Raw genomic sequence first — 229,851 nt, 5'->3', positions numbered from 1 at the left:
CGTGACGTTTGTGGTTTTCGGCACCTTTACTCTTTCATGTGTGCCCTTGACTCTGGCTACTCAGTCACCTGCCTCTCGGGGAGTCCAGGCGAGGGGAGGCGGTCCTCTGGCTTTCCTTCCCCCAGAGCTGACTAACGGTCCCTCAGCTGCCGAATGATGGTAAATAGTGTCGTGCGAGAGCGCGCGGGTGTCTCGTCTGTCACCGTCTGCACAGTCTAACACAGTCACACCCAACAGTCTGACACACAGCTCCTGCCACTCCTGCTCAGCCACACTCACCGTGACCCCTGTCGCCCCCACCTTGGGAGTGGGATTTCAAACAGGTTTCCCCCCTTCAGTTTACCAAGTTGCCTAGCAACCCGCCAGTCAATGGCACGAAGCCCCACCCCCCACTGGCTTGACTTCACACGAAGCTTCGCAGCCCCATTGGTTCCCGCCTAGTCCCACCTCTCAACCCTGGTTTCAGGAATATTACGCCAGTCCCCGCTGCTGGACTCTGGAGCCCACTGGTAACCCTCCCAGCCTCATCTCCATCATCTGCCTCCCCAAAGAGACACAAAGATTCTAGTATCATATAAAATCTTTTTATGTAAACTCGCCCCCACCTCCCTCTGTCCTTCCCTGTCCCATCTCCTCCTGGTGGGCATCTGAGATGCTGGTGTCTGGGCCTCCCCCGCACCACCAGAGCTGAAGCTGACATTCAAGGTGCACATGGCGCATGGAGAGCAGAGGAAGGTCCACTTCCTCCTCCCTCTCATCCCCACTCTCCGTGGGTTCCGGAAACACACGCTGCCCGGAGGCGGTGGCCAGCAAAGGCAGGCTAGGATGCAGGCTATAGGGAGAGATGGGTGGTGCCGGTCAGTTCCCTGAGCCAGGATGCCCACTCCCTCAGGTTTACCTCCCTCCCAAACCGAGCCCCCAAATGTGCAAAATTGACTCGTGACCTCACGCCATTGGTGCAGTCCTTCTGGGGCTGGAAACTCAGCACTGGCTCCGGCTTGCTCTCAAGCCCCGCCCCGCCGGTGTCCCACACAGAGACAGCCCCGCTGGTGCTGCCGCTCACAAGGAACTGCCCGGTCCTGGAGGAAAGAGGAGAGAGGCCTGCCGACATGGAGTCATCACCCGGGGCAGGAACCCTTCATCGTCAAGGGCTGGGATCCCGCAGTTGGGCTCTGGCATCCCAGGGGCATCAAGGCCCCAGCAGAGAGGACTGCTAGTCACTCACGGGTCCAGATCAAAGTAGATACGCTGATTGGTGGTCACCTCTCGGCTCAGGGACCACAGTGGGTGCCCAAGCTGCCGAAGATCCCAGCACAGAAGCTCAGCATCCTGAGAACAAAAAAAATAGGAGCCTAGAATCCACCCTCCACTCCCCTGCCTCCAAGACACGCCTGCTTCCCTCCAGGGTTATAAGCACTCCTTTAGCTGGGTTGATTTTTCCCCCCATGCCTATCTCCTAACACAGCAGACTACATCCCCACTCCTGCCTTCTACCCACTTGTTTTGGAACCTCAGAATATGATGCCTACCTTGCGGGCTCCGGAGAAGAAGCAATTGCCATCGGGGTGAAAGCAGAGGTGCGTGATGCCCCCTTGGTGTCCTCCCAGCAAGGCAAGAGGGGACCCATCTTCCCAGGTGTACAGGCCCAGGGAGCGGCCATAGGAGCCACAGGCGTAGAGGGGCTGGGTTGGGCTGAAGGCTATGCAGGAAATGATGCCACTCTGGCCCTGCCTTTTTGCTAGAAGGGGAAGGAACAACGTGGGGGAGAGGGCAAGAGTACCCAGCATTAACCAGGCTAATCAGAGGTGTACCTCTGTCTCCTGTCCCAGAGCCCAGGTGCTGGACTCAGTGTCCCCCACACCCCATTCGTTTTCAGCAGGATGAAAACTTCTGATGCTCCCTAAATCCTTCTATCCCCTTCCAAGGACTGAAAGATGCAAGCCCCACTCTCTTCCCTCTCAAACCTCAATATTTTTTTTAAAAAAATTCCAAAAAAAATCCCATCTTATTTGTTTCCCCAGCCCAACACCTAATAAGCATTCAATTACTGCTTTTATTTTTTCCTTTGGTTGCACCACAAGACATCCAAGATCTTAGTTCCCTAACTGGGATCAAACCTGTGCCCCCTGCAGTGGAAGCGCAGTCTTAACCACTGGACTGCCAGGGAAGTCCCCTCAATTTTTCCTTGGAAGGGTCAGAAAGCTGAGACTTATAGGCAAACGGAATCAGCTTCTCCAGTTTCTTGGAAAAACCAAGACTTTGGGAACCAAGAGGTAAAGAACCAACAGGGGAGGGGCTCAGGAGTGAACCAGCTCTTGACTTGAGTTTGACCTTGGGAAAGTTTTATCCCCTCCCTGAGTCTGCTTTCTCCTCTGCCTACTGGGTACAACCTCCCAGGGCTGTGAGGATAACAAGCCCCAACCCCCCACCTCCGCACATGACCACAGGGCCCCTCTGCTCTTGGCTGGGCCCCTTCCTCTCCTCCCTTGGAGGCGCAGACTGCTTACCAAATGTGGTTCGGACCTCGCAGTCTCTGCCAGGCCGGGATGTGGAGAAGACACGCACAGTCCGGTTAAAGCCACAGAAGAGCTGGGAGCCATCCGGGGAGAAGCAGAGCGAGTGGGCTGCCGTCAGCTCATCCTAGGGGAAGGGAAGGGCTGGAAACAGGCCTGGCGCACAGCCTCTTCCTTCTTCAGGAAGGAGAGCTGGGCCAGGGCAAGCCCTGCGGCTGGGTGGAGAGTCCCTACCAGGTGATTGTAGGAGCGAAAGGAAGCCCGGAGCTCTCCGGTGAAGGCGTCCCAGATGTGAATTGGGTTCTCCCGGCTGCTGCTGGCCACGCTGAGAGAGACACGGACACTGAGGCCCCGGTGCTGTCAAAGGAAGGGAGGAAGCCAACTGACCAGCCCTCTCAGCTCACATCTGAAGGTCAAAGCAAGCTTCCCTCCTCCTGAGACCCCCACAGCCCTTGGCTGTCTCTCAGTAGAGGGTTCCCTTAAAACGGGGTGGGGAGGGAAAGCAGGCAAAAGACATCACTTACTAGGAGGTGTCCGGCTGAGCTGAAGACATCAGGGAATACCAGCAGTAGTCATAGATGGTGTCGCCTTCCACCATTCGAAGGACGGGGGCCTAGACAGAGATGCGGAGATGCCTGGGTCACTGATAGGACAAGGAGGCCCACTCGGACCTGGAGCAGCTTTACGGCAGAGGGAGACACTCTGTGGGCACTTAACCAGGCAGGGGAAGGCAGATCAGGCAAATACAAGAACAAGACCTTGAGCTTCAAGGCTCAGCTCAGACTTTCACATCAGAATTGGGCCACTAAACGCCATACAGATTTATCCTTTTGCTTTGTCAACACTTAAGAGAGGAAGAAACAAATAACACCCCAACCCAGAGACAAAGAACCAGCCAATGATGCAAATACCCACCAAGCCACCTACCAGGTGCCACTGGATCCTTTATAAAAGTTGTCGACCAGTTCAAACAAGCAAAGAAGTATTAAAACAAAGCCAAACCAAACCCTGTGAGGCCTCCACTTAGCTTAAGAAACAAAATATTTTACCAAACAGTTAAAAACCTCTTCCCAATGAAATCCTCCTTCAGAGGGAAACACTATCCTGAATTTATCATTCTTGTATATTTCTTTAGGAATATATTCATAGAGGAAAGACAATATATAGCATGGTCTCACTTGCCTTTAAACTTAATATGAATGGTACCAAGCTGTATGCATCCCATCGCGATTATGAGATTTATGGTGACAAACTTAGCTTGAATTCACGCATTTTTCCTGCTTCACAGCACTCCATTCACGCATCGTTCTCTATTGACAGTCACTGATGTTTTTCCAGTTTCTGGCAAGTGCGCTTTAACAATCTGGTACACATGTGGGAGGGATTCTCTGCAGTTTCTGCTACTGAGGGAAACCACTGGGCTCCATGGTATGCGCTCTGCCAACTCTACGAGATCGTGTCACATTTTTTCCCAAAGTGCTCATCCCAATTTATTCTCCCCACAGCAGCGTGTAGGAGCACCCATTGCTCTGCCTCCTCTTGCTGTTGCCAGACTTCCATGCTTTTCTCAATTTGAAGGCTGTGAAATGGTATTTCATTACAATATAAACTGGCATCTCTCATTACCAATGAAGTGAAGACATTTTTCTTTTTAAGGGCACCTTCTCATAGTTTTTGCTCAGTTTTCTCCTTGGTTGTTGTCTTTGACTTACTGACTTGAAGGAAATCTTCACATCATCAGGATATGAGTCCTTTGTCACTTACTTGCTGGCCCTTGGGGTGATGTCACCCAGCTGTGACTGCAGGTCCACATCTCCACTCTTAACCCTTGCATCTGACTGCATGGAGTAAAGTTCCATTAGGGCATCGCACAGGCTCCTCAAACTCAGTTTAGCTGGGATAGACCCAGCCTCTGCTGCCTCTGAATCTGCTGCTCCTCCTGGGCTCTCCACCCGGTTCTCAAGCCTAAACTCTGACCACCCTGACTACTACTCTCTTCACGTCCTTTCCTCTCCTGGTCCAACCCAAGGCCAGAGCTTGCCGATTCCACCTCCTAGGTTCGCTTGAACATGTCTCCTTACCTTTGATTCCACGTGTAGCCACTACCTTCTTGCCAGCGTTTCTACACATGCCCTGGCCTCCCTCCTCCCTATACTCTAACCTGCCACTCAAATTTCCACTCTTCAGCCACACTGAGGCCCTGGACTCTTGTCATCATTCTCCTGCTCAAAGCATTGCAATGCTTCTTCATAACCCTCAGTATAAAACCCAATCTTCTAGGAAGCCTTCCCTTACCAAGCATCTACCCCACACCCACCTCTCCAGGCTCATCCCTCACCCCTGCCTTCTTTCCTGTAACATCTCCATACCCCACCATCCTGACTCCCAGCTCTGAGAAGGTGCCAACTCACTGCATTCCTGGGCTGCAGGCTTTCACACACACTAGACTCCAAGTCTGGAACAGCCTTCCCTCATTTCCCCCAACAACTCTTCCTGGTCAAATCCTAGCCATCCTTTGGGTCTCTCAGACACTTCTCCCCATGGGAAGCCTCCTCCTGAACCACGTTCCAAATGCCCTCTGTGTCTCCACTCTGCAAAAGACAGGAATCATGTCTGTCTGTCTTACCACTGTTTCCCCAACACCTACTGAGGAATCAGTACAATCAGCAGTCAAATGTTTTAATGGGAAAATGGAAATAGAAGACTGTCCCAATAACATAAGGCCCAAAATAATAGCACCTTGAATTAAAACAGAGTGAACTGGATAAATTAGAAAGATCAGGTGGACTTGATGGGATTTGGTAATTAATTGGATGTGGGGGTTAGGAGAGGGCGATTAAAGGATGAGATCCTGGTTTGGATACCTAAGGTCACCAAGATGGTGGAAGGACTTGGCATGCACAGGAGAGCTGAGGTGCCAAGGTACTCAGCGAGTTAGGGAGAATCAGACAGCCTAAGCCACAAAGGACAAGTTTTTACAAAGCAGAAAAGCAATTGTGTGGATATAGCATTTGAGAATGAGGACACCCCTCCCCAACCTGAGATATGTAGGACACAGAAGTTGCACAGTCTCCCCTAGAGAAGGTACAGGAAAGGGAAGACCTCAGGCAAGAGCCACAGGGTAGGCAGAGTACTCAGGGAAGAGGCGGGGACATAGAAACAGGAGTTCCAGAAAGCTCTGTGAAAAGGTAGAAAAAGGAAGGGAGGAGTTGGGAAACTATGTTGAGAAGAAGCAGTACACAGATGCACAAAAATACCCCCAAACCGTCCCCCACTTTCCCCACCTACATAAATGCTATCCATTTCCATACCAAACTTTCAGACATTAAAAATGAAAATACATGCCTCAAGGCCAAAACACCAAAACGTGAAACAGAAACAATAATGCCACAAATTAAATATAGACTTAAAAGAGAAAATAGCTAATGAGTGAGGCTGTGATAGAATTGGTATACTCATATTGCCAACACCAGTAATAATAATAAAAAGAATAAACAGCATAAAAAGCTTTTGAAAACAAACTGATTATTGGTATTACAAGACATAAAAAAAATACTGATACTCTCCGACCTAGGGTATTTCTTATAAAACTTCTCTGTTTCTCTGAAGAATCTCCATCAAAACACATGGAGATGTTCACTGAAAAATAATTTATGATATAAAAAACCCTGAAAAGAATCCAAAAGTCCAAAACAGAGGAAGAGTTAAGAAAACTATCATAAGCATTCAATGTAATATCATAAACCATTAAGCATGATAACCACAAAGACTGGAGGACCACAGAAAACATTTATGATATGACTGTTAAAAGTAACAGTGTACAAAACCATCTACCATAGTATTACAACCACATAGAAAGCTTCGGTATTTGGACAGAGCTTAGGAAGAATGACAATGACAGAAAACCAAAGACAAACCCAGACAGTGTATTAAAAATCAGAGACATTACTTTGCCTACAAAGATTCGTGTAGTCAAAGCTATGGTTTTTCCAGTAGTTATGTATGGATGCAGGAGCTGGACAATAAAAAAGGCTGAGCACCGGAGAACTAAGGCCTTAGAACTGTGGTGTTGAAGAAGACTCTTGAGAGTTCCTTGAACAGTAAGGAGATCAAACAAGTCAATCCTAAAGAAAATCAACCCTAAATATTTATCGGAAGAACTGATGCTGAAGCTGAAGCTCTTAATATGGTGGCCACCTGATACGAAGAGCTGACTCACTGGAAAAGACCCTGACGCTGGGAAAGACTGAGGGCAGGAGGAAAAGGGGATGACAGAGGATGAGATGGTTGGATGGCATCACCAACTCAATGGACATGAGTTTGAGCAAATTCCAGGAGATGGTGAAGGACAGGGAAGCCTGGCGTGCTGCAGTCCATGGGATTGCAAAGAGTTGGACATGACTGAGCAACTGAACAATAACAACCAGAAAGAATATATAAAAACATAAAGGGCTAAATTTTGTAGAGTGGTAGAAAACAATGACGTTTCCCCCTTTGTACCATTCTCATTTCTCTAAAACAAGTGTGTGTAAAAAAATAAATAAATAAAATAAAACAAGTGTGTGCAATAAATGTTCGAGCTCTCACATTTCCAGCCTCTTCTAACTATCCCTGCTCCTGAACTCTTTCAGGCTGGCTGCACCATGCCCACCTGGTCCTGGTTTCTGGACACCACTGGTTTCTGTTGCAGAAACCACGGCAAGGTGTGCCTTACAGCTTGCACAAAGAACTACCATGTCTGCAGTCTCCGAGCTCACAGAGATGCAGGACAGGCAGGCATTCAGGACCATCCCTGGAACAGGAGACCCTTCTTTCACAAGACCTGCACTCCCACTAACCTACACGCCTGGCATGCAGACTGTGCTCAATAAATATTTGTTGAATGAATCAGCAATGAAAGAATGAATAAAAATGCCCAACATCCTGGCCTCTGCCATTCCTTGACTTCCTCAGCACCCACGGCCACCACCTCCACTCTGGACCAGCTGCCCACACACACAACTGAGTCATCACCACAATCTCTGGCCATCATCTCCACCCCATCCAGGGGCACCCCACAGGTCTAGTAGTTAGGACTCCATGCTTTCACTGCCAAGGGAGGGCCTGGGTTGGGGAAAAAAAAAAAAAAGAACATCCAACCCATTTGGCTCCCTGAATTTCTGTTCAGCTTCATCAGAAGCCCATTTACAACCCATTTCCTTACCCACCTTACATGCTGGTCAACCATGACAGGGGTACTCTGGCAGACACTCTCGAAACACCCCTGGTCTTTCTCTCCTGGCAAACCCCAGACAGACCTCCTATTCCTCCTAGACCATGCTTGCACTCAACTAACACCAAGGACTACTAGTGTGTGCTGAACACTGACTGCATGCCAGGCACTATTTTAAGCGCTTTACCCTAATTCTTTTAATTCTCACCACAACTCTATGCTGCTGCTGCTGCTGCTAAGTCGCTTCAGTCGTGTCCGACTCTGTGCGACCCCAGAGACGGAAGCCCACCAGGCTCCCCCGTCCTTGGGATTCTCCAGGCAAGAACACTGGAGTGAGTTGCCATTTCCTTCTCCAATGAATGAAAGTGAAAAGCGAAAGGGAAGTCGCTCAGTCATGTCCAACTCTTAGCGACCCCATGGACTACAGCCTACCAGGCTCCTCCATCCATGGGATTTTCCAGGCAAGAGTACTGGAGTGCGGTGCCATTGCCTTCTCCAACAACTCTATGAAGTGGGTGCTATTATTACCATCTTCATTTTACAAACAGAGAAACTATAGTCAACTTACTGAGGAAAGATGCACAACCATGCTAACTGGTCTCACTTTCAATGAAGGATAACAAATTTCTAGCGGGGACTGAGCAAAGAGTAGTGCTGGGCTCCCCTTGTGGCTCAGCTGATAACATATCCACCTGCAATGCGGGAGACCTGGGTTCAATCCCTGGGTTCAGAAGACCCCTGGAGAAGAGAAAGGCTACCCACTCCAGTCTTCTGGCCTGGAGAATTCCACGGACTGTATAGTCTGCTGCTGCTAAGTCACTTCAGTTGTGTCCGACTCTGTGTGACCCCATAGACGGCAGCCCACCAGGCTCCGCCGTCCCTGGGATTCTCCAGGCAAGAACACTGGAGTAGGTTGTCATTTCCTTCTCCAATGCATGCAAGTGAAAAGTGAAAATGAAGTCACTCAGTTGTGTCAGGCACTTTGGGACCCCATGGACTGCAGCCCACCAGGCTCCTCCGCCCATGGGATTTTCCAGGCAAGAGTACTGGAGTGGGGTGCCATTGCCTTCTCCGACTGTATAGTCTATGGGGTTGCAAAGACTGAATGGACACGACTGAGCGGGGAAGAAAAAAAAAGAGCACTGCTACTCTACATCGAGCATTCCTTGGTGGTTTTGATTTTCTACTCCCTGGGGATTGATCATTTCACACCTTCTGCTGTCTCCCCACAGCCCCCTTCCTTCAGCTGATAGCCTCCTGTTATGCTTCCCTGAGAAGCCAAGAGACTGAGACACCCAAATCTTCCCATGACCAAACAACTTCCTCTGAACACACCCTTTGCCTTTCTTCCCATGGCGAGCAAGGATTCTGCGCCTGTCAAAGTCTAGTCCTTCAGTGTGCTCTGGATCCTGTCTTCTCCCAGTCACACACGGACTCTGTCACACAGCCCTCTCTTACAGCAGCAATTCCTCCCTCTCTACTGGCTATTCCTGACCTCACAGAAGCATCTTGTTAACCTTTCTTTAACCCCACATTCCCTCCGGTCACCATTCCATTTCTCAGCTCCCTTTCACAGGGAAACACTTTCAAAGAATTTTCTCTTCCATCCCCCTACAATCGGCTTCTGCCTCCAACATTTCTCTGAAAGTGCTTTTCTTAAAGTCATTAATGTTTTCTTGGGTCATTCTCTAAATCTGCTCTCACTCTCAACATGGTTAGACATGATCAGAATCATTAGACGTGATTTTGGCCTCCACTTTTGTAACTTCTCCTGTACCCATCTCCATGTGCCTGAGCGCTCCATCTGCTTGAGCCTTCTTCTCCATTTCCACTCTCTCTTGAGATTGACTCCATTCTCAATTCCAAGATACCATCGACATGCTCTCCCACTTTCAAAGTATATCCCCAGCACCCTTCTCCAAGTCTCTCCTTAGGTTTACATTTCACATTTAAAGTACCTAAAAATCCTTACTTCTGTCCCAACATTTCTTCATATCCTCTGAGTAAACTGTATCCCCATCCACCCAACTGACTTCCAAGTCCTAAGAAATATACTTCAAAACCACCCACCTCTATCTCTCCTGATACCACACTAGCACAAGCCAACATCATTTTTTACCTAGACTGTGGGATACACATCTAGATGAATCTCCACTCTTGCCCACTCACAATCCACTCTCTAGATTTCAGCCATCATTTCACTCCTCTCTTTTAATCTCTCCCACGGCTTCCTCAAAACACTTCAAATGCCCTACCCACAAGATGTGGCTGCCAGCCACCTTGCCATCTTCACCACGCTTTCCCCCTCACTGGCCTTGGTCCAGGCGCACTGGCTTGCTTTCTGTTGCTTGAACACATAAGGCTCTTTCCCAGCTCTAGGTCTTTGTATAATAGCATTTTTGCCTCTTGGAAAACTTCACATGACTGATCTCGTCATCTTTCAGATATCAGCTCAAATGCCTCTTCTTCAGAGAGCCCCTCCCCTGACCTTGTTTTTAATCTAAAGCAGCATCCTCGGGACTTCCCTGGTGGTCCAGTGGCTAAAACTCTGAGCTTCCAATGCAGGGGGCCCGGGTTCAATCCCTGGTCAGGAAACTAGATCTGACATGCCACACTTAAAAGATCCTGCATGCTACAACTAAGACCTGGCACAGCCAAATAAATAAATAAAGTTTAAATAAATAGGTAGATAAAATGACACTATTCAAAAATACAAACAGGTAAAAATAAAGCAGCATTCTCTAGTTAGTCTTTGTTCTGTTTATTTCCTTCATAGCATTTATTTATTTCCTTCACAGACTTATTATCATATGTAAAGAACTTCATTATTTATTTACACGTTTGTTGTCTGTCTCCCACACAAAAAAAGCAAACCAGCTCTCTGTCTCATTCATCACTTTATCCCAATACCCAACACAGTAAGTGAATGCTGCTGCTGCTAAGTCATTTCAGTCATGTCCGACTCTGTGCAACCCCATGGACGGCAGCCCACCAGGCTCCGCCATCCCTGGGATTCTCCAGGCAAGAACACTGGAGTGGGTTGCCATTTCCTTCTCCAATGCATGAAAGTGGAAAGTGAAAGTGAAGTCGCTCAGTCATGCCCGACTCTTAGCGACCCCATGGACTGCAGCCTGCCAGGATCCTCCATCCATGGGATTTTCCAGGCAAGAGTACTGGGGTGGGTTGCCATTGCCTTCTCTAACACATCTCTGTAAGTCAATTAAAAACCACAGTGAGAAAAAAAAAAAAAAAACCCACAGTGAGAAAGCCACTACTCTTCTACAGGAAACACATATTCCTAACTAAAGAAGGACAAATATCTCTTTAAGTGACTTCGGAATTCAGGGTAGAAATATTACTTGTGGAAACTCATGGCGAAGTGTTCTGCCTGAGAACAGGAAACATGTGGACTGTTCTTTCTCCATCTACAGGAAGGCCTTAAAAGTGCAATGTCTGATGAAGTGGCAGTTAGCTCTTAGCCCCTGCCCTTACCATTTCCGCATATTCCAGTTGCTCCCCCTCATTGTACAGCTCTGGGGGCAGGTTATAAATCCGCAGAATATTATCAGCACTATTGGTCAAGATGCAGGAACCATCAGGGGCCCTAGGAGGATGAAAGAGTTAGAAGGCTGGACAGACCTAGATTTTCCAAGTGCAGGGCTAGGGCTGAGCTGACCTCTGGGATAGATAAACAGCCCTAGGACCTTGAGGAGAGAAGACACACAATCCTAAATGCAACTGAAGCTCAGGCCAGGAATTCTTACTCCTTCTCCCACCATGGTAGATCCTTCTCCCAGATAAATGGGCTGTTTTAAGGTGGAAATCCTGGGCGTGGTTTTCTCCCTGCCCTATAATCCTTACTTACCACTTACAGCCTTTCAAGAAGTTTTCAGGTTGGGTGATGAACTCTGACCAGGAACCACTGAGAAACCGAGGTACCTGGGAGAAGTTGTAGTTCCAAATGCTGTAAGGAAGATGGGGGGGGTGGACAACAAACTTGGGTCGCCAAAGCGAAGTGGAAATGGGCCTGGAAAAATGGGGCTGAGGACTGGCCTATGAGATTACTTCACACTCCCAATCTCCTCAGATTCCTGAGCCAACCGCTAGCCCCACTTACGTGTATCCCTCATCCTCTGGAGTGAGTTCTTCAGACACACCTTCCACGTCTTCTCCGGGCCCCAACTCTGGCCTGTTTGTTTCTTCTGCAGGAAGGCTCACATTTTCAGATAGTTCTTTCTCTTCGACTCGACTGCTCAACTCACTAGGAGAACCAAACCCTGATTCCAGGGGAGTGGGGAGAGAAGCTGGGACCCCTTCCTCCAGCTCCTGGGACAGAGCTAAGCCAACCATGGGATCTGAGGACACCTGGGGCGGATCATCCCCATCGCGTGGCGTTGGCATCAGTTCAGGGTCCGTATTTTTATCCATCGGGGAAGCCTGACGAGACAGACGGGCTGGAGCTGGGGCCTGGTCTGAAGGAAGGCAGTCTGGAGCTAATGGTGGAGCCTCCGGTGTCTTCATACTGCAGAGGAAGCGCGACAGACATTGGCCGCGGCCAGGCAGCCCTCTTCCCGGTGGCTACCAGGGGCCGGGCCCGCGGAGCAGCCGAGACCGCTTCAAAGTTCGCACGGATTGGGATGCAGAACTGGAAAAATGCTCCAGTGTGTTCCTCCTCCCAGGAGGGGGCACAAGGCCCAGCGAATAAACAGCGTTCCTAAGCCTAGTCGGTAGCTAAGTGCCACCAGTTCTCGCGGGATTTGGGTCCACGTTTCCATTGGACCTCAGCATCCCTGATCAGACTTCGCGCGCAACCCAGGTAGGGGCGGGGTAGGAACGTAACAGGTCACGGGTAATCGTTCCCATCAAGCCCTGGGGCCCTGGAAAGTTTGAAGTGGCTGCTGGGAGCTGTAGTCCGAAAGCTTCCGCCTCGACGGGAAGTGCTTGAGCTCCCCCTGCGGTCTTCCGCGACAGTTCTTAAAGCACCTACTCCCCTCCCCAACCGGCAGAGGGCGCCAGCGCTCTGTTCGATGTTACAGGTTTTGCGCCTCTTTTGCATCTCATTACCTAAATTTTTCAGACCTCTGTCTCTTTTCATTCATTCAATAAATACTTATTATTGAACTCTTACTTGCTACCCAGTACTGTAGTAGGTACTGGGAAACAACAATCAATAAGATTGTAGACAAGGTCTCTGCCCTTCTAAGTCTTAGGTTGCTATGTATTGAAGGCAAGGAACAAATCACTTCAGAAAATGATAGGGGTGTGAAGATAATTAAGATGGTGTAATATAGCGCATATGGAGGTATACGTTAAATAGGGACATTATGGAAAGCCTTCCTAAAAGTTGACAGTTTAGTTGATGAGTAAAAACTATCCAGCTATCTAGAAGAGGAGTGTTCCAGGCAGAGAATGCAAGTGCAAAGGCTTTCTTCCTTTCACCATACATGAAACAATGGCAGAAATCTTCCAAAATGGTTTCTACCAATTCGGCCGTTACGGTTTTCGCTTGTCGAGCTTCCCCAATCCAAACGGGTCACTAGCTACACTACCAATATGGCGAGAATCCTGACTTTCCCCGCACTCTCCTCTCCTACTCTCCTTTCCCTTCGCCTCCGCCCTCAGGGGAATTGCTTGCCCTTACTTGTCATGGCGACTGTCCAGCTTTGTGCCAGGAGCCTCGCGAGGGTTGCTGGGATTGGGATTTTCCCCTCCCACGTGCTCCGGACTGGCGCTAAAAGTTTTGAGCTTTTCAAAAGTCCAGAGCCACCATCCTGGCCGCAGGTAGCCGCTGGTCTCCGGGGTCATCTAGCGTCCGACCTCGGAGCGTGCATCCCAGGACGGTGACACCCTCCCCTGAGCTTCGGGTAAGCTCTTGACTGAGACTGATGAGTCCTCTATGAGTCACGGGCTCTTGGCTCCTTGTATTTTCAGTTCGGGGGGATAAAGGGCTGGGGGGCGGTAACTGGGGGGTTAACGATTAGCGGCAGGGAGGGCGGGGGTCTTGGCTAGCGGCAACAACAGGAATGCAATGTTAGCAGGCCCGAGTGTAGATGATTGGTATGTTAAGACCAGCCGAACTCGAAGCTAAACACTTGGGCGGGGGAATGGGGCTTTGGGGAACCTTGAGCCGGCCTAAGGGGCTCTTCCCCACCACCACTAACTCCATCCCAGGGTGTGTGAAATAAGATGCACAAAGCATCAGGGTCTGGGACTTTCGGATCTCGAAACTTCGGGGATTCATGGCTCAGAATTTTAGAACGTGCAGCATCCCAATGGAACCTCGGGCTCCTTTCCGAAGTGGTTCGGGGTGATCCGGAAAGTCCAAGCTGCTAAGGTCCCATAACTTCCGGACCTTTGTCCTTCCTGGAGTAATCTTTCCCACTGGCTCTCAGCTCCGCTGGATGGAGAAAATCTGGTTAAAGGCTGTCAGTCGTGGAAGGGGGTGGGGGGGGCATGCTAAACGAGAGTTTTGCCCGCGAAGCCCTGCAGAACTAGCCGGGCCTCAGAGGCCCTGTTATTGTTTGGCTGTACATTTACATTTCTACCACTGCGGGAGCATTTCCGGTTTCTTTTTTTCGGAGCAGCCCACTATTCACACGTGAGGGAAGTAGAAAGAGAAAAGGTCTTTTATACTGGTCCTCATTACTTGTGAAAGGAGGCTGCTAACCCCTCTACTTTTTTCCCCCTCCTAGCCTGGTTAGCTACCGCTTTTGGAAAGGAAGAGGTATTCTTTTTGATGCAAACCTCAATCACTCCCCCTCTTTGAATGGTGTGCTCCATCCCAATCGACCGCTACCCAGGCGGACGCTACCATTGCGTGGACGGTTTGGGTTTTTTTTTTTTTTTTTTTTTAGCGTCAGAGGGCAGACCCTGGGTATTTCGAGAATGGATACATTTGAGAATTAAACGATAGAAGAAAAACGAAGGGTCGTTTTTTGCGGCGGAGAAACAACTTCTTTATCTGGCTTTGGGCTGAACCATTCCCTTCTCGGACGCAGAGTGAACGTCGTGAAGCGGAAGGGGCGGGGCTTGGAGAGGGGCGGGGCCGAGGTCTTCGAAGCTGCAGTTCTGTCTCGGCTGGTTTTGCCCGCGGGAGGCGGCGGACCGGCCTAGGAGTTCTACCCGTACCAATTTTCCGGCATCTTCATTATTTAGGGCGGGGTCACTTACCACGCACCTGCTACGAACATGACACTGCGCGGTACTTACGTGCTTTTTTCTATGTTAGAAGTAGCATTTACAGCCACCGCCTTTGATTTGTGTCACCGTGGATTTTTTTTCCCTGTTGGAGAACTTCTTATAAATGGAATCATACAGTTTGTGCTCCTTTGTGTCAGGCTTCTTTCCGTCTGTGAAATTCACCCATTTTATTGCATGTATCAGCGTTACCAATACTTTGTTTCTTTATATTTTAGTATATTCCACTGAATAAATAAACCATTGTTTATGCATTCTCCTTTTGATGGCCTTTGAGTGGCTTCTCATTTAAGATTATTTTGAATAAAGCTGCTATTAACATTCTTAAAATTATTTTTGTAGTCATGTTTTTATGTTTTTGGATACTTAGGAGTGAAATTGCTTGGTCATAGAGTGAGGTGTTTATTTATATTTTTTAATTATATTAAAAAGTTCTAGTTATTCAAAGTGGTTGTACTGTTTTACACTCCCACCAGCAAGATAGAACCTGTCTCAGGATTTGGTTTGTCAGGCTTTCTAATGTGGCATATCAATGTGGTTTTTAGTTTGCAATTCTCTGTTAAGTATGTTCCAACAGTTTGCATGTGCTTACTGGCCATTTCTGTGTCAGATATAAAGAGACTGTTCGAGTGTTTTCCCCATTTTAAAAATTGGTTCATTTGCTTTTTGTGTCCTTGAGGTGTTGGAGTCATTTGTATATTCTGGATAGGAATAATGTGTATCCTTTGTCAGGTACATGTGTTTTCTCCTGACCTCTTGCTTGTCTAACAACTCTTACAAGGAACAGAAGATTCATTTTTCTTTTCAGTGGTTTCTTTGACCTGTTTAGGAGATCTTACCCCAAGGTCGTGAAGATATTTTCTTATAGTTTCTCATATATTTTCTTTGAGAATCTTTCTAGTTTTAGATTTAACACTTAAGTCTGTGAGCCATAATTTATTAGTCAAGAACTAATTTTTTTCATGCTGTGAGTTCAAGGTTCTGTGTTATTTTTTCTTATGGCTAGCCAGTTGTTCTAGGTCCACTTGTTGAAATAGCCTTCCTTCCCCCACTGAACTGCTTTAATTGGAGTGCTTGGTCTATTTACATTTAATGCAATTATTGTTAGCATTTGGGTCTGAGTGCTATTTCCTATCTGTCTCCTTTGTTCTTCAATTCAAAAAGTTGAGAAAGAAACAATACCAATCTCACATAAACTCTTTCAGAATGGAGAGGCAGTAACATTGCCCAACTCATTTTATAAGGCCAGCCTAATGCTGTTAATATATACATAACAGTTGGAAAAGAAGAAATAAAATGGCTTTATTCACAGATGGTATGACTGTATACCAAAAGTCCTAATAGAAAATTCATTTTCACACTATGAGAACTAACAAGTGAAAGCTAAAACTAAAGGCAAGTTACAACTTTCAAAGGCAATATGCATACATTGTATTTTTATATAATAGCAACCTTGAATCTAAACTCGTAAACCTGATGTGTTAAGTCATGTCTGAGCCTTTGCAACCCCATGGACTGTAGCCCACCAGGCTCCTCTGTCCATGGGTTTTTCAAAGCAAGGATACTGCAGTGGGTCGCCATTTCCTTTTCCAAAGGATCTTCCTGACCCAGTGATCGAAACTGTGTCTCTTGCATTGGTAGGCGGATTCTTTACCACTGAGCCACCTGGGAAGCCATGGTGAAAAACGTGTCATATTCAGGGATAAATTTAACAAAAAATGGACAAGAGCTCTATATAGAAAACTACAAAATACTGCTGAGAGAATTTAAGGAAATTTTAGCATATTCATGAATTGGAACACTCAATGGTGTTAGGTGTCGGTACTCTTCAGAAAGATTTAACTCAATGATTTAAAAATGTAGAAACTGACAAGCTGATTCTGAAACAAAACATTGGTACAAGTTGGAGGCCTTAAAATACCTGATTTCAAGATTGCTGTAAAGTTACAGTAGGACTTGGTTGTACAACAGAAACTAACACAGCATTGTAAAGCAATTATACTCCGATATATGTATGGTCAGTTGTGTCCCAACTCTTTGTGACTCTATGGACTGGAGCCTGCCAGGCTCCTCTGTCCACAACATTTTCCAGGCAAGACTCAAGTGGGTTGCCATTTCCTCCTCGAAGGGATCTTCCCAACCCATGGACTGAACCCACATTATCAATAGAGTCTGGGAAAAGACACATAAATGTAGTCAAATGATTTTCTGTGAAGGTACTAGAGTGAATCAGTGGGGAGAGGAAAGTCTCAACAAATGGTGCTGAAACAACTGGAGCAGAAAAATGGATTTTGGCCCACACCTCTCACTATACACAACAGTAAATTTGACATGGTTAATAAACCCACACATAAAACTTTCAGAAGAGAACACAGTATCTTTGTCTTGGTATGGGTAGGTTACACAGCTTTATCAAAGTTTGTCAGATTTTGTGATCAAAATAGTATGATACCATTTCAACCTATGTAAGTTTCACCTCAAAAACATTTGTGGGGTTGTGGGGAGTTACTAGAGGTACGGGTGAGACAATAAAGGCAAAATGCTTGATTATTCTTCAAGCTAAGTGATGGGTACTTGGGAGGACATTATTCTGTTTACTTTTTTTAATCTGATTAAAATATCCATTATTTTTTTTCCGTCAATATTTTTATTTTGGAAAAGTACATAGTACAAGAGTAACAACACATTCCCACCAAATAATTTTTAACAACATTTTGTCTTATTTTTGTCTCCATGTTATTTTAATTATACAAGCAATGTATAGATACCACCTTTAAAATTTTTTTCTTTGTTAATAAAGCTAAAACCAGGAATTCCCTGACTATTTCACTTCCAGGGCCCAGGTTCAATCCCAGGTTGGGGAACTAAGATCCCACAAGCTTCAAGGCACAGCCAAAGGGGGAGGAAAAACTAAAACCCCTTTGACTCTACTACCCCCAATACCCTAAGCATACATACCCTCTCCCTGAGAATATCATCACTATTAAAGATTTTGTGAATTTGTAGTCTTCTTGCCTTTCATGCTTTTATATATATATTTATAAGCAATAAATAATCATTTTATGTGTTTGATTTCCATAGACTAAATTACTGTGTTTTGTTTTTTCTTGCAAATCGTATTTTCACCCAGTATGTTTCTGAACTGTAACAGGTTACATATACACATAAAATTCATTTCCGTAAACCACTGTAATGAATACACTGCATTTCATTTACCTATTCCTTATTGATGGATACCAAGGTTGTTTCTTGTCACCGGCCGCTAGGAACAACAATGTCATGAACATTTTTGTGCAAGACTCCTATTGCCCCCTTGCAATCATTTTTCTAGGACGTCCACCGAGAAACGGTTTTGCTAAGTAGCAAGAGGTATGGTTTTCAGTTTTACCAGATGCTCCCTTATTTCTTCCAAGAATCAATTTTTTTCAATTACACAGCTTCCAGCCAACAGAAAGTTTTTTGTTTTTTTTTTTTTCAAACATCAGGCCCTGGGAGAAGCCAGAGCATAATTATTTAGAGCTTGGGTGTGGCTTCAGACAGCGTGTGTTCAAATCCCTGGCCCTGACTCTGGAGAGCTTTCTGAGCCTGGGTAATTCCTTTAACCTTGTTCTCTCCTCTGATGATAGTACCTACCTTACTTGCTTTTTGAGAGGATTACTGAGATAAGCCACTGAAAGCAGCGGAGGTCTATATAAACAGCAGCCATTGTTAGGATAGTGATAGGCCTGCCTCGCCTTTAAGTCCCAGCTGAGTTTACTGCCTTCCCAGGGGGCTGTTTTGGAAAGGCTCCGCCTCCCCAGCCATCCAGAGGGTCTGGTTCAGCCTCTGACAATTTAGAACTATGACCCCCTGATGTTCACACCCACGGGAAGTATCTGGTCTGAAGAGGTTTCCTAGAGAAAGAAAATGAGAATTCAGTTGCTACCAAGGACTGAGAGAGGGAGACCTCCTAGGTCCACAGGGCTATCCCTCTCCCTGTGGGACTGAGACCTTGGCCCACCCTCCCAGAACAGCCCCTCCCAACCTGTTTACGGAACACAGTTGCCTGAAGGGGGTGAACTAGCAAAGATCCCAGCAGGACCATAAAAGTCCCACCCGCTCCCAGTCACAAAGCTCTCTCCAGCAATAATATAGAACAAGTAAAATTGGGATAACCATATAAAGAGAAGCATTTATTGAGCTCTTGCTATGTGCTTTTCTCAACTCTTTATATTTCCCGTAATCAGTGGGATACTATTTTATAGCAAAGGACATGGAAGCACAGCGAGGATCAGCAACCTTCCAAAGTTAAACAGTTATTAGACGGTGGCTCGGGACACAGGCCTAGCCTGTCTGCCTGCAGAGCCCATGCTCTGCCATATTTGCCCTGGAAGATTTAAGATGAGTGCGGTCATGCAGCAAACTTAACTGACAATACAGCATCAAACCCTGGGCTTTTGACTTCTGCGCCCCATCTCTACATAAACAGCTTCCCTTCCATAATAGTCTCAAAAGTTATTTTGATCATCTATCTAAGGGAAACCCTGGTCCTTTCCCCCAAGGCAAACATTTGGCATCCCACTGCTGTCCCCTCTTGCCTTCCTCCAGGCGCATTCAGAGTCCATTCCCCATCAGCTTTGGGAGCTATGATAAGTGGCACTTTGCCAGCCTTACGAAAGATAGCTCTGCAGGGTAGTCTGTAATGAAGTAAGCATCTTAATCCTAGACCTTCAAACAGGCATTGTTCATAAAAGCTCGTTCACTCACCTATATGAATTGTGGGCAGATCACTTAGCCTCTCTAAGACGTTCTCACCTGTCAAGAGGCAGGTGTGGTTATCCGGACAAGTAAGATAACCCAACTCCAGAAGATAGTAAAGGACAGGGAACCTGGTGTGCAGCAGTACATGAAGTCTCAGAGTCGGACACAACTTAGCTACTGAACAAGATATCACACGTGAAAAGATTTTTCACACTCTACATAAGTATGCAGACCCTATATCAACAGAAAGGTGCAGGTGAACCTTTGTGTGTGTGCGTGTGTGCTTAGTCGCTCAGTCACATCCGACTCATTGTGACCCCATGGACTATAGCTCGTCAGGCTCCTCTGTCCATTGGGATTCTCCAGGCAAGAATACTGGAGTGGGTTGCCATGCCCTCCTCCAGGGGATCTTCCCAACCCAGGGATTGAACCCAGGTCTCCCACATTGTAGGCAGATGCTTTACCATCTGAGCCACCAGAGAAGCCCATAAGAGCTGCTTGCTTGGAGGGGGTTGTCATTACCATGGACACAGAAGAAAAGTGTAGTGAACATGGACTTTGATCCGTGGGCATGGTTCTGAGCAAAGCTGATGACAAATTTGGCATCAAGAAAGATGGCATGTTGAAACTATTTGAAAGCTAGCCTGGGAAATGAGTTGGTGGTGACAGGGCCCTGGCCCAGGCCACAGCCACCCCCTTGTCCCCTTTGCTCCCTTGACTGCTCATAACCAGCTTACAGGCTGGGTACGAGGATTTACTTATTCACCCCAGTTATTGAGCCTGACCAGGTGCAAGCCATTATGCTAGTAACTGGTGAGCAAGACAACATCCCTACCCTGAAAACATTTATATTCCAATAGAGGAAACAGGCAAAATGAGCAGGGAAAGGTAACATAGTATAATTACCACAAGAATTAAAAGAAGGTGACCTGAATTGAAATAAGGTGACAGGGTTTGGCTGGCTAGCTGTGATGGAGAAGTCCAGGGAAACATCCCTGCTAAGGTGCGACGTTCATGATGAGGTCAGTGAGGAGGTTACCCTGTAGGGATGCAGGGCCCAGGGTCCCGAGTTCAGTGAACTGGGAGTGTCTGATAAGCATCAGAAAAGGAAAGTGAAGTCCGACTCTTTGCGACCCCATGGACCATAACCTACAGGCTCTTCTGTCCATGGGATTTTCCAGGCAAGAGTACTGGAGTGGGTTGCCATTTCCTTCTCCAGGGGATCTTCCTGACCCAGCAATTGAACCTGGGTCTCCCGCATTGCAGGCAGATGCTCTACCATCTGAGCCACCAGGGAAGCCAGAAAAGGGAGAGGGTGCTAAGAGGTGAGGTCAGAGAGGTGGGCATGGGTTGGGCCCTGAGGGATTTGTAAGCCAGGGTGAGGAACCATCCCAGGGGAGCAGGTAGAGGGATGGGGGCAGAGGAAATGAACCAAGAGTTACTTCATCCTTACTACTGCAAAAGAGGGCAGAAATACATATACACTGAGGAAGGCCTGTGGATTCAGTGGTGGGAAGGTTGGAAGTCCCTCTCTGGTTGCCTTTATCCCTCAAGGAAGTGTGTGATAAGACTGCTGAGGTGTGGGGCAGGTGCCTCCCCTACCCCCCAGCAGATCCTCAGCTTCCAGGTGTGCTGTGGGCAGAGGGGGTCCCTCCTGCCTCCGGACTGGGTAACCCAGGGTTGGGTGTGTCTCAGGGTGGATCCTCACTTTTCTCCCTCCAGCGGCCACACAACCTTCCAGGGAGCTACAATGGAAGAATCACAGGCAGAACTCAATGTGGAGCCCCCTCTGAGTCAGGAGACATTTTCCGACTTGTGGAACCTGTGAGTGGAGGTCTGGAGGGAGGGCAGGCTCACTGCTCAGCCTCCAATAACCTTGCCCCATCATGGTCCCCAGCCCCTTGGTAGAGACCTGGGAGAAACAAAAGCCAGTCCTGACTTTCTGCTCCTTTCTTTCAGACTTCCTGAAAATAACCTTCTGGTAAGGCCTGGGGCACGGGCGGGGCCTGGGGCTGCGGGTCCAGAGGGTGGGAACTGGGCCTTCTGACGCGCACTTCTCCCATCTGTAGTCCTCCGAGCTCTCCGCACCCGTGGATGACCTGCTCCCGTACACAGATGTTGCCACCTGGCTGGATGAATGTCCGAATGAAGCGCCCCAAATGCCAGAGCCTTCTGCCCCAGCTGCCCCGCCACCAGCCACCCCAGCACCAGCCACCTCCTGGCCCCTGTCGTCCTTTGTCCCCTCCCAGAAGACCTACCCTGGCAATTACGGTTTCCGTCTAGGGTTCCTGCAATCCGGAACAGCCAAGTCCGTGACCTGCACGGTCAGTGGCCCTGGGGAGCCGACTTCCCTATCAGTACCTGGCCATACAGCCTAGGGGTTTTCTGTTCAGAAGTTTGGGGTTCCACTTCAGCCTTTGCCTTTTTGTCAGTCTTTTTAGATCTTACCTAGTTAGTTTGTGACCTTTGACTCCATCCCAATGTTGCATTTTCCCCTTGACCCTTGGGTTTTCATCCTTCCCGTCACATTCTCAGTATCTGTCGTGAAGCCATTTCTTCCTTTTTTCTTCACTTATTCATTCTGTAGCTATTGGAAGTACACTTCTGGGATGTGGACCCCCCACCCCCAACCCTGCCATCTCTAGCTACCCTGCCCTCACAGGACACCGCTTCCAGTCGGTACTTGGTGCTTGTACATTCGACCCTTGGGTACTTGTCCCCTGACCCCTCCGTTCATTCTTCCTCCTTCTCCTCCAGTATTCCCCTTCCCTTAACAAGCTGTTCTGCCAGCTGGCCAAGACCTGCCCAGTGCAGCTGTGGGTCGACTCGCCACCCCCGCCCGGCACCCGCGTCCGCGCCATGGCCATCTACAAGAAGTTGGAGCACATGACGGAGGTTGTGAGGCGTTGTCCCCACCATGAGCGCTCCTCTGACTATAGCGATGGTGAGCGGCGGGGACTGTGGATGGGACCGGCCTGGAACCCGGAGCCCCCAAGCCCCTAATTCCTCCCTGATTGCTCTCAGGTCTGGCCCCTCCTCAGCACCTTATCCGGGTGGAAGGGAATTTACGCGCGGAGTATTTGGACGACCGGAACACCTTTAGACACAGTGTGGTGGTGCCCTATGAGTCCCCCGAGGTCCGGTTTGGCAACTGGGTTCTCCGGGGGGAGGGGGTTTGTCTGTGACCACCCTAGGTGGGAGGGAGGGGGCTATCTCCTTCTTACTTGACCTCCCACAGCCTGTGAGGTGCGCAGAGCAGATGGGTTGTCGCCATTCCACAATTGAGGAAACAGGCTCACAGAGGCTGACAGCCTCCCCGGGGCTGGGTAGCCTCACGGCCGGCCTGTGCTCTCTCCCAGATCGACTCTGAGTGCACCACCATCCACTACAATTTCATGTGTAACAGCTCCTGCATGGGGGGCATGAACCGGCGGCCCATCCTCACCATCATCACACTGGAAGACTCTTGGTAGGGACCACACACCACCCTCCACTCTAGCTTGCTCCCTAATCTCCGCCTGCCTGTCCCCGGGACCCCGCCCCTCACCACATTCTCCCACACTACCAGCCAGCGTTCCCTCTCTCTGCATTCCCTTTATGGACTTCTCTGCTCCTCCCTCCCTCCTTTCTCCAGCTTTGGGACCTCTCTTGCTGGGGTCTTCTCAATCTGGAGCTGGCGCTCAGGCTCCCCTTGGGATGGGGGTGGTTGGGAGTAGGTGGGGCCTGGTTCACAGGAGAACACAGAGACAGGGTCCCCCTTTCTGATTGCCTCCTGCTTCCCTCTTCCTACCCTGGTAGTGGTAACCTGCTGGGACGGAACAGCTTTGAGGTGCGTGTTTGTGCCTGTCCTGGGAGAGACCGCCGCACTGAGGAAGAAAATCTTCGCAAGAAGGGGCAGTCTTGCCCCGAGCCACCCCCTAGGAGCACTAAGCGAGGTGAGCAGGAGGTAGAAGAGGCAGCAAGGGTGCAGTTCTGCCCCCAGTTCACTCTTTTCTCACCTTTCCTTGCTTCTTTCCCAGCACTGCCTACCAACACCAGCTCCTCTCCACAGCCAAAGAAGAAACCACTGGATGGAGAGTACTTCACTCTTCAGGTACCAAGTCTGGGGGAGAGAGAGGTGCAGTCTCTCACCCCAACTCCATGGGGTTGGATAAGGGAAGAAAAAAATATAAATGTAGCAGATGTGAGGTTAAGCCCATTTTTTCTAGTCATCCTTTCGTCTGTCCATGGCCATGATTCACTGGTGGTGGTGATGGTGGCTGTGGGGTTTAGTCACCCAGTCGTGTCCGACTTTTTCAACCCCGTGGACTGTAGCCTGCGAGGCTCCTTGTCCATGGGATTTCCCAGGCAAGAATACTGGAATGGGTTGCCATTCCCTGCTCCAGGGGATCTTCCCCACCCAGGGATTGAACCCATGTCTCCTGTATTGGCAGGTGGAATCTTTAACACTGAGCTACTGGGGAAGCCCCTTGGTTCTTGTAGTGACTTTGCCTAATATTTCTTTGTTCCCTTCCGTCCTTGCCACAGATCCGTGGGTTTAAACGCTATGAGATGTTCCGAGAGCTGAATGATGCCTTGGAGCTGAAGGATGCTCTGGATGGAAGGGAACCAGGGGAAAGCAGGGCTCACTCTAGGTGAGTGATCCAGGTCTTCCCCAGTGCCCAGGCACACACACACACGCACACACACATATCTGCTGCTTTCCTGTGTTAGAAAGCCATGGTATTCCATTCTGGTCCTGCCTTCAAGGTAAAAGGCAGCTGATACCCTGCCGCTGGGTCCCAACCCTGCCCAGACATTCTTTAGACTTCCTCCACTTTCCTGCCTCCGGGAGTCCGAGGCATGGATGTTTCTTTGCCTATTCTAGCAAACCCTAGACTCTCAGAGCTAGGGTCTCAAATAGAGACCTGATAACTGTGGGATATCAGGCCTTGGAGTCAGATGCTCAGCCATCCAAAGTACTAAAGAGTCATGTTGGCCTTGTTACTTCCCTTCCCGGGCTCAGTTTCCTCATGTGTCAACTGGGGTAAGGGAAGATTAAGAGACTTACACCCACAAGTACCCCAAGGTGCTCAGTCAGCATGCCTGCCCTTGGCTGTGACCATTTTAACGTAAGTTCTCCTTGCTCCCGCCTCAGGCCCTTCGAAGCTCAGGTCCAGGAAGGGGGGCCCAGAGCTTCTCACTCAGATGATGTCATCTCCTCCCCTCCCTTTTCTCCTCTCAGCCACCTGAAGTCTAAGAAGAGGCCTTCTCCCTCCTGCCATAAAAAACCAATGCTCAAGAGAGAGGGACCTGACTCAGACTGATGTCTTCTGCTTCCTGTCACCTGTTGACATCCCCACCCATATCCCCTGCTCCTTCCCTGGCATTTTTTAAGACTCAGGTGCTTAGACCTCTGCTTGGTGCAGGTGCGCCTTAGAAACCCCCTGGGAGTCTTCATCTGCTCAGCCTGTGGCTGTGCTAAAGAGGCAGACCTGCGCTCGTGGTTTCTGGGGATTTGGGGGGTGCTGGCGCTTTCCAGCTTAGCTTTCAAGGTTTTTACTGTGAGCCGTGTTCGGGAGAGGTCAGAATGTGTTCCTGCATGTGAGGAACATCTTATAACCAGCCATACACTGGGTTGGAAAACTCAGTCCTCTGCCATACTAGCCAGGGAAGCTATCTTAAGTTGTTCGATTTTCTCCTGACTTCATTGTTCACATCTATAAAAAACTGATAATCATACCTACCTCACGGGGGGTTTGTTGTGAGGGTTAATGAAATAATGTATGTCTGGCCCCAAAACCATTATTTGATTACATAATGTCTGGGACTTAGTGCCTTTTGTGGGTGCTGGTTCTTTGTCCCCCTGGGTGGATGATTTGACAGTTTCTGACTGAATGGCTGGTTAAAGGGAAGAAGTCTCCAAGTCCCTTCTCTCCTGGCCCTGCCAGATCATAACCCCTTGGTGAACCTCAGTGCCAAAGGGGAAAGCTCACCTTATCCTGGATCCCAGTGGCTTCCACCCCTGCTGTATCTGCCAGTACCTGTCTTATTTCCCCCAAATGCTTCCGCAGATTTCTTCTGTACTTTGCAAGGCACACCATGTCACCCACACCCCTCCTCTTCCCTTTTTATATCCCATTTTTTATATCAATTTCTTATTTTACAATAAAACTTTGCTACCACCTGTGTGTCTTGAGAGATTGGGGTCAGTGCAGGGGTGAATTAAGGGAGTGAGTTTGGGAAGCAGCCACCTGAGTCTTCAGGGAGCACATTTTTTTTTGGCGGGAGGGTGGCGGCAGGCGGCGCCAGTGCCTGGTTTCCTGGAGGAGAACAAAGCCTGGAGACTGGGTCAGTCTGCAGGCTGCATGACAATAAGGGAAGGGGTGCCTCCATTCATAACTTGGGAACCAACTGTCCCCCTCCCCTCCTGCCAGGGCTGGCACAAGGTCTCTGCTCCTGCTTCTAGGATTGGGCTGCTGCCCCCTCTCAGCCTCACCAAGGATTATGGGATTTAAATGTCTGATTTAGTAAGCCTGAGCCTCCAGGGTGGCCATCTGCTCCCCAGGAAAGGGGCAGGATACCTGGGTTCTGAAGGGGAAGGACAGTGGGTGCTATGGTGAGGAGAGAGAAGGCCTGCCAGCCAGGGTCCCCAGGAAGTGGGGGCGGCTAAGGTGAGGGCTGGGACATGGGACTGGGGCCTACCCGGCGTCCCCACACCCGGGCCTCGTGCCAGCCAGCTGAATGAATGGAAGCTTTAAACTCTGCCAGGAAAACCTTTCAAAGGGCTTCTTGGGGTAGGGAGGAGAGTCGAGCCTGGGGAGCCCTGCACCCCCCTCCACCCGTTCTGTTCCTTAGGGCTGCCAGCTCCCAGGGAGCGGGGCTGGGGGCAGGCTCTCCCCATCATCCCACACCCGCCACTGCTGCCTGAGCCAACATTAGAAGGATGGCCAGACTGGGGCCACAGCTCATCTGCCTCCTCCCTGCGGGCAGAGAGAGCAGAGTAAGGTCCAGAGGGGCTTCTGGGACCACTGTTCCCTCAACCTGGCTTAAAGTCCCTGAGGGAATCCCCAGGCTTACCCTGAGGATCCCAGACAGCTATGAAGCCACCAGCTCCCTGGCCTCGAAATCACACTTTTTCTTCCTTTCTGGAGAATGCCAAACACTACCCAGGATACCCAGAACCACTTCTTGTAGAGATCTTTAACTTTGCCATCTCTCCTCACAAGCCAGGCCCTTGGTAAACCAGAGCACTTGAAACTCGAAATTTCCTTGCCTCACTCCTATAGACAGGTCACCTTGAGCCTCTTTCTGACCAGTGTCCTGCACCCCCCTACACTCCACATTTCTCTAGAGTGTGTCCTTAGCTCTTTTTGTTTCTGCTCTACTCCTTCACAAAGCAGAGCCTTCCTTGCTCTGCCAATCCCTTTGTGTCCTGATAGGTTCAGTTCAGTTCAGTCACTCAGTTGTGTCCGACTCTTTGCAACCCTGATAGGTTACTGGTCTGAGAATTAACCCTGGGTTTTCAGGCCAGTTCTACTAAGCTATGTGACTTCCAATGAGTCCCTGACCTCTCTGGTCCTACTTGCTCACTTCCTTCCCTCTGGCTATATTCCCTCCTGACAATCTAGCCAGCAGATATTCATTGACTGATGCCTTACTGTGTGCCCAGGATTGTTCTATGTTGTGGGGACCAGTGGCAGACTTGGCCCTGCCCCCACACTCAAAGAGCCCAAGTCCTGTTCCGCTAAGTTTTAGAATAATTTTAAAAACTTACCTCCTTGATTTCAGGAACACAGGGGCCCCAAATCTATAACACTCAGTAGAAGTTGTACAATGAGGAAAATGTAAAGCCATAAATGTTTTCTTTATTTAGAAAAAGAAAAAGGAAGCTAGCATGCAGCCTAAAAATTAAAGATATAACTTATTGAAAGAGAAAGCCAAGTTGGTTGAAAGAATAAATTCAAAAGCAGGACTCAAGCGGGGGCGGGGGGGAAAGATACACTTTAAACAAAGAGAAAAACTCAAGAGTTTGCGAAAAAAAGGAACAGTAAGAGCAAATTAATCCAATGTTTAAATAAACTATTCCAGACCATAGGAAAAGTGGAATCTCCAATTCATGTAAATTTTTTGTGATTTCATTAATATTAAAACTTAATCAAGATACTAAAAAATTAAAAGCAAACTAATTTATAGAGATGCAAAACATCTTAATAGTATCAAAAAATATATATTGATGAATCAAAAGAATATTAACATTATAACCAAGTAGGGTTTATTCCAGGAGCATAAAATTGGTTTAATAGAGAGTCTGTCAACATAATTCATTGTATTAATAAATTAAGGAATAAAAATATGATCATATCAACAGATGCTGAAAGGAATTTGATTAAATTTCAGCAGCCATTCCTTTAAAAAAGAAAAGAGTAATGGAGGAACTTTCTGGTGGTCCAGTGGTTAAAACTCTGTGCTTCCACTGCAGGGGGTTTGGGTTTGATCCCTGGTCAGGGAACTAAGACCCCACATCACTTGGCCAAAAAAAAATAGTAATGGAATACTGGTATTATCCTAATGGTTAAACCCTAAGGTCATTTCAATTTAAATTAGAACTATACAAAAAGACTTCCCTGGCAGTGTTAAGACTTACTTTCACTGCAAGAATGCCCACTAACATCAGTTTTAGAGCACTCAACAGGATTTTTAGAGATGAAGAAAACAAAACATTGTTTAAAAAATAAATATTTTTGCTTTTTGGATCATATGCTTATGTACCTAAAAACTAACCTCTTAGTTAATAATAGATGATGGAATTAAGCTAATTTAATAAGGTAGATGGATAGTAGATGGCAATAAAATAATTAGGGATAAGTTTCACAAGAATCACACAAAAAAATGAAAGAATGGCACAGACTCAATTTGGAGAAAATTATAAAACCTTATCTAAGGACATAAACCAAGCTCCAAACAAAAGGAAATGATAACCTGTTCTTACATGGGAAAACTTACTATCTGATAAAAAAGATGAGTTCTCCTGAAATAAAGATACAATGCAATTACAATCAGAATCTCAACAAGTCTTGATGGCTTTTGTTTTTGAGAATTGGATATATTTGTCATAAATTTATAGAGAAGAATAAGTGCCCCCAAATAACCAAAAAGGAATGGGCAGAGGGCTTGCTTGCCTTGCTAGGTATCAGAAAACAGACTATAAAATCAACTGGCATCAGATCAATATGGCTTGGTATAAGGAGTGATAGACAAGCCAGCAATGAATCCAGAAGAAGAACTCAGTATGTAGTAAAATGTATTACACAGCCAAAGTTGGCATTTCAGTTCAATGTGTTTAGTTGCTCAGTTGTGTCTGACTCTGCAAACCCATGGACTGTAGCCCACCAGGCTCCTCTGTCCATGGGGATTCTCCCGGCAAGAATACTGGATTGGGTTGCCATGCCCTCCTCCAACCCACTCCAGGGGATCTTCCCAACCCAGGAATCAAACCCAGGTCTCTTTCATTGCAGGCAGATTCTTTACCATCTGAGCTACCAGGGAAGCCCAAGAATACTGGAGTGGGTAGCCCATCCCTTCTCCAGATCTTCCTGACCTGGAGGATCAATGGGAGGAAGTAAATTAAGAATTTTTTTTTAATGAAGCTGATACCCTAATAAAATAATACGAGACTCTTCATTTGTACCACACAAAAAGAAATCAAAATAGACCAAGTGTGGGAATTTCTTGGCAGTCCAGAGGTTAGGACTCCAAGCTTCCACTGCAGGAAGCCAGGGTTTAATCTCTGGTCATAGAAGATCCCTCAAGCTGAGAAGTGAAGCCAAAAATAAATAAGTAAATAAATTAAATTTTTAGTTGTATTGTTTTTTAAAAAATAGGCAAAGGAATTAAGGCATATGTAAAAATTAAAATGAAATAAAATCCTGCCCAAAATATTTTTACAAAATATGAATATAGCCTTCTGGAAATTCCCTGGCAGTCCAGTGGTGAAGACTCCATGCTTTCACTGCTGAGGGGTAGGTTCTATCCCTGCTCCCTAGTCTGGGAACTAAGATCCCACAAGTCACGCAGTGTGGCCAAAAAAAAAAAAAGAAACCACTTTTTAACAGTAAAGAAGCCACCACAAACTCAAGAGACAAACAATTGATTGGGGGAAATCTACAATGCAGAAAACAGTTTATATCTACAACTGTCAAGAAGCTTTAAGAAATTAACAAGAACAACCCAATAGAAAAAAATATTATGCAACCATTTAAAAAAATGAATTAGAGCTCTACCAGGCCAGGTGAAATTGAATGAACAAGTGTAATGCACAAAATTGTCTATAATATCTAATATAATATGTATGGGCTTCTGTGGTGGCTCAGATGGTAAAGCATCTGCCTGCAATGCAGGTAGACCCGGGTTCGATCCCTGGGTCAGGAAGATCCCCTGGAAAAGGGGATGGCTACCCACTCCAGTACCCACTCCAGAGGAGTCTGGCGGGCTATAGTCCATGGGATCACAAAGAGTTTAACACAATTGAGTGACTAACACGCACACACACATTTTATGTATAATGTGCATTATATGACTAAAACCCAGCAATCCATGTGTGTGTACATTGCACTCAAGATAAAACTATATATATGTGTATACACAAGTAATAAAGCTATTTTTTCAAGGCAAACATCCAGGCCAACTCATTGCAAACAAAAACAAACCCCAAGAAAATAAAAATTAGCTATAAACCCATCCCAAAATACCACAATAAAATATTGTTGTACAGACTCATCCATCCTTTTTCTATGCTTGTGTGCTTTTTTTATACACAAAATTGGGATCCTATGGTTCATTCTATTTTGAGATCTGTTTCTTCCAGTCAATTGTCCTCATCTGTCTCTGGGCATTTGCTGATGCTAGCCTCTCCCCCAAAGCCACCCCATCCTTTAAGCCTCTAAGAAACCTTCCTTATGAACCCCCCCACCGACCCCCCAGAGAGTGGTTGACCACTCTGAATTTTGTCCTCACCAGCTTTCTCTCCTTCCTGGAAATACGTTTAGGTCTACCTGGTTTGAGAGTTTCTCGAGTGCTCCTCCCCTCTCCTGTTATACTGGGGAGCTCCTTGGGGGCAGGAACTCTGCCTCTTTCATAAGTGTATCTTCACGTTGCCTAGAATGCACATAGTAGGCACTTTATAAGTATAGCTGTAGAAAAAGACATAGGCTTCTTGCCTGTCTTGTATTGAGTGATTGATCTCAAGACAGTATGGGTGATGGAGCAATCTAGGAGGTAGATTCTTGGACACTGGACACAAGAGATCAAAGCAGGGAAGTGGTCCTCCCAAGGGCTGGGTATCCCTCAGATCACCCAAATCCACCCCTCACCCCCTTCCCAGGTCTCCTCCAAAAGCTCAGAAAGGAACAACCTGCACGCAGGGCTCCATGTATGATATATATATATTTTTATATATATATATATAATTGCTCTCATTTTATTGTACTTTATCCTCTTTTTACAGTAGATCAGACACAGGCATTAAATAACTGCAGAGAGAGACCACTTGGGTGAGGGGAGTGCAGGAAAACAATGGGATCCAAAGGGAAGAGCCTCAGATCCAGTCAGAGAAAAACAGGGAAGGGTCCACCCATGGGTGGGGTGTGGAAGCTGCAGCATCAAAAAAGAACAGGGAAATTACAGGTGGGGAAGTGAAGGGCGTGGGAGAAGAAAGAGTTAAAATGCCTCTATAACTCAAGAACACAGAAGGTCCCTCATTTAACATTCTATGGGCACTATGGGGTTGTTTAAGAAGGCAAAGGGGTCTGAAGGAGATGGAGCCAAGAAATTCAGAGTCTTAAAAGGAGGAGGTATCTGCAATTTTCAGGCTGGCATGCGGAAGAAAGGGGAGGAGTTAGTTTGTGATTAGTTGATAACTTGCTAAGAGAAGCCACAGAGAGGATGGGGGTGGGGGAGCAGATCTGGGCGGAGGGGAAGGAGATGGAATAGTCCCATAACCAGCTGACGTTTCCAAGGTGGCCACTGGGGACCCAGCCAAAGTGGCTGCCCCTCCCCCAGGGCGCCTGGGAAGTAGAACTTGCAGGATATTCTGGGAAAGGGAACAGAGGGGAGGGAGCCATCGGCAAAAACAAAGTGCATATTCAGCCTAGGTCAACCCCGCCCCTCTGAGGCGTGATAGGAGACCAGGAAGAGAATTTTCAAGAATCAACAGGGATTTTTCTTTCAGACCTTCATTCCCAGCTCACGTATTCAACGTGGAGTGAGAAACCAGCTGTGCCAGGAAAGAAGGAAAAGGCCACAGAGCCATCATGTCTTCAGTTACAAGTGGTCCCGCTTTCAGTGGAGGGAATGGGGATAGAGAAGTGGGGAAAGACTGACCAAGGAGTCACACAAGTCAAAAGCCACTGAGACAGCGACTGTGGTAGACAAGGCAGAAGGTGTGGGAGACAGGGGAGGGGACAGCGGCTGAGCTGGCATGGGAGGATAGAGGGTCACACTGGTGACCACTCTGTAGCCTACAGAGATATTAAATCATTAAGCGGTGCACCTGGAACTAACAGCAGTGTTGTAAGTTAATTATACTTCAGTTATTTTAAAAAACAGAATGGAGTGCCACATTCTGTCTGGAGATAAGCATGAAGAGATTGCCGTCTGTGTGTGGGTGGGTGAAAAGAAAAGAAAGTGAAAGTCACTCAGTCGTGTCCGACTCTTTGTGACCCCCATGGACTATACAGTCCAAGGAATTCTCCAGGCCAGAATACTGGAGTGGGTAGCTTTTCTTTTCTCCAGGGGATCTTCCCAACCTAGGAATCAAACCTGGGTCTCCTGCATTGCAGACGGATTCTTTATCAACTGAGCTATGAGGGAAGACCAAGGTGGGCGGGTGGGCATTTTCTATAGTTCTGGAGGGCTGGAACAGGAGGGCAGGATGGGTGGGGAACTGTGAGGACACCTCACTCACAGCTACACCAGGACTAGAAAGACTCCGAACTCTATGACCATCTTGGGGGTTCCATCTCCCTGTCTCTGACAGAGCTCAGGCAGGAAGAAGATGGTGGAAAGTGTGTGCAACCAGAGAATCACGACAGATGTCAGGCCGGGTTCAGAAGGAAAGGAAAAGGGCGCGAGGCTCAGACAAGCCATAGCTCTGTTATAAAAAATACCTTTGGGGTGGGTGAGGGAGGGATCAGGCGGGGTCAGGGGTATTCCAGAAGCATCCGTAGGAAAGAGTTGGGGGCGGGAGGAAGGGGGCCTCAGGTTTTGTTGATGCGGAGTTTGAAGGCCACACGCCCCGCGAACTTGTCGCGCTCATCGTCAGTGGCAATGTTGGCAGCATTGATGCGGCACTCCACGTTCACCTCCACGTTGGGGGTCACATTCAGGAACTTGACGGCCACCAGGGGCTGTGTGTAGTTCACCTGGGCCAGAGGAGGAGAGCGAGGCTCCAGGCCTGAGGCAGCTGGGCCTCCAACCCCGCACCCTGCTCCCCTGGAGGAGCCAGCACCCGGCCTCCCGCAGGACTTACGTGAAACTTCTTGCCATAGTAGGGAAAGTACATGAGGTCGATATTGCCGTTTGCAGGGAACATAACGAAGTTGCCGAGATTCTCGGCATCTTCATCTCGCTGTGGGGGACGCAGGAGAGTGGAGGAGAGCATGTTAGGGATGGCGGGAACTCAGCTGACTTCCCTTTGTTCCTCCTTCATCCCGATTGTGCTCTCTCAAATCTGTATCCCTTGAGCTGTGGAGTCTGGTATATTTGCGCTTGCACAGGAGGGGGTATCCTGTCTCCACCATCAGACTGGGAAGTCCTCCAGGGTGCTAAGGAGCCCGAAGCCTTCTACTGCCCTCCCACCCCAAATTCTTACCCCATCCTCAGGAATCGGTTTCTGGAGCGGAGCCAAGAGAGAACAGATCAATGAGTAAGAGCTCAGTAGGAAGCAAGGAGGGGGATGAAGCAAGAGGAGCAGGAAGCTTCTAGAGGGACAGAGGTGGGGGAAGCAGGGCTCCAAGGACAACTTAGTGGTGGCAGGTGGTGCTCACAGACCAGCAGCTACCAGATACCTAAAAAGAACTGAGGGCAGAAGAGACATGAGACTGAGCGCAGAAGACATGGTCAGGGAATAGAGAAGATGGGAGGATCATGGAGAGAAGCCAGAGGCAGGGGCTCGGGTGGAGTCAGGGAGAGGGTGTCTATCCATATAAAAGAGCAGACTTCTGCATCCTAGACAGAAGCATGAGGGGTGGCAGTGCCTTGGAGTTTGAGCCATATTGAAGCCCATGCTTACCCCCTTGTCCCTAGAGTTATGGGGCCTCTGGGAGTAAAGAAGATAGGGAGAGATGAGTGAATGACATGGAAACCATAAAGACAAACAGATGGGGCAAACAGATGGACAAGGCCCGACAAACTCACCTTCCCCACGCAGGTAACATTCATGCTCTGGTTTGCTCCTGCATAGAAGTTGATGACCTGGAGTGAGGAGAGACAGTGGTGAGGGTTAGGAAAAGAAGTTGTCAAAAACAGAAATATCCAGCCCCCCAGCCATGATCTCAGCCTCCAGCAGTCACATCTCTCTTGTTCTCTCAGCCACTCAAACATCTAAAAGTCTCCCGAAGCCCAAGAGCCCCAGTAAAAGAAAGCAACTGCCAGCAGATGGTAGCTCCCTCCTCCATTCTCCCTGGGGACTAAGGATATGAGTACCCGGTTCATCTTGATGAAGACACAGGGCTGTCCAGTGCTGTAACCATAGTGGGTGGGGTCCCCAATGCCAGAGCAGTCACCCAGCTGGGTCCGGTTGAACTGGCAAGCACGTTTTGGGTAGTTTAGAACTCCGTTATCTGGTTGTTCGTAATAGCGACCAGGGCGGCAGACATCATTCTTCTGGGCTTGGATGGAGTCATTGTAAGCTAAGGAGGTGGGCGAGAGAGAGTCACCGACCTCATGTTCTGCTCCCAGGGTACCCAACCCCCTGCCCGAAGTCCTGCATAGCCATCGAGCCCGTACTCACGCTCCAAGAACTTATTGAGTTTCTGAACATGCTGGTCCCAGCTTTCAGTGTCACTGACATTGACAATGACATCGAGGTTCTCAGTCTTAGGGCGAATCATCAAGCCTAGTCAGCAGAGGCAAGAATGAGGGGGTATATGTAGGACAAAGGACCATACAAAGAGGGAAGAAGATGGACATGGGGAACACCAGGGTGAGGGATGACGGGAAGATCTGAGATCGCCTTCCAGGGAGGGAGATCTCCTGTGACCCTCTGCCACCTCTCTAGATCACATAGCTCTCAGCTGTGGGGAATGTGAAGGCGGCCTTTAAGAAGAACTGCCCAGCACGTGGTGACTGGCTCATCAGAACCAAACCTCTAAGAGCTGACAGTTCTCAACCTGCGAGTTCCTTTGGGAGGCTTAGGGGCATCAGAGTAGTGAGCCTGGCTGGTGGGGGAGTCTCATCACTCACCTGGTGTAGCCAATCGGTCCTGGTACTTGGGGGTGTGGTCGGAGACCGTCTGCAGCATCACCCACATGGTGAGGGTGAACATGGCGGTGAGGAAGCCATAGAAGACGAGGTAGAAGAGGAGGATAAAGGCTAAAGAGGAGAAAATAGGGTCAACAGGTTCCAGGTCTCCATCCACGACCTGTCCATGTGCCCCTCCCCCACTCAGAGGTTCTGCTCAGGAAAGGATCCCAGAGCCCCAGGGAGCCTTCCCCTGGGAGCAAAAGGAGACAAGCTGGAAAAAGGCAGTGTGTCTGGCTTCCAGCCATGGCTCCCAGCCCCTTCTGGTCCTACAGCACAGTGAAGCCCAATTTTGTGGAGGACACAAGAAACCTAAACTCTTGTTGCTTGGACAACCCCTTGAATAGGCCACAGTCATTTTGCCACAAATTATATTCTCAACTTGTCAACCTTCATGGCCCTGAAAAGGCATACCATCTGTTACTGCTATATGGGTACTCATGTTTGAAGTTGTCCAGCACGATGACTTTTCAAGCTGGCACTGGCCCCAATTCACCACCAAACTCTCAAACCATCTCTCAGGGTGTGGACCCTCACACTCAAACAGCAAAATCTTCTCTCTCTCTGAGCCCTACAAGAGCTGAACCTTGAGTGGGTCTCCGGCCAAAGCTACAAAGTCTCTCAGAGACAGCTGTCCAGGGCCTTCAACAGTCACCCCACCCCCAGCTCACACTCAGCACTCAGGGCAAAGGCAGGTGTAAAGGAAGACTTTCCACAGCCTTCCAGGCAGAGAGCCTGGTGGACTCTTGGTGGATGTGACAAGTCACTGTCACTCCTCAGCCTAGTGTGAGTACCTGCTGTTTCCATTCCCCCAGATCTCGAGTCCTTCCATCTCAGAAGACACTTCCCCAAGCCTCCCCAGATTTTCCCAAGGACTCAAGGACCCTTCCAGTCCCACGGACTGGACTTCCCATTTCCTGCATAAGGACTGCATCAGACCCACTTCAAGGGCCCCTTGGTGGGGTGGGCTAATGGGAACAGCATTCAGTCAGCGTGGATGAACTGTAAATTGTGCCACACAATGTCTCCTGTGCTTCAACTTCCCAGCTTGAAAATCCCTTTTGGAAGAAATCACCCTTCACTGGCATCTATGCCCAGCACCGGACCCTCAACCAGACACAAGTCCCTCCACATCTCCTGAATATGTGGTCCCACACACCACCTCCAAGGTATGGGTGGGGAAGGTGCCTGGCCATCCAAGGCCTGAGACACAGGGCCCAGATGATGTACACATCTCACCACCAGTGACCACTCCCTCCGCTTGTGACATCTGAGCCCAACACCCAGCCCCGAACACCTCCCAGTGGCACCCTGGCCCCACAGCCCCCCACCCACGAAGCAGTCACAGAAGGCTCCAAAACACGAGGCAGTGGGATCCAGACAACTTCCGCTGTGAAGAACCCTCTCCAACACACACCCCACCTCTCCAAGACCCGCCCCCTCATGAATGTTCCCAGGGTCCAAGGGGTGGGCACGAGCTAAAAATAGACGGGCCTGGCCAGCTAGTGAGAATCAGAGGGAGGGAAGGGGCGCTCTTCTGGAGAAGGGGGGCGACCGTGTGGAGATGACCGGCCCCCGACAGGGAGCGCAAGCGCCGCGGCGAGCACACGCGCGCAGAGCCCGCGACCCCCCGCGCGAGGGGGCTCTGCGGGGGGCGGGAAGGCGGCAGTGACCTACTTTCTCCGCCTCCGCAGCGGCCAGCCAGGGAGATTAGACCGGCGACTCGGCCCCCTCCCAGCCCGGAGCCCGGCAGGGGGGCCGGACGCCGGGAACCCGGGAACAGAGCTGGGGCTGCGCCGGCGGGACCTCGTCCTCCCCGGGCGTCGCCAGGCGGATCCCCCCGCCTCCCGCCCCTCGCACGGCCGGCCCCGCATACCCCAGCTGGTCCCTGTGCGGCCCATGAACTGGTGCGTCCTCGGGTTCCACACGAACTCCTTCCACTCCTCAACCACCTGCCCGCAGCTCTTCTTCTCTTTCTGAATGACCATCTTGACGGCGGGGGGCAAGTCCCGCGCGGGGCGGGGGACTATGGAGAAGCCGGGGTGCGGCGCGCTGAAGCCCCCCTCACGCACCGGAACGCGCGGGGAGCAAAGGCAGCGGGGCCAAGGGAGACCCCCCCCCCTCAGATATGCAGCCGCTGTCAATTCCGGGGCGCAAGGCCACACGCTGCGGGGTGCTGGCGGCGCGGCGTAAGATGAACAGATCCTAGGCACCCCCACTGCAATGAAAAGGGGGGTTGTCCGAGCAGGGGAGGATAAAAAGGCGAAGGAGTGCGAACGCAGCTTCACCCCCTAGACCTCTCAGAAGCAAAACGAAAAGGGATGCAAAAATAGACGGCTGCAAAACCCGAGCGGAGCACGGAAAAATCGGGGTGCCAAGAGGCAGGGAGAGGTGGGGGAGGGGGCCGCCCCGAAATCCGAGATGCAAAGAGGCTGTGGAGAGGAGTCGGGTGACTGTTCAAGGCTCTTCTGACGAGTGGAGACCGCCACACCAAAGGTGGCTCGGCCACGGAGGTGGGGTGGGGACGCGCAGTTGTGGGGACAGGCAGGGATAGGGGTCCCCCGGGCGGAGGCTCCGCTCTTCAGCAGTGCGGGGCTAGCGACAGCGCGCGGTCTTTATACTCCGTGGCTCCGAGGGTGCCCGCCCCCTTCCCCGCCCCCAGAAGCCCCACCTCCTCTCTCTGGCCTGGGCGACCTCATGCATATGCAAATTTGGAGAGGGCTTGGGCCCGCCCCCTGATGCCTCCTCAGGACCAAGACTCTCCCCTACTCCCACCGCAGGTACTGGACGGGATCTGGGTGGGTGGAGAGTATAGAAAGGGTGTCGGGGCAAAATGGAAAGATAACCCCAGAGAGACACAGCAGACAGAGAGAAAAGCAGATATATGCTGAGATAGGGGCCCCAGGCAGAGTTAGAAAGAAACTAAGATCCTGGAGACAGGGCAGAATGTGAGACCAACAGAGAAGGAGCCAGAGATCAAGAAAAATAGATCGAAGAGACTAGCCAGGATACTACACTAGCAGGGCTGGAGGTTAGAACATGCCACCAGGAGACCCATAGAGGCCACCACAGGACGGAAATTCCCCTCAAGGGAGATGCTGCCAATGTCCCCAACACCTTCTCCGGTCCCACAGCCTCTTCTCCCAACACCTGGTTCTCACCAAGGCTGGGGGCTTCCCTGCCTTCCCACACCCCTCTGAAGCCCTTCCAACACCACTTTCCCAGCCCCCAGCCCTGCCTTGAGACCCCAGCCCTGGAGCCGCATATGCTTTGGTGTTTTGTCTCCTCCCACCACCCACCCCCTGCCCCACCGCTTTCTGCACTCCCCTCTTCATTTGCCCATTTGTCAACAAACATTTATTGAGTACCTGCTAGAGACCTTGTGCAACCCAGCCCTAGAGAGGTAAAGCTGAGGTTCTCAACGGGGCTTCCACAGTCTGATAGGGAGGTGCAAGGGCCTCTAAAGACCTCCTGTTAAGATTCATTGTCTTTTCATGTCTCTTAAAATCTTGTCACTTTTGCTTGGAGAGATTTTTCTTCTTTTTTCAACTCTTACCTTACACTCTTGGCTCTATTCCCCAACAATTCCTGTTCTAGCATCCTCCCCTTCAAACTTTCCCCCTGCAGGTCAGGGCAGGCTTCATGGACTCAGGATCTGTTCGAACAAGGTGAAGCCGTGTAACTTGCACTGTCTTAATTAGAATGACTCACCTGGTGTCTGGGCTTAGTGAGGATCAAGATCTTTGTGTCTCAGTGCAGAAAGAATTTAGTGAGAAATAAAGTGATAGATAAACGGATTTATTAAAAAAGAAATACACTCCACAGAGTGTGGGCCATCTCAGAGGTGAGAGCCCCAAAATATGGGGTGGCTACGTTTTATGGCATTGCCTTTCTTTGGGATTGGAATGAAAACTGACCTTTTCCAGTCCTGTGGCCACTGCTGAGTTTCCAAATTTGCTGGCATATTGTGTGCAGCACTTTCACAGCATCATCTTTTAGGATTTGAAATAGCTCAGGTGGAATTCCATCACCTCCACTAGCTTTGTTCATGGTGATGCTTCCCAAGGCCTACTTGACTTCGCATTCCAGGATGTCTGGCTCTACGTGAGTGATCAAACCATCATGGTTATCTGGGTCATGAAGATCCTTCTTGTATAGTTGTTCTGTGTATTCTTGCCACCTCTTCTTAATATCTTCTGCTTCTGTTAGGTCCCTACCATTTCTGTCCTTTATTGTCCTCATCTTTGCATGAAATGTTCCCTTGGTATCTCTAATTTTCTTGAAGAGATATCTAGTCTTTCCCATTTATTGTTTTCCTCCATTTCTTTACATTGATCACTGAGGAAGGCCAGAGGAACCAGAGATCAAATTGCCAACATCTGTTGGATCATTGAAAAAGCAAGAGAGTTCCAGAAAAGAACATCTGCTTCTGCTTTATTGACTATGCAAAAGCCTTTGACTGTGTGGATCACAACAAACTAGAAAATTCTTAACCAGATGGGAATATCAGACCATCTGACTTGCCTCCTGAGAAATCTGTATGCAGGTCAAGAAGCAACAGTTAGAACTGGACGTGAAACAACAGACTGGTTCCAAATTGGGAAAGAAGTACATCAAGGCTGTATATTGTCACTCTGCTCATTTAACTTATATGTAGAGTACATCATGCAAAATGCCAGGCTGGATAAAGCACAAGCTGGAATCAAGATTGCTGGGAGAAATATCAGTAACCTCAGATATGCATATGACATGCATATGGCAGAAAGCGAAGAACTAAAGAGCCTTTTGATGACAGTGAAAGAGGAGAGTGAAAAAGCTGGTTTAAAACTCAGCATTCAGAAAACTAAGATCATAGCATCCGGTCCCATCAGTTCAGTTCAGTCGCTCAGTTGTGTCCAACTCTTTGTGACCCCATGGACCGACTGCAACACGCCAGGCTTCCCTGTCCATCACCAACTCCCGGAGTTTACTCAGACATGTCCATCGAGTCAGTGATGCCATCCAACCATCTCATGCTCTGTCATCCCCTTCTTCTCCTGCCCTCAATCTTTCCCAGCATCAGGGTCTTTTCAAGTGAGTCAGCTGTTCATATCAGGTGGCCAAAGTATTGGAGTTTCAGCTTCAGCATCAGTCCTTCCAATAAACACTCAGGACTGAACTCCTTTAGGATGGACTGGTTGGATTTCCTTGCAGTCCGAGGGACTCTCAAGAGTCTTCTCCAACATCACAGTTCAAAAGCATCTATTCTTCAGTGCTCAGCTTTCTTTATAGTCCAACTCTCACATCCATACATGACTACTGGAAAAACCATAGCCTTGACTAGACAGACCTTTTTGGCAAAGTAATGTCTCTGCTTTTTAATATGCTATCTAGGTTGGTCATCGGAGAAGGCAATGGCACCCCACTCCAGTACTCTTGCCTGGAAAATCCCATGGACGGAGGAGCCTGGTAGGCTGCAGTCCATGGGGTCGTAAAGAGTCAGACACGACTGAGCGACTTCACTTTCACTTTCATGCATTGGAGAAGGAAATGGCAACCCACTCCAGTGTTCTTGCCTGGAGAATCCCAGGGACGGGGGAGCCTGGTGGGCTGCTGTCTATGGGGTCACACAGAGTCGGACATGACTGAAGTGACTTAGCAGCAGCAGCATATTGGTCATAACTTTCCTTCCAAGGAGTAAGCATCTTTTAATTTCATGGCTGCAGTCACCATCTGCAGTGATTTTAGAGCCCCCCAAAATAGTTTGCCACTGTTTCCACTGTTTCCCCATCTATTTGCCATGAAGTGATGAGACCAGATGCCATGATCTTAATTTTCTGAATGTTGAGCTTTAAGCCAACTTTTTCACTCTCCTCTTTCACTTTCATCAAGAGGCTCTTTGGTTCTTCACTTTCTGCCATAAGGGTGGTGTCATCTGCATATCTGAGGTTATTGATTATTTCTCCTGGCAATCTTGATTCCAGCTTGTGCTTCATCCAGCCCAGCATTTCTCATGATGTACTCTGTATATAAGTTAAATAAGCAGGGTGACAATATACTGCCTTCACTTACTCCTTTCCTGATTTGGAACCAGTCTATTGTTCTATGTCCAGTTCTAACTGTAGCTTCCTGACCTGCATACAGGTCTCAAGAGGCAGGTCAGGTGGTCTGGTATTCCTATCTCTTGAAGAATTTTCCACAGTTTATTGTGATCCACACAGTCAAAGGCTTTGGCATAGACGATAAAGCAGAAATAGATGTTTTTCTGGAACTCTCTTACTTTTTTGATGATCCAGTGGATGATCACAATTTGATCTCTGGTTCCTCTGCCTTTTCTAAAACCAGCTTGAACATCTGGAAGTTCATGGTTCACGTATTGCTGAAGCCTGGCTTGGAGAATTTTGAGCATTACTTTACTAGCCTGTGAGATGAGTGCAATTGTGCGGTAGTTTGAGCATTCTTTGGCATTGCCTTTCTTTGGGATTGGAATGAAAACTGACCTTTTCCAGTCCTGAGGCCACTGCTGAGTTTTCCAAATTTGCTGGCATATGAGTGCAGCACTTTCACATCATCAACTTTCAGGATTTGAAATAGCTCAACTGGAATTCCATTACCTCCACTAGCTTTGTTCGTAGTGATGCTTTCTAAGGCCCACTTGACTTCACATTCCAGGATGTCTGGCTCTAGGTGAGTGATCACACCATCGTGATTATCTTGGTCGTGAAGATCTTTTTTGTATAGTTCTTCTGTGTATTCTTGCCACCTCTTCTTAATATCTTCTGCTTCTGTTAGGTCCATATCATTTCTGTCCTTTATTGTGGCCACCTTTGCATGAAATATTCCCTTGGTATCTCTAATTTTCTTGAAGAGATCTCTACTTCATGGCAAATATATGGGGAAACAGTGGAAACAGTGAGAGACTTTATTTTCTTGGGCTCCAAAATCACTGCAGATGGTGACTGCAGCCATGAAATTAAAAGATGCTTGCTCCTTGAAAGAAAAGTTATGACCAATCTAGACAGCATATTAAAAAGCAGAGACATTACTTTGCCAAAAAAGGTCTGTCTAGTCAAGGCTATGGTTTTTCCAGTAGTCATGTATGGATGTGAGAGCTGGACTATAAAGAAAGCTGAGCACTGAAGAATTGATGCTTTTGAACTGTGATGTTGGAGAAGACTCTTGAGAGTCCCTTGGACTGCAAGGAGATCCAACCAATCCATCCTAAAGGAAATCAGTCCTGAGTGTTTATTGGAAGGACTGATGCTGAAGCTGAAACTCCAATACTTTGGCCACCTGATATGAAGAACTGATCATTTGAAAAGACCCTGAGGCTGGGAAAGTTAGAAGGCAGGAGGAGAAGGGGATAACAGAGCATGAGATGGTTGGATGGCATCACTGACTCGATGGACATGTCTGAGTAAACTCCGGGAGTTGGTGATGGACAGGGAAGCCTGGCATGCTGCAGTCCATGGGGTCACAAAGCGTTGGACATGACTGAGCAACTGAACTGAACTGACTGATGTTTTGTGGGCTGGGCAATTTCATAGGCTAATGAGTGGGAGGATTATTCTGTTTCAGGGGAAGGGGTAGGGATTTCCAGGAACTGGGCCACTGCCCACTTTTTAATCTTTGATTGTCATCCTCAGAAAGGTCATGGCACTGGTGGGTGTGTCACTTACCTTGCAGATGTGTTACAGTGAGCATATGCTGAGGCTCTTTGCTGGTAGTTCAACAGTAAAGAATCCTACTGCAATGCAGGAGACCCAGGTTCGATCTATGGGTTGGGACAATCCCTTGAGGAAGGAAATGGCAACCCACTCCAGTATTCTTGCCTAGTGAATTCCATGGGCATTAGAGCCTGGAGGACTACATCCATGGGATCACAAAGAGCTGGAGTCGACTGAGAGACTAAGACTTTCATTCTGAGGCTCAAAGTCTAGCGGAAGTCAGCCATCTTGGACTTACTTTGTTCTAATTAGTTATGTCCTGTCCTTGGGCTATGTCGTTCTTTTAAAGTGTATGTCCTGCCCCCTTCCCTCCTGTTTCAAAGGCCCAGGCTCAGAATTGCCTTGTGCTTGGTCTTGTGCTCTGTGGCCACCATCTTGGATTTCTTAATAATTTTACCTTTGAACTTGTGCTTTGTCCAGTGGGACAATAGACCATATGTGTGAGTAGAGGAGCTAAGCCTGACATGCCATTTGGGATGCTCCATGAGATGGTAAAGCATCTGCCTACAATACAGGAGACCCAGGTTCAATCCCTGGGTTGGGAAGATCCTCTGGAGAAGGAAATGGCAACCCACTCCGGTACTCTTGCCTGGAAAATCCCATGGACGGAGGAGCGTTGTAGGCTACAGTCCATGCGGTCGCAAAGAGTTGGACACAACTGAGCAACTTTACTTCCACTTTACTTTCTATGAGCACAGGGGGCTTCCCTTGTGGCTCAACTGGTAAAGCATTTGCCTGCAATGTAGGAGACCTGGGTTCAATCCCTGGTTTAGGAAGATCCCCTGGAGAAGGGAAAGACAACCCTATTCTCCAGTATTCTGGCCTGGAGAATTCCGTGTATAGTCCATGGGGTTACAAAGAGTCGGCACAGAACTCTGATGGATCCACCATGCATGGGAGTTCAGCAAGACTCAAAAAAAGTGAGTACAAGATAAGCATGTCATGTCTACACCTGAATAAGTGTAGGGGCTGACAGCTGAGAGGCTACTGTTCCGTTTGAAACAGAACTTGCTCTGAATCCAGAAAGAAGGCAATGGTCTTCTAGGAGACATGGATGATGGGAGGCATCCTACCATATCCATTCCCAGTCACATTAATTCACTGCTTTAGCCAACCACTTCTGCTGCCAATGATGACAGAGAGGGAAAATTGGGGCAACTCACAATTCTGTTTTCCTTTCAGTCATCAGTAAGCTGAAGGTTAAAAAGTGCTATTTTCTTTATTTAAAATAACATTAAATAAATTAAAAACACCATGAAAAGTCATGAGAAGAATCGTGGAAGAAAGGAAAGCATTTTATATTTTAGTACCTTATGAAAAGTGAAAGTGTTAGTGGCTCAGTCATGTCTGACTCTTTGCAACCCCATGGACTATAGACTGCCAAGCTCCTCTGTCTATGGAGTTCTCCAGTTTACTAAATGGAACACCAGTTTTTTCCAGCCTTTTTTCGAAAGTATTTATTTATTTGCCTGTGCCGGGTCTCAGTTGTGGCACTTGGGATTCTTATCAGGAGGTCCTTGAAGGCGACATGTAGGACCTATACTTGTGGCATGTGGGATCTGATTCCCTGACAAGGGATGGAAGCCAGGCCCCCTGCACAGTGAGTGTAGTGTCTTAGCCACTGGACCACCAGGGAAGTCCTTTCCCCTTTTGGAATAAGGGATTCCACATTTTCATTTTGCACTGGGTCCTACAAATTAGGCAGCTGGTCTTACTTCAATCCCTTCTGCAGCAGACTCTGGATTAATTTTCTCAAAAGACAGTTTTAATTAGGCCACCCCTCAGCTCAAAGGGCTTCAAATGGATTCCTGTAACCTTGCAGGATGCAGTTCTGATTCCCAGTCTAACTTTCAGGGTGCATCACAATCTAGACCCAGTCTGTGTCCCCAACTTTCTTTGCCTCTAGGCTCCAACTAGCCCTCTGCTGAAGCTGAGCTGGCCATTCCTGGGACAGGCTGTGCTTACTCCTGACGTTATACCTTTGTCCATTTTCTTTCCGAGTCCTGGAAGACTGCCCACTCTTCACAGTCCAGCCCCAACTCCCATTCATTCATTCAGTGCGTATCTAATGAGCATTTGTTTAGAGCCAGGCGTTGTTCTTGTCCCTATGCTCCTGGGGCTCCCGTTCTAATAAACAGTAAAAACAAACAAATTAAGTGTTGGAGGGACGAGGGAAAAACTGAGAGATTGGGATTGACATGCACACACTACTATATATAGAATAGATAGCTAATAAGGACCTACTGTAAAACACAGGGAACTCTACTCAGTATTCTGTAATGACCTATATGGGAAAAGAAACTAAAAAAGAGTGTAACTGATTCACTTTGTTGTACAGCAGAAACTAATGCAACATGGTAAATCAACTATACACCAGTAAAAATTCATTAAAAAAAAAATCAGCAGTGGGGCAATACCTAAAAGATGTCCACCCTTTTAGAGCAGGAATAAAATAAGTATTTTCAATAAAAATTTTAAACAGGGCTTCCCTGGTGGTTCAGGGGTAAAGAATCCGCCTGCCACTGCAGGAGACATGGGTTTGATCCCTGGTCTTGGAAGATCCCACATGCCAAGGAGCTACTAAGCCCATGTACCACAACTATCAAGCCCGTGCTCTAGAGCCCGAGAGCCACAGTGACTGAGCCTATGTGCCGCAACTACTGAAGCTCGAATGCCCTAGAGCCTGTGCTCCACAAGAAGAGAAGCCACCATAATGAGAAGCCTGCATATCGCGACGAAGAGTAACTCCTGCTCACCACAACTAGAGAGAAGCGCGCACAGCAGCGAAGACCCAGCACAGCCAAGAATAAATAAATACATTAATTAAATTAAATTTTAAAATTAAATAATGTTAATATTATGCAGAAAAAAAAGTAAGACGTGTAAAAGTAAAAGTGTGATGTGCCAGAGAGTGCCTGAGTGTTCAGGGAAGGTCTTACTGAAAAGGTAACTTTTAATGATCCAAAGTAACGCAAAGAAGCTATGAGGAACCGTAGGGGAAGAACATTCTAGGAGGAGTAAGGGGTGAGTGCAAAGGCTGGGCTCCCATGAGGGAAAAAGGCAAGACTGGGACAGCAAGAGATCTGAGAGAGAGGCAGAGGCCAAATCGTAATGGTCCTTGTAAGCCAAAGGGAGCAGTTTGAATTTTAATCCAACCATCACAGTAACAATTCTAGGATTTTAAGCAGGGAATCGACACAGTTAAATGTAATGAAAATCACCATGGCCACTGTGTGAGAAGCAAGGAGACCAGGGAGCAAGGCTTTGTAGCAGTCCAGGTGGGAAATATGGACAGCCTGGCCCAAGCCAGCAGCTTTACAGGTGGAGACAGAAGTTCAGGATCTGTCGTGAGCAATGGAGGTGACAGAGAGAGCAATCATGGCTAGTTGCCTAGGTTTTTGTCTTCAACTGTACTGAAAACTCTTCTATTTTATCTTTGCAACCAGGCTGTAAGTTCTTTCAAAACAGGCCTTTGCTTTAGACCTTGTTTTTGTTCTATTTCAGTATCTGAGTTGCAGAATGCAGGATCTTTAGTTGCCGCATCTGGGATCCTGAGTTGGGGCCTGTGAACTCTTAGTTGCAGCATGTGGGATCCAGTTCCCTGAGCAGGGACCAAACCCAGGCCCTCCGCATTGGGAGCATGAATTCTTTGCTGCTGGATCACCAAGAAAGTCCCTGTCTTACACTTTGTATATATCCCCCATATCCAAGCAACCCACAGAGCTACCCAAGATAAAGCCTGGTTGCTGCCCCGCCCTTCATGCGTGCTTAGTCACATCCGACTCTTTTCAACCCCATGGATTGTAGCCCACCAGGCTCCTCTGTCCATGGGATTCTCCAGGCAAGAATACCAGAGTGGGTTGCCATTTCCTCCTCCAAGGTATTTTCCCGACTTAGCAATTGAACCCGAGTTTGCTGCATTGCAACAAGATGCTTTACCACTGAGCTACCAGGGAAGCCCCTTGGTTGCTGAACTGGGCTTAAACATGGAATAGCTCTTTCTATGTGAAGCCCTAGTGAAGCAACTTGCCTTTTCCTTCATCAGACAGTTCTGAAAGTGTTATTCACTCAGTCATGTCTGACTCTTTGCGACCCCATAGCCCGCCAGGCTCCTCTGTCCATGGAATTCTCCAGGCAAGAATACTGGAGTAGGTTGCCATTCCCTTCTTGAGGGGATCTTCCTAACCGAAGGATCAAACCTGGGTCTCCAGCATTGCAGGCAGATTCGTTTTCTTCTGATCAACAGGGAAGTCCCATTCATCAGATAAGGAGCAGAGTAATGGGCCAACCTCAATCTAGAGAGATGGATCTTACCCTCAACACACACAGCTTGGCAAACACAGGCCCAGGGGTGGCTTCAAGACTGTTGGTTCAGTCTCTGCCCTGCCTGAACCCCAAGGTCACTTGAAAAAGAAAGAACGAGTGTCTTCTATACGTTTAGATAATGTTGCTCCCTTCCACACCTGCTCTTCAAGGTGAGGGTCAACATGAGGAGGGTTGGGAGTCAGGGGGGAAGAACCCTCGACTCCATGCAGCACTAGTGCTCACAGGGCAACAAGCTGAGGAAGGGTGTGGGGGCAAAGAGCCATTACAACCTCCAACCTCTCCCTGGAACTCAGGCCTTCCTCCAGCACCTCCAGAAAGGAGGAAGGGATTAAGAGCTCCCATCTCCCCTCACCCATACCCAGAGCCTGTCCTGAGGTCTGTGCCCAGTGATTTCCTTCCTCTCAACCAAATCCCAGGGACTCAGCTGTTTGGGTTTCCAACAAGATGGGTCTTTGTAGAGACAAGAACAAGGAAAGGGGGAGGGGAGCAGGGAGTTATTTAGTGGGTACAGAGTTTCGGTTTTACAAGAAGAGTTCTGGAGCTGATGGTTCCACACACCATGAAGTCTCTTGTCACTAAACAGGACACTTAGAAATGGTTAAGATGGGGGCTTCCCTGGTGGCCCAGTGGTTAAGAGTCTGCCTGCTAATACAGGGGACATGGGTTTGATCCCTACTCCAGGAAGATCCTACATGCTCTGGGGCAGCTAAGCCCCTGCATGGAAACTACTGAAGCCCACACAAATAGAGCCCGAACTCTGAAACAAGAGAAGCCAGCACAATGAGAAGCCTGTGCATTGGAACTAAGGAGTAGCTCCTGCTTGCTAGAAGTAGAGAAAGCCCTTGCATTTCTCTAAGAAATGAAGACTCAGCATGACCCAAAATAAATAAATAATAAATCTTTAAAAAAAAAAAAAAAGGTTAGGATGGGAGACTTCCATGGTGGTTCAATGGTTAAGACAGGTTTGATCTCTGATCAGGGAACTGACGTTCTACAAGCTATGTGGTGAGGCAAAACAAAACATTTAAGATGGCAAATTTTGTTATGTGTATTTTATCACAATCAAACAAACAGGAAAGAGACACAGAAGTTCCTCTGCTAACCATATCAAGCGCCAACTCCCCAGGAAGACATACAAGGCCTCTCCCGCCATGGCACAAGGAGCCTCCCCAGTCTGCCCTCATTTCATCTCAGCCTGCCCCCAGTTCAGTCACATCACACACCCTTCCTTATATTCCGTACCCAGAAGGCTGAGACTTACATTTCAACAATTACACACAAAGGTAATGACATCAACAAAAGCAACGTCTCTGGTACGTGGAACACTTTCTATATGCCACACATCCAACCTATGTGATTCCATCAAACCCTCCCAGCAACCCTGAGTAGGGTAACCTGCCCATTTTGCAGACGGGGAAACTGAAAGTAAAGAGGACTAGTCATTTGTTCAAGTTCCTCGCACTTCCTAGGAGATCCCTATGAAAGCATTTTACGTATCTGTTTCTCTCCCCAGACCACTACTCTCCAGGCCAGGACCAACTCTTATTGATTTTTGGAGTCGCTGTAGACTGCCTAACTCAGTGTTTGGCATACTGTCGTGTGTGTGTTTGTGTGTAGTCGCTAAGTCGTGTCCAACTCTCTTGTGACACCACGGACTGTAGTCAGGCTCCTCTGTCCATGGGATTTCCCAGGCAAGAATACTGGAGTAGGTATTTCCTTCTCCAGGTAATCTTCCAAACCCAGGAATTGAACCCAAGTCTCTTGCATTGTAGGCAGATTCTTTACTGCTGAGCCACCAGGGAAGCCCCTTGGCATACTGTCAGGGGCCAATAAATGTTAGTTGAAAGAAAGAGAGAGAGAAGGAAAGAGAGAAGGGGAAAGAGGTAACACACATGGTGGAGTGAGTGGATGGCATAGGTCTGGAGGCTACACCATATGCTGCCAAGCTCCAGAAAGGTTTTTAGGGGTGTGAGAGAGGCAGGGACACTGGACTGGCACTGTAGGTGCCCTTGGTGGGAGCCTGGCAGAGTCTGTGTCAAAGCAGAATCAGTCTTTTTTTTTTTTTTTCAGAATCAGTCTTAATGAAAGAGTGTAGACAGCTCTGGATGGTAATCAGGAATCTTGGAATCTAGGGCAGGCTGAAGAAAGAGAGGTTGGGGGCAGTGTCCTGGACAGGATGGGATGGAGGGAGGAGAGAAAAGCCAACCCTCAGGAGATTCCTCAGGGACCTGGGGCCAAGAAGTTGCCACTCAGAACAACCCCTTTGGTGGGGACCCAGGCGTGTTCAGGCCCTTTTGCCTCTCGCCCCCACTGGCTTGCTCATACCTGAGGCACCCCACAGGACTGGTTTCATCATTCAGGTCTATGCTGAAGTGACACTGCCTCAGAAAGACCTTCCCTCTCCCCTACCACCTCTGATTGACTACAGGATTTTACTCTCTTTATTGAGATAATCACTACCTGAAATGACCGTGCTTATTTGTTTCGGTTTATGGGTTGTCTGACCATCCCCTCTCTCTCTTTTTTTGGGGGTCTTATTTGCAGCATGCAGGATCTTCAGTCTTCATCAAGGCATGCGGGATCTTCCTCGCAGTGCACAGGACCTTCAGCTGTGGTATGTGGGCTCTAGTTCTCTGACTAGGGATTGAACCCATGCCCTCTGCTTTGGGAGCACAGAGTTTTAACTGGACCACCAGGGAGGTCCTCATGACTGCCCTTTTCATCAAGGCATTCTCAGGGTCTAGAACAGTGCCTGGTACACAATAGGTGCTCTATAAATATCAGTTGAATGGACTTATCCCAGTGGCCCAGGCTGACCCTGAACATTGCCCAGGGACCAGAGTTGAATCTGGACTCCCTGGCCATGCTGAGTACATTCCTGTAAAACACTATGACTGGATGGAGACAGTGTAGACCTTGCAAACTTCAGACTGTAAGGGTTCAAGGAGGGACCTAGGATGTGTCTTACAACCCAGAGACTCTCTGGATGCTTTCTTACACTGGGGTCACTCAGGTCCTGGCTAATCCTTGTAGAAGAGGAACAGCAGGTCCAATGAGTGACTCACCCTGTTGCCTGGGTTACTGGTAGGCAGATCCTCGTAACCTAGGAAGCTGGGACACTGAGATCCCCATGGGATCTGGAGATGGGGGATGGGAATGAAGTTTCCAGGGGAGCTGGGGACTGAGGCAGGAGAGTACCCCAAGGAGGAGATGAGGTACCAGGAATCTCCAGGGGTCTGGGGGCTGAGGGCTAGGTCTCCATATATTCTTTGAAGGCAGAGATACTCCTGAATCTGTCTCTTCTTTCCAGGTGGGACCAGCACAAGCCAGTTCTTGTTTAATGGAGTAAAGACAAATTCTTCTGGGAACAAAGCTAGTGGGCCAAGACGAGGAGAGATAGAGGCATCTTTCTCCCTCTGCTCGCACCCCCCCCCCCCCAACCCCTTTTTCTTTCTCCCTGCTGCCTCTACCCCTTGTCCCAGAAGGCCACCATCTCTCTGTGACCCACTCACACCCCCTGCTGCTCCTGTCTGGGACAGCAGCGGCCTGACTAAAGGACAAGAAAAATCCCATGTCTTCCCTTCCCTCCTGATTTCTGGGAACCAGCCTCAGAGCAACAAAGCTCAAGTTCCAAGGCAGATGCTGCTGGAGAGGGAGGTGGGTTCCTGGATCCCAGAAGGTGACTGGTATTTGGGTGTGTGTCTGTGGTGCTGTTACTGGGGTCTCAGCCTAGGAAGTCATCATTTCCTTAGGAAGCCCTCCTTGATCCCTAGTGTAGGTCAAGGCCACTGGCCCTTGAGCTTTCTCAGTTCTCTGACTGCTCCTTTACGGTACTTATCATAGTTTCCAATTATCTACTCACTTGTTAGTCTTTGATGGATGCCTGCCTCCCCCAGGGGACCACAGCACCGAGAGGACAGGAAGCAGGGTTAGTTTGGCTCCTTAGTATGACTCAGTGCTCAGCACAGTGCCTGGCACATTGCAGACACACTGTAAGCATTTGCTGAATAAATGAAGGAGTAACATTCAAAGGAGGTTCTTAGGTGGGGATTTAATGGGTCGTGTCACTGCCATTGCCTGGGTTCTGGGGACAGCTGTGAGTCCAGATGTTCAGGCTTCTGCTCTGGGCCCGGTCCATGTCCAGACTCCGGCCTTGTGCCCAAAGGCCATCCAAGCAAAAGGAGGCAGAAGTGGCCTCTCCTAGAGAGAGGGAGCATGGAGGGGACATTGAGGGTGGGGGGACCTGGATCCAGAAGCTCCTCCCCACTTTTTCAGTTCTCCAACTTAAATATTTGAAAGCACTTCCTCCCACTACCCACTTATTCTCTCTCTTCTCCTCTTCCCTCCCAGAGGTTTCCTTCCCCTAAAAATGTGCCCCTTCCCGCTTCTCCCCCTGCCCTTAGCCGTTTCCCATGGTGTGCTGAGATCTTCACCATTGCTCATTCTTACCTGGCAAAGCCCCTAGGAAGAGACGCCCGTGCGGCTGGACCCAGAGATCAAGAAGGGAGCCAGGGCCCGTGGGAGGCAGAGCAAGGATCTCCTTCTTTGCCCCCTGGCTCAAAACCACCCCGGACACAGTCAAGTTCAGCTGAAGACGGAGCCCCAAGATGAGGGGCAGATCCAGCCCTGGCCCCGACCCAGAAGACAACACCACTTTCTGCAGAGTGTGTGGGAAGGGACATAAGTGCGGGAGGGAAGAACGAATTGCACCCACTCCTCGTAGCCCCATCCCTGGCTGCCTGGATTCTTCCTCTCAGCCACACTATCTATGTCTATCCAGTCTATCCATCTCTGGCCATTCCCACCACCTCAGTCCTGCCTCAGCTCTCTTGTCTTGGCCTTCTATAAAACCATACCCACCCCCAAGAAAATATATAATCTAAGTAAAGGTCATTTGCTTGCTGTGGGCAGCTTTAATATGTGTCTCTGCACACACCCCCCCACCTTCCGAAGCCTTCATACTATTGACATTTCGGAATTCCCTGTTCTCCCATTGCTCCTAGGCGCCACTGAGTACAGGCAGCATCCCCCGCCTTACTTGATCTTGGAGGTGGATGCTGAGCCAAGAAGGGTTTTCTGGCGTCCCAAGAGCAAGGAGGCGGCCTGAACCTGCTGCCAGCTGGAGTGCCAGGTCCAAGGAGAAAGCCCAGGGCTCTGCATGAGGCCGAGGAATTTCTTGGGGGAGAAATGATCCTATTGAGGTCTTAAGGCTAGGGATTCATGGAGAGAAGGGGCTAGTGGTGGAGGGAGATGGACACAGAGCTGGTCATGGAGGGAAAAATAGCCTTTACCTTGGAGACCAAATTCTGCACCAGTCCCTGGAGGGAAGAATATTCCAGGTTGAGACTCTACAGCACAGCTTCTGACACTAGTGGGGACAGATGCCGAGGTCTGGGCCTGTTGGTCCAGCCAGTCATCCTGGCGCAGGCAGGCATCCAGGGCAGGGACCAGCTGGAGCCCATGGCGGGAGGGAAGATGCAGAGGATGTTGGAATCAGGATATCTGAGCCCCAGTCTCAGCCTCCCCACCCTGTTTATTCCCCTCTAAGACCCAAGCATTTGCCCTCCCCCATGCATCTCTCACCCTATCCCCTCTCCTTGAAATGTGTAGATGCAGATCCCTATGGCCACCCAGCCAGCAATGCTTTATGAGCTTTGGTCACGGTTCCTGACCCTGGGATGCAGTTACCGGCAACCGGAGGTCAGAGGCAGGGAACAACAGTCCTCCCAGTGCAATCCTCATGATGAGCTGGGAATTGTTGGCCTGTTGTCCAAAGACCTGTCTCAGACACAGCACCTCCACCCCATCCACCCTGAGTAGCAAGGAATCCCCATGGATCTTCACTTCCATCTGCGAGAAGAAAAAGAGAAGAGGAATCAGAGGTCCCTGGAGCCTGATTTATTATTTACTGCTTTATTCAGAGGTGATCTAGAATATGCCATACTGAAGATGGCAGAGTGGAAGGACTCGAGCTCACTTCCTATCACAATTATCCCAAATCGCAACTAACTGCTGAACAACCATCAACCAAAACCAAACCAAACCAAACCTGGAACCTAAGAGAGGCAGTCTAGTCTGGCAGAAAGAATATGTACTTGAAGGGTGAGCTGGTACTCCCAGCTCACTCTGGACCTGTCACCTGTCACTGACTAAGCCTCAGAACTCCCTTCTGAAAAAAATGCGGACAAGAACAGCCACTTCACAGGGCTCCTGTGTGGATTCAATGTGGTGACAATGGCAGAGGGATGCCTAATGACTTGGTTCCGTTCCCTCCCTCAGACCAGCTCAAGATATACCTCCCTCAGGACCAAATCTAGCTTACCTGGTGCCACTTCCCATCGTCCAGCCGGGGTCCAGCACTCACTGTAAGCTGAGCCCAGTGATTATGAAGCTGGATTTCAGGCCTGCCATCCCGAAGCCCCAGCATAAACCAGTCATTCTTTGGGTTGGTATCACCATAAAAAATGACTCCCTCTGGATCCCAAGTCCGAAACTCAAAAGAGGAGGAGATTCTGGAAGGACATGAAAGGAAGGACTGTGTAGGGGGCGTGCGCTTTGAGCATAGACTTGAGGTTGAGGGAGGAGGAGTTCAGGTAGAGGACAGAGAGACAAGGAAAAGAGAAGGACTGATGCACTGTTTACAATAGCCAGGACTTGGAAGCAACCTAAAGGTCCATCAACAGAGGAATGAATAAAGAAGACATGGTATATACATACATGGACATACATACATAAATATATATATATATATATATATACATGGTATACACACACACACAATGGAATATTATTCAGCCATAAAAAGAATGAAACAATGCAACCTGGACGGACCTAGAGATTATCATACTAAATGAAGTAAATCAGACAGAAAGATAAATACCATATGCTATCACTTACATGTGGAATTTAAAAACTGATACAAATGAACTTATTTGCAAAACCAAGTCACAGTCATAGAAAACAAATTCACAGCTACCAAAGAGCAAAAGGTGGGGGGATAAATTGGGAGTGTGGGATTAACAGATACAAGCTATTATATATAAAATAGAGTCGACAAGTCATACTGCATAACACAGGAAACTATATTCAGTATCTTATAATAAGCCATAATACAAAAGAACCTGAAAAAGAATCTATATATAACATGTTTTATAAATATATATAATTGAATCACTTTGCTGTACCCTAGAAACGCAACACTGTAAATCAACTATACTTCAATTAAATAAAGCAAAAAAAGAGGAGCTGATGGAGAGAGGGTGATGTTAGGAGACTAGGTCAAAGAATTAGGTCAATCTCATACTTTGTGATCTTGGTGAGGTTAAAGGTCATAATGGTAACAGGTTCTTGTCCAGGACCACTGCTGAGGTGCAGAGCAGGAGAGTCTTCAGTTGTCTGTTGAAGAGAAAAGTAAGCCGAAATAAGGACATGCCAGAGACAGATGGAGGGAGAGGCATTGCTACCAGGCCAGAGGAGGAAAGCAAAGAAGAGGGCAAAGCCCCAGCGTAGCTCACTGAAACACACGCAGGGCATAGCACCCTGTCCCACTCCTGCACCTGGCTGGGGAGAGGAGGTCTCAGGGCCGGTCCTCCGTGGCTTGGAAGTGGTAGCAACAGCAGCAGCAGTAGCCCGTGCCAAATGGCCAGTGGACCTCTGTTCACCATAATCAGCTGCGGTCCTCTTTTAGCCTCCAATGACTCTGGGGCAAATGCGTGGGGGAAGGCAGCCTTCCACATTGTTGTTGGAGGGTTAAAGGTTGCCCTGGGGGAAGAAGGGGGGCAGGAGACGGGGCCACTGACCCTCTGGCCCCTCTGAGGACAAATGGAGTGAGGAACAGAGTTTCTCTACTACCCTCCCCCATTGCTGGGCAAGTTTATGAGCTGGGAGAGGACACCTCACTTGCACTCTCCTTCCTGGGTCCTCCAAGCCTACCTGCAGAGGCTGCCTTGATGACAAACATGAGATCTAGAAACAATCCTGCCGGGCTACCCAAGTAGCATCTTCTATAAGGTCTAGAGCTGAGACATGGAATCCCAAACACCAGCTGGCTGGCTGTGGGTGAGTCACCCCACCAGTGTGCTGAAGTGTCCTGTCTGCAAAATGTGAAAAATAATACCTACTTTCTGGGTTCAATGTGAAGGAGGGTGAATGGAGATAGTGCAGATTCAAAGCCTGGTATCTGCTCTGAGCTCCTCCCTCGGTGTTTTCCCAGGCCTCTGAGGCTTGCCTTCTAGGGAGGGGTTATCTCCGAGTGTGATTCAGTGGATACTAGGAGTTCTGCCTCCCACCCCGTTATCTTCTTATCCGTTTATCACAACGCCTAAACATTTACCAATAGAAATTCATCCCTTTCTCCCTCACCCATTTAAAAATATAAATGCCCCCAGAAGAAGTCACACTTTGAGCCAGTAGGAAAGAGCTGGAGGTCTTGGGGCTCACCCCGAGTCTGGAGTCTGGGTGGGCTGAAATGGGTGAATTTGAGCGAAGGGAAGAGCAGATAATCACTGCACTCTTCAGTTAAAGAAAGAGGTAACGTTGGAGCCGTGGGGTTTCTCCACTGCAGGCTGGAACACCCAGATAACTCGGACGAGAAAGCCTCTGCAGTACAGCCTTGACCCCTGCCCACGGGCGCGGTCACGAGACTCGGCCATGGTGGGGCAGAGTCGGGGGAGGGGGGACGGGGGCCGGGGGTGGGGACATACCCGTTCTGCAAGCTGATTGGCTGGCAGGTGCGCGCTGGCGGGGGCCGAAATTAGGGGCGCCCAGACAGTGAGGACCACTTCGTCCTACCTCTCTCTCCGCCGTAGCCAGAATCGGGCTTCAGCTTCCCAGCCCCCGGAGCCCCCACCGCCTAGCTCCCCGCCGTTCCCGGGGCTTTCGGGGATCGGAATTTGTAGGCCCCTTAAAGGGTCCGAATTGCTCGTCTCCCCTTCCTACAGAACGGAAGTGGGGATCCTGGACTTCGGTCCCTGACGTTGGGGAACAGGCGGTCCCTGACGTTGGGGAACAGGATGGCTTTCGTGATGATCCGAGAAGCCAAGGAGGGAGATTGTGGAAATATCCTGAGGCTGATTCGGGTGAGGGCTGCTGGCTGGAAACCAGGGTCCAAAGAGGGGCGTCAGAGTGGCTGGGGTGGGGGGCGTGGAGGAAGAGGAAGTGGGAGCAGAGGGAGGAGCGCGCCCTGAGGTCTTGCTTGAGGGAGCAGCGAGGCCCTCCTGCCTTCATCTAGCCTCTGTCCCCGCGCTGTAGGAACTCGCTGAGTACGAGAAACTCTCAGACCAAGTGAAGATCAGTGAAGAAGGTAGGGACCCAACTCCTGAGTCCTGACGGAAGCTGGGGAGGAAATGAAGGATGGGCTCCCCAGGCAATAACTACAGGCTGGGCACACACCCAATCCTTCTTTCTCTATCTCTTTATCCCAAACCCGATCTCTGCAGCCCTGAGAGCAGATGGCTTTGGAGAGACTCCTTTCTATCACTGTTTGGTGGCAGAGATTCTTTCTGCACCAGGAGAGCCACAGGGTAAGAATACCCCGACTTTAGAGGTGCCCTCTCCAATCAGCCTCAAAGGTCTCTCCCCCAGGTGCCCAGAGGCCTGATCCTTCTTTTTTTTCTCTCGCAGGGCCCTGTGTGGTGGGCTATGGGCTGTATTACTTCAGCTACAGCACATGGAAGGGACGAAATATTTATCTAGAAGACATCTATGTGAAGCCAGAATATCGAGGTACTGGGAAGAGGGCAGGATGGGAGAAAAGCAACCCATGAAGGGACCATGTCTCTTAATCCTAGCTTATGACCTTTGCTGCTCCTCTTCAACTCAGACAATCCTTGTTTTTTCTCCCCACATCAGGTCAAGGGATTGGTTCCAAAATAATCAAAAAAGTGGCTGAGGTGAGGAGAGGGATGGCACTAGGAGCTGGGCCCTGGCAAAGCCGAGCTGTATGGGAGGCACCTGGGTTGAATGGAGGGTGAGAAAGTCTTTTCCTTTTTCACCCCAGGAAAGTGAGCAGTGTCTTCTCTCACAGGTGGCTTTGGATAAGGGCTGCTCCCAGTTACGCCTGGCAGTCCTGGACTGGAACAAGAGGGCTATGGACTTGTACAAGGCCCTCGGAGCCCAAGATCTGACGGAAGCTGAGGGCTGGCACTGCTTTCGATTTGAAGGAGAGGCGATGAGGGAGTTGGCAGGAAAGTGATGGCACCCCTGGGGGATCGCTGTTTCAGCTTCTCCATCCCCACAAACTGAACACTCCTTAGAGACTGTCTCCACTGACCAAAGCCTCCCTGAAGGAAGGGAAGGAGGGTCAGAGGTGAATATTCCCAGATAGAAAGAGCAGAAGTGAGGAAGAGGCAGGCCTTCCCACCTCCTTGTTAAGCGTGAAAAATAAATGAGAATTCCTCCTGTATGTTGATGTGGTGTTGGGTAGAAGAATTGAGGATTCCGTAAGCTTCAGCTCCCCTCCCTCAGCATTCTGGTCAATGGATGTTGCTCCTGGGGGTAAAAGTGGGCCTAAGATGATTTCTGGTCTTCTCTGATGGCTCAGTGGTAAAGAACTCGCCTGCCAATCCAGGAGAGCATGTTCAGTCCCTGGGTGGGGAAGATCCCCTGGAGGAGGAAGTGGCCACCCACTCCAGCATTCTTGCCTGGGAAATCTCATGGACAGAGGAGCCTAGCAGTCTACAGTCCATGGGTTCACAAAAGAGTCGGACACAACTCAATGACTTAACAAAAAGATGACTTTTACCCTCAATAGACCGGAGTCTGTGGTATATAGAAAAAGAAGGGAAGGGATCAGCTTGCGCATCAGGCTTGTTGGTCAGGTTTGGGATCTGGACAAAGGCCTGCCACATCTGGCCTGGGCTTACGGAATTTAAGACTGAACCAGGCCTACCAACTCAATAGATGGAGCAGGCTGCCACCTGGTGGCCGCATTTCAGGGACACTAGGAAGGACCACTGGAGAAGGCAATGGCACTCCACTCCAGCACTCTTGCCTGGAAAATCCCATGGATGGGGGAGCCTGGTGGGCTGCAGTCCATGAGGTTGCTGGGAGTCGGACACGACTGAGCCACTTCACTTTCACTTTTCACTTTCATGCATTGGAGAAGGAAATGGCAGCCCACTCCAGTGTTCTTGCCTGGAGAATCCCAGGGACGGGGGAGCCTGGTGGGCTGCTGTCTATGGGGTAGACACGACTGAAGCGACTTAGCAGCAGCAGCAGGAAGGACCACTCGCCCCAACTTTAAAAAAAATCCATGCAGCTAGGGAGTGCTTTTTCTTTTTCAAAAGTCACAAAGTCTTTATTTTCAGTTTAGTAGAACTAAAATAAACCTTTAGGACCCATGGAGACAAGAAGGCAAACAGACTCATTTCCCACTTTCATACTATTTTATTACAAGTCATGCAGGTTTGTTGTAGAGAAGTTTGAAGGGGCATATAAAAATAGAGAAGCAAAAGGCAAAGGAGAAAAAGAAAGATATACCTATTTGAATGCAGAGTTCCAAAGAATAGCAAGAAGAGATAAGAAAGGCTTCCTCAGTGATCAATGCAAAGCAGTAGAGGAAAACAATAGAATGGGAAAGACTAGAGATCTCTTCAAGAAAATTAGAAATACCAAGGGAACTTTTCATGCAAAGATGGGTACAATAAAGGACAGAAATGGTATGGACCCAACAGAAACAGAAGATATTAAGAATAGGTGGCAAGAATACACAAAAGAACTATACAAAAAAAGTATAGTTTTGTATACTTACTTTTTTGTAAGTAAGTAAGTATAATCATGATGGTGTGATTACTTAGAGCCAGACATCCTGGAATGTGAAGTCAAGTGGGCCTTGGGAAGCATCACTATGAACAAAGCTAGTGGAGGTGGTGGAATTCCAGTTGAGCTATTTCAAATCCTAAAAGACGATGCTGTGAAAGTGCTGCACTCAATATGCCAGCAAATTTGGAAAACTCAGCAGTGGCCATCCCCAAGAAAGTCAATGCCAAAGAATGTTCAAACTACTGCACAATTGTACTCATCTCACATGCTAGCAAAGGAATGCTCAAAATTCTCCAAGCCAGGCTTCAACAGTACATGAACCGTGAACTTCCAGATGTTCAAGCTGGTTTTAGAAAAGGCAGAGGAACCAGAGATCAAATTGCCAACATCCACTGGATCATCGAAAAAGGAAGACAATTCCAGAAAAACATCTATTTCTGCTTTATCGACTATGCCAAAACCTTTAACTGTGTGGATCACAATAAACTGTGGAAAATTCTTCAAGAGATGGGAATAACAGACCACCTGACCTGCTACTTGAGAAATCTGTATGCAAGTCAAGAAGCAACAGTTAGAACTGGACATGGAATAACAGACTGGTTTCAAATGTGGGAAAGGAGCACGTCAAGGCTGCATATTGTCACCCTGCTTATTTAACTTATATGCAGAATACATCATGAGAAATGCTGGGCTGGATGAAGCACAAGCTGGAATCAAGATTGCCAGGAGAAATATCAATAACCTCAGATATGCAGATGACACCACCCTTATGGCAGAAAGTGAAGAAGAACTAAAGAGCCTCTTGATGAAAGTGAAAGAGGAGAGTGAAAAAGTTGGCTTAAAACTCAACATTCAGAAAACTAAGGTCATGGCATCTGGTCCCATCACTTCATGGAAAATAGATGGGGAAACAGTGGAAACAGTGAGAGACTTTTTTTTTTTTTAATCATTTATTTATTTTAATGTGGCTGCACTGGGTCTTAGTTGCTGCATGTGGGATCTAGCTCCTTGTCCAGGGATCGAACCCAGGCCCCCTGCATTGGGAGCGCAGAGTCTTAGCCACTGGACCACCAGGCAAGTCCCGAGACTTTATTTTTTAGGGCTCCAAAATCACTGCAGATGGTGACTGCAGCCTTGAAATTAAAAGACGCTTGCCCCTTGGAAGAAAAGTTATGACCAACCTAGACAGCATATTAAAAAGCAGAGACATTACTTTGCCAACAAAGGTCTGTCTAGTCAAAGCTATGGTTTTTCCAGTAGTCATGTATGGATGTGAGAGTTGGACCATAAAGAATGCTGAGCATCTAAGAATTGATGCTTTTGAACTGTGGTGTTGGAGAAGACTCTTGAGAGTCCCTTGGACTGCAAGGAGATCCAACCAGTCCATCCTGAAGGAAATCAGTCCTGAATATTCATTGGAAGGACTGATGCTGAAGCTGAAACTCCAATACTTTGGCCACCTGATGTGAAGAACTAACTCATTGGAAAAGACCCTGATGCTGGGAAAGATTGAAGGCAGGAAGAGAAGTGGATAACAGAGGATGAGATGGTTGGATGGTATCACCAACTTAATGGACATGAGTTTGAGTAAACTCTGGGAGTTGGTAATGGACAGGGAGGCCTGGCTTGCTGGAGTCCATGGGGTCACAAAGAGTTGGACACGACTGAGTGACTGAACTGAACTGATAAAAATAGAATCCATAGCCTTACTTACATCATTACTCTTAACCTTTTGGTATCAATTCCTTAGACTTTTTTCAATGTATATGTATACATATAAACATACATATAATTAGTTAAGTGTGTGTGGTTTTACTGGATCATACTCTTTTGCAAACATTTTTCATTTAACAATAAACCAGAAACATCTTCCCATGCTATTAAATACATCGTCGCTTTCAATGGTGACTTATTATTCCTTTTGTGGAATAACCATTGGTTAAATGGTCATGATTTAGACACTGGACAAGGATAAGCAGGTGACATAAATGTGTAAATTGTAAGAAACAGGTTGTATGGTGTCTAGAGAGTTGAAGTGCTGTGCTGCACTAAGTCACTTCAGTTGTGTCCAATTCTTTGCAACTCTATGGACTATAGCCCACCAGGCTCCTCTGTTCATGGCATTCTCCAAGCAAGAATACTGGAGTGGGTTGCCACTTCCTTCTCCAGGGAATCTTCCCAACCAAGGGATCAAACTCAAGTCTCCTGCATTGGCAGGTAGATTCTTTACCACTGAGCCTCCAGGGAAGCTCTATATGTAACACACAGTAGTGTTAATTATATTTATCATGCCATATATTACATACCTCCTATTGAGTTTTTAATTTTTGCTTTTATGTTTCTAATTTCTAAGAGCTCTCTTTTGTTCTCTGCATTTTAAGAATGTTCTGTTTTTGTTTCATGGATAAATGTCCTTTTCTTGTCTGAGAATATTCATAGGTTTTTAAAATAGTGTTTTCCTTCTTGCATAGTCTTTATTTCCTCTATGCTTTTTTTTTCTTTCTCTGTTTGTTTAGTCTTTGTCTTTCGTTTAAAGACTTTCCTCAAATGTCCGGTAATCCTCAGCTGTCTGCTCATATTTAAGATCTATACACTGAGGTACTGATCAGCAACTGTGATTGTGTCTGTATAGGAGGTAGAGAGGCATGTGGACTTCGAACTTTTACTATAGGGTGATTCATGAGGCCATTTCCTTGAGGAACCCCTAATGTCAGAACCCTTAGGTCTTTTTCCTTGTCTGATCAGATTTCCCAGAAGAGATGCTTCCAAACTCCTGCCTGGAGGGTATAAATCTGATTGTACACAGAGCTGGGTGAAGAGGGAGTCTGGGGCAAGTCTCAACATTCAACCTGTAAACTTTCATTTAATCCCCATTTTTCGTATCTCTCTAGCTATCTATCAATCTATCCATCTTTCTATCTTCCTCCCAAACTCTCTTAGAAGTTCTAAGGCAAGACTTCCCTGGCGGTCCATGGTTAAGACTCCATGCTTCCACTGCAGGGGCAGCGGGTTCAATCCCTGGCTAGGAACTAAGATCCCACATACTACATGGTATAGCAAAAAAAAAAAAAAAAATCCTAAGGCAGGTTGTGGCATTCTGTTGACAGGTCTTGCACATCTTGTATAGTCCAGCTAAAATAATATCACCTAAAGGCAAGTCTGCTGAAAATCCAGTCACAGTTCCCACTGCTCTCAGCACAAAGTCCAAACCTCTTGCCAGTCCCTCCAGGCTCTGGCCCAAACCTCCATCATCTGAAACATTATTCCAGCCTTGTGTCCTCTTGAAGTCAGTTCTGTCCATATTAGTCTCCTTCCAGTCCCTCAGATGCATTGTACTCTCCCCTGTAGGCCTTCTGCACATGCCATCCCCCTTCTGAAATGCTGTCCCCTGTTTTCCAACTCTCATCCTTGGCCATTCTGGACAATGATAGGAGCAGATGAAAAAGAATACAAGTCAAATCTGAGAGGACTGATGCTGCCAGATGCTTGGAAGTTATGATGGTGCCATTTCCAAAACAAAATTCTGACACTCCTGTGGCTTCAGGATCCAAAACCAAACTTTTTAGTCTGATAGCCAGCCCTCCTGATAATTTAATTTCTCTGATTCTCCCACTCTACTCCTTATCAGAACCCACTCCAGTGTTCTTGCCTGGAGAATCCCAGGGATGGGGAACACTGGTGGGCTGCCGTCTATGGGGTCGCACAGAGTCGGACATGACTGAAGCAACTTAGCAGCAGCAGCAGCAGCACTCCTTATCAGAATCACCACACTGTGTGCTAGGTCACTCAGCCACGTCCGACTCTTGGTGACCTAGGAACCGTAGCCGATCAGGCTCCTCTGTCCATGGGGATTCTCCTGGCAAGAATACTGGAATGGGTTGCCATTTCCTCCTCCAGGGGATCTTCCCAACCCAGGGATCGAACCTGTATCTCTAAAGTCTCCTGCATTAGCAGGCAGGCTCTTTACCACTAGTACCACGTGGGAAGCCCCATCAGAATCAATGCTGATAGTCTAATCACTTTAGCATTTCTGCCACCTTAGTTACTGATGTTCTTTCTGTCTCAGGTACTCTTGAACGCACCTCTTCTTTTGCCAGCCCTTCATTTACTTTTTTATTTTGTAATTTTTGGCTGCACTGCGTGGCACATAGCATCTTAATTCTTGGACCAGGGATTTAACTGGTGCCTCCTTAAGACTTCCCTGGTCGTCCAGTGGTTAAGATATCGTGCTTACAATGCAGAAATGCAGGGGACACAAGTTTGATCCTTGGTCTGGGAACTAAGATCCCACATGCTATGCGGTGTAGCCCAAAAAATAAGTAACTGGTGTCCCCTGCAGTGGAAGTGCAGAGTCCTAACCATTGGACCATCAGGGAATTCCCTGCCAGTCCTTTAAATACTGTTGTAGTTGAGAGTTCTATCATGGATCCAATTCATTTCTAAGTCACTTTTCTCTAGACATCTAATTTTCTCTTATAGCTTTCACTATGTCTAATGTGCTGATGGAATTCCCTCATAGCTCAGTCGATAAAGAATCTGCCTGCAATGCAGGAGACCCAGGTTCAATTCCTGGGTGGGAAAGATCCCCTGAAGAAGGAAATGGCAACCCACTCCAGTATTCTTGCCTGGAGAATCCCATGGACAGAGGAGCCTGGTGGGCTACAGTCCGTGGGATCGCAAGAGTCGGACACAACGACTAAACCACCAATATGATGATAATTCTCACATTTACCTCTCTAGCCCAGACCTGTCTTGGGCTATATCCATTGACCTACAGGACACTGGTTCCTTTGGTTATTACTTGCTATGCCAGGAACTGTGCTAAGTACTGGGTATACAATACTGGGGACAAACAGACTCGTGGAACCCAATCTCTGATCTCACAGGGTTTACTTATAGTGTGACGGCAGAAGACAAACATTGGAGAAATGATGAGAAGTGCAACTATGATGAGTACCGTAAAAGAGTATACGATGCTTTAGCAGCATGAGGTCGAAGACCTAACCTAGTGTGAGCATAATGGAAGGCTAAAGAAATTATTTTTAATTGTCATACTGAGTGAAGTAAGTCAGACAGAGGAGAAATATTGTATGACATCCCTTATATGTGGAATCTAAAAAGAAATGATACAAATGAAGTTACAAAAGAGAGACTCAGAGAACGAACTTACGGTTGCAGGGGGGAAGGATGTGGGGAAGGGATAGTTAGGGAGTTGGGGATGGACATGTATGACATGTGCTTTATGATCAGTTGTGTCTGACTATCTGTGACCCCATGGACTGTAGCCCACCAGGCTCCTCTGTCCATGGGATTTGCCAGGCAAGAATACTGGAGTGGGCTGCCATTCCCATCTCCAGGGGATCTTCCCGATCCAGGATTGAACCGGTGTCTTCTGGGGCTCCTGCATTGCAGGCAGACCCTTTACTGCTGAGCCACTGCATTTACACTACTGCTTAAAATCGTTCAGTGACTCTGTAGTATTGATAAAGTGAAGGCCATTCTCCTTAACCTGATTTATAAGTGCTTCACAGTTTAGCTTCCCTACTTCAAGCCAAATGCTATTTGAACTAGTTGTGGTTCCCCAAAGGACATGTTTTGTTTTTTTTTTTTCCTGCTCCTCTGCACTGTTTATTCCTTGTTCTCTTAAAAATATTTTTACTGCATTTTTCCTCTAGCAAACGCCTACTTATCCCTCAAATCTCAATTTGCATCACCTCCCCTGCAGTGGTCTTTCCCTATCATGCTGAAGGGCAACTGACCATTGTTTGTGTCTTTGGGATTCCCTCTATCTTAGTCCTCATCTTTAACACATCTTCAGATGAACTCTAATCTCTTTATTTACTTAAATGTGATTGTCTGCGCTGTTTCCAATATATTATAAAATTCTTGTTTTGGGTAATTGGAACACTGCTTCTGCTGCTGCTGCTGCTAAGTCGCTTCAGTCGTATCCGACTCCATACGACCCCATAGACGGCCTCCCACCAGGCTCCCTCGTCCCTGGGATTCTCCAGGCAAGAACAGTGGAGTGGGTTGCCATTTCCTTCTCCAATGCATGAAAGTGAAAAGTGAAAGTGAAGTCGCCCAGTCGTGTCCGACTCCCAGCTACCCCATGGACTGCAGCCCACCAGGCTCCTCCATCCATGGGATTTTCCAGGCAAGAGTACTGGATTGGGGTGCCATCACCTTCTCCGCAGCTTATGAGTAGGTCTCACTATTTTAGTGAGCCGATGCCCTGGGCGACAAACTTCACAGGTGTTTCTCCAGTTTTGGGGATGGGATTGTTATAGAGCGCCGCTGCTGCTGCTGCTAAGTCGCTTCAGTCATGTCTGACTCTGTGCGACCCCATAGACGGCAGCCCACCAGGCTCCCCCGTCCCTGGGATTCTCCAGGCAACAACACTGGAGTGGGTTGCCATTTCCTTCTCCAATGCATAAAAGTGAAAAGTGAAAGGGAAGTCGCTCAGTCGTGTCCGACTCTTAGCGACCCCATGGACTGCAGCCTACCAGGCTCCTCCATCCATGGGATTTGCCAGGCAAGAGTACTGGAGTGGGGTGCCATTGCCTTCTCCAATTGGAACACAGTGAGGGCCAAATAAATATTTGCTAAATGATTAGCTGCACACACAGGATCCTAATTTCTTGGCTATTTTATTCACTTCTACTTAAATTTCTTACTTAGTTTATGAATCCCTAAGTTTCCTCTCAACTATCCTTTCTCAGTAACAATTTTTCCCATTTTGAAATCTCTCAGCATTTAGATATCAATCTTGTGCCAAATTGCATTTGCCTTTCGGTAGTGTCTTGAAATCTTTCTTTAACCTTTCATCATATGCAGGATCAGAATCTTCTCAAGGCAAGAAGGTGACTCTTAATTTAAATCTTAACGCGCAGAAACAGAAACACTGAAGAGTCCATATCGGCATGTGGACTGTAAGGCCCAGCGCACGCGCACTAGGCCCATTTTTGCTTTTCGACTCCTCCTTTTTTTTTCCCCCGGAGCGTGCGCACCAAAAAAGACAAAGGTGGAGAAAGTGACCAAGCAATCATTCAGGCGCATGCCCGTCCCTAACTTCTCCAAGCCTGGTGGAGCGCACAGCGGTGAAGTGGGTGTGGTCTGACCAAGGAGCATCAGAAGCCCAATCCGATTGAGTGAGCTCGGCCCCTCCCTCCCCATGATTGGTTAGCTCTCTGTGTTGTGGGGCGGGGAAAGGAAGAGACGGGGCGGTGGAATGGTTGGGTGGCGAAGAAAGGGAATCAGTTTGGTTCTGCGCAAGCGTAAATCAGCGACCAGGAGGGGGCGTGAGAGAGGGAAGAGGAGTGTGGAAGCCCTGATGCGCTGGCCAGCGAGAGCTGGGTCGCCAGCCTTGACGCGTGCGCCGTGGCCCTCGGGGCCCGCGCGCGGCGGGCGGGTGCCCGGTGCGTCTGCGCAGTAGGTGGCGGCGGCGGCAGAGGGAGGAGGAGGCCGTGTAGAGGCAGCGGCAGCAGTGGGTCCCGGGACTGAGGCTGCAGCGGGGGCGGCGGCGGGCGGAAGCTGAGGTGACGAAGGCAGCGGCGGCGGCGGCCGTTTTCCTCACGGTGGCGGAGACCAAGGCGGCGGCGGCGGACGGGGAGCGGCCCGGCCCCGGCCCCCTGCTCGTTGGCTGTGGCAGGGCCGCCGTGGGGCCGGCCCGGCTCCCGCCCCCCGCGGCTCCCCCTCCAGCTCCTCCTCCGGGGAGACGCCGGGGACCTGGCCCGGCCCGTACTCAGAGCGCTGCTGCAGCCGCCGCCGGGGGAGTCGGAGGCGGTGGCGGCGCCATGGGCGGCCTGGCTTCGGGGGGGGATGTGGAGCCGGGACTGCCCGTCGAGGTGCGCGGCTCCAACGGGGCCTTCTACAAGGTGAGGCGGCGCGCCGGCCAGGGACGCGGTCTTCACCCCCCTCCCTCCAGCCAGAACGGGGAAGAGTGGGGTGGGATCGAGGTTCTGAGCTAGCCCTGACCCTTAGAACCTTGGACCCACGATCCCACCCGCGGTCCTCTTTGGGGGAGACCTCTGGAAGTTAACCCCTTCTTATTTTTGGGCCCCTCTGTTACACCTGCTTTTACCCGCATCTCTGGGAATGAACATCAGGGCATTATTGTGCTTGGATCAGCGCCCCCGCAGCCCCCAGGAGAGACCCCATTTACCCCAGCGTCTCGTTGACTTTTCCTCTCCTAATAGAAGGCATACCTTGGATCTTAATCACCTCTTCCCCACAGTCCAAGCACATGGAGAATTCTCTTTATTCTGCCCTATTACCCCCTTGGGAAGGCCGTCCCATATTAGATCCTTTCATCTTCCTCGGAGAGGCCTCTGCCTACTGGCTCTGGAAGACTCACTCCACTTTCATCTTATATTTCTGTTCCCACCCCAAGGAGAAACGGTCAGAAGCTGTTTATGACATTTAGTATCTTTGACCTCAGGAACTCTGGGCTGTATCAGTCTAGTTGCCTCCTAGCCATAAGGTGGCATCTTTTCACAAGTCTCTCTCACCCCACCCCTTTATTTCCAAGACTAGTTGGTCTGCTCTTACACCGGAGGATGGTTTTGTATTTGTCATCTCACTTTGACCTCATACATTTAGATCATTCATATAGTTTCTTCATTTTGAGGAGTGTAAGCTTCATACTCGTACTCTCCATCTAAAACGAGGTATCATGAGGATTCCTTCAGTTTTATTTTTTTCTTAAGGATTTCCACTTCTAGAAGACTTTTGGTCAACTTGCCCAATTCGGAAACCCAATAGTCTATTTATTCTTTTTTTTTTTTTTAAGGAGAAGAGGACTGGCTTTACATTTTTAATATTTATTTATTTGGCTGTGCAGCATTCAGGATCTTAGTTCCTCAACCAGGGATCAAACCCATGCCTCCTGCATTGGGAATGCAGAGTCTTACGCACTGGACTGCCAGGGAAGTCCCCTGAATCTATTTTTTAGGACACTTTTTTCCCCCTTCATTTATATTAAGCTAGAGGGAGACCAGTCTTGCCTCTCAGGAATTTTTCTTTATGCCACTGTTGTTATGTTGTTATTTTGAACCGCTTTGTACTTTATGCCTGGGATTGTCTCAGAGACTTTCGTGCTTCCTGTCTTGTTCTCTCATTTTGCCCTGAGGAGCAGGAACAGTTACCTTCTCATCCATTATTTGTGAGGACAAGAGCCCCCTTTCCTCCACTTCCCCTCAAGCCTTTCCTCCCATAGTGGACCTCTCCGCCTTCGTACCTGGGAAATGACTTTTTCCAACTCCTTCCATGTGAAGTCATATCTTGCTGTAACTGGAAAGGGTCTCACATTAGCCCTTGGAGTAGGTTTCTGCCCCAGCTTTAATTGATAAGTTCAATGTAGTCATTTTTGACCCACTCTAAATGCCTATTCATTCCTGCCTGACTTCCCCTCACCAGATTTCTTTATATTCTTCAGTGTCTATGGGTACCCACATCTGTCTTAATTTCTCAATTTAAGTCTGTGGCTTTTTATCCTAGTATTTCTGCATAATCCCCCAAAACTACCTATTCCCATGACCCAGCTAACAGGGAAGAAGGAAGCTCCCAACTTACCCCTTCTTTCATTCTTTTTCTACATACTTTCCTAACTCATGGGACTTTTTTCTCTAGCATGCCTCCATAGCATTTGTTTTCTTTGGCAAAGTCTCTTAGTTCCTTTCTGATTCTGATAGAGTACATTTGTCTCTTATATCCTTTCCCCTCAAGCTTGGATTACCTTTGTTGAAATACCCTTTCTCATAAGATTTTAACCTCATTTCCCACAGTATCCTGTCCTTCATCAGGGTCCTTCCCAGCCCCAAGAAAGTGCGTCTTAAATTGAGTCTGAGATCAAGATATAATGTTTGCTTTTATTCCAGGAAGCATGGGAAAGATCAGTATCCAGTTCGAATTAACTGTGTGAGACTGCTGGGAAGCGGCATGTTTCCCTTTCCACATATAAGTGTCCAGTAGAAAGTCTGTCTCTGAATCTTTCCCTTTTCTCCTGTGGGCTATATGGCAGTGATAGACTTGATTCAGTGAGTTAAAGATAGGATGCTTTGAATCAGAGAATAGAGTTTGGGGTTCAGCTAAAAGCCAGGTAATATGGAGTTTGTATTTTGGCCACTTTAGCATTTTCTGCTCCTTGTCTCATTTGAATAACAAAAACATCCTTAAATTCAGTAATCTTTCTTCAACTTTCAGTGCCATATGCTTAACGAATCTGACCTTGCTGCTGATTTAATATTCATGACTCAGCAGACTTCAGTGTTGTTCAAGGAGTGTTTACATTGCTTCTAGAACTATAAATCTGGGGTGGTTCCTTTCGTCCCTCTCAGAATTGGGTCCTGTTGTTTTTCTTCTTACAGGCTAGAACTGAAAATATCAGAAGTTATCTTGTAGCTATCCCATCAACTCTTCCTTTTCTGTCAGAACTTAATGTACATCATTCCTTAAGGTGTACTCTCCCAAGTGAAATACCTGTTCATCTTCCAGGGCACGGCCATCCAACTTTCCAGACCTTACCTGGATATCCCAATACCTACTCCTTTGTTAAGGATACAGCATCCACCTATAAGCCAAAGCCCATTTGCCATGACTATTGAATTGAGTCATCCTTTGAATCTAGGTAGCCTTCTAGAGATTCACTCAACTGCTCTTGCCCTCCCTTGCTTATCTTCTCAGTGAGCATGGACTGAGCAGAACGAGGAACTCACTTTCTACCACTGGTATCTATGAAGGAAAAAACTGGGATAATATGAGTGGAATTAAGGAGCAGAGAGTGAATTGGAATATGAATTGAGGAGAAAGCTTGTTTTGGAGAATCTTTGACCAAAAAAAGACCTTAGAAGTATAAGAATGAGTGATGTTTTGCTGAACTGCTGAGTAATGTGAGGGAAAAGTGCATTTTTTGTGAATGATTATATCTAGGAGTGGGGAATCTCTTCACAAAAAAGGCAGGCAAGTGACTCTCTTCTGTCTTTTCCACAGTGTTTTATCTCATCCCAGAAATGTTTTGAAAATAGCTAACTTTTTCTTTATTAACTGTTTCTAAAGCTTAAAGATAGACATTTTGGATAAAGTCAGCTGCAGAGGCTGGATGAAATTTTTAGAGAAATCCAGACAGACCCTTATAAAGGAAGAAAAGAGAGGGAAGAGATATAATAGTTATTGTAGGAGGAGGGGATGAGGACACTTAAAAGAGCTAAGGAAAAAAGAAGTGGCGGGGGGTGGGGGGTGGGAGAGGAGTTAAAGGGAAGAACCCAAAAGAGAAGAGGAACTTGGGCAAACAGTGAAAAGTAAAAGTGCGTCAGTTGTGAGTGGAGAAGAGGAAGAGTGAGCATTGGTGGAGCTGAATGAAGAGTGGGAAAAACGTTTCGGAGGAAGGGAATGGCAGAGAAAGCTAAAGCATGGGTATGTAAGGCTAGGCAGGACCAGGAGTCCTGGGCAGTAGTAAGACTCCATAATGAGATCCTTTCTCAAAAGAAGAGGAAGATGGCTCATATCAAGAGGGAAATTTTAGGTTTAGATTTAAGGAAGGAACAGTGAATTAAGTGTTTATGATTGAACAGTTCTCCCTGAGGTGGGAGTGACACAGGTGTGCATTTTTGGTGTTTTCTCTCCTAAGCCCATGTTTTGTTCCTATCTGCAAACCTTAGGAATAGTTCTTATATATATATGCTTTTTGAAACCCCTAATTTTTTTTAAAGCTTTAATGAGGCATAATTGACATACAATGAAGCATATAAATTGAAAGCATACAATTTAAGTTTTGACATATATATAAAATGAACCATCACCACAATTTCTGTCATTCCCAAAAGTCTTCCACTAACGTGCTTTCTGTCATTATACATTAGTTTGAATTTTCTGATTTTTGACAGACATGCAAAGGCAGTTACTGGAAAAAATACAGTCTTTCAACAAATGGTATTTAAAGAACTGCATATCCATACGTTAAAAATGAACTTTAATCATATCTGGCACCATATTAAAAAATTTAACTCAAAATGGATCATAGACCTAAATGTAAAATAAAAACCATAGAACTTCTAGACAAGGACATAGGAGAAAACTTCTGTGGTCTTGGATTAGGTGAAGATTTCTTAGATATGAAACCAAAAGAGCAAATTGATAAATTGGACTTTATCAAAATTAGCAATCCCTAATTTTGAGTATTTGAAAAATAGAAAAGGTAGGAAAACTGGGAGCATAGGATTGAACTCATAGCTTTGGCTTCCTCGGTGAAGACAGAGAAAATAGGAAGTAGGAAATTCCTTGGTGGTCCAGCGGTTTAGACTTAGCCCTTTCACTGCCTTGGTCCAAAAAACAACAGAGAAAATAGGTAGTCCAGCTATTCAGTCATTCCTGTTGCTGTTCCTTGTCAAGATCTCAAGTTTGGGGTCTTCTACAAATTTTATTACCCTTTCAAATTCTTAGCAGTGTCATAGTCTAGCATTAAAAAATCTTACATCTTTATTTATTTGGCCGTACCACAAGACTTGTAGGATTGTAGTTCCCTACCAGGGATTGAACCCTGGTCCACAGCTGTGAAAGTCCTAACTACTGGACCACCAGGGAATTCCCTCATGTCTTTTAAATCCTAATTTTTCTTTCTGTAGGTTGTTTTTGGATTTTGAACTTCTCCAGTGTTCTGATTATTTTTGTATGGCCTAGGCATCAAAGCAGCAAGTTTGCTCAGGTCTCTTGCTGGGTTAGGAGCTAGACCCTTTCTTGGCAGATCCTGATGTCCTCTAGGTGTTCCAGGACAGCTTCACACTGTCTCATGGGATATTCTTAGCTTTGCTGAATGTTGTTGGTATTTTAATTGAACTCTGGCAAGCTGCTAAGTACAGCAGGAGGCAGACAGATAGGGAGGCCCCTGTGGGAGCCATAGGAGACCACTTCTACTTAATTTCTGTCTCATCTTATTTCTGGATTTTGTAACATCTCTGTCCATGCCAGTATTATTTCTTTTCTTGCTACCTCACCATTTGTATTCTTTCCCCAGTGCAGCTTTCCCTAGCCAGGTTTTTAGATTGCATGTGTTCCCATCTAAAACTAGTTTTACAAAAGAAAAAAAAAGGGGGGCGGATTTCCTTGTGGCTTAGTGGTTAGGATTTGGGCTTTCACTGCCATGGCTTTCGGTTCAGTCCTTGATCGGGGAACTGTTTCACCGGCCGTGTGGTGCGGCCAGAAAAAAACCCTAGTTTTGTTGTTTAGTTGCTGAGTTGGGTCCAACTGTTTGCAACCCCATGGAGTGTATGTAGCCCCCCAGGCTCTGTCCATGGCATTTTCCAAGCAAGAATATTGGAGTGGGTTGCCATTTCCTCCTTGTGGGGATCTTCCCCACCCAGGGATCGAACCCACATCTCCTGCTTGGCAGGCGGATTCTCTACCACTGAGCCACCGGAGAAGCCCAACCTTTAGTATAAGATGCTGCAAAGGTGTCTGTTCCTCTAATGGCTGAGGTGGTGGTTAATTGTCTTTTTTTTTTTTTTGTCTTTTCACTTGGTTCTAAAATCCATTCTAGGGCTTTGTGAAGGATGTCCATGAAGACTCTGTCACCATCTTCTTTGAAAACAAGTAAGACCTTGGGAATAGAGAATCCAGCATACTAGGTCCTAGAAGGAGAGTGGAGAAGGGGCGACTGAGTCCCATGAGGCATGTAATAGGTGGGCGAGAGCCAGGGGTTTGGGTGGGCGACTTGTATGGATCCTAGGAGAGGAAATGGTGCTGGTAGGGGCATTTGACTCAGTATTTAGGTTCTAGCAAGAGATGGAAGACACTGGTATGGAGCAGAGCCTGGAATTTAGCTTCTAATCACCAGGGAAGGTGGAAAATGTCCAGTGGAGGAAGTTACCTTTTTCTGAAGAAACAGGCAACCACAGTAGCCTGAATAGCTATCATGTCACTGTTTCCCTTGCAGCTGGCAGAGTGAGAGACAGATTCCTTTTGGGGATGTCCGGCTACCACCTCCAGCTGACTATAACAAGGAGATCACAGAAGGGGATGAAGTGGAGGTAAGGGCCTGAAGTCCACCTTTTCTAAACATCACTTTTCCCAGGATTCTGCATCTCCCTTACCCTGATACAGGTATCATAGGCTCCTTACTGCTTGTTTCACTCTCCCTCCATCCAGCTAGGCAGTCTGTGGAGGAGTGAAGTGCAACAGTTTTCTGTCCATCACCATTGTGATCAATCAAGCCTTTAGGGAGCTTCCCAGTTTCAGGGGATCCACTTTTCTTCCATTTACGATAACAGCATCTGAACTCCAGTGTCCTCTGATTTTAACTAGCAGCTCCTTCCTCTAATTTCCTTCATCTTGGTCTAGGATGCCTCCCAAGTGTCTTAATGCTCATTCTATTCTTGATGGTTTTAGATGGGCCTCAAGATCTCTTTTATTTTCAACTTCTCTTCAGGTTTATTCTCGAGCCAATGAGCAAGAGCCTTGTGGCTGGTGGCTGGCCCGGGTGCGGATGATGAAGGGAGATGTGAGTGACTGATTGTCAAGGTCTTTGGGGGAACTGCTGAAACATTTTTGTCAGAGAAAGGTGGGAGATAGAAGCTCATGTTATCCACACCTTCTTCTTTCTTTCCTTCTGCCAGTTCTATGTTATTGAATATGCTGCCTGCGATGCCACTTACAATGAGATTGTCACCCTGGAACGGCTTCGGCCAGTTAATCCCAATCCCCTTGCAACCAAAGGCAGCTTCTTCAAGGTTACCATGGCTGTGCCTGAGGATCTGAGAGAGGCGTGAGTGTTTGGGATGTTGGGTGTGGGGGACCCCCTTTATGGTCCTCATCTCTGCACACGTTTCTCCCAGGCCCTGCTCGCAGTGTGTTTTGTGTTCCCTTGGCCCTCTAGAGTCCTCTCTGCTCCCAGTTCTGTTTCCTCATCTCTGTTCTTTAACTGCAGTCCCCCTCTCTCCCCTGAATGTTCAGCTATACTCTATACTCTGCCCACTGAGCACTGTTCTCTTTTCTCTGCAGCTGCTCCAATGAAAACGTCCATAAAGAGTTCAAGAAAGCGTTGGGAGCAAACTGCATCTTTCTCAACATCACAAATAGTGAGCTCTTCATCCTGGTGAGTTTATTTTGCCTGAACTTCACCTAAGCCCTTCTCCCCTTTTAACTCTTTTGCAAGAAGGGAAGAGCTAAAGTGTGCTTATATTTATTTGTCAGAGAGGACTTTATTGCTCCTGACTCCTGTGGACCCAGGTTAGCCCTACCATTCCTTAGTCTTTCTCATGTATGACCTTAATTTTTTTTCAACCTGACCATCATATTGCAGTTTGGGTCAAGGACCCTTCTTGCATATTTGGACTCTCAGGAACAGTATGAATCTCACTTGTGCTTGCCACGTAAAATCAGTTCCCATAGGCACCCAGATAGTAGGCCCTTGTGAGACCAACAATGATTTTCTCTTCCTCAAATTTGTTTCTTAAACTCCTGCCCTTTTCCAGAGATTCAGGTGTCCTGATTCCCAGTTCCTAACTCTCCTCTAAAACATAGGCAGTTTTTAGTGACTTTTTTGTTGGTTTCTTTCCAGTCAACCACGGAAGCCCCTGTGAAGCGAGCATCCCTGCTGGGTGATATGCATTTTCGAAGCCTGCGCACCAAACTGCTGCTCATGTCGCGCAATGAAGAAGCTACCAAGCACCTCGAGGTAAGTTTGGGCTCCACTTTTTACTGCTGAATGGTATTGCTGTCTTCCTCCCACCTCATCCTCCACTCATACTGTTATGTTTATAGAACAGAGGTTAAGGTCTTTCTGGGCCATTAAACCTCGGTCTGCTATTTCATCTCAAATTCCTCCGGATGGCAGAGCTCCATCATGTTTTTAGTGTGAAGGTTTTTTTTTTTTTTTTTAAAGCTACCGGACCCTGTGACCAAGTGAAATTTTACTTGAAAGCACAATGCATAAGACAGATGAATCAGAACAAGTCTGTCTAAAAGTGGAAGAGGGTGTGGGTCTTACCTCCACTGGGTGCCCCCAAATTACCTCTGAGAACCAAACCACTTTGTGAGAGCCATTTGTACACTGGAAAAGATCCCTGGTCTTGGAATCAATCCTGGCTTGCTTCGTCAAATAATTGACCTTTGGCAAATAATTTGATTCCAGTGAGTTTTCTCTTCCTTATCTGTGACAATGAGGTAGTTGAAGGAGAGTGTTTATACAAGGTCTTTTTGAATTCTGACATCTTATGATGGTCAGATTCCCTTAGGAATTATACTGTCCTAAATGAGGTGCACATGTGTATGTGTTATTTGAACATCCATTTCCTTTTATTCAAGTGATCTTTATGGGAGCCTGTGCAAATTCTGGCCCATGGTACTCTGTACTTCTCCAGGGATGCTCCTCAGGGTGCTGCCAGAGCCATTCCCTTTGCCTGCCCTTGTACTCATGCCTCCCTCTGAGGACTGGTTGAGAAACGAAGTGGTAGCATGGTGTGTCATAGCCTCTTTTTATGCTTTTCTTAACCTCTTGCTTTCTCCTCAACTTGTTGGGTTTTATTTTGGGAATTTGTATTGTTTTGGATAAGGTAAATATTCCTTACACTTGGATTTACCATGTGAAAAGTCCTTTCTAAACACCAGTCTTATTTAATCCTCTTGTTAGTCTGGGAATGGTGCAGGTCAAGTGTAATCATTTAGTGGATAATGGAACAGAGGTCAGGTGTAATCATTTAGTGGATAACAACAGAGGCACAGAGAGTATGTTGTGTTTGGGATTATACAACCAGATAGTGTTGGAGCCAAATCCAGAACTTTGATGGCTCCTGGCCCAAACCCTGCCATCATTACCTCCCCTGCCCACCAAGCCATTGGTACTGAGAAGGTAGGAATGGAATGAAGCATTCCTAAATTCTCCACACAGGTCCTGGTGGTCAGTGGACTTCCAGATAGTTCTGGCTTTCTTTCACAGTCTTTTCTTATTGAAGTTATGCAAAGCGTCAGATTCCCAGGACAGATGTCTGAAATTTTACCATGATTCCTATAGGTCAGTGTCTTTTTTTCTTTCAGACAAGTAAGCAGCTAGCGGCAGCTTTCCAAGAGGAGTTCACAGTGCGAGAGGACCTGATGGGACTAGCAATTGGGACTCATGGTGCCAACATCCAGCAGGCCCGAAAAGTACCTGGGGTGACTGCCATTGAATTGGGTGAAGAGACCTGCACTTTCCGAATCTATGGGGAGGTCAGCAAAAGATACCTGTCATCTAAGTCCCTGCGGGGATAGAAAGAAGAGTGTGTGAAATAGAAAGGAAGCCTGTCGTATTCACTTCACTACCCCCCCTTTTTTTTTAATAATGTGCATAACCTTTTTTTTTTTTTTCTTTAACTGGAGTATAGTTGCTTCCTCCCTCCCAGACTTTGGCGGCAGCACATTTTCCCAAAGACAGAGAGTGGCAGGAAGATCACTGTTTGAGATCCAGGTCCTCTGTTTTATTAATAACTCCCCATTCTTCTCTTAGACTCCTGAAGCATGCCGACAGGCCCGGAGCTATCTTGAGTTTTCTGAGGACTCCGTGCAAGTGCCCAGGAACCTGGTTGGTGAGTTAGGGTTGTGTATGTATATAAGAGAACATGTTGGGGGCCAGATGTGAGATGCTCTAAAATGATTCTGGCTTCGCACCTCCCGGTGAACTTCTTTTCACGAGGACAGACCAAACAGTCTGTAGTTGTAGTGACAAAAATGGGAGAACTGATTTCTAGGGATTGTGGTGTTCTGTCCTGTGAAAACACACTAGAAGCCTAGAAGCAGGAGATTCATTAAACAGAATTCTTTTATACAAGCTGGAAAACTTGTCTGTTTTTGCTCTTTTTTCTTTCCTTTAAAAAAAAAAAGCCTAACTCCTCCTTTACCTATTCAGGCAAAGTGATTGGAAAGAATGGGAAAGTGATCCAGGAGATTGTGGATAAATCTGGTGTGGTGAGGGTTCGAGTTGAAGGTGATAATGATAAGAAGAACCCCAGGGAAGAGGTATGGGGCAACTACACCTAGAGATTGGTTTCCAGAGTAGATGTGATTGTTCTCCAAGCCATTCTCTTGAGGGCTGGGATTTCTAGGGGATGGTTCATGGGAACTTTGGTTTTTCCTAGTAGATGGAGAGCCCAGAAAGATCCTTTTTGTGTAGGCTTCTCTAGAAGACAAGGTGGACTTAATACTTGATTTGAGTCTGTTTCTAATCCCTGTGTCCTTTGCTCTCCAGGGCATGGTTCCTTTCATATTTGTTGGCACCCGAGAAAACATCAGCAATGCTCAGGCTCTGCTGGAATATCACCTCTCCTACCTGCAGGTACCCAAGCCAGGAGCCTGGGAGAGGAAAAACCCACGTGTACAGGGGTCTGAGGAGCATGCTGGATGGAGTTAAAAGTGGTGGTTTCCAGTTTGTGTCTCTGAGTAGAACAGAAACTGTTAGGTGGAAAATTGGGGCTGTGGAGTTGGAACCCATCATTTTCCCTGTTTTAAGCCTTGTGTTCCTGAGAGTTCAGGTCCCTACGGACAGTTGGGGCAGAGAAGTGTGAAGAGAGACTACTGATCTTACACTTCTTCCTTGTTTTTCTCCATCTTCTACCCAACCAGGAGGTGGAGCAGCTCCGCTTGGAGAGGCTGCAGATTGATGAGCAGCTTCGGCAGATTGGGCTGGGCTTTCGGCCTCCTGGAAGTGGGCGGGGCAGCGGCAGCAGTGACAAGGCTGGATATACCACTGATGAGAGCTCCTCCTCTTCCCTTCATACCACACGAACCTATGGGGGCAGCTATGGGGGCCGGGGCCGGGGCCGGAGGACAGGCGGTCCTGCCTATGGTGAGACAGCTATGCGAGTAGGGGGTGAGCAGTGGTGGGCTGTGGGAGTCAGAGGCCTGGGTGGAAGCTTGAGGAAAGGGTGATTGAGAAGATGAAGTGATTGGCTAAGGGACTAAGGAGTGAGGGAGAATTTTCCAGCTTGGGGGTGGGGATGGATCCTGGGATAGGGTGAGGGACCCTGTTTGAACGCCACTATGTTCTTCAGGCCCCAACTCAGACCTATCCACAGCTTCTGAGACGGAGTCAGAGAAGAGGGAGGAGCCCCCCCGAGCTGGGCCTGGCGACCGGGATCCCCCGACCCGGGGGGAAGAAAGCCGGAGGCGTCCTATAGGAGGCCGGGGTAGGGGACCCCCACCTGCCCCCCGGCCCACCTCAAGATACAACTCTTCATCGATTAGCTCAGGTAGAAGCAGACAGCTGGGCTCATGAATGTGGGCCAAAAAGAAAGATGGTGGACACCTGACTCCCAACTCCTTCTTCCTCCAACCAGTGCTGAAAGACCCAGACAGTAATCCCTACAGCCTACTGGACACATCCGAACCAGAGCCCCCAGTTGATTCAGAGCCGGGGGAACCCCCCCCAGCAAGCGCCAGACGCCGCCGCTCGCGCCGCCGCCGCACAGATGAGGATAGGACTGTCATGGACGGAGGCCTGGAATCCGACGGGCCCGGCATGACAGAGAATGGCCTGGGTAAGGGGTGTGTGAGGGTGTGAAAGGCTACAGCTGGGAAAGAATTGAGGGGGTGGGCGATTGATGCACAGTTCTCATTTTCCCCTGCTCCACAGAAGATGAGTCAAGACCCCAGCGTCGTAATCGGAGCCGCCGCCGCCGTAACCGTGGTAACCGGACTGATGGCTCTATCAGTGGAGACCGTCAGCCAGGTGAGCTAACACTGGATTCCAGCAGACTACCTCAGAGAACAGGATGCCTCCTATCCTGAGGAAACTAGCGGTAGGGGTTCAGTGAGGGTCTAGGGGCTGGATACCTGGGTTCCTTCTGAAACTTGATCCTCTGTCTTCCCCAGTGACTGTGGCTGACTATATCTCCCGAGCAAAATCTCAGAGCCGCCAGCGGCCACCCCTGGAACGCACTAAACCTTCAGAGGATTCTCTTTCAGGGCAGAAGGTAGGCAAGGAAGACATAGTTTACCCCCACTACCTTTTGTGTTGTTCTGGAGTAGGGGGCACATGAAAACTCGCTAAGAAATCGCTTGTGAAGTTGCAAGGAAGACATGCAGCTGGAGTTTAGGCTGCATGTAAAATAGTGAAAAGTTTGTATAGAAGAGAAAGGGCCATTTGGTTCATATTTTCTGGATCCCAGTAAAAGTGACTACTGGCAACCAACCCCTGGGTCCCACCAGATGCCTGGAGCTCTTAGGTGGTAGGGAATAGCATTACCTGAATTTCTACTGACCTCCTTTCATTCCTCTCCATTTTCTTTCCCACTCTCCCTTCAGGGTGACTCTGTCAGCAAGCTTCCTAAGGGCCCCTCAGAGAATGGGGAGCTCTCCGCCCCCCTGGAGTTGGGTAGTTTGGTGAATGGGGTTTCATAAACCCTCCAGCCCGCATCCCTCCCTTCTCCATCTCGCTTGCTGCCCAACACCAATGGCCCTCACAGGCCCGACTGACCTGCGCTGGAGCTGCTCTTATCTAGGGGGGAGGGGGGTGGCACAGCAGCTTGGGTCCCCCCCAGCCTCCAGGAGCTAGTGGAGGGGTGTGTAACAGGGTCCTACCCCCTCCCTCTTGTCCACCCTTCCCCCAGGGTGAGGGGAGCCTCTCTCCTTCCCCATCAGACTGGATGTGCCTTTATCCTCTAATGCCCCAATCTCTCTCTGAACACCCCCATTCTCCGCCTGTTGGTGCGGGGTGCTCCTTGACCCACCCAGATTTGACAGTTCAGGGGGGCTCCCCTGCTATCCCTCCTCCCATCCTGTACCCCCCATTTCTGGGGCCTCATCACTGTGGAAGACGGGGATAGTAAGGGTATAAGTGGGTGGGAGGCATGGGGAAGGTTTTGGAGTAGAACCAGGGGTGTGTATGAAGGGGGGTGACAAGGTCCCCCAGGGGAGGGGGAGACCAACCTTGTCTGGTGGATGAGAAGGCGTATTTATTTTTCACTGTACAGTATTTAAAAAGAGAATAAAAAAAATCCAAATGGCTCTCCGGTTCCTGTACCTTCCTTGTGCCCAGTTTGGTCCATCTGTTTCTATAGGAGTGACCTGCCCTGGCCCTTGTTTCCTGTGTCACCACAGCTGGCTTCTCTAGCATTCCAGAGATGGTCTACGTCTAGGAATTTCTGACATTCCTGAATTCCCCAGGCCCAGGTACCCTCCTGGTCTAGAGAAAAGCAGCTGGTGCCTTGCTGCTTCTCCCCTCCCCCAGGTTTGCTGGTAGAGGGAGCTAGGCCACTCCTATACCCTGAGTCACAGCAGGCTAGGTAGGGCTGCTCAGAGCTGGAGCTGTTCCTGCTAAGAGCTGAGAGCCAAGGCAGGCTGCTTAATCCGATTACCCGAGGCCTGGGGCTTGGGCTGGGCCTTGGGGAGCGTGGGGAGCAGGGTTCCCTCAAGACAGCCCCCTGGAACCTAGGTGTCAAGCCCTCATTCCTGCTGGTACTCTGCTCTGGATCCAGGCTTCCTCTCCAGCATCCATATCACTGATCTCAGCCTTGGTTCTTCCTGGGCTTCCTTGTGCCCTGCCTCCGAACTCTGAGGTTTAGAGAGAAAACATGTGGAGAAACCTAGGTTTGGGGGCTACAGTAGTGAGGGTTTAAATTTTCTCACCTGGCAAGGGGTTGTATCACCACCCGAGCACCTGCTGGGATGACTCAGGAAACAAAAATGGCCTGCCTGCCTGCCTCCTGACTTTTCTGCCCCCGGGCTGGTCAGGGGCTTGAGGAGTTGTAGGCACCAGAAAAAGGTTTGGGTTAGTGCGTTGGGTGTTCCCACCTTCTTCCCAGCACAACTCTGACCCTGAGGGCTCTTGATCCCCCTCTACTTGATCCCATTGTGCAAAGATATTGATTTTAAATCGCTGTGCTTAAGAAGGGAGGAGTAGATGTTTAGGCTATTGGGGCTGGAAGGCTTGACTTCTAGGTCTTGGGTGGAGAGGGGGTGTGGTCCCCTGGGGGGAGAGTGGGGGGCTGGGAAGAACGGGACACCTGGGTTGGCCTAAGGGAGGGGGATGTTGGCGCCCTTAAGGAGGCGCGGTCGGCTGGGAGGGAGTGGGGAGGAGCCAGTCGTTAAAAGCTGTTACCCAGCCTGGCCCACCCACCAGCCACAGACGCTGAGACCTGGTGAGAGAGGGCCGTGGCACCTGGGCTACGCTGCCTGGCAGCTGCGGGACCCCCGATCGCAGAGGTTTACCGCCTTCACCGAAGCCGGGCCCTTGGCGGGCAGCGGGCAGCGGGCAGGGGGCGCCAGACTGGGTCGCCGGGAACCTCGCAGCCACAAGGAAAGAGCCCAACCTGTACAGGAGCGGGTACCAGGCAGCGGTTTTTGCGCTGGACTCCCCAGAAGTGCCGGATTGGTTGGAAGTACGGGCTCCATTATAAGGACTCTGAATTTGGGACGGTTTATAAAGGACACGAGTTTCTCTGTAACGACTCCGGATTAGAAAGACACTTAGGATACCGGGTTTGGGGATCAACGTTTCACTTCGGAGGAGAGGGCGTGTAGAAACGCTCTCTGAAGGCTTCCCTTCGGCACCCCCATGGCGGTACCGGGTTCCTCACACGACCAGGCCTGGAACCTGGACCCTCCCACTCCGACGGCCCCTACCTCCTCGTCCTCGGGCCCCCAGGAGCGGGAGGGCGCCGGGAGCCCAGTTGTCTCCAGGGGGCTTCCCTTGGAGAAGGTCAAACGGCCCATGAACGCGTTCATGGTGTGGAGCTCCGCCCAGCGCCGCCAGATGGCGCAGCAGAACCCGAAGATGCACAACTCGGAGATCTCCAAGCGCCTGGGCGCGCAGTGGAAGCTGCTGGGTGAGGATGAGAAGCGGCCCTTTGTGGAGGAGGCTAAGCGGCTCCGGGCCCGACACCTGCGCGACTACCCCGACTACAAGTACAGGCCCCGGCGCAAGAGCAAGAGCGCGGGCGCCGGGTCGCCCCACTTCAGCCAGGGAAGCGGCGGCGTGGCTGGCGGCGGGCCAGTCTGGGGGCCTGGATATGCAGCCAACCAGGGGAGCAGAGGCTTTGGGTACCAGCCCCCCAACTACTCGACAGCCTACCTTCCTGGCAGTTATGGGTGAGTACCCGAGGAACAGGATGACAGAAACTTGTGCCCCTGTCCTAGAGTCTGGGTGGGGGCAGATACCAGAGAGCCTGGCTGGCAGGGGTCCTGAGCCCACCCAAGTAGGGGACACTTCATGGAGGAATTTGGAGGGTGCCCGATGAAGGGTGGGAGACTTCAGGGGAGCCAGGGTCTTTCTTCCATCAGAGTCTGTTGGTGGTGACACCGCAAGAGCAGCAACCTGGATGTGACTCTGTTCTAGTTACTTGAGTTTCCCATCCTTCCCCCCGCCCCGGCCCCCGCTCTGGCCCTCGTGTGACCCGGCTTCCTCTCCCAGCCCCGGGGCAAGGACAGGCCAAGCCCAACTCTACCCCTTCCTGGCCTGCCGCCCCAAAAGAGAAAAACAGGCGCGCAGCACGCAAGCTCGCACTTGAGCGTGCCCTGACATGGTTGTGGTGGTGGTGCAGCTCTAAGCCATCATGGGGTTCCCTTCCCTACCATTGGTACTCTGGGGGGTCCAGATAGCCAGGGATGGATGGGTGGCTGATTAATTCCACCCGTCTGTGCAGAATTGGTCAGAACTACCCCCACATACGAGTCAGGGACCCTACTTGGCACCTCCAATCCAGGGAGCAAATGCCTTCTAACCATAGTGTTTCTCTTTGCAGCTCTTCCCACTGTAAACCGGAGGGCCCCTCGCCGTGCTCTCTCCCTCAGAGTAACCCAAGGCTCCAGGGGGAGCTACTCACTGCTTACAGCCCCTACCCACCCCCAGGCTCTCCCCCTCTGTACAACCCACCCCTCTCAGGGACCCCCTTGCCCCTAACCCACCTCTAACCCTCACAGACGTGGACCGCCCAGAAAGGTTTCCAGTCTCCTTTTCTATGTTTCTACCCAGAACACCACCACCCCCACTCCCAGGCTGCAAATTCTTTAGAACTGTGTTGGACCACCGTTCAGAGATGAGCAGTACTCCTCAAACCCCAGAAAGCTAGGGGGAACAACACCCACAGTTTTTTTTTTTTTTGGTAGGCTGAATACAGTTTTGTACAATTAAACCATGTCTCTGAGTCTTTATTGTTCCATCTCTGTTCCCCTTTACTGTAGCAGGAACCAGCAGTCTCCACTCCCTTCCGCCTGGACCTGCCAGAGCAGGAACCTCCTCACCCCACCCTGGGGCCCTGCCTGAGTCATTCTTCTGTCCCCTTCCCCCTACCCCCCCCCCCCCCCCCCAAGCACTGGGGTCCAGGAGCCAGGCTGGGGGAGGAAGGAAACCATAAGCACCTGGTCCCTTGCACTGTCCAGGCTCTGTCCTTCAGGGTCAGAAGGAAAGTGGGGAAATGGGGAAGACAGGTAAGACTTTTGCCCAGAATATATTAACTAGCTAGAAACTTCTGCTAAAAGAAAATTTCAGCCAAATGTTTAAATGTCTCCAGAGCATATACACAGGACAGCACACAATGTTAAAATGTCAGCCTGAAAATTTCTAACCCATCCTAAGGATCTGGGCCAATCAAAGTTGCAATTGCAGAAGACGGGGAATGGTTAAAAGACAGCAGCAAACTGATCCAGACGGGAAGGACCCCAAGGTTGGGTGGATGAATGCAAACATGGAATGTACTCAAGGAGCCCATTCAACTCTACTGCTTTTTCTTCTTGTGGGGAGCCTTGGCATTCCAGTAGAAGAGGACCTGGGCAGCGATGAGGCCGTTGCAGAGAGAAGAGACTACAAAGGTTCCAGCCATGAGGGGATCTCCAGTTTCCTGGGTGAGAGACACAGCTAGGGTCACTTAAGCATAGTGAGAAAGGGTTCCAGAAGAGGCAGCCTGAAGTCCTCCGGCAGGGAGAGGTAAGGTGAAGTTATGGTGCCCTCTAGAGGGGAGGAGGTGCACTCACCTGAATGGAGGTGAAGATTCGGGCCAGGGACCCTCCAAAGAGCAGAAACACTGTGATGGCTGAGAGCTGGCCCGTGTGCCCATTGCGGTAGTTGGTGGCTGCCTGGAGCAGCTAAGGGAAGAGTTGAGACACCCTTTGTTCTGTCATCTGAACTCATTCCATGTTCCCATGTCATTTCTCTCAGTCCCACCCCCTGCAAACTTTGGGTTTCTCCTCTACTCTTTACCCACCCCCCTTCCCAACATCCTCTTCCTTGTTCCCAGCACCCACCCTTCCCACCACCACCGAAGGCATGTTGGAGGCCTGGAGCAGGGTGACTACAGCCTGGGGCGTCAGTGGTGAAAGCAGCACCAGAAGGACCAAGGCGTAACACACTAGGAAAGCAACACCTGGGAGACGGAAATAAGGAGTTCGTGTCAACTTCTGAGTCCCCTGGCTTCCCCAAGCCTGCCTTCCCAGCAAGGTTCCTGAGAGCTGGCAGCCAGCTCATGGGTCTATCCTCAGCACCTTTCACAGTCTGTCCTCTGTAGTGCAGGACCAAGAAGGCAATGGTGATTGTCTGGAGCATCAGGAACAGGGCTTCACCCCAAGAGCTGCAGAGTCAAGAGTTGGAAGGAAGAAAGACGGGCCTGGAAGAGGCAGGGAAAGCCTCCAGAGCCTGTCCATCTTGGGGACACAATTCTCTGATTATTCCCTATCCGCCACAGCCCTACTGGTCCCTTACCTCCTGCCTCCCGGCAGCCCCCATGCAGTTGATTCAGGATTGGAAACTGGGTGTTCTTGGGTTGCTCGCCTCCTCTCATCATCACCATAGATGATGACTAGAGTTCCAGAAAGGTTTAAGTCTTCCTGCCCTTTTACCTCCTCCCTCTAACCCCTACTAGAGTTGTGAGCATTTACCCTTGGAGATAAAGGGCAGGGCCCCTTACCTGAAGGGAAAGTTATTGGTGATGCTGTAGACCATGGTCCCAGTCAATGCCACTAGCTCTAGCATTACCGACTGAAGACTCAATCCTTCGGCACTCTTGGCTCCCAGTATTTTAAACACTTGGGGTAGTTTTACTGGGAAAAGACGATGAGAAGAGCAGGGCTGAGGAGCTGACATCCCTTGGGTGCACAGCAGAACAGCCACAGAGCAGACCTGGAGGCATGTTAACCCCACTTCTAGTTAAGGAACCCATTCAGTTTATGGTATCTCAGCACTCTACCCACCTCCCAGCAGCAGGAATTGAAGATGATAAGAAACATACCCAGAAGTGAGCCAGCCACAATGCCCAGTCCCAGGCCTTTGCTGAGAAGAATCTTGAGGCAGGGAACTAAGAAGAGAAATTAAGCAGAGATGAGACTTCTGGAACCCAGGCCAGGACTTGCAGGCCTAAAGGCTTTAAGTGCTTTAAGATCTTGACATACCCACAAAAGGAAATCTTGGGTGGTCTGAAGGCAGGTGAAAAAGGCCTAGTTCTTCCTACTCCAAATCATATCACGTTCAGACAAGGTGACTGCAAAACAGCTTTTACCTTTTCTTTCCTCTGACCCACTCTTCCGTTCCCTGCCCATCACACCTAAATTCCTTCATCTGACTTCCAAGGCTCTCCACTGCTTCCTTGTGTAGAGCTGAACAAGGCCCAAGAGTCCTCTGATCCTTTATTCCCCGCCTGTGAGCAAGTAGGCAATCCACACGTCTTTTCTCTCCAAGAATAGGTTTCCTTTATATCGCTCATTCTCGAACACTGTCCCTGGCCCCTACTCAGGAACTTTCGCGGCCCGCTTTTATGTTCTAGCTACCAACATCTTCTCTAGCCTGGAAGTCCACCCCCAAAGTGTTTGCCCCAGTGGTAGTCTGACTATCATGGGTCATGAACGCAGCTAAAAAAAGCACTGTCCCGGGAGAACAGAGGGGTACCAAAAAACTGAAGGGGGTGGACTGTGAAGGCTTCCCTAAAGGTCTGATGTCAGAGGCGGGTTTTGGCTGTGCCGTTGCCTAGTAGATAGAAAAAGGAAGCCAGACACATTAAGTCCAAAATTACACCGTGAGCAAACGTGGAGGCTGGGAGCAAAGCCATTAGGATGGCAGGAGCCTTGGGGGTGCCACAGAAGGCCTTGATTCATAAGAGGCTTTGAATCATTTGTAGCATTGCTCCTGAAGGTGTACAGATCTATTAGATGTTAGAACGATCTAATCAGATCTTAAACTGTGTTTTGTAAAATTTGAGTCTTTCCGTCTTTCATCGGTCGCTAAAGCAAAGTACTCCGAACCTGGCGACTTCCCCTCTCGCCCAAATATGGAGACATAATTCTACGGAGCCCGAGACACTTCCGCCCCTTTCAGACACGACTTCCGCCCAGAATGCTGTGGCAATAGTCAGCGCCGTCACTTAGTCCGCACTCATGGCCCCTTTACGGCCGGAGAGCGCTGGCGCAAAACTGTGACCCGATGCCAAATAAAACTTACCATGAAGCAAGTCCCACTGGACGAAAATTTGGTCGTAGCATTTCTCAGGTAAAAGAAGCGGCACCAGCACCCGTTTAAGTGGCCCGTCTACCTCGGCCGCCATATTGCAAAGCTAACTTCCGCCAATCCCTCAAACCGCCATTGACTGACGGTGCGCACGCGCGCTCCGAGCGCTCCGCCTCCCGCCTTCCCGCCACTAAGCAGGACCGCGCCCCGCCTCCCGCCCCAGCTCTTCCTTACGCCATCCCACCTTCGTTAACGTAAAATAGGTCTCGCCTGGAAACCACGTTTTTGGAGCGCTCCCTCCCTGCTGCTCGAATTTTTAAAGCGTGCCAAAGCTGTACGCCTGCGCAGTTTCATTTTTCGAGCCTTTGTTTACGCAGTAAGATTCATCCTTCCTTTCTGCGCTCCTCCTGCTCGGCGCCATCTTGTCTTCTTCCAGCTTACTACATTGTTCGAAGTTGAGAGAGAAGGGGCGTGAGTCTCCAAAATGGCGTTGGGTGTGGGCGGTGTAGCTTTCCGCCTCCTGTACTCTCGATGTCTCCAGAGGACATGGCGCCGATGGGAGCGAGACAGTGTGAGCCAGGCCGCTCACCTTAGGCGCAAGGCCCATGCTTCTCCCTCAGGTTCGCCGAGGCCTTGGCAAATGGGTGCGCTGGGCCAGGACAGTGAAACAGAGGAAGGGGTGGTGGGGAAGGAGAGCCCGGTTTCCGGAGATGGCAGCGTCCCTAGCTCCCATATGGGCCCAGTCCTGGCTGCTTCTGTGAAACGAAGGCCCCGGGGTTCCCTCTCACCTCACTGGCCCGAGGGCGCCACCTCTGGGCCATGGCCCCTTTCTCGGCCTCCTATCACCACGTGCTTAGCCAGGATTTGGGCCAGATGGGGGCGCCCTAGCATCTCGCCTAGGGACATCTCAAGACTACCCAGCAGTAGCGATGCCTTCTGGCACCCAGTGCCCGGACACTAAGTCTTGGTGGAGATGGCACTGGTCATCGCGCTCTTGCTGGGAATACCACACCCTTCGGTGACTCCTGCGCCACAGTCTGCAGGGTCTTACGAGGTGTCGCAAGGCGGTGGTGTGTTTGCTGGGTCTCGGACACGAGCTCCCTCAAAAGGGGTGGGTCTGCCGGTCTCGGCGGCTGCTTTCTGTAGCTTTATAAGGCTCCTACAATTGGAAGGGCCCCATATTGGCCCTGGCGATGCTCACAGGGCCATGAATTGTAAAGGGGAATTTAGCACTTCCTGGTCTGGTCGTTCAGGCTAGGGCGGTCGGGGAGATCCTTTTTAGAATCCACACTGGGGCTGTCCTAGGGGGTGCCACCCACCACCACTAGGGGGCACCACCACCAGGGACTGTGGATTGCCCAGGAGCGTAAAGGATATTTTATGGAAGTCACAGTACATATTGCTCCTGTGGTTGATGAAAATCCTTTGCAGGTGAGATAGGAGCATCCCAGATGCAGCCAGAGTTTAATCTGGGTTGTTCGCTAGCTCGGTCACAGTTGGTAGGGCAGAGCATTTGACAGGCTGCTGGGATGGGTGGCTCCCCTGGATTGGAGGAGAGGTAACTGGAACAGCCAGAGACCCCAGGAAAAGAGGAGCAAGGGAGGCAAGGCCAGTTTGACAACAGCTGTGCCAGACTTTGAAGGAGGAATCCATGAGGGCATTGCACCACAAAGTGACATTTTCATCGCTCCTGGTGAGCTGTTTCTAGGACCCTTAGACTCAACCATGGAAGGTACCAAAAGGTGTGTGACAAGAAACTTAACGGCTTTTAATTCTGGCAGGAAGGACAAGGAAAACCAAGGATAAAGATTTGAGCAAGTTTTATTATTTTCCCATGGGAGATGGGGAATCAGTCATATTTAATAAACATCTTTTCCCTCATCCTTCCCAATTGCATTATCTCTTTGTTCATCAAGATAGAGAAGGATGATACCTTTTATCTCTTTAAGTCAATTGAGTGATGAGAAATGAAAGGACCTCCTGGTGCCCTGGATATTGAGACATGCTCAGAGGGGCTGGTAAGTGGGTGGGCGTCTTCGGATGATGCAGAAGGTAACAAGCACCAGGGTGAGGAGGCCGAGTAAGATCAGGCCGATGATGAGAGGCAGCAAGATGGACTTATCATTGGGACAAGAGAAACCTGGTGGAAAGACAGGTCAAGTGGGTGTCACAGTGGCGGTGGTTGGGATCAAGGTGGGAGGAAGGAATGTAGGGGATGTTGGGAAGTAGAGATTGGTAGGCGCTCACCTAGATGTCTCGGAGCGGGAAACAAAGGGGAGCCTGGGGAGAGCCTTATGGAGGAGGAAGGACAGTTACCCCAGCTGTGACAAGCTTGAGAGGAGGATATTTGGGGGTGCAAGGAGGGAGATTTATAAGCCTGGGTGGGGGCTTTCAGTGCAATGGGAAAATTCGAGGCGGGAAGAAGTAGGTCTTACTTGGTCCAAAGGCCCCTGAGGGGGACAGCTGAGCAGCTTGTAGCTTCAGGGAGAGCAGATCAAGGTGTAAAGCTGGTGAAACAATGATGCTTGCATTTCTGCAACTGAAGCTATGGCCCAGGGGGGTTTGGAGATCTCGGAGGGATGAGTTCTGAACTGAGAATGTCCACTCTAAAAGAATGAGGAAGAGTTAGCTCCATATCCACATCTCCACCCACTAGCCTGGGTCCCTTCAGGAACCCAAATATCTAGTGCAAGTGGTGAGAAAGGGAAGGTTACTCACGCACTGCCTGGGGGAAGGACACGTTGTACTCCACAGCCATATAGTTCAGGTAGACTGCGCTCTGCAGTGGATCCTGGGGAGGCAACCAGGAAGACTCAGGGCAGCAGGGGGGAGTTGCATCCAGGTATAGAGTAAGGGGTATGGCAAGAGGTTGGTAGTGATAGGGTGACAGGGAGGGATGAGGGTTAATACCTGCTTGAATCCGAAGCTGAGCTGTCCGGATGGGAATGAGAGGAGCAAGTGGGAATGGGTACCTTCACAGCCCCCCTGGGCCTTGGTTCTGTTGGGGTTCAGTACAGAGATGCCCCAGGCCTGTAGAAGTTAAAGATGAGAGGTCACAAGACTACACAGCTCTGCCATTCCATGTTCCCATTGTCTTCAATCTGTATTTGTCTCCTCTGCTCTTCCTCCCCCACTTCTGAATCATATCAGGCCTCAGCCCCTTCCCTTTATGTCCTCCACTCTTTTAGCTTTACCTCTCCTCCACCCTGGGTTGGGTACAAAACTCGAATCTGAATCTGGGCTTGGAGCCGGACGCAGGGCTGGGAACCATTACTCCAAGTGTAGTCTCCTATTGCCTCCTTGGAGCCTGGGCTAGGACTTGGAGAGGGTGGTGGTTCTGGGTGGGGGGATCTGGTGGAGGGTCCTGGACTCGTGGCAGTAATGTTGCTTGTTGGATGAACTGTAGTATTCTGATGACTGGTGGTGGTAGCAGGACTATGAGTGGCTGTTGGGGACTCGCTGCTGGTGGTTCCTGTGGTGTTGGTTGTATGCGTGGTGGTGGAGATTCTCCAAGTGGTGGTTCTGTGGCTCTTGGTAGTTCTGTGGCTGGTTGTTCCAGGGCTTGGCGTGCTTTCTGTAGCTGTAGGTGTCACCGTGAAGGATGGCAGCAGAGTGGCGGATTTTTTATGAGGACAGTCATTCCCTGTCCCCTGGGCTTTGAGGAAAAAACTGGTTAGCAACCCGGGGCAGGCTTCTTCCCAGGGGCCCTCCTCCCCGTCCCCTTCCTCCTTACCTGCTAGTAGCCCCAGCAAGGCCCCAGAGAAGAACACAGCCAACCTCATGACAGAACAGCCTTCACCCCAAGTCCACCAGTGTTAGTACCAGCTGCCTGCTCAACCAACCCTGTACCCTCTGCCTTCTGTTTGGAGAAAAGAGGAAATCTCGGACTTCCTGTTAACTCGAGGTGATCCCACCCCCAGCCTGACTCAGGCACCTCAGCCCCGGCCACCGTGATCTCTTAGTCATTAAGTGATTGGCCCTGGTGTCACCAAAGGAGCTAGCTGCATCATGTGGGTAGCGAGATGGGGAGTTTTGGGGAAGTTGATCCTTATGGATTTGTCTTCCTCAGCAAAATATGCTTGGCAGTTGCAACAAGTGATTAGAGAGGCAGCAGCCCCTCTATGGGAGAGCTCACTAGGATGTAAATTCAGAGCACTCCCTTTTGCCTCCATCACTTCCTCTTTGCTGAGACATGTGAGGTGCTTATGATGGTCCTTGCTCAACCCCTATGGAAAGGTCATACCCGCTAGTTAACATGACCATTTTCCAGGCAACAAGAAAGCACAACAGAAAGTAACTATTAGCAGGGATGGGGGCAGTGGGGGCAGTAGAGCTGTACCCAACAGCAGGTGGGAGGGAAGAAATGAGAAGCCAAGGCAGGCAGTTTCCAAGTCATTTTATTCAGAATTTTGTGTTTGTTTCCTGAATCAATAAATACTATACAAAACAATGTAAAAATGGCTACCATTTTCTCTCCCCTGCTCCCCCAACCTGAGGACAACCCCCTGGGCTACCTAGCTCAGGGGTTCACCCTCCAGATTTGGCCCAGCAGATGAGGTGGGGCAAAATTATAGCCCCTACTGAATGAATGTTTTCAGAGGAATTCAGCTGGGGTGGGAGAGCCTCTGGGGTTTGGAGGTTGACTAGGTTAGGGAAATGGATTAGTGTTTTTGGGAGAAGAAGACGGCGCCTACCCCAAAGAAAAGGGTGTCTAAAATGTTCACGGTTCCTTCTTTTGCCTCAAAAAGTGACATTTATTCAAAGAGTCAAAGAAAAAAAAAAAGAAAAAAATGACAAGATGTCCATCCCTTGGCTCCCTTCCCTCCCCCCTCCTGCTGCTCCTCAGCCCCCTCCAAGGTTTCATCCCTGGCTGGTGCTAGGTAGCACAACAGCCCCCCCTCAGATGAGGTCAGCAACATTGAGGGGCATTTCCTCAATGGAGGTGTTGTAGAAGGTTTCGATGTCTCGAAGAGTCCTCTTGTCCTCTTCTGTCACCATGTTAATAGCCACACCCTTACGGCCGAAACGTCCGCCACGACCAATTCTGGAACAAGTGAGGATAAGGAAAATAGAAAAATCAGAAGCTTCTCTGTAGGGAGGACTGGGCAAGAGGGGAACTGGGTTGGTTAACAAGACCAGATTTTCATTTACCTGTGGATATAGTTTTCCCTATTGGTGGGGAGGTCATAGTTGATGACTAAGGAAACTTGCTGTACATCAATACCTCTGGCCTATGTAAAGAAAGAAGGCAGTTTCAGGGTGTGAATGAGAAAGCACAAGTCTATCCAGAAATTAACCATACATGTAGGCAGCCAAAGGCAGGCAAAGGAAATAAACACCCCCTTTTCCTCAGAAGCCTGAGGCGTGCCAGATTTTATTCCAAGTTGCTACTTTCCTGAAGAGGGGCACTAGTAGGCCCCTTGGAAGAGGGAATCAACTTGGATTCTCTCCTCTTCCTTCCAGTCTTGTCCAAATGCCCCTCTACTCACCAGTAGGTCAGTGGTAATCAATACTCTGCTAGAGCCAGAGCGGAACTCCCTCATGATAACGTCTCGTTCTTTTTGGTCCATGTCTCCGTGCTAAAACAGGAAATGAAATGGTGTATGTAAAGGGTAGGTCTGTTGCTTCTGAGAGAACTGGCTGTAAGTAATCCTCTGCCATGTTTTACTGTGCTGGTAAATGATGCAGAGAAACCTCACCATGGCAGAGACGGTGAAGTCTCGGGCATGCATCTTCTCGGTGAGCCAATCCACCTTCCTTCGGGTGTTGATGAAGATGACTGCCTGGGTAATGGTCAGGGTTTCATACAAGTCGCACAGTGTGTCCAGCTTCCACTCCTGGGGGGTGGGGGTGGGGAGATCAGTCAGGGGCTATACCCAACAACTCACCACCAGGTCCGCCTCCTGCACTGGGCCCCACCTCTCGTTCCACATTGATGTAGAACTGACGGATACCCTCCAGCGTCAACTCTTCCTTCTTGACAAGAATTCTAATTGGGTCCCTCATGAACTTCTTGGTCACCTCAAGCACATCAGAAGGCATTGTAGCTGACAGCAAAACCACCTAATGAAAAATAAAATCAGCTTCAGGGTAGGGAATACTCTAGAATTCCATGGTTTCCCTGGCAGTTGATAAATGCTCCTATCATCACCCCCAAGCATACCACAACCTGTATGCAAAGCTATCAGCCATACAAGCAAGACAACCCCAATGTCCTGTCCTCACCTGGGTGTTGCTGTTGAGCTTCTGGAATATGTCATAGATCTGGTCCTTGAATCCACGGCTTAACATTTCATCAGCTTCATCCAGTACAAACATCTTGATGTATTTGGGAGCTACAAGAAAAAGGAAACACCAACGGGTAGTTATTAAAAAATCTGAAATATACCTAACTATCCTGATAAAGAACAGAGCATAGGCAGTCTTCTGCTCTCAGAATACAAAGGTTGATCCTTTGCCTGGGATCCCCTTTCCAGGCCAGACAACAGCCTTGGGAAGTAGAACACTACCTGGGCTGAGATGACAGGGAAGCCAGGCTCAGATGACACGCATGGAGTTCATCACAGAGCAGCTCTTTCAGAGGATATCATTGGGAATGAAATTATAGCCAAACTAAGCACGCATAGGGAAGTGACCCAGAGGACTAGAAAACTGATGCACTCACACAAGTATCTCCGGTTAAGCATGTCGAACACACGGCCTGGGGTACCCACGATGATATGGGGGGCTTCCATCTGCAGCTTCTGCACCTCAGCACGTACATTGGTACCCCCAATGCAGGCATGGCACGAGGCACCCATGTAATCTCCTAAGGCCATTACTACCTTCTGTATCTGAATCAGAATAAGAACAGTGCCTGTATATTAGCTCCAACTGCCAGGCCCCATTTTAAAGTCATTCTTTCCAACTTTTGAGACCTAACACTATTAAGTTAACCGCCCTCAAGCAAGAAACCGGTGAACATACCATGTAAGACTAAGATCTCTGCTGATAAAAGGCAGACTCAGAATTTGAACTCAGGACGGTTCTTCAATGTACACACTGACTCACAAAAATAGCCCTGAAATAATTTCTATATGGTCACCTGTATCCTCTTATACTCCTGCCATAGAACCTATGTTAGATCTTCATTTTCAAATCATATTCTAGACCCTAAGGCCCCAGAGGAGAGCTTTATGGTAACTTCTTGCTTACATTATCTTTGTTCAGAAGTCAGGCACAGAATGACCATGATACCTCCATAGAACATTACAAGAATACATTCCCTTCAACTCAATTAGCAGTCAACTTATGAGACAGGGGTTTCTCATCTTTTTAAGACTAAGGAAAACAGCCCTACATTTTATGTGCCCCAGGCATGAAATAGCTCTGGCCACCAATCCAGGCATCAAGCTAGGATGAACAAAGGACTAGACATCTGCTTTGCCCCTGACTGATATAAGAGCAACACCACCAACCAGGTGCCTCTTTGCCCATTGCCAGGGAGTTTGTTCATAAAATGGCCAAACTTGCCCAGCCAGCTAGGCTCCACCCAGCAGCCTTTTCATCTGACTCAGGAAATGGGTGGAGTAAGGGATGCTTTTAGTGTTTGGTTAGAAAAAAGCTTATAATTAATCTAGTAAGTCTTGAGACCTGGAAGTCATCAACCAACTTCACATCACCTGTTTTCTCCTTACTTCAGTTCTAGAAACAGTAGTAGTTAGGGTACATACTTCTGGTTTCTGCAGATCATTTCTAAATGAGTCCCTCAAGAGAAGGAAAGTAAACTCACCTGCTGGGCCAACTCTCTAGTGGGTGCCAGGACCAAGGCCTGGGTGGCCTTTAGATCTAATTCAATCTGTTGCAGAATTGATATGGCAAAAGTGGCCGTTTTCCCAGTCCCAGATTGGGCTTGAGCAATCACATCATAACCTAAACACAAATTGGGAGAGAAATTTGATATGGTAGAAAGCATTCTTGGGAATCATGGGACATTCAAAAGCCCTGCTGAATGAGATCAATAAGCAACCAACAAAGATGTTATGTGCTCAGCAGTAAGTGCTTCAGACTTTTTGACAACATAGTACCCAAACAGGAACAGAACTGAAAACTAAGCCAAGTTTCAGTCATTTAGTACTGCAACAAAATTAGTCTAGAAATATATCTGTAAAAAGCCAACATGATATGGCCAAAACACTACCTCAGAGATTAAACCAGTAGTCAATCCATGTGTCCAGGGCATGAACCAGGCATGGGCACAGAGCAAAAGCCAAGCTGGGATAAACAAGGAGTTGTTTTGTCCCTCACTGATATGAGACAGGCGCCACCAACCAGGTGCCACTCTACCCAGGTCAGGGACGGTTCACAACTTGTTCTAGGGCAGAGGGATCTTACCCTTGATACAAGGAAGAATGGCTCGCTGCTGAATGGCAGAGGGCTTCTCAAAACCATAGGCATATATGCCACGGAGGAGTGACTCTGAGAGGTTCATGTCATCAAAGCTGTCGACAATCTCATTCCAGTTACTCTGCAGGAAGCAAAAGAATCCAGAGAAATGGGGCTGTGCTCCTGTCTAAGAGCAAACAAGCCCCTGTACCTGCACCAAAACTTCAGAAACCACACTCTCTTCAACCCAAGGAAGCCAGCTGGTTGGTTCTACTCAGCCTGGGAAACCACCCTAGGGGGTCAGCCCACCTGTAAACAGTGAAGCTGGCTGTTAATACAAGGGAGAACAGAATTTGGATGATATGTCTCAAACATTAAGCATTATGTATTACCATAAAGGAATTAGAATCCTACCTATCTGGGGGTTTTAAACTAAGCACAGTTGAATCCTGGGTTCTGGTTTTATTCATTAAACCCCCAGTGCAAAATCGAAATAATGCTACTACCACTGGCTTTCCCAGACTTGAAAAGATAATGGTGGGAGGAATCCAGCCTCACCTCGATGACGCCTTCGGGTTCCATCCCATCGGGGCCATTGTCTCTAGATCTGTTGGTTTAAAAACAGGAGTATGTAGAAATCCTGACAGTCAATCTCTTCCTACCAGCAACCGGCTTTGCATGATGCCATCAGCCTGCACTCCCTATTCCAACCCCCACGAGTTCCCGTAAGACGCAAGTCATTTTACAACTGAGTCAAGCCTTTGCCCCATCCCGGGAGCGGCTCAGGACAAGCCACCCCCGACAAGATGGAGTAACGCTCCGTGAAGACCCCAAGGCTGGAAGAACTGCGCTGCGCTTAAGGGGCGCGGAGGTGGTGCTTGCCTCCTGGGCCACGTGTCCCGGGTCCGGCGCTCCAAACCCAAGCGCGTGCACCTCCCACCGTGGCCCCTGCCTGCCGGAAATCCCGCCCTCCACCTCCCAGACGCCGGGGTAGGACATCCCCTTCCCCCCACGTCACACCGCCCGCACCTCCCCCACTCCCTCCAGCCCATCTCCCCCCCTCGCAGTGCCCGGATGTGGGAGGCCGCGGGCGGTGGCGGCCTCACGCACAATGAGCCCCAGCCGAGCTAGCAAAGGGGTAGATTGCACAACACTTAGCAGCGAAGCGGACTGGGGGAGGGGAACGCCTCGAGCAGCCATGTGCTTGCTCCCTCGACCACCCGGCGACGGCCCCCCCCCCCCCCCCCCCCCCCGCCTACAGGGAACAATCCACATCCCGCCCGCCCCCGTCGCGAAATGGCGTCGCCCTCCCATACCTCAGGCCGCTCACCCCTGAAGTAAAGTGGACCTGCCCATCCGCAGTTTGCCAATTGCCCGACTTGTGCGGCAAAATGGACCCGCCCGCCCGGCGCCGGGTGGGCTCCCGATGCCTCACGCGGCCGCTCCTCGGGATTAGGCTCGGTCCTGGCCGTCAAGAAAACCAGCACACTGAACGGCCGGCTTCTTCTCCCCCCAACCCATAGCTCCACGCGAGTAAGCGACTGGATTTACAGACCTAAGGACCCCCGCCTTCGGCGAGTGGTACCGTCAGAATCCTCCGGAACCCCAAGCGCGCGAGCCCTCCCTCCGGTAGTGAGGCAATCGGACCGGCGGCTTCGGGCCACGCACGCCCGCCTCTACCTTTCCCCACTAAAAAGTCGCGACCTCGCCGCCCGACTCAGTGATGGGGCTTCGCGCACTGCGTCGGTCGAGGGTCCCTCACTAACCATGCGAGCTAGGTCCCAAAAGCCAAGCTGTCCTCGGCCTCTCCCAGGGCCTGGCGGCAACGTCGGTCGTGGACCCGCCCCTCACCACCCCCCCCACGCGACGGATCCTCCCGTCCTGAGTCTCCCCTCAACCCTGGGGGGCCTGGGGCTTGGGGGGGCCTCAGCTCCCCCCACTGGAATCTTCGGAAAGGGTAGCAAGGTAAGTAGCCACAACCTCTTGCAAATATCTTTCTTACCGGGAATCCTGACTCGCAGACATGATCCTTAGAAACTAGGGCGGAGTGCCCGCCTATCGACAACTTATAGAGCGCCCGACCCCGCCCCAGCCATCACATTGGCTTGACCGCCTCGGCCCCGCCTGCCGCCTCTCAGCAACCCGGCGTGACGTCAATTCGTAGGCGCCCTGGCACGCAGCCACCATTGGATAACTTGAGCGCCTATCAAGATGAAGACCCGCCCCGCAGCCTCATTGGCTAAAGGACCCGCCTTTCTTGCCGGTACGGAAGTGACATACTGTAGTCAGGCCTCGAGGCCTGGCAGCCATCTTGGGGCCCTGCACCCCTACACGTGCGGAGGCGATAGTGCCCTGGTCATGTGGCCTAGCGCGCCCTATCAGGCAAAGGGGGCGAGGTTTCAGCCTCCAGGGACTTCCGGGCTCCCGGGACTACCACTTTCGTCGATCTCTACTCCAGGTCTCCCCTGGACCTACGTTTAATTTTGTTCTCTCCTGCACCAACGATAAATCGGACCCCAACCCCGAATGTGCAGAGATAATGGAATCAAGAACCATATCCCAGCGGCTAGGAGGGTTCCTGGGCTGGAAGAAGGGATGGAGTAAACTGATTTATGAGTTTACTATCATCTGGGGTTGCTGTCATAAATCCTGCCGGCCCCGTTAAGTGTGCTGTTTCCCCAACTTTAGCACCTCTCAAGCTCCCTTATTTTTGAGGCTTACCAACCCTCCGTACTTCCAGCCTGGCGCCCCCCACTGGGGGATTCTTTTTGTGGACGGCATGGTGGTGGTGCTGTCTGAGCCACTAATGGAAAGCTCGCCCCAGGAGTCTTAAATCCCATAAGGGGAAGCTAACAGCACTGGCTGGAGTAAAGCCTGAGAGCATATCCACTAGGTTGAGGCCCCTTAAGGAAGACCACCACTATGTTATCTCCAAAGGATCCTTTATTGACAGAGGAGGACCGTGGCATTTATATATATATATATAAAAAATGTTTGACGATTTGGCAGGCAGTAATCCCATTGCCCGCCCACCACCCCTAGATTTTTCTGCCCCCCCACCCCCGCCCCTGCACATGGAAGGGAGATGACTGCCCCACTCAGGCCACAAGGCCATACTCCCTTGCAGACAGCGGGAAATAGGGGATTTTCCATGGCCACCCCTTGAACATCAGAAATCAACAAGTATTCTCTCAAAGGGAAAAAAAAAATACAGAAATCAAACATTTAAATATGAAAAACCAAAGGGAACTGGGTGGAAAGAGGCTAAAGACAAAAGGAACTTGAGTTTCTTGGGAAGGGTCTCCCATGTTCCCCTGCCCATTAACAAATGGGCTTGAGGCCTGGGATACGAGGCTCACACAGTGAGTTTGCAGTGACACAGCTCCTTGTAGATCTGCCGACGAAGTTTGGGCATGTCCTGCTGAGTGAAGCTGAATGGCTGAGACAGGGCCAGGTGCTTGCAATACTGGGGTTAATAAAGCAGGCCATGAGAACCACCTACTGAGCACGGCCCCCCCCCACCACCACCCCCAGTAGGACCTGTGCTACATATTTCTTCTGATACACCTCTCACTGGATCTTTCCAAGAATATTCCCATTTCAAAAACAAACGAAACCAAGGTCCCATAGGCTGGGGTTCAAAAAAAGTCTGACTGTAAAGCCAAGGTTCCTATTTGGTACATAAAATATCAAATGTTAACAGAAAACACTTTGCATTGGGGATCAGAGGCAGTTGTATCAGGGCCAGAGCCCAAGGATCCAGTCCGAACATGGTATGGAGAAGCCAAGAGAGGACCAATGAAATCAGGTTTTCTGCATTCTAACACGTAGGGTTACTCCTGCTATGTAAGTGGTTCTAAGTCAAGTGAGGGAGGCTGAACAGCTTCCCCTTCCCTCCCAACTCTTTAACCCACCTAGTATCTGCTTACCTGCAACACAAAGGCGCCACAGTCACTGTCATTATTCTGCCTGGCCACATTCTGGAGAAGAAGAAGAAGGTAAGCCCTTCTCCTGGAGACCCTATGTGTATAGCTTCAGCTTCTGCCTCCTACCACACCTCCCACCACCTCAACCCTGCTTAAACCTCCTCTAGGAACTTACCATTTTGAAGTAACCTTTCCAGCCCTGGTGGAAATCCAGCCGGTCTTTCTTCACTGCCTCTGCCTGCAGATACTTGGCAATATGCTATGTAGATGGAGGAAAGAAGGAAGTGAGCCTCTGCATTTCCCAACTGAACCCAAGCTGTGCTGGTCACAGGCACCAAGCCCAGGTTGCTCATCAGAGACCCAAAACCCAACCTTCTGCCTGAAATGCCTTGCCACTGGATCTCCTCCCCACATTCTGCCCATCTTTCCCTCCCCTCTCAAACCTTAGGGCAGCGGCGGTTCAGGGTGCGCTGCGAGTCAAAATAGGTGATGGTGCGCCGCCTCACGTCAACAGAGATGAGGGACCAATGCACCTCCAGGTGGATGGGGATTAGCAGGAGCTCTTTATTGAAGATGTCCACCTAAGGAGGCAGGGCTGGAGGTCAGGTAAGATAGCACAGGAGGAGGAGCAGGCAAGAAGCTAAGTGGAAGAACTCAACTCCTAGCCCCTGGACCGTGAGGCAAGGCCCAGCATCTGGATGTTCGGATTCTTGGGCTTAAGGAGGAAAGCAAGACAGAGGAGGTGGTACAGAACAAACACTGGAGGGCCCAGGATAGGCCAGGTACTTTTTACACATTAAAGGTACAAATGCTTAGTAGGTTCAAGATCCTGGAGTCAGACTCTCAAGGTTCAAACTCAGCTCCTCCATGTATGACCCAAGTAAGTAAGTAACCTGGGTTACTAAGTTACTTAGTTAAGTTACTTGGGTTACTAAGCAAGTTACTTAGTAACTCTATACCTCAATTTCTTTTTCTGTAAGACTGAAAATAACAGTATCTATCCTCACCTGTTTGTTACACAGATTGAACTAGTTGATATCCACAATACTCTAAGAACAATGCATGGCACCTAACAGATGCTCAGTCAGTTAACACAACAATCCTGAAACAAAGTTCTCATGAGGAAACTGGCTTGGAAAAGTAAAGCAACTTGCTCAAGGTGAGAGAAATAAGAGATGACAGAGCTGGAATTTAAACACAGGACACAGGCATATAGAAAGCCAAGTTCTTTCCGATGCATGTCACCCCACCTCTACAGGGAAACAGGAATTAAGAAATGCTAGAGGCAATAGCCCTACCTCACTATTGGAATTTCCTGGCCTTTGAATCAGAGGACAGGTAAACTAATCAGAATGGAGAAAAGAACTCTTTCCCACCCCACCAAACCTGCTGCCCTCCGCCTTAATTATATTCCCCAGTAACTTAGGCCAAAAACCTAGACATCATCCTTGATTGCTATCTTTTCCTCATCTCTCATGTCCAATCCATCAGAAAGTCCTATTGGTTCTACCTGCAAGAGCTACCCTAAATAAAACTACTACTATCAATATTTCCACACTGACCACTCTGGTCCAAGTTTCTCATCAGGACTTCTCAGCTACTCTGTTTAGTCTGCCTGCTTCCACTCTTGCCCCCTTTCCATCGCCGAAACAGGAGTTTAAAACGTGAGTCACTTCCTAGATTGCTCGACACTCTTCAATGGCTTCTTAGACCACAAAGAATAAAATCTACCCTGGTTGACCTGCCCTCCACGCCTCACATGATCTACTCTCTGACCAAATTTTCTATGGTTTTTCCTTTGCTCGTTCTGCTCCAACCACACAGGCAGCCACACGGGCCCTCTGATCCTCAAATGTTCTTTCTTGCTCTGTATCCCATGTTCCCGGTGTTCCCTTTGCTTAGTACACCCTTGCCCAGATGTGCACAGGGCTGGCTCACTAAAGTATCAGCTAAGAGAAGCCTTCCCAAACCACCCTATCTGAAGTACCCAGCCCCATGCTACCACATTACTGTTTTGTTTACAGCAAATTATCACTAGCTGTACTTTAACTGGCTTATTGATTCTCACCCCTAAAAGGCAATAAGTTTTCCTTATTTAATACTGTATCCTTAATGCCCAGAACAGTACCTGGCACACAAAAGACATTTAATAAATACTTGAAAGTCTGAATGAACAGAGCTGGGGAAAGGATTCACAGGAAACAGAACTCTTCTTTAGAGGCAAGGTGTTACATAAGATGTGAATTCATAACTCACGTTTTTGGTCCACCTTTTCACCCCATCATAACCTTTGGTACGGAGTTTATCATAGAAGAAGCTGTTGAAGAAATGCACCTGTGCCAACGATACAAAAGAGCCAGGTGGAATCAACAGACCGCAGGCCCTCCCGCCACGTGTCCTCTCCCCCGCCCATTCCATTTCATCACGGCTCTAAGGACTGGTTTCCACAAACTCCAGTCCAACTTACTAAAGGTAAAAAGCACAAACTGTTTTCAACCTCATCTTATAAGTTCCCACCCTGATTTGTGGGGCTAGCCATTGGGGAAAAACACTACAGACTAGGGGAAAGGACTAGAAAAGTTCAGGACCAAGATTACAAATTTGAATTTAACAAATTACCTTCTACTGCCTCTCTCCAGAAAGAAAGACCCTCTTTACGTAAAATGGAAGACATGAGAGACTGAAAAAGCTGCTTAAAACTTCAAAAGTTTTTCCAGGGACTGAAGTATCTAGTTAGGCCTACCTTTTCAGGGACTGTGTCCATGACCAGGTCTCCGTACATGTTCATCACCTGAGGAGAAGACGGGAGGCCACTTGCCATGGAGGGTGTGGCATGGGTACAGGGCTTCCCCAGAGAGGGCCCCCAATACATTGTTCCCCAAACCTACTCTTGGGCCTGTTTCTCCACACCTCCTTACCTGGTCATTGAGCCAGTTCTGTCCATACAAAGTTCCCAGGTCATCCATGGTCAGCACATGCCGCTTATAGGTGACTCGGAAGCCCCTCACCATGGCATTGCCTGGCATCCGCTGGTATGACTGGATCAACTGCAGCACCAGGCCCTTCCTGGGTAGGCCAAGGGTTGAGTCATGCAAGAGATTGGGGACGGGGCGGTGGCTTGGGCACACAGAAGTACCTTCTACTGCCTAGAATAAGAATCTAAAACTTTTTCTTTGGGTCATGGGTCCTTTTGAGGACTTGCTAAAGGCACACTCCCCTGTAAGAAGCATAGGAATACTTAGGTCCACATGGTATTTCAGGGTCCCAGGTAAAGGCCCTCCCGGGTGGCTCACGGGGGCTTGGCACCTTGTCTGCAGATTCCTCCCCTTCAGTTCTAGCTTCCTCCTCCTCCCCGACTACATCCCTATGGGAGAAAAGGCAGCAGCATTCTCTCCCCATCTCTCAGGTCCCAGCCCTCTTCCAAAGGGCATCTCTTTCATGCCTCACCTGGAAGGTGCAGAGAACTCCTGCTGGAAAATGTCCTCTAGTTTCTCCACTACCTCATCAGTGCTGAGGGGTATGAGGCTGCCGTAAGTCTGAAGGAATTCATCCAAGATGCCTGAGTGGAGGGAAGAGAGAAAAGTGAGACTCCAGACTCCGATCTCACAGTCAGCTGAGGGGAAAGATGAGATCCCGGAGGGCTCCTTACTCTGCACACAGGTGACATGCTCCTCCCGCAGAGGGCTGTGCTGGCCAGCTTTCTCCCCAGGCCTCTCAGCCTCTTCTGCAGTGCCCACATCTGAGCCCTGAAAAAGCTCCTGGGCCACGTGGTCCCCGATGCTGCACACGTTGCTGATGAGGATGCTGGCATCAGGGGGTGCCAGACTTCGCTCTCCTTCTGGCCCAAGTGGTCCCCCAAAGCCATTGGGCAGAGTACAAGAGAGGAGACCTGCAAAGCAGGAGAAACAGGATGGAGGCAAGAAACTCGCTCACATCAAAGAACAATGGGAAGAGTAAATGAGGCACGCAAATTATAAGACCACGAGGAGGAGGAACGGAAACAAAATCTACCAGTACAAATACTAAAGAATGAAAACCCTAAAGCATGAAATACTTATGTTCAAGAGGTTATAAGAGACAGAGAGGAAGAGTTATTACAGGCATACCTCAGAGATATTGCAGGTTTGCTTCCAGACCACTACAATAAAGCAAATATTGTAATAAACTGAGTCATACAAATTTGGGGGTTTCCTGGTGCATATAAAACTTACCTTTACTATACTATAATTAAGTGTGCAACATTATATCCAAAAAGTTAATTTAAAAATACTTTATTACACATGAAAAGATGCTCAACATCACCAATCATCAGAGAACTGCACATCAAAACTAAAATGAGGTATCACTTCACACTGGTCAGAATGGCCACCATCAAAAAGTCTACAAACGAGGACTTCCCTGGTAGTACAGTGGATAAGAATCCACCTGCCAATGTGATCCTTGGTCAGAGAAGAGTCCACATGACACAGAGCAACTAAGCCCGTGTGTCTAGACCCTGTGCTCCACAACAGGAGAAGCCACCACAACGAAGAAGAGCCCCCCCCCTCTCGACAACTAGAGAAAGCCCATGCACAGCAACAAAGACCCAGCACAGTCAAAAAAATAAATAAACCCCTCTGTCTTCTTAAAAAGAAAAGTCTAGAAACAACGTTGGAGAGGTGTGGAGAAAAGGGAACCCTCCTACACTGTTGGTGGGAATGTAAGGTGGTAAAATCACTCCGGAGAACAGTATGGAGGTTCCTTAACTAAAAACAGCAACTACCTGGTGACCCAGCAGTCCCAGTCCTGGGCATACATCTGGAGAAAACCCTAATCTGAAGGGTTTGCACCCTGATGTTCACTGCAGTGCTATTTACAACAGCCAAGACATGGAAACAACCTAAACGTTCGTCAACGGATGAATGGATAAAGAAGACGCGGCCCATGTAAACACCAGCATGTTGCTCAGCCATAAAATAAAGAATGAAAAAGCTCCCATTTACAGCAACGTGGATGGACCTAGAGATTATCATACTAAGTGAAGTCAGAGAGAAACAAACCACTATCACGTGTATGTGGAACCTGATTTTTAAAAAAAGATAAACTTATTTACAAATCAGAAACCAACTTGTAGAAATATTGAAAACAAACTTATAGTTACCAAAGGAGAAATGTGGAGGGGAAGGATAAATCAGGAGCTTGGGATGAACATATACACACTACTATATATAATATAGGACTTAGTATATATAGCACAGGGTATTCTACTCAATATTCTGTGATCACCTGCATAAGAATCTAAAAGAGAATGAATACATGTATAACTGAATCACTTTGCTGTACACCTGAAACTAACACAACACTGTAAATCAACTATATTCCAATAAAATAAAAATATTTTTAAAAAACCTCATTGCTAAAAATGCTATCATCTGAGCCTTCAGTGAGCAGTAATCTTTTCAGGAGTGGAGGCAATGAAATATTTCAAGAATTACCAAAATGTGACACAGACATGCTACTGAGCAAATACTGTTGGAAAAATGGCACTGATAAGACTTGCTCTACTCAGTGTTGCCACAGACCTTCAATTTGTAAAAAATGCAATGTCTCTGGAGTACAATAAAGTGAAGCACAATGAAATGAGGTATGCGTGTACTCAAATACAGAAGGAAAGCAAGAAAACATTAGGTTTCAGAGAGATGTAAATTTCAAAGATATTTCTCATAATGCCTCGCATACTAGCATAGTACCTGGTATACAGCAAAGACTCAATAAATAATCAAATAATTAATAAAGACAGAGCCTGATGTTGTTTAGTTGGGGTTCTCCAAAAGAGAAACATTCTGAGTGAGAATGTCACACACAACTGTCCAGGTGACGTACTCCTCTACCCAGAGAGGTCCATCCCACCACTCTAAGAATGAGATGTACATGCATGGGGCACTCACCCTCAGAGGCCAAATGAAGAGAGAGTTCAAGCAGACATGACTGGCTTTTCTAAACCATGATTCCCTCTCTCATCTATGCACAGGGCACCTACTTAGGAATCCTGTTTCCAGGCCTTGACTCTCTTCCCAGTCTTAGTTCCTGCTCCGAGTGGGGCTTAAAACATTGCACAACTGTTCTGCAACGTCTCTCTCTGCCCTCCTACTTTCCTTAGACCCAGCTCTTATCACAGCAAGAGACTCCTGGTCTCCCAGGATCTTAGCCCTCTCCACCCTCTCCTCTGCCCCATTCCCACCTTACCGGAGTCAGGGCCCAGAGGAGACTTTGGAGTCCACCTTAATCCATCTTCCTCCATGGGGGCCCCAGAGGGCACTGGTGGAGACCCTCTCACCCCATCCTCAGCCATGAGAGCACCTAACAGACTCAGCCGGGGTGGAGGTGGTCCCCGGGGGGAGTCAAAACGACAGCAGGGGGATGGCACCTGTGGTGTCACAGCCCCTTCCCGGGGTGAAAGATGGTTCTTGGGGTGTGCGAGGTTCCGCCGCCGGCCCCGGTGGCGCCCCCAAAGCTTCCAGTGGAATGTCAGCGAGGTGCTTTTTGAGTAGAGCAGCATCCGGAAGGCTCTCATAGCTCTGCGACGGCGCTGTGAACAGGTTTTCCGATGAGTAGGGCGGGGAGGGCGAGGCCTCTGGGAAGCTCCCAGCTGACCCCATCTGGGAGGCAGCCTCCAAGCTGCCACTTCCTCCTCCTCATCTTCATCTTCGTCGTCCTCTTCTTCCTCCTCCTCTTCACTAGCTGAGGCATCAAAAGAGGGCCGAGGGACAGGGAGGCGTCTGGTTGGCACTGTGGTCCCTGACCCAGGGTCTGGCCCAAACCCTCCACCTGATTTGAGTCGGGGTTTAGGGGGTGGGGGCCAACGAAGACGCTCCCGCCTGGGACTTGAAAAAGCTGGGGCTATGCCGGGTCCAGGAGGCTCAGGCCCCCAAGACCCAGTCCCTTGTATAGTCTCTTTCATCTTCCAATAGCCTGGAAAACAAAAGTTGGGAGTGTCAGAATCCAAACATCCTACACCCCAGATCCCACCTCTCTTTCTCAGCATGCGTCTTCTGCAATCAGACACAAATAAACTACTGAAAAGAGAGATTTCAAGCAGACATGACTGGCTTTTCTAAACCAGCACTCCCTTTCCTTAGACCCAGCTCTTAACACAGCAAGAGACTCCTGCTCTCCCAGAATCTTAGCCCTCCCCACCCCCTCCTCTGCCCACTCCTAACTTCAGATCTTCCTTATAGTTAACATGGTCCACAAGCTGCCCTTTAGAGTCTGAGGCAAGGAAGAATGGCTAAGCAGCAGGCCTCAGGGCTCCTATTTCTCAGATCCCCACATCAAGCCTAGTATTTTCAGGCTCCACTTCTCTACTTGAATACCACCAGGGGCTTCCCTGGTAGCTCAGACGGTAAAGAATCCGCCTACAATGCAGGAGACCTAAGTTCTATTCCTGAGTCAGGAAATCTCCTGGAGAAGGAAATGGCAACCCACTCCAGTATTCTTTTGCCTGGAGAATTCCATGAACAGAGGAGCCTGGCGGGCTACAGTCCATGGGGTAGCAAAGAGTCGGACACGACTGAGCACTAACACAAGTCTATTGGCACAAGGAATATCCTAATTGAGAGCTAACAAGGGAAATGGCTCAGTACGGGAATACTGACATGGTACAGAGATACGTGAGAACACAACTTCCGCCGGGAATCCGTAAACGAGAGTGAGAAGAGAATTCTCCATCACCGTGGAATGAATGGGGCATGCTCGGGTCGTCTCAGGAGGGAATGGGGATACGAGGGCTACGGTTCAGGTCATAGAATCTAATGAGAAGGGAAGGATTTTAGAGGAAACTGAAAGAGAACCGGATGGCGCTTAAGGAGCCGAGTCAAGGCGCGCTGAGACGGAACTGAGCCGAGCCAGGTTGGCCCAGCCCCCTTCCTGCTCCGTCCTGGGGACCAGAATACGTCCCAGCACCGGTGTGGTCCTACAGGCTCGGGAGACTCCGCGTGCAAGGGCCTTAGAAAGCCCCTTCGAGGGCCTCCTGGGCCCCCATTAGGTGGGAATGGGGTCCAGAAATGGGAGAGGCCGTGGCAGAGCTGGGGGGAGGGGAGGGGGCGTCCTCACCCAGAGCGGGGAAGCCGGGCGGACAGGCCCGAGGACGGGCGTCTCCGGCCTCAGGCTTCCCGGCTCATCTCTCCGGCGGCGGCGGCCCCACCACTTGTGCTGTCTTCAGGCGCAGCCGTCTCAATTTAGGATTCCAACGCTTCTGGGCCGCGCGCCGCGCCGCCCCACCGTGGCCGCCTCTTGCTCTGCTTCAGCCTCCACCTCCACCTCCACCACCTCCCCCTCCTCCTTCCCCTCCCTCTAGCCCCAGGCCCACCGGCCGCGGTGGCGCACAATTAGTGCGTCACACCCGGCGAAGAGCGCCGGCGGGGCCACCACGCGCCTAGCCCCGCCTACCCGAGAACGTAGACGCCCCGGGACCGTCAAGCCCACAGGCCCCAGGCAGGGATGCGCCTGCGCACACCCGCTGAACCCGAGCTGCGCCGGGCAGCCGCTCCATTAGTTCTTTTGCGCCTGCGTGTCCTGTGCCGATCTTCCGCCCTCCGCTCCCGCGCCGTGTATCCTGGTGTTCCACGCACCCCGGCCTGAACTGGGGGCCCTGACACGTGGGTCCAGTGAAGCGCGTCGGAAGAGGGCTGGGAGGTCCCGGTGCGTGGACGGGGCTGAGGCACAGCAGTGGGGGAAATGGATCCAAGATCTTATTTATTCTTTATTTTTAAATTTTAGGCAAGGCTTGCGCAGAAAGGAGAGATCAGAGGAGTGAGTCGGGATCAGGACTGGGGTGTAAGATTTAGCCAAGGCGACCCGGCCTGCCGGGCCACGATAGTGGACAGAGTGAAGGCAAAACTTGGGACCTGAAGAGTTATTGTGTGGCTTAAAGGGGGCCGTCGTCATCCGGCACCCTCTGCAGACCGGCGCCTAACAACACCTCTGGAGATAGTGATGGAAACTGGAGCCCAGTAGATGGAGAGAGCGAAGTGAGGATGGGGCTTCTTGTGGGGTGGAGAGGCAGAGGGTACCTAAGAACCAGGAGTTTGAGCGGAGGAAGAACTCGTGGACATTTGCCAACAGGATGGTTGTCTCAAACCGCCGCTAGATGGTGGTGCTGTTCTGGAAGCATTCCAGTGGGACCCAGAGCAAGTCTAGACAAAGCCTGGCATTTCCCACCCCCACCCCTACCCGACTCCCTCAAGAATTTGGGGCTGGATGGAGAATAAGAAGAAGCTATTCTACCTCTTTAATATCCGTGAATTCAAAGTCCTGGGGGTGAGGGTGGGAAGAAGGGAGAGTCATGAGCTGTCAAACCTGGGGGCAGAGGCAGGCCTCTGTTCCTGACTGTTCCCTGTCCTTTGTCTAATCAGCTCTTGGCCATCTCCAAAGTGTACCCACCCTGGTCTTCCAAGCTCAGAACTACCTTTTACAACACAGTCACAGTTTCACAAGCCCCAGGAAGGTTCCATGTGGAGAGAGGCTAAGTTTGGCCCTCGCCCGAGGGATTACAACACTCAAGATATCCCCCTGGTGTAAATGGAAGACACCTGAGAAAGGGGAGAAAACAGATGCTCAGTGAAGCACAGCCATACAGATAATCTGATTGTTTCCCCTCCCTTATCCAGCTCAACCTTATGTTTGCCTCCTGTAAGGACTAAGGCATTCTGTCCTTCATTCCTCACCTCCGCTTCTATACCCCAGCTTCCAAGCCCCTGCCATAGCTCCCCCACTGGTGCCCCAGGTCAGGGATCTGCTCCCCTCACATGCACATTCCACTGCCCACCCACCTCTCACCTGCACTGTAGCAGCTGTTGTAGGCCCAGTCAGGGTTGGAGGGCATGCTTTGTATGCATCGGAATAGAGTCTCCTGCCTTCCTTGTCCCTCCCGAGATACCATCTGACCCATGGTGAAAGTCTCATCATGAAACAGGACCTGACAGGGAAGGGAGGGGATGCTAAAGAAAGTGGGCTGGCATGGCTCGGGTCCGGACAGCCTCAGGAGCCCTGACAAAGGAGCCGAGGAATGAAGAAGGGCCCTCTAAGTGGGGTATAAATAGGGGTTGAGAAACCTCAGTGCTGGGGTACAAGGCTTTGGGAAAAGACCTCCAGGCCCTCAGGTGAGGCTCGGGATATTTGGGGTTACCTGGCTGTACAGCAGATAAACTCCAGCATCCCAGACTCGAACAACATATCCTTGGGCCTCCAAGCCTCGCCCACGCTGGAGAGCTGGTTGCCACATCACTTCTGTCACATCAGAGTCCTCTGGAGGCAAAGAATGTGGCAGTGAGGATTTCTGTGCACACTCAGACACTTATTCTCTAAGGTTCTCTTTGGCCAATGTGCCAATCCCACACTTCCTAGATCTTGCCCCCCACCCCAAAGCCGTGATTGGAAATAGTGCTCACCCTTGGAGGTAATGTTAATGGGAACGAGATGCAGAACTGAGCGCTTCTCTGGGGAGAGAGAGAGATCTCAGCAGTTGCGAGGCTGTCAGCCCTCCGCCCTCGCCCTGGCTCAGGGTTGCAGTCTCCAGATCCCCCTGCTGTGGATCACCTCCCACCCCTGCTGCACCCCGGAGGCCTCACTCTTATGTTTACGGGTGAGCACTGCTCTCCTTCTCCGGGATCTCTCCCCATTCTCCTGGCCTTCTGTGCCATCAGGGCTCTGCTCATGGAAAGAGGGTCAGGGTTAGGCTAAGATGCAAGGGTCCCAGAAAGCCTTTCCCCAGCCCTACCCCCCACCTCCCACCTACCCCAGGAATGCCTCACATCTCTCCTGCACCTTTCCCCAGCAACCTGAGTCTGGGTACTGGCTCTCCTCCAGAATCTGTTAGGTATGAGAAGCATTAATCTTTAACAATTTCCTTTCCTGGAATGGTTGCTCCCTTGACCTCTAAACCCTGGGACCCTCTCTTGCACCCATTCCAAACTTTGCCGACCAAGCAGCTAGAACCGAGAGACCCAGAGACCGCCCTGCCACGCATCCTTTTCTGCCAGACATGCTTCTTCCCTCACTCACCTGCTCCTGGAGATTCAGCCACGGATTCCCTTCTCCCTTCTCGGAGGGCCCTCCATTCCTCTGCAGCCGGGTCACCTCTCTCCTTAAGGTCTGCAGCTCGGTTTGTTGGGTCAGCAGAACCATGGCGCAAGCCACAGCCCCCAGAGCCGCCCCCCAACTCAACCAGAGGGCAACTGAGAGCGCCGGCTCTCGGACGGGGCCCCCCATGTCTCCCTGGGGCCCTTTGGGGCTTAGCAAGGAAGGAGATGAGGCCGGCATGAGCTGGGGACTCTGCCAACAGCTGTGGTCTCAGGAGTGGGGTGGCAAGGAGGTGACGGGGAGGGTGGGGGTGCAGGCAGTGGTGCAGAAGGGAAGAAGGGCGTTACGCAAGGGAGGAATAAAAAGGAACTTGAGAATAAAAAGAAGGGAGGCGGGAAGCAAGCTGGGGCACTGCTGGTGCTCTTGGCACCCTGCTGCGGGGCCAGCACTGTCCCGAGACCCCTCACCTCCTCCAGCCTCAGAAGAATTTGGTGTTAGTCTCTCTAGGAAGGACAGGGCTGCCAGTGACACCCAGGAGGAGCGGCCAGAGCGCAGGAACCCCGGGGCGGCCCCAGAAGTGGGGGAGGGAAGGTTGGCTGGCTCTGGGGCATGGTGCCAGGAGCCGGGATGGAGAGACATGCTGGGCAGCACCGAGGGTCAAGGGCCGAGAGTGGAAGACCCTCACGCCCAGGCACAGGTGAGATCTCCGGGGCAGTCTGCTCACCGTGACTGAAGGTGGGCGAGGAGGGGAGGAGAGGGGGTCAGTGGGGAGGAGAACCAGGGTCGGGGAAGCAAGGAACTGGCTGAGTTCCGGGGTTAAGGGCAGGCCGGGTGTGTTGGAAGGAGGCCTGCACTACTCTCTCTGCTGAACTTGGCAAGCGGGACTTCCTGTTTCCCCAGAAACGCTCTTACATAAGGCTCTGGACAAATGAGAAAGAGACAGCCGGAGCGCCCCACCACTGTAGGACTCCTGCCTGGACCCTGGGGCGCAGCTTCCCGTGTTCCTGGGCCCTAGTGTCCCACTTCCTGACCCTGAGCCCCCACATCGCGCCTGCTTCCCTGCCCACCCCCCGCTTCCCTGCTCCCTGCGCCAAGTCCCAGCCTACGCTGGTGCCAGCACCTGCTGCAGGTGCCCAGGCTGCCAAGAGGAAAGGCTGCTGCTCCTCCCAGCCCAGGGATTCCCCACAGGAGGAAGCCCGCCTCCTAGGTAAATCAGGCCACTTCTGCTGGACCTTGGGCAGAGAATTGATTTTTTTTCCCCTGGCAGTTTGCCTTTTGATTCTCTTCTCCTGCCTGGGGCTTCAAGGCACATAGGTCTCCGTGCCCAAGCCTGGATGTCGACCTGGAATTCAGGTGACCGTCGCCCCCCCCACCACCTCCCAGACCCCCCCTTCCATTGGCCCTCAGCTACCCTGAGGATACCCCCTAAGCCCCAATAAAGAGAGAAACCATGACTTATTCTCTTTAATATCCACTTATCAACATTTAGTCCCAATAATAATAAAAATAATATCTGTTTTAAAAATCCACAGGGAATTATCAGGGGAGGAGCCTGTCCTGGTCTCTGACCCCTCACATTGGGGAACTCCTGGCCTAGTCCCTGTCTCTCTGGCATCCGGCCCCTCTTAGTGGCTGAAGAGGGGGTATGGAGGACCCATCATCACCCAGAGTACAGTCAACACAGTGTCCTGGGGGGCTGCAGCCAGGGTTGGGGAGTCAGGAGATAAATGGGGCTGGGGAGCTAGTGAGGTGGAGAGCTCGAGGTGGGAAGAGCTGGGAATATTGGTGTGGCATGGACATCACGTGAACCCTGGCAGCCTTCCGGGGAGAGAGGCAGGTCTGGGGGAGGAGCAGCTCAGGGTGGGGCAGAGGGGACAGGGGTGCTCAGAGAGCGGCCGTGGGGACAAGCCACCTGGAAACCAGGGCCCTTCAGTGAACTTGGAAGAGTCCAAAGTAGGTGAGGAAGGGGGCAGCCTTGAGTTGGGTCTGGGGGAGGGTGCGGATCCGCAGGGAAGACCCTCGCCGCAGGCGCAAGAGCCCTGACACTTGGCAGAGACGGAGCTGGGGCCCAGGGGAACTGGCCGCAGTGGCCGAGAATTCCTCCAGGCAGCGCAGGGCCAGCGTGTCATCCACCAGCAAGTCCAGCTTCAGGTAGACAGCCTTCCCCTCATCAAAGTGCACCTGGGGGGGCAGGGGAGGGGCGGAGTCCAGGCCTCTGCTGGCCCTGGGCTTCATCTCAGGTGTCCTTAGAGGCCCAAGGCTCCTCTCAGCCCAAACCCCACGCTCCCCTCCCCACCTTTAACTTGCCCCCAACCCCGAAGCCCAGCCTTTCTCCTTCAGTTCCGGCTTTACCCGTGGAGCCAGGTGGGGCTTACCTGACAGTACAGGTAGTACAGCCCAGCCCGGGTGACCGTAAATTGCCCGGTCTGGCAGTCATAGCGCAGGGGGTTGGAGCTGTTGATTTTGGCCTCCTCCCAGCCACTCACCGTCCCGTCCACACCTGAATGTGGGTGTTCAGAGACAGGGGGAAATCCCTCTATAGAACCTTCTCACACTGGCCAGTGAGACACTGAGTTTATAAACCTTTGGGCCCACTTTACCCAGAAGATATCTAGGAGGCCCGGGACAAGGGAGGAGCCACAGCCTAGGGAGCTGGGAGTGTGATACGAAGTTAGGGGAAGAAACCCGACCTAGAGGACTAGAATGATAGACAGCAAGTTCTCACCAGCTGCTTCTGGAGACAGGAGAAGGACTCAAGAAGCACGGGGGCTTTTATAGGTTGTGTCTGCACCATTTGCTCTTTTACTTGGAGAAGGTATGCATGCATTACTTAAATCATATATAACATGGGTTATTAAAATAAAAAATCAAAAGGGAAAAATATAAAAACAAAAAATTAAAAATAATTTAAAATGGTACCCAAATCTCCATTAATGAATGGATAAGGAAAATTGTGTTAAGTCCATACAATGGGATATTACTCAGCCATAAAAAGAAATGGAGTACTAATGCATGCTACAATGTGGAGGAAACATGAAAACGCCATGCTAAGTGAAAGAAGCTAGTCACAAAGGATCACGTGTTCTATGACTGTCCAGGTGGCGCAACAATCTTTACCAGATTCTGGTAAAGAATCTGCTTGCCCATGAAGGAGACGCAAGACATGGGGGTTGGATCCCTGGGTCTAGAAGATCCCCTGGAGTTGGAAATGGCAACCCACTCCAGTATTCTTGCCTGAAGAATCTCATGGACAGAGGAGCCTGGAGGGCTGCAGTCCATGGGGTCGCAAAGAGTCAGACATGACTAAGCGACTGAACACGCGTGCACATGAAATTTCCAAATAAACAAATACACAGAGACAAAAAGTACATTAGTGGTTGCTTAGGGCTGGAGGGGATCAGGGAAATATAGTGTGGTGGGTGAAGCATACAGGGTTTCTTTTTGAGGTAATGAAAACTCTAAAATTACTGTAGTGATGATCATACAATTCTGTGACTATACTAAAAGCTTAACTGTACATTTTTAAAAGGTGAATTGTATAGTATGTGAATTATATCTCAATAAAGCCGTTAACAATAACAAAACTAGAGTAAAGGTAATTGCAAATTGTAAAGAAGACAAATAATCAAATGACAAAGCAGGGTCTCAAGTGACTTCACAGTCCTCCATGAGCCGCCCCTGTTTACCTCTCAGATCTAATCTCACACATTCCTCCAAGTCACAAGACTCCAGGCCCTCAGGCCCACTTTCTGTTCCTGCCAGGCACCAAGCTCACTGTTTCCACAGGGTTTTTACTGCTCTTGCCTCCCCCCAGGATTCCTCCCTCCCTTCAGTCAGTCTGCTCTGAGTGACCTCCCCAGGCCTCCCAGTCTGAAATATTAATAGCTAGTCTCCATTAAACTCTCCTCCACTCACCGCATCTCTCTCATAGCAGTCACCAAGGACAGAAATCATCTTTATTTCCTTCTGTGATAGTTTGGGGTCTGCCTCCCCCAAGGAGCAGGGGAATTGGTCTGATTACCGCACCCCAGGCCCTGCAGCTGGGCCTGCTCTGAGCACACACCAAGCACATGCTGGTGGGAAGAAAACAGAGGGGAGGAAGAGGCTGTAGAGGCAGCTGTCTCTTGTTTGGGTCCACAGGCTGCTCTCCGGGGCTTCCAGCACCTCATCTCAGTAGCCTGGGAAGCTTCCTTCCCGGCACCCCCATCTTTTGCCTGCCCCGGGGCGCTCTCCTGGTTCCTTTCTCAAGAACATAATGCTCACAGGGCATTTTCATCCCTGCCTATGGGTTGCCTTGGCTTTTGTTTCGCAAGACTCCAATCTGAGTCTCCAGCTTTGCCCCTGCCTGCCCCTCCTGACACTGCTCCCTGCCTGCCGTTAGAGTAACCTCCCCATGCTCCCCACTGCAAACTCACCTAGACCAAAACTGAGCCTGACCCCCCCCCAACCCCAAATTTGCTTGACCGTCTGCATTCCACAATGGGCTCCTGGTCCTACCTCTTATCAAGCACTCAAGCCTCTCTCTCCTTCACCAGCTTTATCCATTGATCACCAGTTCCTAGCAAGTCTGCCACCTAAGTAGCTGTCTCCGTCCCCTGTGTGTGTGGACTCGGCCATTTCTCACTGGGACTCTTTTCAGGCTCCTTCCTCTTTAGGCTCCCTGTTTCCACTGGGAGTAAACTGCCTGCTCCAGTTTACTCGCCACACTACACAGAGCCATAGTGATGTTTCTCAAATGCAGACATGAGACTGTCTCTTCCTGCTTTGACTTCAGAATAACCTCCAGACTCCAACTGTGACCTGGCTCCATATGCTTCTCCAGCCTCACCCCATCCTGCTCTTCTGGATCTGTCTCCTCAACCACATCGAGCCGTCCTCCAGCCTCATCAGACTCTTGGCAGATTCTGGGCTTTTGTACAACTGGCCCTGCCCCTCTGTCCATCTTATACTCACACTTGGGTAAGAGCCCATGCCTCCTTGGGGAAGGGTCCCTGACTCCATTGTAAAGTCTTCCTCTGTACTGGCCATGTGTCTCTTGCTACTTTCATTATTATTCTTGTCATATCACATTGTAATTTACAATTTTAGATGCTTGCCTCCTCTCCTAGACAGCAGTTCCTTGCAAATAGGTCTGGATATTACTCAGTGTGGGCACCTAGCTGGGTCCATACAAACAGTAGCATCTCAGCTCATATGGGCTGAGTCAACAAATGAGTAAATGTCTGGGTAACTGCTAAAATAATGGTCCAGTCAGAAGGGAAGAAAGCTGGCCTGAGGCATGAAGAGTAAGGGAGAGAAGGAGAAAGGGCATTCCTGGCTAGGGAACTAGTTTGAGCTGGTTGTGGCTAAGGGCATGGTGTGCCTGAGACCATGGTATCACTAAATTTCATTCTTTACTGCCCGGCAATCCCCCTTTTTTCCCTGCTAGGCTTGCTTTTCACCGTCCCTCCTGCCCATCTCCCTCAATCTCCAGAGGACCCCGAAGGCATCAGGTAAGGGCTACCTTTTGTCCTCCCACCCAAACCACAAACCGACTTGTTCTCGTGGTCACCGCTGACCCTCTTATGGCGATGAGATGACACGTCCCGTCCCTTTCTTCCTTCTGGAGTCCACCCCCTCCCACCTCCTTGGATGCTGCCTGCAGGTTCCCCCACCCCTGCACTGGCAATCGCCTCTCACTCAGTGTCCGCAACACAAGCACAGATAGCTGGATTCAAATCCTGGCCCCACCTCTTAGCATCATCATGACCTGGACAGGTTACCGTCATCTCTGTAAAAAGCAGATGGCTGGATTATCTTCCTTTTAGGACTCTTTCAAGGATTAGGTGAGATTAAAACCTGAATAGGTAGCTATGATTTAGGCAGTATTGCTTAAGGACTGAACTTTTCCTGGACTCACATCCTTCTCTACCTCCTGGCCCATTTCTCTGCTCCTGTCACAGAGAAACTTCTGGAGAGAGTTGTCACTGTCTCTGATTCCTATTTCCGATTTTCTCTTAACCCAGTCCACACTGGCTTCCAACCTAACCACACCAGCCACCGCCCTTGTCAAGGTCACCAGTTGACTTTGAATGTTACTAAATGCAGCGGTCATTTCTCTGTTCTCATCTCATGTGACCACTCAGCTGCATTCAACATAGACAGCCACATCCTCCTTCTTGAAACTATGTCTTCTCTGAGACTCCAGGACACTGCCCTCCTTGGGTTTCTTCCCCTCTCTCTGGCTGCTTCTCAGTCTCTTCTGGATTCTCCCACTCTGCTCCAAGAGCCTCAGGGCTTTCCTTGCAGGACCCCCTTCCCTCGTGGGTGTCTCATCCAGTCCTGTAGCTTTAAATACCATCCATCTGGTGATGACTCCTGACTCTACACACCCTGCCCAGGCCTGAGCCACTCACCAAGTCCAGATAACTATTTGTGAAACTCACTTGTTTATTATTATTTATCCACTTAGTTATTATTAGCTCTCAAATTCAATTATTAATTTACATGCCCCCCCCAACTTATTTCCTTACTAGTTAACACCACTTTAATAAAAGACACCATTATTTCAAAGATGCCCAAGTTAAAAATCTAGAAGTCATTCCTTACCCCCCGCCCCTTAATCCTGCTCCACCAAGTCCTTCTCTTCAAACTACACACTGAATCCATTTACTTCTCTCCGTCTCAGCTGCCAACCCTAGACTAAGTCACTCTCGTATCTTGGCTCCTGGCCTGCCAGATGGAAGGGAATTCCAGGTGAACGAACAGTATGTCCAAAGTCCAGAAGAAGCACATTGGTGGGGAGGGGGTGTCAGCCAACAAGTATGGAGAGGGCATACGGATGTGCCAGGAAAAGAGGTTGAGACCAGAGCATGGAGAGGATGAAAGCCAAGCAGAAAAGCAATAGAAGAATGAGAGAGATGCTTAAGGAGGCTGAACTTGGCAACACAGGTGGGACACAGTAGGGGTGGGAAAAGTCTAGAATGGGGAAGGAGCTGGAGACTTGAGTTTGAGGTTCTGAGGTCATGGTGCTGAGGTGGGGGTGGGGTGGGGATGGAAAAGAAGATCAGAGATTGGAAATATTTAGAGAAAAATGATCAGAGCACAAAAACTCTTGGAATATGGAGGGGAAAGAAGAGTGAAAAAAATCAAGGATGCTTCTTGGAGATGAGCGAGGGCTGAGGGAGAAGCCGAGCTGGTGTTTTGCTGGGGGGATCTGCCTGGTCTCTGAAAGGGGAAGGGGTCTCCCTGGGGTCCCATGTCTGAGTCGCAGACAAAGTCCAGTTTGGGGAGCCAAGAGAAGCGAGCCCTAAGCATTTTCCTGAACTGGCTTTTGGAGTTTCTGATGTTGAAGGTGGGGATGGGGCTGGGGATCAAGGTTTTGGAGGGGGTCCCTTGTCCAGAAGGCCAGGGCTGTGAGGGTAAGAGAAGAGCTCAGAGGCGGATCGGGGCCTCACCTGCCTGTGCTCCATCTTGTCCTGGTCGTGGGCGAACTGTAAGACACAGGAAAGGGGTGGTGAGCCCTGCCCTGCGCCCTGCCACCCCTTCTCCCTGGGCATGGCTCCCCATCACCCACCTTCATAGTGGGCTGCAACTGCTCTGCGCGCCCGTGGTTTCTGGCCTTTAGATGCTGAGGATCAAGGAAAGACAGATGGGCAAAGCAGTCCCCACGTCTGGGGGCTTGGTGGCCAGGAGCTACTCTCTCAGCCCCATTCCCCCCAGTACCCTGGCATCCTTATTCTTGTTCAGTCTCCTGGTCTCAGAACCTCAGGCCGTATCTTCCTCCACAGGTATAGCCACTGATAATTTATCATCCAAAGTGGGATGCTTCTGAGCGCAAGAGGGGATTATTAATCATCACATTGAGCCCACAGGTGTAAGGCTGCAAGCCTGGATACATGGTCACAGGTCACCCCAGTCATAAGTCTTTGCTTTGGGGGGTTTGGGCCTCTGATTCTATACTTTGTCTTCATGAGGACCTCAGGAGCTCTCCTAACTCCTGGCTACCCGCTTTCATATTCAGGGTGGGGTCTGAGTGAGAAGCAGGTCTATGCTATGGAAGGAGCTTCAGAGGGAGGGTCAGAATTCTAGGTTTGAGTCTCTGTGACTGCGAACCCCCCTTTTACTCTCTGTGCCTCAGTTTCTCTACCCATAAGCAAGGATAATGGGTTTTGCTCTGCCTGCTTCACAGGGCTGTTATGATGAACAAAACTGATAGTGAGTCCAGAAGCCACCATGATATGATTCCTAAGGTTGGGATAAAGGGCTGCTCACCATTTCTGCGAGGCCGAACCAGTTTCAGGAAAGGAACAGCATCCTGGCTTTCCTCCGGCTGGGGGTTCAGGTCCTAAGGGTGTTAAGGGCAGAGCTAAACCAGGATCTCACCAGGGACTCCAAAGACACAAGCTAAGACCCACAGGGGGCCCGTCAGGAGAGGCCCAGTCAGCAAGAGGACGAGTCCCTCAGCCAAGAGTGGCCGAGGCCACCTGGAGGCAAGTTCTTGGGGTCAGGGCTCACCCCTCTCCCCAAAACCAGCCACATCCCCCTAGTCTGCTCCCCTCAACCAGCAATTGGTACATCACACACACACGCCCACACCCAGTCAGTGTGCAAAATGAGTACACACCCTGCACACACAGCCAGCATCCCTCTTCCATAGCAGGCTCCTGCATCTCACACTCCCACGTCCCCCACAGCCAATAACACTTCGTACTTGGTTGACATCAAGGGGGCACAAACCCTTACACACAGTTGTCACTCATGTACCCAGGCATAAGAGAGGTGATGCACACACACCCCACACACATGTCTGGCACAAGCAGGGCACACACTTCCCATGCCGAGCAACCATTGAGCCAGCACCCACCCCCAACTCACCAGCGGGTCCGGGTCTTCCTCTGCCACCAGGTCCCTCTGGGAAGGCTCCTGCTGGGAAGGAGGCAGCGTTACCTTGTCCTTCTCCACCTGACATCTCACCCTCCACCCACCTTCCTGGCCCCTTTTCCCCCCTGCCCACCGGCCCCATCAGATGTTCAGCACAGTCCCAGGGAGGGGTGTGCAGCCGGGCCTCACCTGGGCAAACAGCGATGCCCGGCTCCCCAGGCTGACCATGGCCAGCAGGAGGCCGAGGCAGGCCAGCACCAGGCCCAGGCCCAGCACAAGCGGGGCCAGCAGGGCGGTGCCCGGCTCCCCCCGGCGCTCCCTCCGCCTCTGGATCCGACGGGTGGCCATGGGGCGGGGGCTGTGCCTGCCTCACCGGCCCCCCATCCCTGGACCCAAGGGATCGGGGGAGGGGGAGCCGGCGGGCGGATCTGGCCGGGGAGAGGGAGGGGCCAGGGAAACGGGGCGGGAGCTGTTCGGGGGGGTGGGGGATGAGGACAGGAAACCGGACACTGTGATTAAACTCCGAGCTGGGCCGAGCTCAGTTCACGGAGCGGGGCGCGCGCTGCTGGGCTTGCAGAGCCCAGAGCGGGTCCCGGCCGGAGGCACGCACCTCCCGAGCGCGGAAAAGCGGGGCGATGTGTGTGTGAGTGTGCAGCGGGCGAGCTGGGGTGTGCGGCTGAGCTCTCTGCACGCGGGCGGCCGGCCGGCGGGAGAGAGGGAGCGAGGGTTGAAACAGCAGAAACTCCACGCGGCCTGGGTGCCGGTGGCGGGGCGGGAACACCGCCGCAAGTGCGGCGGGTCTAGTCCTGCCTGAGCGAGATTGCTAAATTAGGCCTGCAGGCCAAGGTGACAAGGCCACATGTGGCTGGTTTTATTATTCCCTCAGTCAACACAGTTGGAGGCCAGGGCACATTCGGATTTTAGCAGCCGCACCTAAAGACATCCTCCTCCTGCAAGTAACGAAAAGAGCTGAGGTCTGGCATTCGTGCAGGCTGGGTTTCTACTTCTTTTAGCAAATCAGTTGGTAGTTGATTTAAACCCCAGGATCCTGCACCTGAGGAGAGCAAGCTTCTAGAACTGTGCGCTGGGAGCTGTGTGCCCCCACCCCCACCCCAAGTGTGTTCCCCAAATGCAGTTCTCTGGAAACACACCAGCCACTTATGCAAATAATAGGGGTTACCTGAGCTCAGCGAGGAGTTACAAGGAGCTCACGGAGGTTCCTTTAAATCGACCCCAGATGGAGTTCCTTGTGCGGAGCCACCTTTAGCAAAACCAAAACACCACGTCTAAGCTAATTGAAGTTTCAGCCTCTCCTAGTAGCAGAGATTTAAACCAATTAGTCTGGAATTTCCCTGATGCACGTTAATGAGGAGGTAGTCTGCTGGATAAGACCCCTGCCCTTCCTCACCCCAAAGGAAAGGTGACCAGGTGACCTTGCCTGAAACAATTCTTTCTTTTCTTTTGCTGATAAACACCTTGTCTCTATAAAAGATCCGTTTATTTCCTTGGAGGGCCTGTCTGCTTGTTAAATGGGATGTTTTCTGATCCCTGATTCGTGAATGTTGAATAAAGCCAATTAGTTCTTCAAATTTACTTGGTGGAAATTTTTCTTTTTTTTTTTTCACGCTCTGCCATACAGCCTGCAGGATCTTAGCTCCCTGACCTGGGATGGAAAACATGCCCCTTCCATTGGGAGTGTGGAGTCTTAACCACTGGACCTCCAGTTTGTTAAGTCTTAACCCTGGACCACCCAAAGCCAAGTTTATTACTTATCCCTTGACAGTCTGACAATACTTCACAGGGAGATAAGTAAGGCCAGGACATTTCTTAAGACTTTGAAATCTGGTTTAAAGCAGGTCTTTGCATGCTAGGGTAGGAACAGGGGTTGGTAGGGTTGGGAAGGGTTGTAATATAATAACTTAGAATCAACAACAGAAAAATGAGGGTTTTCAGGTAAGGGATTCAAATAGTCTAGGATGCAACCTGTCAGTGTTGTAGCCATGCCTTCCGGAAAACAAACTCACTTGGAAGGACAATGCAGATAGTGGAGTGCAGTTTATTACACCGGCGGGCCCAAGGCAGAGTCTCCTCTTAGCCAAGGAACCTGACCAGTTTTTTGTGAAAACCTTGTATACCCTAAGTGAAGCAAAGTTGCTCAGTCATGTCCGACTCTTTGCGACCCCATGGACTGTAGCCTACCAGGCTTCTCAGTCCATGGAATGTTCCAGGCAAGAGTACTGGAGTGGGTTGCCATTTCCTTCTCCAGGGGATCTTCCCAACCCAGGGATTGAACTTGAGTCTCTCGCGTTGCAGGCAGACGCTCTACCGTCTGAGCCACCAGGGAAGCCTCATATACCCTAAGTGTACTTGCTCAAACCCACCTCCCCAAATTCCTTAAAACTAGTCTGGACAAGGTAAAAGAGAGATGGGATCAAAGTTAACCCATGATTCCTGTGTCACAAGACTAGATAAACAGTGGATGTTTATCAATAGGTCTGGGGTCATATCCGGATAAACATAATGGAATTTACCACTTTGTTCTGTTACAGAGATAATTAGCATACTCTTTTAGGCAAAGGAGAATCCAAGTACAAGTCTTGAGGCTCTTTTATCCAGGGGTCTGGTTTTCCATGGGTATGCCATTTCTATAGACACCGGGCACAAAGTTCAGAGTCCTTTGGGAGGGTGACCATGCGTGTAGCCTAATGTTCGCAGCCAGGCCTAAGATGGAGTCCAGCTCTGTCTGTTTCCTCCTTCATTCTCCCATCTTGATGCTCTTAATTCATATTATGAGCATCATTCATAGGGATACATTGAATACATTGTAAAATTCAGGGTTCACAAAGCAGAACTATCAAGGCAACTATAACAATGGTAAATATAGTTTTCCACCAATCGCCCTTCACCCAAGATAGGACCAAAGTCCAGAAAGGAACGTTTTCATTTGACATTGCTTTTACCTGGTTTTTCATGACATCTAAAGCAGTTGATACATTGCCCCATAAGTCAGGAATGCATACACAACATTCAACCTTAATTATAGCACAGGTCCCTCCTTGAGCAGCTGTGAGTATGTCCAAAGCCATTCTATTTTGAATTACTGCTTTTCTCATTTGGATGTGCTCTTCATTTAAGGCTTGGATGGCTTTTGTTTTATCTAGGAGGGCCTGTTTTGTGAAATTAGTCAAGGCTTCTACTTTAATCATAATATCTATTGTCCCTATAGAGGGTATGAATAAGGCAGCAATATACTTATACCACTGAAACACAGATCTTGGCCACCTAGCATGTAAATAAGGTAGATTTACCAGGGCTTGTTGTAGGTTAGGCTTTTGTTACACTGGCATTTATATCAAATGTAACCCTATGACCTGAATCTATTGACTGTAGGTCTGGCTTACACCCAGAGAGCAGGGAAAGATTATGATTGTGTCCCAGAAAAGAGCAGAGTGGTTTAAAATCTCCTTGGCGGAGCGGTGACAGCCACCAGGGAAGTCCATCCATCACAGACAGAGGCATAGCCCCACATACCCAACAGTTGGAAGAATTGTGGAAGTTGGCATAGGAATGTGCACGTTGATGAGACCAAGCAGCAGGAGTTGATTATGTGGCTTCATCCTCAAGGGGCTCGTCTGGGATCATCTTTTCCTTCTTCTTAAGGATGGTCTTAGTCTCTTGAGGGTCAGCGGGTTCCATCTGTGCAGTCAACTCAGCGTTTTCTGGGTCTGCGTGATATGTTCTCTTCACCCTCGTATGATGGATCCAAGGGACAATACCTGCAACTTTAACTGCAGTAGGGGTAGTTAGAATAACAGTATAAGGGCCCTTCCACCGAGGGGCTAGCAAATCAAGTTTCCAAACTTTGACCCATACTTGGTCACCAGGCATAAACTCATGAATCTGTTCCCCAAGGGGGAATGGCACCCTTTCTTGTACAAACTTAGTTACCCGATTTATTACCTTACCCAGTTCCATCTGCTACAAAATCCTATCCCCCCTTACCTGAGGCAAATTTGTTAACACCTGTCTTATTATGGGACGGGGCCTCCCATACACAATTTTGTACGGAGAAGAACCTTGGGACTGTGGCATCCTGAGTCTGAGCAGAGCAATCGGAAATAAGTCCATCCAGGAGCAGTCAGTCTCTATGATCCACTTGGAGAGTCTCTTTAATGGCCGGTTGGTTCATTCCACCATCTCAGAACTCTGGGCCTATATGCAGTGTGCAGTTTCCATTTGATGTTTATAGTTTTGTTTACTTGTTGTCCTAAATCAGCTACAAAAGCCGGGCCATTGTCTGATCCAATGCTGGTAGGAAATCCAAATCTGGGAACTATTTCCCTAAGCAGGCACCGGGCTACTTCTGATGTTCTTTCAGTCCAGGTAGGAAAGCACATCCCGAAAACGTACATACCATGACCAGCAGGTAATGGTAGTGTCGATGAGGTTTCATTTCAGTGAAGTCCACTCCCAGGTGTTCAAAGGGCAGTGTGCCTTTCAGCTGAATACCAGGAGGTTTTTGTCTGAACACCGAGAGGCAGCATTAACCTGTGGGCAGGCAGCATGGCCTAGGTGGGTCGCGTGGTGTGTTTGGCTTACCAGAGTGTGTGCCAGCTCCTCCAGTACCAACAATTTGCCACTTGGCAATTCCCACCATCCCTTTTCAGTCTTGATGGCCCCTTCCACTTTGGCTAACCTGACAGCCGTTGTCCTTGTTTTATGAGGCTAGTGCCATCAGTATATAGGACCCAACTAGGGTCTGGAACCTTGTGTCCTTCTTTCAAACAAACCTCAGAGACCTTACCTCCTCCTTGCAGATCTGTGCCTTCTTCTTCGACACCAGGTAACCTGCTTCCATCAGCAGCTGGAGCAGTGCTTTTGTCCCTTCCCAACATTTTTCCTTGGTCTCGGCAGCCAGCAGCAGGTCATCCCCATATTGTAGGAACCAATATCCATACTCTTCCAGATGGGATGAGTTCAGGTCAGAAGCCAAGGCTTCCCCAAAGATGGTTGGGGAATTTTTAAACCCTTGTAGGGGAGTCCAGATGAGCTGTTATTTGGTGCCCCCGACTGGATCTTCCCATTCAAAGGCAAAGATGGGCTGTGACGCTGGGGTGAGGTATATGCAGAAGAAGGCATCCTTGAGATCTAGGCAAGTATAAACTTTAGTCCTTGGCGGGAGGAGGCTAAGTAAGGTATAGGGGTTTGGAATAGTGGGGTGTAAAGTCACAGTAGCCTAGTTGACTAGCCTGAGATCTTCTACAGGCCTATAGTCCTGTCCTTCTTCCTTTTTGACTGGCAGGATCGGTGTATTCCAAGCCGACTGGCACTCTACTAGAGTGCCCGCCTGTTTTAATCTATTGATGTGGGGCAGTATGCCAGCCCAAGCCTCTATCGGTAGCGGGTACTGGCGCTTTGTAACTGGGATGGTGCCTGGTTTGAGTTCTATTATCACTAGGGCTTGATGTTTAGCCAGCCTGGGGGGAGGGGGGGTTATCTTCCACCCAGACCTCAGGGAATAATTGAGTTAGCTCTCTCTCATGCTCTCCTGGCCCACCTGATTCTTCCTTCAGAGGCTCATGCAACCTCCAGTCATCTTGGGGGGTCTTGAGAGAGAGAGCAAATAAGTCATAGTGCCCATCTGGAAGGTGGGCCTCTCCTCGGGAGAAAGTCACTTGTGCTCCTAGTTTAGAGAGCAAGTCTCTTCCCAACAGGGGTACTGGGACCTCAGAATGTAGAGGAATTCATGAATCACTTGGTGCCCTGCCATCCGACATTTTCTGGGCTGGCAAAACGATTTACTCATCTCTTCTCCCGATACCCCAGTTACAGCGGTAGTCTTTTTGGACAGTGGTGCCACAGGCTTTGTTACTACTGACAGTTCTGTTCCTGTATCCACCATGAAGTAACTGTTTGGTCCCCCACTTTTAAGGTTACCATGGGCTCTCGGGGACCTGATATCTCTGAGCCCTGGCAGCCCTATTTAATTTCCAAGCCAGCAAGCCCCACAGCTGCAGGAGCTTCCTCTTCTTTTCTTGCCCTAGGGAATTTATTCTTCCAGTGGCCAAAACCTCCGCACTAGGCACACTGGTTTGTCTGTAATGGGGCCTCCGTTAGAACCCGCTGAAGGACTGTCCTGTCCCTGGGGCAGAGGAGGTTTCCAGAGGGCCAGAGATAGACTTTCCCAGAGCAGCAGCTAGCATTGCAAACCTCTTGTCTGTTCCCTCCGGCTCTCTGGCAGAGCTCAGTCTCTGCTTAATTCCAACGTCTCCCTCCCTTTCCTGTCAAACTCACCGGGAAAAGCGGGTATAGCTTGGGCTGTTCGGCTGGAGCCAGATCCTGGAAGTGTTGGCCAGAGGCTTCTGCCACCAGATCGGAGCCTGCCAAGGTGGCGTCTCTACGACTGTGGGAGAGCTGGTGGAGGAGCAGCAGCTGCTGCAGGAACTTCACCTGGCCCTGGATCTGGAATTAAGGCGGCCTCCGTCCTGGTGGAGCACTGGGCCGGTGGGCGAGTCATCCAGTATGGGGGAGGGGCAGGTTATCCTTGTCCAAATCCTGCCAGATCCCAGAGGGAGAAGGGGGATCGGCGTGTCTTCACCTGCCGGTCAGCAAGGCCGAACCAGAACACAACGTGGTCCAAGACTGTTTCTACCTTAAAGTCCGTTCTGCCTTGGTGGGCTTGATCAGGTGAGGATGAAAACATAGATGGGTTAAATATCCCATGTCCCAGGCCGTCTCCGGAAAAGCCAGTTCATACTCACTTATGTATCCCCCTTCTTCTAGCCTGACAATTCCAAGGGGGTCAAGCATTTCACAGCAGACGGGACACCTCCTGGGGGAGGGCAGAATATGAACATACAACGACAAGTTTCCTATCCTAAAAATCCCCTGGCGATCACTGGTAATAATTTTCCCTGAGATGGAGTGGACACACCTCCTTAATGACCTTGGCAAATTCCCTTCCTAAGCCCTAGCACACTGGTCGACCTGTGTACCAAGGAATCGCCGCCTGCCTATTCCAGGCTCCTGTGGGTCCCCGCTCCTTCTAGTCCCTCCCAGGGGGGTGATCAGGCCCCCTCTTCCACCTGGGTTCCTCCTCACCTGAGCGCTCAGTTTCCCTGCTGCTGTCCACTACCTGCTAACATGAAAGGTCCAGGCATTGAGACCCAGAATCCCTCCAGAAGGGCAAGGCATCTTCCCCCCTCTAGAAGATTCAAGCTGCAAGGCCTAGAAGAAGTCCCAAATGGGACTTGTCTCCTCAAAGTGAGGAGTTTCCTGGCCAATGCACCAAATGTTGTAGCCACGCGTTCCGGGAAACAAACTCACTCAGAAGGACAATGCAGATAGTGGAGTGCAGTTTATTACACCGGCGCGCCCAAGACACGGTCTCCTCTTAGCCAAGGACCCCGACCAGGTTTTGTGAAAACCTTATATACCCTAAGTGTACTTGCTCAAACCCACCTCCCCAAATTCCTTGAAACTAGTCTGGACAAGGTAAAGAGAGATAGGATCAAAGTTAACCCATGATTCCTGTGTCACAAGACTAGATAAACAGTGGATGTTTATCAGTAGGCCTGGGGTCATATCCTGATAAACATAATGGAATTTACCACTTTGTTCTGTTACAGAGATAATTAGCATACTCTTTTAGGCAAAGGAGAATCCAAGTACAAGTCTTGAGGCTCTTTTATCCAGGGGTCTGGTTTTCCATGGGTATGCCATTTCTATAGACACCGGACACAAAGTTCAGAGTCCTTTGGGAGGGTGACCATGCATGTAGCCTAATGTTCGCAGCCAGGCCTAAGATGGAGTCCAGCTCTGTCTGTTTCCTTCTTCATCAGTTGATGCCTTCTGTTGAAGAGCTAATGGGTCTTACCGGAAGTTCCTGGAATAAGCAGTAAAGTTAATTTGGAACATTCATCTTCCTGGGCAAAAGTCTCTTGGAAAAATAAACTGACAATTGACCGTCAACTCTCCCTATCCCTACTGAAGCCTTTCAGTTGATATATCCTATCTTGATTCACAAAGAATTTCTAGGCCAAATTTCTACCAGGGAGAGATGTAGAGAAGAAATAATATAATTGAGGATACCTCAGTTCAATCGCTCAGTTGTGTCCGACTCTTTGGGACCCCATGGACTGCAGCATGCCAGGCTTTCCTGTCCATCACCAACTCCCGGAGCGTACTCAAACTCTTGTCCATCGAGTTGGTGATGCCATCACTGAGGATACCTAGGTGCTTCTTTATCACGTATTACCAATGATCACCAGGCATATAAGGAGAATCTGCATGCAAAGAAAGACGAAAATAAGCAAAAAAAAAAACAAAACAAAAGGTAACACAAGAAAAAAGAGATAATCCAGAGTACAAAGAGAAAGATCTAATATACTTTGAGATTCAGGAAGACAAAACATCCATAAAAAAAGAACAGGATGCTGTATGAAAGAGAAACAGAGAACAAGAATTATTTTGCAGGGACTAAAAATGTGGTTGCAAAAGTAAAATGTTCATTAGAAGGATTAAAACATAGAGTTGGGGGGGTGGATTTCTAAAAATAATAGAGCAAGGTGGCCCAGTGGTCCACAGGGGACCAGATTCTCCCTGGTCTGGGAGGATTCCACATGCTGGGAGGCCACTAAGCCCACGTGCTGCGACTACTGACGCCCACGAGCCCGAGAGCCCACGAGCCACAAGAGAAGCCACCACAATGAGAAGCCCGAACTCCAAACCAGAGTAGCCCCTGCTCACTGCAACTGGAGAAAGCCTGCACTCAGCAATGAAATCCCAGGACAGCCAAAATAAATAAATACAACTTGAAAAAATATAGAGAGCAAAAGAGTGACAAATGGAAATCAGAGAAGAGACAGCAAACACAGAAGACAAATCCAGAAGGATCGTACAACTATTAGGAACCCCAGAAAAATAATAATGAATAAATTGAAGGGAAGGAAAATATCTTAGAAAAGAATAAGAGATAACTTCAAGACTAAAACTAATGTCTCCATTCTGAAAGGGTTTATTGTGTGCTCAAGATAATGAATGAAAAATCATCTGTATCTAGATACTTCCTTATGAAATTTCAGAATATCAGGAATAAAGGGAAGATGATAAACATTCTAAAGAGAAAAACTATTCATCTCTAAAGGAACAAGAATCAAAATGGCCACAAACTTTGCATCAATAACACTGAATCCTAGAAGATTAAATGGAGAAATGCCTGTACAATTTTGAGAGAAATGAATTTCTATCTAGAATTCTATATCCAGTCAAACACATAAAGGCTTGTTTTGACGTGCAGAGTTGGCTTCTACACTCCTAGAAAGTTGAGGGTGTATACCAGGAAATGTGGTAGCGAACCAGAAAGAAGACAAAATAGGACACAGGAAGCAGCGGATCTAAGCCCAAAGATCAGTGCATGAAGATGCCAGGATGATGACTGTGGAGCAAACTTAAGGAGTAATGGGTTCTAATTGGAGGAAGAGGCAAATGGAGCTTGAACTGAATAAATGGTGTGAACAATCACTTGGGGAAAAAAAAAGATATGGTATATGTAAGGAATACAAGAAGAAAGAAAAGTCATCAGAATCTCTAGGAAAAGGCCAAAACTGAAAAAGAAATTCTTGATATAAACGATAGGCAAGATATAATATGACATGATGGTGTTTAACTGACCTAGTATTAATTTAATTGAATTGACCATGTGCTTGAAACATTCTCCTGGGTTGTAGAATTGAAGGCAAGGTATAGAAAATACATACACACTGAGGAAACCAGAAGGGAAAGAGACACGTGTACCCCAATGTTCATCGCAGCACTGTTTATAATAGCCAGGACATGGAAGCAACCTAGATGTCCATCAGCAGATGAATGGATAAGAAAGCTGTGGTACATATACACAATGGAGTATTACTCAGCCATTAAAAAGAATACATTTGAATCAGTTCTAATGAGGTGGATGAAACTGGAGCCTATTATACAGAGTGAAGTAAGCCAGAAGGAAAAACATAAATACAGTATACTAACGCATATATATGGAATTTAGAAAGATGGTAACAATAACTCTGTATACGAGACAGCAAAAGAGACACTGATGTATAGAACAGTCTTATGGACTCTGTGGGAGAGGGAGAGGGTGGGAAGATTTGGGAGAATGGCATTGAAACATGTAAAATATCATGTAGGAAACGAGTTGCCAGTCCAGGTTCGATGCACGATGCTGGATGCTTGGGGCTGGTGCACTGGACGGCCCAGAGGGATGGTATGGGGAGGGAGGAGGGAGGAGGGTTCGGGATGGGGAACACATGTATACCTGTGGCGGATTCATTTTGATATTTGGCAAAACTAATACAATTATGTAAAGTTTAAAAATAAAATAAAATTAAATATACAAATCCCAAAAAAAAAAAAGAAAATATAATCCTGCCCATTGTTTGGCCTGAGTGCGATCAGTATTGACAAGTACTGTTCATTAGACCTCAACCTTTAGAATCAATGTAGAAAAATCTGGAAGATTTTGTTTTGGTGGCTGGAATGATTGTAAATACTCAAAATCTTGAATAAGTAAATGAAAGGCTGGGAAAAATTTGCATGTGGAAGTGTGGAGAGAATGAGGAGTTATAAACTGGCCTCTCACTAGAGATACCAAGGAAAAGAGATGGAACTAAAATATAATAATTTATTTGAAAGCAAAAATAGGGAAATCCTTAGTGGTCCAGTAGTTAGGGGGCTTCTTCCCTCATGGCTCAGATGGTAAAGAATCTGCCTGCAACACAGGAAGTGAGAGATCGATGAAGGTGAAGGTGAAGGTGAAAGTCTCTCAGTCGTGTCTGAGACTCTTTGTGATCTCATGGCCTTAGTCCATGGAATTCTCCAGGCCAGAATACTGGAGTGGGTAGCATTTCCCTTCTCCAGGTGATCTTCCCAACCCAGGGATGGAACCCAGAATCTCCCGCAGGTGGATTCTTTACCAGCTAAGCCCAAGAATACTGGAGTGGGTAGCCTATCCCTTCGCCAGTGGATCTTCCCGACCCAGGAATCAAACCAGGGTCTCCTGCATCGCAGGTGGATTCTTTACCAACTGAGCTATGAGGGAAGCCCAAGACAGGAGACCTGGGTTCAGTCCCTGGGTCAGGAGGCTCCCCTGGAGACGGGAATGGCTACCTACTCCAGTAATCTTGCCTGGAGAATTCCATGGACAGAGGAACCTGGCAGGCTGCAGTCCATGGGGTCGCAAAGAGTCAGGGACTAACATTTTCACTTTCCAGTGGTTAGAACCCTGTATTTTTATTACCAAGGGCCAGGGGTTCAATCCCTGGTCAAGGAATTAAGATCCCACAAGCCGTGAGGTCTGGCCAAAAAATTAAATTAAAAATAATAATAAAAATGAAAACAAAATAATAATATAGATAGTCATCATTGGGAAGAAGAGAGGAAGAGGGAATGTAAATGAGTTAAATGCCTCATGTTTTATATTGGAACGTCAATAGTCACTGAAATCAGAATACAAAGAAATAAAGTATGGGCATTTGAGCTAGGATTTTTGGAAATAGCTTCCAGAAGAAACAAAAATAGAAACTGTTAAAAAGGGTTGCCTCTAGGTCGAGGGAGTGGGGTGGGCTGGAACAGGATGGGCAGGGGTGAGGCTCTTTTGTTTCTCAGGGTAATGGCCTCTGTTCTGCTTGATTCCTTATCAGTGAATGCAGCATTTTATTTGGAAAAAGAGAGAAATTGCAAATCTGGAAGCCTTGCTGAGGAGAGAAAGTCATTTCCCACCTGGGCCAGGTCTGTGATCACACCTGCTAGTGGAAAAAACAGCAGGTTTGGACCCTTGGAGACAACAGATCACCCTCAGAGCCTTTAACTTGAGCTTGAAAAATTAATTCAATGCACTTAACCTTTTTGTTCTTGGTTTGCGGCCAAAATTAAAATTAACTTGCATTTTTCTGGACACTGATCGGAAGTGACTTGGGAAATGTGTAGGAAAAATACTGAGAGGAAATCTGCCAGCGTGGGTTTTTTTTCCTTTGTCTTTTTACACTTTTCTTCTCAAGTTTTCTACAATTATGATGAGGGGAAATGAGATTTTCTTTTTTAAAGAGGCCCAGTTTTATTAATACCACTTCAGTGCAAAGAAGGAATTTCACATGGTCTGTAAGGGTGGCGGCTGTCTGCTTTGCTGGCCACCATATTTTCAGCACCAGCAAAAGCTTGCTGAAAGAATAAATACAATCTAACCTCCTGGGCTGGCAGTGACCAGGGAATATTTATTGGTGGGAGCAGCCTGGGAGTGGAGAGTAACAATCCTGACTGAGAAGGTTCCTAGGAGGGGGAACTTGTGATGCTATACCTGGAACAATCCCAGGCAACAGGAATGAATTGGTACCAAGCCTAGGAGAGGACTAGCTATTCATAACCACCCTCCCAAGCCACCACCCCACACACTTCTGGTCAAAATTTGTATGCTCAAAACCTAATCAATTAAGAAAACAACTGAAATCCTCCACTCCTATTCCCCATCCTCAGCCTTCCCCAGACATTCAAAACCATCCCTTTGCTGATGATTCCTGGCCCTCCCTCCTACGCCTCCCCCCACCCATCAGCCAGCTGAACCAATGCTCCACCAAAGACCTCTCCTCCTTTTTAAAAAAAATTATTTATTTTTAATTGGAGGATAATTGCTTTACAATGTTATGTTGGTTTATGCCATACATCAACATGAATCAGCCATAGGTATACACATGTCCCACCCCTCTAGGTTGTCAGAGAGCACCTGGATTTGAGCTTCCTGTCATAGAGCAAATTCCCATTGGTTGCCTATTTTACATATGGTCATATATATATATATATTTCTATGCTACATTCTCAATTCATCCCACCTTCTCCTTCCCTTACTGTGTACACAAGTCTGTTTTCTATATCTTCATCTCCATTCAGTACAGTTGAGTTCAGTTCAGTTCAGTCGCTCAGTCATGTCCAACTCTTTGCGACCCCATGAATTGCAGCACACCAGGCCTCCCTGTTCATCACTAACTCCCGGAGTTCACTCAAACTCACATCCATTGAGTCGGTGATGCCATCCAGCCATCTCATCCTCTGTCATCCCATTCTCCTCCTGCCCCCAATCCCTCTCAGCATCAGAGTCTTTTCCAATGAGTCAACTCTTCTCATGAGGTGGCCAAAGTACTGGAGTTTCAGCTTTAGCATCATTCCTTTGAAAGAACACCCAGGACTGATCGCTTTTAGAATGGACTGTTTGGATCTCCTTGCAGTCCAAGGGACTCTCAAGAGTCTTCTCCAACACCACAGTTCAAAAACATCAATTCTTAAGTGCTCAGCTTTCTTCACAGTCCAACACTCACATCCATACATGACCACAGGAAAAACCATAGCCTTGACTAGACGGACTTTGTTGGCAAAGTAATGTTTTTGCTTTTGAATATGCTATCTAGGTTGGTCATAACTTTCCTTCCAAGGAGTAAGCATCTTTTAATTTCATGGCTGCAGTCACCATCTGCAGTGATTTTGGAGCCCAGAAAAATAAAGTCTGACACTGTTTCCACTGTTTCCCCATCTATTTCCCATAAAGTGATGGGACCAGATGCCATGATCTTAGTTTTCTGAATGTTGAGCTTTAAGCCAACTTTTTCACTCTCCACTTCCACTTTCATCAAGAGGCTTTTGAGTTCCTCTTCACTTTCTGCCATAAGGGTGGTGTCATCTGCATGTCTGAAGTTACTGATATTTATCCCAGCAATCTTGATTCCAGCTTGTGCTTCTTCCAGCTCAGCGTTTCTCATGATGTACTCTGCATATAAGTTAAATAAGCAGGGTGACAATATACAGCCTTGACGTACTCCTTTTCCTATTTGGAACCAGTCTGTTGTTCCATGTCTAGTTCTAACTGCTGCTTCCTGAACTGCATACAGGTTTCTCAAGCGGCACGTCAGGTGGTCTGGTATTCCCATCTCTTTCAGAATTTTCCACAGTTGATTGTGATCCACACAGTCAAAGGCTTTGGCATAGTCAATAAAGCAGAAATAGATGTTTTTCTGGAACTCTCTTGCTTTTTCCATGATCCAGCAGATGTTGGCAATTTGATCTCTGGTTCCTCTGCCTTTTCTAAAACCAGCTTGAACATCAGGAAGTTCACGGTTCACATATTGCTGAAGCCTGGCTTGGAGAATTTTGAGCATTACTTTACTAGTGTGTGAGATGAGTGCAATTGTGCAGTAGTTTGAGCATTCTTTAGCATTGCCTTTCTTTCGGATTGGAATGAAAACTGACCTTTTCCAGTCCTGTGGCCACTGCTGAGTTTTCCAAATTTGCTGGCATATTGACTACAACACTTTCACAGCATCATCTTTCAGGATTTGAAATAGTTCAATTGGAGTTCTATCAGCTCCACTAGCTTTGTTCATAGTGATGCTTTCTAAGGCCCACTTGACTTCACATTCCAGGGTGTTTGGCTTTAGGTGAGTGATCACACCATCGTGATTATCTTGGTCGTGAAGATCTTTTTTGTACAGTTCTTCTGTGTATTCTTCCCACCTCTTCTTAATATCTTCTGCTTCTGTTAGGTCCATACCATTTCTGTCCTTTATCGAGCCCATCTTTGCATGAAATGTTCCCTTGGTATCTCTAATTTTCTTGAAGAGATCTCTAGTCTTTCCCATTCTGTTGTTTTCCTCTATTTCTTTGCATTGATCGCTGAAGAAGGCTTTCTTATCTCTTCTTGCTATTCTTTGGAACTCTGCATTCAGATGCTTATATCCTCCCTTTTCTCCTTTGCTTTTTGCTTCTCTTCTTTTCACAGCTATTTGTAAGGTCTCCCCAGACAGCCATTTTACTTTTTTGCATTTCTTTCCCATGGGGATGATCTTGATCCCTGTCTCCTGTACAATGTCACAAACCTCAGTCCATAGTTCATCAGGCACTCTATCAGATCTAGTCCCTTAAATCTATTTCTCACTTCCGCTGTATAATCATAAGGGATTTGATTTACGTCATACCTGAATGGTCTAGTGGTTTTCCCTACTTTCTTCAATTTAAGTCTGAATTTGGCAATAAGGAACTCAGTCATCTCCATTACTGGTCTGCAACTAGTTCATCAGTAGCATCTTTCTAGATTCCACATATATGCATTAATATGCAGGAGTTGTTTTTCTCTTTGTGACTTACTTCACTTTACATAATAGCCTCTAGGTTCATCTACCTCATTAGAATTGATTCAAATGTGTTCCTTTTCATGGCTGAGTAATATTCCATTGTATATATGTACAACACCTTCTTTATCTATACATCTGTGGATGGACATCTAGGTTGCTTCCATGTCCTAGCTATTGTAAATAGTATTGCAGTGAACACCGGGGTACATTTGTCCTTTTCAATTATGGTTTCCTCAGGGTATACCCCCAGTCATGGGATTGCTGGAAGACCACTCCCTTTTACTCACCTCAGCAGATATACCTTAGCCCACATCTTACTTCTTCGTAGTGTCTTTGTTTTTCACTCTCATTCTGAAGCCCTCTTTCCTTGGCCTCTACCTCTTTGGCTTCTCATTTTCTTCATTAGTCATTTTAAGGAAGATAAATGCACTATCCTTAAGTTGGTTCATTCATTTCTTTTACCAAACTTGGTATCATAAATTGAGCTGATACAGAAATTTCACACTTGATACTGAATTCACTCCAAAGTATTTTAAATTGGAACTGGTTTTAGCTTTTGATTTATTTTTAGTATTCATTTATTTTTGGTTGCCCTGAGTCTTCGTTGCAGCTCGAGGGCTTAGTTGCCCTGTAGCGTGTGGGATCTTAGTTGTCCGACCAGAGATTGAACCCATGTCCCCTGCATTGGAAGGTGGATCCTTCACCACTGGACCACCAGAGAAGTCCAGCTTTTTATTCTGAAACTTTATTTTGGACAATTTTAAACCTACAGAAAAGTTGCGAGTATAGTCCAATGAGGGTTTCCCTCACAGCTCAGTGGTAAAGAATGTGCCTGCCAATGCAGGAGACGTGGGTTCGAACCCACTCAGAAAGAGCCCCTGAGGAAGGAAACGGCAACTCACTCCAATATTCTCGCCTGGAAAATCCCACTGATAGAGGAGGCTGGCAGGCTCTAGTCCATGGGGTATAAAAGAGTCAGGCACGACTTAGCGACTAAACAACAATAGTGTAATGACCACCCTTAGACCTTCCCCTGTATTCACCAATGGCCAGCTTTTTCCCACATTGATTTTACCTTTCTCTTCACATATACACATTAATATACTTCATCTTCTTATTCTTATTGATACATGTAAGAGTAAGTAGCAGGTATTGCAGGCTTTTACCCTACATAGTTCAGCTTGGCTCTCCTAAGAACAAAGATTTTATTTAAATAAATTCTCTTATTTTTTATTTATTTATTTGTGGGGCTGTGCCATGCAGCTTGCAGGATCTTAGTTCCCAGATGACTAGGCACTGAACTCCGGGCCATGGCAGTGAAAGCACCAAGTCCTAACCACTGGATGGCTAGGGAACTCCCAGAGGTTTTCTCTTCCTTAACTACAATGTAACTATCAAATCTGGATACTTAATATCTGGACAACACCACTGGGGCGTCCCATGTGGCACAGTGGTAAAGAATCTGCCTGCTCATGCAGGAGATACCAGAGACTCAAGAGACTTGGGTTCGATCCCTGGGTCGGGAAGATCCCATGGAGTAGGAATTGGCAACTTGTTCCAGTATTCTTGCCCAGAAAATTTCCTGCAGAGAGGAACCTGCCAGGCTACGTTCATTGGGTCGCAAAGAATCAGACACGACTGAGTGACTGAGTGACTGAGCGCATACACACACACACAATATCATTATCTTGTGTAAAATCTACATTCAAGTTTCCCTGATTGTCTCAATAATGTGTGTTATAGCAATTGTTTCTTCTGATCCAGGATCACAGGTCACAGTGTCATGCCTTTTTAGGCTCCTTTTATTGAGACTGGTTTCTTGGCCTTGTTTTGTCTTTCACGACATTGTTTTTGTGTCCAGGTTGCTGGTTTACAGATGGTGTAAAGGAAAAACTCACTTCCTGTTGTGTGTCTCCTCTACTGTCAGTACTCCTACTACTCCACTTCACTTCTGACACCAGATGTACACTTTTCCCACACATCAGGCATTTCCGTGACACCACCTGAGTTTCCTACAATTTAACTCCAATTCCAGCACCATCTACCTAGAGATAGCATAGATCCCGCAGGTTAAGGGCTCAGTCCTGTAAGACTATCCCCTCCCCATATGCTTGAGACACCAATGGAAAGTCTAGGTTGATACCATGCCTCTGACCAACTAGCTATGAAGCAGTGGTTAATTAATCACTGATTAATTTGCTAATAGGTTCACAGAGCTCAAGAGAACCATTTACTTACTAGATTATCAGTTTATTACAGAAGGATACAACTCAGGAACAGCCGATGGAAGAGATGTATAGAGCAAGGTATGTAGGAAGAGGCATGCACCCTCCAGGCTCCTCCAAATGTCCATTGAACCCAGAAGCTCTATAAACCTGGTCCTTTTGCAGTTTTATGGAGACATTTTTACATAGACATGATTGATCAAATCATCAGCCATTGGTGCTTGAACTCCATCTCTAGCCTTTCCCTGGAAGTTTGGGATTGAAAGTCCAACCCTCTAATCACATGACTGGTTTCCCTGGTAACCCGCCCCCATCCCCAGAGGCTTTCCAAAAGTCACTCCATTAACCTAAACTCACCTGTGGTAGAAAGGGGTTTGTTATGACACTTGTTATGACACATTCTTTGCACCTTTATGGCCCTGGCATTTTTTCAGAACCCAAGGACAAAAGACCAAATGCTAAAAGAAAAGATATTCCCATTGCTCTTATGGATTGGGAAATTCCAAGGGCTTTAGGCACTCTGAGCCAGAAATGGAGACAAAGATGAAATATATATTTCTTATTATAAAACAAAATATCACAGAACATCCCTTATTTTTTTCTTTATTTTAATGAATAAATCCGATTGCACATTTTTGGCAGCGAAGACCTAGAAACGCTGTAATGTCCTTCCTGGTGCCTCATACCAGGAGGCACAGGTCATAGTTCATCCCGTTAGTGGTGATGTTAACTTCTATCCCTTGGTTAAGGTCATGTGTGCCAGGCTCCTCCACTCTAAAGTTACATTTATCATTTTTGAAATGAATGAATAGTCTGTAGAGGGAATTCCCTGATGATCTAATGGTTAGGACTCTGCTTCCACTGCAGGGGTTGTGGGCTTGATCCCTGCTGGGGGAACTAAGATCCCACAGGCCACATGGAAAAAAAAAATCTGTGGAAAGACATTGAGACCCTATAAATATCCTGTCCTCCAACAAACTTTTGTCTGAAGATTTTAACATCCTTTAATGATTCTTGCCTGAATCAATTATTACTGCTACTGCTGCTAAGTTGCTTCAGTCGTGTCCAACTCTGTGCAACCCCACAGACAGCAGCCCACCAGGCTCCGCCATCCCTGGGATTCTCCAGGCAAGAACACTGGAGTGGGTTGCCATTTCCTTCTCCAATGCACGAAAGGGAAAAGTGAAAGTGAAGTCGCTCAGTCGTGTTCAACTCCTAGCGACCCCATGGACTGCAGCCCACCAGGCTCCTCCATCCATGGGATTTCCAGGCAAGAGTACTGGAGTGGGGTGCCACAATTATTACTAGGTTGGTTTAAAGACGTGGACTTCATAATTGTCCCTCTGTATTTATAGACTACAGTATACTATAAATTCTCTTTTCCCCAACTTATTTGTCTTTAGTTTTAGGATAACCATGTGCCCATTAGTTATGTATTGTTTCATGTATTATAACCTATTAAGTCATCCTCCATTTCAATATTTATATTGTCCAGATTCATCCAGTGGGAGATTTTTCCATTTGATCCCTGAACCCTCTTTAGTTTTTGAGCCTTTCCTTCTTGTTGTCCTTATTCTCTTCCTCTTCGCCTTCTCCTCCCCTTTCTCTTTCTTCTCCCCACCCACCGCACCTCTCTCTTCCAGGTGCCCTTTGTACTTCCTCTCTACCAGCCCTGGGAGTTCTTCAAAGAACTCTGTTTCCTATCACAGAGAGGTCTATGAGAAACCAAGATCTAAGCACAAAGTAAAGTCAGCAGTTTGGGAAATACTACTGTTTCTAGACCCTTCATCAGACATAGATAGGATACATACCATATAATAAATTCCTATGACGCTTTTCATTGCGGTCTAACACCACAAGGTTCTTCCTCATCCTCCCTCCAACAGGTGTATCCCCTTCACATCCCCAGCATTACTCTTGATCACAATGCTGTGTTTCTATCATTGCACTTGACCCAACTGATTTATTTATTGGTGGTCCCATGTGACATGTGGGAATATTAGTTCCCCAACCAGGGATCGAACCCAGGGCCCCTCAGTTGGAAGCATGGAGTCTTAACCACTGGACCAGCAGGGAAGTCCAGGCAAAATTCATATGCATTGGGCATCCCCTCACTGGAGTGTGAAGTTCTTTGTGCTATGGACCATTGTATCTCCAGTGCCTTATTTCTTGCCAGGCACACAGTAACGCACTCCATGTATTTGTTGAATAAATGGCTACTTTTCCTTGGTTGGTCCCAGGGAATTCTCCAAAGGATTCTGCCTGGACCTTTTGGGTCCCTCTGCATCCTTTGACGGTTAGGGCCTGGCTCTGAATTCCAGCTGCCTGTGTTTATCTTATCACATCACTGTCCCTCCACATTTTCATCTGTTGACTTATCTGACTCCCTATTGTCAGCTTCATGGGTACAGGGGCTGTGATCAATTTATCTTTGTTTCCCTACCCCAGCTAATGCCTCACGCATAGTAGATGCTCCATAGACACTCATTGTATGAATGAGTGATTTTGCCAGGAAGTGAAGGTACCAGAATTCAAACCTGGGACTCCCATGTGGCCCCTTGCCCTATGTGTCCCATCAGTTCCCAGAGGAGGGGAAAGAAGTACTGGCCTTGAAGACTGGGTAGGATTTGATGAGTAGAGAAGAAGGATCAGCCTTCCAAGGTTAGATGAGCAATGATTAGCCTGACTGTCATCTGCGCCTTTGACTTTGTACCTTCTCTGTTTCAGGGTTTCTGTCATAAGGTCATGGTTGTTGTTGTTTAAATTTTTTTTATTTGGCTGCATCAGGTCTTAGTTGGGGCACACGGGATCTTCCTTGCCTCATGCCACACCTTTTGCTGTGGTGCTCAGGTCCTGGAGCATGCAGGCTTAGTTGCGCCAAGGCTTGCAGGAAATTAGCTCCCTAACCACGGATCGAAGCTGCATCACCTGCATTGCAAGGCTGATTCGTAACCACTGGACCGCCAGGGAAGTCCCCACAAGGCTTTTACTTTTATCCTCAGCTCTCCATCCATTTCATAGCTGCCTCAGCGTAAGACTCAGCCCAGATGGTACTGAATGTCAGGAGGGGGCCAGGCTCCTGGGTGGTGTGTGCTCTGGACACCACTCTCTGGCCTAGCTGTGTGGCCTGAGGCTCAGACTTGGCTACGTTGGCAACATGGAGATTGACCTGATAACTAATATGGTCAATCTAGTTTGGCCCCTGGCCCTTGGCACCTACCTCAGCCTTGGCCCTGAGCTGCAGCTTGACTCAGTTCTAGCTTCGCTGCAATGGCTCAGACCATATCTGGCCTCCCTCCAAGCAGGAGAAAACGGTAAAAGCAAACACAAGTCCTGATACTTCGTTGGCAGCCACCTCAGACCCTTTTGGGGAAGCAAATGTAAACGCACGAGTCAGTCAGTCAAAAACAAAAAAATACACTTGTGGTGTCTGCCAACAGCCATTGACCCTCTGGCTGGAAGTGGGCCTGGAAATGGAAAACCTGGATTCTGGTCTCACTGGCTTCAGATCTTTGGTAAGGCCTCAGATGAACCGTCCAGCTTTTGGAGTCTCAAATGGTAAAACGTGCTGAAAGAAATCAGGCCTGAAGCCAGGTGGGTGAGGGGAATCCTGCTAGAGGGGAGAGTGGGATCACATCATGGCATTCTTTTCTTGAACGTATTTATTTGTTTGACCACACCACATGTGGGGGCTTCAGTCTTCACTGTGGCAAACCGGATCCTTAGTTGCAACATGCAAACTCTTGGTTGCAGCATGTGGGATCTAGTTCCCTGACCAGGGATCAAACCTCGGCCCCTCATTGGGAGTGCAGAGTATTAGCCACTGGACCCCCAAGGCAGTCCATGGCATACTTTCAAGCAGTGTGTTTTGTTGTCGAAGAATTGCTTGCAAAAACTCGATGGACATGAGCCTGAACAAGCTCCAGGAGCTGGTGATGGACAGGGAAGCCTGGCGTACTGCTGTCCATGGGGTCACAAAGAGTCGGACACAACTGAGCAACTGAACTGAACTGAATTGCTTGAGGTCAAGATATCGTGGACAAAACCTAATTTACATGTGCAGCTGCTTAAGGAACAAGCTCTATTATATATCATTAAAAGAGCAAATATGGAAACACACATGTAAACACACACACACGTAACTTGCATAAGCGCAGCCTATGTTTCTAGAAGGAAACACAGGAGATTGGTACCAGGGTTCTCCCTGCAGCAGAAGAGCTGGGAATCTGAGCGTCTGTGGTGAGAGAGAATTTTTGCCATAGATTTCTATAACCATGTGTATGTGTCATCTGGTCTAAACAAATGAATACAGTAAGGAAAGAATTGGCACCACAGTTTGTAAAATCTGTGTTTCCAAATCTTTCTTCAGTTTAAATCTAACTCATCTATGTAATTATATATACCCACACAAATTTGACACTCGCATGCAGAGAGACAAAGGTTTATATGTTATCTCAGGTGGCCCAGTGGGTAAAGAATCCACCTGCAATGCAGGAGATGATGCGGGTTTGATTCCTAGGTCAGGAAGATCTCCTGGAGGAGGCCACGACAACCCCCTCCAGTCTTTTTGCCTAGAGAATCCCATGGAATGAGGAGCCTGGCGGGGTTGCAGAGAGTCAGACATGACTGAAGCGACTGAGCACATACAAGCACATATGTATGAATATATATAAATATACATGTGTGTATATATAAATATGTTGGGCTCCCCTGGTGGCTCAGACAATAAAGAATCTGCCTGCAATGCAGGAGACGCCGGTTCGATCCCTGGGTTGGGAGAATCCCCTGGAGAAGGGAATGGCAACCCACTCCAGTATTCTTGCCTGGATAATTCCATGGACAGAGGAGCCTGGTGGGCTATTGTCCATGGAATCACAAAGAATTTGGGCACAACTAAGTGACTAACTCACACACATAACTCAGTCGGTCTGACTCTTTGCAACCACATGAATCGCAGCACGGCAGGCCTCCCTGTCCATCACCAACTCCCGGAGTTCACTCAGACTCACGTCCATCGAGTCACGTCCATCGAGTCAGTGATGCCATCCAGCCATCTCATCCTCTGTCGTCTCCTTCTCCTCCTGCCCCCAATCCCTCCCAGCATCAGAGTCTTTTTCCAATGAGTCAACTCTTCACATGAGGTGGCCAAAGTACTGGAGTTTCAGCTTGAGCATCATTCCTTCCAAAGACATCCCAGGGCTGATCTCCTTCAGAATGGACTGGTTGGATCTCCTTGCAGTCCAAGGGACTCTCAAAAGTCTTCTCCAACACCACAGTTCAAAAGCATCAATTCTTTGGCATAACTCTACATAAATGTTTTACTGTCGAAATATGAGCAGCACTCTGGCCTGAATGAGTTGAAAGTTAAATTATGAACAATTTCAAGGGCAGAGACTATTTCTGCCAGTTCACTGCTGGATCATCCATGCCTAATGTAGCCTCCACCCACAGTGGGAGCCCAGGCCTCATGAGAAACCCCTAAGTAAGCCCTTCCTCGCCTTGTGTTGGTGTGTTGCTGTCTAGGTGGAATACTTTTGGTTTATTTTTAAAATTTTTATTTATGTATTTGGCTGCACCAGGTTTTAGTTGTGGCACACAGGACCTCCAATTTTTGTTGTGGCATTCAAAATCTTTAGCTGTGGCATGTGGGATCTAGTTCCCTGATCAGGGATCAAACCCCGCAGTGCGAGCGTGTAATCTTAGACACTGGACCATCAGGGACGTCCCCTAGGTAGAATATATTTGAACTTTATTTCATTTTGCGTTTTCACAGTTTCATGTTTCAGTTTGGACAAAACATTCCTTTCATATTTTATCTTCCTTGATTCTCCAAACCAGCCTAGGTGAGGGTTGTTATCTGCATGTTACAGAGAGAAAAAGAGGCTGAGACACTAGGGGCCCCGCCCAAATTTGCACAGATGTCTACCAAGAGAATGAGTTGCAACCATTCTGCACAGTGACGGCTGGCGTTTCCTGGGCCTCTTCTGGGGCCCGTTATCAGGCTTGGCACTGTATGTGTACAGTGTTATTTAATTTGATCCTCACAAAAAGCCTCTGTGGTGATGTCACAAGCCCCGTTTTATAGATGAAAGGAAACTAGACTCAGAAAAGGCAAATGAGTCCAAAGTCAACTAGTCAAGAGCTAGAACCAGGTCTCTGGTTTCTATCTGATGCTTTTTCTGCTGCACATGGCTCCTCCTTGAAGTTCCAGGGTAAGTTTTAGGGTACATCTGAGTCACTTACAGGGCTCCTTAAAGTGTCAATTGCTGGGACTCACCACCAGCATTTTTTTTTTTTTTTTTTAATTTTTGGCTGCACCCTGTGACATGTGGGATCTTAGTTCCCTGACCAGGAATCGAACCCACACCTCCTGCAGTGGAAGGCAGGGTCTTAACCACTGGACTACCAGGAAGCCCCCACCGGCACCTCTGGTTCTGTTGATCCGGGAAGGGGGATTTGCATTTCTGATAACGCCTCCACTGCTGGTTGGGGACCTCACTCTAGGAAGGACTTTCTCAGCCTCTGGCCCCACCACTTCAGGGTCCTGCTCAGGTTCTGCTGGAGGAGTCCCCTGTCAGAGCCTGAGCCTGGAGTTGATGCGTGCCTCTCGGACGAGCAGGACATAAGGCCTCCACCTCACCCTTAAGTTCTTGTCTGTGGCGAGCTATTAGAGTTTTAAGCAATAAAAACCATCCCTGGTGTTTACAAGCTGGAAAGGAGTTTATCAGAAGGCCATAAGGGGACTTCCTTGGAGGTCCAGTAGTGAAGACTCCGAGCTTCCAATGCTGGGGGTGCAGATTCGATCCCTGGTAGGTGAACTAAGATCCCACAAGCTGTGCGGTGCAGCAAAAATCAATCAGAAAGAAGGCCATAGGCTCCCAGAATCTCCAGGAAGGTTGGATAGCCAGGCTCAGGAAATAAACCTAGTCAAGGGAGTCACAGCATGGACAGGGACCAACGTTCACTGCGGATCTGGCCTGCTGAGGGCAGGCCCACCACAGGCCCTGCAGGACACAGATGCACAGCCAGGACTGCCAGCACCACTGGCCCTGGACGCTGGAGGCCCCTGCTGGCCCTGAGATGGATACGCTTCATGTGGCTTTGTTTCTCTAGCCTTCAAACCAAAATCTCAGGGGGCAGTGGTCCACCTGACTCAGCCTGGGTCATGTGTCACCCCCATCAGCTGCAAGGGATGCTGGGAAAGTGAACCTCTGGCCACAGGGTCTCTACTGAGGGTGGAAGGCTTTACCTCCTAGCAACGTGCCTACGGTAGGAAATTGCCCAGACAGGATGATCAGATTCTTGGCTTCCAAATGAGACCTAATGCCCATGCTGGTGGCAGCTTTGTCCTTAGCGTTTTGGTGGAGGTTAAGGCTTGTTTCTTTACATTTTGCTTATACTTAAGTCATGTTCACGCTCATCAGCTAACAATCACTGAGGTATCACTATCTGTTCACTGCTAACAAATAGTCATTGAGCCTTCATTTGGATGCAAGGAGCATTGAGAGCAATTTTCATTATACAAAGAGGAAATTGTAGTTGGATATAAGAAATGTACTCTGTAGTCTGACTAGGCAGGATTCTGAAAAAGCATTTCAGGCTTCTCCCTGCAGTGGAGGAGCAGGCCCCATTTTTCAGGGAGCAGGAAGAATGCCTGATTGAAGCTTTCATTCACCTGACCTGTCAGTTCAGGAGCTGCTGTGCGTCCAGCTGTGCGGTGTGGGGACAGCAGATGACAAGAACAAAGATGCTGTGTGTTCATGGCCAAACTCACCTGCGTGACTGGTGCCAGAAACAGGATCACCCCAAGAGGCTAAGCAGCAACTAGTCTTGACCTAGAGTAGTCAAAATCATAAAGACAGAACAAGCACCTGGTGGATGTGAGTGCAATGCATTGAGATGGGGACCTCCAGGGAGGAACAAGTCTGAGACAGAGTTCCATCCCATCCTGCTAGGTCTGAAATACCCGTGAGATGCCCAAGCAGGGAAGCCTAGTGCTTGGGTATTTCAGGTTGGAGTCAGGCTGATGCTATAAATGATATTTAAAAAAACATATTTATTTATTTAAGCTGTGCTGGGTCTTCCTTGCTGCTCAGGCTTTTCTCTAGCTGTGGCAATCCAGGGCTACTCTCTAGCTGTGGTGCTCCGGCTTCTCACTGCAGTGGCTTCTCTTGCTGTGGGGCATGGGCTCTTGGTGTGTGGGCTTCACTAGTTGCGGCACATGGGCTGTCACTGTGGCTCCTGGGCTCTAGAGCATTGGCTCACTAGTTGTGGTGTACGAGCTTAAATGCTCCGAGGCATGTAAGATCTTCCCCGACCAGGGATCAAACCCTTGTCTCCTGCATTGGCAGGCAGATTCTTTACCACTGAGCCACCAAGGAAGCCCCAGTAAATGATATTTTAAATGTAAATGTTATTTGGATCTGTGGGAGGAGATCACCCAGAGAGAGAGAAGTAGAGGCTGATTGGGAACTTCCCTGGCGGTCCAGTGGTTAAGACTCCACACTCCTAATGCAGGAGGCCCGGGTTCAATCCCCGTCATGGACTAAGATCCCACTGAGGAACTTCAGAAGACCAGAAGAGGAGCCCAGGTAGGGCCGGAGGGGAAGACCGGGTGTCAGGGAGCAAGGAGGTTGTCAACTGTATTGATTTAGCAACAAAGAGGTTAGAACCGTTTGGGTGCAGTGGGGGAGGCAGAAACCAGACTGCAGTGGGTGAAGATGAGGTTTGATGCAAAGGGGTAGGGAGGAGAGGAGGGGGGGATGGTAGCTGAAGAGGGGCTCCAGGGCCAGTGGAGGGTGTTTTTTAGTTATTTTTGTTAAATATTTTTAATCTTTGCTTCTGTTTTATCTGGAAAAGGAATGCCTGCTCATAAAGAATTCATACGGTAAGGTACAGGGAACCCCTAGGATCTTTCATAAGAAAGAGATTCAATTTATGAAAGGCTGGCACTTGATGATGGTGACCCCCTCCCAGACTTTCCTGTGTTGAAGGCCAGCTCTGCGTCTGGGGCTGGTTGGGCAGTGTCTCTCTCATCCGGGAGACATGGGCATGCGCCTGCGCACTGAAGGGATGCACTGGAGGGGAATCCTGAGCCCTTGTCTGGGGCTTGGCCTGTGCCCTGTGCCGGGAAAGGACAGCACGGGGGCGGGGGCCGGGGGAGGGGGGCACATCTCACAGCTGCTGCTTTTGCTCTGAGGCAGCTGCGAGTGAGAGCCGGGGCAGAGGATGGGGAGGAGAGAGGGGAAAGTCCAAACCGGCTCTCAGATCTCTGGCTTTCGGTCCCAAAGCCTGTTCCCAGCACAGAAGCCTGATGGAGACTCTAACATGTTCAGTGAGATGACATCAACCTCCACTTCAAACCCTGCAGTGACGACTCATGTCAGTCATCTCTTGCTTCCCTGCCCTATGTCAGCTGGCATGCCTGCCTCTCACCTTGGCTCCTGTCTCCTCCCTCCGGCCATATGGGTTCCCAGCAGTTCTATGGATGCCTGGCATGCTTCTGCCACAGATCCTTTGCGCTGGCTCTTTCCGCTACCAGACCAGCTTCCTCACCTTGGCACCATTGGCCGTCTGGCTAATTCTTTGTCGTGGGAGTTGTCCTGTGTGTATTGTGGGATGTTTACAGCCTCTCCCTCGGAGAAGCCAGCAGCACCCAAACATACACACAGTTGTGACGACAAAAATGTCTCCAGACATTGGCAAAAAGTCTCCTGAGTAGGAGGGAGGAATCACCACAGACTGAGAACCCCTGGCCTAGAATGGGCTTTCCTAGATACCCACTTGGCTTCCTCCCTCCCCCATCAAGTCTTTGTTCAAATCTCACCTGCTCAGTGACACCTACCCAGACCACCTCATTTAATCCTGCATCAGGCCCGCAGCCCCAAATTCCTGATCCCTGATCCTCTTCTTTTCCTTTTTGCCACAGCAATGGTTACTTTCTCACAGTCTACACGATTTACTGATTTCTCACATTTATTGTGTATTTTCTCCCACGACAGTACAAGCTCCCCAAGGGCAGGGGACCTCACAGTTTACTGATGTGTCTAGAACTGTGCCTGGGGACTTCCCTGGTTCAGTGGTTAAGACGCCACCCTCCCAATGCAGGGGCTGCTGGTTCAATCCCTGGTCAGGGAATGAAGATCCCACATGCCACGTGGCCTAAAAAAATTATAGAACTATGCTTTGCATGTAGCAAAATTAAATAAATATTTTTGAATGGCTTAATAAACTCGAGGACCTTAGACTGCTGCAGACATTCGTGTGCATAAATGCACAGCAATTCTCCTCTCCTGTGGTCACACGTTGTCTTGTATTGTGAGGTGACTTCTCCATGTATGCGTGAGCAAGCCCCTCACTTCCCAGAGGGCCAAAACCATCTCAGCCTTGTCTATGCGTCTCCCTCACTCAGCACAGTGGCAGGCACTGGTTTGCAGGATGAAATGTGAAGACTAGTTTGGGGCTGGGTTGAAGGAAGGGGAGCATCCATGGTTAGCAATGGGGGAGACAGTGAACAAAGACAAGTCACCCACGAGGAGGAGTCCTGGGAAGCACCCCGAGGCTGGGCAGCACCACACGGAGGAGGCTTCCAGACACACAGAGGGGAGGAGGGCCTGCAGGGAACCTGGATGTGGTCAGAAGGCCTCAGATGGTGGGATCCGAGCTTCTTCAGCACTCTACGCTCTGTCATTCTCCCAGGTGGGAGGGAAGCTCTGTAGAATATTGAGCCAGGGCTGGGACATCTCCCTCATTACAATACCCTCCTTACTCATGCTCTTTCTCATTGCAAGGGAAGATGTAAGATATTCAAAAGACTACATGGGCACTTCCTTGGCGGTCCAGTGATTAGGACTCTATACTTTCACTGCAAGGGGCTTGGAATCAGTCCCCAGTCAGGGAACTAAGATCCCACTTGCCTTGTGGCACAACCAAAAAGGAAATAAAAATAAAAAAATATAAAGTGACTACAACCAGTGGGGGTGGGTGAGACTACATGAAAATCAGTAAGAGAATGTATTAAAAGCAGGGAAAGGATAGTTTCAGGGTGAGAAGTTGGCCGTAAAGAAATATGAGTAGACTTTCTGGGTGATAGAAATGTGGTTTTTCTTGATTTGGGCGTTGGTACATGGGTGTCAACATTTGAGTTGTCAAAACTCATCCAGTTGTATGTGTAAGATGTGTGCATTTTCACTAGATGTAATTTTACCTCAATAAAGCAAAGAAGGGGAAAGAGGAATGAAATGGCAAGGTGGGGCCATAACACACCAGGAACAAGGACAAAGTGGGGACCATGATGTCCTAAATGCTTTGCATTGGGAGAGTGGAACACAAGTGTGCTCCAGACATCCCCGCAGCTGATGAAGGAAGGATGACTCGCTCAATAACACGGTTCTGAGAGTCTCTGAGATTAATAACCAACCAACTGCTCAGGAAACTTCTGCTCTTGGTCTTAGGATCAATCCATGGAGACATTTCTCCTGAGATCCTCCTAGCAGGTTGGTAAAGAACTGATCTCCTGGTCAGACTCCCAAGGCAATAGGAATAAAAACAAAAATAAACAAATGGATCCTAATTAAACTTACAAGCTTTTGCACAGCAAGGGAAATCATAAGCAGAACAAAAAGACAGCCTACAGAATGGGAAAAATATTTGCATGATGAGACTGACAAGAGCATAATCTCCAAAATAAATAAACAGCTCACAATTCAACAACAAAAAGCAAACAACTTTATTCACAAATGTGTAGAAGATCTAAAAAGACAGTTCTCCAAGAAGACAGATGGCTACAGGCACATGAAAAGATGCTCAACATTCCTGATTTTTTAAGAAATATGATTGAAACTAAAATGAGGTACAACACCAATTAGAATGGCCATCATTAAAAAGTCTATAAATAACAAAATACTGGAGAGGATGTGGAGAAAAGGGAACCCTCCTACGCTGTTGTGGAAAACAGTATGGAGGGTCCTCAGAAAACTAATAATAGAAGCATCAGATGATCCCACAAGCTCACTCCTGGGCACATATCTGGACAAAGCTACAATTCAAAAAGATACATGTACCCCTATGTTCCTAGCAGTAGTATTCACAATAGCCAAGACAAGGAAACAGCCTAAATGTCTACTGACAGATGAATGGATAAAGAAGATACAGTACATATACACAATGGAATACAACTCAGCCCTCAAAAAGAATGAAAGAATGCCATGTGCTGCAACATGGATGCAACCAGAGATGGTCATACTAAGTAAAACAAGTCATAAAGAGAAAGACAAAGACCATATGATATCACCTACATGTGGAGTCTAAAACATGACACAATATGACAGAAACGAGCCTGTCAATGAAACAGAAACAGAATCACAGACATGGAGAACAGGCTGGTGGTGGCCACAGCAGATGGGGCTTGGGGATGGATGGTGTGGGAGGGGAGGGTTTGCAAATGGGGACTATTATATATAGAACGGATAAACAACAAAGTCCTACTGTATAGCACAGGGAACCATGTTCAATATCCTATGATAAATCATAATGAAAAGAATATAAAAAAGAATATATACATATATATATATATATATGACTGACTCACTTTGCTGTACAGCAGTAATTAACACAACATTGTAAGTCAACTATACTTCAATTTAAATTAAAAAAAATTTTTTTAAGTAGAAATAAAAAAAAGGAATTGACCTCCTCATGAAGCTTTGAGAGCAAGAATCATGGGTAGTTCTTAAAAAGCCCTCCATGTGGCCTGCAGCACAGTCTGGTAGGTGCAGCCTGGACGTCAGTGATGAACCCTGACCTCTCGCTGACTCTCTGCCTCTGGGTTTGGCCCGGGCTGTCAAGGAGAACAAGAGGTGTATAGGAATTCTGCCTCTTGGATTCTGTCTCTTGCAGACCTTGGAGCCTCATAAGTGGCAGTGAGGTGGCGACAGGGTCACCAGGAAACCCCCGTGGTCAGTGGAGCACAGACTCTGCTTTCTACAGACACGGAGGAGGAGTCAGGTTCACAGACTCCGGGGAGAGCTGAGGAGCATGACAAGGACTCAGGCCTGGGCGCAAGAGCCTCCACCCAGGACCCAAACCTGTCCCGGAGCACGAACGGTCAGCTGACCAACCACCCACATTGCCTGGGACTGAGGTGTTCCTTGGGACCCCGGACTTCCAGTGCCAGGGAAATAGAGACGATCTGATCACCGTAGAAAGGCAAAACCAGCACCACAAAGAAAACCTTCCCTCAAAAGGGCAGCAGCTGGGAATTCCCTGGCGGTCCAGTGGTTAGGACTCTAAATTTTCACTGCCAAGGGTGCAGGTTCCATCCCGGTTGGGGAACCAAGATCCTGCACCAAAAAAAGAGAAAAAAAAAAAAGAGCTGAGGATATCCTATAGGGACCCAAGTACAGGGCACTCAAATGCTACAGTGACTTCAGAGGGTTTGAGTCTACAGAGTCAGACATGGAACAGGAGGGAGGTAAATAATTACACACAGAGGGTTGTGAACCGGGATTGGAGATGACATTACAAAAGCCTTAACTAATTGGGTGCAGAGGGAGGCAGGATGGTCGGGAAGGCACCACTGAGGAAGATGTTTGATTTGACTTGTTAAAAATGAGTCAGGCAGCTCCTCTGGTGGCTCGTGGTAAAGAATCCGTCTGCCAGTGCAGGAGACACAGTCTCGATCCCTGCTCTGAGGAGATCCCATGTGCCGCGGAGCAACTGAGCTGTGAGCCATAACTATTGAGCCAGTGCTCTAGAGCCTGCAAAATTTAATTATTGAGCCCAAGTGCCACAACTACTGGAGAAGGCCATGGCACCCCACTCCAGTACTCTTTTGCCTGGAAAATCCCATGGACGGAGGAGCCTGGCAGGCTTCAGTCCATGGGGTCGCTAAGAGTCCAACACGACTGAGCGACTTCACTTTCAGTTTTCACTTTCGTGCATTGGAGAAGGAAATGGCAACCCACTCCAGTGTTCTTGCCCGGAGAATCCCAGGGACGGGGGAGCCTGGTGGGCTGCCGTCTCCGGGGTCCCACGGAGTCAGACACGACTGAAGCGACTTAGCAGCAGCAGCCGCAACTACTGAAGCCCACTCGTTCTATAGCCCACGTTGGGCAACAAGAGGAATGACTGCAACGAGAGGCCCTGGCACCACAGCTAGAGAGCAGCCCTCGCTCTCTGCAACTAGAGAAAGCCTGAGCAGCAACGAAGCCCCAGCACAGGCAAAAATAAAAAGAAAGAAAGAAAATACATTTTAACAAGAGCAACCACAAAAAAATGAGTAAGAATTAGCAAGGTGCATTCCAGGATGTCTGGCTCTAGGTCAGTGATCACACCATCGTGATTATCTGGGTCATGAAGATCTTTTTTGTACAGTTCTTCTGTGTATTCTTGCCAGCTCTTCTTAATATCTTCTGCTTCTGTTAGGTCCATACCATTTCTGTCCTTTATCGAACCCATCTTTGCATGAAATTTTCCTTTGCTATCTCTGATTTTCTTGAAGACATCTCTAGTCTTTCCCATTCTTTTGTTTTCCTCTATTTCTTTGCATTGATCGCTGAAGAAGGCTTTCTTATCTCTTCTTGCTATTCTTTGGAACTCTGCATTCAGATGTTTATATCTTTCCTTTCCTCCTTTGCTTTTCGCTTCTCTTCTTTTCACAGCTATTTGTAAGGCCTCCCCAGACAGCCATTTTGCTTTTTTGCATTTCATTTCCATGGGGATGGTCTTGATCCCTGTCTCCTGTACAATGTCACGAACCTCATTTCATGTGGACCTTAGAAAGCATCACTACGAACAAAGCTAGTGGAGGTGATGGAATTCCAGTTGAGCTATACCAAATCCTGAAAGATGATGCTGTGAAAGTGCTGCACTCAATATGCCAGCAAATTTGGAAAACTCAGCAGTGGCCACAGGACTGGAAAATGTCAGTTTTCATTCCAATCCCGAAGAAAGGCAATGCCAAAGAATGCTCAAACTACCGCACAATTGCACTCATCTCACACACTAGTAAAGTAATGCTCAAAATTCTCCAAGCCAGGCTTCAACAATATGTGAACCGTGAACTTCCTGATGTTCAAGCTGGTTTTAGAAAAGGCAGAGGAGCTAGAGATCAAATTGCCAACATCCGCTGGATCATGGAAAAAGCAAGAGAGTTCCAGAAAAACATCTATTTCTGCTTTATTGACTATGCCAAAGCCTTTGACTGTGTGGATCACAATAAACTGTGGAAAATTCTGAAAGAGATGGGATTACCAGACCACCTGACCTGCCTCTTGAGAAATGTGTATGCAGGTCAGGAAGCAGCAGTTAGAACTGGACATGGAACAACAGACTGGTTCCAAATAGGAAAAGGAGTACGTCAAGGCTGTATATTGTCACCCTGCTTATTTAACTTATATGCAGAGTACATCATGAGAAATGCTGGACTGGAAGAAGCACAAGCTGGAATCAAGATTGCCGGGAGAAATATCAGTAACCTCAGATATGCAGATGACACCACCCTTATGGCAGAAAGTGAAGAGGAACTCAAAAGCCTCTTGTTGAAAGTGAAAGTGGAGAGTGAAAAAGTTGGCTTAAAGCTCAACATTCAGAAAACGAAGATCATGGCATCCGGCCCCATCACTTCATGGCAAATAGATGGGGAAACAGTGGAAACAGTGTCAGACTTTATTTTTCTGGGCTCCAAAATCACTGCAGATGGTGACTGCAGCCATGAAATTAAAAGACGCTTACTCCTTGGAAGGAAAGTTATGACCAACCTAGATAGCATATTCAAAAGCAGAAACATTACTTTGCTAACAAAGGTTCGTCTAGTCAAGGCTATGGCTTTTCCTGTGGTCATGTATGGATGTGAGAGTTGGACTGTGAAGAAGGCTGAGCACTGAAGAATTGATGCTTTTGAACTGTGGTGTTGGAGAAGACTCTTGAGAGTCCCTTGGACTGCAAGGAGATCCAAACAGTCCATTCTGAAGGCAATCAATCCTGGGATTTCTTTCGAAGGAATGATGCTGAAGCTGAAACTCCAGTACTTTGGCCACCTTATGCTAAGAGTTGACTCATTGGAAAAGACTCTGATGCTGGGAGGGATTGGAGGCAGGAGGAGAAGGGGATGACAGAGGATGAGATGGCTGGATGGCATCACTGACTCGATGGATGTGAATCTGAGTGAACTCCAGGAGTTGGTGTTGGACAGGGAGGCCTGGCGTGCTGTGATTCATGGGGTTGCAAAGAGTCGGACATGACTGAGCTATTGATCTGATCTGAAATCCCTACATTTATGCCCAACCAGTTTGTAACAAGGATGCCAAGTCAATTGTGTTTTCAACAAATACTGCTAAGACAGCTGGAGTGTCACATGTGAAAGAATGAAGTTGGTGACCTAAATGGGAAGAAAACCCAAAAAAGAGGATTGTATGTATATGTATCGCTGATTCACAGCAGAAACTAACACAACATGGCAAAGCAACTATACTCCAACTTTAAAAAAATGAGGTTAGATCCCTACTTCACACTATCCACAAAAGTTAATCCCAAATAGACCATAGATCTAAATGTAAGAGCTAAAACTATAACACTCTTAGAAGAAAAAATAGGCCTATGTCTTTGTGACCTTGAATTAGGCAACAATTTCTGAGATATGAAACCAAAAGGAAAACAGTTAAAGAAAAACTAATTCGATAAATTGGACTTCATCAAATTTAATCACTTTTTAGCTTGAAAGAATACCAGGAAAAAAGTGAAAAGACAACCCATTATTTGCAAATCATGGCTCTGAGACTGTATCCAGAAGAAAGAGCTCTTACAACCCAATCATAAAAAGACAAACAACTGAATTTAAAGATGGGCAAAGGGTTTAAACAGACATTTCTCTAAAGAAGATGTACAAATGACCAGTAAGTATTGTTCCTCAAAATGTTGAAACACAAGAGTTTCACATATTCCACTCTCAGGTATATATCCCAGAAAATCAAAAACATGTTCACACAAAAATCTGTCCACGAATGTTCACAGCAGCATTATTCCTTATAGCCCCCAAGTGAAAACAACGGAAATGTCCATAAACTGATGAACTGATACCTAAAATGTGGTACGGTTCTACAATGGAATATTAGTCTACCAGAAAAAGTAATGAAGTACTGATACGTGTTACCATATGGATGAGCCTTGAAAACATTATGCTACATGAAAGAAGCTAACCACCACATAGTGTATGATTCAATTTATATGAAATTTCAAGAATAGGCAAATCTATAGAGACTTAAAGCAGTGGTTGGGTAAGGTGAGGTGGAGGAGGGAATGGGAGCAATTGATAATGGGGTTTCTTTTTGAAGTGATGAAATGTTTTGAAATTAGATAGTGGTAAGCTCAACATTCAGAAAACGAAGATCATGGCATCCGGTCCCCCCACTTCATGGCAAATAGATGGGGAAACAGTGGAAACAGTGTCAGACTTTATTTTTCTGGGCTCCAAAATCACTACAGATGGTGACTTCAGCCATGAAATTAAAAGACGCTTACTCCTTGGAAGGAAAATTATGACCAACCTAGATAGCATATTCAAAAGCAGAGACATTACTTTGGCAACAAGGGTCCGTCTAGTCAAGGCTATGGTTTTTCCAGTGGTCATGTATGGATGTGAGAGTTGGACTGTGAAGAAGGCTGAGTGCTGAAGAATTGATGCTTTTGAACTGTGGTGTTGGAGAAGACTCTTGAGAGTCCCTTGGACTGCAAGGAGATCCAACCAGTCCATTCTGAAGGCAATCATTCCTGGGATTTCTTTGGAAGGAATGATGCTAAAGCTGAAACTCCAGTACTTTGGCCACCTCATGTGAAGAGTTGACTCATTGGAAAAAGACTCTGATGCTGGGAGGGATTGGGGGCAGGAGGAGAAGGAGACGACAGAGGATGAGATGGCTGGATGGCATCACTGACTCGATGGACGTGAGTCTGAGTGAACTCCGGGAGTTGGTGATGGACAGGGAGGCCTGCCGTGCTGCGATTCATGGGGTCGCAAAGAGTCGGACACAACTGAGCGACTGATCTGATCTGATCTGAAGGACTTCCCAGGTGGCTCAGTGGTAAAGAATCTGCCTACCAACGCAGGAGATGCAACAGATATGATCTTCCTGGGTCGGGAAGATCCCCTGGAGTAGGAAATGGCAACCCACTCCAGTATTCTTGCCTGCAGAATCCCCATGGACAGAGAAGCCTGGCGGGCTGCAGTCCATGGGGTCGCAAACAGCTGGACACAACTGAGCACAACAAAACAGAGAGGATTGCACAACTTTGTGAATATCCTAAAAACCTCTGAATTTTACAGTCTAAAAGGGTGAGTTTTGTTATATATGAATTATATCTCAGTAAAGCTGTCATTTAAAAAGAGAGAGAGACTTCCAGTTTCCTGTCTGGCATGTAAGGAGCTTGGAAGTTGTCACTCCATCCTAAAGAGTAGAAAGCTGAACAAAATGAATCAACACCGTTTTTTAGATCCATTAGAGAATTGGGGTCAGAGCCTAAACCTCTGCCTGCCCACCCTCCCAGTTGGGGAGAGACAGGAACATACAAAGAATTACAACTTAACCAGAGCAGAAACATGTGAACAGACGCCTCCACTAGAACCCCATTAGGGTCGGAATATCAAAACACTGGCGGTCCAGAATTTAAGATTCCACACTTCCACTGCAGGGGGCACAAGTGCAATCCTTGTACGGTAACTAAGATTCTGCATGCTGAACAATGCAGCCAAAATTTTAAAGAAAGACAAACAAAACACTCCTGGCCATTGAATTACTGGAGGCTCAGTGTGGACAAACCTAAGGGTTTAAAACTCCAGGGGGCCCAGGCTTAGATGGAGTGGCCCTTTCTTTGTGAGTTTTACCTCCAGGAACTCCACCAGATTCTTAAAGTGAAGATCAGAGAAAAATCTGCTTCTGTCAGGAGGAGAGGAAAAGCAGCCATTTTGAGACACCCTCAGAATATTCTGTTCTTCTTAATGAGATCTGCCCTCAAGAGAAGCTATTTTACCAGAGCCTAACCCACCTGGGAGAAAGGAAATACCCAATCCTAGCGCTCTCTAACTGTAGAAGGCAATGGCACCCCACTCCAGTACTCTTGCCTGGAAAATCCCATGGATGGAGGGCCTGGTGGGCTGTCGTCTATGGGGTTGCACAGAGTTAGACATGACTGAATCGACTTAGCAGCAGCAGCGCTCTCTAACAACCCCATCCCCAAAACTGGAGAAACACCTGTGAAGTTTGCCGCCCAGGGCATCGGCTAACTAAAATAGTGAGACCTACTCATAGGCTGTAGAATGCTTCTCTTCCCCTACCCACAGACTTCAAGGCAACATCACTGAAGCCTTGTTTATAGCAATTCCTTTTACCCAGTGCATCTTATCTGGCTTTCAGCAACAATTTACAAGGCATACTAAAAGTTAAAACAGTTTGAAGAGACAGAGCAAGCATGGAAACCAGAGTCAGATGAGTTTAAAACTATGGTGGGGAACTTCCCTGGTGATCTAGTGGTAAAGCATCTGCCTGCCAATGCGGGGGACATGGGTTCAATCACTGGTCCAGGAACTAAGATCCTACATGCCCTGGGGAAACTAAGCCCATGCACCACAATTACTGCTGTTGCTCTGCAACAAGAGAAGCCACTGCAATGAGAAGCCCACACATCACAACTAGAGGGTAGCCCTTCATTCACCACAACTCGAGAAAAGCCCGCACGCAGCCACAAACCAGCACAGGCAAAAATAAATAATACAATTAAGAAAAGAAAAAGAAGAACTCACTTCACAGTTCCGGGACTGGGGCAAGGTTCTCTAGGAGGCTGTGTGTGCTCTGAATCAGCATTAGATATATGGTGCTGATTCTCTGATAGCCAGGATTCATGGGTCCAGGAATCAAGGGAGTGGCACCCTATTTCCCCTAATGACTCATCAGCAAGATTTTTGCTTCCTGTTCCTGTGACTTTATGCTCTGCTGACCTAGAGGCCTTCTTCCAGAGGGAAGGATGCTTCCACCAGGAGACACAATAAAGATTTCATTGCACTTGATGTTAAGACTGCCACCCAGCCACTTTGGGCATCTCATGACTCAACAGGCAAAGAAGGGAGTTATGATGTTGGCTGGCTAGAGTGATAGATCCTGACTGCCAAGCAGAAATTGGACTACTATCGACAGTGGAGGTAAGGAAGAGTGTGTGTGGGCATCTCTTAGTATCACCATGTCCTGCAATTAAAGTCAATGGAAAATGACAACAATCCAACGGAGGAAGGATTAGTAATGGTCTAAAACCCTTCAAGAATGAGGGTTTGGGGACTTCTCTGGTGGTCCAGTGGTTAAGACTCAGAGCTTTCACTTCCAGATTCAATCCCTAGTCAGGCAACTAAGATCTCATAAGCTGTGTGGTGTGGCAAAATAAATAAATAAATATGATAGATAAATAAAAATATTCAAAAATGAAGGTTTGGGTCATCCCACCAAGTAAAGAATCATAACCACCTGAGGTGCTTGCTGAAGGTAGACATTACAGAATGGTTAGAAGAAGGTAGTTATAAATGCCAGCTATGAACACTGAGCGACTTTGCATGAACACATGGCTAGTTATAGCTATAACTGTTGTGAATATTTTATTTTTTGATGAATATGTGTTTGTATGTGTATCTCTGTTTTCTTTCCTCTCTTATTGCCTTATCATGTAACTGAAGATGTACTGACTTTACATCATAGCTTTTAAGTGACAAGTGAAAGTTGCTCAGTCGTGTCCAACTCTTTGCATCTCCATGGACTATACAGTCCATGGAATTCTCCAGGCCAGAATACTGGAGTGGGTAGTCTTTCCCTTCTCCAGGGCATCTTCCCAACCCAGGGATCAAACCCATTTCTCCCACATTGCTGGTGGATTCTTTACCAGCTGAGCCATAACGGAAGCCCAAGAATACTGGAGAGGGTGGCCTATCCCTTCTCCAGCACATCTTTTTTGACCCAGAAATTGAACCGGGGTCTCCTACATTGCAGGCAGATTCTTTACCAACTGAGCTATCAGGGAAGCTATCATAGCTTTTAAGTATTGTTAATTTTACATCATAGTATTTAAGTTAGGACATAACAAGAAGAGTAAATACCACTCAAGGACTTTAGCTCTTTTGCCAGGGAAGGGGTTAGTGTATTTTCAGCTGTACACATGACAGTTGTATCATGGAATTATGATCTTGTTATTATCTTTATTTGGAGATTAAATATGGTTTAAAGAGATGCATTGGGGTACAAATTGAAAAGGGGTGGACTGGTCATGATTATTTTGTGTCAACTTGACTGACCACGAAGTGCCCAGGTTCAATATTATTTCTGAATGTGTCTGTAAAGGTGTTCTTGATGAGATTAGCATTTGAACTGGTAGACCCAGTAAAGCAGATGGCACTCCCCAGTGTGGGTGGGCATCATTCAATCCATCAAAGGCTTGAATAGAACAAAAGATGGAAGAAGGAGAAATTCACCCCTTTTCTTTCCAGCCTCAGTTGGTTGAGCTGGGACATGTCATCTAATCTTCTCAGGCCTTTGAACTTGGGCTGAATTACACCCCTATTTTTCTTGGGTATCCAACTTGCAAGTGGATGATCATGAAAATCATCCATTTTCAGCCTCCGAAATATATACATATACACATACATATTCATGCTACTGAGTCTCTGGAGAACTCTGACCAATACAAAAATCAGCAACGTCCACAAAAGTATGAGAGAAAGAAATATCCGGCCAAGATATGCTTTCAGTTTTGAAGGCTACAGAAGAGTTTCAAAAATAAAAGATTCAGGGATTATAATGAAGCAGTTATGAGCCCTTTCTGAAAAACATCCTAGAGAGATGAATAAAAAAGATGATAGGGAAGGAGCCGTGATAAGTTAAAGATGAGCCATTTAAATACATCAATAAGAGGGCATAACTGCAGGGATTATATTTGCAGAACAGAAAGTAAATATTATAAAACCTGACCAAAAAAGGATAAAAGCCATACTTGCGAGGTAGGATGGCCATCAGCTGACTAGGTAGCCTACATAGCTTTCCTAATTGAAAAGACTAAATTTGTGGATTAAATATTTTGTAAAAAAAAAAAAACAAAAAAACAGAAAATAAACATTACTGAGCTGGAATAAATAGAAATATTTCTACAGAGGCCGAAAATGCAGTAAACTCAGGAAGCCTGGGAGGTAAGCAAGCACCTAAGTCAGCTTTTCTCCCGAAGGGTTTCTGTGAAACATAGGAGACCTTGAGTTTTGTCCAGACTGTTTTCTGGGCTACAGGGGACAGGAGCTAAAGCCCAAGGCTCCACCAAGATTGTGGGAGATTTCGGCACATAATCAGGGCCTCCTGCAAGCTCAGTATAAAGACACAGGGAAACCAAATCCAAAACCCATTGTAGGAAGGAAGGAGCAAGGGAACTTGCCTGGCTCAACCTTGAATGGAAGGAAAAAATAATCTTTCTTGAAAACCTGAAACTACAACCCAGCCCTTCCATAGTTTGTGCTGCAATTCACCCACTTGAGGAGCTTAAGAAAACCTTCACAAAATGCAAAGGGTTCCCAGGTTGCTAGTGCAGCCTCGGGCTGGGAGAAAGCAAACATACATTCTCTCTATAGGTAGGCCACTTCCATCAAAGATTCAAAGTTCTCCCAAAGATTAAGTTCCAAGGAAAGAGAGCAGCTCACGATCTAAAGCAAAAAAACACACACAAGCCTTAAATGAGGCATCATGAGTCATCGCAAGAGACAAGAGACCACAGAATGACACCTGCGAACCAGCACTGTGTCCAGTCACAGTGGGGCCAGAGGCAAACATGGGGTCATGGTGGGGGATTCATATAGATCCTTTCAAAATTTCAAATGTTACTATTTGGGGACCTCCCTGGCAATTTTAGGGGCATCCCTGTACTCCGGGAGTTGGTGATGGACAGGGAGGCCTGGCATGCTGCAATTCATGGGGTCGCAAAGAGTCAGACACGACTGAGCGACTGATCTGATCTGATCTGATCTGTGGCTCAGATGGTAAAGAATCTGCCTTCAATGCGGGCGACATGGGTTCAACCCCTGGGTTGGAAAGATCCCTTGAAGAAGGGAATGGCTACCCACTCCAGTATCCTGGCCTGGAGAATTCCATGGACAGAGGAGTCTGGCAGGCTACAGTTCATGGGGTTGCAAAGAGTAGGACACAACTGAGCGACTTTCACTTCTGGCAATTCAGTGGTTAAGACTTCACCTTCCAATGTAGGGGGTGCAGCTTTGATCCCTGATCAGGAAGCTAAGATCCCCTTGGGGCCAAAAAACAAAAACATAAAACAGAAGCAATACTATATCAAATTCAATAAAGATTTTGAAAATGGTCCACATCCAAAAAAAATAAAAATCTTTAAAAACTGTTACTCTTTACTCCATCATGGATTTTTACACTAATTTTAATTTTTTAAATACTGCATTAAAGTATTATTTATGAGTTTTTTTGTTGCCCCTTAAATTTGGTCCCTGTGGAGAGTGCCCTGTTTGCCTCTCCTGAGGTTGGCCCTGGCAGAGTTCACTTATCTAATTGCCAGTTGTAATAAGATGGATGGATCTTGCGGGCATTATGCAAAGTGAAATAAGTCAAACAGAAATATTATGTAGGGATTTTCCTAGAGGTTGGGGTACAGGTTCGATTCCTAGATGGGGAACTAGAATCCAGCATGCCACATGCACAGCCCAAAAAAGTAACGATAAATACTACATAATCTTATTTACATGCCAAATCTAAACCAAACAGAACAAAAACTAAACTCATCGAAAAGGAAATCAGATTTGATTACCAGGTGAGGGCAGGGGATGGAGGAATTACATGAAAGTGGTCAAAAGGTACAAAGTTCCAGTTATAAGTAAAGTACTGGGAATGTCACATATACAACATGGCGACGGCTATACGGTATACTGCAAAGTTGTTAAGAGTAAATCCTGGGCTTCCCTGGTGGTCTAGTGGTTGGGAATCCGCCTGCCAATGCAGGGGACATGGGTTTCAACCCTGGTCTGGGACAATCCCACACACTGCAGGGTAGCTGAGCCCGGGTGTCACAACTACTGAGCCAGAGCCCCAGAGCCTGCAAACTTCAACTACCGAGCTCACACGAAGCAACAAGTGAAGTCCGGGCGCCCTGAGCCCGCGCTCCGCAACGAGGCCACAGCAATGAGAAGCCCACTCACTGCAACTAGAGAAGCCTGTACACCATCAAAGACCCAGGGCAACCAGAATAAATAAAATAAATCTTAAAAAAAAAGAAGAGTAAATCCTGAGTTACCACCAAAAAACGAGCCATTTCTATTTAAATTCCTATCCTTCTATATGATAAGAGACCTGTCTGGGATTATGTTCACCAACAACCAAGTGTAATTCAGAGGATTCGGGAGATGTTCTGTCATGCTTGCATCTTCGATAATGAACATTTTCTTTTATAAAAACAAGTCACTAAACAGATAGCCAAGAGGAATTTGCTATATGGTTCAGGAAACTCAAACAGGTGCTATCAACCTAGAGGGGTGGGACGGGGAGGGACATGGGAGGGAGGTTCAAAAGGGAGGGGATATATGTATACCTTTGGGAAATAGATGGGGAAACAGTGGAAACAGCGTCAGACTTTATTTTTCTGGGCTCCAAAATCACTGCAGATGGTGACTGCAGCCATGAAATTAAAAGACGCTTACTCCTTGGAAGGAAAGTTATGACCAACCTAGATAGCATATTCTAAAGCAGAGACATTACTTTGCCAACAAAGGTTTGTCTAGTCAAGGCTATGGTTTTTCCTGTGGTCATGTATGGATGTGAGAGTTGGACTGTGAAGAAGGCTGAGCGCTGAAGAATTGATGCTTTTGAACTGTGGTGTTGGAGAAGACTCTTGAGAGTCCCTTGGACTGCAAGGAGATCCAACCAGTCCATTCTGAAGGAGATCAGCCCTGGGATTTCTTTGGAAGGAATGATGCTAAAGCTGAAACTCCAGTACTTTGGCCACCTCATGCAAAGAGTTGACTCATTGGAAAAGACTCTGATGCTGGGAGGGATTGGGGGCAAGAGGAGAAGGGGACAACAGAGGATGAGATGGCTGGATGGCATCACTGACTCGATGGACGTGAGTCTGAGTGAACTCCGGGAGTTGGTGATGGACAGGGAGGCCTGCCGTGCTGCGATTCATGGGGTCACAAAAAGTCGGATACGACTGAGCGACTGATCTGATGGGATCTGATGGCTGATTCATATTGAGGTTCGACAGAAAACAACAAAATTCTGTAAAGCAATTATCCTTCAATAAAAAATAAATTTTAAAGTCATTAAAGTCATCTATCAAAACAATTTAAGACCTGGATTAAATATTGCAAAATGGTATCTACCATCTATAATCTTAGTAAATAGATCTTGGCCATGTTACTTTCCAAACTATTTGAAATACTTCAGAGGGTTCACAGATGGCTTAGTGGTGAGGATTCTGGGCTTTCACTGCCAGGGACCTGGGGTTCAATCCCTGGTCAGGGAACTGAGATCCCACAAGCTGTGCGGCCAAAGTAAGAATTTAAAAAAGAACTCATGAAACAAAATATGACATGGCCAACTGAAAACAGAAAATTATCAGCAACTCCTTTAACTTCAGCTTTAAAAAATACCATAGTATTCACAATCTCATTGTTGGTTTGAGGCCAAAACAAACACTGATCAGAAGTGACTTGAGAACCCTCTAAGAAAAATACCCAAAGAAAATATGCCTCCTGGTGGCGATGGTAAGGGTAATAACTTTTTTGCTTCTGTACTACACCTCTGTGCTTTTCTAAAATCATGTTGTTTAATTGCTAAGTCGTGCCCAACTCTTTTGCCACCCCATGGCCTATCACCCACCACAGTCCTCTGTCCAGGGAACTTCCCGGGCAACAATACTGGAGTAGGTTGCATATCCTTCTGGGTATCTTCCTGACCCAGGGATTGAACCCTTGTCTCCTGCATTGGCAGGCAGATTCTTTACCACTAAGCCACCAGGGAAGCCCATATAGTATGACAATCAGTAGAACTGCTGAAAAAGATGTTATGTCAATATTGTTTTAAAGCAGGATGAGGCCTATTTGTTCGACCCCAAAGCCAAGACAGAGCAATGCCTGGTGCACAGTTTGTTGGATGAAAGAATGTACTGTCTGCGTTTGGTTCCTGCCCCTGCCCATTAGCAGAGATCAGCCTTGACACTGGAAATGCAACAGCAGCCCAGGCAGGGAGTTGAGCCTGGCTGTTCTTACCTCCTGTTAAACCACTCAACAGACACACTTTTGGTCAAAACTAGTAAACTTTATTTAAAGTTCAAAAAATAAAATAACAGACAAAAGGCAGCTTTCGCTTTGTTCTTCCCGAGGATCAGGTGTGACGACCCAGAGCTGGACCTACCCCTAAGAAGTGAAAATACCCTTTATCCCCAATCAAGCCACAGCGAGAAGGATGTCTGATTTGGGGACAGGCCTGGGGTACTGGGGCAGGAAGGAGACCACCACAGAGGGTGAGTGGGTTCTGCCATAGCGCAAGTAGAGAACAAAACAAAATCCCCAGCAGAAATGGGTCTGGAACCTCAACAGGGGACGGTCACAAGGAGCTATGTACAAGGGAGCCAGACTGGGGCTGTACCCCACAGGGGAGCGGAGCGGCAGGGTACCTCAAGGCCGCCCTCCACCTAGCCAGGTGCCGCTGCGCACAGCTCACCCTCAGTTCTCGTCATCACTGTCATCCGGGCTGATGGCTGGACTGGTGAGGCTATAGGTGGGGCTGGTGGGCGAGTAGCCGGGGGAGGTGGGCGAGTAAGTAGAGCCTTTGGGGGACGTGGGGGAGTAGGTGGGGCTGGTGGGTGAGTACTTGGGGGAGGTGGAGGAGTAGGTGGGGCTAGTGGGTGAATACTTGGGGGAGGTTGGGGTGTAGACAGGAGAGGTTGGTGAGTAAGTAGGCGATGTGGGTGAGTATTTTGGGGTGGTGGGTGAGTAGGTAGGGCTGGTAGGTGAGTACTTGGGGGAGGTGGGTGAATATTTGGGGCTGGTAGGTGAGTACTTGGGGGAGGTGGGGTGTACTCTGGTGAGCTGGGGCTATAGGAAGGACTGGCTGGGGTGTACTTTGGTGAAGTTGGGCTGTAGCTGGGCGAGCTGGGGCTGTAGCTAGGCGAGCTGGGGGTGTAGGTGGGAGACTGTGGTGTGTATCGTGGGCTTGAAGGAGAGTAGCTTGGCGAGGTTGGGGAGTAGCTGGGTGAAGTCAGAGAGTAGCTTGGAGAGGTTGGGCTATAGTTGGGGCTTGTTGGTGTGTAGTTGGGACTAGTAGGTGAGTAGCTCGGTGACGTTGGGCTATAGCTGGGTGATATTGGGGTGTAATTGGGACTGGTTGGAGAATAGTTAGGACTGGTGGGTGAGTAACTTGGAGAAGTTGGAGAGTAGCTTGGCGATGTCGGTGAATAGCTTGGAGATGTCGGTGAGTAGCTGGGCGAAGTGGCCGAGTAGCTGGGCGAGGTGGGCGAGTAGCTGGGTGAGGTGGGCGAGTAGCTGGGAGAGGTGGGCGAGTAGCTGGGTGATGTGGGTGAGTAGCTAGGTGATGTGGGAGAGTAGCTTGGGGAAGTGGGAGAGTAGCTGGGAGACGTGGGTGAATAGCTGGGAGACGTGGGTGAGTAGCTGGGAGAGGTCGGGGAGTAGCTGGGTGACGTGGGGCTGTAGTTGGGGCTGGTTGGAGAGTAGGACGGAGAAGTAGGGGAGTAGGATGGGGAAGTGGGGGAGTAAGAGGAACTCTGGGGTGTGTAGCCTCCAGGGGAGTGGGGCTCATAGGCAGGCGATGTCGGGGAGTAGCTGGGAAAATACACGTGACATGTTCCTTCCAGCACTCACCTCAGAGACCAGGTCTCTGTGCTTCCACCCTCAGCCCCAGTTCTCTGTGAGGTCAAGCCTCTCCCTCCCTCCAGGGTCCACGCCAGCCCCTCTCTGCTCACCTGCACAGGTTTGGCAGTGGCCCGTCCTCTCAATCACCCCCTGCCTCCGATCCATAGCCCCCCGAGCTTGGGGCGGCCTCCCTCGGTCATCTCTGGGTATTTATGCCGCCCTCTGTCACAGACATTCGCTTCTGTGGAAAAGAAAGGCTAATACTGAACTGAATCCCTAGTTTTCAGATTTCATGGCTGGGGAGCTCTATACCAAGGCCTCAAAGGACCCTCAACTACTTACAAAAGAACTAAGCAGGTTTATCTTGGAGTGAGAGGAGTGGGAGGTCAGTGTGTGTGATATTTGATTCTGAAAATGCCAAAGTCAGATACCACAAGTCAGAAGCTCATTCCAGTCACCTTCTGAGTGAGACAGGGCATGCAGACCAGTGTGTGGGCAGCTCTGGGCTCCACACACACTATTCATTCCTCTGGGATGAATTCTAGGCCACTGTCATCTATAGAATTTAACCGCAAAAGAAATAAAGCTGCTTCAAAGGGGGAAAGAAAAGGGAAAAAATCAATGTCTTGTTTGTTTCCCAAAGCTGAAACCAAGGCCAGAATTGGGGTCCCTGGCAGGAACTTCCCCGTATGGCCACCACACCTTGACAGCCCAGGTGTGCTGCCCCAAGACATGCCTTGTCAACTCTAACCTCACCTCCTAAAGTTAGGCACTCTTTGCCTATATCCCTGTCACCTCCTCTTTCTCAAGGGCTTGGGCCAGCCTGAATCCCTTCTATGTTCAGACATTTTAGGATAAGACAGAAGGAGGGAGCACTAGAGCAAAGGGTTGGTGAAAATTGTCTGGAGCACAGAAAATTTTCAGGGTGAACCCTGGAGCCTCAGGAGATGGCTTGAGGGTTTCGGCCTTTGGTGAGAATCCTGGGGAAGGTACAGCCAGGACTCAATGGGATCAATTCAGTGGAGGAAGGGGAGAGAAGGCAGAGCTCAGAAACAGGTACAACCTCAAGAAGAGACTTCTGCTCTGAGCTGTTCAAGGAAACCCATGGCAACTTTTCACACACTGAACACCAGAAACTTTAAAATTAGTTAAGCTTTGGTCCACTAAACTTCCACAGAGAAGAACTCAAAAGAATTTAATAAAAGCTTCTAGTTTGAGTGTCAACTTCATGCCAGGCACTAAACATGCCTAATGTACCTTGTTTGTCTAACCCTAACCACTAACCTGATGTAAGTGAATTCCTATCTCTTTGACATAAGAAACCTGAGGCTATATAAAGTGACTGCCCAAGGCCTCAATCTCAAGGAGCCAGCAGAAGTCAAATCCAGCTCTCTCTGATTCCAAACATATGCTCATCATCCTACGGTACTGCAGCGGAAACAATTAAACTCAAGGACACCCGGAGCACGATTCATCACAGCCAAGACAACCTAAATGCTCATCATTCATTTAGATGAATGGCTAAAGATGATGTGATACATATATATAATGGAATATTACTAAGTTATGAAAAATGAAATAATGCCATTTGCAATAACCTGAATGGACATAAAGATAATCATATCAAGTGAAGTCAAACACAGAAAGACAAATACCATATGATATCACGTATATGTGGAATCTAAAATATGATATAGGGACTTCCCTGGTACTCCAGTGGTTAAGAATTCACCTTCCAGTGCAGGGATCACGGGTTCGATCCCTGGTTGGGAAACTAAGATCCCACATGCTGCCGGGCAACTAAGCCCATGCACGCCAACAAAGACCAAAAAGTAATAATTAAAAAAATAAAAGACTCAGCTCAGGCACTACTTCTTCCAGAAAGCCTTTACACAGCCTCCCCAGGCAGACTGGTGCCCCTCCCATGCTTCCACACCCCTCCATCACTGCACATCTCATAACACAATGAAGTTATCTACTGGGGCTTGTCTTCCTCATAGATTCTAAGCATCTCTTGGGCAGGTAGCATTCCTCTATTATCCTGATCATGTGAAACTGATCTAAACTGCTTAGGACCCTCCACTGCAGGGAAGTGCCCTCAAAGAACTTGAAAAGAGAAAGGTTGTTCCCTTATAGTCAAACCAATGATCCTCTCATAATGAAATCTGATTAGCCACTGCTGGGTTGTGGTCTACAGATACAGGGCTAAGAGGTTCTGAACATCCACAATGCTCATCCAGATGACCTGATGAAATCTCAAGGAGATAGGTCCTGTGCTTACTAAATTCACGAAGCCAGACCCCATCAGCTGCATCGTGTCTCGTGAGAAACACAACAGAAGTGTTTGCTTGCCTTGAATCAAACACAACGAAGCAGGAGCAGGCCTGAATCTGGCTTCCAGAGGTCACTAGAGACAGGCCCAAAGGAAATCACACTCAAGGCTTTTCACGCCCCTCTGCTCCAAGTCCATGCTCACCAAGCCAGCCACCTTCTAAAGATTCCCTCTGCCTCCAGGCATTGAGAGTGGGCCAGGGGCTGTCCTGGAATGTTCTGGACTAACCCCTCTACCTAAGTTATATTTTGGATTACACACAAAATACTTCAGCCCCCAATCCTTCATCCATCAGTTCGCACTGCCCATATGGTAAAGGTTTGACTTCCAAGGGCTCAACACTTCTGCTCCAACTACAATAGAGTTCTCAAAGTTCCTTTTCTTCACATGCTCTCCTTTCCAGCAAACTTATTCTCAAGGCCCAGTTCAAATGTCACCTCTTTAGAGAGCATTCTCAACTCTTCCTAGCCTTATCTACACCCCAGCAAAGTTCTCAGCCCAACGTTAATTACTTGTTTACACATCTGTCTCTCCCACTGGACTGTAATCCTTGAGGGCAAGGATCACGTTTCATTTGTTTGGTAAAGTAACCAGCACAGGGTAGGGGCTCAGTGAACACCTGCTGCATGTATAGGAAACCCCTCACTGAGTTATAAATAATCTGAGGACCAGGATAACCTTCTGATTCACCCTTGTAGCCCACACTCCACCTAAAAGAGTCTATTACTGTTTTAAATTCTTCCTGGAATAAGTTGGAGTATCAACAAATTGACTTATGCTTTCCACAGTGGACAACTGCTTTTAATGAATGGGGGCAACGCCTTCAAGTAATCAGGAGCCCACTTCCCTGGACTCTGTACAAGCTTTGCATAAAGCCTCAGCAGCAACCCTCCTTGCTTCCTTCCCCTCACTTGGCAACAGCCAAGTGTCCAACTCTTTGTGACCCCATGGACTGTAGCCTACGAGGCTTCTCTGTCCATGGGATTTTCCAGGCAAGAGTACTGGAGTGGGTTGCCATTTCCTTCTCCAGGGCATGAGTGGGTTGCCATTTCCTTCTCCAGGGCATCTTCCTGACCCAGGGATTGAACCCCAGTCTCCTGCATTGCAGGCAGACGCTTTATCCTCTACGCCACCAGGGAAGCCCTTGGCAACAACAGCCAAAACCTTCCTCAAACAGCAAAGACGACTGCTGTGTCTTACAGTCAACCCAAGAGCCCTCTCTATTTCAACACATACACTACTGTCAAGACGTCTGGAAAATATTTTACCTTTAATATTGTCTGTGCCCCAAGAGGCTTCTCCAGGCCTAGGTGGAACTTTGTTATTCCCTCTAAGACGAAGTATGATATAAATGGTAAGCCGGTAAGCCTTGCAGAACAAAATCAGTCTTGGAAAAGCCTACACACCAGAGATGATGCCTGTGAAATTTTGTGCACAGCCTTCCATGCTTTTCAAAAAATACAAATATATTCCCATTCTTCCATAAACGGAGCCTCATTCTACATACTGTTGAGGAACCTTTTTCTTTTTCCAGATTCCTAAACTTTAGCGGTTCACAATGCCCTTACTGCCTCACTACCTCTCACAGCCAAAAGAGATCCACTTGTTAAATACCCGGATCCAAACAACCTAGTAATGATTTACATGAGAGCAACTTAACAGCCCTTTGAAAAAACAACACACAAAAACTGAGACAAATATTATTTTAATGTATTAAAATAAAAATAACATTTTTCCTTATCCAGAATAACCACAATTACTTATGTATGACACCTGTTGCGCACCACACTTCTCAAATCTTAGAATCAGACACCACTCTTATCTCTGGTTCCACACTGATTCTTGCCCAGTATTTAGCCACTGCTAAAACCCCAGCTTCACAAAGATATGACGTCATCGAAAGGGATCTGGCGCCATCTAATGCTGAAAAGAAAGCTGCCCAATCGAGTGGTTCCCAAGGCATCAAGCAGATGAGCTCTACTTCTCCTGAAAATTTAAAAATCTCCCACTGGATCCCTGTGGGTGCTGCGGTGCCTCACGAGTTTGCCAATAGGGAGTCAGGGGACTTAACCTATTAAGAGAGTCTTATTCTATTATAATAAACCCTGGTTATTAAATAGAATTCCAGCGACTGAACTGAACTGAATTAGTAAATACTTATGTGACTTATAATTTCAAACAGTATCATTTAGAAACAATGTTGCAGTACAAATCCTTCTATGTGTATTTTTATGTACCTGTCCAACTATTCGTTCACCCATTTATTCGAGTAACTTTTACTACATGCCTATTATGTGCCAGGCACTATTTGAGATGCTGGAGGAAGAGAGGTGAATAACAAAGTCCTCCAAAATCACTGCAAATGGTGACTGCAGCCATGAAATTAAAAGACGCTTACTCCTTGGAAGGAAAATTATGACCAACCTAGATAGCATATTCAAAAGCAGAGACATTACTTTGGCAACAAGGGTCCGTCTAGTCAAGGCTATGGTTTTTCCAGTGGTCATGTATGGATGTGAGAGTTGGACTGTGAAGAAGGCTGAGCGTCAAAGAATTGATGCTTTTGAACTGTGGTGTTGGAGAAGACTCTTGAGAGTCCCTTGGACTGCAAGGAGATCCAACCAGTCCATTCTGAAGGAGATCAGCCCTGGGATTTCTTTGGAAGGAATGATGCTAAAGCTGAAACTCCAGTACTTTGGCCACCTCATGCGAAGAGTTGACTTATTGGAAAAGACTGATGCTGGGAGGGATTGGGGGCAGGAGGAGAAGGGGACAGCAGAGGATGAGATGGCTGGATGGCATCACTGACTCGATGGACGTGAGTCTGAGTGAACTCCGGGAGTTGGTGATGGACAGAGAGGCCTGGCGTGCTGCGATTCATGGGGTCACAAAGAGTCCGACACGACTGAGCGACTGAGCTAACTCACTGAAATTTACATTCTATTCAGGAAGTAAGAAACAAAAAAAACGAATCCTTTCAAGTACTGACCAGCTATGAAGTAGAAGAAAGTCAAGACGGGGTTAGAGAATGCAAAAAGATGCTACTTAAATAGGGTGGTTGGGGATCAGCGGCTACGACATCTGAGCAGAACACATACTGACATAAAGGAACAGACCTGCTGAGGTCTGAGCAATGTTCTTCTAAGCAGCAGGAACAGTGAATAATAAAATCCCTGAGGCAGGAATGAGCTCCTAGTTCTGGATCAACCAGCAGGTCGGGGAAGTTAAAGAGCAAAAAGGAGATTTGGAATGAGATGGAGAGGTCAGCAGGGGTCAGAAAGCACAGGCCCTCACAGAACAGAGTAAGGAGTCTGGATCCTTTGAAGAGAATTCCATGCAGGGGAGAGATACGATTAAAAGATCTCTCTAGCTGCTTTGCAAACTCTAACAGAAATAACTAGGGTCTGGGACTACCGTGGCACCCCGTGGGAAAGACGATGGTGGGGTGAACCATGGTGGCTGAGCCAGTCATGAATGATTGGATTCCACCACATTTTGAAAGGCAGAACAAACAGACTGGCAGACAGACTGAGCAGAGGCTGGGAGAAAGGGAAGAGTCAAAAAGATGGCTTTTGGGTTTAGGGCGGGAGCCACTGGAGGCACTGTGGAGCCCTCCCTGCTTGCTGACCCAGGCAAGACTGGGGCAGGGGCATACTTGAGGAGAGACATTAATAGTCTTTTATTTAAGGATAAATGTTTAGAAGTGCAGCACTGGGCCAAATAATATGCATATTAAACAATCCATACTGTCAAGACTGTCCTCCAAGAAGGTTATACACCAATCTATCCCTACCAAAAATTGTGTAAGCATGCCTATTTCCCAGTGCTTTTGTCAACAGGGGAAAATCAGGTAAGAAAAAAAAAGTTTGTGTTTAATTTGCATATTTCTATTAGTAAGTTGAATATTTCTATTGGCCATTTGTAGTACTTCTACGCACTGCCTATTCCTATCCCTGATCCTCTTATCTAGATTTGTGCCTTCCTGAGTTCTAAGTGTTCCTTATACATTAAGGAACCTAACCTTGTCCCTCACGTTGCAAATACGGTTTCCCAATCTGTTTTTCAGCTGTTCATGGTGTCGCTGACAAACAGAAGTGGCTCTTATCTTTAAGTTTGCCTTGCTCTTCTTTGTAGATAAAATGCTTAGCTGGGTGCCTATCACATAAGAGGCACTCAATAAAATTTACCCATAATTCACTCATTCCTTCTAAGGATTTTCCCCTGGTATCATCCTCCAAAAGCTGTCTATATTTTTTGAGTGCTTCATAGTTTTGCTTTTTAGACGTCAACCTCACTCCATCTGGAATGTATTCTGTGTGGTCTGAGTTCAGGATGTTCTAATTCCTGACACAACTTTCCTATAGCTGGGCCCCTGCCTCTAGCAAAATTGTCTCCATCACAGAGCTATTCAATTCCATTCTTTCCAGCTCGCTGGCTTCCTTCAGTTCATTCCACAAAGGAGTTTGATTCGCCCATAGCCCTCCCTCCTCCCTGGTCCCTCCTGCTTCCACTCTTAGTCCTCCCCAGTCAGTTCTTCATACAATAATCAAACTAGTCATTGTTTTTTAAATGTAAATTTGATATCCCTCTCCTGCTTACAAATTCTCCAATAGCTTCCAATCGAAAACAGAATGAAATCCGGATTCCTTACCATGATTTACGATATCCCACCCGGCCTGCCCCACCTCTTGTGTCTTCAGGAATGGTTTAATAATACTCTCCTTCTCACCACTAAACCCCAGCCACCCTGGTCACTTTTCAGCTTCCAGGGTACACCCTCCCTCAGGCCCTTTGCACTTATTCTTTCTTCTGCCTGAAAAGCTCTTGTCCGAGAACCTATGGCCTAGGAGACTGGCTGCTTCTCATTATTCGGGTAATGTCATCTCAGGCCTTTCCAGTGACACCACCCCATTTAAAGAAGCCTCACCTCATTCATTATCCATCGCATGACACCATTTCACTTTATTCAAGGCACTTGCCCTTAACAGAATTATCTTGTTCATTTATTCGTGTTTATCGTCTGTCTTCCCTGGCCCTTCTCAAAGAAAGTGCTCTCGATTCTAGAAGATAGGGTCCTCATCTTTTTCAGTTCTGTATCCCCAGCATCTGTTCTGCCTATTGCGTAGCAGGTACTCAGTTAATACTTGTAGCAGGGGGAGGGAAAAAAATTGGGGGCTCAACTTCTCATCCAAACTTGTAAAGACCTCTTAGCATTCGTGTCATCTCATTTAACGTTGGTGTCTGGGGTGTGGAGCCAATCACCCCCACTTCTTTCCCTCCTGCTCACCCTCCAGCCCCTCCGGTTGCCAGGCCCCCAGCTCGGACACAGCACTAAGTTTGCTGACCCCCAAGGAAATTTAACTCTGGCTAGCCAAAGCTGGAGGAGAAGGCAATGGCACCCCACTCCAGTACTCTTGCCTGGAAAATCCCATGGACTTGCATGGAAAATACCATGGACTGGTAGGCTGCAGTCCATGGGGTCGCTAAGAGTCGGGCACGACTGAGCGACTTCACTTTACTTTTCACTTTTATGCATTGGAGAAGGAAATGGCAACCCACTCCAGTGTTCTTGCCTGGAGAATCCCAGGGACAGAGGAGCCTAGTGGGCTGCCATCTATGGGGTCGCACAGAGTCGGACACAACTGAAGCGACTTAGCAGCAGCAGCAGCAGCAGCCAAAGCTGGACCCAGCACTGCCTTGGCGCCACTAACCCATCCGGTCCCCTTGGGCAGGAGAAGTGCCAGGTTTCCACGGCCATCGTCAAGCCCCGCCCGCAACGCGGGAGGGAGGAGTAGTGGGAGGACACCAGTTCATCCGGACTGAGGACTCCGAACTGCACGCTCTTGATGGTGCGCAGCGGGCATGCGCTGCCCCAGGAGCCGGGGCCACCCCCCGTGCATGGCGGACGCAGGCGCGCTGCGCAGGCGCAAACCTCAGTACAAAAAGCCTGCGCCGCCTCCACTTAGGCGCTCAGACCTCGTCCGGGCGGCGGCTGGGAGGATCTCCCCGGTTTGGGAAGAAAAAGCTGGAGGAGGGAAAGGTCGGGGAGGGAAGGAGGCGCGGGAACGTTAAGGGGTGAAAGGAGCTCTTCTCCGACCTTCCGGAGATTTTTCCGTCTCCCAAAAAGAGAAAAATGAGGAAGGGAAAGGAAAAGGCTTCGGGGGAAGAAGAGGAAAAAGGGAAACCGAGGGTGAAGGGCGGAGAGTGGAAGACCCTCGCGCCCAGGCACAGGTGAGATCTCCGGGGCAGTCTGCTCACCGTGACTGAAGGTGGGCGAGGCGGGGAGGAGAGAGGGTCAGTGGGGAGGAGAACCAGGGTCGGGGAAGCAAGGAACTGGCTGAGTTCTGGGGTTAAGGGCAGGCCGGGTGTGTTGGAAGGAGGCCTGCACTACTCTCTCTGCTGAACTTGGCAAGCGGGACTTCCTGTTTCCCCAGAAACGCTCTTACATAAGGCTCTGGACAAATGAGAAAGAGACAGCCGGAGCGCCTCACCACTGTAGGACTCCTGCCTGGACCCTGGGGCGCAGCTTCCCGTGTTCCTGGGCCCTAGTGTCCCACTTCCTGACCCTGAGTCCCCACATCGCGCCTGCTTCCCTGCCCACCCCCCGCTTCCCCGCTCCCTGCGCCAAGTCCCAGCCTGCGCTGGTGCCAGCACCTGCTGCAGGTGCCCAGGCTGCCAAGGGAAGGGCCGCTGCTCCTCCCAGCCCAGCGATTCCCCACAGGAGGAAGCCCGCCTCCTAGGTAAATCAGGCCACTTCTGCTGGACCTTGGGCAGAGAATTGATTTTTTTTCCCCCTGGCAGTTTGCCTTTTGATTCTCTTCTCCTGCCTGGGGCTTCAAGGCACGTAGGTCTCCGTGCCCAAGCCTGGATGTCGACCTGGAATTCAGGTGACCGTCGCCCCCACCCCCTACCTCCCAGACCCCCCCGCCTTGCATTGGCCCTCAGCTACCCTGAGGATACCCCCTAAGCCCCAATAAAGAGAGAAACCATGACTTATTCTCTTTAGTATCCACTTATCAACATTTAGTCCCAATAATAATAAAAATAATATCTTTTAAAAATCCACAGGGAATTATCAGGGGAGGAGCCTGTCCTGGTCTCTGACCCCTCACATTGGGGAACTCCTGGCCTAGTCCCTGTCTCTCTGGCATCCGGCCCCTCTTAGTGGCAGAAGAGGGGGTATGGAGGACCCATCATCACCCAGAGTACAGTCAACACAGTGTCCTGGGGGGCTGCAGCCAGGGTTGGGGTGTCAGGAGATAAATGGGGCTGGGGAGCTAGTGAGGTAGAGAGCTGGAGGTGGGAAGAGCTGGGAATATTTGCATGGCATGGACCTCACGTGAGCCCTGGCAGCCTTTAGTGGGGGAGCGGGGGAGAGCCAGGTCTGGGGGACGAGCAGCTCAGGGTGGGGCAGAGGGGACAGGGGTGCTCAGAGAGCGGCCGTGGGGACAAGCCACCTGGAAACCATGGCCCTTCAGTGAACTTGGAAGAGTCCAAAGTAGGTGAGGAAGGGGGCAGCCTTGAGTTGGGTCTGGGGGAGGGTGCGGAACCACAGGGAGGATCCTGGCCGCAGGCGCAAGAGCCCTGACACTTGGCAGAGACGCAGGCCCAAGAGCCCTGACACTTGGCAGAGACGGAGCTGGGGCCCAGGGGAACTGGCCGCAGTGGCCGAGAATTCCTCCAGGCAGCGCAGGGCCAGCGTGTCATCCACCAGCAAGTCCAGCTTCAGGTAGACAGCCTTCCCCTCATCAAAGTGCACGTGGGGGGGCAGGGGAGGGGCGGAGTCCAGGCCTCTGCTGGCCCTGGGCTTCATCTCAGGTGTCCTTAGAGGCCCAAGGCTCCTCTCAGCCCAAACCCCACGCTCCCCTCCCCACCTTTAACTTGCCCCCAACCCCGAAGCCCAGCCTTTCTCCTTCAGTTCCGGCTTTACCCGTGGAGCCAGGTGGGGCTTACCTGACAGTACAGGTAGTACAGCCCAGCCCGGGTGACCGTAAATTGCCCGGTCTGGCAGTCATAGCGCAGGGGGTTGGAGCTGTTGATTTTGGCCTCCTCCCAGCCACTCACCGTCCCGTCCACACCTGAATGTGGGTGTTCAGAGACAGGGGGAAATCCCTCTATAGAACCTTCTCACACTGGCCAGTGAGACACTGAGTTTATAAACCTTTGGGCCCACTTTACCCAGAAGATATCTAGGAGGCCCGGGACAAGGGAGGAGCCACAGCCTAGGGAGCTGGGAGTGTGATACGAAGTTAGGGGAAGAAACCCGACCTAGAGGACTAGAATGATAGCAAGTTCTCACCAGCTGCTTCTGGAGACAGGAGAAGGACTCAAGAAGCACGGGGGCTTTTATAGGTTGTGTCTGCACCATTTGCTCTTTTACTTGGAGAAGGTATGCATGCATTACTTAAATCATATATAACATGGGTTATTAAAATAAAAAATCAAAAGGGAAAAATATAAAAACAAAAAATTAAAAATAATAAAATGGTACCCAAATCTCCATTAATGAATGGATAAGGAAAATTGTGTTAAGTCCATACAATGGGATATTACTCAGCCATAAAAAGAAATGGAGTACTAATGCATGCTACAATGTGGAGGAAACATGAAAACGCCATGCTAAGTGAAAGAAGCTAGTCACAAAGGATCACGTGTTCTATGACTGTCCAGGTGGCGCAATGGTAAAGAATCTGCTTGCCCATGAAGGAGACGCAAGACATGGGGGTTGGATCCCTGGGTCTAGAAGATCCCCTGGAGTTGGAAATGGCAACCCACTCCAGTATTCTTGCCTGGAGAATCTCATGGACAGAGGAGCCTGGAGGGCTGCAGTCCATGGGGTCGCAAAGAGTCAGACATGACTAAGCGACTGAACACGCATGCACATGAAATTTCCAAATAAACAAATACACAGAGACAAAAAGTACATTAGTGGTTGCTTAGGGCTGGAGGGGATCAGGGAAATACAGTGTGGTGGGTGAAGCATACAGGGTTTCTTTTTGAGGTAATGAAAACTCTAAAATTACTGTAGTGATGGTCATACAATTCTGTGACTATACTAAGCTTAACTGTACATTTTTAAAAGGTGAATTGTATAGTATGTGAATTATATCTCAATAAAGCCATTAACAATAACAAAACTAGAGTAAAGGTAATTGCAAATTGTAAAGAAGACAAATAATCAAATGACAAAGCAGGGTCTCAAGTGACTTCACAGTCCTCCATGAGCCGCCCCTGTTTACCTCTCAGATCTAATCTCACACATTCCTCCAAGTCACAAGACTCCAGGCCCTCAGGCCCACTTTCTGTTCCTGCCAGGCACCAAGCTCACTGTTTCCACAGGGTTTTTACTGCTCTTGCCTCCCCCCAGGATTCCTCCCTCCCTTCAGTCAGTCTGGTCACTCTGAGTGACCTCCCCAGGCCTCCCAGTCTGAAATATTAATAGCTAGTCTCCATTAAACTCTCCTCCACTCACCGCATCTCTCTCATAGCAGTCACCAAGGACAGAAATCATCTTTATTTCCTTCTGTGATAGTTTGGGGTCTGCCTCCCCCAAGGAGCAGGGGAATTGGTCTGATTACCGCACCCCAGGCCCTGCAGCTGGGCCTGCTCTGAGCACACACCAAGCACATGCTGGTGGGAAGAAAACAGAGGGGAGGAAGAGGCTGTAGAGGCAGCTGTCTCTTGTTTGGGTCCACAGGCTGCTCTCCGGGGCTTCCAGCACCTCATCTCAGTAGCCTGGGAAGCTTCCTTCCCGGCACCCCCATCTTTTGCCTGCCCCAGGGCGCTCTCCTGGTTCCTTTCTCAAGAACATAATGCTCACAGGGCATTTTCATCCCTGCCTATGGGTTGCCTTGGCTTTTATTTCGCAAGACTCCAGTCTGAGTCTCCAGCTCTGCCCCTCCTGACACTGCTCCCTGCCTGCCATTAGAGTAACCTCCCCATGCTCCCCACTGCAAACTCACCTAGACCAAAACTGAGCCTGACCCCCCCCCAACCCCAAATTTGCTTGACCGTCTGCATTCCACAATGGGCTCCTGGTCCTACCTCTTGTCAAGCACTCAAGCCTGCCTCTCCTTCACCAGCTTTATCCATTGATCACCAGTTCCTAGCAAGTCTGCCACCTAAGTAGCTGTCTCCGTCCCCTGTGTGTGTGGACTCGGCCATTTCTCACTGGGACTCTCTTCAGGCTCCTTCCACTTTAGGCTCCCTGTTTCCACCGAGAGTAAACTGCCTGCTCCAGTTTACTCGCCACATTACACAGAGGCATAGTGATGTTTCTCAAATGCAGACATGAGACTGTCTCTTCCTGCTTTGACTTCAGAATAACCTCCAGACTCCAACTGTGACCTGGCTCCATATCCTTCTCCAGCCTCACCCCATTCTGCTCTTCTGGATCTGTCTCCTCAACCACATCGAGCCGCTTGCTCCCCGTCCTCCAGCCTCATCGGACCCTTGGAAAATTCTGGGCTTTTGTACAAGTGGCCCTGCCCCTCTGTCCATCTTATACTCACACTTGGGTAAGAGCCCATGCCTCCTTGGGGAAGAGTCCCTGACTCCATTGTAAAGTTGTCTTCCTCTGTACTGGCCATGTGTCTCTTGCTACTTTCATTATTATTCTTGTCATATCACATTGTAATTTACAAATTTAGATGCTTGCCTCCTCTCCTAGACAGCAGTTCCTTGCAAATAGGTCTGGATATTACTCAGTGTGGGCACCTAGCTGGGTCCATACAAACAGTAGCATCTCAGTTCATGTGTGCTGAGTCAACAAATGAGTAAATGTCTGGGTAACTGCTAAAATAATGGTCCAGTCAGAAGGGAAGAAAGCTGGCCTGAGGCATGAAGAGTAAGGGAGAGAAGGAGAAAGGGCATTCCTGGCTAGGGAACTAGTTTGAGCTGGTTGTGGCTAAGGGCATGGTGTGCCTGAGACCATGGTATCACTAAATTTCATTCTTTACTGCCCGGCAATCCCCCTTTTTTCCCTGCTAGGCTTGCTTTTCACCGTCCCTCCTGCCCATCTCCCTCAATCTCCAGAGGACCCCGAAGGCATCAGGTAAGGGCTACCTTTTGTCCTCCCACCCAAACCACAAACCGACTTGTTCTCGTGGTCACCGCTGACCCTCTTATGGCGATGAGATGACACGTCCCGTCCCTTTCTTCCTTCTGGAGTCCACCCCCTCCCACCTCCTTGGATGCTGCCTGCAGGTTCCCCCACCCCTGCACTGGCAATCGCCTCTCACTCAATGTCCGCAACACAAGCACAGATAGCTGGATTCAAATCCTGGCCCCACCTCTTAGCATCATCATGACCTGGACAGGTTACCGTCATCTCTGTAAAAAGCAGATGGCTGGATTATCTTCCTTTTAGGACTCTTTCAAGGATTAGGTGAGATTAAAACCTGAATAGGTAGCTATGATTTAGGCAGTATTGCTTAAGGACTGAACTTTTCCTGGACTCACATCCTTCTCTACCTCCTGGCCCATTTCTCTGCTCCTGTCACAGAGAAACTTCTGGAGAGAGTTGTCACTGTCTCTGATTCCTATTTCCGATTTTCTCTTAACCCAGTCCACACTGGCTTCCAACCTAACCACACCAGCCACCGCCCTTGTCAAGGTCACCAGTTGACTTTGAATGTTACTAAATGCAGCGGTCATTTCTCTGTTCTCATCTCATGTGACCGACCACTCAGCTGCATTCAACATAGACAGCCACATCCTCCTTCTTGAAACTATGTCCTCTCTCAGACTCCAGGACACTGCCCTCCTTGGGTTTCTTCCCCTCTCTGGCTGCTTCTCAGTCTCCGCTGAATTCTCCCACTCTGCTCCAAGAGCCTCAGGGCTTTCCTTGCGGGGCCCCCTTCCCTCGTGGGTGTCTCATCCAGTCCTGTAGCTTTAAATACCATCCATCTGGTGATGACTCCTGACTCTACACACCCTGCCCAGGCCTGAGCCACTCACCAAGTCCAGATAACTATTTGTGAAACTCACTTGTTTATTATTTATCCACTTAGTTATTATTAGCTCTCAAATTCAATTATTAATTTACATGCCCCCCCAACCTGTTTCCTTCCTGGTTAACACCACTTAATAAAAGACACCATTATTCTCAAAGATGCCCAAGTTAAAAATCTAGAAGTCATTCCTTCCCCCTCGCCCCTTAATCCTGCTCCACCAAGTCCTTCTCTTCGAACTACACACTGAATCCATTTACTTCTCTCCATCTCAGCTGCCAACCCTAGACTAAGTCACTCTCGTATCTTGGCTCCTGGCCTATCACATGGAAGGGAATTCCAGGTGAACGAACAGTATGTCCAAAGTCCAGAAGAAGCACATTGGTGGGGAGGGGGTGTCAGCCAACAAGCGTGGAGAGGGCATACGGATGTGCCAGGAAAAGAGGTTGAGACCAGAGCGTGGAGAGGATGAAAGCCAAGCAGAAAAGCAATAGAAGAATGAGAGAGATGCTTAAGGAGGCTGAACTTGGCAACACAGGTGGGACACAGTAGGGGTGGGAAAAGTCTAGAATGGAGAAGGAGCTGGAGACTTGAGTTTGAGGTTGTGAGGTCATGGTGCTGAGGTGGGGGTGGGGTGGGGATGGAAAAGAAGATCAGAGATTGGAAATATTTAGAGAAAAATGATCAGAGCACAAAAACTCTTGGAATATGGAGGGGAAAGAAGAGTGAAAAAAATCAAGGATGCTTCTTGGAGATGAGCGAGGGCTGAGGGAGAAGCCCAGCTGGTGTTTTGCTGGGGGGATCTGCCTGGTCTCTGAAAGGGGAAGGGGTCTCCCTGGGGTCCCATGTCTGAGTCACGGACAAAGTCCAGTTTGGGGAGCCAAGAGAAGCGAGCTCTAAGCATTTTCCTGAACTGGCTTTTGGAGTTTCTGATGTTGAAGGTGGGGATGGGGCTGGGAATCAAGGTTTTGGAGGGGTCCCTTGTCCAGAAGGCCAGGGCTGTGAGGGTAAGAGAAGAGCTCAGAGGCGGATCGGGGCCTCACCTGCCTGTGCTCCATCTTGTCCTGGTCGTGGGCGAACTGTAAGACACAGGAAAGGGGTGGTGAGCCCTGCCCTGCGCCCTGCCACCCCTTCTCCCTGGGCATGGCTCCCCATGCCGCACTTTCATAGTGGGCTGCAACTGCTCTGCGCGCCCGTGGTTTCTGGCCTTTAGATGCTGAGGATCAAGGAAAGACAGATGGGCAAAGCAGTCCCCACGTCTGGGGGCTTGGTGGCCAGGAGCTACTCTCTCAGCCCCATTCCCCCCAGTACCCTGGCATCCTTATTCTTGTTAAGTCTCCTGGTCTCAGAACTTCAGGCCGTATCTTCCTCCACAGGTATAGCCACTGATAATTTATCATCCAAAGTGGGATGCTTCTGAGCGCAAGAGGGGATTATTAATCATCACATTGAGCCCACAGGTGTAAGCCTGCAAGCCTGGATACATGGTCACGGGTCACCCCAGTCATAAGTCTTTGCTTTGGGGGGTTTGGGCCTCTGATTCCGTACCTTGTCTTCATGAGGACCTCAGGAGCTCTCCTAACTCCTGGCTACCCGCTTTCATATTCAGGGTGGGGTCTGAGTGAGAAGCAGGTCTATGCTATGGAAGGAGCTTCAGAGGGAGGGTCAGAATTCTAGGTTTGAGTCTCTGTGACTGCGAACCCCCCTTTTACTCTCTGTGCCTCAGTTTCTCTACCCATAAGCAAGGATAATGGGTTTTGCTCTGCCTGCTTCCCAGGGCTGTTATGATGAACAAAACTGATAGTGAGTCCAGAAGCCACCATGATATGATTCCTAAGGTTGGGATAAAGGGCTGCTCACCATTTCTGCGAGGCCGAACCAGTTTCGGGAAAGGAACAGCATCCTGGCTTTCCTCGGGCTGGGGGTTCAGGTCCTAAGGGCATTAGGGCAGAGCTAAACCAGGATCTCACCAGGGACTCCAAAGACACAAGCTAAGCCTGACGGGGCCCGTCAGGAGAGGCCCAGTCAGCAAGAGGACGAGTCCCTCAGCCAAGAGCGGCCGAGGCCACCTGGCGGCAAGTTCTTGGGGTCAGGGCTCACCCCTCTCCCCAAAACCAGCCACATCCCCCTAGTCTGCTCCCCTCAACCAGCAGTTGGTACATCACACACACACGCCCACACCCAGTCAGTGTGCAAAATGAGTACACACCCTGCACACACAGCCAGCATCCCTCTTCCATAGCAGGCTCCTGCATCTCACACTCCCACGTCCCCCACGGCCAATAACACTTCGTACTTGGTTGACATCAAGGGGGCACAAACCCTTACACACAGTTGTCACTCTCTCATGTACCCAGGCATAAGAGAGGTGATGCACACACACCCCACACACGTGTCTGGCACAAGCAGGGCACACACTTCCCATGCCGAGCAACCATTGAGCCAGCACCCACCCCCAACTCACCAGCGGGTCCGGGTCTTCCTCTGCCACCAGGTCCCTCTGGGAAGGCTCCTGCTGGGAAGGAGGCAGCGTTACCTTGTCCTTCTCCACCTGACATCTCACCCTCTACCCACCTTCCTGGCCCCCTTTCCCCTCTGCCCACCGGCCCCAGCAGATGTTCGGGACAGTCCCAGGGAGGGGTGTGCAGCCCAGCCTCACCTGGGCAAACAGCGATGCCCGACTCCCTAGGCTGACCAGGGCCAGCAGGAGGCCGAGGCAGGCCAGGCCCAGGCCCAGCACGAGCAGGGCCAGCAGGGTGGTGCCGGGCTCCGCTTGGCGCTCCATCCGCGTCTGGAGCATCTGGATCCAACCGGTGGCCACGGGCGGGGGTTGTGCCTGCCTCACCGGCCCCCATCCCTGGACCCTAGGCATGGGGGGAGGGGGAGCTAGCGGGCGGATCTGGCCGGGGAGAGGGAGGGTCCAGGGAAACGGGGCGGGAGCTGGTGGGGGGTGGGTAGGGGATGAGGACAGGAAACCGGACCCTGTGATTAAACTCCGAGCCGGCCCGAGCTCAGTTCACGGAGCGGGGCGCGCGACGCTGGGCTTGCAGAGCCCAGAGCGGGTCCCGGCCGGAGGCACGCACCTCCCGAGCGCGGAAAAGCGGGGCGATGTGTGTGTGAGTGTGTAGCGGGCGAGCTGGGGTGTGCGGCTGAGCTCTCTCCACGCGGGCGGCCGGCCGGCGGGAGAAAGGGATCGAGGGTTGAAACAGCAGAAACTCCACGCGGCCTGGGTGCCGGTGGCGGGGCGGGAGCACTGCCGCAAGTGCGGCGGGTCTAGTCCTGCCCGAGCGAGATTGCTAAATTAGGCCTGCAGGCCAAGGTGACAAGGCCACATGTGGCTGGTCTTATTATTCCCTCAGTCAACACAGTTGGAGGCCAGGGCACATTCGGATTTTAGCAGCCGCACCTAAAGACATCCTCCTCCGCAAGTAAGGAAAAGAGCTGAGGTCTGGCATTAACGCAGGCTGGGTTTCTACTTCTTTTAGCAAATCAGTTGGTAGTTGATTTAAACCCAGGATCCTGCACCTGAGGAGAGCAAGCTTCTAGAACTGTGCGCTGGGAGCTGTGTGCCCCCACCCCCACCCCAAGTGTGTTCCCCAAATGCAGTTCTCTGGAAACACACCAGCCACTTATGCAAATAATAGGGGTTACCTGAGCTCAGCAGGAGTTACAAGGAGCTCACGGAGGTCCCTTTAAATCGACCCCAGATGGAGTCCCTTGTGGGGAGCCATCTTTAGCAAAACCAAAACACCACACCTAAGCTAATTTCATGCAAATATGGGCTCCATAAAGGACAGAATTGGTATGGACCTAACAGAAGCAGAAGATATTAAGAAGAGGTGGCAAGAATACACAGAAGAACTGTACAAAAAAGATCTTCACGACCAAGATAATCACGATGGTGTGATCACTGACCTAGAGCCAGACATCCTGGAATGTGAAGTCAAGTGGGCTTTAGAAAGCATCACTAGGAACAAAGGTACTGGAGGTGATGGAATTCCAGTTGAGCTATTTCAAATCCTGAAAGATGATGCTGTAAAAGTGCTGCACTCAATATGCCAGCAAATTTGGAAAACTCAGCAGTGGCCACAGGACTGGAAAAGGTCAGTTTTAATTCCAATCCCAAAGAAAGGCAGTGCCAAAGAATGCTCAAACTACCGCATAATTGCACTCATCTCACATGCTAGTAAACTAATGCTCAAAATTCTCCAAGCCAGGCTTCAGCAATACGTGAACCGTGAACTTCCAGATGTTCAAGCTGGTTTTAGAAAAGGCAGAGGAACCAGAGATCAAATTGCCAACATCCGCTGGATCATGGAAAAAGCAAGAGAGTTCCAGAAAAACATCTATTTCTGCTTTATGACTATGCCAAAGCCTTTGACTGTGTGGATCACAATAAACTGTGGAAAATTCTTCAAGAGATGGGAATACCAGACCACCTGACGAACCTTTTGAGAAACCTGTATGCAGGTCAGGAAGCAACAGTTAGAACTGGACATGGAACAACAGACTGGTTCCAAATAGGAAAAGGAGTACGTCAAGGCTGTATATTGTCACCCTGCTTATTTAACTTATATGCAGAGTACATCATGAGAAACGCTGGACTGGAAAAAACACAAGCTGGAATCAAGATTGCTGGGAGAAATATCAATAACCTCAGATATGCAGATGACACCACCCTTATGGCAGAAAGTGAAGAGGAACTAAAAAGACTCTTGATGAAAGTGAAAGAGGAGAATGAAAAAGTTGGCTTAAAGCTCAACATTCAGAAAACGAAGATCATGGCATCTGGTCCCATCACTTCATGGCAAATAGATGGGGAAACAGTGGAAACAGTGTCAGACTTTATTTTTCTGGGCTCCAAAATCACTGCAGATGGTGACTGCAGCCATGAAATTAAAAGACGCTTACTCCTTGGAAGGAAAGTTATGACCAACCTAGATAGCATATTCAAAAGCAGAGACATTACTTTAGCAACAAAGGTCCGTCTAGTCAAGGCTATGATTTTTCCAGTGGTCATGTATGGATGTGAGAGTTGGACTGTGAAGAAGGCTGAGCGCCGAAGAATTGATGCCTTTGAACTGTGGTGTTGGAGAAGACTTTTGAGAGTCCCTTGGACTGCAAGGAGATCCAACCAGTCCACTCTGAAGGAGATCAGCCCTGGGATTTCTTTGGAAGGGATGATGCTAAAGCTGAAACTCCAGTACTTTGACCACCTCATTCGAAGAGTTGACTCATTGGAAAAGACTCTGATGCTGGGAGGGATTGGGGGCAGGAGGAGAAGGGGATGACAGAGGATGAGATGGCTGGATGGCATCACTGACTCGATGGACGTGAGTCTGAGTGAACTCCGGGAGTTGGTGATGGACAGGGAGGCCTGGTGAGCTACGATTCATGGGGTCACAAAGAGTTGGACACAACTGAGTGACTGAACTGAATTGACTGAACCCTGGACCACTCAAAGTCAAGTTTATTACTTATCCCTTGACAGTCTGACAACACTTCACAGGGAAATAAGTGAGGCCACAACATTTCTTAAGACTTTGAAATCTGGTTTAAAGCAGATTTTTGCATGCTAGGGTAGGAACAGGGGTTGCTCAGGGTTGGGAAGTGCTGTGATATTTTTGTAGTCATGGTTCCGGGAAAGAAACTCACTCAGAAGGACAATGCAGATAGTGGAGTGCAGTTTATTACACCAGCGGGCCCAATGCAGAGTCTCCTCTTAGCCAAGGACACTGACCAGTTTTTCTAAAAACCTTATATACCCTAAGTGTACGTGCCCAAACCCACCTCCCCAAATTCCCTGAAACTAGTCTGAACAAAGGAAAAGAAAGATACTATCGAAGCTAGTATTCGATACTAACATGAGTAACCCGTGATTCATATGTCTTAAGCCTAGGTAGTTAACAGTGGACAATTATCAATAGGCCTGTGGTCATACCCCAATAAGCATAATAGAATTTATGATCCTATTTGGTTACACAGATAATTAGGGTATTCTTTTAGGCAACAGAGAGTCTAGGTACGAGCCCTGGGGCTCTTCCATCCAGGGGGCCTGGCTTTCCAGTTGGTGTGTCCTTTCCATAGATACTGGGGCATCTAGCTCAAAGTCCACAGTCTGGCCCAAGATGGAGTCCTGCTTTCAAGATGGAGCCTGTTCTGTCTGTTTCCTCCTTCATTCCCCCCTCTTGATGCTCTTAACTCATAGTATGAGCATCATTCATAGGGATATATTGCACCCGACCTCCGACCTCCGACTCTCTGACCTCCAATTTGGGAGAAAGACATCAACCTTTGGGTTACAAAGTTCATAATACATTGTAAAATAAAGGGTCCACAAAGCAGAACTATCAAGGCAACTACAACAATGGTAAATATAGTTTTCCACCAATCACCCTTCACCCAGATAGGACCGAAGTTCAAAAAGGAAGATTATCATCAGACGTAGCTTTTACCTGACCTTTCATGTCATCTAGGGTGGCTGATATATAGCCAGATAAATCAGGAATATATACACAACATTCAACTTTAATTATAGCACAGGTCCCTCTTTGTACTGAAACTACGGTTAGTCTCAAGATGATACCAGCAAGTCCTTGTAGCAGCAGTTGATTGTAGAGCTTCACCTCTGTTTCTTCTTTAAGATGATCTTGGCTTCACAGGGATCAGTGAGGTCCTTTTGTGTAGTCTGCTCGGCGTCCTCCGGGTCTCATGGTTTGCTCTCTTCACCCTCATGTGGAGGATCCAGGGAGTGACACCTGCAACCTTAACTGCAGTAGGGCTGCTTAGAACAACAGTATATGGACCCTTCCAATGTGGGGCCAAGGAGTCGTGTTTCCAGTCCTTGACCACACCTGATCCCCAGGCACAAATTCGTGAATCTGTTCCCCAAGGGGGAATGGCACCCTTTCTTGTAAAAACTTCGGTTCAGTTCAGTTCAGTTGCTCAGTCGTGTCCGACTCTTTGCGATCCCATGAATCGCAGCACGCCAGGCCTCCCTATCCATCACCATCTCCCGGAGATCACTCAAACTCACATCCATTGAGTCGGTGATGCCATCCAGCCATCTCATCCTCTGTCATCCCCTTCTCCTCCTGCCCCCAATCCCTCCCAGCATCAGAGTCTTTTCCAATGAGTCAACTCTTCGAATGAGGTAGCCAAAGTACTGGAGTTTCAGCTTTAGCATCATTCCTTCCAAAGAACACCCAGGGCTGATCGTGTTTAGAATGGACTGGTTGGATCTCCTTGCAGTCCAGGGGACTCTCAAGAGTCTTCTCCAACACCACAGTTCAAAAGCATCAATTCTTCGGCGCTCAGCTTTCTTCACAATCCAACTCTCGCATCCACACATGACCACAGGAAAAACCATAGCCTTGACTAGATGGACCTTTGTTGGCAAAGTAATGTCTCTGCTTTTCAATATGCATCTCCCCTTACCTGAGGCAAATTTGTTGACACCTGTTTTATTATGAGAGGGGGCCTCCCATAAACAATTTTGTATGGAGAACCTTGGGACTGTGGGGTCATCCTGAGTCTGAGCAGAGCTGTCGGTGTTATAGCCATGCATTCCGGGAAACAAACTCACTCAGAAGAACAATGCAGATAGTGGAGTGCAGTTTATTACCCTGGTGGGCCCAAGGCAGAGTCTGGTCTTAGCCAAGGACCCCGACCAGCATTTGTGAAAATCTTTTATACCCCATGTGTACGTGTCCAAACCCACCACCCCAATTTCCTTGAGACTTACATAAAACAAAGGAAGGATAAATACAATCACAATAACCCCATCATTCAAGTGTTAGGTGTTCAAACAGTTAATAATCAATAAGCCTACGGTTACACCCTGATAGATACAGAAAGAATTTATGACCTGTCCAGAGGCAGGGGTGATTAGAGTATGTTTTCTCTTAGGCGATGAGTAACCTGGATGTGATCTTCAAGATTCCCCTGTCCAGAGCGGGTAGTTTCCATAGGCACTAAGCCCAGAGCCCTGAGTCCACTGGAGTGGTGGCCGAGCATGATCAGCATGAACAGGCCTAAGATGGGGTCCAGGCCCTATGAATTCCTTCTTCATTCCCCCCTCTTGATGCCCTTAGTTTCTATAACGAGCGATATTCATTGAGATATATTACACCTTAGTCCTTCGGCCACCCACATAAGAGAACGCCATCAACCTCTGGGTTACAAAATTCACAAGGCATTGTAAGAAGCAGGGCCCACAAAGCAGTGTGATTAAGATTACTATAACAACAGTTACAATAGTTTTCCACCAGTCTCCCTTCACCCAAGATAGGACCAAAGTCCAGAAAGGAATGTTTTCGTTTGACATTGCTTTTACCTGGTTTTCATGTCATCTAAAGCAGTCGATACATTGCCAGATAAGTCAGGAACGTATACACAACATCCAACCTTAATTATAGCACAGGTCCTTCCTTGAGCAGCTGTGAGTATGTCCAAAGCCATTCTATTATGAATTACCACTTTTCTCATTTGGATTTGCTTTTCATTTAAGGCTTGGATGGCTTTTGTTCTATCTAGGAGGGCCTGTTTTGTGAAATTAGTGAAGGCCTCTACTTTAATCATGATATCTGTTGTCCCTAGAGAGGGTACGAATAAGGCAGTAATATACTCATACCACTGAAACACGGATCTTGTCCACCTAGCATGTAAATAAGGTAGATTTACCGGGGCTTGTTGTAGGTTAGGCTTTTGTTACACTGGAATTTATATCAAATGTAACCCCATGACCCGAGTCTATTGACTGTAGGTCTTACACCAGGAGAGCAAGGAGAGGTTATGATTGACAAGAGAGAGGAAAGTCTCTTTTTGTCATCCCAGAAAAGAGCAGAGTGGTTTAAAATGTCCTTGGCAGAGCGGTGACACCCACCAAGGAAGTCCATCCATCACTGACAGAGGCATAGCCCTACATACCCAGCAGTTAGAAGTGCTGTGGAAGTCTGTGTATGAACGTGCCCATGAGAGGAAAACATTGTCCTGAGTTGAACGGAAGTTAAATTCAAAATCATGTTGATGAGGCCAAGCAGCAGGAGTTGATTGTGCGGCTTCATCCTGAAGGGGCTGGTCCAGGATCTTTTTTTCCTTCTTCTTAAGGATGGTCTTAGTCTCTCGAGGGCCAGTGGGGTCGCTCTGTGCAGTCCACTCAGCGTTTTTTGGGTCTGCGTGATATGTTCTCTTCACCCTCGTATGATGGATCCAAGGGACAATACCTGCAACTTTAACTGCAGTAAGGATAGTTAGAATAACATAAGGGCCCTTTCACCAAGGGGCTAGCAAATCAAGTTTCCGAACTTTGACCCATACTTGGTCACCAGGCATAAACTCATGAATCTGTTCCCCAAGAGGGAACGGCACCCTTTCTTGTACAAACTTAGTTACCTGATTTATTACCTTACCCAGTTCCATCTGCTGTGAAATCCTATCCCCCATTACCTGAGGCAAATTTATTGACACCTGTTTTATTATGGGAGGGGGCCTCCCATACACAATTTTGTACGGAGAAGAACCTTGGAACTGTGGGGTCATCCTGAGTCTGAGCAGAGCCGTCGGAAGCAAGTCCACCCAGGAGCAGTCAGTATCTATTATCCACTTGGAGAGTCTCTTTAATGTCCGGTTGGTTCATTGCACCATCTCAGAACTCTGGGCCTATATGCAGTGTGCAGTTTCCATTTGATGTTTATAGTTTTGTTTACTTGTTGTCCTAAATCAGCTACAAAAGCCGGGCCATTGTCTGATCCAATGCTGGTAGGAAATCCAAATCTGGGAACTATTTCCCTAAGCAGGCACCGGGCTACTTCTGATGTTCTTTCAGTCCAGGTAGGAAAGCTTCTACCCATCCCGAAAACGTACATACCATGACCAGCAGGTAATGGTAGTGTCGATGAGGTTTCATTTCAGTGAAGTCCACTCCCAGGTGTTCAAAGGGCAGCGTGCCTTTCAGCTGAATACCCGGAGGTTTTTGTCTGAACACCAAGAGGCAGCATTAACCTGTGGGCAGGCAGCATGGCCTAGGTGGGTCGCGTGGTGTGTTTGGCTTACCAGAGTGTGTGCCAGCTCCTCCAGTACCAATAATTTGCCACTTGGCAATTCCCACCATCCCTTTTCAGTCTTGATGGCCCCTTCCACTTTGGCTAACCTGACAGCCGTTGTCCTTGTTTTATGAGGCTAGTGCCATCAGTATACAGGACCAAACTAGGGTCTGGAACCTTGTGTCCTTCTTTCAAACAAACCTCAGAGACCTTACCTCCTCCTTGCAGATCTGTGCCTTCTTCTTCGACACCTGGTAACCTGCTTCCATCAGCAGCTGGAGCAGTGCTTTTTTCCCTTCCCAACATTTTTCCTTGGTCTCGGCAGCCAGCAGCAGGTCATCCCCGTATTGTAGGAGCCAACATCCATACTCTTCCAGATGGATGAGTTCAGGTCAGAAGCCAAGGCTTCCCCCAGAATGTCTGGGGAATTTTTAAACCCTTGTGGGGAGTCCAGATGAGCTGTTGTTGGTGCCCCCGACTGGATCTTTCTGTCAGGTGAGTGCATGCTCCTCGGTTTTTGTCTCGTCACAACAAAGATTTAGAGTGACGGATATTAAAGTCCCCGGATATTAAAGCCCCCTCGGTGTGTCACAGCTCTCCGGTCTTGGACAGACCGTATTATAACTCTTAGACAAATCAGTGTTACAGCTCTATTTTATTTAGAAGATAGCAGAGAAATCCATCATCAAGGCTTGAGAGCATGTGAACCCAAAGACACAAAGAGAAGAGCACCCCAGCATGCGGGAGAGAGAGAGCTAGCTTTGGATCCTCTTTTTATATGTTTTTTTTTTTTTTTTTTTCCCCTGGGCCTGTCCTATGTAAATTGGGCCAGCCAGGAGTGTTGTTTGTTTTACCTGAGGGCCTCACTCCAGTCCTGGGACCTTTCTTTGTTCTATTTTCACGGGCTTTTCTCTTCCTTATCTTTTAGCCACCGCCATTCTGGATTCCTTTTCCCTATTCTAACTACCTAACATTCCCATTCAAAGGCAAAGATGGGCTGTGACGCTGGGGCGAGGTGCATGCAGAAGAAAGCATCCTTGAGACCTAGGCAAGTATAAACTTTAGTCCTTGGCGGGAGGAGGCTAAGTAAGGTATAGGGGTTTGGAATAGTGGGGTGTAAAGTCACAGTAGCCTGGTTGACTAGCCTGAGATCTTCTACAGGCCTATAGTCCTGTCCTCCTTCCTTTTTGACTGGCAGGATCGGTGTATTCCAAGCCGATTGGCACTCTACTAGAGTGCCCGCTTGTTTTAATCTATTGATGTGGGCAGTATGCCGGCCCAAGCCTCTATCGGTAGCAGGTACTGGCGCTTTCTAACCGGGATGGTGCCTGGTTTGAGTTCTATTATCACTGGGGCTTGATGTTTAGCCAGCCTGGGGGGAGGGGGAGTTGTCTTCTGCCCAGACCTCAGGGAATAATTGAGTTAGCTCTCTCTCATGCTCTTCTGGCCCACCTGATTCTTCCTTCAGAGGCTCATGCAACCTCCAGTCATCTTGGGGGGTCTTGAGAGAGAGAGCAAATAAGTCATAGTGCCCATCTGGAAGGTGGGCCTCTCCTCGGGAGAAAGTCACTTGTGCTCCTAGTTTAGAGAGCAAGTCTCTTCCCAACAGGGGTACTGGGACCTCAGAATGTAGAGGAATTCATGAATCACTTGGTGCCCCGCCATCTGACATTTTCTGGGCTGGCAAAACGATTTAATCATCTCTTCTCCCGATACCCCAGCTACAGCGATAATCTTTTTGGACAGTGGTGCCACAGGTTTTGTTACTACTGACAGTTCTGTTCCTGTATCCACCATGAAGTAACTGTTTGGTCCCCCACTTTTAAGGTTACCATGGGCTCTCGGGGACCTGATATCTCTGAGCCCTGGCAGCCCTATTTAATTTCCAAGCCAGCAAGCCCCACAGCTGCGGGAGCTTCCTCTTCTTTTCTTGGCCTAGGGCATTTATTCTTCCAGTGGCCAAAACATGGGCACCAGGCACAATGCTTTGGCTGTAATGGGGCCCCGGGTCCTCCGTTGGGACTGGTTGAAGAACTGTCCTGTCCCTGGGGCACAGGAGGTTTCCAGAGGGCCCGAGACAGACTTTCCCAGAGCAGCAGCTAGCATTGCAAATCTCTTGTCTGTTCCCTCCGGCTCTCTGGCAGAGCACAGTCTCTGCTTAATTCCAGTGTCTCCACTTCCCACCGAGTACTAAAGTTTATACTTGCCTAGAACTCAAGGATGCTTTCTTCTGCATACACCTCGCCCCAGCGTCACAGCCCATCTTTGCCTTTGAATGGGAATGTTAGGTAGTTAGAATAGGGAAAAGGAATCCAGAATGGCGGGATTGGAGCCTGCCGAGGTGGCGTCTCTACGACCTGTGGGAAAGCTGGCGGAGGAGCAGCGGCTGCTGCAGGTACTTCACCTGGCCCTGGATCAGGCATTAAGGCGGCGTCCGATCCTGGTGGAGCACTGGGCCGGTGGGCGAGTCGTCATCCAGTATCGGGAAGGGGCAGGTCATCCTTGTCCAAATCCTGCCAGATCCCAGAGGGAGAAGGGGGATCGGCGTGTCTTCACCTGCCGGTCAGCAAGGCCGAACCAGAACACCACATGGTCCAAGGCTGTTTCTCCCTTAAAGTCCATTCTGCCTTAGTGGATTTGATCAGGTGCAGATGAAAACATAGATGGGTTAAATATCCCATGTCCCAGGCCGTCTCCGGAAAAGCCAGTTCATACTCACTTATGTATCCCCCTTCTTCTAGCCTGACAATTCCAAGGGGGTCAAGCATTTCACAGCAGACGGGACACCTCCTGGGGGAGGGCAGAATATGAACATACAAGAACCCATTTCCTATCCTAAAAATGCCCTGGCGATCGCTGGTAATAATTTTCCCTGAGACGGCGTGGACACACCTCCTTAAGGACCTTGGCAAATTCCCTTCCTAAGCCCTCACACGCTCGTTGACCTGTGTACCAAGGAATTGCCGCCTGCCTATTCCAGGTCCTGTGGGTCCCCGCTAGTCCCTCCCAGGGAGGTGATCAGGCCCCCTCTTCCACCTGGGTTCCTCCTCACCTGAGCGCTCAGTTTCCCTGCTACCGTCCACTACCTGCTAACATGAAAGGTCCAGGCGTTGAGATGCAGAATCCTTCCAGAAGGGCAAGGCATCTGCCCCCCTCTAGAAGATTCAAGCTGCAAAGCCTCGGAGTAGTCCCAAATGGGACTTGTCTCCTCAAAGTGAGGAGTTACCGGCCCATGCACCAAATGTTGTAGCCCCGCATTCCGGGAAACAAACTCACTCAGAAGGACAATGCAGATAGTGGAGTGCAGTTTATTACACCAGTGGGCCCAACGCAGAGTCTCCTCTTAGCCAAGGACCCCGACCAGTTTTTCTGAAAACCTTATATACCCTAAGTGTACTTGCTCAAACCCACCTCCCCAAAGTCCTTGAAACTAGTCTGGACAAGATAAAAGAGAGGTACGATCAAAGTTAACCCATGATTCCTGTGTCACAAGACTAGATAAACAGTGGATATTTATCAATAGGCCTGTGGTCATATTGTAGCCACGCGTTCCGGGAAAGAAACTCACTCAGAAGGTCAATGTAGATAGTGGAGTGCAGTTTATTGCACCGGCGGGCCCAATGCAGAGTCTCTTCTTAGCCAAGGACCCTGACCAGTTTTTCTAAAAACCTTATATACCCTAAGTGTACGTGCCCAAACCCACCTCCCTAAATTCCCTGAAACTAGTCTGAACAAAGGAAAAGAAAGATACTATCGAAGTTAGTATTCGATACTAACATGAATAACCCGTGATTCATATGCCTTAAGCCTAGGTAGTTAACAGTGGACAATTATCAATAGGCCTGTGGTCATACCCCAATAAGCATAATAGAATTTATGATCCTATTTGGTTACACAGATAATTAGGGTATTCTTTTAGGCAACAGAGAGTCTAGGTACGAGCCCTGGGGCTCTTCCATCCAGGGGGCCTGCCTTTCCAGTTGGTGTGTCCTTTCCATAGATACTGGGCATCTAGCTCAAAGTCCACAGTCTGGCCCAAGATGGAGTCCTGCTTTCAAGATGGAGCCTGTTCTGTCTGTTTCCTCCTTCATTCCCCCCTCTTGATGCTCTTAACTCATAGTATGAGCATCATTCATAGGGATATATTGCACCCGACCTCCGACCTCCGACTCTCTGACCTCCAATTTGGGAGAAAGACATCAACCTTTGGGTTACAAAGTTCATAATACATTGTAAAATAAAGGGTCCACAAAGCAGAACTATCAAGGCAACTACAACAATGGTAAATATAGTTTTCCACCAATCACCCTTCACCCAGATAGGACCGAAGTTCAAAAAGGAAGATTATCATCAGACGTAGCTTTTACCTGACCTTTCATGTCATCTAGGGTGGCTGATATATAGCCAGATAAATCAGGAATATATACACAACATTCAACTTTAATTATAGCACAGGTCCCTCTTTGTACTGAAACTACGGTTAGTCTCAAGATGATACCAGCAAGTCCTTGTAGCAGCAGTTGATTGTAGAGCTTCACCTCTGTTTCTTCTTTAAGATGATCTTGGCTTCACAGGGATCAGTGAGGTCCTTTTGTGTAGTCTGCTCGGCGTCCTCCGGGTCTCATGGTTTGCTCTCTTCACCCTCATGTGGAGGATCCAGGGAGTGACACCTGCAACCTTAACTGCAGTAGGGCTGCTTAGAACAACAGTATATGGACCCTTCCAATGTGGGGCCAAGGAGTCGTGTTTCCAGTCCTTGACCACACCTGATCCCCGGGAACAAATTCGTCATGAATCTGTTCCCCAAGGCAGAATGGCACCCTTTCTTGTACAAACTTAGTTACCTGATTTATTACCTTACCCAGTTGTTCCATCTACTGTGAAATCTCATCTCCCATTACCTGAGGCAAATTTGTTGACACCTGTTTTATTATGGGAGGGGGCCTCCCATACACAATTTTGTACGGAGAAGAGCCTTGGGACTGTGGGGTCATCCTGAGTCTGAGCAGAGCCGTTGGAAACAAGTCCACCCACGAACAGTCAGTCTCTAAGATCCACTTGGAAAGTGTCTCTTTAAGTGTCTGGTTGGTTCCTTCCACCATCCCAGAACACTGGGGCCCATAATGCTTTATGTAATTTCCACTTGATGTTTAAAGTTTTGATTATTTGTTATACTAATTCAGCTACAAAAGCCGGGCCATTGTCCGATCCAATGCTGGTAGGAAATCCACATCTGGGAACTATCTCCCTAAGCAGACACCAGGCTACTTTTGATGCTCTTTCAGTCCGAGTCGGAAAAGCTTCTACCCATCCCGAGAACGTACATACCATGACCAGCAGGTAATGGTAGTGTCGGTGAGGTTTTATTTCAGTGAAGTCCACTACCAGGTGTTCAAAGGGCAGTGTGCCTTTTACCTGAATCCCTGCAGGTTTCTGTCTGTGCCGAGAGGCAGCATTGGCCTGTGAGCAGGCAGTGCAGTTCTGAGATTTTGTCTTGCATAGGGAAGAGAGGCAGGGAACCAAGAAATATTTTCAAATTAGCTCTTCCAGTTTATCATGGCCTAGATGGGTCGCTTGGTGTGTTTGGCTTACCACAGTGGGTGCCAGCTCCTCTGGTGCCAATAATTTGCCACTTGGAAATTCCCACCATCCCTTTTCAGTCTTGATGGCCCCTTCTGCTTTGGCTAGTTGGTTTTGGGCTTCGGTGTATTTTGGAGAGTCTAGCATTAGCTCAGGTAGCTCTGCCAATATGAGAGCTCTAATAGGGGCTTCACTTGTCACCCCCAAGCCCTCAGCTGCTTGTTTAGTGGTCTTATCTGCCAGTTTGTACCCTGAGCCCGGGGGGTATCCTCTTTTTGATGTCCTCAGCAGTGTATGACTGCAACCCTTTCTGGTTCCCAGGCAGCATATAATAGGGTCTTAATTTCTTCCTTATTTTTAATATCTTTTTCACTAACTGTCAAAGGCCTCTCTCCTTATACAGAGCCCTGTAGTGTGGCAAAAGCATACCTGGAGTCTGTGTAACTGTCTTCTTACAGTTACAGCTGGAGGGCCTGGATTAGAGCATAGAGTTCGGCCTGTTGAGCAGACCAGTGTGATGGCAGAGGGCTAGCCTCAACGATGGTTTCTTCCATGACTACTGCATATCCCGACAGTCCTTGTCCTTGTTTCACCAGGCTGGTGCCATCGGTGTACAGGAGCAAATCTGGGTCCGGGACTGGCTGGTCTCTCAAGTCAGGTCTGCTGGCATATTTCCTTGCAATCATGTGAGGGCCCACCTTCTCCCACAAGAAAGAGAGTGGCCAGATTCAGGGCCTGACAAGGCTCAGAAGTAACATGGGGGTTCTAACATAACAGTTCCCGGTATTGAGTAATCTGGGATGTTGACAGCCCTTTATGGGGGTCCCCTCGAAGGAGAGTGTTGACCTCATGAGGGACTTTGACGAACAAATCTTGGCCCAAAGTCAGCTTGGTTGCCTCCCGGACCAGTAAGGCAACTGCAGCAACTGCCCGTAAGCATCCCAGCCACCCAGTGGCAACATTGTCCAGCTGATTAGAGATAAGTCACTGGTCTGCCCCATGTCCCCATAGTCTGGGACAACACTCCTGTAGCCACCTTGTCCTTTTCAGTCACATGAAGAGTCAACGGCTTAGCAAGGTCTGACAGGCCCAAGGCGGATGCTGACATAATTGTACTGGGTTTGAGTTCTATTACCAGTGGGACTTGTTTTGCAAGCCTGGGGGAGGGTTGTCTTCCGCCCAGACCTCAGGGAATTGTTGAGTCAACTCTCTCTCTTGTCTGTTTAGCCCGTCTGATTTCCTTTCCGGGAGGTTGTGCAACCTCCATTCATCTTGAGGGGTTACTGAGAGGAAGAGTAAATAGGTGGTTAAGCCCACTCGGACAGTGAGTCTTTCATGGGGAGAAAGGTCACTTGTGCCCCCAATTTAGACAGCAAGTCTCTTCCTAATAAAGGTACTGAGCATTCAGGGATGTATAAAAATTCATGAGTCACTTGGTGTCCCCCCATCTGACATTTTCAGGGTAGACTAGAGACACAAAGGCTGCATTTATCACCATCTGAGACCCAGCAGCCTCTGGCTGGGTCTTTTGGCGTATAAAGTCTATAGGCCTCGCACAGTCTTTCGCAGAACTCAGAGGGTGATTCGCTTTCCCTTTGAATCACTTCGGAGGGTTTTGCAATACTCATAGCTTTTTGGGCCCCCATCTTGAGACCTTGTAAAATAGCCGCCTGATATCTCTCCAGGTGGCTCGTCCCTTCCTCTGTGTTACAGTCCCCATTGGGCCTCTCATCAGGGGTAGCTAGTTCTGCCCACCGCTGTGGGTTTGCAGTACCCTCAGGGGCCATTTCTCTTAGCCATTTTCTGGCCTCAGTTAGGATCCTGTGTCTTTCCTCCGTGCTGAGAAGGGAGACTAGTAGTTGGATTATGCCATCCTATGTAGGGCGGTGGGTTCGAAAAATAGTCTCCATTAGCCTAATCATGGCTTGTGGCTCCCCTGAGTACTGTGGAGCATGTCTCTGCCAGTTTAATATATCCGTAGAGGAAAATGGCTGGTAATAATAGGCTACAGGGGGCTGATGGTAGTGCCCCATACGTCCTGAACTGGAGGCTGTTGTACCCTCTGAGGGGCATCTGTAGTGGGGTTTTTTCCCCCTGTTCCTTGGTGGAGCGCAGCCTCTGTCTAATTGCTGTGTTTTCTTCCCATCAGTACTCACTGGGAGAGGTAGATACAATCTAGGAGGTCCAGCTGAGGCGGAATTCTGGGGGCATCCAGAGGTCTCCATTGCTGGGATTGGAGCCTGCTGAAACAGTGGCTCTACGAACTCTGGGAGAGATGGTGGAAGAGCAGTGGCTGCTGCAGGAACTTCACCTAGCCCTGGATTGGGCATTAAGGCGACCTCTGGTCCTGGTGGAGCACTGGGAGGCAGGCGCGTCATTATCCAGTATGGGGGAGGTGTCAGGTCATCCCCGTCCAAATCCTGTAGAATTTCCTTTTTTATCATCAGTCAATTTTTGTGCCATTAATATTTTTCCCTTTCCCTTCTAGATACAGAACTTTATCCAAGTAGGAGCGTCTTGAGCTAACCCTAGCCATGAGTCAATATATGGATATTGATCCAGGTGTCCTGGCTCTCCTGTGACTACTGTACAGACTGCTTCCACTATTTGTAAGTTCATGATGTTCTCTGGTGGCCATCCTACTCCCATAGGGCCATTCGACCTCACAGAGTATGTGGAGGCGGTTAGGCTTCATCTTCACCCCATCAGTTCAGTTCATTTCAGTTCAGTTCAGTCGCTCAGTCGTGTCTGACTCTTTGCGACCCCATGAATCGCAGCCCCATAGTCTCCTCCAAATCCCTTCTTTAAATTTTTAATCATGCACGCCAATACATGCCTTAGATTCACTTCCCCCCATCTTGCTTACCTTCTCATACCTTCTTCTACTTTTTCTTTTCGTTCTGTCTATGAAGTTCTCAGTACCTTATGTACTTCTGATATTTCCACTCAATGGCACTTAAATTGCCATTCTGCCTCCTCCCTAATTGGGGTGAGAAGAGCCTTACCTGCCAGATCCCAGAGGGAGAAGGGGGGATCGGCGTGTCTTCACCTGCCGGTCAGCACAGCCAAACCAGAACACCACATGATCCAAGACTGTTTCTCCCTTAACTTTTAAAGTCCATTCTGCCTTGGTGGGCTTGATCAGGTGCGGATAAAAATACAGATGGGTTGAATATCCCACGTCCCAGGCCATCTCTGGAAAAGCCAATTCATACTCACTTATGTACCCCCCTCCTTCTAAGCCTGACAATTCCGAGGGGGTCGAGAATTTTATAGCAGATGGGACGCCTCCATGGGGAGGGCAGAATACGAGCACACAAAAACCAAGTTTCTTCTCCTAAAAATCCCCTCGCAATTTCTTGGTAATAATTTTCCCCAAGACGGCGTGGACACAACCTCCTAAATGACCTTCACAAGTTTCCTTCCTAAGCTCTAACATGCTCGTCAACCTGTGTACCAAGCAATCATTGCCACCTGCCTATTCCAGGCTCCTGTGGGTCCCCTTCCTTCTAGTCCCTCCCAGGGGGGTGATCAGGTCCCCTCTTCCACCCTACCGGGTGGGTTCCTCCTCACCTGAGTGCTCAGTTCCCCTGCTGCCGTCCATTACCTGCTAACATGAAAGGTCCGGACGTTGAGAAGCAGAATCCTTCCAGAAGGGTGAGGTGCCTTCCCCCCTCTAGAATTTTCGAGCTGCAAGGCCTCGGAGTAGTCCCACACGGGACTTGTCTCCTCAAAGTGAAGAGTTTCCCGGCCCATGCACCAAATGTTGTAGCCACGCGTTCTGGGAAACAAACTCATTCAGAAAGTCAATGCAGATAGTGGAGTGCCGTTTATTGCACCAGCGGGCCCAAGGCAGAGTCTCCTCTTAGCCAAGGACACTGACCAGTTTTTCTGAAAACCTTATATACCCTAAGTGTACGTGCCCAAACCCACCTCCCCAAATTCCCTGAAACTAGTCTGAACAAAGGAAAAGAAAGATACTATCACAGTTAACCCGTGATTTATATGCCTTAAGCCTAGGTAGTTATCAGTGAACAATTATCAATAGGCCTGTGGTCATACCCCAATAAGCATAATAGAATTTATGATCCTATTCGGTTACACAGATAATTAGGGTATTCTTCTAGGCAACAGAGAGTCTAGGTACGAGCCCTGGGGCTCTTCCATCCAGGGGGCCTGGCTTTCCAGTTGGTGTGTCCTTTCCATAGATACTGGGCATCTAGCTCAAAGTCCACAGTCCAGCCCAAGATGGAGTCCTGCTTTCAAGATGGAGCCTGTTCTGTCTGTTTCCTCCTGATAAACATAATGAAATTTACCACTTTGTTCTGTTACAGAGATAATTAGCATATTATTTTAGCCAACAGAGAGTCCAAGTACAAGTCCTGAGGCTCTTTTATCTGGGGGTCTGGTTTTCCATGGGTATGCCATTTCTATAGACACCAAGCACAAAGTTCAGAGTCCTTTGGGAGGGTGAAAATGCGTGTAGCCTAGTGTTTGCAGCCTGGCCTAAGATGGAGTCCAGCTCTGTTTCCTCCTTCATCAGTTGATACCTTCTATTGAAGAGCTAATGGGTCTTACTGGAGGTTCCTAGAATAAGCAGTAAAGTTAATTCGGAACATTCATCTTCCTGGGCAAAAGTCTCTTGGAAAAATAAACTGACAGTTGACCACCAACTCTCCCTATCCCAAATGAAGCTTTTCAGTGTATATATCTTATCTTGATTCACAGAGAATTTCTAGGCCAAATTTCCACCAGGGAGAAATGTAGAGAAGAAATAATATAATTGAGGATACCTCAGTTCAGTCGCTCAGTTGTGTCCGACTTTTTGGGACCCCATGGACTGCAGTATGCCAGGCTTTCCTGTCCATCACCAACTCCTGGAGCATGCTCAAACTCATGTCCATCGAGTTGGTGATGCCATCACAGAGGATACCTAGGTGCTTCTTTATCACATATTACCAATGATCACCATGCATATAAAGAGAATCTACATGCAAAGAAAGACCAAAATAAGCAAAAAAAAAAGGTAACACAAGAAAACAGAGATAATCCAGAGTACAAAGAGAAAGATCTATACTTAAAGATTCAAGAAGACAAAACATCCGTAAAACAAAAACAGGATGCTGTATGAAAGAGAAACAGAGAACAAGAATTATTTTGCAGGGACTAAAAATGTGGTTGCAAAAGTAAAATGTTCATTAGAAGGATTAAAACATAGAGTTGGGGGGGATTTCTAAAAATAATAGAGCAAGGTGGCCCAGTGGTCCACAGGGGACCAGGTTCTCCCTGGTCTGGGAGGATTCCACGTGCTGGGAGGCCACTAAGCCCATGTGCTCCGACTACTGACGCCCACGAGCCCGAGAGCCCACGAGCCACAAGAGAAGCACCACAATGAGAAGCCCAAACTCCAAACCAGAGTAGCCCCTGCTCACTGCAACTGGAGAAAGCCTGCACTCAGCAATGAAATCCCAGGACAGCCAAAATAAATAAATACAACTTGAAAAAATATAGAGAGCAAAAGAGTGACAAATGGAAATCAGAGAAGAGACAGCAAACACAGAGGACAAATCCAGAAGGATCGTACAGCTATTAGGAACCCCAGAAAAATAATAACGAATAAATTGAAGGGAAGGAAAATATCCTAGAAAAGAATAAGAGATAACTTCAAGACTAAAACTAATGTCTCCATTCTGAAAGGGTTTATTGTGTGCTCAAGATAATGAATGAAAAATCATCTGTATCTAGATACTTCCTTATGAAATTTCAGAATATCAGGAATAAAGGGAAGATGATAAACATTCTAAAGAGAAAAACTATTCATCTCTAAAGGAACGAGAATCAAAATGGCCACAAACTTTGCATCAATAACACTGAATCCTAGAAGATTAAATGGAGAAATGCCTGTACAATTTTGAGAGAAATGAATTTCTATCTAGAATTCTATATCCAGTCAAACACATAAAGGCTTGTTTTGACGTGCAGAGTTGGCTTCTACACTCCTAGAAAGTTGAGGGTGTATACCAGGAAATGTGGTAGCGAACCAGAAAGAAGACAAAATAGGACACAGGAAGCAGCGGATCTAAGCCCAAAGATTAGTGCATGAAGATGCCAGGATGATGACTGTGGAGCAGACTTAAGGAGTAATGGGTTCTAATTGGAGGAAGAGGCAAATGGAGCTTGAACTGAATAAATGGTGTGAACAATCACTTGGGGGAAAAAAAAGATATGGTATATGTAAGGAATACAAGAAGAAAGAAAAGTCATCAGAATCTCTAGGAAAAGGCCAAAACTGAAAAAGAAATTCTTGATGTAAACGATAGGCAAGATATAATATGACATGATGGTGTTTAACTGACCTAGTATTAATTTAATTGAATTGACCATGTGCTTGAAACATTCTCCTGGGTTGTAGAATTGAAGGCAAGGTATAGAAAATATAATCCTGCCCATTGTTTGGCCTGAGTGCGACCACAAGTACTGTTCATTAGACCTCAACCTTTAGAATCAATGTAGAAAAATCTGGAAGACTTTGTTTTGGTGGCTGGAATGATTGTAAATACTCAAAATCTTGAGTATGTAAATGAAAGGCTGAGAAAAAGTTTGCATGTGGAAGTGTGGAGAGAAAGAGGAGTTATAAACTGGCCTCTCACTAGAGATACCAAGGAAAAGAGATGGAACCAAAATATAATAATTTATTTGAAAGCAAAAATAGGGAAATCCTTAGTGGTCCAGTAGTTAGGGGGCTTCTTCCCTCATGGCTCAGATGGTAAAGAATCTGCCTGCAACACAGGAAGTGAGAGATCGATGAAGGTGAAGGTGAAGGTGAAAGTCTCTCAGTCGTGTCTGAGACTCTTTGTGACCCCGTGGCCTTAGTCCTTGGAATTCTCCAGGCCAGAATACTGGAGTGGGTAGCCTTTCCCTTCTCCAGGTGATCTTCCCAACCCAGGGATGGAACCCAGAATCTCCCGCAGGTGGATTCTGTACCAGCTAAGCCCAAGAATACTGGAGTGGGTAGCCTATCCCTTCGCCAGTGGATCTTCCTGACCCAGGAATCAAACCAGGGTCTCCTGCATCGCAAGTGGATTCTTTACCAACTGAGCTATGAGGGAAGCCCAAGACAGGAGACCTGGGTTCAATCCCTGGGTCAGGAGGCTCCCCTGGAGACGGGAATGGCTACCTACTCCAGTAATCTTGCCTGGAGAATTCCATGGACAGAGAAACCTGACAGGCTGCAGTCCATGGGGTCACAAGAGTCATGGACTAACATTTTCACTTTCCAGTGGTTAGGACCCTGTGTTTTTATTACCAAGGGCCAGGGGTTCAATCCCTGGTCAAGGAATTAAGATCCCACAAGCCCAAGCCGTGAGGCCTGGCCAAAAAATTTAAAAAAAAATAGTAATAATAAAAACAAAATAATAATATAGATAGTCATCATTGGGAAGAAGAGAGGAAGAGGGAATGTAAATGAGTTAAATGCCTCATGTTTTATATTGGAACGTCAATAGTCACTGAAATCAGAATACAAAGAAATAAAGTATGGGCATTTGAGCTAGGATTTTTGGAAATAACTTCCAGAGAAACAAAAATAGAAACTGTTAAAAAAGGTTGCCTCTAGGTCGAGGGAGTGGGCTGGAACAGGATGGGCAGGGGTGAGGCTCTGCTGTTTCTCAGGGTAATGGCCTCTGTTCTGCTTGTTTCTTTATCAAGTGAACGCGGCATTTTAATTTGGAAAAAGAGAGAAATTGCAAATCTGGAAGCCTTGCTGAGGAGAGAAAGTCATTTCCCACCTGGGCCAGGTCTGTGATCACACCTGCTAGTGGAAAAAACAGCAGGTTTGGACCCTTGGAGACAACAGATCACCCTCAGAGCCTTTAACTTGAGCTTGAAAAATTAATTCAATGCACTTAACCTTTTTGTTCTTGGTTTGCGGCCAAAATTAAAATTAACTTGCATTTTTCTGGACACTGATCGGAAGTGACTTGGGAAATGTGTAGGAAAAATACTGAGAGGAAATCTGCCAGTGTGATTTTTTTTTTCCTCTGCCTTTTTACACTTTTCTTCTCAAGTTTTCTACAATTATGATGAGGGGAAATGAGATTTTCTTTTTTAAAGAGGCCCAGTTTTATTAATACCACTTCAGTGCAAAGAAGGAATTTCACATGGTCTGTAAGGGTGGCGGCTGTCTGCTTTGCTGGCCACCATATTTTCAGCACCAGCAAAAGCTTGTTGAATGAATAAATACAATCTAACCTCCTGGGCTGGCAGTGACCAGGGAATATTTATTGGTGGGAGCAGCCTGGGAGTGGAGAGTAACAATCCTGACTGAGAAGGTTCCTAGGAGGGGGACCTTGTGATGCTATACCTGGAACAATCCCAGGCAACAGGAATGAATTGGTACCAAGCCTAGGAGAGGACTAGCTATTCATAACCACCCTCCCAAGCCACCACCCCACACACTTCTGGTCAAAATTTGTATGCTCAAAACCTAATCAATTAAGAAAACAACTGAAATCCTCCACTCCTATTCCCCATCCTCAGCCTTCCCCAGACATTCAAAACCATCCCTTTGCTGATGATTCCTGGCCCTCCCTCCTACGCCTCCCCCCACCCATCAGCCAGCTGAACCAATGCTCCACCAAAGACCTCTCCTCCTTTTTTAAAAAAATTATTTATTTTTAATTGGAGGATAATTGCTTTACAATGTTATGTTGGTTTATGCCATACATCAACATGAATCAGCCATAGGTATACACATGTCCCACCCCTCTAGGTTGTCAGAGAGCACCTGGATTTGAGCTTCCTGTCATAGAGCAAATTCCCATTGGTTGCCTATTTTACATATGGTCATATATATATATATATTTCTATGCTACTTTCTCAATTCATCCCACCGTCTCCTTCCCTTACTGTGTACACAAGTCTGTTTTCTATATCTTCATCTCCATTACTGGCCTGCAACTAGTTCATCAGTAGCATCTTTCTAGATTCCACATATATGCATTAATATGCAGGAGTTGTTTTTCTCTTTGTGACTTACTTCGCTTTACATAATAGCCTCTAGGTTCATCCACCTCATTAGAATTGACTCAAATGTGTTCCTTTTTATGGCTGAGTAATATTCCATTGTATATATGTACAACACCTTCTTTATCTATACATCTGTGGATGGACATCTAGGTTGCTTCCATGTCCTAGCTATTGTAAATAGTGTTGCAATGAACACCGGGGTACATTTGTCCTTTTCAATTATGGGTTCCTCAGGGTATACCCCCAGTCATGGGATTGCTGGAAGACCACTCCCTTTTACTCACCTCAGCAGATATACCTTAGCCCACATCTTACTTCTTCATAGCGTTTTTGTTTTTCAGTTTCATTCTGAAGCCCTCTTTCCTTGGCTTCTACCTCTTTGGCTTCTCATTTCCTTCATTAGTCATTTTAAGGAAGATAAATGCACTATCCTTAAGTTGGTTCATTCATTTCTTTTACCAAACTTGGTATCATAAATTGAGCTGATACAGAAATTTCACACTTGATACTGAATTCACTCCAAAGTATTTTAAATTGGAACTGGTTTTAGCTGTTGATTTATTTTTAGTATTCATTTATTTTTGGTTGCCCTGAGTCTTTGTTGCAGCTCGAGGGCTTAGTTGCCCTGTAGCGTGTGGGATCTTAGTTGTCCGACCAGAGATTGAACCCATGTCCCCTGCATTGGAAGGTGGATCCTTCACCACTGGACCACCAGAGAAGTCCAGCTTTTTATTCTGAAACTTTATTTTGGACAATTTTAAACCTATAGAAAAGTTGCAAGTATAGTACAATGAGGGTTTCCCTCACAGCTCAGTGGTAAAGAATCCGCCTGCCAATGCAGGAGACATGGGTTCGAACCCACTCAGAAAGAGCCCCTGAGGAAGGAAACGGCAACTCACTCCAATATTCTCGCCTGGAAAATCCCACTGATAGAGGAGGCTGGCAGGCTATAGTCCATGGGGTATAAAAGAGTCAGGCACGACTTAGCGACTAAACAACAATAGTGTAATGACCACCCTTAGACCTTCCCCTGTATTCACCAATGGCCAGCTTTTTCCCACATTGATTTTACCTTTCTCTTCACATATACACATTAATATACTTCATCTTCTTATTCTTATTGATACATGTAAGAGTAAGTAGCAGGTATTGCAGGCTTTTACCCTACATAGTTCAGCTTGGCTCTCCTAAGAACAAAGATTTTATTTAAATAAATTCTTTTATTTTTTATTTATTTATTTGTGGGGCCATGCCATGCAGCTTGCAGGATCTTAGTTCCCAGATGACTAGGCACTGAACTCCGGGCCATGGCAGTGAAAGAACCAAGTCCTAACCACTGGATGGCTAGGGAACTCCCAGAGGTTTTCTCTTCCTTAACTACAATGTAACTATCAAATCTGGATACTTAATATCTGGACAACACCACTGGGGCGTCCCATGTGGCACAGTGGTAAAGAATCTGCCTGCTCATGCAGGAGATGCCAGAGACTGAAGAGACTTGGGTTCGATCCCTGGGTTGGGAAGATCCCGTGGAGTAGGAATTGGCAACTTGTTCCAGTATTCTTGCCTGGAAAACTCCCTGGACAGAGGAACCTGCCAGGCTACGTCCATGGGGTCACAAAGAATCAGACACGACTGAGTGACTGAGCGCATACACACACACACAATATCATTATCTTGTGTAAAATCTACATTCAAGTTTCCCTGATTGTCTCAATAATGTGTGTTATAGCAATTGTTTCTTCTGATCCAGGATCACAGGTCACAGTGTCATGCCTTTTTAGACTCCTTTTATTGAGACTGGTTTCTTGGCCTTGTTTTGTCTTTCACGACATTGTTTTTGTGTCCAGGTTGCTGGTTTACAGATGGTGTAAAGGAAAAACTCACTTCCTGTTGTGTGTCTCCTCTACTGTCAGTACTCCTACTACTCCACTTCACTTCTGACACCAGATGTACACTTTTCCCACACATCAGGCATTTCCGTGACACCACCTGAGTTTCCTACAATTTAACTCCAATTCCAGCACCATCTACCTAGAGATAGCATAGATCCCTCAGGTTAAGGGCTCAGTCCTGTAAGACTATCCCCTCCCCATGTGCTTGAGACACCAATGGAAAGTGTAGGTTGATACCATGCTTCTGACCAACCAGCTATGAAGCAGTGGTTAATTAATCACTGATTAATTTGCTAAATAGGTTCACAGAGCTCAAGAGAACCATTTACTTACTAGATTATCAGTTTATTACAGAAGGATACAACTCAGGAACAGCCGATGGAAGAGATGTACAGAGCAAGGTATGTAGGAAGGGGCATGCACCCTCCCAGCTCCTCCAAATGTCCATTGAACCCAGAAGCTCTATAAACCTGGTCCTTTTGCAGTTTTATGGAGACATTTTTACATAGACATGATTGATCAAATCATCAGCCATTGGTGCTTGAACTCCATCTCTAGCCTTTCCCTGGAAGTTTGGGATTGAAAGTCCAACCCTCTAATCACATGACTGGTTTCCCTGGTAACCCGCCCCCATCCCCAGAGGCTTTCCAAAAGTCACTCCATTAACATAAACTCACCTGTGGTAGAAAGGGGTTTGTTATGACACTTGTTATGACACATTCTTTGCACCTTTATGGCCCTGGCATTTTTTCAGAACCCAAGGACAAAAGACCAAATGCTAAAAGAAAAGATATTCCCATTGCTCTTATGGATTGGGAAATTCCAAGGGCTTTAGGCACTCTGGGCCAGAAATGGAGACAAAGATGAAATATATATTTCTTATTATAAAACAAAATATCACAGAACATCCCTTATTTTTTTCTTTATTTTAATGAATAAATCCGATTGCACATTTTTGGCAGCGAAGACCTAGAAACGCTGTAATGTCCTTCCTGGTGCCTCATACCAGGAGGCACAGGTCATAGTCCATCCCGTTAGTGGTGATGTTAACTTCTATCCCTTGGTTAAGGTCATGTGTGCCAGGCTCCTCCACTCTAAAGTTACATTTATCATTTTTGAAATGAATGAATAGTCTGTAGAGGGAATTCCCTGATGATCTAATGGTTAGGACTCTGCTTCCACTGCAGGGGTTGTGGGCTTGATCCCTGCTGGGGGAACTAAGATCCCACAGGCCACATGGAAAAAAAAAATCTGTGGAAAGACATTGAGACCCTATAAATATCCTGTCCTCCAACAAACTTTTGTCTGAAGATTTTAACATCCTTTAATGATTCTTGCCTGAATCAATTATTACTGCTACTGCTGCTAAGTTGCTTCAGTCGTGTCCAACTCTGTGCAACCCCACAGACAGCAGCCCACCAGGCTCCGCCATCCCTGGGATTCTCCAGGCAAGAACACTGGAGTGGGTTGCCATTTCCTTCTCCAATGCACGAAAGGGAAAAGTGAAAGTGAAGTCGCTCAGTCGTGTTCAACTCCTAGCGACCCCATGGACTGCAGCCCACCAGGCTCCTCCATCCATGGGATTTCCAGGCAAGAGTACTGGAGTGGGGTGCCACAATTATTACTAGGTTGGTTTAAAGACGTGGACTTCGTAATTGTCCCTCTGTATTTATAAACTACGGTATACTATAAATTCTCTTCTTCCCCAACTTATTTGTCTTTAGTTTTAGGATAACCATGTGCCCATTAGTTACGTATTGTTTCATGTATTATAACCTATTAAGTCATCCTCCATTTCAATATTTATACTGTCCAGATTCATCCAGTGGGAGATTTTTCCATTTGATCCCTGCACCCTCTTTAGTTTTTGAGCCTTTCCTTCTTGTTGTCCTTATTCTCTTCCTCTTCGCCTTCTCCTCCCCTTTCTCTTTGTTCTCCCCAACCCCCGCACCTCTCTCTTCCAGGTGCCCTTTGTACTTCCTCTCTACCAGCCCTGGGAGTTCTTCAAAGAACTCTGTTTCCTATCACAGAGAGGTCTATGAGAAACCAAGATCTAAGCACAAAGTAAAGTCAGCAGTTTGGGAAATACTACTGTTTCTAGACCCTTTATCAGACATAGATAGGATACATACCATATAATAAATTCCTATGACGCTTTTCATTGCGGTCTAACACCACAAGGTTCTTCCTCATCCTCCCTCCAACAGTTGTATCCCCTTCACATCCCATCCCCAGCATTACTCTTGATCACAATGCTGTGTTTCTATCATTGCACTTGACCCAACTGATTTATTTATTGGTGGTCCCATGTGACATGTGGGAATATTAGTTCCCCAACCAGGGATCGAACCCAGGGCCCCTGAGTTGGAAGCGTGGAGTCTTAACCACTGGACCAGCAGGGGAGTCCAGGCAAAATTCATATGCATTGGGCATCCCCTCACTGGAGTGTGAAGTTCTTTGTGCTATGGACCATTGTATCTCCAGTGCCTTATTTCTTGCCAGGCACACAGTAACGCACTCCATGTATTTGTTGAATAAATGGCTACTTTTCCTTGGTTGGTCCCAGGGAATTCTCCAAAGGATTCTGCCTGGACATTTTGGGTCCCTCTGCATCCTTTGACGGTTAGGGCCTGGCTCTGAATTCCAGCTGCCTGTGTTTATCTTATCATATCACTGTCCCTCCACATTTTCATCTGTTGACTTATCTGACTCCCTATTGTCAGCTTCATGGGTACAGGGGCTGTGATCAATTTATCTTTGTTTCCCTACCCCAGCTAATGCCTCACGCATAGTAGATGCTCCATAGACACTCATTGTATGAATGAGTGATTTTGCCAGGAAGTGAAGGTACCAGAATTCAAACCTGGGACTCCCACGTGACCCCTTGCCCTATGTGTCCCATCAGTTCCCAGAGGAGGGGAAAGAAGTACTGGCCTTGAAGACTGGGTAGGATTTGATGAGTAGAGAAGAAGGATCAGCCTTCCAAGGTTAGATGAGCAATGATTAGCCTGACTGTCATCTGCGCCTTTGACTTTGTACCTTCTCTGTTTCAGGGTTTCTGTCATAAGGTCATGGTTGTTGTTGTTTAAATTTTTTTTATTTGGCTGCATCAGGTCTTAGTTGGGGCACACGGGATCTTCCTTGCCTCATGCCACACCTTTTGCTGTGGTGCTCAGGTCCTGGAGCATGCAGGCTTAGTTGCGCCAAGGCTTGCAGGAAATTAGCTCCCTAACCACGGATCGAAGCTGCATCACCTGCATTGCAAGGCTGATTTGTAACCACTGGACCACCAGGGAAGTCCCCACAAGGCTTTTACTTTTATCCTCAGCTCTCCGTCCATTTCATAGCTGCCTCAGCGTAAGACTCAGCCCAGATGGTACTGAATGTCAGGAGGGGGCCAGGCTCCTGGGTGGTGTGTGCTCTGGACACCACTCTCTGGGCTAGCTCTGTGGCCTGAGGCTCAGACTTGGCTACGTTGGCAACGTGGAGATTGACCTGATAACTAATATGGTCAATCTAGTTTGGCCCCTGGCCCTTGGCACCTACCTCAGCCTTGGCCCTGAGCTGCAGCTTGACTCAGTTCTAGCTTCGCTGCAATGGCTCAGACCATCTGGCCTCCCTCCAAGCAGGAGAAAACGGTAAAAGCAAACACAAGTCCTGATACTTCGTTGGCAGCCACCTCAGACCCTTTTGGGGAAGCAAATGTAAACGCACGAGTCAGTCAGTCAAAAACAAAAAAATACACTTGTGGTGTCTGCCAACAGCCATTGACCCTCTGGCTGGAAGTGGGCCTGGAAATGGAAAACCTGGATTCTGGTCTCACTGGCTTCAGATCTTTGGTAAGGCCTCAGATGAACCGTCCAGCTTTTGGAGTCTCAAATGGTAAAACGTGCTGAAAGAAATCAGGCCTGAAGCCAGGTGGGTGAGGGGAATCCTGCTAGAGGGGAGAGTGGGATCACATCATGGCATTCTTTTCTTGAACGTATTTATTTGTTTGACCACACCACATGTGGGGGCTTCAGTCTTCACTGTGGCAAACCGGATCCTTAGTTGCAACATGCAAACTCTTGGTTGCAGCATGTGGGATCTAGTTCCCTGACCAGGGATCAAACCTCGGCCCCTCACTGGGAGTGCAGAGTATTAGCCACTGGACCCCCAAGGCAGTCCATGGCATACTTTTAAGCAGTGTGTTTTGTTGTCGAAGAATTGCTTGCAAAAACTCGATGGACATGAGCCTGAACAAGCTCCGGGAGCTGGTGATGGACAGGAAAGCCTGGCGTACTGCTGTCCATGGGGTCACAAAGAGTCGGACACAACTGAGCAACTGAACTGAACTGAATTGCTTGAGGTCAAGATATCGTGGACAAAACCTAATTTACACGTGCAGCTGTTTAAGGAACAAGCTCTATTATATATCATTAAAAGAGCAAATATGGAAACACACATGTAAACACACACACGTAACTTGCATAAGCGCAGCCTATATTTCTAGAAGGAAACACAGGAGATTGGTACCAGGGTTCTCCCTGCAGCAGAAGAGCTGGGAATCTGAGCGTCTGCGGTGAGAGAGAATTTTTGCCATAGATTTCTATAGCCATGTGTATGTGTCATCTGGTCTAAACAAATGAATACAGTAAGGAAAGAATTGGCACCACAGTTTTTAAAATCTGTGTTTCCAAATCTTTCTTCAGTTTAAATCTAACTCATCTATGTAATTATATATACGCACACAAATTTGACACTCACATGCAGAGAAACAAAGGTTTATATGTTATCTCAGGTGGCTCAGTGGGTAAAGAATCCACCTGCAATGCAGGAGATGATGCGGGTTTGATTCCTAGGTCAGGAAGATCTCCTGGAGGAGGCCACGACAACCCCCTCCAGTCTTTTTGCCTAGAGAATCCCATGGAATGAGGAGCCTGGCGGGGTCGCAGAGAGTCAGACATGACTGAAGCGACTGAGCACATACAAGCACATATGTATGAATATATATAAATATACATGTGTGTATATATAAATATGTTGGGCTCCCCTGGTGGCTCAGACAATAAAGAATCTGCCTGCAATGCAGGAGACGCCGGTTCGATCCCTGGGTTGGGAGAATGCCCTGGAGAAGGGAATGGCAACCCACTCCAGTATTCTTGCCTGGATAATTCCATGGACAGAGGAGCCTGATGGACTACTGTCCAAGGAGTCACAAAGAATTTGGGCACAACTAAATGACTAACACACACACACACATGTATAATCAGTTCAGTTTAGTTTAGTCGTTCAGTCGTGTCCGACTCTTTGCAACCCCATGAATCGCAGCTCGCCAAGCCTCTCTGTTCATCACCAACTCCCAGAGTTCACTCAGACTCACGTCCATCGAGTCAGTGATGCCATCCAGCCATCTCATCCTCTGTCGTCCCCTTCTCCTCCTGCCCCCAATCCCTCCCAGCATCAGAGTCTTTTCCAATGAGTCAACTCTTCGCATGAGGTGGCCAAAGTACTGGAGTTTCAGCTTTAGCATCATTCCTTCCAAAGAAATCCCAGGGCTGATCTCCTTCAGAATGGACTGGTTGGATCTCCTTGCAGTCCAAGGGACTCTCAAGAGTCTTCTCCAACACCACAGTTCAAAAGCATCAATTCTTCAGCACTCAGCCTTCTTCACAGTCCAACTCTCACATCCATACATGACCACAGGAAAAACCATAGCCTTGACTAGACGAACCTTTGTTAGCAAAGTAATGTTTCTGCTTTTGAATATGCTATCTAGGTTGGTCATAACTTTCCTTCCAAGGAGTAAGCGTCTTTTAATTTCATGGCTGCAGTCACCATCTGCAGTGATTTTGGAGCCCAGAAAAATAAAGTCTGACACTGTTTCCACTGTTTCCCCATCTATTTCCCATGAAGTGATGGGACCGGATGCCATGATCTTCGTTTTCTGAATGTTGAGCTTTAAGCCAACTTTTTCACTCTCCACTTTCACTTTCATCAAGAGGCTTTTTAGTTCCTCTTCACTTTCTGCCATAAGGGTGGTGTCATCTGCATATCTGAGGTTATTGATATTTCTCCCGGCAATCTTGATTCCAGCTTGTGCTTCTTCCAGCCCAGCATTTCTCATGATGTACTCTGCATATAAGTTAAATAAACAGGGTGACAATATACAGCCTTGACGAACTCCTTTTCCTATTTGGAAGCAGTCCGCTGTTCCATGTCCAGTTCTAACTGTTGCTTCCTGACCTGCATACAAATTTCTCAAGAGGCAGATCTACATAAGTGTTTTACTGTAGAAATATGAGCAGCACTCTGGCCTGAATGAGTTGAAAGTTAAATTATGAACAATTTCAGGAGCAGGGGCTATTATCTGCCAGTTCACTGCAGGATCCTCCATACCTAATGTAGCCTCCACCCACAGTGGGAGCCCAGGCCTCATGAGAAACCCCTAAGTAAGCCCTTCCTCGCCTTGTGTTGGTGTGTTGCTGTCTAGGTGGAATACTTTTGGTTTATTTTTAAAATTTTTATTTATTTATTTGGCTGCACCAGGTTTTAGTTGTGGCACACAGGACCTCCAATTTTTGTTGTGGCATTCAAAATCTTTAGCTGTGGCATGTGGGATCTAGTTCCCTGATCAGGGATCAAACCCTGCAGTGCAAGCGTGTAATCTTAGACACTGGACCATCAGGGACGTCCCCTAGGTAGAATATATTTGAACTTTATTTCATTTTGCGTTTTCACAGTTTCATGTTTCAGTTTGGACAAAACATTCCTTTCATATTTTATCTTCCTTGATTCTCCAAACCAGCCTAGGTGAGGGTTGTTATCTGCATGTTACAGAGAGAAAAAGAGGCTGAGACACTAGGGGCCCCGCCCAAATTTGCACAGATGTCTACCAAGAGAATGAGTTGCAACCATTCTGCACAGTGACGGCTGGCATTTCCTGGGCCTCTCCTGGGGCCCGTTATCAGGCTTGGCACTGTATGTGTACAGTGTTATTTAATTTGATCCTCACAAAAAGCCTCTGTGGTGATGTCACAAGCCCCGTTTTATAGATGAAAGGAAACTAGACTCAGAAAAGGCAAATGAGTCCAAAGTCAACTAGTCAAGAGCTAGAACCAGGTCTCTGGTTTCTATCTGATGCTTTTTCTGCTGCACATGGCTCCTCCTTGAAGTTCCAGGGTAAGTTTTAGGGTACATCTGAGTCACTTACAGGGCTCCTTAAAGTGTCAATTGCTGGGACTCACCACCAGCATTTTTTTTTTTTTTTTAATTTTTGACTGCACCCTGTGACATGTGGGATCTTAGTTCCCTGACCAGGAATCGAACCCACACCTCCTGCAGTGGAAGGCAGGGTCTTAACCACTGGACTACCAGGAAGCCCCCACCTGCACCTCTGGTTCTGTTGATCCGGGAGGGGGGATTTGCATTTCTGATTACGCCTCCACTGCTGGTTGGAGACCTGACTCTAGGAAGGACTTTCTCAGCCTCTGGCCCCACCACTTCAGGGTCCTGCTCAGGTTCTGCTGGAGGAGTCCCCTGTCAGAGCCTGAGCCTGGAGTTGATGCGTGCCTCTCGGACGAGCAGGACATAAGGCCTCCACCTCACCCTTAAGTTCTTGTCTGTGGCGAGCTATTAGAGTTTTAAGCAATAAAAACCATCCCTGGTGTTTACAAGCTGGAAAGGAGTTTATCAGAAGGCCATAAGGGGACTTCCTTGGAGGTCCAGTAGTGAAGACTCCGAGCTTCCAATGCTGGGGGTGCAGATTCGATCCCTGGTAGGTGAACTAAGATCCCACAAGCTGTGCGGTGCAGCAAAAATCAATCAGAAAGAAGGCCATAGGCTCCCAGAATCTCCAGGAAGGTTGGATAGCCAGGCTCAGGAAGTAAACCTAGTCAAGGGAGTCACAGCATGGACAGGGACCAACGTTCACTGCGGATCTGGCCTGCTGAGGGCAGGCCCACCACAGGCCCTGCAGGACACAGATGCACAGCCAGGACTGCCAGCACCACTGGCCCTGGACGCTGGAGGCCCCTGCTGGCCCTGAGATGGATATGCTTCATGTGGCTTTGTTTCTCTAGCCTTCAAACCAAAATCTCAGGGGGCAGTGGTCCACCTGACTCAGCCTGGGTCATGTGTCACCCCCATCAGCTGCAAGGGATGCTGGGAAAGTGAACCTCTGGCCACAGGGTCTCTACTGAGGGTGGAAGGCTTTACCTCCTAGCAACGTGCCTACGGTAGGAAATTGCCCAGACAGGATGATCAGATTCTTGGCTTCCAAATGAGACCTAATGCCCATGCTGGTGGCAGCTTTGTCCTTAGCGTTTTGGTGGAGGTTAAGGCTTGTTTCTTTACATTTTGCTTATACTTAAGTCATGTTCAGGCTCATCAGCTAACAATCACTGAGGTATCACTATCTGTTCACTGCTAACAAATAGTCATTGAGCCTTCATTTGGATGCAAGGAGCATTGAGAGCAATTTTCATTATACAAAGAGGAAATTGTAGTTGGATATAAGAAATGTACTCTGTAGTCTGACTAGGCAGGATTCTGAAAAAGCATTTCAGGCTTCTCCCTGCAGTGGAGGAGCAGGCCCCATTTTTCAGGGAGCAGGAAGAATGCCTGATTGAAGCTTTCATTCACCTGACCTGTCAGTTCAGGAGCTGCTGTGCGTCCAGCTGTGCGGTGTGGGGACAGCAGATGACAAGAACAAAGATGCTGTGTGTTCATGGCCAAACTCACCTGCGTGACTGGTGCCAGAAACAGGATCACCCCAAGAGGCTAAGCAGCAACTAGTCTTGACCTAGAGTAGTCAAAATCATAAAGACAGAACAAGCACCTGGTGGATGTGAGTGCAATGCATTGAGATGGGGACCTCCAGGGAGGAACAAGTCTGAGACAGAGTTCCATCCCATCCTGCTAGGTCTGAAATACCCGTGAGATGCCCAAGCAGGGAAGCCTAGTGCTTGGGTATTTCAGGTTGGAGTCAGGCTGATGCTATAAATGATATTTAAAAAAACATATTTATTTATTTAAGATGTGCTGGGTCTTCCTTGCTGCTCAGGCTTTTCTCTAGCTGTGGCAATCCAGGGCTACTCTCTAGCTGTGGTGCTCCGGCTTCTCACTGCAGTGGCTTCTCTTGCTGTGGGGCATGGGCTCTTGGTGTGTGGGCTTCACTAGTTGCGGCACATGGGCTGTCACTGTGGCTCCTGGGCTCTAGAGCATTGGCTCACTAGTTGTGGTGTACGAGCTTAAATGCTCCGAGGCATGTAAGATCTTCCCCGACCAGGGATCAAACCCTTGTCTCCTGCATTGGCAGGCAGATTCTTTACCACTGAGCCACCAAGGAAGCCCCAGTAAATGATATTTTAAATGTAAATGTTATTTGGATCTGTGGGAGGAGATCACCCAGAGAGAGAGAAGTAGAGGCTGTTTGGGAACTTCCCTGGCGGTCCAGTGGTTAAGACTCCACACTCCTAATGCAGGAGGCCCGGGTTCAATCCCCGTCATGGACTAAGATCCCGCTGAGGAACTCCAGAAGACCAGAAGAGGAGCCCAGGTAGGGCCGGAGGGGAAGACCGGGTGTCAGGGAGCAAGGAGGTTGTCAACTGTGTTGATTTAGCAACACAGAGGTTAGAACCGTTTGGGTGCAGTGGGGGAGGCAGAAACCAGACTGCAGTGGGTGAAGATGAGGTTTGATGCAAAGGGGTAGGGAGGAGAGGAGGGGGGGATGGTAGCTGAAGAGGGGCTCCAGGGCCAGTGGAGGGTGTTTTTTAGTTATTTTTGTTAAATATTTTTAATCTTTGCTTCTGTTTTATCTGGAAAAGGAATGCCTGCTCATAAAGAATTTATACGGTAAGGTACAGGGAACCCCTAGGATCTTTCATAAGAAAGAGATTCAATTTATGAAAGGCTGGCACTTGATGATGGTGACCCCCTCCCAGACTCTCCCGCATTGAAGCACAGCTCTGCGTCTGGGGCTGGTTGGGCAGTGTCTCTCTCATCCGGGAGACATGGGCATGCGCCTGCGCACTGAAAGGATGCACTGGAGGGGAATCCTGAGCCCTTGCCTGGGGCTTGGCCTGTGCCCTGTGCCGGGAAAGGACAGCACGGGGGCGGGGACCGGGGGAGGGGTGCACATCTCACAGCTGCTGCTTTTGCTCTGAGGCAGCTGGGAGTGAGAGCCGGGGCAGAGGATGGGGAGGAGAGAGGGGAAAGTCCAAACCGGCTCTCAGGTCACTGGCTTTCGGTCCCACAGCCTGTTCCCAGCACAGCAGCCTGATGGAGACTCTAACATGTTCAGTGAGATTAGTTGTTTGTCATTTGCTTCATTTGCTATTATTTTCTCCCATTCTGAAGGCTGTCTTTTCACCTTGCTTAGGAGAAGGGGACGACATAGGATGAGATGGCTGGATGGCATCACTGACTCGATGGACATGAGTCTCAGTGAACTTCGGGAGTTGGTGATGGACAGGGAGGCCTGGCGTGCTGCGATTCATCGGGTCGCAAAGAGTCAGACACGACTGAGTGACTGATCTGATCTGATCTGATAGTTTCTTTTGTTGTACAGAAGCTTTTAATTTTAATTAGATCCCATTTGTTTATTTTGCTTTTATTTCCAATATTCTGGGAGATGGGTCATAGAGTATCCTGCTGTGATTTATGTCGGGGAATTTTTTGCCTATGTTCTCCTCTAAGAGTTTTATGGTTTCTGGTCTTATGTTTAGATCTTTAATCCATTTTGAGTTTATGTTTGTGTATGGTGTTAGAAAGTGTTCTAGTTTCATTCTTTTACAAGTGGTTGACCAGTTTTCCCAGCACCACTTGTTAAAGAGGTTGTCTTTTCTCCATTGTATATTCTTGCCTCCTTTGTCAAAGATAAGGTGTCCATAGGTGCGTGGGTTTATCTCTGGGCTTTCTATTTTGTTCCATTGATCTATATTTCTGTCTTTGTGCCAGTACCATATTGTCTTGATGACTGTGGCTTTGTAGTAATCTCAAAAATATACAAGCAACTCTTGCAGCTCAATTCCAGAAAAATAAACGACCCAATCAAAAAATGGGCCAAAGAACTAAATAGACATTTCTCCAAAGAAGACATACAGATGGCTAACAAACACATGAAAAGATGCTCAACATCACTCATTATCAGAAAAATGCAAATCAAAACCACAATGAGGAAAAAAACAAAAAACACAATGAGGTACCATTTCACGCCAGTCAGAATGGCTGCAATCCAAAAGTCTACAAGCAATAAATGCTGGAGAGGGTGTGGAGAGAAGGGAACCCTCTTGCACTGTTGGTGGGAATGAAAACTAGTACAGCCACTATGGAGAACAGTGTGGAGATTCCTTAAAAAACTGGAAATAGAACTGCCTTACGACCCAGCAATCCCACTGCTGGGCATACACATCGAGGAAACCAGAATTGAAAGAGACACGTGTACCCCAATGTTCATCGCAGCACTGTTTATAATAGCCAGGACATGGAAGCAACCTAGATGTCCATCAGCAGATGAATGGCTAAGAAAGCTATGGTACATATACACAATGGAGTATTACTCAGCCATTAAAAAGAATGCATTTGAATCAGTTCTAATGAGGTGGATGAAACTGGAGCCTATTATACAGAGTGAAGTAAGCCAGAAAGAGAAACACCAGTATAGTATACTAATGCATATATATGGAATTTAGAAAGATGGTAACGATAACCCTGTATGCAAGACAGCAAAAGAGACACAGATGTATAGAACAGTCTTTTGGACTCTGTGGGAGAGGGAATAGGGGGATGATTTGGGAGAATGTCATTAAAACATGTATAATACCATATAAGAAACGAATCGTCAGTCCAGGTTTGATGCAGGATACAGGAAGCTTGGGGCTGGTGTACTGGGATGACCCAGAGGGATGGTATGGGGAGGGAGGGTGGAAGGGGGTTCAGGATTGGGAACACGTGTACACCCATGGCAGATTCATGTTGATGTATGGCAAAACCAATACGATATTGTAAAGTAAAAATAAATAAATAAATAATAAAATGTTCAGTGAGATGACATCAACCTCCACTTTAAACCCTGCAGTGACGACTCATGTCAGTCATCTCTTGCTTCCCTGCCCTATGTCAGCTGGCATGCCTGCCTCTCACCTTGGCTCCTGTCTCCTCCCTCCGGCCATATGGGTTCCCAGCAGTTCTATGGATGCCAGGCATGCTTCTGCCACAGATCCTTTGCGCTGGCTCTTTCCGCTACCAGACCAGCTTCCTCACCTTGGCAGCATTGGCCGTCTGGCTAATTCTTTGTCGTGGGAGTTGTCCTGTGTGTATTGTGGGATGTTTACAGCCTCTCCCTCGGAGAAGCCAGCAGCACCCAAACATACACACAGTTGTGACAACAAAAATGTCTCCAGACGTTGGCAAAAAGTCTCCTGAGTAGGAGGGAGGAATCACCACAGACTGAGAACCCCTGGCCTAGAATGGGCTTTCCTAGATACCCACTTGGCTTCCTCCCTCCCCCATCAAGTCTTTGTTCAAATCTCACCTGCTCAGTGACACCTACCCAGACCACCTCATTTAATCCTGCATCAGGCCCACCACCCCAAATTCCTGATCCCTGATTCTGTTCTTTTCCTTTTTGCCATAGCAATGGTTACTTTCTCACAGTCTACACGATTTACTGATTTCTCACATTTATTGTGTATTTTCTCCCACGACAGTACAAGCTCCCCAAGGGCAGGGGACCTCACAGTTTACTGATGTGTCTAGAACTGTGCCTGGGGACTTCTCTGGTTCAGTGGTTAAGACGCCACCCTCCCAATGCAGGGGCTGCTGGTTCAATTCCTGGTCAGGGAATGAAGATCCCACATGCTACATGGCCAAAAAAAAAAAATTATAGAACTGTGCTTTGCATGTAGCAAAATTAAATAAATATTTTTGAATGGCTTAATAAACTCGAGGACCTTAGACTGCTGCAGACATTCGTGTGCATAAATGCACAGTAATTCTCCTCTCCTGAGGTCACATGCAGTCTTGTATTGTGAGGTGACTTCTCCATGTATGCGTGAGCAAGCCCCTCACTTCCCAGAGGGCCGAAACCATCTCAGCCTTGTCTAAGTGTCTCCCTCACTCAGCACAGTGGCAGGCACTGGTTTGCAGGATGAAATGTGAAGACTAGTTTGGGGCTGGGTTGAAGGAAGGGGAGCATCCATGGTTAGCAATGGGGGAGACAGTGAACAAAGACAAGTCACCCACGAGGAGGAGTCCTGGGAAGCACCCCGAGGCTGGGCAGCACCACACGGAGGAGGCTTCCAGACACACAGAGGGGAGGAGGGCCTGCAGGGAACCTGGATGTGGTCAGAAGGCCTCAGATGGTGGGATCCGAGCCTCTTCAGCACTCTACGCTCTGTCATTCTCCCAGGTGGGAGGGAAGCTCTGTACAATATTGAGCCAGGGCTGGGACATCTCCCTCATTACAATACCCTCCTTACTCATGCTCTTTCTCATTGCAAGGGAAGATGTAAGATATTCAAAAGACTACATGGGCACTTCCTTGGCGGTCCAGTGATTAGGACTCTATACTTTCACTGCAAGGGGCTTGGAATCGGTCCCCAGTCAGGGAACTAAGATCCCACTTGCCTTGTGGCACAACCAAAAAGGAAATAAAAATAAAAAAATATAAAGTGACTACAACCAGTGGGGGTGGGTGAGACTACATGAAAATCAGTAAGAGAATGTATTAAAAGCAGGGAAAGGATAGTTTCAGGGTGAGAAGTTGGCCGTAAAGAAATATGAGTAGACTTTCTGGGTGATAGAAATGTGGTTTTTCTTGATTTGGGCGTTGGTACATGGGTGTCAACATTTGAGTTGTCAAAACTCATCCAGTTGTATGTGTAAGATGTGTGCATTTTCACTAGATGTAATTTTACCTCAATAAAGCAAAGAAGGGGAAAGAGGAATGAAATGGCAAGGTGGGGCCATAACACACCAGGAACAAGGACAAAGTGGGGACCATGATGTCCTAAATGCTTTGCATTGGGAGAGTGGAACACAAGTGTGCTCCAGACATCCCCGCAGCTGATGAAGGAAGGATGACTCGCTCAATAACATGGTTCTGAGAGTCTCTGAGATTAATAACCAACCAACTGCTCAGGAAACTTCTGCTCTTGGTCTTAGGATCAATCCATGGAGACATTTCTCCTGAGATCCTCCTAGCAGGTTGGTAAAGAACTGATCTCCTGGTCAGACTCCCAAGGCAATAGGAATAAAAACAAAAATAAACAAATGGATCCTAATTAAACTTACAAGCTTTTGCACAGCAAGGGAAATCATAAGCAGAACAAAAAGACAGCCTACAGAATGGGAAAAATATTTGCATGATGAGACTGACAAGAGCATAATCTCCAAAATAAATAAACAGCTCATACAATTCAACAACAAAAAAACAAACAACTCTATTCACAAATGTGTAGAAGATCTAAAAAGACAGTTCTCCAAGAAGACAGATGGCTACAGGCACATGAAAAGATGCTCAACATTCCTGATTTTTTAAGAAATATGATTGAAACTAAAATGAGGTACAACACCAATTAGAATGGCCATCATTAAAAAGTCTATAAATAGCAAAATACTGGAGAGGATGTGGAGAAAAGGGAACCCTCCTACACTGTTGTGGAAAACAGTATGGAGGGTCCTCAGAAAACTAATAATAGAAGCATCAGATGATCCCACAAGCTCACTCCTGGGCACATATCTGGACAAAGCTACAATTAAAAAAGATACATGTACCCCTATGTTCCTAGCAGTAGTATTCACAATAGCCAAGACAAGGAAACAGCCTAAATGTCTACTGACAGATGAATGGATAAAGAAGATACAGTACATATACACAATGGAATACAACTCAGCCCTCAAAAAGAATGAAAGAATGCCATGTGCTGCAACATGGATGCAACCAGAGATGGTCATACTAAGTAAAACAAGTCATAAAGAGAAAGACAAAGACCATATGATATCACCTACATGTGGAGTCTAAAACATGACACAATATGACAGAAACGAGCCTGTCAATGAAACAGAAACAGAATCACAGACATGGAGAACAGGCTGGTGGTGGCCACAGCAGATGGGGCTTGGGGATGGATGGCGTGGGAGAGGAGGGTTTGCAAATGGGGACTATTATATATAGAACGGATAAACAACAAAGTCCTACTGTATAGCACAGGGAACCATGTTCAATATCCTATGATAAATCATAATAAAAGAATATAAAAAAGAATATATACATATATATATATATGACTGACTCACTTTGCTGTACAGCAGTAATTAACACAACATTGTAAGTCAACTATACTTCAATTTAAATTAAAAAAAAAATTTAAGTAGAAATAAAAAATGGAACTGACCTCCTCATGAAGCTTTGAGAGCAAGAATCATGGGTAGTTCTTAAAAAGCCCTCCATGTGGCCTGCAGCACAGTCTGGTAGGTGCAGCCTGGACATCAGTGATGAGCCCTGACCTCTCGCTGACTCTCTGCCTCTGGGTTTGGCCCGGGCTGTCTAGGAGAACAAGAGGTGTGCGAGGAATTCTGCCTCTTGGATTCTGTCTCTTGCAGACCTTGGAGCCTCATAAGTGGCAGTGAGGTGGCGACAGGGTCACCAGGAAACCCCCGTGGTCAGTGGAGCACAGACTCTGCTTTCTACAGACATGGAGGAGGAGTCAGGTTCACAGACTCCGGGGAGAGCTGAGGAGCATGACAAGGACTCAGGCCTGGGCACAAGAGCCTCCACCCAGGACCCAAACCTGTCCCGGAGCACGAACGGTCAGCTGACCAACCACCCACAATGCCTGGGACTGAGATGTTCCTTGGGACCCCGGACTTCCAGCGCCAGGGAAATAGAGATGATCTGATCACCCTAGAAAGGCAAAACCAGCACCACAAAGAAAACCTTCCCTCAAAAGGGCAGCAGCTGGGAATTCCCTGGCGGTCCAGTGGTTAGGACTCTAAATTTTCACTGCCAAGGGTGCAGGTTCCACCCCGGTTGGGGAACCAAGATCCTGCACCAAAAAAAGAGAAAAAAAAAAAAAGAGCTGAGGATATCCTATAGGGACCCAAGTACAGGGCACTCAAATGCTACAGTGACTTCAGAGGGTTTGAGTCTACAGAGTCAGACATGGAGCAGGAGGGAGGTAAATAATTACACACAGAGGGTTGTGAACCGGGATTGGAGATGACATTACAAAAGCCTTAACTAATTGGGTGCAGAGGGAGGCAGGATGGTCGGGAAGGCACCACTGAGGAAGATGTTTGATTTGACTTGTTAAAAATGAGTCAGGCAGCTCCTCTGGTGGCTCGTGGTAAAGAATCCGTCTGCCAATGCAGGAGACACAGTCTCGATCCCTGCTCTGAGGAGATCCCATGTGCCGCGGAGCAACTGAGCTGTGAGCCATAACTATTGAGCCAGTGCTCTAGAGCCTGCAAAATACAACTATTGAGCCCAAGTGCCACAACTACTGGAGAAGGCCATGGCACCCCACTCCAGTACTCTTTTGCCTGGAAAATTCCATGGACGGAGGAGCCTGGCAGGCTTCAGTCCACGGGGTCGCTAAGAGTCCAACACGACTGAGCGACTTCACTTTCAGTTTTCACTTTCGTGCATTGGAGAAGGAAATGGCAACCCACTCCAGTGTTCTTGCCTGGAGAATCCCAGGGACGGGGGAGCCTGGTGGGCTGCCGTCTCCGGGGTCCCACAGAGTCGGACACGACTGAAGCGACTTAGCAGCAGCAGCAGCAGCAGCTGCAACTACTGAAGCCCACTCGTTCTATAGCCCATGCTGGGCAACAAGAGAAATGACTGCAACGAGAGGCCCTGGCACCACAGCTAGAGAGCAGCCCTCGCTCTCTGCAACTAGAGAAAGCCCGAGCAGCAACGAAGCCCCAGCACAGGCAAAAGTAAAAAGAAAGAAAGAAAATACATTTTAACAAGAGCAACCACAAAAAATTGAGTAAGAATTAGCAAAGTGTAAATCCCTACATTTATGCCCAACCAGTTTTTTTTTTTTTTTTCCAGTGTTACAGCTCCATTTTATTTAGAAGATAGCAGGAGAATCCAAGACTCAAAGAGAAGAGAGTGGAGGAGTGCGTGAGGAGGGACGAGGGGAGAGGGGGAGAGAGAGAGAGAGAGAGAGCGCACACGCGGGAGAGAGAGTCCCCTCCCAACCAGTTTGTAACAAGGATGCCTAGTCAATTGTGTTTTCAACAAATACTGCTAAGACAGCTGGAGTGTCACATGTAAAAGAATGAAGTTGGTGACCTAAATGGGAAGAAAACCTAAAAAAGAGGATTGTATGTATATGTATCGCTGATTCACAGCAAAAACTAACACAACATGGCAAAGCAACTATACTCCAACTTTAAAAAAATGAGGTTAGATCCCTACTTCACACTATCCACAAAAGTTAATCCCAAATAGACCATAGATCTAAATGTAAGAGCTAAAACTATAACACTCTTAGAAGAAAAAATAGGCCTATGTCTTTGTGACCTTGAATTAGGCAACGATTTCTGAGATATGAAACCAAAAGGAAAAAAGTTAAAGAAAAACTAATTCGATAAATTGGACTTCATCAAATTTAAATACTTTTTAGCTTGAAAGAATACCAGGAAAAAAGTGAAAAGACAACCCATTATTTGCAAATCATGGCTCTGAGACTGTATCCAGAAGAAAGAGCTCTTACAACCCAATCATAAAAAGACAAACAACTGAATTTAAAGATGGGCAAAGGGTTTAAACAGACATTTCTCTAAAGAAGATGTACAAATGACCAGTAAGTATTGTTCCTCAAAATGTTGAAACACAAGAGTTTCACATATTCCACTCTCAGGTATATATCCCAGAAAATCAAAAACATGTTCACACAAAAATCTGTGCACGAATGTTCACAGCAGCATTGTTCCTTATAGCCCCCAAGTGAAAACAACGGAAATGTCCATAAACTGATGAACTGATACCTAAAATGTGGTACGGTTCTACAATGGAGTATTAGTCTACCATAAAAAGAAATGAAGTACTGATACGTGTTACCATATGGATGAGCCTTGAAAACATTATGCTACATGAAAGAAGCTAACCACCACATAGTGTATGATTCAATTTATATGAAATTTCAAGAACAGGCAAATCTCTAGAGACTCAAAGCAGTGGTTGGGTAAGGTGAGGTGGAGGAGGGAATGGGAGCAATTGATAATGGGGTTTCTTTTTGAAGTGATGAGATGTTTTGAAATTAGATAGTGGTGAGGGCTTCCGAGGTGGTTCAGTGGTAAAGAATCTGCCTACCAACGCAGGAGATGCAAGAGACACGAGTCGCATTCCTGGGTTGGGAAGATCCCCTGGAGTAGGAAATGGCAACCCACTCCAGTATTCTTGCCTGCAGAATCCCCATGGACAGAGAAGCAAGGCGGGCTACAGTCCACGGGGTTGCAAACAGTTGGACACAACTGAGCACAACAAAACAGAGAGGATTGCACAACTTTGTGAATATCCTAAAAACCTCTGAATTTTACAGTCTAAAAGGGTGAGTTTTGTTATATATGAATTATATCTCAATAAAGCTGTCATTTAAAAGAGAGAGAGAGACTTCCAGTTTCCTGTCTGGCATGTAAGGAGCTTGGAAGTTGTCACTCCATCCTAAAGAGTAGAAAGCTGAACAAAATGAATCAACACCTTTTTTTTAGATCCATTAGAGAATTGGGGTCAGAGCATAAACCTCTGCCTGCCCACCCTCCCAGTTGGAGAGATAGACAGGAGCATACAAAGAATTACAACTTAACCAGAGCAGAAACATGTGAACAGACGCCTCCACTAGAACCCCATTAGGGTCGGAATATCAAAACACTGCAGGGGGCGCGAGTGCAATCCTTGTACAGAAACTAAGATTCTACATGCTGAAAAATGCAGCCAAAATTTTAAAGAAAGACAAACAAAACACCCCCGGCCATTGAATTACTGGAGGCTCAGTGTGGACAAACCTAAGGGTTTAAAACTCCAGGGGGCCCAGGCTTAGATGGAGTGGCCCTTTCTTTGTGAGTTTTACCTCCAGGAACTCCACCAGATTCTTAAAGTGAAGATCAGAGAAAAATCTGCTTCTGTCAGGAGGAGAGGAAAAGCAGCCATTTTGAGACACCCTCAGAATATTCTGTTCTTCTTAATGAGATCTGCCCTCAAGAGAAGCTATTTTACCAGAGCCTAACCCACCTGGGAGAAAGGAAATACCCAATCCTAGCGCTCTCTAACTGTAGAAGGCAATGGCACCCCACTCCAGTACTCTTGCCTGGAAAATCCCATGGATGGAGGGCCTGGTGGGCTGTAGTCCATGGGGTCGCTAAGAGTCAGACATGACTGAGGGACTTCACTTTCACTTTTCACTTTCATGCATTGGAGAAGGAAATGGCAACCCACTCCAGTGTTCTTGCCTGGAGAATCCCAGGGACGGGGGAGCCTGGTGGGCTGTCGTCTATGGGGTTGCACAGAGTCAGACGTGACTGAAGCGACTTAGCAGCAGCAGCGCTCTCTAACAACCCCATCCCCCAAACTGGAGAAACACCTGTGAAGTTTGTCGCCCAGGGCATTGGCTCACTAAAATAGTGAGACCTACTCATAGGCTGTAGAATGCTTCTCTTCCCCTACCCACAGACTTCAAGGCAACATCACTGAAGCCTTGTTTATAGCAATTCCTTTTACCCAGTGCATCTTATCTGGCTTTCAGCAACAATTTACAAGGCATACTAAAAGTTAAAACAGTTTGAAGAGACAGAGCAAGCATGGAAACCAGAGTCAGATGAGTTTAAAACTATGGTGGGGAACTTCCCTGGTGATCTAGTGGTAAAGCATCTGCCTGCCAATGCGGGGTCATGGGTTCAATCACTGGTCCAGGAACTAAGATCCTACATGCCCTGGGGAAACTAAGCCCATGCACCACAATTACTGCTGTTGCTCTGCAACAAGAGAAGCCACTGCAATGAGAAGCCCACACATCACAACTAGAGGGTAGCCCTTCATTCACCACAACTCGAGAAAAGCCCTCATGCAGCCACAAACCAGCACAGGCAAAAATAAATAATACAATTAAGAAAAGAAAAAGAAGAACTCACTTCACAGTTCCAGGACTGGGGCAAGGTTCTCTAGGAGGCTGTGTGTGCTCTGAATCAGCATTAGATATATGGTGCTGATTCTCTGATAGCCAGGATTCATGGGTCCAGGAATCAAGGGAGTGGCACCCTATTTCCCCTAATGACTCATCAGCAAGATTTTTGCTTCCTGTTCCTGTGACTTTATGCTCTGCTGACCTAGAGGCCTTCTTCCAGAGGGAAGGATGCTTCCACCAGGAGACACAATAAAGATTTCATTGCACTTGACATTAAGACTGCCACCCAGCCACTTTGGGCATCTCATGACTCAACAGGCAAAGAAGGGAGTTATGATGTTGGCTGGCTAGAGTGATAGATCCTGACTGCCAAGCAGAAATTGGACTACTATCGACAGTGGAGGTAAGGAAGAGTGTGTGTGGGCATCTCTTAGTATCACCATGTCCTGCAATTAAAGTCAATGGAAAATGACAACAATCCAACGGAGGAAGGATTAGTAATGGTCTAAAACCCTTCAAGAATGAGGGTTTGGGGACTTCTCTGGTGGTCCAGTGGTTAAGACTCAGAGCTTTCACTGCCAGATTCAATCCCTAGTCAGGCAACTAAGATCTCATAAGCTGTGTGGTGTGGCAAAATAAATAAATAAATATGATAGATAAATAAAAATATTCAAAAATGAAGGTTTGGGTCATCCCACCAAGGAAAGAATCATAACTACCTGAGGTGCTTGCTGAAGGTAGACATTACAGAATGGTTAGAAGAAGGTAGTTATAAATGCCAGCTATGAACACTGAGCGACTTCGCATGAACACATGGCTAGTTATAGCTATAACTGTTGTGAATATTTTTTGATGAATATGTGTTTGTATGTGTATCTCTGTTTTCTTTCCTCTCTTATTGCCTTATCATGTAACTGAAGATGTATTGACTTTACATCATAGCTTTTAAGTGACAAGTGAAAGTCGCTCAGTCGTGTCCAACTCTTTGCATCCCCATGGACTATACAGTCCATGGAATTCTCCAGGCCAGAATACTGGAGTGGGTAGCCTTTCCTTCTCCAGGGCATCTTCCCAAACCAGGGATCGAACCCAGGTCTCCCACATTGCAGGTGGATTCTTTACCAGCTGAGCCATAACGGAAGCCCAAGAATACTGGAGAGGGTAGCCTATCCCTTCTCCAGCACATCTTCCTGACCCAGAAATTGAACCGGGGTCTCCTACATTGCAGGCAGATTCTTTACCAACTGGGCTATCAGGGAAGCTATCATAGCTTTTAAGTATTGTTAATTTTACATCATAGTATTTAAGTTAGGGCATATCAAGAAGAAGAGTAAATACCACTCAAGGACTTTAGCTCTTTTGCCAGGGAAGGGGTTAGTGTATTTTCAGCTGTACACATGACAGTTGTATCATGGAATTATGATCTTGTTATTATCTTTATTTGGAGATTAAATATGGTTTAAAGAGATGCATTGGGGTACAAATTGAAAAGGGGTGGACTGGTCATGATTATTTTGTGTCAACTTGACTGACCACGAAGTGCCCAGGTTCAATATTATTTCTGAATGTGTCTGTAAAGGTGTTCTTGATGAGATTAGCATTTGAACTGGTAGACCCAGTAAAGTAGATGGCACTCCCCAGTGTGGGTGGGCATCATTCAATCCATCAAAGGCTTGAATAGAACAAAAGATGGAGGAAGGAGAAATTCACCCCTTTTCTTTCCAGCCTCAGTTGGTTGAGCTGGGACATGTCATCTAATCTTCTCAGGCCTTTGAACTTGGGCTGAATTACACCCCTATTTTTCTTGGGTATCCAACTTGCAAGTGGATGATCATGAAAATCATCCATTTTCAGCCTCCGAAATATATACATACACACATACAAACTCTGACCAATACAAAAATCAAGCAACGTCCACAAAAGTATGAGAGAAAGAAATATCCGGCCAAGATATGCTTTCAGTTTTGAAGGCTACAGAAGAGTTTCAAAAATAAAAGATTCAGGGATTATAATGAAGCAGTTATGAGCCCTTTCTGAAAAACATCCTAGAGAGATGAATAAAAAAGATGATAGGGAAGGAGCCGTGATAAGTTAAAGATGAGCCATTTAAATACATCAATAAGAGGGCATAACTGCAGGGATTATATTTGCAGAACAGAAAGTAAATATTATAAAACCTGACCAAAAAAGGATAAAAGCCATACTTGCGAGGTAGGATGGCCATCAGCTGACTAGATAGCCTACATAGCTTTCCTATTTGAAAAGACTAAATTTGTGGATTAAATATTTTGTAAAAAAAAAAAGAGAGAGAGAAAGAAAAGAAACACTACTGAGCTGGAATAAATACAAATATTTCTACAGAGGCCGAAAACGCAGTAAACTCAGGCAGCCTGGGAGGTAAGCAAGCACCTAAGTCAGCTTTTCTCCCCAAGGTTTTCTGTGAAACACAGGAGACCTTGAGTTTTGTCCAGACTGTTTTCTGGGCTACAGGTGACAGGAGCTAAAGCCCAAGGCTCCACCAAGATTGTGGGAGATTTCGGCACATAATCAGGGCCTCCTGCAAGCTCAGTATAAAGACACAGGGAAACCAAATCCAAAACCCATTGTAGGAAGGAAGGAGCAAGGGAACTTGCCTGGCTCAACCTTGAATGGAAGGAAAAAATAATCTTTCTTGAAAACCTAAAACTACAACCCAGCCCTTCCATAGTTTGTGCTGCAATTCACCCACTTGAGGAGCTTAAGAAAACCTTCACAAAATGCAAAGGGTTCCCAGGTTGCTAGTGCAGCCTCGGGCTGGGAGAAAGCAAACATACATTCTCTCTATAGGTAGGCCACTTCCATCAAAGATTCAAAGTTCTCCCAAAGATTAAGTTCCAAGGAAAGAGAGCCGCTCACAATCTAAAGCAAAAAACACACACACAAGCCTTAAATGAGGCATCATGAGTCATCGCAAGAGACAAGAGACCACAGAATGACACCTGCGAACCAGCACTGTGTCCAGTCACAGTGGGGCAGAGGCAAACATGGGGTCGTGGTGGGGGATTCATATAGATCCTTTCAAAATTTCAAATGTTACTATTTGGGGACCTCCCTGGCAATTTTAGGGGCATCCCTGTGGCTCAGATGGTAAAGAATCTGCTTTCAACGCGGGTGACCTGGGTTCAACCCCTGGGTTGGAAAGATCCCTTGGAGAAGGGAATGGCTACCCACTCCAGTATCCTGGCCTGGAGAATTCCATGGACAGAGGAGTCTGGCAGGCTACAGTTCATGGGGTTGCAAAGAGTAGGACACAACTGAGCGACTTTCACTTCTGGCAATTCAGTGGTTAAGACTTCACCTTCCAATGTAGGGGGTGCAGCTTTGATCCCTGATCAGGAAGCTAAGATCCCCTTGGGGCCAAAAAACAAAAACATAAAACAGAAGCAATACTATATCAAATTCAATAAAGATTTTGAAAATGGTCCACATCCAAAAAAAATAAAAATCTTTAAAAACTGTTACTCTTTACTCCATCATGGATTTTTACACTAATTTTAATTTTTAAAATACTGCATTAAAGTATTATTTATGAGTTTTTTTGTTGCCCCTTAAATTTGGTCCCTGTGGAGAGTGCCCTGTTTGCCTCTCCTGAGGTTGGCCCTGGCAGAGTTCACTTATCTAATTGCCAGTTGTAATAAGATGGATGGATCTTGCGGGCATTATGCAAAGTGAAATAAGTCAAACAGAAATATTATGTAGGGATTTTCCTAGAGGTTGGGGTACAGGTTCGATTCCTAGATGGGGAACTAGAATCCAGCATGCCACATGCACAGCCCAAAAAAGTAACGATAAATACTACATAATCTTATTTACATGCCAAATCTAAACCAAACAGAACAAAAACTAAACTCATCGAAAAGGAAATCAGATTTGTGATTACCAGGTGAGGGCAGGGGATGGAGGAATTACATGAAAGTGGTCAAAAGGTACAAAGTTCCAGTTATAAGTAAAGTACTGGGAATGTCACGTATACAACATGGCGACGGCTATACGGTATACTGCAAAGTTGTTAAGAGTAAATCCTGGACTTCCCTGGTGGTCTAGTGGTTGGGAATCCGCCTGCCAATGCAGGGGACATGGGTTTCAACCCTGGTCTGGGACAATCCCACACGCTGCAGGGTAGCTGAGCCCGGGTGTCACAACTACTGAGCCAGAGCCCCAGAGCCTGCAAACTTCAACTACCGAGCTCACACGAAGCAACAACTGAAGCCCGGGCCCCCTGAGCCCGCGCTCCGCAACGAGGCCACAGCAATAAGAAGCCCACTCACTGCAACTAGAGAAGCCTGTACACCATCAAAGACCCAGGACAACCAGAATAAATAAAATAAATCTCAAAAAAAAAAAAAAAAAAAAAGAGTAAATCCTGAGTTACCACCAAAAAACGAGCCATTTCTATTTAAATTTCTATCCTTCTATATGATGAAAGACCTGTCTGGGATTATGTTCACCAACAACCAAGTGTAATTCAGAGGATTCGGGAGATCTGCCATGCTTGCAACTTCGATAATGAACATTTCCTTTTATAAAAACAAGTCACTAAATAGATAGCCAAGAGGAATGTTGTGTATGGCTTAGGAAACTCAAACAGGTGGTATCAACCTAGAGGGGTGGGATGGGGAGGGAGATGGGAGGGAGGTTCAAAAGGGAGGGGATATATGTATACCTATGGCTGACTCATATTGAGGTTTGACAGAAAACAACAAAATTCTGTAAAGCAATTATCCTTCAATAAAAAATAAATTTTAAAGTCACTAAAAAGTCAGCAAAACAATTTAAGACCTGGATTAAATATTGCAAAATGGTATCTACCATCTATAATCTTAGTAAATAGATCTTGGCCATGTTACTTTCCAAACTATTTGAAATACTTCAGAGGGTTCACAGATGGCTTAGTGGTGAGGATTCTGGGCTTTCACTGCCAGGGACCTGGGGTTCAATCCCTGGTCAGGGAACTGAGATCCCACAAGCTGTGCGGCCAAAGTAAGAATTTAAAAAAGAACTCATGAAACAAAATATGACATGGCCAACTGAAAACAGAAAAT

General features: G+C 47.9%; 15 protein-coding genes, 1 long non-coding RNA gene and 4 other non-coding genes across 40 annotated transcripts; 5 read left to right on the top strand and 15 right to left on the bottom strand.

Annotated features, from left to right (window-relative positions):
• Positions 1-570: 570 nt before the first annotated feature.
• WRAP53 (WD repeat containing antisense to TP53) lies at positions 571-12,474 on the bottom strand. Of its 2 annotated transcripts, XM_019982295.2 has the most exons (10): positions 11,843-12,470; positions 11,591-11,689; positions 11,218-11,329; positions 3,038-3,126; positions 2,748-2,838; positions 2,508-2,640; positions 1,530-1,738; positions 1,226-1,329; positions 945-1,079; positions 571-832 (listed from the first exon to the last, which is right to left on the bottom strand). In XM_019982295.2, exons 1-10 carry the CDS (start codon positions 12,244-12,246, stop codon positions 586-588), a joined length of 1,623 nt encoding a protein of 540 aa, XP_019837854.1. In that variant the 5' UTR covers positions 12,247-12,470; the 3' UTR covers positions 571-585. The 2 variants fall into 2 exon arrangements, with proteins under 2 accessions (XP_019837854.1, XP_019837855.1); XM_019982296.2 differs by lacking the exon at positions 11,591-11,689 and having other exon boundaries at positions 11,843-12,474.
• A 958-nt stretch (positions 12,475-13,432) lies between these two features.
• Positions 13,433-25,826, top strand: TP53 (tumor protein p53). The gene is made up of 11 exons (XM_019982111.2): positions 13,433-13,589; positions 21,385-21,486; positions 21,622-21,643; positions 21,732-21,986; positions 22,420-22,606; positions 22,687-22,799; positions 23,022-23,131; positions 23,461-23,597; positions 23,682-23,755; positions 24,190-24,296; positions 24,887-25,826. The coding sequence occupies exons 2-11, from the start codon at positions 21,413-21,415 to the stop codon at positions 24,966-24,968; spliced, it is 1,161 nt and encodes a 386-aa protein (XP_019837670.1). The 5' UTR covers positions 13,433-13,589; positions 21,385-21,412; the 3' UTR covers positions 24,969-25,826.
• Positions 25,827-31,067: 5,241 nt separating this feature from the next.
• On the bottom strand, positions 31,068-37,763 carry ATP1B2 (ATPase Na+/K+ transporting subunit beta 2). The gene is made up of 7 exons (XM_019982439.2): positions 37,037-37,763; positions 35,104-35,232; positions 34,652-34,756; positions 34,345-34,550; positions 34,057-34,113; positions 33,170-33,268; positions 31,068-33,062 (listed from the first exon to the last, which is right to left on the bottom strand). Exons 1-7 carry the CDS (start codon positions 37,146-37,148, stop codon positions 32,898-32,900), a joined length of 873 nt encoding a protein of 290 aa, XP_019837998.1. The 5' UTR covers positions 37,149-37,763; the 3' UTR covers positions 31,068-32,897.
• Positions 37,764-51,224: 13,461 nt separating this feature from the next.
• Positions 51,225-56,033, bottom strand: SHBG (sex hormone binding globulin). 6 transcript variants are annotated; one of them, XM_070773007.1, is made up of 10 exons: positions 55,895-56,031; positions 55,125-55,285; positions 54,749-54,953; positions 54,496-54,587; positions 53,515-53,704; positions 52,881-53,042; positions 52,484-52,643; positions 52,231-52,367; positions 51,642-51,849; positions 51,225-51,392 (listed from the first exon to the last, which is right to left on the bottom strand). In XM_070773007.1, exons 3-10 carry the CDS (start codon positions 54,926-54,928, stop codon positions 51,244-51,246), a joined length of 1,278 nt encoding a protein of 425 aa, XP_070629108.1. In that variant the 5' UTR covers positions 54,929-54,953; positions 55,125-55,285; positions 55,895-56,031; the 3' UTR covers positions 51,225-51,243. The 6 variants fall into 6 exon arrangements, with proteins under 6 accessions (XP_070629108.1, XP_019837796.2, XP_019837795.2 ...); XM_019982237.2 differs by lacking the exon at positions 55,895-56,031 and adding an exon at positions 55,632-55,829; XM_019982236.2 differs by lacking the exon at positions 55,125-55,285 and having other exon boundaries at positions 55,895-56,033.
• A 70-nt stretch (positions 56,034-56,103) lies between these two features.
• SAT2 (spermidine/spermine N1-acetyltransferase family member 2) lies at positions 56,104-57,594 on the top strand. Of its 2 annotated transcripts, none has more exons than XM_019982241.2 (6): positions 56,104-56,269; positions 56,442-56,493; positions 56,630-56,713; positions 56,814-56,915; positions 57,042-57,082; positions 57,217-57,594. In XM_019982241.2, exons 1-6 carry the CDS (start codon positions 56,204-56,206, stop codon positions 57,382-57,384), a joined length of 513 nt encoding a protein of 170 aa, XP_019837800.1. In that variant the 5' UTR covers positions 56,104-56,203; the 3' UTR covers positions 57,385-57,594. The 2 variants fall into 2 exon arrangements, with proteins under 2 accessions (XP_019837800.1, XP_019837799.1); XM_019982240.2 differs by having other exon boundaries at positions 57,190-57,594.
• An 8,754-nt stretch (positions 57,595-66,348) lies between these two features.
• Positions 66,349-80,840, top strand: FXR2 (FMR1 autosomal homolog 2). 5 transcript variants are annotated; one of them, XM_019980872.2, is made up of 17 exons: positions 66,349-66,826; positions 72,481-72,533; positions 72,877-72,970; positions 73,369-73,440; positions 73,556-73,704; positions 73,941-74,034; positions 74,500-74,616; positions 75,975-76,145; positions 76,423-76,501; positions 76,822-76,931; positions 77,161-77,247; positions 77,535-77,757; positions 77,963-78,160; positions 78,248-78,448; positions 78,547-78,639; positions 78,783-78,883; positions 79,215-79,916. In XM_019980872.2, the coding sequence occupies exons 1-17, from the start codon at positions 66,746-66,748 to the stop codon at positions 79,308-79,310; spliced, it is 2,019 nt and encodes a 672-aa protein (XP_019836431.1). In that variant the 5' UTR covers positions 66,349-66,745; the 3' UTR covers positions 79,311-79,916. The 5 variants fall into 5 exon arrangements, with proteins under 5 accessions (XP_019836431.1, XP_019836430.1, XP_019836433.1 ...); XM_019980871.2 differs by having other exon boundaries at positions 66,350-66,826; positions 77,535-77,781; positions 77,987-78,160; positions 78,544-78,639; XM_019980874.2 differs by lacking the exon at positions 79,215-79,916 and adding an exon at positions 79,970-80,840 and having other exon boundaries at positions 66,351-66,826; positions 78,544-78,639.
• Positions 80,841-80,910: 70 nt separating this feature from the next.
• SOX15 (SRY-box transcription factor 15) lies at positions 80,911-83,416 on the top strand. Its single transcript, XM_019980881.2, has 2 exons — positions 80,911-81,998; positions 82,652-83,416. The coding sequence occupies exons 1-2, from the start codon at positions 81,466-81,468 to the stop codon at positions 82,818-82,820; spliced, it is 702 nt and encodes a 233-aa protein (XP_019836440.1). The 5' UTR covers positions 80,911-81,465; the 3' UTR covers positions 82,821-83,416.
• MPDU1 (mannose-P-dolichol utilization defect 1) lies at positions 83,042-86,764 on the bottom strand. 3 transcript variants are annotated; one of them, XM_070773014.1, is made up of 7 exons: positions 86,582-86,764; positions 85,130-85,195; positions 84,809-85,020; positions 84,387-84,472; positions 84,150-84,268; positions 83,880-83,990; positions 83,042-83,746 (listed from the first exon to the last, which is right to left on the bottom strand). In XM_070773014.1, the coding sequence occupies exons 3-7, from the start codon at positions 84,982-84,984 to the stop codon at positions 83,624-83,626; spliced, it is 615 nt and encodes a 204-aa protein (XP_070629115.1). In that variant the 5' UTR covers positions 84,985-85,020; positions 85,130-85,195; positions 86,582-86,764; the 3' UTR covers positions 83,042-83,623. The 3 variants fall into 3 exon arrangements, with proteins under 3 accessions (XP_070629115.1, XP_019836437.2, XP_070629116.1); XM_019980878.2 differs by lacking the exon at positions 86,582-86,764 and adding an exon at positions 86,332-86,482 and having other exon boundaries at positions 84,809-84,941; XM_070773015.1 differs by lacking the exon at positions 86,582-86,764 and adding an exon at positions 85,290-86,126.
• A 1,376-nt stretch (positions 86,765-88,140) lies between these two features.
• CD68 (CD68 molecule) lies at positions 88,141-90,578 on the bottom strand. The gene is made up of 6 exons (XM_019980876.2): positions 90,071-90,578; positions 89,532-89,992; positions 89,248-89,367; positions 89,056-89,128; positions 88,773-88,943; positions 88,141-88,477 (listed from the first exon to the last, which is right to left on the bottom strand). Exons 1-6 carry the CDS (start codon positions 90,117-90,119, stop codon positions 88,344-88,346), a joined length of 1,008 nt encoding a protein of 335 aa, XP_019836435.1. The 5' UTR covers positions 90,120-90,578; the 3' UTR covers positions 88,141-88,343.
• A 138-nt stretch (positions 90,579-90,716) lies between these two features.
• Positions 90,717-96,806, bottom strand: EIF4A1 (eukaryotic translation initiation factor 4A1). Its single transcript, XM_019980875.2, has 11 exons — positions 96,704-96,806; positions 95,260-95,308; positions 94,711-94,843; positions 94,109-94,248; positions 93,002-93,170; positions 92,563-92,672; positions 92,257-92,400; positions 92,037-92,174; positions 91,827-91,916; positions 91,489-91,568; positions 90,717-91,381 (listed from the first exon to the last, which is right to left on the bottom strand). The coding sequence occupies exons 1-11, from the start codon at positions 96,724-96,726 to the stop codon at positions 91,237-91,239; spliced, it is 1,221 nt and encodes a 406-aa protein (XP_019836434.1). The 5' UTR covers positions 96,727-96,806; the 3' UTR covers positions 90,717-91,236.
• Positions 91,638-91,781, bottom strand: LOC139177843 (small nucleolar RNA SNORA67). Its single transcript, XR_011562309.1, has one exon. It is a non-coding gene; the product is annotated as a small nucleolar RNA SNORA67 (small nucleolar RNA).
• On the bottom strand, positions 92,766-92,906 carry LOC139177881 (small nucleolar RNA SNORD10). The gene has a single exon (XR_011562346.1). It is a non-coding gene; the product is annotated as a small nucleolar RNA SNORD10 (small nucleolar RNA).
• Positions 93,680-93,824, bottom strand: LOC139177865 (small nucleolar RNA SNORA48). Its single transcript, XR_011562330.1, has one exon. It is a non-coding gene; the product is annotated as a small nucleolar RNA SNORA48 (small nucleolar RNA).
• On the bottom strand, positions 94,542-94,676 carry LOC139177864 (small nucleolar RNA SNORA48). Its single transcript, XR_011562329.1, has one exon. It is a non-coding gene; the product is annotated as a small nucleolar RNA SNORA48 (small nucleolar RNA).
• An 820-nt stretch (positions 96,807-97,626) lies between the features above and the next one.
• On the bottom strand, positions 97,627-106,944 carry SENP3 (SUMO specific peptidase 3). 2 transcript variants are annotated; one of them, XM_019980868.2, is made up of 11 exons: positions 106,719-106,944; positions 104,853-105,578; positions 102,277-102,516; positions 102,075-102,186; positions 101,546-101,693; positions 101,371-101,418; positions 100,884-100,961; positions 99,071-99,208; positions 98,803-98,886; positions 98,631-98,681; positions 97,627-98,167 (listed from the first exon to the last, which is right to left on the bottom strand). In XM_019980868.2, the coding sequence occupies exons 2-11, from the start codon at positions 105,565-105,567 to the stop codon at positions 98,057-98,059; spliced, it is 1,725 nt and encodes a 574-aa protein (XP_019836427.1). In that variant the 5' UTR covers positions 105,568-105,578; positions 106,719-106,944; the 3' UTR covers positions 97,627-98,056. The 2 variants fall into 2 exon arrangements, with proteins under 2 accessions (XP_019836427.1, XP_019836426.1); XM_019980867.2 differs by lacking the exon at positions 106,719-106,944 and adding an exon at positions 106,262-106,701.
• Positions 106,945-107,347: 403 nt separating this feature from the next.
• Positions 107,348-111,023, bottom strand: TNFSF13 (TNF superfamily member 13). The gene is made up of 6 exons (XM_019980974.2): positions 109,668-111,023; positions 109,235-109,313; positions 109,055-109,102; positions 108,793-108,911; positions 108,444-108,582; positions 107,348-108,196 (listed from the first exon to the last, which is right to left on the bottom strand). Exons 1-6 carry the CDS (start codon positions 109,923-109,925, stop codon positions 108,087-108,089), a joined length of 753 nt encoding a protein of 250 aa, XP_019836533.1. The 5' UTR covers positions 109,926-111,023; the 3' UTR covers positions 107,348-108,086.
• A 112-nt stretch (positions 111,024-111,135) lies between these two features.
• Positions 111,136-119,006, bottom strand: LOC109573245 (tumor necrosis factor ligand superfamily member 12-like). 5 transcript variants are annotated; one of them, XM_070773009.1, is made up of 7 exons: positions 118,737-119,006; positions 118,542-118,592; positions 117,939-118,011; positions 117,241-117,294; positions 117,122-117,157; positions 112,061-112,185; positions 111,136-111,866 (listed from the first exon to the last, which is right to left on the bottom strand). In XM_070773009.1, the coding sequence occupies exons 1-7, from the start codon at positions 118,893-118,895 to the stop codon at positions 111,615-111,617; spliced, it is 750 nt and encodes a 249-aa protein (XP_070629110.1). In that variant the 5' UTR covers positions 118,896-119,006; the 3' UTR covers positions 111,136-111,614. The 5 variants fall into 5 exon arrangements, with proteins under 5 accessions (XP_070629110.1, XP_070629114.1, XP_070629111.1 ...); XM_070773013.1 differs by having other exon boundaries at positions 112,172-112,185; XM_070773010.1 differs by having other exon boundaries at positions 118,542-118,589.
• Positions 119,007-162,682: 43,676 nt separating this feature from the next.
• Positions 162,683-163,993, bottom strand: LOC109573243 (DNA-directed RNA polymerase II subunit RPB1-like). Its single transcript, XM_070774436.1, has 3 exons — positions 163,939-163,993; positions 163,082-163,754; positions 162,683-162,857 (listed from the first exon to the last, which is right to left on the bottom strand). The coding sequence occupies exons 1-3, from the start codon at positions 163,991-163,993 to the stop codon at positions 162,683-162,685; spliced, it is 903 nt and encodes a 300-aa protein (XP_070630537.1).
• An 8,059-nt stretch (positions 163,994-172,052) lies between these two features.
• LOC109573649 (uncharacterized) lies at positions 172,053-173,152 on the top strand. Its single transcript, XR_002182952.2, has 2 exons — positions 172,053-172,391; positions 172,595-173,152. It is a non-coding gene; the product is annotated as an uncharacterized lncRNA (long non-coding RNA).
• A 195-nt stretch (positions 173,153-173,347) lies between these two features.
• On the bottom strand, positions 173,348-180,998 carry LOC109573244 (tumor necrosis factor ligand superfamily member 12-like). 3 transcript variants are annotated; one of them, XM_070773003.1, is made up of 7 exons: positions 180,771-180,998; positions 180,576-180,626; positions 179,972-180,044; positions 179,274-179,327; positions 179,155-179,190; positions 174,114-174,238; positions 173,348-173,919 (listed from the first exon to the last, which is right to left on the bottom strand). In XM_070773003.1, exons 1-7 carry the CDS (start codon positions 180,981-180,983, stop codon positions 173,635-173,637), a joined length of 837 nt encoding a protein of 278 aa, XP_070629104.1. In that variant the 5' UTR covers positions 180,984-180,998; the 3' UTR covers positions 173,348-173,634. The 3 variants fall into 3 exon arrangements, with proteins under 3 accessions (XP_070629104.1, XP_070629105.1, XP_070629106.1); XM_070773004.1 differs by having other exon boundaries at positions 180,576-180,623; XM_070773005.1 differs by lacking the exon at positions 179,274-179,327.
• Positions 180,999-229,851: the final 48,853 nt, after the last annotated feature.

This window comes from Bos indicus, chromosome 19, assembly GCF_029378745.1.
Source record: "Bos indicus isolate NIAB-ARS_2022 breed Sahiwal x Tharparkar chromosome 19, NIAB-ARS_B.indTharparkar_mat_pri_1.0, whole genome shotgun sequence".
NCBI lineage: Eukaryota > Metazoa > Chordata > Mammalia > Artiodactyla > Bovidae > Bos > Bos indicus.
The sequence above is the reverse complement of the archived record's forward strand: the minus strand, read 5'-3'. Positions and strand labels throughout refer to the sequence as shown.

Coding starts and splice junctions, on each gene's coding strand:
- FXR2 (XM_019980871.2), top strand. CDS start 66,746: ATGGGCGGCCTGGCTTCGGGGGGGGATGTGGAGCCGGGACTGCCCGTC. Junction 66,827..72,480: donor CCAACGGGGCCTTCTACAAG/GTGAGGCGGCGC, acceptor AATCCATTCTAG/GGCTTTGTGAAGGATGTCCA. Junction 78,449..78,543: donor CATGACAGAGAATGGCCTGG/GTAAGGGGTGTG, acceptor CCTGCTCCACAG/AAGATGAGTCAAGACCCCAG.
- TNFSF13 (XM_019980974.2), bottom strand. CDS start 109,925: ATGCCGGCCTCATCTCCTTCCTTGCTAAGCCCCAAAGGGCCCCAGGGA. Junction 109,314..109,667: donor GGCTGAATCTCCAGGAGCAG/GTGAGTGAGGGA, acceptor TTCCATGAGCAG/AGCCCTGATGGCACAGAAGG. Junction 108,912..109,054: donor CATTAACATTACCTCCAAGG/GTGAGCACTATT, acceptor CTTTGCCTCCAG/AGGACTCTGATGTGACAGAA.
- MPDU1 (XM_019980878.2), bottom strand. CDS start 86,434: ATGGCGGCCGAGGTAGACGGGCCACTTAAACGGGTGCTGGTGCCGCTT. Junction 83,991..84,149: donor CTTCGGTGGTGGTGGGAAGG/GTGGGTGCTGGG, acceptor CTCTTCCCTTAG/CTGCTCCAGGCAGCCACCAA. Junction 83,747..83,879: donor GAATCTTCACCTCCATTCAG/GTGAGTGCACCT, acceptor TCTCTCACCCAG/GAAACTGGAGATCCCCTCAT.
- LOC109573244 (XM_070773003.1), bottom strand. CDS start 180,983: ATGCCTAGGGTCCAGGGATGGGGGCCGGTGAGGCAGGCACAACCCCCG. Junction 180,045..180,575: donor AGGAAGACCCGGACCCGCTG/GTGAGTTGGGGG, acceptor TAATGCCCTTAG/GACCTGAACCCCCAGCCCGA. Junction 174,239..179,154: donor ACAAGATGGAGCACAGGCAG/GTGAGGCCCCGA, acceptor ACCCACATTCAG/GTGTGGACGGGACGGTGAGT.
- SHBG (XM_019982236.2), bottom strand. CDS start 54,928: ATGTGGAAGGCTGCCTTCCCCCACGCATTTGCCCCAGAGTCATTGGAG. Junction 54,588..54,748: donor GACCTCCTCTCCCCAGCCAG/GTGCAGGAGTGG, acceptor TCTCTTCAACAG/ACAACTGAAGACTCTCCTGC. Junction 53,043..53,514: donor ACGATGGGAAGTGGCACCAG/GTAAGCTAGATT, acceptor TTCTTCTCGCAG/ATGGAAGTGAAGATCCATGG.
- WRAP53 (XM_019982295.2), bottom strand. CDS start 12,246: ATGAAGACACCGGAGGCTCCACCATTAGCTCCAGACTGCCTTCCTTCA. Junction 3,127..11,217: donor AACTGGAATATGCGGAAATG/GTAAGGGCAGGG, acceptor ATCTCTGTCTAG/GCCCCCGTCCTTCGAATGGT. Junction 1,330..1,529: donor TCTTCTCCGGAGCCCGCAAG/GTAGGCATCATA, acceptor TTTTGTTCTCAG/GATGCTGAGCTTCTGTGCTG.
- ATP1B2 (XM_019982439.2), bottom strand. CDS start 37,148: ATGGTCATTCAGAAAGAGAAGAAGAGCTGCGGGCAGGTGGTTGAGGAG. Junction 34,114..34,344: donor TCTTCATCAAGATGAACCGG/GTACTCATATCC, acceptor TCCTCACTCCAG/GTCATCAACTTCTATGCAGG. Junction 33,063..33,169: donor ACTATGGCAAGAAGTTTCAC/GTAAGTCCTGCG, acceptor CCTCTGGCCCAG/GTGAACTACACACAGCCCCT.
- LOC109573245 (XM_070773009.1), bottom strand. CDS start 118,895: ATGGCCACCCGTCGGATCCAGAGGCGGAGGGAGCGCCGGGGGGAGCCG. Junction 118,593..118,736: donor GGGCATCGCTGTTTGCCCAG/GTGAGGCCCGGC, acceptor CCTCCTTCCCAG/CAGGAGCCTTCCCAGAGGGA. Junction 118,012..118,541: donor AGGAAGACCCGGACCCGCTG/GTGAGTTGGGGG, acceptor TAACACCCTTAG/GACCTGAACCCCCAGCCGGA.
- SENP3 (XM_019980867.2), bottom strand. CDS start 106,334: ATGGAGAATTCTCTTCTCACTCTCGTTTACGGATTCCCGGCGGAAGTT. Junction 101,694..102,074: donor GAGTTCTCTGCACCTTCCAG/GTGAGGCATGAA, acceptor TGGCCTACCCAG/GAAGGGCCTGGTGCTGCAGT. Junction 99,209..100,883: donor TGAAAAGGTGGACCAAAAAC/GTGAGTTATGAA, acceptor CTGCCTCCTTAG/GTGGACATCTTCAATAAAGA.
- LOC109573243 (XM_070774436.1), bottom strand. CDS start 163,993: ATGGATCGGAGGCAGGGGGTGATTGAGAGGACGGGCCACTGCCAAACC. Junction 163,755..163,938: donor CCACTGCCAAACCTGTGCAG/GTGAGCAGAGAG, acceptor ACTCCCCTGGAG/GCTACACACCCCAGAGTTCC. Junction 162,858..163,081: donor TACAGCCCAACTTCACCAAA/GTACACCCCAGC, acceptor TTCACCCACTAG/CCCCACCTACTCCTCCACCT.
- SOX15 (XM_019980881.2), top strand. CDS start 81,466: ATGGCGGTACCGGGTTCCTCACACGACCAGGCCTGGAACCTGGACCCT. Junction 81,999..82,651: donor TACCTTCCTGGCAGTTATGG/GTGAGTACCCGA, acceptor TTCTCTTTGCAG/CTCTTCCCACTGTAAACCGG.
- SAT2 (XM_019982240.2), top strand. CDS start 56,204: ATGGCTTTCGTGATGATCCGAGAAGCCAAGGAGGGAGATTGTGGAAAT. Junction 56,494..56,629: donor AGTGAAGATCAGTGAAGAAG/GTAGGGACCCAA, acceptor CGATCTCTGCAG/CCCTGAGAGCAGATGGCTTT. Junction 56,714..56,813: donor TGCACCAGGAGAGCCACAGG/GTAAGAATACCC, acceptor TTTCTCTCGCAG/GGCCCTGTGTGGTGGGCTAT.
- CD68 (XM_019980876.2), bottom strand. CDS start 90,119: ATGAGGTTGGCTGTGTTCTTCTCTGGGGCCTTGCTGGGGCTACTAGCA. Junction 88,944..89,055: donor GTCCTTCCCCCAGGCAGTGC/GTGAGTAACCTT, acceptor TCATTCTTTTAG/AGTGGACATTCTCAGTTCAG. Junction 88,478..88,772: donor CTCAGGGGCCTTTGGACCAA/GTAAGACCTACT, acceptor TCTTTCCACCAG/GTTTCTCTTGTCCCAATGAT.
- TP53 (XM_019982111.2), top strand. CDS start 21,413: ATGGAAGAATCACAGGCAGAACTCAATGTGGAGCCCCCTCTGAGTCAG. Junction 21,987..22,419: donor CCAAGTCCGTGACCTGCACG/GTCAGTGGCCCT, acceptor CTTCTCCTCCAG/TATTCCCCTTCCCTTAACAA. Junction 23,756..24,189: donor GAGAGTACTTCACTCTTCAG/GTACCAAGTCTG, acceptor TCCTTGCCACAG/ATCCGTGGGTTTAAACGCTA.
- EIF4A1 (XM_019980875.2), bottom strand. CDS start 96,726: ATGTCTGCGAGTCAGGATTCCCG. Junction 95,309..96,703: donor TCTGCGAGTCAGGATTCCCG/GTAAGAAAGATA, acceptor TTAAACCAACAG/ATCTAGAGACAATGGCCCCG. Junction 91,382..91,488: donor AGGGAAAACTATATCCACAG/GTAAATGAAAAT, acceptor CACTTGTTCCAG/AATTGGTCGTGGCGGACGTT.